The 257315-nt window shown below is 42.9% G+C and overlaps 4 protein-coding genes, 1 long non-coding RNA gene and 1 other non-coding gene across 12 annotated transcripts; 1 reads left to right on the top strand and 5 right to left on the bottom strand.

Annotated features, from left to right (window-relative positions):
- Nucleotides 1-16555: 16555 nt before the first annotated feature.
- WHAMM (WASP homolog associated with actin, golgi membranes and microtubules) lies at nucleotides 16556-31444 on the bottom strand. 2 transcript variants are annotated; one of them, XM_055812242.1, is made up of 10 exons: nucleotides 30812-31439; nucleotides 27368-27541; nucleotides 25857-26007; nucleotides 25177-25346; nucleotides 24318-24483; nucleotides 23158-23345; nucleotides 21618-21704; nucleotides 21438-21533; nucleotides 20616-21087; nucleotides 16556-17851 (listed from the first exon to the last, which is right to left on the bottom strand). In XM_055812242.1, exons 1-10 carry the CDS (start codon nucleotides 31349-31351, stop codon nucleotides 17565-17567), a joined length of 2331 nt encoding a protein of 776 aa, XP_055668217.1. In that variant the 5' UTR covers nucleotides 31352-31439; the 3' UTR covers nucleotides 16556-17564. The 2 variants fall into 2 exon arrangements, with proteins under 2 accessions (XP_055668217.1, XP_055668224.1); XM_055812249.1 differs by lacking the exons at nucleotides 25177-25346; nucleotides 25857-26007 and having other exon boundaries at nucleotides 30812-31444.
- Nucleotides 31445-35608: 4164 nt separating this feature from the next.
- Nucleotides 35609-52950, top strand: FSD2 (fibronectin type III and SPRY domain containing 2). Its single transcript, XM_005241470.4, has 12 exons — nucleotides 35609-36400; nucleotides 36493-36588; nucleotides 37583-37816; nucleotides 39128-39150; nucleotides 40097-40218; nucleotides 41259-41414; nucleotides 42467-42601; nucleotides 43345-43498; nucleotides 43886-44019; nucleotides 45968-46100; nucleotides 49397-49573; nucleotides 51835-52950. Exons 1-12 carry the CDS (start codon nucleotides 35672-35674, stop codon nucleotides 52085-52087), a joined length of 2346 nt encoding a protein of 781 aa, XP_005241527.1. The 5' UTR covers nucleotides 35609-35671; the 3' UTR covers nucleotides 52088-52950.
- On the bottom strand, nucleotides 46826-51885 carry LOC129785038 (uncharacterized). The gene is made up of 3 exons (XR_008748483.1): nucleotides 51752-51885; nucleotides 50014-50125; nucleotides 46826-47619 (listed from the first exon to the last, which is right to left on the bottom strand). It is a non-coding gene; the product is annotated as an uncharacterized LOC129785038 (long non-coding RNA).
- Nucleotides 52951-55802: 2852 nt separating the features above from the next.
- Nucleotides 55803-55933, bottom strand: LOC114013303 (small Cajal body-specific RNA 15). The gene has a single exon (XR_003556210.1). It is a non-coding gene; the product is annotated as a small Cajal body-specific RNA 15 (non-coding RNA).
- Nucleotides 55934-65279: 9346 nt separating this feature from the next.
- PDE8A (phosphodiesterase 8A) lies at nucleotides 65280-222612 on the bottom strand. 6 transcript variants are annotated; one of them, XM_055810614.1, is made up of 24 exons: nucleotides 194139-194160; nucleotides 192890-193021; nucleotides 192493-192639; nucleotides 102107-102163; nucleotides 99465-99655; nucleotides 98195-98251; nucleotides 95840-95897; nucleotides 94275-94363; nucleotides 93962-94040; nucleotides 92226-92363; nucleotides 86991-87079; nucleotides 85270-85321; nucleotides 85127-85169; nucleotides 84090-84167; nucleotides 82775-82845; nucleotides 81965-82129; nucleotides 79288-79336; nucleotides 78883-79018; nucleotides 76324-76522; nucleotides 73324-73541; nucleotides 72339-72471; nucleotides 68475-68639; nucleotides 67476-67605; nucleotides 65280-66712 (listed from the first exon to the last, which is right to left on the bottom strand). In XM_055810614.1, the coding sequence occupies exons 3-24, from the start codon at nucleotides 192529-192531 to the stop codon at nucleotides 66606-66608; spliced, it is 2343 nt and encodes a 780-aa protein (XP_055666589.1). In that variant the 5' UTR covers nucleotides 192532-192639; nucleotides 192890-193021; nucleotides 194139-194160; the 3' UTR covers nucleotides 65280-66605. The 6 variants fall into 6 exon arrangements, with proteins under 6 accessions (XP_055666589.1, XP_055666582.1, XP_027648315.1 ...); XM_055810607.1 differs by lacking the exon at nucleotides 194139-194160 and adding an exon at nucleotides 193264-194127; XM_027792514.2 differs by lacking the exon at nucleotides 194139-194160 and having other exon boundaries at nucleotides 65280-66510; nucleotides 66593-66712; nucleotides 192493-193175.
- A 13114-nt stretch (nucleotides 222613-235726) lies between these two features.
- GATM (glycine amidinotransferase) lies at nucleotides 235727-249228 on the bottom strand. Its single transcript, XM_055793672.1, has 9 exons — nucleotides 249115-249228; nucleotides 248444-248662; nucleotides 243856-244051; nucleotides 242457-242647; nucleotides 240968-241105; nucleotides 240519-240683; nucleotides 238577-238640; nucleotides 238372-238488; nucleotides 235727-236766 (listed from the first exon to the last, which is right to left on the bottom strand). Exons 1-9 carry the CDS (start codon nucleotides 249181-249183, stop codon nucleotides 236654-236656), a joined length of 1272 nt encoding a protein of 423 aa, XP_055649647.1. The 5' UTR covers nucleotides 249184-249228; the 3' UTR covers nucleotides 235727-236653.
- Between the last annotated feature and the right edge of the window lie 8087 nt (nucleotides 249229-257315).

Genomic DNA, 257315 nt, shown 5'->3' with positions numbered 1-257315 from the left:
GGGCTGTTGCAACCATAGAAACTGAAAACAAGTCTTTCTTGTCCGGGCTATCAGCACTCCTAGCAACATCCAGTTTTATTCCTTGGTGGAGCAGAAAGAAGATTAGCTGGAGCTCCTGCAGTTTGTAAAATGTGCCTGTGATGAGCTGCAGTCAAGTAAATCACACAGATACCAGGATCTTTAGGGACCACATCAGTCGGGCCTGAGTCACTGAAAAAAAATCCAGTGGATTTCAGATAACCTCTGATTCAGGTTGTATGTGCTTGCCTGGACCCTCACAGCACAAAGTCAATGATGTAGAAAGGAATTTCAGCTCTTGAAGTCAAGCATCTTACCCAGTAGGTGAGGACAGCTTCTCTTGCTTAGCAAGATCATCTCTCTTTGGCCTTCAGTTTTGAACCCACGTAGTTCCATCGTTATGTGCATCCCTGAAAAATGCCCACCTGAGTCTTGGGACGAGATACTTACTTTAAAAAGTGGTGTGTTGCTGGTTTGTACACAGGGCGCGTGCACCTCTGTGCAGGTTGATTTCTGTTGATTAACTTCTGCAGTAGTGGAGGAAGAGATGTTGATCTGAACAGCAATATAAGGTTACTTGAAGGTGTTACTCAGAAGCCAGGTTCTGCCCAGGAGACTTGCAGGGTCACAACCACATGAAATCAAAATCCTTTCCTATGATTTCTGCATTCTCACCTCGTACATCTTTGACAGTAGGGTGGGAATCAGTCACCAAGTTAGACTGTCCAAAAAAAAAGAAACCCAACCCAAAAGGCAGAAATGCTATTGCATTCTCAAATTGATTATTCAGCAGCTCTAAGTATGTTTTCAGAAATACCAGGTCATATGCTGGGCTCCAGCAAGAAGTTCACTCTGACACAGCCAGGAATGTAAAAAGGGCCAGAGAGGAGAATTCAGTCCGAGTTTTGCTCTTGCTCCTAGGACTGCCTTCAGCTTCTTTCCCTGCTTTCTCCATAACCTGGTTTGAGAGTCTGTTTACACAGGATCTGAATTAATTCAGGAGAGAACTTCTATTTATGTGACATTATTATTTGCTTAATTCAGGCAAAAGCTTGGTTAAGCACCATGTTAGTGCATTCCATCAGTGACTGCTATCAAATGGCCACGCTTTTTTTTTTTTTTTTCCTTACATTTAGGGGCTTTTTTCTTTTTTCAGCACATCTCAGTTGTAAAAGTGACCTTTAAAAGAGAGGTAAGTTAGAGACAAAACATGCATTGAATACTTTTGCACATGGCTATATAATCCCTGTGCTGGAGATAGGTTCTGTCTGCAGTTGTCCCTTGAGTTTGCATTTCATCTGTTACTATTACATTATTTTCATTGCCTGTTTTTTAGATTGGACTTCGTGTATTTTTGCTTTTACTCCTTTTAAACAATGGATGTGAAGCTGGGACTTTTCATAACATTATGACCATTGAAGTCTCTCTAACAAAAAATTGCTGCAGGCTGTTGATATTTTAAAATCAAAATAAAAATCAAAATCAGGTACATAGCATGTAGGCGTGTGAAAATTAGACTTAGCCAGCGAGCAAGATTCTACAGTTGCATAATGTGGGGTTAGATCAGACTTGCCAAAATCGAAAATGACGTCAGAAACTGTGTGTGGTTGTCCACAAGTAATCTCCATTTTTAGTCTTTCTATTTGATAGCAAGTCAGATAGACACCATCATTTAACAGGCAGCTCGTCCTGCTTCTCCTCTCCTCCCGTGCTGCTTTAGAGTTCCCAAACTCAGCCAGTCCCTCTATCAGCTGGGAACCATGGGATAACACAACTAAGAGCTGCAAGCGATACGGATAGTCAGGGCCTTCCTCGTCACAGTGCTTTATTGCTTTTGCACCGAGGACCCTGCTCCATCTTCTGTTTCCTTTTTACCGTTGAGCAATCTTGGGGCTTCCTTCTTGGTTTTAATATAAAATACGATTTTTAACATGATTCTGGGTAAAGGGATGCAAAAGACTGTTAAAAAATTATTTTACTGGGGTTAATCCAGATCTTTTTTTCCACTCTAGTCAAGTCTATCTTTGATCCAGTTCATTAGGAATGTATTAAGCCACCCTGAAACTGTAAGAAGAGTGTTTCTATGGGATTGCATCAATTTAGCAGATGGAGTTTAATGCTGGTGCATTAAACCAGTGCATAGCTGTGACATGGGCGGTTATTTCTGGGTACTTCGCGCCCATCAGAGGGACAGTGGGGGTGTCCTTAGAGAAATCCCAGCCCTGTCTCTTCTAGTCTTGCCCCAAATGTATGTTTTCCTTATCTGCTACCGCTCTGATGTGCAGTTGTTAGGGATGCTTGTACACAGCTATACCCTGGGGGAAACTCCATCCTCCCAGCATCCAAGGTCTTGCTATAATTAGCTTTCTCTCTTTTTCCTTTCCAACAGCAGTAAGTTGAGAATTTCTGTGTGTAATTACTTAAAAGCCTTTGCCAAACCCCATCTCTTTTAACCTTTCCCTCTCTTCCATTGTATCTTTTCCTCTTCAAAAGCATGCTAGGAAGATGTGGTGCATGCTCTCGGGAGTGTTTGGACACCAGCTGCAGCTCCCCTCCCTGGCCTGGCCCCATCCCTCCCCAGGACTGGAGCCCCGTGCCCCTGCTGAGTGGGGACCAGCCGTGTCACACGTTGCTCATTTCTTGACGCGCTGTGGTGGCCCAGCAATAACCCCCACGTGCCAACCCGTGCTGCTCCTCAGGGACTCGATCCGGTGTGGAAATGCCTCCTCCCTCCCGGCAGGAGCCCCAGGGCAGCCAGCCTCCCCCCACCAAGGCGCCCAGCCTCCCCCCACCAAGGCGCCCAGCCTCCCCCCACCAAGGCGCCCACCCTGTCCTTTGGTGCACATCGGGGATCCAGCCCGTCCCCGCGGGCACCCCGAGCCAGGGGCTGTGCTCAGCTGGCAGCCACCTGCTTAGGGGCGGCTGCAAATGCTGCCGGGGCTGGGGAATGCTCATCCCTGTCCGAGAGAGGGTCTGCAGGGCTTGGGTTTATTTGTTACTAAAATCCAGTGCCAGGCAAACCCTGGTTTCCCTGTGCCATCAGCAGTGAAGGAGGTGATGGCTCCATTCCCATCGTGGAGGTGTCATTACATGAGGTTGTGTGTCACCTTGGGCAGTCGTGGCTTCCCTTTCTGGACATGGGTTTCTCCCTCTGGGGGGTTGATGGCAGGATCTATCCTACCTCAGTAACACGGTCTTTTGTTAATAAAGGTCTTGTGCTTGGCACTTTGATAGCTGCCAGCTCCTCGCCGCGGATCCCGCCACGCTGCCCGTCCAGCCCTCCAGCCCTGGTGGCATCCACCAGCTGGTGGCTCTAGGAGGAAAAGTCTGTGCTGGCCGCTTGTGACACTGGGTTAGAGACTGTCTTGCTGCCTTCCCGTGAGTTACTCCTTTGAGCTGGTGTTAGAGCTGCTGAATAATGGTGGGTTGCTTCTTGGGGTTTTTTTTTTTGGTGGCCAAAATGAGAAAGAAACAGGTCTGCTTTGTGTTAGCACAAAACCTAAAAATATTCAGTGACATAAAAATACATGGAGATAACTGTTTTCAAGGGGAAAGAATGTTCCATTAGATATGTTATTTCACATTTTGAAAAATGACCTTAGCCTCATTTTTGGAATAAATTACTTCAAAATGAAAAGCTGAAATACTGTTTCTTACCCCAAAACAAAGTAGGTTAACCTTTTGCTTTTTTCCTATTTGGCTGAATATTTATTTGCTGATTTTGACTCACAACTTCACAAGTAGTTTTGTTTGGCCTAAAAATGAGTACTTTCCAGTTTTCCTCTCTCTACATCTACTTGGTGTCTCCTTTACTAAGTAAGCTCACTGGAAGAAAACTGTCTTTTCTGTAAGAAATTCAGTGCCACCTCTTGCTTTCTGCATCCTAGTGTTCAAAAGATGCGCTTTTTAAAAACAGTTTTACAGTGGGTACATCCATGCCCGGAAAACAAATGTTATTTAGACAATGCCTTTTTTCTAAACGCCTGGTTTTATTTTTTTATGGGAGCAATTTAGGGTGACCGTTTTAAAGCTGCTGGAGAGCGGGAAGGGTTTCTGCTGTTCTTCCTGCTGTCCCTGCCACTGCCATCGCTTTCGAAGAGCATCAGCAGAAAGTTTCTGGTGTTAAGGCAAGTGCTGGCCCTTTGCTTGTCCCATGTCTGCTTGGTGGCTCGCCGGGCACGGGGAGCCCATGTCCCCCCACCAGCAGGGCACACACTGTCCGTAGGCTTCTGCACTCTTCTCTACGCTGTTTCACTTTTCCCCCCAAGCATTCGTTTTCTCCCTCATTAATTTCTTGCCTCCTTTGGCTCCTTCATAAATGACAGAAGGAAAATCCCCCGTTCCTGCCACCCTCGTAGTAGTGGGAATTTCTCAGCTATGAGAGTGCTCTTCGTTAGGCTCCTCCGAATAGTAATCTCTGCAAAACCCTTCAAAGCATCAATGGCTTGTAAGGAATATAGTGCTGTCTTCCTGAGCCTATGGATTAATGAAGATAAAACCGCTATCAGGGTGGAACGCCCGCTCAGCTTCGTGCATGACTGATGCTAAGTCTGAAGGGAAGGGGTGTAAGGGGAGATCAGCAGCAGCAGCTCGTCTTGACGATCGTTTCCGCAGAAGCTTCGGTGAAAGGCGTGCTCTGCCCACAAGCTGCAGCTGTGCCGAAGGTCTGGGGTGGCCGTGCTGATCTGCCAGCTCGCCCACCTTTGTCCAGGCAGTTTGGGGCTCATCAGGCCTGTAAATATCAAAAAGTCCTCAGCATATCACAGACGTGGCGACTTGAGGGATGGCAGGCGCATGCCCACACACGCCGCCGAGCAGCATGAGAGCGTTGCAGCCATGGCACTGGCTGATGGTCAGACACTTCCAGTCAAAAATGGGACAAGCTGTTGCTGTCCTGTGCAGGCTCAGCAGTACCAGAGACCTCGCAGAAGGGCAGGTTCAGCGTTCAGGGGGCTGCGGGGACCCAGGCAGGGCTGGCAGAGGCTGGCTGTGAGCACAATTTAGCAACAGCAAGACACAGCTACCCCAAGGTAATTTTTCTTTCCACGGCTCGTGTTCCACAAGCACCCATGTGTCGAGCAAAGCGATACGTAGCCGCAGGACGTTCGATGCAGGCACGCCTGCAGGCAGACACAGCTGGCCCTGGGATGCTGCGCCTGGAGCGTGGCAGCGCTTTCGGCTCATAGAATGTAAATTCGACAGTTACATGAAGTTTGCGTGTCTTAAATACCGTTCTCTGTGGTAAACGATAAGGCACCTGTGGTCAAATAGAGAGTCGGGAGGTGAGGGATAAACGTGATGGAGGTGCTTCCCAAACAAGAGCTCTCCAGCAGGCTGTGGGCAGAGCTGGTCCTGGCCAGGAGGGCTTTGCTTGCATCCCTGGGGGATTGGGCTGTCCAACCTGTTTGATTTTCTACTGTGGTCTGTCTTGGCTCTTCTTTTTTTTCTTTTTCTTTTTCTTTTTCTTTTTTTTAAAGGTAGCCTAAACACACAGTCTTCAGATGAAGGTGCCTATACCTCCAAAAATTTTATATGCACATTTTGAAATAGATTTCTTTTTCCTTTCTGGTCATTTAGTTACTTCATAATAATGGTAAGTGCAAGAAAGGCACTTGAGAAAAATCTGTCTGCTGTTGTGTTTTTGTTTGAGTTGGGTTTGGTTTGGTTTTTTTTTTTTAACACTGGTCAGCAATAATTATTTTAGCCATATACTAGCTAAAAAGACTGATAACGTAAGATTTGTGAACTAAGCTTCTAAGTTTGCAGTACATTGATTAACTTGGGTGTGTGACGAGGGAGCTGTGCTCAATAAAAAGAGTATTTTGCAGCATTTAGATGTTTTCGTTTAATTGCCTAATAGTGATCATGAACATAATATTCTATAAACCTCATCATGAATGACAAACAAAGCACATCGGTTTTAACATGAATATATCCCTTGTAGTTGAAAGTTCTGAGAGTGTTTTAGTGTGGTCTGCTATACCAAAATATTTAGATTATTATGAGATTTTAGTACTAAAGATAAACATACACCCTGTTTTTACTGTTTCAAGTAAGGTTTAGTGAATGACTGATAATTTGTTGATATACAACTGTGGGAAAACACTGCAGTGCTCTAAATGTATATTTTTATTTGGGTTTGTTATATTTAGTATATGGTTTAATGAAAACTGAAGTGTTTACTACAGTTGGATCGTTGTAAAAACATCTCTGACCTCGTCATTTTGTCTGCTGTGAAAAAGTACTTTGTTTGTTTGTTTTTTTTTTTTCTCAAATTGACCATAGACAGTCAACGTTAACATTTAGACTCCTAGTAGCAGTAAATGCTGGGTTTTATATATATAAAAGGAAAACTTGATTTTTTTCTTTATGAACTTATTATATAACTTTGTGATTTTTATCTGATTTTATTGTAACATAAAGTTGTTTTATGTAAAAATATATAGTTTAAGTAAAATCTTTGTCTCACTGTCTTCATTGACCTTGAAAAATGGAACATCCTTGTGGCCGCAAATCTGAACTTAATGCTGTGCTTTGATAAAAAGAATGTGGGTTTGATCTATACATGTGGTATAGTGCCTTAGATGAAAATCTTAAAAACTCTTTTTCAGGAGGTGGAACTTTGAAATGTTTGTCTTACTTCAGTTTATACTGTTAGCACACCCAGAGGGGTACAGGATTGTGGCAGGTACGTACATAACTAAACTGGAAAAATAGTATCTCGAAATACTTTAGCATGAAATTTTGGGCTTACTGCACACTGAGAAAGGCCTGTTGCTAGGAGAAGGTGTTTTGGGGGATGCTTAGGACCAAAAACCCTCTTGTGATTCCTGTAACTGATGTAGCCGTCCCTGGTGGCAGCTAGAGCTGGTATTTTCTCTGGAGGAACTAGCTAGGACTCCGAATTAACCCTGTGTGCTGAAATCAGAGATGTTTTGACACCAATCATCTCCTGCATCAGCGTATAGCGGTTAATAAGAGCCCTCTCAGATGAGACTGTTTCCCAAGGTCCAGCAACACTGTCCACTCCCAACAGCACATCCCTGGTGGAGGATAACGCTGAAGTCCCGTCTACAGACAGTACATAGTGATGCTCTCAGCGCTGTCATACTCGTTGTGCAGAAGCAGGGTTTGCTGTCTTTGCACCAAGCCAGGCTTCCTGATGGAAATAAGGTTTGAAGACTGTTAAATGGCTGATGCTCACTGTCCTTGGTTACTCTGGGCTACGAGGCTGCAAATGTCAGGTTTGGGGTGAGTGAGAGACACGTCTGCCCCTGACCCTCCGTCAGAGCTTTTCTACCAGGAGCCAGCAATAGGGCTGACAAGCGGTTCAGCAAATTCTGGCAGTCCCCAAATAACCAGTAGTTATAAAAGCAGCTTGTATGTACTTCAGTAAAGTGGAAGTGACGGCCTCTAATTCTCAGCAAAAAAAAAGCATTTACCTATTTGGATTGGTATAATTACAAAGCATAGTATAATAGAAGTACCTGTGTGTACATCCCATCGCTTACAGTTACCAGAACCAAGCCTCCTGAGCTGGCGGTCCTGCAGTCTGGATTTCCATTTATCAGTGAGCGTGGGGAGGTACCTGCTCGGTACAAGCACTTTGACACTTCTGTAGGCTCATGGCCTTATTCAGTCCAGGAAATATTTTTAGCAAGGAGAAAGCCACTGCTCCGTGGGAAGGGCTGTGCCTCGCTGGCTGTTCGTAAGGCAGGTGACCAGCGTTTCCCAAAGAAACAGCCTGGTCCCGGAGCCACACTGCTGCCAGCAGGGAAATCTGCTGCTGCCTGTCTGTGACATCCCTTCGTTTTCATGTTCAATGGGATGTGTATCGGAAAGCTTGGGGAGCCTCCTCAGGGGGGTTGTGCCTTGGCAGTTGCCCACTAAATAGCATTTTACCTGCCTGTGTGGTACTGAGCTGCAATGTGTGACCTTGGGGTGTATGATGAAAATAGGTGCTAAAGTGAGATGGGTTTAATAAGTTCAACGTTTGACACCTAAATGGATAAATGACTCTCTAAGTTCTCCTTTTGCTTAGCTCATATTCCTTCAACAGCACAGAAGCAGCTGGGCCCTAATTTCCTTCCTTTTGGAGGAAAAATCCCGCCGTGCCACCATGGGGGGAGACCTGTATGGAAGCATTATAGTGGCTGAGATCCCTGAGGAGGAACAGGCTTGCTCCCTCTGTAACACATGTAACTGGTGACGGGGCTGAAATTACATAAAATTCAATATTTTTCTGTCCCACGCACTCCACATGCTTTTAATATTCCACACTTTTCATCTAAAGGCATGTCTGCACCAACAAGGGAAGAAAAAAGGATGTGTTAATTATACATTACTCAGCTGTCTCCCCACTTCCTAAAAGACTTGAGCATTTATGCACAAATCCACTGATACATACAGAAACGTGTATGCATTTTCTTCTATTTCTTTTCATCTTGTATTTCTTTTTATCTTGTAAAAAGTATCCAAAAGCTTGTAAATAATTTAAATAATTTACAACTTTAAATATCCTTTACATAATCAGCATTGCCAACCAAAGCAGAAGAGCAGCATCAGTGAGCCTAATATTTAATGGGCTAACCTTCTCCTGTGAAATGAAATGTATATGTTAGATACAAAAATACAGCAGCATCAGTAAAGTAAAATGGAAAAAAAAATAAAAATAGAAAAAGTAAAAGCCGGGCAACGAATGTAGCTCAGCCCTGTAGTGGCTGTAGTGGTGGTGCTGCCATGCTTCAGCCATGGGACCAACCGGACCAAAGTCCAACCATTCTTCGAAAGTGGGAATAAAATACCCTGCCAGGTTTGATTTCAGCAAGCAATGCGAAAACCGGCCATCCAAAGGCTCATACAGCAGCTCTGCAAGGGCTGCGCCAGTGACCTGCAACACGAGTTTCCATTTTACCGTTTAACACCCGTCAGTGTGGTGCCTCCATGGAGCTGTCCCAGGCTGTGAGGATCTCAGACCTAGTGAATTTTAAAAGCTGGGCTAACCTTTGTAAGGCAAACATCTCCCATCTTACTGCAATAATGCATTGCTGGGAGCGTTTGACAGATCATCACAGCCGAGTGGTACTTAACTCTGACCTCTGCCTGCGCATTTTTCAAGAAGATGGATCTCTGCGCTATGAAATTCCCTTTGGGTCTTAACACTTTCCTTGGCAATTCAATATATTTCAGTAACTTTTCAGAACTGTTAGACCTTCTCAAAAGCACTGTCTGAAATGAAATGAGTTCTAGATGGAAAACTACAGACTTTAATTTGGGTTCAAAATAATACATTTTTGTGCACCAATATGGGGCGCTTCTGGCTTTAAGGCTGGTGCCCCAAGTGTGCAGGCACAGCAGTCAGATTTTACTGAATCGATCCTGCACTCGCACAGCTTTGGGGACCTGCTGTTCCCCACCATCAACTGCATCTCTTCATAAGCACGTGTATCCATGGGTTGCTACGTGGCAGTGGTTTGCATCCTGGATCCTGGAGTTAAAGCCCATGCAGTTTTCTGGGACCATGTGACCACACATGACTGGATGTTGCAGTCTGAGTGAGGGCTTAAATACCCCAAACAACAGTTACTGGCAAGGGTTTGCATTTAATTAGTCAAATATATGAGCAGATACATCTATTGGTACATGAAGCACGTTGATTTGAGTATTTTTGTTTTCCTTTCATGTCCTCTTCATTCATTAGTACTGGCAGTCTATGAAAAAGAGATCTGTGGCTGCTGTGATCAAGAGAGATTGACCTCTTGCTTTTCTCCCAACTTTCCATCATTGACTATGATTTGTTGCATATGCCCTGGATTGTGCTTAATGTATAGTGGCTGGAGGGAATTCAAACGTTCAGGGAATTATAAATAATACCAGCACAGGCAAGCTTTTTTTTTTTTTTTTTTTTTCTTTTGCTTTTTTTTTTTTTTTTTTTGCACTATCATGTCACACTGAAATGTATCTGCTTTCAAAGCTATTTACTTTTAGGCTTTTGCCATTTATTCTGTCACTACCATTAGCCATGGCTTTCATTTTTCTCTGGATGCGGGTTTGTACTGTTCATTAGCCTGGATGTGAATGATACAGAACAGGATCCCAACGTTCCCTGAGGAACAAAGAACCCAGGAAAGAAATGAAGTATTTATGTCTTTCAATAAAGACAATGTGCTGCTTATCTACAGCAGTGTCAGGTGCATTTATAAAGATAATTCCTGTCTCTGAAACCTGAGAAACAGCAGTGATTCACTTTCCACTTACGGTGTGCTGTGGAGGTCCCATGGTCAGCAGCACAGTCATTCCAGTGGGAGGGAAACAGCTTTAGGACCAGAATGAGAGACACAGAAATGCTGCTTAAAAAAAAACAAACAAAAAAAACAAAAAACCCAAGAGGCACACATGCATCACACTGCAGCCTAGCTCTTCTAAATCGTTGGGTTTAATATGTTGTGTGCCTTGTTGGTTCAGATGGAAGATGACCAGGGTCCTGTGTCCTGGTCTCTCCCTAAGGTAAGGTGCAGCATCCCCTGCTAACCCACAGCTCCAGCTGCCCTGCTTTTCTCTCTCCTAGCTGAGTACTGGAAATAGGAGGTGAAACCTCTGGCTTGCAGAGGTTTTTGACAAACTCTGGACAATTTTCTTCAGATATGGTTGTTGTAATGGATTGGGGGTTTTTTATTCTTTCTGGATAAACCAACATTGCTGATCATAGTTGGCTCCTCTGGAAAAGAAATGTAAAGACATAGCTGGATTACTGATGTACAACTCCTTGTTTCTGCACGTGATAAACACATCTAAAAGCCAACACTAGCACTGCTGGGGATGGGCAAACGGGGACCGAGAAGCACAGTGTTTCAGCACGTTAATTCAGGCTCCCCTTGTCTTGCAGACCAGCTCATTTTGTGGAAAACATGGAGTAGTACCTGCATGCTCCATCCCAAAGCCTCCTTTGGGTCATGCCAGGTGACTGCAGCGGAGCCTGGCAGGCTCAGCAGAGCTGTGTTGAGGGAAAACGCGGCCTGTCTCTAGATGCCTGCTTCACCTCTGGCCCAGATGTCTCCTTGCCTAATTTAAAGCTAATTACAGTTATAACGATGCCTGTAGGCTGCCATTCACATCACCATGGGGATGCTGGCAGTCATCCCGCAGGGATGGAGGCTGGCCCACAGAGCCAGCCCCATTTCTGCCACCGGCTACGGCATGGGGAGACCCTGCCCTCAGGGAGCAGGCAGCACCACTCACCGGTGGGCAATGCTCGAGGGAACAGGAGCGGCGCACGCAGGCTGCATCTCCCTGGCGTGCAGTTCTTTTCCCAGCAGCAGATGCTTCCCGGAGCGTTTCCACATGCAAAGTGCTCCTTTGGGCATAGCGGACAAGATGCACTTCTGCTTCACCACCCTGTGTGCCTATATGCTCATGCACACACTTTTCAGTACTTCTCTTCCAAAGCAGCGGGCCTGCCGGCTGGGGAGGGAGGAGACGGAGCAGGGCTCTCCATGTAGGCTGCAGGAAGCGTAGGCGCTTGATCCTGTTTCACTGTCAACTCTGCTTCACTGGAAGAGACTGTGGGAAGGGCAGTGACTCACTTGCTCGTGAATAGTGATTTCAGCATGTCTCCGGGAGTGGGACACATTCATTTCCTCACCCCCAGCGTCTGCAGTGCCCACTGCCACCGTGCCGAGATGCGTAGATCGCGCGCTGCTGGCGTCTTCCAACCGTTTCCTGGTGAGAAGAGGATGGAACCCGGGGGTGGAGCAGAGGCTGCTGCTGGATCTCAGAGAAAAATACCTTTCGGTTGTGCAAAGGCACCCATGGGGTGGCATTTAGACTATTGCCTTGGGATAGACAGCTCTAAATGTCTTTATGACACTGGGAGCGATTAACCGATTCTTTGAAGCGGGGGCAAACCCAGCCTCCCTGTGGGCCATGTCCTGCATTTCCCTGGGCTGCTGGCCCCTTGGCTTCTAGCAGGGCAGCGCAGTTGGTGCTGCGGGTCAGGGGGTGCCTGTGCCCCCTTTCTGTTGGGACACCCTTGTCCAGGGCTGCCCCCGAGCCGCAGCCCCACGGCCCCGCTTAGCTGCAGCCAGCTGCCCAGCGAGGCTGCTTTGCACCCCGCTCCTCAGTGCCTTGCTGGGGAGCTGGGGCAGGAGAGGGGACCTACTGGAAAACAAGCAACTATAGTTTTGCTAAATATGTTTTCTGAGCAGTCTGTAGCTCACCGCAACAGCAATGGCTTGCTAAAGACGGCTTGTTTTACAAAGCATTTTCACAAGCAGCTGAGCTGTTAATGTCACTGCTACCTGAGCAGATTTAATTGTGCTGCTTCTTGCTTCCAGCTTAGCATGACATGCTGAGAATGAAAATCACATACCTTTTCACCAGGAAAAAAATGCTGTGTTCTGGGGCAGTTTTGAGTGTCTGTTTCCCCCAGGGATTTGTTCACATATTGTTCTGAGCTGCTTTTGCTGCCAAGGTTTGCTGTGGCATTTATTAAAAGATGCCTTCAATGCCATTCACCTTTCATCATTGCCACGGATTTAATTGAAACCATGTCCCTCTTTCCTACCAATATCCCATTATTATGGCATGGAGTGTGCAGATGTGTGCTCAGATGCAAACAGGAAGTTCTGGAATTAAACCCACGCTTTTCACACGAGGGGATGCGTAGCCTTACATCTCATTTTCTTCAAAGGGTGCACACTCTTATCTACAAACTTCTTTGTAGAGGAGGACTGAAAAAAGGAACTATTTCCCAGCTTTTTGTTAGTCCTAACGAATGCCTTGGCACAGATCCTCTTTGTCCCTCTTGCTCCTGGTAGCTTGGTGTATCTGTGCATCTCTTAAGAGCTAGAAGGGGATGGAAGTGATTGAAGGACAGATTGTGGGTCTGCCCTGCAAACCTTCCCGGGCACCGCTTCAAGCACAGCCATGTTCAATAGTCCCCATAGTCACACAGGTGGCTTCTGGGGCACGATGGGTGGCAGGAGGCTGGTGGTGGCTGCACGGTGGCCGTGGCACTGCTGGGTGTTCAGCCTGCTCCCATGGGTGCTCTTCACCTCACCTGCGCAAGAGAGCCTGGGCTGGCTCCTCTGTGAGCGGGAGGGGAGGAAAGGTCCTATAAGACCTTTTTGCTAAAACTAGAAATTTAGTGGAATTTTCTTCTCTGGTTAAACGGGAAGGCAGAGAAAAGCAGATGCCTGTAGCATTCAGGCACAGCGTGGCTCACACAGCACACCAGCCTCTTCCAAACGTGCATCACAGAAAACAGCCAGGGAGAAGGATGAGCAAGAGTTTGATGGCAATAGGCTTTGGAGTTTTTAACACAATCTGACATTAGGTGAAGTACTTTCACAGTATGTTTATAGCTCGCTCTATCTAGAAATCCCTGCAATTCCTATGCACTGGTGGTGAGGACCAGGCAACCTTTTCCCTTGTGCAAAACAGCAGTAACTCCACAACCTGCTGATGGGGTGAGTTGTTGCCTGCTGCTGAGAAGCTTGTAGGGGAGGGGAGGATATCTTTGTGCAAGCACATTATATAAATCAGCATCAATTTCCAAACAGCATTAAATTAATCCAAAGAGGCTCTCTGAATGTGCCCAAGCAAAGCGACATACTTCCTCAAGCTCCTGTAAGATCAGTCAGGATCACTGCAGGGTGCTCACACTCAGACTTGATTTGCTTGATTCAATACCATTTTGCAGGGAAAAAAAAGGCGGGTATCCAGCACGTGAGTCAGCCCCGTGTGCTGAGCTGGGGGGTCAGTTGTGGAGGAGCTTCCCAAGTCCCAACCAGCAGCACATCACCAGGAATGCTGGCAGACCCATAGCTGCACTGGCATTGCCAGCTGCAGCCACAGCACTTCCACACACCAGTATCACTGCCGCGGCTCCTCTCTTGCTGGGATCAAAGCGCCAGGATTTCAAAGCAAAATTCTTTTAGTCAGACCCAGCAGTCTTTGAATACATTAACTTTAAACCTCCCTAAAAATACCGGCAGCTGCTGTCTGGACTGCCCACAATATAGCTGGAGATCACAAGCCACAGTGATACTGATTTATAGAAATTGGTCTCTTTACCTCATAACTGGGCTTTCCAGCAAATCCATGCATTATTAACTCTTTAAAGCCAGACAACTGCATTTTTTTCAGCTTAAATAAATCAATTTCTGCAGCTGGACAGTCAGGGCAGACTATTCCCACCGAGGCATTCATTTACTAATCTAGGGTGAGATACTTTAAGAAGGGTATTATAGTCTAAAAGCTGTCACAGCAGTTTTGCAGGTTAATATTAATCCAGTCTAGTAGAGCTGGTCATCACAGAACCAACCCGCTGCTCCAGTTTATCCTGTTTTGTCCATCAGCCTTTGCACGCTGCTGCAAGCGCGTGGCACCAGCAGCTGCACCGAACCTGCTGGGGCGTGCAGAGGCGGGAGGGCACCTGAGCTCAAACCCAGATTAAGGCATCTCCCCTCTGACACTTGCAGGCGGCATCTCTTGGTGCCCCATCAGCCTGGGGTAAATCAGCCGGGGGGCACCAGGGCCATTCCCTACGCCAGTTCCCTCCGCAGCCCAGAGCCAGCAGCACAGGGCAGGTCATGGTCATGGACAGCCAGAAGAAAGATCTGAGGGTGATTCAGTAAGGGGGTTTTTAGTCGTCTTATATTTGGGCCTCTCTCAGAAAAGGAGCTGTGGCTTCCCCTGCAGAGCAAAGCGAGCCCCAAGGCAGTACAGTGAGCAGCTCGCCTGTAAACCTCTCCCTGCCGCAGCACAGCGTGCCAGCCACGCCAGCAGCACCCTGGGGGGCTGTCTCACCTGCTTTTAAAGATTTCCAGTGACAGCAATTCCGCCACCTTCCAGGCAACCTGTCCCTGCACCTCTCTGCTCTCACTGTTCATTAGAAAGGTTTTCCTACCATGACCCTGAATCCTTCCTGCTATAATTTAAGCCGCTCGTCTCCCTGTGAACATGCAGAACAAATTACTCCCCTCCTCTTTGCAGCAGCCTCCTGTGTATTTGAAACCTGCTCTTTCATTTTCTCTTCTTTAGGTTAATGCCAGCGGTTCTGATGTTTTCCCTGGTCATGTTTCCGATGTCCAGGAGCGCTGGTGCTCCAGTGGCTGCCTCTTGCCAGGCGCTGCAGCCGGGGGCACAGCCAGGATGCTGCCACTGGCTCCAGGCACTGCAGGGGCTGCCCTGCATCCCGGGAGCCCTGTTCCCACGAGGGCACATCTCTGCTGAGCAGCAGCCTTTCCATTTCAGTAGCAAACCAGGTGATGAGGATATCTGAGAGAGGTGAAATATTCCACACCAACCAGAAAATCACTGCAGCACATTTTCCACAGAGCAGGCATGCAGGCTGTAGCGATGAAGCAGGCTTCCAAAATCAGGTGGGTTCAGCTGGGGTCTGGGCAAGCTGGTAAGGACGTTTTTCAGCCTGGGATGTGGAGCTCTGTTAACACCTGAGATGAGACCCCAGCTGAGCTTCAGGCACAGCTGCAAAAGAAAACTCCAGGTAGGTGAAATCACTGTCCAGTGTTGCTGTTACTCGGCCTCTCGTGAGTAAAATTGCTGTTGTTAAACACACAAAAGCAATAAGATTTGTGGGAGAAATTGCAAGTCACATTCTCTGCATACTTCAAACTGCTGGATTTAACTTCCTAGCGCTGTAGCTGAGAACGCAACCACAGTGATGAAACAGCAAAGGGCTCTGCCCTGGACTCCGAAGCACCATTTGGCAGGAGGCACCAGGAAAGGCAGCCAAGCCCCCGTGCCCTTTGCTCGGCTTTAAATAACCGCACTGCTAAAGGGCACGGCAGGCACAGCTTACCCCAGCACCAGCCCCCTCCGCTCTCCTCACCGCCCACCGAGCACCTCCTCTGCCCAGGAGGTCCTTGGGGAAGGGATCACCACTCTCGAAGGACCAGATTTTGTCTTCAGTTCCAGCCTATGGGCAGCATTCAGCATTTGGGGTGCTGAAGGCTGAATGTGCAAGAAACCTGCCACTGCCCCCCCAGTGCAGCACGGCCCCTGCACCCAGGCCGGGCTCGGGGCAGGGTGGTGTGGGTGCACGTGGCACCGTGCCCACCAGCTCCCCTCCGCAGGCATCACGTTGGAAGTGTTGAGTAAGAACTGACCTGTGCTGCTGCTGTTGTCTCCACTTGGTTTGATGGCAGTGAACCAAAAAAAAAAAAAAAAAAGAGGACAGTTTTTTCTGACTTCCAGATAGCAGTAGGTGCTGAAACAGTAAAAAATGAACCCCCAGCTGCTGCTTTCTGCTTCTCACATAAAGCCCATTGCATATATATCTACTGTGCTGATTAAACAGTTCTGCTACGCTATAGTAAAACAGGGAATTAAAGCACCATATTTGCAGTTTTGTTACCAAATTACAATTCATAAATATTTGAGAAAATAAGGGCATTTACATATGCCATTAGAGAGCACAGTTGCTGCATGGCTGTCACCAGATATAAAAAAACCCCATAGTACCACGGTGTAATGCTTACTTCACAGCAGTACCCTAAAACGACAGCACACTGAATACACTTCTGTCAGGATGCATTTTTATTAAGGGTCAGTATAAACTCCAAAAGAAACTTTGAATGATTTTTGTCACTATCTACCCAAAATAGAAAGTGTCTCTAAATCGAATATAGCTGAATTTTTAAATAGTCAGGTTCCAGGCACAATGCAAATATCTGCCATTTATAAGGCTATCGGGTAACTTAAAAGCTAAAAAACATGTATTGATGTTCTCAGTGGAAAAAGCAGCTCTGTACTACAGGGCTAGATCCCAGAAAAAAACATATAAAATATTTTGGCTCTTTCTTTCATACCAAGTTCATAGTAAATGTATGAAAAACATTTAGCATCTAAAAATTCTTTATATTTAAGCTTCCAGCTAAAAAGTAAACTTTTTGGTAATTACTACTGCAGTGCTTACTTCAAACTTGATCCTAATTTCCCCAATCAACGTTATGAAACCCATTCATAAGTGCACACTTCGTAAGATAATGATATATGGAGGTACCCACATAGGTATTTAAGAGCAAGCTGTATCAGACAAGCAAAGCATTGAAGAATTTTCTGGACAATGGAGGTAGGAATGAGACATTCCAGATTATGCAAAATTTTCTGGTCTGCCTCTATCACCATGGATTTGGTTCTGCTTTTATCTGACAAAACAGATTTTCAGTTAGTTTTTCACTCCTTAAACTTTGTTGTGATAGCATTACTTACTGTGTAGTAACAACCTATAATGTCCGTTTCAATCCAGCATTTTAGCTGTCTTCAGATGTGGTGAAAACTCTGCATGGTTGAGCCAGAAATACCTTATTAATAAAAGCATAATTTGGAATATGATTTCTTATGCAACAGTAAGAATCTGCAGCTCCTACAGAAAATCAACAGGATTCTTTTACTTCACAAGACATTTTGGACTATGTGAACACACAATCACACTGTTCCTTCATTTTGAAAGGGACAGTCTTCAACGTGCAAAATGAGACACACAGTCTGTTTGAGTCAGTAAGTCTGTTACTCTGAATTGGTTAGCTGTCCCATTCTCCGTTATTCTGATCATTGTTCTCCTCCTCTTCAGAATCAGCAGACACTTTCTTAATTCTCTGGATGACTGCCTTAATGCTTCTCTCCAGCTCATTAGTGGATCCTTTACTGACATCTTTCTCAGTATCTCGATTCACTTTTCTTAGTTTAACTCCTTGCCTTATGGCAGAGAGGATGTTGTCTTTTACAGAGGCATATGGATTTGGCTGTTCCACTTTGCGAAGATGAACGTCACTGCGTTTTAGAGAAGCCAAAACCTCATCCATGGAACCTGCAACAGATAAATCTATTGTTACCAGAAGAAAGAACACCACAACCACCCTTAGAGGTATAAAACCCTAGGCAAAGTGTCTAGCAAAGATGAAAGGAAGAACCCTGAACAAGAAAAAGGATGGTCTGTTCTGGCACAGACTCTTTCAAGCTTCTGCAACACCAGGCTCTGGAACTGCTCCTAAAAAGCAGTTATAACTTCTGTGTCTTGAACTGAGAATCCAACACCTCTTCAACACTATACGAGGTTGTGCTCTAAGACATTACACACAGAGGATGCTGCTTCTTCATTACAACTTTATGGGCTTTCAAAAAAAATTCACTGAACCAAAAAATCTCTTGTATTCTGTATTAGAAACAATCTACCATTCCTCCTAGCTTGCTCAGATGCCTGCTGAGACTGTCAATTGCATTTTTGCTCAGCCAAGAGAGAAATGAAAGGATTTGAGTAGAAAGGGCTTGAAACTGCACCACTGAAGTCAGTGGGAGCCAGATCAGGCCCTAAGCAGGTAGGCAGGCAGCTCTTTTCTGTATGGACTTAAAAAATAATTCCCATTTTACAACATGATTTAAATCTCAGGCATATGTTTCTGAACTTCAGATCATAAAGGACACCACACAGAGAGGTTCCACTAGTTCTCTTGATACACACTGTTATTTGCTTTTTACTCCTTCTGCAGGATTCTTTGTGGCTTGTTTCAGGCTGTGAGACAGAGACACAGTTTCCCCGGACAGCAGTTGATTCCTACAGCCACAGGTCCAGACCATCTGTACCTCACAGCTGCAAGTATTTTTGCCATGTGCAGTGCACATAATGTTACCTGGTTAACATGAAGCACTTAAAATGTAACATTCTGCTCAATCCTGTGGTACCTTCCGAGACAGAGGTGCCAGGAAAGGACCAAGCAAAGATCCACCAAGTCATCTTAGAAAGCCTTCAAGCAAGAAAGTCTTAAGTTTATTAATCAAATGGACTGCCTGGTAAAAGACTAGTCAGACTAACAAATTATAAAACAAGTTCTCCTGGAAACTACGTTAATCCATTACAGAGAATATTTTCAACACCAGAATATGAACCTCTCCTGGCTTTTCATGTAAAAAGACACGAGTAGTCTGTCTGTAACTAAAACCAACCTGTTTATGAAGCTGTTTCAAGTTCCTGTGGCAGTATTTTATCAACTAATATTACAGCAACTAACATGCTGGTTTTCTTCATGAAATAGGTGTAAGCAGCCAACTAGATCTCTCCAATAAAAACAAAATATTTTTCTTATCCCAAAATAATGAAAGCGCATCAGTATTAGGCTGTGAATGGTAGTAGATAGTAGCTACTAGCAAGGCTGTACCAGCAGCAGTCAGACTACCCTGTGGACAACTCCTGTTGCAAATCACAGATACTTCTTAAGAGTATCTGTGGTAGAGTTATCCCACAGACCTCCCAGACTGAAGTCCGCATGCTGATCCACTGGATGCATAGTAGTTTCTCATGGTAACTTGACTGTGTCTCAGCCCTTCAGCTGCTTGTACTTCCCCACACCTTGGAAAAACTGAAAATGCTGAACTTCCCTTGGTATTCCTGCTTGTGGTTTGCCTCTTAACCGAGAGGATACAAAGGCTGCTTAGATTTATTGTGAATAGTAATGTACCACATTTAAAGACGTACTTCATTCCAGCCTAAGCTCCACTATGAAAAATGACAATAAAAAACTGCTGCCGTCCAACTTTGGTCAGTCTCCCTGACGTAGTTAAAAAACCTGCTTGCTTTAGAGATAAAAATAGCAGGATGTGACCAACGCAGCCTTGGGAGGCTGCTGAGCTCTATTCTCATCCAAACTACTGTTTCAGTTGCTGAATTCAGCCTTGAATTATACCTGCATGATATTGCTAACAAAGCAGCGGTTTAAGAGAGCAGAATTTTTGCCCTAGGAATGTTAGTAGGCCAAAGCTATCCATCTGCCTTTCAAATCCTGGTTGAATTCGGCACAAATTCTCTTAAGAAACCTTTATTTAGAAACCAAGCAAACTGTAAGTGGACACAGGCTGTGCGTACCTTACAAATGCAAGCAGCCCAACTGCCGGCTCTGTAGTACATCAATCATAAACACTGCAGCGTAGCCTTAATACAACTACAAATTTACCCACGGTGGTCTTCTGACTGGACAGGTGATTATTCCTCCATCTAAATACCACATTTGGTTCAAAAGTCACAAAATTGTGCCAAGAACAAACCTGGCAGTAAAAGTTGCTTCTCACCTAACAACATGAATAAACACCCTCTCCTTGGAATTTCTTCTGACACTTTCCTACCTATTACAACAGTGGGATCTTCACTGCCATGAGAAATGCAGGTCCTGAATTAAGACCTCCACAGAACTAGTAGCACTATGACTAAGGACGGTTTAAACTAACTTGTAAGGCTGTATTTACTAAACGTACAATTCCAGCAGAGATTCAAGTTCAGATGTCTTAAAAGATTGACCTGTCCCATCCGATAGCACTTCCCAAAAACCACCGAGTCATACAACCCAAGAATCAGGACCACGTGAAGTATATCAGACAGGATACACAAATCATTGTTACTCATTTAACATCCCAAGCTATGGCCGGGGTTATTTTATGAGGTTTCTTAGAATAAGCTTTCCAAAAGCTTCATTCTCTTGAGCAAGACTGCACACTGCACTATTCCTGTCCAGAACCAGGAGAAGGGAGAACAGAAAAATACAGGAAATTAAGAAAAAAACACCAGTCGATGTAAGCCTTCTTACCTATGTAATTATTTATAGACCTGGATGAGTCATCCTGTTTGTGCAGTGCAGGACTTTCTGTGGGGCTATCACAGCTAAGGGGAAGTGGCTTATCCTCTGTTGCTGATGGTGTCCTTAACTGGAGAGGTAAGGGAGGAGGTGGGGGAGGAGGGGGTAAAGGAGGAGGGGGTGGAGGAGGCAGTGGTGGTGGCAAGGATGGAGAGACCATCGATTCCACGCTGTGCTTTTGTTGCTGTGTGTCACCATCAGTAACAAAAATCTCAACAGGGATATCTGCTGGGGTATTCTGATGTGAAGCTTTTGATTCTTTGGCTTCTACTAGCAGTATGCTCTTTGGCTGCTCTGGAGCTGCCCTTGCTCTCGACAAAGGTGGAGGGGGCAGGACTGCTGCCTGCTGAGTGATGCTTCGTGGCAACTTGGGGCTGAGAGGCTGGGGATGAGACGTTTTCAGAACAACGTGAGCTGGATGCTTCTGAAAAACAAATCAGAAGGCAGGAGGTCACACCTCCATTGGACTGGCCAAAATATCAACCCCAAAGAGACAAAAAGCCACAGAGTCCCACCCACCCATTCAAGCAGAAAATTCAACCCTGAACAGATTTAAATGAATACCAAGGTATTTCTTTCAAAGCCATTTCCTCACTTGTACCTGGAAACTATATCCTTCAGAGATTCAATCCTCTTGACTCATTACACACAATCCCATTTTAGACTACCCAAATGGTTGTCTCCAATTTGGACCATGCTCACACATGAGCTATGGCTACTTTCTGACACCATGCTTTCACACCATTTAGTACTACTGTAGTTCACAGTACTTGCCTCCCTGAATGTTTTCAGCCTTTCCAATGTTTTCTGACGTTCCTGGCTTATCCAAGCTTTTTTCTTTTTCTCCTCTTCTTTTTGCTTGTCTCTCTTCTGTATTAAAACACAAGTAACTGAGCCTTAGTGTGTGAAAACAAGCAGCTGCCAGATTCTCCAAGGCTGTTATTCAGTACTCACTATCTGTATGCTGTGATGCTGCTGGAAGCGTTTTTTGCTCTCTTCTGCCTGTTGCAGTCTCTGCCGATGACTTGCTTCACATTGATCCTAGTAGAACAGCAAAATTCATGCAACCCTTGGTAAGTTCACATTTATTGTGCATCATCTGTGCCATTAACTCCTGTGTACAAGCCACTAAACCATGACCGAGGCTGAGTGCTTGTCTGTCTCAACTAGTGGTAGATGTGAGACCCTGAAGGTGAAGTCCATAGGACTCCTTCATGACGAAACCAAGGGGATCTTTTGTTCTCCTAATAAGTGATAGGGTTTTTCGTGCTGCAGAGGAAATATACCCAGATCTGAACCAATCACTCTATCTTACACTTAGGTCAAAAAAACAAAGAAGAAAAAGAAAAAAAAAAACAAATCAAAAAACCCAGGCAGAAACAAGCTCTGAAGAACTTTCACCCAGGTACTGGTTGAAGGGAAGGGGTGCAAAGACACGAGGAAGAAGGCAACAGGGAAGCTAGCAGGGCATTACAAAAACACAAGGCTAATTTCCCCTCCTTCCCTCATCTGCCATGGCTCCCAGGTACAAGAGTCAGGGAAGCAAAAGCATGAGAAGCACAATGAATGCTAACAGGGTTACCTTCTATTAGTAGCAAACACGACAGAGAAGCTGCAGGCTTCAATATTTTCACTGGGAGTCGCTATTTGTCACTGTACAGAAGGGAATTATCCACATGGCTGGGTAAGCATTTGCAAATCACCTGGCATTTGGCTTTAGTGTTACATAACCCAGAAACAGCAATTAAGTGAATGAAATCAGAAGCAAAGAAGTGTCTGACGAGGAAGCAGTTGCAAGCAAGAGACAACAACAGCTCACAAAACATTTCCAATGTCGCTCCCATTTTGTCCGGGATAGCAAGGGGTAAAAGGCCAGACAGACTGCAGCTTAAACTCTGCTCTCTGCCCCAGCAGGACTGTACAGGTGTAAGGTAAGCTCAGCTCACTGGGAAGATTCATGAGAGACAACTGATCTCACCTGTGTCTTCCTAGTGTTCTGCTCTAAATGGGAAACAGGAAAAAGCTGCCCTTTGCACAGAACTGAAAGGCTGGAGAAAGAATTGCAGGAGTTACATTTCCCCCTCCCTCCCATTCAAAGGTAAAGTATCACTGTGTGGGTTGTTCTGTTCCTGCAGCTTCCTTCACTGCAGGCCAGGTTTCCTCCTGAACTACAGCTGCTGTGTTAAACGCTACCAGGGCAAAGCTCCAGCTGGCCACAGCAGTGCTCTGGTAAGGTTTAGCTGATAGAGGAATACCTCCTGGGTCACCCATGTAAGTTTGTGCTCTTAATAAGCTAGAGAGGCACTTGCACCACACAGTGGAGCGTAAAGCTGGCTTAAAATCACATTGCCCCTCTTTCTCTTTGGAGACCTTGGTACCAAGTCACGTATCTTCTTGTATGTTCCACCCAAAGCTTCCCTAGCTGTTTCCTGTCCACCCCTTGTGAGTCAAGACATCAGCTAAAGAAAATGCATATCTCCAGGACTGCATTTACTTTTTTGTTCCTGAGGTAGGCTCTCCTCGCACAGACAGTCCCACGCTTTGTCTCCAACTGCTTAGTCTTCTGCCTCAGCATCGTCATTTCTGACAAGTTAGCGTAATGTTGTCCCATTGTCTGTTCAATGACCTTGAGCTCCTCAGGATTTTCACATGTATCATAGTAAACAACTTCATCCTGTTTCTCTAAAAAGGCATTTGGCATTTTTTTAAAAAACCAAAAATTGCCACAGTTACTTAAACATTTAAAGAACTAATGACATTTTAAAAGCCATTGAAGGCAGTGAGTTAGTTATTAGAAAGTGTAACGCTCCAGAGCTGAGCTTGGTCCTTCAAAGTCTTATGCAAACATGTCATGTTACTCACAGGGGTGCTTTGCAGGATCAAATTTAGGCTGTTAGCATTTGTTATTTAGCTTCCTCTTTCAAATGTGTCTCTGTGCTTTAACTCCTACCTTCACCACCTAGTTTTCCTGGAAAATTGAAGACTGTTCTGATCGACACTGGGTGACATTTTACTATTTACCAGATTTTAATTATGCAACAAACATGAGTAATGTTTACTTCATGGTGTACACAGTAATAGAGAATTCATAAGCACAAATAAATGTAAACAAGACTGGTGCCTGATTTGGTCATAAATTTGTTAAGAAGAGACACTTAAACTGGAATACAGCAGTACTCAAGTACCATCTAGCTATAATCACCTCTTTTTGTCATTACAGGATGTATTTTTTAATTTCTACATGTTAAATTACAACAGATTTGTGATGAATTTCAGAACCCATTTCAGCAGGTCATGATACCCAGTTTCTATGCATAGATCTTGTAACTATGAGAGCAGGTAAGTATCGCCAAAGTAAGTTATTCCATATGCTAAACCAGTGCATGCACATATCACAGCTGCAGTCAAGATGACTGACCAGTGTGGCTTTCTTTTAAAACTTGTGTTATCAAATTAGTGTCTAATTAGTCAGAAGACAAAATATCAGATGGTGCCATGGCCCATGGCATCAATGTTTTCCAATGACACTTTCTACTTTTGAGACCTGAGCAGTGATAATCATCTCCCCCCCCTTTTTTTTTAAAAAGTGAAAACAGAGCAGGCTATATCACTCCTCTGTTTTGAAGATGCCTTTCAATATTTGTTTATTCTTACCTTTAATCTGTCTCCTTAAAGTGGCCAACTGTACAATAAGCAGCATCTCTTCATGTTTCAATACTTCAAGCTGTGCATTATATAATTCCAGCTGTGTTTCATAATACTGTATTTCCAGCTCCTCCACTACAGTTAAGTTCTCTTCTTGTTCACTGAGGTTCTCCATCTGTGTAGCCCCAAACAAAAAAATAGAAAGCATTAATAACAAGATATGCACACATGGAACATGCACGGATGCACAAATACCTGTACAGAGCCTGGTCTAACCAGCAGCTGCTTAGGTGCTTTGGTATGGAAACAACAGAACATCAGAAATGCTTTGGAGCAGAAACTCAGAAAAGCAGAGCACCTTATTAACTTAAAGTGGAATTTTACCTTAAGTCTATGAAGAAAAACTTCATCATAATTTGCACAAATAATACCACTCCTGAAAACAATTATATATAGTGCAGTACACTACTGGAAAATAAATATCAGGTACTCCTAGCAGCAGTCAGATGGCATCAAATCAAGAATATCAAAAGATTAAAGAAGTATCTTTATTGTGCAGTGTCCTCTGAAAATAGTATCTGGTCTTTATCTCCCTAAAACTAACAATTTCAAAGGTTAATATCATAAATGTGAACATGACACCTGAACTTAAAAGCATGTATCTCAACCTTTGCTAGGTGTCCTCACATGAGCAAAAACAACTTTAAGAACCGGAGACACCTATCTTTCCACAACTTAAAATCTTGCTGAAAACCGAAGCTGTTTCATAGCCAAAGACTTTGAAAGTCTACTTCCATGACCACTTCTACAGGTTTCGATCAGCCCTTCACAAAACAGTGACAGAAAAGGAGGCTTTGCAAGGTCTTACGGTTTTCTGAATGCCAGCTCTCTTCTGTTTCAGGCACAATTCTCTTGCCCTCAGATGCTGAAGGGTTTCTTTAGCTAACATACATTTCAGGTTTTCTAGTCGTGGCAAAGCTGATGCCCAGGTGGCTTTACCAAATCTTTCCTGGTCTTGTTCCATCTGTTTGTGCATTGCTGCAGATTAAAACGTTGCAATAAGAGATGAGAAATGCAACGTGTTTCTACTATAGCCACAGTACTAAAAATACTGATGTTGTTAAACTATTTCTGACGCTTCTTTAGAAATTACAAGACTAAAAGGTTGAATTTATAATTTATACACGTAAGTAAAACACTTCACTGCACCATGGAAACATGTCTTAACAGTTACACAGCAATCTACTCAGTTAACATGCTGAAATCCTTGAGGCTTGCATATCAAGCGTTAAAAGCATGCACGTTTTTTGTTCAGAGGTTTGCAGCCATAAGTTTCAGGCCCTGATAATGTTTTTGTGCAAGCCAAATGCAAGTTGTAAACCAAACTGGTTAAAAGATACACATCTTAAGTGAATAAAATGGTTCTTCCTTAATCTGGACGTTCATCCTAACTACAGAGTCTGCAGAGAGACCAGCAAAGGTGGTAAGAGCTCTCAGTCTGCCAAGTCAAGTATTTACACAACCTTTTGCGTAAATCATTCTGATTACCTGCCAGAGCCTTTGCAGTTTCCTTAAAGTAGTTCATAGTGATATCCTGAATGGAGCACACGGCATTCTCAGCTCGCTTAGTCCATTCTTCAGCATCTTTCTGCAAAGCTGCTACTCTTTTAGGACCCAAATTATCATACTGCAAAGATTTCTGCGAGGAGACAGAATTCTCAGTTACCACCTGGCTACCACAGTGGTGCAGCCTGCATTATGCTATACTGAGAGACATTTCAGAGCACAGTGCAAACGTGACCTTCCCCTCACCTGTCACAAAGTGAATCACTTACTCATGCCTATGTATTGCCTTGTTCCTCTTTCTCCAGGCTAACTCAGAACCTTTGTTTCCCAATCATGACTCCACACTTAACTTTGGATTAATTTATTTCTTAAAATATTTTTAGACTATAATTTTTAAAATCATGTCCAGCTCAAGTGGCTTTAGCTGTTACTAAAAGTAACTCAAACCCACTCTTCTATGTGCAATGTTCTCTTCTATTTTTCCCCACGTGTTGACAGCACATTGCACTGTCAGGCTCTCCAGTTTGGCAGTTCCTACACACAGGAACAAGGATTCAGAAAAGAAACATAAGAGAGTATGTTCAAGTCCACAAAACATACATGGGTAGAAGACTAGTACTGAATTATTTTTTTAAAGCGTTAGGCTTCAAATAAGCCTAAATATCCCTTAAGGGTGTTTGTTTTTTTTTTTTAATACAGAAACATGTTTCATCCATTCTGATTTTCACTTTGTCAGTACAGTGTACTATATATTTTACCTTCACAGATTTAGACCTTCAGTATCCAAAAACCTTAGTCTAAACTTAAAACTGTTCTGATTTTTTCAAGAACATTAACAGCTCACTTTCATTTTAACAGGGTATTTAAGGAGAAATCCAAATAGATGACGACTGCCTTTTCCAGGGGCATTGTAACCTTTAATACATGCTTCCAGTTTAAGATGCACATAACATTAAATGAACTCACTGACAACTGACATGTTTTAATGTGTACTTCTAGCGGGTTGTAGCATCAATAGAAAACTGCTTTGCATGGTAAGGTCTCCTCTGCCTTCTGTTCTACCATCACAACAGAGCTGATCTGGTACACCAGCGTTGCTGGGGCATGGCATTCTCAATGCCACAACTAATCCCACTGAAAGTGGCATCGTGAAGGCTACTTAGATTTCTGTAAATTCAGCCTACCAGAGTAAATCCCAGAGAGGTGGAGCCTGGGAATGCGCTCCTTTTAATTCCTCAAAACAGAAGGAAGTGGGACATTGGTGGGAAGACACCTGCAGCGCTATTCAAGCCAATACCATGGACTCCAAGATCCTCCAAGCGGTTCTGCCCTAATTTTCAATCTGTCAGTCACATTTCACAGCTTGGCAGGGGGAAAACAATGTACTTCAGGCAGAAGTAGGGAATGTTAAGTGACTCGAGTCTTAACTGCACCAAGAGCAGCTGATGCCTTACTATGTAACTTGGTCTTTCACTTGGTAAAGGCAGACCTACCAGGATTTCCAGTTTGTACAGTGTTGCCAGCTCTCGCATATCTCTGAAGGGTTGCAGCAAATACTGGTAGAATTGTGTTGCCATGGTGACCAAATCCTGATAAACTTCGTCTTCTTCTTCATAAACCTTCATCAAAGCCACCATTGTGTCAGCATTTTTATGCTGCTGAAGAACCTAGTGGGATAAAAGGTAAATCAGACTTAGGTGCTTTGCACTCATGTGTGCCAACTGCTGATGAGCTTTGGTGGAAAGGACCCGACATCTGTCATTCAGTGACCAGGCAAGACTTCCCACGACACAGTAGGTGTACACCAGGCGCTCAGCAGCCCTCTAACTGCAAATACCTTCGACACCACATTGTTAAAAGCACTAATTGCTGAGTATTGCATTGGGAGACTGCAAGGAGTACAATGCCTAAGGCTTCCATCACAGAAATTCTAATAGCTCCGTGCTGATGACTTGGTGGCTGCTTTTTATAAACACAAATGGGAAACTGGGGAACTCTGTGTACTAGAAGGACAAGTAAAGTACTCTTAAACTAGCTCTTACATTGCTTCCACGATTACCAAATGCCTACTAATATGAAATTAGTTTCTGGATCCAGAATTTCTGACTTCAGGCATAGAAAAATCAGACTGCCATGTAAAAATAATAATTCAGAAACATATTTCTACTCCTGATATACCCTGCAGTTAAACTCCTTTAACGTTAGTATAATTTATAATAGTTTATTCTAATCTCAATTCTAGTAATATTACACACTTTGTAACTTGTAATTCTTCCATGAAACAACCGCCTTCCTATATATTATTCCTTAATTTAAGGTCTTTATTGGCTTCTATGACAAAATACAAAGTTGGAAAGTTCCCCTCAGCTGCATTTGTTTACTGGCACCAATCAAAGCTTCCAAGATTTTTCTTTGACAGCAGCTAGCAGAGACCATGGCGCACACTATGTGCCAGGACAGAGTGAGCCAGCTGAGAGAACACAGCTAAATTCCACTGAGAAACACAGACCGTCCTGGCAGGACAGGGTTTGCTCTACAGCTCTGTAAGGAGGGAAGGGAATAGGGGGTGTTTGGTGCTAGAATGAGAAAAAACATTAGAAACAAGCTTGATTGCATTGCAGCTGAAAAGCACTGAAATCAAACCATCACCTTTGCTCTTGCCAGCTGAGTCTGGGTAAAACAGCAGGAACAAAGCTTCCAGCCATGGAGGCATTTCGCCAGGGAAAATCTGCAGAAGTTGCATCACAGGCATTTCCCACCCATCCTGCCTCCGGACCTGGCACAGGCAGGACAGGGGAACAAGACAATCTGAACTGCAGCATTTCTGATAATCCCAGAAGTCCTGCAGCCTCTAGAGTTCCCCAGGAGCTCGTGGTAGCTCAGACACAGTCCTAGGGCCCACCTGCAGCAGTTTGCCTGATTTTTTTCCCCCTTGCTAACAAAGCCAAATAGAAACAATGGTTCACTTTCTGGTTCCCACACTCAAACTAGTGAGGGTCATGCTGCTCCTGAAGGACATTTATAGTGAGTAAAGGGGAAGCATTAATGAAAATCTGAAATCAACTCATGAGACAATTAACCACAAGGGTTTGGCATTTTGGGTTTGTTTGGGGCTTGTTTTTTTGGTTTTGGTTGTTTTTGGGGTTTTTTTGGGGGGGGAGGGGAGAGAGGGGAAGTGTGGCAACATTTTGTCTGTTTTAAATTAAAATCCTTTCTTTTACACAGTCTGATAGTCTTCATAGAATTCTGGTTCATCATTAGCCCAACTGACTTCTATTGTAACAGTATGGCCCTTAGGTTTTTTTCCCTTGAGCACACACACACACACACAGAAGTATTTACGCAATACCAACCTCCTCCATCTTTTACCAGTATCTTCTGCATTCTTCCAAATTAATCTCCTGGCCCAGAGGATGAAATATTTGAGAACAACATGGATGTAAAAAGGGAGGAAGAATGCCCTGATACTGAAGGCTAGTTTAGTGCCAGAAGAGGTAGGTTATATTTCTTGAATCTTGCATAACTTGGTATAGACTGCAATATAATTAATTTATGTCCCTGTTGGGCTTGCAAATACACCACCACTCTACAGCATGGTTAGCCACATCTGGTACCAGTTATACCTGGCCGCCAAACCTTGAACTGCCACACAGCTGTACATGTTTGTGCTGCTTGCAGAAGAACATGGTGGCTAGAATGTATTTCTACCTGGGCCATGAACTGTTATAGCCAGTGACAGAAGCTGTAGCTTTTGAATACAACACTGTATATGAAGTTCATGTAAACTCAAGTTGTCTTTTTAAAAAAGTGTCTTTCTGACACAGTAACGTTACAGGTGTTAAACACTGAACTAGGAAACAAAAGGCTAAGGCCAACTGTCTTAACATGCTCCAAAGCATGATCATTTTTATAAAATACCTTTCAGCTTACTGAGCCAGGAAACAGGCTGCAAATGGATACTGCAGGAAAATTACAGCAGCAACACACTGGTGAGCTCCAAGTATCTGAAATTCTTGTTTTAGCATACTGATATCCTAATTGCAACCATGTTACTCTATACCATCCTTTGAATTCATGCTTGCTACAAGAGGAAAAAAAAAAATCCAGGAACACATCTACAGCAAGAAGAAACTTCTGGTACTAAAGGGAGAAAGAGCTAACATCATTAGTTCATACAATTAGGCCAGAATTTGACACTTAAAACCCCACAATTTCACTGACTGCAAAACACTTACTTGGCATAGGTCCATGGCTAAGTTTGGTTTTAATAAAAAAAACTGACTGAGAATCTCCCAGTTATAGGTATTACTGCAAACAAGCAGTCTGAGAACGTCACAGGTTAGAAAATCAGCGCATGACTCCCTTTCGGTTACCATTCCACCCACTGCACAACACTACGGGATATTTTTAGCCGTGTTTTTGTAGGAGCACTTAGAACTTAAGCAAGTGCCCCAATGCCTTACGCTGACCGCCCACCTGGAACCAGCGTGTTCCCCACTTAACACACAAAACCCGATGACACTCAAGAGTTGACTTGGCAGTTCCCAATCAGAAGTGTTTTGTGTAAGCACAAATCCGAACACTGCACAGCACCACGAGCAAGGTGACATTAGTGACTCGGCCACCCTTGCTCGCATTACCCAGGTGCGAGTCCAGCCCGAGGGCTGAGGCTCTCGCAGAGGCCGCCAGCCCCGGCACGCAGCCCTCGGGCGGGCAGGAGGCGCCGAGGCCCAGGCGGGCACACGGGCGAGCCGTGCGGCGGCACGGCCGGCTGACGGTGCCCCCACCCCGCGGGGAGCTCGGCCCGCCAGCGGGGAGAGCGGGGGTGCAGCACCGGCGCCCCTCGGGCCGCTGCCCCCCTCAGACCAGAGGCGCCCCCGGCCCCTCAGCAGGGCCAGCCCAGCCGCGGCCCCTCAGCCCCCCGCCCGGGCCCGTACCCGCCGCAGGGCCTCCTTGGCCCGGGCCAGGTGGCCACGCAGGGCCCTCCCGCGGAGCTCCTGCAGGCTCTCGAAGTACTCGTCGTCGTGGCGGCGGTCGGCGGCGAAGAGGGCGTCCAGCACGACGCGGCCGCCGCAGAGCTCCAGGGCCCAGCCCAGGTAGAGCTCCAGCTGCCGGCACAGCTCCTGCACCTCGGCCTCGCTCGGCGCCGCGCCGCCGGGGAACAGCACGGCCCACAGCCCGCCGCCGGCAGCGGCGCCGGGCAGGGCGGGCGGCAGCGCGGGGAAGGCGGGCTCCAGCCGCGGGCAGACGGCCGCCAGCTGCCGGTGGACACCGCGCAGGGCCGGCGCCGAGAAGAGGCCGGCCCAGCTCTGTGGGGCCTGCGCCGCCGTCTCCGCCCGGCCGTGGCAGGTCACGGCGAACGCGGCCTCCACGCCGTTCCAGCCCACGAGGAAGCGCAGCCGCGGCGGCCGGGGCTCGGTGAAGGCGGTGTCGCGCACGGCCACCCACCCCTCCAGGCTGTCGGGCTGCGGCTCCATGGCGGCGGCCGCGCAGCCCCTAGACCCGCGGAGCAAAACAGAAACCGCCGAGCCTTAAAGGCGCCGCGCGCACCCACCGAGGGGGCGGGCCCGGCGCGGCGCGTCACGGGCAGCGCGCCGACCCATTGGCGGGCGTCGCCCGGAGGCGGGGCCAGGGCGGGGCGGGCAGAGCCAAGGCGGGGCCGGCGGGCGGCGGTCGCCGCGCTGCGACGACAGTAAACGAAGGGCGAGGGCGGGAGGGCAGGTCTGTGCGACGGGCGCGTACAGTCCCCGGCCGCGCCGCAGGTGGTGATTTTTGTAAGACAAGCAGTTACCAACGTGCAGAGCGGCGGGCGGGGCGCGCAAGGCACAGCCCTGCGGGAGGGAGCAGGGGCATTACCTCAGGGACGGGGCCGCCGCCATTTTCCTGCGCCCGTGGGTTGGGGCCGCTGGCAGCCCTGGCCGCTGGCTGAGGGAAAGCTGCCGTGTGCGAGCCGTCTGCCTCCCAGCCATGGGTCAGGGCACGTTTCACAAGTTGTTCCCTTCCCCGAAGCCAGCCAAACCCCGTGTTCCTTCGCCACGTTTGGGTCCTGGGGGTGGCGGGTGGCCCCAGGGCCTGCCCTGCCCACATCCAGAGGCCGCGGCTGCAGGCCGCAGTGCAGTCAAAATGGTGCTTGCCCTCAAACCAAACTCCATTCTAAGGGCATTATGCTTACTATACCACTTAAATGCCACCTCACGGGCCTCTCGAGGGGGAGCGGAGGGCAAAGGGGGTTTTATACAGTACATACCTCTCGGGCCTTGGGCACAAGGCTGCATTCAGTTTATGGTGAGCAGAATGTTACAATTCTAGTCTACAAGCAAAGCTGACTACTAATTTTTTCATCAATTAAGGCCTGCAAGATAGTGTAGCTTAACAGTATAAGGGCAAAAATAAGTTCTTGTTTGAAAAATCAGTAAAATCTGGCTGACAGCATAAATGTTAACATTTCAGCAAAAGCTACATAATTTATGTGAAAACATTTCTGCTCTGATCTCACATGTTAGAGGCACTGTCAGCAATAATGAGATCATGACTACATGGGTAATTAACTTGTAATGCCTTACCAAAACAGCAAGCAAGTGTGCAGCTAGAAATGTGAGGAAATGACAGCAAGTTAATTGGAAAAGGAGGAAAACGCAGAGCTGTGTCAAGATCTAATAGACATTTCCCCTTGCGCAGTCCCCTCAGCTCAAGATGTATATAATGCAATGTCCTCAAACGTGCTTAAAATTCTCTACCAGCAAGGCTGGCTCAGTAGCATGTTCACAAGCAGAGGATTATCTGTGCTGGACAGCCCTGGGTTTGAGTGGATGCATAAAGCGCAGGTGTGGATGCATAAAGCTTAGGTGCTACAGTAATCGCAGTAATCAGTGGGAATATACAGCCTGGTATTTATCAGGTGACCCACTACTGAGCATAGACTGAAGGGATATATGTTCCCGTGAAAACCCTCCCTAGCTGGGCCGTTGGCCGCTTTCTTCACTACGATTAGCTTTCTAGAGGATGAGCATACACATACAGGGTGGGGATGTATGTAGATGTATAATAAGTGCGCAACATTATGATTTATGATTTTTTCTGAGTTTTAATATTTTTTTTGAGAATCTGATCTTGATTCCAGCTCAACCCCGTAGTAAAGCTTCTGCTCATTTAATAGATGACTTTACCATTAAGCATTTGCAAAGAACAGAACAGACACTTCCATTTAATTGTGCAGCAATGCTGTAAAAGCACATGTCCAGCCATTTGAGTTAGCTTGCGCAGGACGCACGTTTTGTGTATCCTGCACACAATACTCTGCCTAGCACCACAGCCTTGGAAATCACACCTAGAGTCAATAACTGCACTCTGCCGAGTTTATTAATTAATAACCACCTCAAAAAGTGAGAGGGTCCTCTGCCTTTAGCTAGGGCTCTCTAAAATTGTTCCAAGTACTTTCAGACCCAGGAATCAACCTTCAGAGCCTTTTCTCAGTGTGTGACATTCATCCTGGTGACACTCCAGCAGCACGCTGCTGAAGGACAGCTGGGGCATGTCTATATTTATTCCATTGCTCATTGCTGGCATGTCCCTATCTAAGCGAAGAGGTGGTCTAGGGTTACGGCAATAAGTCTTCCAACTGCAGCCATAGGAAAGTGGCAGGGAATTGCTTTCGTGTGAATTAACTTTTGCTAGGGGGAATAAATGTGAAGTTTGATGCCATCTGAGCTATCAGAAGAATTTATGACGTCTTAAGACAGAAGGCAAGTTTTAGGTAGTAACATTCTTTGTTACGTATTTTCAATAATTGATGGTCACGGACTTAAACATTCTTCACTGTAATTGTATCTGTGCCTGTAAACTGAGCAAACACTGAGCAATCATCTGCAAATCCTATTTAGGCAGCAGGGTTCCAGACAAGCTTAATTATGCTCATTTTAATTTATGTAATTTAACTTCATTTTGGTAGGAAAAATACTTGTTAATTCACTTTTCTAGTTAGAGCTTCTAAAGCAAGCCTTATTGTTATCATTATGGGGAAAAAAGTCTTTGCGGGAGCCAGACAACATTTTCTGGTATGTGTCTAGACCTTTTCTCTGTTTAATATGTTAGAATTTGCATGATTTGTTTTACTGCCTTTAGCATAAATATTATTTCTGCCTAACTTGAGTGGTTTTGTCTGTAGTAAGATATTGCTAGCTGTAGAATCCACACCCATGTCTGCAGTGTCAGAAGACAAACGGAGAACTTCTGTGTGTGTTTTCTTACAGATCCGGTAGGCTGGACTGTTTTCAGTCATTGATACAAAACAAGAAAGTGGGAAGTTTCTTAGCATTTTTCACCAGGTTGAGAAGTTGCTTTCTAATAAATCACTGTATTGACTTTGTTCGCTAAGTAATCCTCAGGAATATTAGTAAAATATTGATGAAATAAATTTGAGGTGATAGCAAGTGCTTGAAACTACAAAGACCATAAAAAGTAGTTTGAAAGCAAAGCTCATGTGAAAGCTTCTGCAGAAGCTCTGATAACCTTTATGTCTGACTGACCTTTTGGCTTTTTTTTTTTTTTTCTGTGAGAAAGTGGTTTTAAAGCTTTCATATGCTTCGCTTAGCTATGACTAGATGTAACTGCGGGTTCATTAATATTCAGCTGAAATCTTTCCATGAACTCTTTTCCTTGTAGTAGTAAACTGCTGATAAAATTGACCTGAGTAGTTTTGTAGCTGTGATTTTGTTCATGCTGGTGAACAGTGGAGGGCTGTGGGGATGTTTCATCTCTGACAGAGCCCCGTCTCTCTACTAGCATTATTTCATGTGCTGTTGTTAATACAGGCTGGTTGGAAAGAGTGGGCTTGGGGAGTCAGCATTAAAATTGCCTTGGCACCTTTAATGTTGTCCCATGCACATCTGCTTTGTTATACAGCTTTGCATTTTGCATCCACACGCTCTTTTCACACCTCCCTCATTGCACAGAATGGACAAAGTATGCAAGCTGTAGGTCAGAGTGGACTTCTCCCAATTCAGGGGTCTATGATCTCCCTTGCTTCTTAGTTACTGTATGCTTTATCATGGAGATCATAACTGATCTTTTTTCTGAGCTTCATTTGTGTTAAAATATGTGAAAATATTTTCACAGCACCTGAGAACACCCAAAGGGTGGTATTTTTCCCTGGGTTATAGACAGGACCTGAGACCTGGACTGAGGATAGTGTTAGAAGAAACCTCAAGTTTCAGCATCAAAAATGGCAACTTGAAAAATCCAGAACAGGATTTTTCAGGGCATTTACTAGTGTGTTATGTGGCATCAGTGGTCACAAGAGAAGGCATCCTGCAGTATGCCTCACTGCCCGTTCAGGAGGAGCACTTGACAGCAGCTGAAGGGTGAGGAGACTTCAAACCGGCCCATCTCCAGTGGCACAGAACAGCACTGTGTGCACCTGAAGCACAGTCACAGTGTTGAGCTGAGAACAGGACTACTCCACAGTCTGGAAATCAGACATCAGGGTCACAGGTGAGCGACTTGGAAAACGTAGGATGCACACCAGAGACAGCTGTCTGCTGTGCTTTGTGTGGAGGTGAGAAAAAACCAAGCTTTCTGTGGCTTCACTTCAGAAGCTTCACTTGGGAAGTGAAGCTACTGGCTTTGGTCTTTCCCATGCCTTACCTCCAAGCCCTGAGCAGTCCTTAGACAAGGCATTCCATCTATGTATTTTTAAGCAAGAAAAACTTATGCTTGATATCTAAGTATGTAGCCAAGGATCTTTCTTATTTTTTACAGGATTGAGACTAATCATCTCAAAAGCCTCACAGAGGATACCAATGTCATCCAGATCTGGCAGTGCAGGAGAGTATGAAACTAGTGACCAGTCACCCAGCTGTTCAGCTTCCCCACCAGTCCCAGAGTCTAGTGAGACTGAGGCTGAAGGCTTGATATTTTATCACATGGATCTTTATGGATCAAAGGAGAGGTTTGATATCTTTCCTGAAGACCTGTCTGGTCAAGGAGACAGATCTTGGGGGGATACAAGAAGGGAACCTGCACTGAGTAGTCAAAAATTTCAGCGATCACAGGAAGCTGGATATGATTTGGAAAAGGAGGTTGCAGAGTTGGCTAAGATGTATGGACTTGATGAAGATAGAGAAAAAGAGCTTGAGCTTCTTGGAGGACATGTAGAGAACAGATGGCCTCGCACAGGAAAAGCAAAATCACAAGGCTCCATATATAATGCATCAAAAAGCATCTCTCCAGTGAAAGATCAAAGTCAAAGTACAAAGCCACAGGGACTTCCTGATGAAGCTTCTCAAGATGAAGAACCAAGTAAAGCCAGAGCAGAGGATGAGGCTGAGAGCTGCATACAGTCCAGAGAGGGGCTTAGCAGCGGTGGCATGTCAGATGAGTGGAACAGTCAGGCTGTCAGTGAGGAGGAGGAAGTGGCAGATGTTTTTTGTTCTACCTGCAAGATTCCAATCCGAGCTTTTGACAAACTCTTCGGTGAGCACAAGGATCATGAGGTGGCTCAGCTCCCCAGTGCCATGGAAAGCGAAAAGGTAAGAGTAATACTGTAGCAGTAAAAGTGTACTGTGGTGCCTCTAAACCAGTGTTCAGACAATACTAAGAATCACACTGGCTGTTTTGGTAGGAGGAGATTCATAAAAACATGTGCAAGTTGGAGGAGCAGATTGCTCAGATGGAAAACTTTGCCTGTCACTTGGAGGAAATCTTCATCACTGTAGAGGTAAGGCATTTTTTCTTGGGCTAACTGGGGTTAGAACAGTTTTGACAGTCATAGTCTTCAGTTGTTAATGAGGTGAGTAATTACAGTAATAGAGCACAGAGTTATCTTGGGGTTTGCCTAGACTGAGGTACTCAGGAAAATCCATACTAATTAATTTTTTAAGTGGGCATATGCACTGACACTTGCATTCAGAAATAGTGACCCCCCACTGAGGTTATCTTAGTTTTAAGTGGCCAAGGACCTGTGATCTAACTAGTCCATCCAGAGTGCACTCCTTGTGCTCACTCGGTTTCATTTACAGAAGTACCAGGTACAGGCAAACCCTTGGACCAGCTGCATCGAGCTACAGCACTTCAAGGGTTGTGCTCTAGCTTGGCTGACGCCAACCTGGCCCAGGGGGAAGGGGCCCAGCTGGCAGCAGGTCAAACTGAAGCAGTAACTCAGAGCATTACTGTCTTTTCTCTGCTGCATGTAGCACAGAAGACATCAGTGCCTGAGCAGTGGGCAGCTGCTGGCAAGAAAGCCTTGCCTACTCCTTAAATCTTTCTTCCTAATGCTTTCTCCAGCAGCGAGTGAGGATACCAGCATTAGTGGCTCAGCTGCCCCAGCGGGAATCCATGGATCCCACTGGGTTGCCATGGTTTCTCTCATGGAAGTATGTGCTTGACTGTTGGTGAAAACACTTGGGAGATTACGGCTAGGATATATCCCCAGTTGTGCTCCCTGGGCTTAGGCAGGAGACAGTTGCCTTGCATCATTGTTTTTGTTATAATCTCTGATGCTCTTATGTCTGGAACCAACACTGTTGTGCCTCAGTGGGGGTGAATGATTAGAATAAACTCCTAAAAATGCAAATTAGTCAAATTAGAGCTTCTGTGTACTGGCATTGCCTCTCTGGCAAGGAGAATTTTAGGCAAATCTGAATAAGATTTTTCTCTGGCTGACCTATGGGTCAGACCTGACACCAAGGAATAAACCCCCAAATGCCTTGCAGGAAAACTTTGGGAGGCAGGAGCAGAACTTCGAGGTGCATTACAACAATGCAGTGCAAGTGCTTGCTCAGAAGTATGAAGAACAGTTGGAAGCACTGGGCGAAGAGAAGAGGCAGAAGTTAGAAGCTTTATATGGGCAGCTGGTCAGCTGTGGGGAACACCTCGACACCTGCAAGGAGCTGACAGATGCAACCCAGGAGCTTTACCTGGAAAATGACAAAGCCAATTTTATGAAGGTAAAGAGCTTTCAGTGGCAAGGCCCCTTCTAAATGCTCTTTGCTGCTTGCAAGTAGTCCCCTGCTGGGGAGTCCCAAGTGGCTTTAATGCTAGTGAGCATTTGGGGTGCTTAGTCCATGGTGTTGTCACTGCTTCAGGTGCTTGGCATGGTGGCATTGACTCAGTGAGGCAACACAATGGAGCCAAAATGCAGAAGCAGCAGAAGTTTGTAACTTGGATGCTCAATGATTTGTGAGTCTCGCTGGGGTTCAAAGAAGGTATCTCGCTAAAAAGCTTATCTCAAGAAACTCTGGAAGCACTTAGTGTTCATTGCCTCATGCGGGCTCAGCTCTCTTGCTCTGTTTTGAGCTCACAGCAGGCTGGCTGCTGCAACCACTTTAGAAGATGTTTCTTTTTCTTGCTCATTTTGTTGGAAAGTTCAGCTGAACAGGAGGCTCCAAACTAAATACATCAGGAGCTCCTGCAAAGTGATGGATGAGTCCCACTGATGAGGTGGTGTCAAGAAGTTATTTTTCTTCAGCAGGTAGAAAAATAATTGGGGAAAAAAGAGAATTTTCACTGCTGATGAGTGATTGCTCTAATCTGAGCTGTCCTGTGACTCACATGGGTGGGAGCATTTCTATAGCACAGCCACAGTAACTTCTGAACCAGACAGTAGACAAATCTAACATCTCCAGTCTGCATCAATGGATCAGCTTGCTGTGTCACTCCAACCTGCTGAGTTCTTCCTGTGAGCTGACTTTTCCCATTCCTCTGCATCTCTGGAATTAACCTTATTTTCTCCTTAGCTCATAAACAGTTTTACATCACCCCTAGGAACCATTATTCACCAGGAAGTTAATAGCTTTTGGTCATGAGCTCTCAGCTGCTTAGGTTTCTCCAGGGACCATACGTTTATCTTGCAGTAACGTGCACTGCTCAGACTCCCTCCGATGGAGATAATTTCACTGAGTTCTTTTCTGAGTTCTTTTCGCCAGCTGTGGTTGGGTTTTGTTTGTGAAGGATCTGTTGGCACTTTGCACAACTAAGGAATGATACAGTCAAGAGTCTAGATGAGTAGACACTGGTCAGTGCCTGATATTGCACGTTATCTTACTGTAAATGCAGCCAAGATCTGTCTGTTTGAATGGACAGTTAGGCACAGCTTTGTTCTCAGAGCTGGCTGGGTAAGAGCCAGTTAGCTCACTCTAAGGGCTGCGTTTGGGACAATTTGTATAAGACAGGTCAACAGCATGATGTAGTCTGACTCTGGACTAATGCAAGAAATGTATCTTTTCTATCCCTAACACTCTCTCTCTTTTTTTCTACAGGCAGCAGTAGCCATGGTTGACAGGTAGTATCACAGTCTGGTATTTTGTGTCACATTTCTTCCTGCTAATTGGATCTGTTATTGGAGACGCATGTTCTGGAATCCATTCAGGCACACAAATGTTATCTAAGCTAGTGGAGCTATTTAAATCTTTAGTATTTCTGGTTTAAACTGCAGCAGGAAAAGTTGCTCTGAAAAGTTTAACACTCAAAACCAGTCTGGAGACAATTTCAAAAAACCCTGAAGGAGAGTTAGAGCATGAATAAATCACTGTTTTCAGCTCAGTCATAAAGAACTAATTTCAGAGACTGAGAAACAGGATTGGTAAAGATCTTGAAAGAAATGCTCTGGATACAAATCTGACTAAAACTGAGCTCCCTAAATGGATTAGTAACAGGCTTATTTATGCATTAATACAGAGGGGTAGAAAGTCAAGCTGTAGGAGCTCAAGACAGATGCTGAAAGATCTTGGAGGAGCTGGAAAAAGTCTTAAAGCACACTAGATTTATTGCAAAAAATATACATTTACATTGACTGTCATCGTTTATGAAAACACAGAGAAAGGAGGTCCTGCTTCAGTAATAGTGACATAGATTCAGAATAATGACAGTCATGGAGCTAATAGCTTGCTTCCCACAGAGGGGTACTGGGGAAATCTCCCTCACCTGCGTAGTGGGAGTGCAGTATGTGGCAGCCAGCTCGCTGCATGAGTGGGGCACCCGATGTGTGGTCCCTCAGTCCCATCAGCATGCAGCTCTCTGACATCTTGGAGCACTGATCTGATGTATGGCCACATATCTTCAAGCAAAGGGCATGGGGAGGCTGTGCTTTGCACAACTGTGAAAACATTATTTTAAGGGAACAGTTGTTGTTTTAGAGTTTGCTGGTTTACCATGGGTTGATACCTATGATATCTCCAACACTATGGTACTTCCAATCAGACTTTTTTCTCTCCCTCCTACAATTACAGGCTGGAAGAATTCTTAAAGAAAGAAGTGGATTTGGAGCTTTCAATGCTGCCAGACTTTGAAAAGCGGGTCATAGATTTCTCTGAAGTTGAACAGCTAATGAACTCCATTAATACTATTCCAGGTACTCTTCCTATCTGATCATTATTTCAGATCTATGTACATTTAATTAAGGATATGTGTTAAACAGAATTCCTTACTTCTGTTAAAGGAGAACTGCAAAGGCAGAATTAGCTTCTCCCTAGTTTCCCCTCTAGAGTTTTTTGTTTGCCTTTATATAGACACTGGAAGCTATTTTTGGATTTTTTTTTTTCATTTGTTTTCAGTGTAAAATTACAGAACTGCCAAACCAGGCCTTCCCTGCTTTTGCTGGATGATTTCCTAGAAGACTGACAAAGACTACCACCTTCTGTTGAGGGGTCAGGCGTGCTTAGTTGGGATAACTTGTCTTGCCTTGTAGTTACTTGAACAAGTAACAGAGAGGGACACCCAATTGCTTTAAAGAACCTGCACAGCTTCTCTTTATAACCAGTTTTCAGTGGCTTATTTCTCTGCTATTTAGCAAACATTTTTCCTGTTATCCACAGGAAACTGTGAGCAAAACCCCCCAAAATTTCTAATAATTGAAAAAATACATATTTTTAATCTTTTCTGGCACACCACAAATGGTCAGAAAACACAATATGCATTTTTCATGCCCATATACTGTGTTTTCTTAAAGTAAAATGGCATTTGGTACTTTTTTATGCTGCTGACCCCATGCTGTAGAGCTTTTCCCTTCTCGTTCCTCCACAGGCTCCTCAGCCCCTGGGCTGGTCCACAGCAGTGCAGTGTGCGTTAGATTTTGCTCCTACAGGGACCTGCTAGCTCACAGCAGCCCTCAGAGGCAGGGGAGGTCAAATTTACAGAGAAGGGTTAGGCTGAGGCTTATGTATTTTGTTGGTTTGATTTTCATTTGAAGCAAGAGTAGTTCATACACCAGTGACCTAATTATTAAATGAAACTATTTACAGGGTCAGCTCTTAACTTTTCTCTGTGCAGGAGGAATATGGCCTATTCAGTGCCTAGGTTTTGTCATACACCTTTGTGAGAAGGGAGGTGTTTGCCTGTGAACAACATAACATGCTTATACATTCAAAACCTGACCTGTTTTCCTCTCTGCAGCTCCTTGTGCCCCTGTGATCAATCCCCAAGCTCCCAATGCAGCGACTGGCACCTCACTGAGAGTTTGCTGGGGCCTTTTCTCAGATGACACTGTTGAGTCCTACCAACTGTGCTATAAACCAGTCAGCAACGAGACGCACAGTGATGAACAAGCAGGTAAGGAGGCCTGAACCCCTCTACTGGCAAAACCAGCTGGTTCCAAAGTGCCTCTGGACTTGCTGCGGCAACCAGTGCACTTTCTGTGCATTATCTCCACTGCCAAAACTGTCATATCTGCCACCACATTTCCTGCTTCTGGCTTTGTCACTTTTCCCCTGCCAGGTTTGCCATGCTGCCAGTTGCAGCAGGACCCATCACAGGAGCAAAGAGGGGATGGGACAGCAGCTGGGATAGCAGCAGTGGGAAGGGGACAGTGGATGAAGTCTGGTCTCAACAGTAGCATTTCATTTCCTGGAGGACGGACCCTGTGTTAGACAGACATGCACTGTATCCACTGCAAAGCACAGTATTTTTAGAGAGCACATTACCATGTTATTGGCACGCCCACTGAAACCCCCACAGTCATTTTACAGTTTATCTCAGTGCTAATAATAGGCTGTAACTCCCCATCACCCACATGCACAAAAAAAGAACCACAGAACCATCCTAAAATGTCCCAGCCTTGTGACAAAACTGCCTTTGCTAATAATATTCTTGCAGAACCTTTCACTGAAAACACCCAGTCACTTGTCCAGCAAAAGTGGAAGCCAGTAAAATGCCAAGTAGCCAGTTCAAAGAAAAGCAGAACCTATCCAAATTTTATAAGATGAAGAATGAGAAATGAATGAGTCGTGAAATAGCTTCAGCTCTTGTCCTGCTGCTGGGACGAGCTGACCAGACAGCATCCCTGGAGTAGGAATGTGCAGGGTCTTCTTAGAAAAAGTTCAGTGACAAGTAGGTGACCTTTTTTTCTGTTTGTTTGTGTTGTTTGTATTTTTTCCTGAGTGACGTGTCTCCTTCAGAAGCTGATGCATTATCTGATTTATACCTCCTTAGAGGAAGGCATGGTGAACCAGCCTGACAGCTAATCAAAGGGTGTGGAGCACAGGGAGCTCTCTTGAACTCAGCATACAAAACAATGCACCTCAGCTCCATTATCTGAGACAGCTTTGGGGAAGAGCGGGTAACTGTGTAAAGGAACTGTAAATGCTTTGTTGTTCTCATTTCAGAGCACACTTTAAAAGTCAAAGAAACATACTGCACCATTACTAATCTGTTGCCGAATACACAGTATGAATTTTGGGTCAGTGCTTTAAATGCTGCTGGTATCAGTCCACCAAGTGAAAGAGCAGTTTATGTAACAGGTAAAAATATTTTATTCATACAACTATGTGACCTTCATAGTGAAATTCAGTCACCTCGGATTGTTTTGCCAGCAGTGCTTTCTGGGCACTTTGTTTCTCCTGATTTAAGTCTACTGACTGCATGGGAATTTCCTACTTCTATTTGGGGAGGCTCTTAGGCCAATTGTCCCTGTTTTAAAGTTGAAGAAACAGAAGTATGGGGACAAAATAACTTATTTAAATGCAGGCATGTAGAAGAGCTGGGAATAAGGCTCAAGTCTCCCAGTTCTGCCAGGTGGATGCCAGCCCTCCTTTTATTGGCCTGTAGGTATTTTGTGGATTCACCTGCTATGCTGCCCTTTGTAACTGCAGTGCAGTCAAGCACGTTTTGTGAAATCCTGACATCAAATTGAGCAAGTCAAGTGAGACCTTCGAGCACTCATTCCAGATGTCTTTGAGCAGAGAAGAGATGCACCTTTATGACAAAGATAAAACCAATGATAGAAAGAAAATGGTTGTGTAATCAGTCTCTGTCTGTGTTACTTCTCTGATTAATTCTCTTAGGACCTTTATAGTCCAAATTAAGGTTTTGAATAGTACCGTTAATTGCCCTGCCTGCTGTTTATTGTCCATTGGGGAAGCAGGTTTCTTTAACTATATAGTATTAGTAAACAACTTTGTTCTATTTTTTAAGTCTTCAAAGCACGTCTGTTGCAAACATCTTCAAGCAACAGCTTAGAATTGTTCTTTTGCCTACTTTTTAGCTCCTTCACCACCTACCATAAAAAGTAAAAAGATCCGAAGCTGTGAAAATGCAGCACTGGTGTGCTGGGAATCTAGAGACGTTAACCCTGTTGATTCCTACACGGTTGAATTGTCCAAGCTGACAGATGAAGAAGATCGCGACAGTATTACTGAGTGAGTTGCTCTTCTCTCGAGTCCATGACCTGTAGAAATGAAACCATATCAAATCATGTGGCATCAGATAGCCCTAAGAAAGGACCCATGACCCTTTAGTAAATTCACCTTTATAAACGTTCCTTTTAGTGAAAGTAATTGTATAAACGTTCATAGAGAATGACTATACAGGGTATGGGAAAAGGGCAGAAGCAAATGTAAAAATCTGCATAGTCTTGTCACAGACTCTCTCTTGTTCCTGCTGCTGACAACTATACAAGGTAAAGTGTTGGTGATGGGTTACAAGAGAAGTTGACCATGTAATTTCCTCTGTTGTTCAGAAAAATAATCTTAAAGGCCTACCTTTGTTCTCTACCCTATAATTTTTCATGGATTTATTCTCTGTAGATCTATTGTTGGGATTCCTAACTGCGAAGTCATAATTCACCTGCAGCCAGCACAAAGCTATCGCATCTGTGTTAGAGCCCTTAACCTGGGTGGTTCCAGTGAAAGAAGTGACCCTGTCCTGATACACACCACAGGTACTCTACAGTAGGAACAACCCCAGCAGCCTATTGTAGCATCTATTATCTCAACAGAAAGATTCCTGCTGGCTTCAACAGCCTCTGGATCAGGTCCTAATCTCGTACAGCTAATTACACATCTGGTAGCCTTTTAGGAATGAAAAAGAAACGCTTTTTGTAATAATAAGTGCATTGCTTTAGCTCTGTAATTTAAAATTATTTGTCCAGTACACTTGACACTTGAAAGTTACTGATTTCTAAACATTTGAAAGACAGTATCAACCCAACACACGCAGATGTTGCCAGCTTGCCAAGTATTGACAGCCTAATGAAGAAAGTCGTAGCATCATTTTACTTCAGAGATTACTTTGTAATGCTGCTGCTGCCGGAAAGTATGGCTAAGGTAGTCAGTCAGCACTTTCCAGAGTCATTTGGATATGCAAAATCTTCCTCTGTATATATTAAAACATCTCCAGCTTGGCTGGGAGGCTCTGAGGGCTGATTCCCTTTATTCATCAGGAAAAAGGCAGTCCAGCGTTCAGCTGGCAGTTTTGCTTTTGGTAACTGACATAACATTATCATCTCTGTTCTCAGCGCCACTCTGGACAAGGATTAACCTTCTCCCCCAAAGGGGAGTTAGAAGCCCTTTCCCCTCCCAACCATCTAACCAAGGCTCATTTTAATGACTTATAGGTAGACACCTGTTTTCATCTTCACCACTGCTATAATGACACTGCAACTTCATTGGGGTGTCTTAAACCTCCCACATCCCTCATAGGTGCACTCACACCATACCTTCTGCCCTTACCTTCTGTGAGAGATTTGCCAATTGTGCTCATTCAGCGAGCTGACCACACACCCGTTAATCTGTGAAAGGCTGTTTCAGTAAGAAACCTGTCAGCTACGCATCAGTGACACCACAGAAAAGAAACAGTCATTCTTAAATCCCTGGAGAGGAAGACTGTCATTGTGTTACCATTGCTTCTGTGTATTTCAACTGCTTACATCAAACTCAATATTTGAAATTGTCCATTATGCTTGCACAGCATGTGTTTGTTTTCAGCAGCACATGCCTGTAATTGCCCTGTCATTGTTTGTATTCTATTTGGATTGAAGTAACTTGCAGTTTGATTATAATGATTTCATTTGGGATTAACATGGAGAGATTTATCTTCTCTGAGTCTACATTATGCAGAGAGCTGATGCAAATTGATCTGTCAGCTGCAGGCACTCACCTCCAGCACTGGGAATGACCATCAATTCTTACTTACTGGGGTGGATACAGAAACACCAACTACAAACAGCAGCTGTGATGCATGTGGCTGCTCACCGGAGTGCAGCATGTCAGACCTGCTTTGTGAAGTCTCTGAAGGCGGAAAGCCAGAAGAAGTACTTTTATCCTGGGCTGGTTTAGCTGACTTACCTCTCTGAAGGCTGATCTGATGAGGAGGTGCTGAAGTATGAGGAATGCTGCATGTGGCACCTTTGTAGAGATCCCTTCTCTTCAAACTGTGTTTATGTGGAAGTGTGAAGCCATGGAGAGGCCTTTAAGCCCCACTTCTCCTTTCAGTGATTACAAATAGGTCACTTCAGCTCTGGGGAAGATGACTTGAAACCAGATAGTTTATTGCAGGGAGGACCCCCCATCTGTGAATAGCTACCTCCTGCTCAGTGCCTGCAGCTTTGAGCCCTGGCTGGGTTCAAAACCAGGTTAAGGCCCACCTTCTGCTTTTCACAAGGCTGTAACTAAACAGTGTTAAGCTGCAAGAGATCCATTTATTTGAAAAACTCCAAATGGACAACCTTGTCCTTTCACTGTCAGCCACAGATTCCTTCCAGAGCACTGGCTAATCTTTCTGTGGATCCAAACATTTCACCTTCCTCCCAGCCCCCAGCAGCAGCAGCAAACCCTAATGCCATAAGGAGTTGCTGCAGTTATCCTTGGACATTCTATTCTCTCTTGCAGGCACCTACTTCTGCCTTAACGAGGACACAGCTCATCCTTTACTGGCGATTCTAGGTGATGGATTTACAATTGCATGTGATGAACTGGAAAACCCAGAGTGTGATCTGCCCGTCTATGATAACAGCTTTACAAGGTATACAGAAGAATTTCAGTTGCAACTAATGCATGTAGTTTGTGGCTGCTTCACCCATGACACACCCCTGCCTTGAATTTAAATCCACCTGAAAGGTTTCCTGGTATTGCAGCCCACTTCACCTTCAAGCCAGACAGCAACCAAGTAAAACTTGCAGACTGTATATGTGTGTATAATGTATAGGGTTTTTTTTCCATCTTGGTTTTTGCACAAGTGACTATGGTCATCTTCAGTTTTAGGCAACTACAAGCATATTTGTCGATCCTTTTAATATATGGATTACTCATCTTTTAGAAAATCAGATTTATTTTAAGCTATTTGAAGTTGGGTTCCTAAGATAACTCTTCAGTTTGAAATGGCAGGCTTTCTGTATAGTTCCTTGGAGAATACAACTCCATATCCATTTATCTAGGCCCCATAGTTTCACTGTGGTTATCATTCCTGAGCACAATTACTGAATTCCCTGTGGCTTGCTGCTCTTTTCTGAGAATTTCTAGGGTGACTAATACATATTATTTACAACATCTCCCTTTGCATGATCTGTGCACTGACTTCTATTAAAATTCCAAAACTTTCTTCCCATGTAATTCTTTACAGAGCCAAAACCCCCAGGAAACTGTCACAAGAAAAAAGATAACTCAAACCCCACATAGTCTTAACACAGCACTAGTAGAATGTAAAAAAAAAAAACAAAAAACCAAAACCCAACAAAACCAGAAGTGGCATAATTAGTAGATTCTCTTTTAATTATAGTGATCCAGCACTTGCACATTTCCAAGACCTGAGGAGCTGCTTCTCTCTGCTGGCTGCTGCTCCCTTTGTCCTGTCCCTCCCTCTGCAAGCTGCCAAGGTGATAGAGCCTTGCACGTAACATGCCAGGGGCTCTGCCCATCCTTCCTTGGTCTTGCTTTCACACATGGAGATTTGGGGTCTGTTTTTATAGAGTTCTGTACAGTGGAAACCACCAAACAGTCATTTTATGTAAAACTTTTTCAATACAGCAAATACTACAGAATGGGAAAAAAACCCTACAGGTGCTTTGGGCACCTGACCCTCTTCTTTGAAAGAGGCTTGTGTAGTTCAAAGCACAGCTGGTCTCTTTGGTTTTTTTTTAAATAGATGCCAGGAAATGTCTAATGGGGCTTTAAGCAGCTCTCATTGATTTTGAGTTTAAAGCTCTCTCTCTAGCTGTTCTTTGGAACTTAAGCATCACTTGGAAGTTAATGCAAATTCATAAAGAGGATTACAGATGCAGCCGGCCACAATTACTTACAAACCTGCTTACACTTGTTGGGTACATTGAGCTAAATTTGACCAGGTATTTAAGTGCAAATGCTAAGGAAAGGAGAGGGAGCTGAATACTTACCTCTTGTTGAAGGATCTAGCTGATACAATCTGGGCCTACAGATGTCACTTTCAAAACAGTTAGGCCCTTTGCCATTGAAATGAAAGGTTTAGCTTACCGAAAGGCATGTTTCCAGTCAGAACCACAGAAGTAACATATAACCAGGACAGGCATCTGCAGACACAGAATAGTACAAGCCCACAGCTTAGTCCTTCCATGGAAATGCAATGTTACTAGAGGGCTCGGTGGACAAGAGCCAGGAAATTCTCTTCATTAAAGTCACCATGATAAGCCTAAATGGGATTTCATCCCACTTCCACAGCATGCTTTTATGTTTCACATAAACAGCCAGAGCTGACACTCTTGTAATTCTGAACTCTGAGGCTGAGGTTTTGATGCCACTGTGAATTTCAGAATCCTCTTTCATGCCAAGATACTGGGAGAAGGGGGGGGGGGGGGGGGGGGGGGCAGGGCAGGGCAAAGAAAAAGCTCCCAAGCTGAAATGACTAACACACTTCAAGGAAATTACATTGCAAACTCTTCTTTCTGAAGTTTGTGTGCGCTCTGAAAGGCTAACGTGTTTCCTAACCACAGCAGCTTCTATGGTCTGATGGTCTGACTCAGGTTTGCCTTGGTGGCTTTGCAGCTCTTATTACTATGGTAGTATTCTGGTCACAGATGTTTACCCATCCACTTTGCATCATTCTTTTTCTTTCTCAAGCTGTAGCAACGCAGCCTCTCTGAGTCCTGATTTCAGCAGCCTTTAGGCTATTCCCAAGACATCTACATGCACTCACAATGAACTGTACACTTGCTTTAGGTGATTGCTGCTGAGGTGGCACAGGTAACAGCTATCTTGCTGTGCATGCCTGTCCTTACACATCAGGCCCTCCTAACTAATGCTGCATTTGGCTCTTTCTCCGCATTACCTGGAGGCAGATGAGTTCTGAGCGTCTGCCAGCAACATCCTTTGCCTTTGCACTTTTCAACTTTAGATTACCATAGAAACATACAGGTTGTGTGTGACCCCCCCCATCCAAAACTGAAAGTGTGTTTTGAAGCCTGCTGTCCCCTGTGATGCAGCAATGACAGCTAATATTTTTTCCTGAGAAAAAGCTGGGGTGTAGTCTTACAGGATTCATGTTGCCCTCTCAAGTTAGTGTGTTTCAGAAGCACTAGGCATGGGTTACTTTGCCCAGCTTTCTTGCTTCAGAACCTGTGTTTTTGCAGACTTGCATCTTCAAAGGGCCCAGCTCCTTTATCTCTTGAGACTGTGCCTGTAAATCATGCTTAAGGTTCTCTCTGTGGTACATTGTCTTTGTCTGTCTCTCCTACACATCTTTTTAAAGAGTTATCTTCTACCTGGTTCCTATCGTAAAGGCTAGGAACCAGAGTCTAACGTTGAAACTTTTCATGGCCCAGGTACGTAGGTATATTCCAAGCTCTCCTGCCGTGTTCAGCTCTCATTGATCTCTCCAAACGCAGCACAGGCAGGTAGGTCTCCTTCTCCCCAACTGCCTCAGGGTTTCATGCAACTACAGTGCTCAATTCCTGATGGTGAGTGACATTTAAAGTCCTGGGCTGTTTGGGAAGAAAATACAAAATCTGTTCCCTTGCTATACTGGGGTTCACCAGAGCACTCCTTTTTTCTAGCAAGTAACAACTTTCCTAGAAAACCCAGGCAGCATAGGATGCTGTTCTCCCTCTTCCTAAAAGTGCCCAGGGCACTCATTTATACAAAGCTACCCGCAGATTAAAAATGGGGTGGATGTCACAAAGAAACCTGCAGGTTCTGTGTCAAGTCTTCAGTATGTGGACTTTACTGTAGTCAAAAAATTTGTGCTATGCTGCTAAGGAAACAGCAAAAGTGACTTTATTGATATGCAATGTCCAGGTACATTACACACCTAAACATCGCAGAATCCCTGCCAAAGCTGTCTGTCTCCCACAGGTGTATTGGGATCCTGGGCAGTCTGATCCCATTTCCGGGAAAGCATTACTGGGAGGTGGAAGTTGAGGAAGACACAGAGTACAGAATCGGTGTGGCTTTTGAAAATACTCCGAGACATGGCTACCTGGGGGCAAACAACTCATCCTGGTGCATGAGGCATATCATCACACCATCAAGGTAAGGGCTGTGGAAGCGACAGGTCTCCTAGAGGAACCCATCCTACGTGCACACCTGCAGGCAGGGTAGCAGAGAGCTCCCCCTTGCAGGGGGCACCCAGAGATTTTATATCAAAGCCCAGACCAAGTGTTTAACCAGGGGCCCCTGACATTCCACCGTTGGCACTGTGAACTGGTGTTGGAAGGATACTGGAACCTTTAAACAAATCATTCTGCTTAATGACATTCTCATGTTGAAATAGGCAGTCCCAGGAACAAATCTGAATAAAATCTGCATTACAGAGGTTAGCTGTAAAGGCCTTGTTTTAGGTCACCAAAACCCCAGTGGGAAGACAGACAGTAATAGATCCACGTGACCTAGAAACTACTTATCTGGCTAAATCCCATTGGATGCAACTGGTTTTGCTCTCTCCTGCCTATGGAAGTACCTAACAGCCATACCTGCGTGCGGAAATGGCAGCTCCTCTCATGCCTCAGCTGAGCCGGTGGCTCTCCCCCAGACACCATTACATTGGTATCGCTGCCTTTGAGTCCCATGCCACATTCAGGCACCCTGTGAAGCATCCAGGAGCAAGAAAAGAAGTCACCCCCCCAGGCATCCCCAAGTACTGCCTGTCTGAATGGCTCACTGCTCAGCCTGCAGGGGTTGCCAGGGTGCTGCTGGGTCCCCTTGAACGGGAAGGCTGGACACCACCCGAGTGTCCCCAGCATGCAGTCAGAAAACAGTAGCGATGACGTTAGCATGCGCCCCCATCTGCCGGTCCTCTGCCTGCTGGTACGCAGGGAGCTGTTAGATGCAGCTGGGTTGGCTGGAGCACATGCTCCTCCCCAGGCACCTGCTGTTCTCAGCTCCCCAGCAGCTGGCCTGCTGCATAGCCAGAGTCCTTAGCAGTGCTGGCATTCACCTCCCACACAGCAAGAAACGCTGCTTAATGAGGGAGACCAAACCCGCTCAAGCTAATGACTTTCCCATACGCTGCAGGCAGGCTAATTTGATTTCCTTGCTACGCTGAGCTAAGAGGTACATTGAGGTTTATTCTCACTCTTCTGGAGCAATGAGCACGGTCTTCAGAGAGAAAAGGGAGCTGGGCCATTGCTGCGTTTGAGTCACTGTCATACCCATTTCTGCAGGGAAATTTTCTCAGGTTTAAGTGGTGTGGGTGGAGGAGGTGGTTAGTGAAGAAGCTGGTCCTTAAGAAATGCCAGATAACTAACTTCAGCTGAAGAAATCTTCTCATTTCTGCTCAGGAAGGCACATGTTCCCATAGAAGTCTTGTATTTTTGGTTGCAGCGTGCCACACTAGGGAGAGCTGTTTGAGTAATTGCTAAAGGACCTCAGCATTACTTGAACAGTGACTGCACAAGGAAAAAGAGGGCTACCCTCATGACAAAGTGGATATGTACAGAGTGCCTTCCCAGCCTCCCATAATCTGTGGTCCAGGAATCACAATTAAAAGACATCACACTCTAGTAAATGAGCATGATGACTGGAATGTCCCCACCAGCACCGCCCTGGCTGAGCAGGGAGGTCTCATAAGAAAAGCAGCCAGAGACCTCATTTAGAGTGGGGTTTGAAAAACCATGTCCAGTAGTCTGGAAGGTGCCCAGCCACGCTGAGTCAGGCAGCCTCTGTGCAAAGGATTACGGTCCCTCGCTGCTGCTGTGGTGGGTGGGCAGTTCCTGCGACACTGGCAGGAGAGGGCTCAGTACCACAGGCCCTTGGGAAGCAAAGCGACAGCACGGCAGGGCCAGCAAGGACAGGACTGAGTCATCTCGCCGACTCTCCTCGCAGTGCCTACAGCTACCTAGGGGCAAGGCCGAGGAGTGACAAGTGCTGCCCTGGGGCCAGTCTGAGTGGCCTAACAGAGCACAGCTCCTTCATGGAGGGACAACTTCAGGCTAATCCTAGTGGCAAGGGTGTACCCTCCAATTTCTAGGACACCCACACTGCCCTCTGCGATGCAAAAAAAGGGAAGTCCCATGTTACGCGCTGACCTCATCCAGATCTCAGCCAGGCTGGGGTCCGGGAGAGGCCTGTCACCCGGGACAGCCAGCCTGCTCCGGGCAGCAGGGGATGAGGCTGTGTGGAGGCACAGAGCACACCGCTCCTCAGCAAAGTAATGGGACTGCGGCAGTAACCACAGGGCACGCAGGCGGGACGGGGCTGTGAAGTACATACCCAAAAGACACCTATCTGCACAAGGCTTCCCTTTGAGAACAGCCAGGGTGCCCTCACGTCTTTTGTCCGTTTCTTGCCTACAGGCACAAGTACGAATTCCTGCACAGTGGGATGACACCAGACATCAGAATTACCATCCCCCCCAGAAGGCTCGGCATCCTGCTGGACTATGAGAACTGCAGACTGTCATTTTTCAATGCAGATATTGCCCAGCACCTTTATGCATTCAATGCACGTTTCCAGCATTATGTCCACCCCTGCTTTGCTTTGGAAACACCAGGTATCTTACGGATACACACTGGACTGGCAGTACCCCCATGGACTGCCCTCCCATAACCTGTGTGCTGCAGCTACCCCGTCCACGTGTAACCTGTGCTGAGCAACGTCCTCTTTCAGCACTGACTGCTCCATCACACTCCCTATAAACCAGCGGTCTCCCAGGAGAGCAAAGCAACCCTGACCCAAACCAGCCACCTGGCCTGAGTCCTTAACAAGTTTTTGTCCTCTTAGGCAGGATTTTAGCAGAAAAGCATCATGGTCACAAGATCCATCAGCATCCCAGAATTCTCCAGTTAGAAACAGATACCATCCTTCTCAAAGGTGACACTGTCACCGTGCAGCAGCGACAGCTGGATCATGGTTCCCCCAGTACCTCTTTGATGTACAGGGAACTCCCCTGTTCCAGAGCAATCATAAGTTCGACTCCTGTGTCTGCTGAAGAGCTAAAAATTCAAAGAGAAACAAAAATAGCAAAAAATAACAAAATCTGTACAGCTGCTAGACAGAGCTGAAAACGTTCCAACCATGAAGCTGATCTCACAATCCAATATTCTTGTTGCTACATGAAGTCTGTGACACAAGATAATCAAATACACCTCCCTTGTGTGTGAGCTGTTAGCACCTACCATACACAGTGAGGCTTTTTGAAATACCCAAGCATGCACTAGTCTCAAATACCAAGACATTTTTACAAAATGTCCATGCTTCTTTCATTCATCCTGGGAAAACCCCCAAAACCAGGGCCTTTTGCAGTGCTTGATGGCCCCAGCAGAGAAACCTAAAGCATCATTTTTAGCTTGTTCTTTTTGGCCACGCTCACTGATCCGTTCTCCCCCTCAGCACTTAAGAATCCTCACCCCTGATGCTGTGCTCTTGAAGCTCTGGGTGTCCTGTGGGGGATGGAAATACTCTGGCCCAGCACTCGGCTGGAACGTGCTTGTTAAGGCTTCACCTCCAGACACCGGGGAATGAGACGGGCACTGCCTGTCAAGCAGCCTTGTCTAGCACTAAACAGCCTCATTCGTGTATGTTGACGCTACCTGAATTCAAGAGTCATTAACAGATCAGCATTTCCACAGATTTATTGTACATTCATTACAAAAATCATGGGTTCGAGTTTCCATTAGGGGACAGTCAGGAACACGTGGTGGCCTCTGCAATATACAGTATCTACATATAAACAGTCTGGCAAATCAAAGAGACCGGACGTAGAAATGCGTGCCAAAAGCTTGTCCGTTCTTCCCCAAATAGCTTAAAAAGCGCCTCCCCACAACAGGCTTTGCAGAAACCATAAAACCAGGAGCGGAGTATGTAATTACAGCAGCGACTAGTACCATCTTCTCTTGGATATCTACTTGTTTTGCAAGACCCAAAAGAAGATGGCTTTAGTGACACAGAGCTATGTAAGTACGGGGTCATTGCTTAGCCCACCAGGAATATCAGAGATTTCCAGGGCAAAAAGGGTTGTAACGGCCATTTTGTCAGACCTCCTGTAAGGCAGGCCAGAGACTTTCAGTGGCTATGTCCTGCTGTAAGCACAACAACTTGGGTCCACCAGAAACAAGTGACTCAGCCAGCAACCACTGCCAAGGCAGTGGGCAGGGGGGTGGCCACGTGAGCCCCGCTGACACTGGCAAGGCCATACGAGAGAAGAGCAGCTAAAGTGCACAGCTCCTCTGCCAGGGAATGAAGTGGTAAGAAAGCACCATTCTTTGCTTAAAAATGTATTCCTTGATTCAGGGTCCAACTTCCACCCACTGGAATATGTTTTACCTTTTTCTGCCAAAAACCAAGAGCCATGGTCTTCAAGTAGGTATCTGAAAGAGTAAAAACATGCAAGTGTCAGAGCAGAGGTACGAGGATGTCTGAACCACCCCACAAAGCCTTTAATGCAGAGACTGCTGGTGAAACCCGACGATTCTGATGAAAGCAGATGTTCGGTTGTGAACAGTCCCACCACGCCCCACCAACAGCGTTCACCTCAAGTGTTTAAACCATAGCTGTACCTGGTGGCAGGATCAGCCATTCACCTCAGACGACACAAGAACCCAATCTGAAATATTTGCCAACTGCCCCGGGAGCCCCCAGGACTTCACAACCCTGACACGACTGCTGCAAGAACAGATTTTCTGAGCCAAACGTGAGCTGCTCGGACACCCTTGGAATGGGATTCAACGCGTGCCGAACAGCTCCATCATTATGTTGCTACCTTGATCGAACTGTTGGAGAATGCAGGCCCCATGGCTGAGTATGGAGCAGCCCGCTCAACAGAGTATGACTCAGTGGTCATTGCCAGGTTTGGACAGCAAAGGCAGCAACAGAACTACCTGAAAAAAGAACTAATTAGCAGTAATTGGCTGCTAGGTTAAAAACAATACAGGAAATGGATTTGCATGTTTCTGTTTAATAAAAGCTTCACCTGTCAGCAATAACCCAAGCATGTCCTCCCTTAGGTATCACAACCCAGTCACTTAAATATTTATACAGCAAAGGAAATGGCATGAACAACCTGAATTTTTTAAAACCAGCTGTCACTGTGAATTACCTTTATATAAATCCTTTACAGGGATGCCACCACATCCATGACAGGGTCTGTTGATCAGCCCAGTGCAGCGCCCAAGCTGGAAGTTCACATCAACCTCATCTTTCTGTGTAGCTCCACCAGACAGGGGGAAGTGCAGCACATCTGTAAGGCTGCAAGTAAGGGCCAGACCCTCTGCAGAACTGGAAGCTGTGTCTGGCAGTAAAAGGGGAGTCCCCTACTGAAGCTGAAGGGCATTAACAGGTCCAGCGTGGTAGCCCAGAGCACACTTAACACCAGGTGTATTTGGTTTATCTGGAATCCTGGCCATAGAGCTCAACTTGGGAGAACTGTGTTGAGCTGTCAATCCCAGAGGCATTTCTTCGCATTGAGAGGTGTCTCAGATGAAGCAAACCCAGTTCTCATCTCAGGCCTGTCTACAGGAGCTTCGGCTCACTGCTGAACTAGCTCACGTGAAAGGACAACAGTCAGTTAAAAACAAGTTGTCCTTGTCTCTGACAGCGAGTTACGTGCTGCAAGATGCCTTTTTCCTGGTACCTGTTGGCATTCTGTTCCTTTTCACTATGCGCATTTACTGGCGCACAGCAAAACCCATCTTCCGCTAAGGATGGGAGCTCCTGTCTAAAGCTCTGGTATCAGCCACCTGAACCCCACAGGCTGCCCTGAATTGCAGCAATGATCCACGCATCCCTGCAGAACTTGCAGCAGCAGGAACTACCAAAGGATGGGACACTTACAGCCACGCCTCACCCACCAGCTAACCGGGGACTTTGCCAGGGCTGCGCAAAGACCCTCGGCCTTAGAAGGAGTTATCTTCAAACGCCTTTAGGGTGAAGCAAAAAAGATCACTTTGAATTTCAGATTCCCTTCTGTTCCCTGTCGATTTAAAACACCAGTACCCGTTGCTGCCACTGGAGGGCACCACACGAAGCCCTTTCCCAAGGCTGCGCTCCTTACCGGACAGGCTGACACACACCCACCTACGGCCGAACAGCGGCAGCCTCCGAACTGGTTCCCGTAATCCTTCAGCACACCCAGCGGCCCTCCTCACCCGCTCCTGGAGCCAGGAACCAAGAGACCCACGGGCCTGCGAGCAAAAAGGCACAGGTGAGACGGTCAAAATCACAAATACAGCACCAGGCCAGAAGTACTGTTTATAGCGTGTTCAGTTCAAGCCAAACACACCCACCACCTCCTACAAACACCTCGCCCCTCTAACTGCCATTAAAACCTTGTAGGCAGATGAAGTAGGTCCTGACTTTCTCTCACAGGCAGGCCTTGTTCTTCCACCATTTAATTTAGGAGGATAGTATCAGTGGAGTCAATATAGCGTCACTGGCACCACTTTCTTAGTCCTCCACATCCATCTCTGTAAGAAGCGCCTGGGAAGCGTCAGGAACTGACCGTGCCCTCCTAAAGGAGCCCGCAGAGCCTCACCGCCAGCCAGCCCCCTGGCCGGGAAAGCAGTTCCCTGTCACCGCCCTCATACTGAGCTGGATCCCCCCCGCTGCCCCCTCCCGGCTCCCAGCAGTGACCGCTGTGACTCCCAGTAAGCGGGGCCCTCCGCCCGGGGCTCGGCACCGCCCCAGGCACAACGCCGGCTGGCGGCGGCGCTCCCCCCGCTGCACCCGTGCGGGCGTGCTCGGCTGCCGGCACACCCCGGGACTCGCCGTCCCGGCCCCAGCTCACTCGAGCCTTTCCCAGTCAGGCACACGTGTCTTAAGCCGCCTTTGTTCCGGCGCCAGCAACACCGAGCCCGCGAACCGCGCCGTAAAATGGCCGCGAGGAGCCGCGCTCTGCCCAGAGGGAGGGCGCTCACCCCGCACCCGGAGCCGAGCAGAGCCCCGGTGCCCACCGCGCCAGAGGGGCCGCACGGCGCGGAGCGCGGCTCGGGCTCCTCCGCGGAAGCAAAACCCGGGCACCCCCCACACGGCGCTGTCCGCGGGCCCCGGGGCCCGGCAGCGGCCTGCGGCAGCCCCGGCCCCTCGGAGCCCCGCACGGCGGCGGCGGGCCCCGGGCGGCATGGCGGCAGCCGCTGGCACAGGCCCCGCTCCGGCCGCGGGGAGCCCGGGCCCAGGCCCGCTCTGGCGGGAGCGAGGCGAGGCCCGGGGCAGCCCGCCGCACCCCCGCCCGCGCCGCTCCGCGGGGCCTGTGCGCACGAGGGCGAGCCCCGCCGCTCGCGGCAGGCCCTTCCGCCGCCCCCCGCGCCCCCGCGGGCTCACCTCGTGCCGCCGCCGTTTCCTGCGGGCCGCGCCGCCTCCTGCCGGGGCCGGGCGGGCACCCGCCGCCGGGAGAGGCCGCCCCTCCCTCGCTCCGGCAGACGTGACGGCGGGCGGCGCGGCCCCGGGCGTGCGGAGCCCGGCCTCGCTTCACCCGGGCGGGGCAGCGGCGTCCCGCCCCCCGCCCGCCCCGCGGGGCACGGCGGCCGCGCAGGCCCGGCCCCGTCTCCGCCGCAGCGGCGCTGCCCACAGGCCCCCGGGCGAGCCCCCCCGCGCCGGGCGCGCAGCGGGGTTCCCCCGCGGTGGCTTCAGCCCCGCACCCACCGCCCCTGCAGGCTGGGCCGGGCCGAACCCAGCGCCCCTCGCCCCCGGAGGTGTGTGCAGCCAGTCGGGCACGCTCCGGTTCTCTCTCGGTCTCTAACAAACTGGCTTGTGAGGAACGCCGGGGCCGCCCCGCCGCCCTCGGCCCTGTGCTGCTGCCACGCGGACCTGAACGCTGCGGCCAGGCTGCTGCGCTAACCTGTTCGTTGTGCCATCAGAGTCTGACGTATCGCACGGCCTGTGTAGTGAAACACTCGACGAAATGAACATTGACTAGCCTTTGCCATTTATAGTGTGAGTTCATAGAGCTTTCTTGGAGCACAAGACGCAGCAGCCGCCCTGCCTGCCTCCCCTCCTTCAGCGTGGCTCTTCCTGCCTCCAGGAAAGCACCCGGTGCATTTAGCATGGACCTGGGCTTCGGAAGAGCATCGGTATCCTCAGACTTAACTGGTTTCACACCTTACAGGTTGGCCCACCGCCGGCCAGCCCAACTGAAGCCTTACATGCACGTTTGCCCCTTTCTGCTGGCGCGTGGCTGGGAGGGCTCGGCTCTCCATGGGGCTGCTGCTCACTCTCCCCTCGGGGCCACAGGGTACTCCTGCCTTTCGCTGAGCTCCCATCTCCTCGGGGCCTCCCTGGCCAGGGGGACAGGCAGCTGGGCTTCAGTGATAACTTTTTATTCTTGCACAAGGCAAAGAAACATCCAGAGGTAAAAAGCAGTAGCCATAAACCACCTCTTCAGCCTCTGTCTTCTGGAGGTAACAAGCTCGGCTTGGCCTCAGCAGAAGACTCAGACTTCTCTTCCCAGCAAAGCAAACACTTTGCCTCCCGCCCTTGAAACGGCTTCTCAAAGAGCAGTCTCTCATCAAAGCCTTTCTCAAACCCGGGCTAACTACTGTTTGTGCTATCATTAACTGCAGACAATTTGGGAAGGGGAGGTAGGGGGCTTTGATTCCTCTGACATGAAAGCTTGAAAGAAGAGAAAGAAGTCACAGTGTTGACCCGTGATGCCGTGGCATACAGATAAAAGCCTTGCTGTCGTGTTTGCCTGCACAGCCTCACTGTGCCTTCAACGGCCAGGCCCTGGGGCAGCTCCAGTGTGATCTGTGAACTGCAGCTTTCCCCCTCGGGTCCCACAGAGCACAACCTTTCCTCTTCTCCAACACTCCACAAAGGCAGGGAGAAAAAATCACATCGCTTCCCATACATGGAAGCACATGGTCTATGGTCATGATTTATTAAGGCCAAAATGTCTGAGTGCGCCTAAAGAGATCGGATCGCTTGTATTGACGCACCAGAAAGGACACTTAAGAAGCAGCCTGACTTCCTCATAGCCTGTCAGACATAAAAGAAAACCTTTGGTTTTGGTGGAGAATTTCAAATTCAGCAGCAGCACTGTTAAAACCTATTCTCTTGCTTTGCATTCCTCTGTGCATTAACCGTAGAGTTAATACAGGCTCTGGAAAAGAGTTAAGTAAGCCGAAAAGTCAAAGGATAGACAGCCAAAAAACCAAATTCAAAGATCTGTTTAAATTAGGAATTGAAGAGCAACCATCGGCTTTTAGGCTGCATGGTGCCCTCTCAGTCCCTTGGTGGCTTTCTGCACGTTGGCAGTGCCCTTGGCGGGCACTGGGTCAGCTCAGTTGCAAAGCTGAGGGGCAGGCCTGTGCGGGGGGGCTCTCTGTGCTTACAGCACTAGTATCAAACTTGAGAAAATCTAAAGTTCAGGGAGCAGCTGATCATAAGAGGTGCGAATGGGTCTGAACTTCGCTCAGCCACAGCACCTGGCATTTCAGGTACAGACTACAATAATGTGACCATGTATTTGCAACCAGTCTCGGGGCTGACTGCCTTCAGAAAGCCAAAATGATCTAAGAGGTGCATCCATGGGGCAATGAAAGTGAAGTATAACTTCATCAAAATCAACGCGTTGGGAAGGCTTTTGACTTGTAAGTCCTGAGGTGGGACTACTGGTGGGCAGATGTTTCTCTGTGGGATGCTAAAATGGAAAAAAAGGACCCCAAAGTCCCTTTTTTCAGACCACCTTCTAGAAACACTGTTGACTCTTGTTACAACAAAGCAACACAAATACCACTTTGCTAATACATACTGAGCCAGACTTAAACATGTCACTAATATTTACTTAACAAATACTGTTAGGTATGTAGTCTGATGTGGTTCAAAGAACACTTGTTTATTTAAAACAGCTTATTTTAAAACAAGGCTTTTTCTTTTCTTTCTTTTTTTTGTTCCTGGCACGATAGAGCAGCTAAAATTTTCTGCTTTCTGACCTTGGCTTGTCAGAGATTTGTTTTAACAGGGGACAGCATATTTGCTGCCTGCCAGCACCGATTTTCAGGGGTTGGGAGAGGCTGCTCACTTTTAGGGCTTGCTTATGGTGAGGAGAATTTCTGCTCTCTTGATGTCCTGGAAACTGTTATTCATGCGGCTGGAGCATTTCTCCCTAACTCCCAAAGGCTGTGCCTGATGTTATGCATGGCAGGCCCAGCCCAGCCCCGGCGGGGTGGCTGGGCACCTTGCCTGTTTCTTGGCACTTACATTCACGCTATACCATTGCAGTCTTACTTACGGTAAAGAGCGTCTGAAACAGCCGGTACCGCCCGCTGCTGGGGACGGGCGCTGGGACTGCCACGTGCGCACGCCAGTGGCATTCGGCACTCCCGCGAGTCTCGCTGAGGTCAGGACAAAGTGGGGAGGGAGGATGGATTTCTGGCTTCTCAGGAGCTCTGACCAGTATCTCTGTAAAGCCGCAGTGACAAACTGTTACGAAAGCGCCTGCTTTCTCAGCTGCTCTTCCCACTGCTTTTGCACGTCAGCGTGGCTCAGCGCAGAGCCCTCAGCAGCAGCCCGGCAGCCCCCAGGACTAGGCCAGGGCTTGCCGTGGGGTGGATGCTGACAAGCCACTCTGCTTCCCTGCAACTTGTTTTTACCCACCTGCAAAAGGGCTCTGCGGGTCTTCTTGTAAAGCACTTCGGGATCTGTAATGGAAAAAAATTCAATTCTGTAAAGAAAAACACTACGCGCAAAGTAACATCTCGTTTTTTTAGGGAAAAGAGGACAGTTCTCGTTGGAGGTGGCAAAGCGATATTCCTTACACATTCCACACTGCGAATACCAATGGAATCTCATCAAACATACCCCATTTCGTCTCTAGGCTAAAGAGAACAAATAAGGAGCCTATACCCCCTCCCAGGGAGCTGCAGGATCACTGGGATGACGTCATTCTTGGTTATAAAACACGCTGCATGCTGAACTTGGCACTCGGCAGGCTCAGGTTGAGCTCAGAGCCAATGTAATGAACTCTGCGGAGGAATTGCCGTCAGATGCCACTTCAGAATATTAAAAGGCAGGCAGGACCAACTTCTCACTTGAATAATTACATAGTGGCTAAACTCCTCCTTTCATTTCGAAATCAGGCAATCACCTTTTTCGCTTTCTCTCTAACATCATGTGCGTTGCTGTGCTATTTCACTACCTCAAGAGAAATTTATGCGATTAAAGGATGAAGTAACTGCTGTTAATTACCACGGGCTGAACTAAGATTAGCTTTAGCTCTAGCAATGACTCTTGCCACTCGAGGGGGGGAGCAAGCAAACCAAAAAAAGATTCAAATTTCAACAAGTGTCCACAGCTGCTTGCATTTGCTACCACATCCTCACAGGCAGAGGTACATGCAGTCTGCACGTGGGAGTACAATACAAAAGACGCAGCCCACATACTCACAGCGCACGCAGTAGCTATGGAGTGCTCACAAGCTGTTTTAGTTAACTATGTTTGTATTCTTCTTCTGCCTGTGGATACCAGTGTAAGGCTTTCAGCCAATATAAGGTGTTTTTCCAGGCTCACATTAACCACTTCACCTGTAGTAAAAGCTGTTGTAAGCAGCAAGAGTCAGTGTGAGAGGCAGGAGTTAGTACCAGCATTATGGCTGCGTGTTTGAGCAGGGTCCACAGCCAGTGGAAGTCAAGGGAAGGACTCCCAGCAAATGGGATCAGAAGAAAAATGGAAGACAGAGAAGCTGAGAGGGAAAAAGTGGAAAATCAGAGGACTCTTTCCTGACCTGAGAAAGACTTACCGTTAAATCACAGGCAGAGCTTGGAGGTCCAGGACTTCAAAGGTGTTTTGAAGCCTCAAACCCATTTTTGCTTAGTGGCCCTGGGTCCTCTGGCCTTCTCTAACTCAGTTGCCTTACTTGTTGAAGAGGATGTCAACACATAGCTTCACAGGGTTTGCAAAGCTAAATTCACTGAGGTTTGCATGGGAAGTGTGGGAAGAGATTCTTAAAGATGTTAAACTGTTAAACACGGGGGACAAAAAAAAGGAAAACATGAGACGCTTTGCCTAGTAACATTCAAAGCAGGCACCGAGAGAAAGCATCCAGCGGAGTTACAACACAGAAGTCCTTTCCCCTGCCTTGAGCTGTAGCTTCAGCAGAACAAAAAACAGCTGAAGCATCTGGACATCCCCTTTGTTCTGAACCAGCAGTACAGGCTGCACAGGGACATGGCAGTAATTTAAAAGCTCATTTTCTGCATCCAAACATCATGTCAGGATGAAATGCAATCCATCCTGCTATCATTTAACGAGCACCCCTGGCACCACTGTACCTTGGAGGCATGATGTCACACGTCAGCAGAGAGATTATTTGTTTTGAAGCTTGTGAATAGCTCCGAGACTTCATCTCAAAGTGCTCCACGCAGAGTCATGACTCAAACCCTCCTGGTCTCACGGAAGGGCACAACTGACTACAGTTTCCCTGTGCTGTTTCTGAGCATTCTGTAAGGGATTAGTAGATATTTATTATCCTTTCTTCTCTTTTATGTAGGAATGACTTTGTCATTGCTTCAGTTCCTTCGTGTTCATGACAATTTTCTTAAGTGTCATATCAATGATGCCTCTACTGAGACAAGCAGAGACAGCCACAGCAAAAAGCGCTGCAACAAAACCCAAGGCATTCATTCCGTTTCAGGTGATTTTTAATTTATAGATAGCTATTGGGAAAATCATAGCATGAAACTTGTCTTCCAACCAGGGACAAGGTAGCTGTGCACAGCACCTGTCTGGCTTCTCCTTTTGTAAGAATAAGCATTTATTACTCAGGATTTTATACCTATCCCTTGAAGGGACCAAGATACTCATCCAGGGCAATTTGCTGAGGAGCCAACACTTTTTTTTTACCAGATCATAATAGTTCAGACTCACCTGGAAGCAACTAAAGGGATACCCATGTTTAGCAGCAGTATTACCTGATTGAAAATACGCAGCATGGAAAATAGAGCCAATCATTCCGAGTGGGTCATTTAATGCTGAATTGCTGAACTTTATTCCGTTTTAGAACACAAAGCTTTAAGATTAAAACCCTGGAGGTGCATAAAGGTCCTTCATCACGTCTACGATGGAATTCACTCTTGTATTAGCATTAAAGCAAGAATAAATGAAAAGTGCAACACTGTATAAGACTGGCAGCCTGCCTGAATTTGGGAACAACTTCAATCATGCTCTTTCAGTTTATTCCAGTGTTCTCCCTTCCATGGTGGGAAACCATCAGTAAAGCCATGGTTTCTGTCCCAAGCAGGGACCCATCACTGAATGACAGCTCAAAAAGCATGGGAAGAGATACTAAATGGGAAAGGGTTCAGAGCACAGGCAATGTGATGAAGAAAGGAAGGGGCAAGAAAGGAAGGGGCTCTGGAATGGCTGAAGAATTTGCAGTGGGGTCCTGGAGCAACGAGTACCCCATGAGAGCTATTACTGCTGCACAGCAAGGCCCTTCCTGCTGCGTGCGCAGCAGCCTGGAATCGCCCCCGCTGAACCTGCACAGCCTCCCGCTGCACAGGCGGCTTCAGAAGTGTAGCTTGAGAGGGAAGCTCAGTGGGAAGAGATCTCAGGTGAGGATCAGGCATGCTGGTTCCAGACTTTAATTAGAATCTGTCCCTGGCAACAGCGAAATTTAGATGGACAACAGAGTGAACGGAGCTGCAGTCAGTGGTTGCAAATCAGTGTTTTATGTTAAGTGAAATTATCGTACACCGATACGGACATAAATCTGGCTGACACAGAGGATTGATTAGCACAGCTCTACACTCCAAGTAATGGCATTAAAGATGCAGCATGAATTTCAGGGAATTAATCATATTGATCACATCTTTTCAATGATGATGCATCAGGCATTTTTATAGCAGATAAAATTAACTGCTTTTACCATTCAGTAATATAACCCAGAATATTAACTATGCTTTTATGAAGAAATATTTTTTCCTGACCAGTTCTGTTTAATATCTTTATCGACGATGTGGATGAGGGGACAGAATGCAACCTCAGCGCGCTGCAGATGGCCCCGAGCTGGGGGCCAAGGAGGCCAGCAGCGCCTGGCTCGTGTCAGACACAGCGTGGCCAGCGGGGCCGGGGCAGTGACCGTCCCCCTGCGCTGGGCACTGGTGCGGCCGCCCCTCGAATCCTGGGGTCAGCGCTGGGCCCTCACTGCAGGGGGGACACTGAGGGGCTGCAGCGTGTCCAGAGCCGGGCAGGGGCTGGGGAAGGGGCTGGGGCACAAGAACCATGGGGAGCGGCTGGGGGGCTGGGGGGGTTCAGCCTGGAGAGGAGGGGGCTCAGGGGGGACCTCATCGCTCCCCACAGCTGCTGCAAGGGGCTGCAGCGAGGGGGGTCGGTCTCTTCCCCCAGGTCACAAGTGACAGGACAAGAGGAACCGGCCTCAAGTTGCACCAGGGGAGGCTTAGATTGGAGATTAGGAAAAATGTCTTCGCTGGAAGGGTGGTCAGGCACTGGCACAGGCTGCCCAGGGGTGAGGTGGAGTCACCGTCCCTGCAGGTATTTAAAAGCTGCGTCGATGTGGCACTTAGGGACATGGTTTAGTGGTGGACTTGGCTGTGCCAGGTTAACAGTAGGACTCAAGGATCTTAATGGTCTTTTCCAACCTGAACGATTCTATGATTTTTACCCTCTTCCTGCAGACATTCTCTGGGTCCACACGCTGTTAATTTTCCTCTCCTGTCCTCACTGCAGCAGACATGTGGAGAACGTATCGATGGTGTGATGCAGCTTGCCCCTGATGGAGCCAGAGTAGTTCTTCCTTGAACTGGGCACAGGAGCCTGCAATAGAAGAGATTAACACCATGTGGCAAATTACAGCTGATTACAATAGGTGCATGTATAGGGAAACACAGTGCAATATTGCCAGGAAAACAACATATCTGGCAGCCAACCCTGCCTCTCCTTGCATATTCCCTTCAAAAATAGGATACTTGTTTTTTTCAGCCTTCAATGGAAATAGATCTGCGCCTTCAGGATCAGATGTAGAATCCCTGGGAGACTGACAAGGACCCCATGCCCTCTGTCCTACTACTGTCGGTGAGACAGTGGCGTGGTCTGGCTGCTCCGAGGCAGGGTCTGAGCCCCACCAGCTCAGGCAAGATACACACATTGATGAACTAAAGGAAGTTACAACAGGGAATTCCCTGCCCCGGCAGCCCATAACCCAAATTCAGCCTAGGAACGGAGAGCACACCTGCAGGGGTAAGGGCAGCACCGGCAGAAAGGCATGACACAAACATGAACAGCAGGCGGCCACAAATGGTGGTGGCCCATGAGCCTCATTGGAGATGAAGGAGAAACACAGAAACTGGCAGCGCCTGGGGAGGCCGCCTGTTCCTTTCTTACCTGCTTTAAGGCTCCTGCTGCTGTAGTCCCCGAACTGCTCCATCAGCCAGCTCCTCCCTGTCTCTGCTTCTTCAGGAACGGTTCAAAACGTCTCTGAAGTCAACTGCCTCTGCACTGACAAGGGTCAGCAATTCTTTCAGTGCTTCTGGCGTGCCTTTCTGCCTGCCGGGAAGGCTGACGGGATACTCTGCTGGTCCGTCAGTGGAATACAGCCTGGCGCTGCTTTCGGCTGTGAAGAGACTTGTCCAAGGGCACACAACGGTTTGATGGACTTGCCAAGGGGAGGCCACAAGCACAGGGGGTTGCCAGCCATAACCACCTCTCATCACCCTCATGCCAGTCCAACCCTCGCACCTCTTCCTTTTTATCAGACAGCAAGTATCTTAGTTATTTTCAAAAGATTTTCACGTATCTGTTAAGTCTGCAAACTACAAAGTAAATAGACATTTCAAATGAAATGGCTAGGACGCTTCTTAAAATATACATTTTATTATTTTCTGGTGTTTGCTATGAAGGTTTCATTCAAATTGTGAAGGTACACAGCCTTTACAAACTTCTCGAGTTAAAGGTTTTTGTTGGTGGTTTTATGTTCTGTTTCTTTCATGGCAGAGGAAAATACATAGGCTATAAAATGTTGAAATTCATTAGACGTTTAGTATTACCTCCTCATATATGCTGTGGAATGCTTTGTAGAAATACTATATAAAATAAGGCAGACTTTGACATGGAATTCAGTCATAAAATTTCATGGGAGAAAACAACAAGTTCCAACATATTATTATTTTTGCAGCCAAGGGAAGATCAGGTGGTCGTCACTGGTTTGTGGGAGAACCACTGCAGTTCTGGTGCTCAGACAGTATACATTTCTTGTTTATTCTACTATTCTCAAGTGAGACCTTTTCAATAAAACTTATTTTAATTAACATAAATCAGACAATATTTAAACATACACATCTATCCTTACAGTGCAATAAAAATGTATCATTGTATAGTATTTTGTATTTGCATTATGAAAATAAAAGGTCTGTACATCAATTAAATGTATATTAATGAGTATGAATCATGTAAATTTATAATGCATCTAAAGTTGGCTTTGGCTTTTAAGTATTTATAAATTCATAGAAAATATTGAACATCTAACAAAATAAATAAACCATAACATTTTAATCATAGATGCTAACGATCAACCTCAAAAATTCTTGTGTTATTTTTTACATTTGCTACTAAATTTCTTAAAGAGAACTCACTTTCAGTAGTGCTCAGAAGTGAATGATTGCACCTTCTGTGATGTGAAAAAATACAGTACATCTATTTCTCATAGATCAAAAATTCTTTCATAGACAGTTGCATTTGAAATGTCTGATTGTTCTACGTAACTGTCTTAAGTGCTTATAAAAAGCATGTAGCTTTCTCAGAAAAGCTGTGAGTCTCTATTAATAGATAGACAATCTTCTAGTGAATGTCCTTTTTATGAGGATTCTTCAGGGTCTCCCAGCTTCACATACTGGTATGAAGATATCGCAAGAATATGTTGATTAATAAACCCTCTGCAGTACAAGTACTGTAGCAATCCAGTGTAATTCCACTTGGGCTTATTTCATTGGAGTCCACACATGGTAGTTTGTGGAAGTCAACTGCTCACCTCACGTTCACATGAATTCAAAAGTTCCCCAAGCGCATGGGCTAGCCTTACTGTAATACTGAAGAGACCAAAACAAATCTGAAATCATATGAATAAAAGTGATCTTGAATAAATACGCATCTGGTTAGTAAATTACACACCATGGTCTAACTGCTATTCTGGTGGTGGTCGAAGGCCCCGCAGACTCCTTCCATCTAGTCCTTTCCAGTATTTAATGTTATTATTCAGATGCTCCATCAAATTTGGCAGGTCTGCAAATTCTAGGGAAGAAAGGGCAAAATGTATTTAGTTTATAGAATTGAAACAGTCACATGATTCTGTCTGCTTGAATATCACTTGAAATGTCTGGGCAACTGTGTTAAGTAGGAAAGCTGAAATCTGTCGTACTGGTACTTGAAATGGTTTTGGCTGTACAGCTCTCGTCACCCAGGCATCACTCGGGCTGCTGAGAACAGTTCTGTAAGTTTACTTAATACCGGCATTGCAAGTCCCAGCAAAGGGACCCAGTTTTCCAGGAGGGGCGTAGCGAACTATGCATGCAATTATTCTACTTCATCAAATCTCAGTCACATGCCACGATCTAGCGTTCAGGAGAGTCACATTTCTGACCACTTTTATCACGAAGGCAGCACTTGGAAGGAAACAGGTGCTCCCCCAAGCAGTTTCCAGATGGAAGAAATTTGTCCTGAAGCATAACTGATAGCAACATGGACAAAATGACTGTGCCCAAAGTGCTGTCAAGGAGAATATGTTCTGTTCTCCATTTATAGAAAAGCAAGTTTAAAACAAAGAAAGTTAAACATTGCCCGAATCTAGTATATTAAAGAGAAGCCATGAGAATGGCTTATAGCAGTATCAAAATACTTCTAAGCAATAATGAAGTTATTAAGCTTACTTAAACTGCAGAAATCTTCCCTCTTCTCCTCTTTCTTTAGGAGCCATAAGAAAGCAATTTTAGATCAAAGTAGTTTCAAATGTTCACAAAACAGTTATTGTCAGGAAATACAGCAGAGTTTTACTTACCATCCCAGGCATGAAACATATCAATAATGAAGTAATCAATGAATGATAATTGGGATTTGGGGATGCTGCAAGTATTTCTGTCAAAAACTGGCATCACAACAGGTAAACCTTGCCGCCTCTCTTCATCAGTCTGCAAAAGACACTCTTGTGATTATTCGTCTAAGACACATTCTGTTAATGGTCTTTTTCAGCAGCAGATTGTTTGGCACTGACTAGAGCATGCAACTGCTAAATATACAGAGGAACCTGAATAAATCTGAAGCAGCAGCAATTTTATGTAGGTTTCAGCGAAACAGCAGGCTCATAGTGCCTTCCAGTGTTTCCCACAAAGTGATACATTTACCTGGGGCATCTACACACAAAGCCGACCCTAGGTAAGCTCACACGTTACTAATTAAGTTATGGCTGCTTCAGAGCTAAAAGGTGCTCAGCCATTTTCAGCCTCTGACGGAAGCGACAATCTGTACAACTCAGAGATGGCAAAACATCTTTTTTACCCTCTTTTCTGCCCCTGGATGTACCAAGTCCCAGTTGCAGTATTTGGTCCATCATCTCTAGTAGCGACTCCGCCCTCTCCTTTTCCCCACCTTCCTAAACCCTTTCTTCAGCACAGTGCGTTTACATCTTACAGCATTCCTCGGAGTGCCGTTCCCACGCTAACACCAGGACCTGATGACCCTGTCCTTGAGGCACAGCCAGCACGTGGGTACACAGAAGGCACTTTTGCCTCTTGTGATGGGAATGCATCTGCAGGCAAAACTCAAAAAGCCCAGCTCCAAGGTGACCAACTTGAAAGCTTGACTTTTTCAAAAACTGCACTGTAGAACTTGTGTTGGCATCATCGAAATATAGAAATATCCCACCACCGAAAAATAGAAAAGCTGTTATTTTCCACACTATGTAATGCAGCCTTAGATCTTCTGGGACACTGGCAGTACCTGCACCCTTCTCTTCCCTGTTAAAGAGAGAGATGCTCACCTGGAATTTCAGCAGCCTTACCTGCGCAAAGTACTCCTCAGAGATGCGTCCAGCCCACTCTATGCACTGTTCTATGGGTCTGCATGGATTGGAAATGTCAGCACACTTTATCAACATGCGTTTGATAAGGATACGGTTTTCAGGAGACCCGAGAACAGTTTTGATTGACTCTCCATCACCATTATTCTGTAACATTTAAGAATTCAAAACAATCCATTAGCAAGGTCTCTGTGCACTTACTCAAAGGCTTTGTGCCTTGGGAATGCTTTCAGCAGATCCTAGAGGGATCAGTCCCGCTACTGGCTACCATATTTGATGTCCAACCACATTTATAGGGGGATTACGAATGTTACCCACAGCTCTGAACTAGCACCAAACTCCCATTTCTGGATTCAGTCACTGTCTTTGTGACAGATATCTTGGGCATCTTTGGGCAAGTCATTTAATCCCTCTGTACCTTGCCTGTCTCCTTAAAAGTGTGGAGACGATCCATTCATCGCTACACACATAGTGATGTGCACTGTGTAGGCAAAAAAATGTAATTCTCTGCTGAAATCCAAGGATTAACGGAGCCGCTAGAGTGGAATAGCTGTCTAAATAAAAGGGCTGGCCAGAGATGCACGGCCATCCTCCGCATGCAAACCTCATCAGTGCGAGTATCAATCCTTCTGACAGCGCTGCTACTGTTAGGAGAGTCAGGTCCCACACTGCCTCCCAGGCATGCTCCTCATTCCTTTCCGCTGGACCCATGTTAGCCCACCAGTCTCTGGCCTGACTGGGAATTTTGCTTTCTGAGAGTTTATCAGTATTAAAGCAATATGTTAGAAACATGCTTCCGAACAGCCTCATCTCTCCTCTGCAAGCCTAGGAAAGTTTTCAGCCCACACAGAGCTTATATTTGGCTCCCAGGCTGCACATACAAGCACGTCAATGGTACTCTATATTTGGAGCCAGCATACAGCTAATATGAGTAAAGGCCCCGATGATCCAGATCAGAAGCTATTTTCTGTGGATTTCTGATGAAGTAAGTTTCCAAAGGACAGAGATTGAGGACTAAACTATCTTAAAGAATTACCTGTAAATACAGCATCATTGCTTGACTCTTTAGGGATGGGTCGGTACACAAATTTACACCACCATCTACTTAGAATATAAGCTCTTTGGAACTAGACTTCTCTGGCACCTAATGAGGTTTCGCTCTATAGCCAGAGCAATGGAGAACTAACAGTCACCATATGATAATGACAATAATGTGCCACCAGTTCCTGCAGTATTTTGTACGAAGACAGAGATACAAAGCAGCAGAAACATTCTGACCTTTTATTAGGGCATAGTTTTCAGAAGAAAGTTCTTCCCAAAGGAAGAAACTGACAATAATTAAAAAAATTGTAATTTGGTAGCATACTGGCTCAGAAACACCAGCTCTGCCATTCTCTCCAAAATAAGACTCCCAAACCAATTCTTCTTTTCCCTCATTTTTAGATGTGTGGCAGGGAAAATACAGAGGAAAACTGAGGTGCATATATCTCCAAATGCATGGCAAAATTACGTAAAAGAAAGCCAGAACAAAGTGATGGAAGCTCCAGAAACACAAGCATGGAAATTAAGCATGCAAAATTATTAGAGATCATTCAGTTAAGGACACTAAGAATAGCCCAGTAGGTAAACCACCAGGAACCAAGAGAGGATGTTCGCTTCTGTGATCTGTTCAAACCAAGGGCACAGTTCTACTTGCTGGATGCAGATGTCTTGGGAATAACATATGCTAACTGTCTTAGTCCTAGCATCCTGCTCAGAGTGCAGAGGTGTCTCTGCATGTCAGATGGTGGCTTCCTGTCATAGGCTTAGGTGACATCATGAAGGGAAATGGGAGGATAAAGGATGCTGAAGCTGGAAAGGATTTTTTTCAGTTTATGAAACAAAAGAAGAAAGGAAACAAACAGACCAGCTTCTCAGCATGGCTCTTTGAACAAATATGTATAAAAATAATAAATATAAAAAAAATAAGTGGAGCTGTCCCATTTGGAACACACGGTTGGCAGCTCAGCCTGCAAACACTACACTGAGTCACCCGTCATGACTGGAAACCAGGCCAGGAAACACACACTGCCGCTGCAACCAGAGATACAACCAGGCTCGAGAGAGGATCTGCCAGTGTTGTTTTGCCAGTGACTGAACAGTAAATGACTTGGTTTACCCACTCACACATCACAGACCTTTTAATAGGAACCTGCTGAACTGAGGAACTCCTAACCAAAAGAAGGGAACCATTTTCTTGTTTTCAATAAAAATTATACAGCCCTTGTCTTTCTTCCCATCCTTGGGCAGAATTTGCTGTGAATCGCAAATGCCTCGTGGGGCAGATTATTTCCCTGCAGCCACAGGGGCTCAAGGCCAGAACTAAACTTTTGTTTCATTTCTGTATGTCACTGTTTTTGTTTTTACTGTTTGACTGTACAGGTCCAAGCCCCATTCTTCAGCACCAACTGCTGTTCAGTTCTCCATAACAGACAAGAAGAGGAGTTTGGCTCTTTGGATGGATGCTGCTGCTCAAAAAATTGCTGCATTCCAATTCTTGGGGCTGGGAAGAGGGGCTCTGCGCACCGAGCCAGGACAGTACAGAGCCCTCCAACAGGACCAGGTGTCCTAGAGTTACACGCTCCACAAGGCCAGCTGGTGCGGTGCACTACACCCAGCAGCAGCAGCTCCCTTGTTCTCCTCCATGCGTCTTCCTCTCCTACACTGAATGCTGCCACGCTCACCCAGAGAGGCTGCCTGACTAAGGACTTAACAGCCTTTCTCCTGTAGTCAGCAAAACCAGTATCCTACTGGGACTTCGGCTTCACACTCCCATAGTTCTCATTAGCATCACTGGGTGCCAAGAACAAAGCTCATTCTAGCCTATACTCCTGTAGACAAAGGTACTCTTCTCCATTTAAGCTCCAGTCTGCTTCAGATGGGTGGAGCAACAGGACCTGTTACTCTCCCACTCTGAGAAAATAAAAACACTGCCCTCCCCCAGTACACACAACAGTCATAAATGTGGCTTTCTAAAAAACACGGTGAGAAAACACAGAAAACCATTACAGCTCCTACAGGACGTTGCCACCAATGCAAACTTTATTATAACCATTTCTGAAAATCTCTTTGCAAACAATCATTCCGACAAAATTATACAGTACTCTTACTGGCAAGAAAACTGCTGGTTGAAGCTGTTATTGAAACTGGTGTGGTTTTTCAGAATGAGTTCCTAAAAGGCAATTTCATTTGTCCACGGGGTTCCAGATGGCTATTGATTATGCCTATCTGATACATAATGCCACCATCATCTATTTTAAAGATTAAAAAAGAAAGTAGACAGAAAAGCCGTGAACGCTGCCAGGAAGCGCTGAAGGCTGAGGGCCCTCACTTCCAGAGAACGCACCATATGGCAGCCAATATACCGGCCCTTATGGTGCACCACCAGCGGTTCCCGTTGGCAGCGAGGGAGCGATTCAGCTTCTGCTCTGAGGCAAGTCTTGGCTCCTTTGCAGAAACAGCCAACAACAATGCCAAGACTTGCCACCAGTACTCTCGCCATGGGAGTGACTGGGTTCATCAAAGTGGCACTTTTAACAGGAAAAACATACAGCCCAAGGTTCTGGTCCCAAGTATGACACCGTAGCACCGCAATGTTAACAGATCTAAGTGAGCCCCGCTCACCCTCAAAACATGTGATGACCACGTTAAGCAGAAGGGCATTCAAACCCAGAGGTGAAAGACACACTTCTAGGCTTTCTCCACATTTCTGATGAACTTTCTCAGAGCACCATGAGGGATTTCCTACTGCCAAGGGTTCCCAGTCCCTACCTAGTCATTTTAAGGAGGACTTGCAGTGTGGCTTACCCCATTTTCTTCTAGCGCTGCCAAGGGTTTATTAATGCTGTTGACAAACTTGTTGACATGCTCAAAGTGCTTTGTCATTTCTGTTGCTAAGACCATGTCAATAATGACTTGGCGAAGGGTTCGATACTCATTCCTGTTTAAAGAAGGAAACAATTAAGAATGCTGGCTGGTTCACAAAGCGCTGCTTGCTAAAACAAGTCTAACAAAAACGCTACAGACCATTCCTGTTGAAGAGAGGTGCTGGGGAAGAAAGAACAGTAACAAAGGCATCTGCGCTGGATGAAGTACTCTTTGGTGTGCACGGACATACGTGCTAGAGGCATGACTGGGTCTCCAGGAGAAACAGTGCAAGAGCTGGGCAGAGGCAGCGGCCCCAGCTACTCAGGAGGGCTGCCGGGACACACCACAGCGGTGCGTACCCAGGGCTTTTAGCACAGACGCTCAGCAGCGGCTCATGCTCCAGCCAAGTTTTCAGCAATACTTTTCTGCTGTATCTTGAGAGAGCCAAGGCAATGGTCACATCCTCACCTTAAATGCCTTTCTAGGGCTGGAAGAAGAACAACAGATCCTTCGCTATCCTTCCTGTTGCAACAAAGCATTTAGTTTGTGACTGATGCTCTGTGGCTCTTTCTATCCATGTTCTACCCAGCAAACATCTAATCGCTCAGCCATAGCTTGTCCTCTATGTCCAATGATACAAAACGATTCTTGATTCGCTAACGTTAAGATTTACTATCTAAGTTCCTTAGATAGGGTCTGCCTTTTTATCCACAGGAGGAACTGAAACCGTGGGATTACTCCTAAGTCTGTGCAGGACAGGCAGAAGCACCCTACTGTTTCAGAAGCAAACTTCCATAAGGGTTACGGACAGTTATGCACAAGGCACTGCCCCCCCCCTAGGATGCTTGTTTGCATTATCTTATGTTACACAGAGGAAAATGAGAGATGCTAGTGGGCAGACAAGGACCCTGGGTTTTAAGCTTACCTCTCCATGTTTTTAAATATATTGCATTTGCCATCCCGGGTGGTGAGCTGGAAAGCCAAGGCAGCATGATGGCTCTCCAGCACTGCAGTGTCATTGTAGAGAATTGCCAGCTCACTGCCAGCGTTGCACAGGAAAGAATTTGTTCTTCCTGGGTGATCCACGTCGTGGACTGTGGCAGCAATGAGTGCGGCAACCTCATCAATTGGATCCAAAGTTTGCTGAAAATAGAAGGATGCTTAGTTTTCCTGGAAGACTCATTAGAAACCCTACTCTATCCAAAAGATTAAGCCAAGTTGCTCAGGAATAAAAGCCAGAACTCTGCAGATCAGTAAGGGTCAGATGTTCTAGACACAGCAATGGAAAATTCATCATAAGCTTCACTGAACACTGCATGACTTTTTTGGCCATTTTGTGTCTCTTGAATTTTGCCTTAGCCACACCTTTGACAAAGCACATCAAATTAAACCAATGCAAATTAATAAATTAGTTCGTGTTTTCTAACAACACAGAAACCATCTTCATTAGGAGTTAGGGCATTTGGCTTGGAAAAAACCCCCAATACTGCTAAAAATTATATTTCCACCAGACCCCTTCATTTCTTTTGGAAACTTAATGTGTCCTAATCAGATTCCACTTACGTGCTGGCTAGGTTTACAGTTTGTAAGGAATGCTTGCCATATAGCCAGTTCTATAATAACAGTGTCCTGGGGCTACAGCTAATGTGAGTTCTATGAAGAATACTTGGTGGTTTACATCCATGGAAAAATTACATGACACACTGTTCTATACTTCCTGCATCAGATCCTGATTCTGTTAGCGTGCTGCACTCCACGTGCTATGTCTGCTTACACTGGTCATTGCTTTATGTCTAATTATATCTACCCTATAATGAAATACAAAACTATTTGACTTTCAAGGTTTTTTTACTGAAGTTTTAATACTGTATTGATACCATAAAGGAGGAAACGAAAAAGAAACCCCAAACATCTCAGAAATATATTGTATGCATTTAGGAACCAGCCTTTACGCTGTGTTTACTGGCTTTTTGTGAAGGATCACAGACACAAAACAATTATGTTACAAATTCTAACACACAAGAGCAGATTACGTTCCCAGTTGAATCTGACAGGAGGGCAGATAATTTCCATTCCAATGAGCTTGAATTTAAGGTCCAAATTCTCTAGTGGCTTCAACGGGACTATTCAGAATGGTTAGACTTGGTGGGTGAAAAGACAATCCCTACCCTACTTTACACCTCCCAAAATTAATGCAGTGACTTGACTTTGGTGGAGCTAGGAAATTTTTCATTGAGGACTGTCAAGAGGGTCTTGTGGAGAACAAGAAAAGGCAAAGAATTCTTTCTACTCTAGTTCATCGTTGGCAGGTAGTATTTCAGGCAATGCTATGTGTTGGCTTCTTCCTTCTTTCTTTCAGCTGCTGCTCATGGGATTCTATTCTTGTGGTATGAAGTTAGGAGAGAGAGGTTTTTAGAACAGCCTCTCCTTAGAGGGACACACTGGCCAGTGCCCAGTCTGGCTGAGAAAGACCTTTGCAGGTGGGAAGTGACCAGAAACTGGAGAATATTTGACCTGTAGGACCACAGCAGCGTATCTGACACTTATTTCCTGAGTCTGACATAAAAAACTTTGCAGGGATTTACAGTACCTTTACGCCCAACTTCAGGTCAAGGATTCTAACTTTGTCATCTTAACTCCTGTGGCACAGAAGTGCAAATGATTCTGAGAATACTGTTTCAATTTGGGAGCCAGAAAATTTTCCCAGGCAAGAAAAGCGTTCAATTCACTGAAAAAAAATCTCAGTGTGAATTTGAGTGGCAGAATCTGGCCTTCTATATTTAGGTTAAGTTGAACTCCGGCAACACAAAAGCAGCTGGTCTGTAACTTTGAAACGATAAAGAGAATTTTGAACTTTGATACTGCTCCTTCTGCTGCTGCAACATATTTTCTCTTCTTCTGCCTACAGAGGAATGGAAATAACATTCTGGAAAAGAAGGCGGCAGTCATGCTTCTGTGGCATTGAAACGAGTCCAGATCTTGTCTGTTTTTCATGGATATTCTTGGGAAGACCAGCTACACCTCTGGCGAATCAGGGGCTGAAAATATTCAGCGACGTTCTATTCCCGTTTGGCATACAGAATTTGTAAGCCAGCCTCTGGAGAGCACACTGGTGAGCTGCAGGTCAAGGGACCTACCACCATCTTAATGAGCTGTCAGAAGCTTGTTTACAGTCACAAATGTCTCAGCCAGGTGCCCATCACTAGCACTATCCTCAGGCAGGCCAGTTCAGGGTAGGAATTTCTATCCAAAAACGCAGCTCAGAAGTATGTGCTGCCACTCCGCTGCACACACACGCAAGCACTGTTCTAATTCCCCTTCTACAGCCTGCCCTCTGGGCACGTGAGAACAAAGGTTGCTCTAATTTATTCTGGTTGTCAGTGGCTCTAATACTCCAGTGGGTGTTATGGTACAAGGAACTCCAACAAATAATCTTTTCCAGTGCTCTCCTCCAGTGCAGTCTCTTTAAGCCTCAGGGCATCTTGGCCAGTAGGTGATACAGCTTCCGAAGCACTAAACTTACTTTATGGCCTATATTGTCCTGGGGGTCTTCTGCAAACTGATCATCACAAGGCATAAGAGATGGTGATTTATTACATTAAATCTGTATTTGGCATGTACCGTCAAAAAATAATCATGTCATTAGCTCACGTATCTGAGAATGTTTAACTACATGAAGTAGTTTTGTTTTCTTAATTTCTCATCAAGAATAGCTCAGTGCCTGTAATATTAGTATCCATGCTTCCACACGTAGTATAAGAGAGATCCTACAGCTTCGTAAAAGATCCCAGTTCTTTGACCTCGAAGTTACCAAGCTGGTTGGCACAAGGCAGACATTTGGCTCTTGGCATCTTTTTTTGACAGTTCTTCCTTCAATCACACCTGTACATCCCACCTACGCTGTTTCTTGTAAACGTGGACTCACCTTTACTCTTTCTTTAGACAAGAAATAAGCAGTGGCATGTAGTACATCTGCTGAATGAGTAGAATTATGGTAGGAGTTGGAGGAATGGTAGTTAGCTTCAATAACTTGTAACCATGACCTCAGAGTTGATTCTGAACAGTTTAGGAATTCACAGATTCCAAAGCGAGCAAATATTTTGAGACCCAGATACACCAAAGGCCTGTGGTGAAAAATAAACACCAAGTTTTAAAACAAATGAGGTTGAAAGCGTATTACATAGCATAAATAATATGAATCTATACAGCATTTTTAACCAATGACATGCCAGGATAGGTATAAGGACTTGTTAGAGAATTACAGCCCAGACCTGTAGAAATATTCTGCCTGCCCATCACATGCACACTCTCGGAGTCGTGCCAGTTCCTGAAGCTTCCAGGAATATTACAAGGCTCTATATTGCTGCTGTACTACATGTAGCAATATTGTGGGGCTTGGGGAGTCTATATTGGGTAAATGTAGACTGCAATCAAAATGAGATAAATTAGCAAGTACTAAACTCTGTGCATGAGAGGAGGGAGGTAATCTTGTTGCTGCCACAGATTCCTAAACTGGCTTGTTTATAGTTAGATTAAGTAAATCTATACTCTAAAATGCTGCGATCGCTTCTTTCTGCACTGCAGAACTGCTCCATTGCTTTCACGCCCACCCTTGCAGGCTTCCGTTGCTCACTGACTTTGCATGCCATAGGGGATGTGAGATGGAGGTATTCTGGAAGCAAATGAGCAGGCCAGAGTATGCCACTTGTAGAAGACTGTAAGGGCCAGATGAACCTTCAGGCTAACCCAGCTGGACACCTGTCTCCAAAAATAGCCAGCATCACTGTATCCCAGTTCTCTTGCTTCTCCCAGGCCAAACTGCAGAATTTACACCCAGATGCCTGGCAGGTGAATGAAGATCGGAACAGCTGTACAGAATATTTCTAATCTGAAAGCTGTGAAAGTGCAATATGTTTAATAGAGCAAATGAAAATAATCGAGTTTTAGACCACTAGTCTTTTTTCAAACCCAGTTAATAACACTGGTTTCTTGTCCAATATATTTTTTCCTTAAGAAGAACAGGCATAGTGGTGAATATTTTCAAATGTGGATCCTTAAAAATAGATCTTAACCCCTTTATTTTGGCATCTCTTTGCTGCTTGATTCCAGAGGCATCAAGCACTCTGATCACTAGCTGCACCTGACAGGTGAGGTGAGGTAATTTGGAGTCGCTGAGGTCATTTAGAGCTGAATCTATACCTTTTGGCAAAAACACTCAACAATACTGTGTCATATGCTAGAATAACAATATATTAAAGTTAAATCCCCCTTAATCCCCCCCCCCCCCCCAGCACTGGCAGACAAAGGTCTCTCCAGGTTTCTGTGTCAGTGAACTGTAATGCACTAAAGCTTAGATTTAATGAATTATCTTGGCTTTACTACCATATGTCTGCTTGGACTTGAAGACAATACTAGTAACATATTCGTACTTATGATTCATTGAAGATCACTTTAATTCTCTTAATAAATGAATTGCTTTTATTTAAACAAAGCAGGAAGCAATCATAATTATAATACCTTTAATAAGAGGACAGGCAACAAAGTACCTCCTTTTTCCCTCTGTGGTCTCTCCAAATCGGTAAAAACAGAGAAACCAATCTGATGATCTCATGCATGTTGGCTGTCTAGTGATCTCATGCATGTCAGCTGGGATAATTAATTCTTAAAGATACTGCAATGTGCATATTAAAAGTTGTAAATTACATAGACTGACTACATTTTGACTTTTTTTATTAATTACTGTATCTATAGCACTTCATTAGAAATGGAAATGTAGCAAAGAAAAAAAAACCTTAAGTAACCGGTTGCAAATTTCTTCATTTACAATAAAATCACTAAAGAAGAATAAAAACCTCATTTTTTTCCAGTTTTTCTAGCTCATAAAACCATGGTCTAAAAATGAAGTGCATATATGTTAACTAAATGCCTGACATCTTTCTTAGATATTGTTTTTGAATAACTTCCAAAGCTCTTACGGATATGGAATTTTGAAGAGGGTTTAAGACAGTCAATTCATTGCAGGATCTAGCCTCCAAATCAGTGTCTCATAGAAGCTTTAAGCTAAGACAAAGCATGATACATAAAACTAGACTCAAAGGAGAACTTTTGACAGACATCAGAAAATAAAAACAAGGATTTAAACAGAAAGATTGATACATAGTCTTAGTGGAAGCATTTACTACTAGTGAAGTACAGTCTATCAGAACTGCTGATCTGCTTTTGAAAACTTCTTTGATGGAAATTCGTATGCCCTACTTTTTATGAGTAAATATTCTTCAGTTAATCTTATACATAAAATGTGGGTGTATATATATATATACACACACACACAAAATAAAAAAAAAGATTTTAGAATAAAGCCCTTCCTCTTATCCCAGAGAAAGGCATTATAAAGCACAGGTAGAGAAATTAAAGAGCTGATTACAGGATGACATTTAAGTCCATTTTCAGCAACTTCAGTTTACGAGCTTTTGAGTTTACTAACCTTTTATGGGTGGCAGCCTCAAGTTCAAAGATATTAAAGTCCCACTGTTCTTCATTTTCCATGGCCTGTGTTATCCGTGGGGGTATGTCATTGAGGGAGATTGGAGAGCTCAAACTGCCAGCGACCTGATGAGTTTCTGTTGAGGAACGTATTTGCAGATCACTATTAATAACCCTGGGATACACTTCTACTCAATGTACATGTTTTCTTTTCTGTAGTAATGCCTGGCAACTCTTGTTTCTGTAAAGCTCAGTAATGCTGCAGTACCATGCTTATAAATAAAAATAAACTGTCAAAAAAACCCCCAAACAATGCTTATAAAAAAGAACATCTAATCATGTTTCCCATTCCTTAAATTTCTTAACATGTTTCAATATCTCAGCAACTGCCAAATTAAAAACTTACGCTTTGTTGACAGTATGTATTCGTTCCCTGATAATCTTCGTAAACCATCCTGTTAAATAAAAGCTGAGAGTTAAATGCAGGGTATTATAAGGTCTATAAGATGATGACACCAAATAGTAGCACAATGACTTTAGAGAAGCCTGACTGCAATCTGTCACGGTCATCAAAGCTGCCTTTCCCTTACTTGTGTGTACTGTTAAGATTTGCCCATTTTACATATAGTTTATAATGGATGAGAAACTGCAAGATATGGGATACAACATGAACTCAGGTAAAACCTCAAATTTCTCAGGTGCCAGACGGAGGTCTGGAGTTACAGCCTCATTCACCTTTGTCTGGACAACACACACAGAGGTTCTGGACGTGTGCCACAAACCAGACACAGGATGTCCACATACTTCCCCTCAACAAGCAAAGGTGGATGGTGGGAGGGAATAGATGCTCCTCCTTCTGGTCTCCTCCCCCTGGTACTGCCAGATCAGGTCAGGTCACCTCAGCAGCATAAGAATCTTGTGATTTGTTGCTGGGATTGCAGAGCAACAAATTACTCAGAGGCATCAAAGAACGTATGCTTGTTTATTCTCCAATTTAATGCCTCCTAGGCTTAATTCTGGAATGATGCCTAGATGTGCAAACTGAGACAAAGGATTAAAACTAACAGAATGATATATTTAATATTTACTTTTCAGCTCAAGATTCTAAATGCTGTGGCCCAAATCCTGCTTGCTTTTTTGATGTATACAGCTGTTAGTTAATGCACATTAGTTTTTAGCCCATAATGTAAAAAAAACCCAGTTATTAAAAAAATCTTTCTGAATGCACCTACTAAAAACATTATGCACCCGAAGTATAGCAGAAGTAAATGTGGATGCTATATCTGAATGCAATATTTGCACTTAAAAGCATTGTTATACCTAATTTTTATTTTCACATTTATAAATAAACAAGTCTGGAGTGTTGTGATTTAAAAGGAAAGGGAGTACTGTTCCTATAACTGGTTCCGTGACTCTTCAATAGCACTGCCATGACACAAGTATTTAGGACACTAGATGCTGTCTGTCATTTAGAATCAAAGAGTAGTTTTTTTAACGTTGAAATAGCAGGTGTAATGGTATCTGGCAAATCCATCTTTGAACTCCAAATGCCCTTCGCATCATGAATTCTGCTTGAGAGTTCAAATCAATAACCTACTACTTGTTCCCCTACTCAGTCATAACTTCTTAATGTGAAATGGAATAATACGATTCTGTTTTCAACAGACCCTTTGCTGGAAAAATGCTTCTCCCAGATCATTTTAAAACTCTTATTATACCATATACCCTCATGCCCTGAAATGGATTTTCTCAGTTTTTCTATTGCTCTATAAAATAGCCTTTGTTTTATTTTTAGTAGGATTTTGTATTTTGCAATTTTGTTACCTGCATGTTCTGGGACCACAGAATGAATACAGTGAGAATACAAATGTATGTAAGAATCAATAATCCACCAAAAAAAAAAAAAAAAAGCAACAGTTGAGTTTATGGACTATATGTATTCAGCAGGAGAAAACATTCACTTTGAGACTCTAATGACTATATGTATCAATATTCTTCCTATATTTTTATAGTTAAGGTAACAATATATTTTGTCTACTGAGTTAGTAAATTCAACCCTATATGAACCATTCAGGTCTTCTCCCGTCTCTCACATATTTCTCTTGATTAGGTATTTGTTGTGGTATTTTAAAAGGCAAAAATACACATAAACTGTTTCAAGATTCTGATAGATACTGCAAAGATGTCTTGATAGTTAGAGGATGAAATGATAATAGATAATAGCCGAGAAACATCTCTGAAAAGCTCACATCACAAGGCGAGCCTTTTTGCATCCAAGATGCTATCAGATTTTTTCCTGAGGTAGCCTGTAACCTTTTATATGCAACCTACAGACTAATATGAACATACATCCTTAAGGCACAGGTAACAGTCATCCAAGTTCATCTAGTTATTATCAGGAGGGTCAGATCCCAGGCTCTGAAGGTTTGGGTTCAATTCTTGCTTAGCTACCTACCCTTTGCTCACCTTTGGGTGTTAAGAGCCCCCATTCCTCTTTTCATAACGCAACATAATACATGCCTTCCTCAGTCTTTTCCTTGCCTTATTTATTTAAATTATGAGTTCTGTGGAGCAAGATTGTGTCTTAATATGCAAATGTTGATATTTCTAGCTCAAAGCACTCTGATCTTTCTATGTCCCTCTATGTGTACAAATATAATCCAAGAAATAGCAACAAAAATACATATTTTTCATTCTTTTGAAAACACATTATTTCTATATATTGAAAAGCACCCAAAATGTGCCATTCCAATCCTAATTAATAAATACAACTCTCTAGCTATCCTTCTTTCTTCCCGTCCCATCTATACCTTTCTAAAATGAATCACATTGAAAAAAAGTATTTTTTTTCCTTCCATTTATAGCAAAACAAATGCTTCAAAGGGACTGGTCAAATTTCTTCCCGTTTCCAGAGCTACATTACTAATGTAGGGGGAGGGAATCCACACAAAGTAGTGTGCAGTTTTTCCTGAAAATTTGGCATTGTAGAGGCAAAGCACATGCCAGATGATAAAGATTGAGTAACTGGGAAAATCAGACATTGGAACATCTACCAACAGCTGTTTGTGGCAGTATGTACTTACTGTCATTAACCCTCCCACGAGGTCACTTGTATGTGGATCCTCATCTTTTGTCCCCAGTTGTGGAGAGTACAGTTCAGTGGTTCTTAAAATCTCCAAAGCCCGGTCTAAAGCTTCTGCAACTGGCATGGGACTGCTTTCTTGTGCAGCATTGATGATGTTTATTACCTAGGTTAGCATTAGACACGTTTATGAATTTAGAAGTGATTTAAGAAAGCACAGAGACACTCATCAATTACTATGGAAAACTCACAGTGAATAAATGAGATTTACAACTTTAATCCACATGTGGGAGAATCAAAATGAAAAGGATATTGATAAACCACTGATGTTTGCTACTGCCTAGGAACAAGATTGTGGCCTTAAGGACAGCAGTCTTATTAATGACTTTCCTGTACAATGCACAGCCTCAAAATGTCTCTGAATGGATTTAATACAACCTTCTCCCATTTGCATCTCTCAGTTTATTAAAGAGCTGATTTTTGCCAAATCCTTGAATGGTTTCAGAAGGCAGTTTACAATGCATAAGAAAGAAGGAAGAACTCCAGTCCCTCCTTCAAATTGGCAAAAGTCCTTAAAAAGAGTCATGTAATGGCTAACCACATGGAGGGCACTCTACTAAGCAGGCTTGGGAGAACTTTTCTCAGAGCATCTGGGGTTTTGGAGCTCTACCAGTAGGCAGGTGGAACGGGGTGAAAAGTTGCACCAGAGGCCAGCAGTGCCTTCCTCCTCAGTGTGGATGCTGTACCGGAGCCTTGTGCCCAGTATTCTAGTGCAGCATGAGCGACAACAGCTAGTCACGGTGCACATTACCTTGGTGATGGGTGCTTCAATAGTCATGGAATGTACCCTGGCCATAGAAGAGCGCCGCCTTTGTGAGCTGCCTGTGTGGAAAACAAAGCAGAATTTGTATCCTGGTTTCAGCGACAAGGCACGACACCAGGATTCAGCCAAGAAATCTTCATTCATTTTCTGAGCTTCTTACCCTGCTGTGCCCTTCAAAGGCAATCTATTGCAGAATGCAGACACATGCTTGTTATGCTGGGGACACAAAAGTGCAAAGAGATGCATGCTGAACCACCGATATCCCCGATTAGACATAAGCAGCTGTAACAGTCTGGCAAAATCATGGCTTTGTTTTTTTATTTTAACTAATTAAAACGCTCAATTAAAAACTCAGTTAAAAGACCATACACGTGAATAAACTGGCAGGCACAGGTAGCTATTGCACTGAAGTTATTACAGGATATATCTACTTTTTCTGCCTGATGCAACATGACAAGTCATAATGAGTCAGCTTCCAAGATGAGGTAAATCAGTGAAGCTCCTTTGAAGTGAAGATAGCTATGCCAAATTAAAACAGCAGAGGTTCTGGCTTACTATTCATTGGAAATTGAACAACAAATGTTTTCTATCAATTAGCAATTTTGGTTCTGTAAAGAAAAGGCCAAGATGGAATTTTTCTGGATAATTATGTTGTGCTACCTATAAAATGCAGACACATCCCTGTTACTCTGTGCTGAGCAGCTCTTAAGAAGAAAAATGAATGCTATTTTTGCTACACTGCAGCATGATTGTATTCTTACTGCCACAGACCTACTTCCATGTTTCACTACTGTATGCTGCCTAGGCTGTAATGATGTATGCTTCAACAAAATCTTGTAAGTATCAGCAACAGTTTTGAATATGTGACTCATCTATCAAGTCTGGGGTGATCTAGTGGAGCAAAATACAACACAGTGAAAAGAAAACAAAACTCATTAAAAAATTATCTTCGTATTTTTATCCAGAGAAGAGGTAAGAAATGTAATAATTTGTTAGGTTTAGAGTTTGCCATTTGTACTTGAAAGTATCTGTGCTGAATCTCATGACGTCTTCCATGCAGGATGGTGGACCATAGCCAGCCATTCTCCACTGGTTCAAAAAAAGACTCAGTAGTTCAAGAGAAGAAAATGGGGCTATGATAAACATAAAGTTGTTCATGAATTGATGACTTGCAACTTTATTCATGTGTGTGTATGTGTGTATATGCACATATATACTTACCTTTATTTGTATATGTATGCATGTATGCACATAAAAATCTGAATATATATAAAAGTCAGAAAAATCTACTTGTTTAGCATACCGTCACTCCCTCGTGATGTTGTGGATCTGACATCTAGTGATCCTTTCCTCGTGTCTTTGTGTCTGCAAGTCTGAGTATCTGTGGAGAAAATTATACCGTACAATGACATTAATTTGTGCCCGAGATGTACATTAAAGGAACTGAAACTCAGAGAAAGCCTGATAGCAGCTGAGTAACATTTACCGCACTGCTTCAGCAGATGACAGCCAATGAAATCTGCTTTTTAAACTGTCACCCAATTCTGCTTCATGAACCCAGTCATGGTCTCTGGTAGAACGTGCCCAAGTGTTTTTGCAGAAGGGATGTAAAAGTGTGAAGGGAAAGTTCCTCTCTTGACAGAGTGACACAACTGGAGTTGTGAATACAATTTGTGGAACACACCCGAGTTCATTCAGGCAACAACTGCCACAAAGAACCCGGGGACCAAAGCAGAGTACATGCTAGCAACGTAGGCAATATATCCCAGGTCCCTCACTGACTCCAACAGATACAACCTGTGCTACCAAGGTGACAGTTAACAAGAACCTGCAGCATGGATGCCAAGGATGTCTTCATTAAGGTGTTGATACATGGGATACGGGTGAATGGTAGTGTTGGTCATCCTCATTTCCACCCACATGCAAATACCCCACAATACAGTTAAAAGCAAACATACACGCCACTAGCTACGGACCACCCACAGCAACATGATGACTAGACAGCATCCTTCTCATTACTGATTTTGTCATAGGGATCCACTACCTACAACTGAACTGTGACGCTGAATCCAGCAATACCACAATACCAACCTGGGGCCCTATTACTGCATTTTCCAGGGTGGGTTGCTTTATATCACTTGTAAAACAAATGAGGCAGGTGGAGAGGGCTTGTATTTTTTTTCCCGCCTTTTAAGCTGGATTCCCAGCTTATCACTAGCTAAACAGTACTGTTCAGACTGTCCTGTGCAACTGTGGTTTTCAGTCAGATGACTAACAACTGGTTTTACTCCTTCTCCAGGTATGTTCTCCACTTACTAGGACAGAAAAGATGTGTCATACCTGTCTGAGATTCAGCCTGAATACATTCACATGTCTTCTCCACCTACAATTTAGTATGAGAAACCCAGTTAGTCAGAACTTTCCTATTGTTTTGTAATATTTAGGACTCAAACTAAAGCAAGCATAGCATTATTTTCACTTACCTTATTGTTGTCATTGCACAGTCTACTAATTGACACATAGTGTCTAATCTTTCTGTAGGCAAAAAACAGTGTGTTAATTCCCATCCAAACCTCAGCTCTAATTCAGTGCTGATACACAAAATGGTTAAGAGCAACAAATTAATATAGGACAAATCCTGTTCTGGCAGGAAGGCTCAAGTGGGAATGGAAAAAATTCTATAGTTCTTCATGTGATGGGGAATACAAAATGGAAGCATCTTTTGCAAAGATTGTCTCTTTCTGCTTCCTTCCCCCGCCCCAGCTTCTTCTGGGTTACTGTTGGATGTTTCAGATATGATATAAATGTAAAACACGCAACAGTGCAGTCCAACAATCAAAACCTTCAACATGATTTAGGGATAGAGCAATCAAACTGAAAACTACACCCTTAATTACCAGAAAGCTTTCTATGCCAGCTTCAAATGGGCTTACATTGTTCTGTAAGTAGCAATGTATGTAATACATACTTGTCTTACAAGTTTGGCATCTTAAGCTGAAAATATGTTTTCACTCTATTGATGGACAGTAGAGAATTACTTCCAGGGATGAAATCAACCCAAACCACGTTTTTTTTAGGAAGTAACTGCATGAAGAGGCTGCATTTGGCCTTTCCTTCATGAAGATACACCTTCGTAAACAACCGTCTCAGCCAAGTCTGGAATATAATGTGCTGTGCTTTTAATTAATGTTTCATGTTGCCTTAGAGGCCTTTGAAACTACTCCTGCATGCAACCTCATCCACTTTCTTTCCCAATATAGTATAGAAGGGCTCATCATAAATGTACCAATAACTAACATATAGCTGTGTGCTCCAAATGCTCCACTTGGGGACCAGGCAGAAGTTGCACAAAAATCAAGACATGCTTGAATTTTGACCAGGATCAAAGCACACGGTGACCTCATCACATAAAGACACTCGGCAGCAGCCATGAGTAGGTGAGCAGGGAAGGACATAGTACAGGTGCACAGCGGAACAGGATGTAGGTCCTGGTGGTCCCAACACAATGCACAGAAAGAGAGGAGGGTGCACTTGCACTTCAGAGAGTATTCGAAGAGTCAGAGTCACAAATAAGCACATCTAGATTTTTGAGTCCTTTTTGGGGAGAATTAGGAGAACTTCACTTTCCCTGCACAGAGCACGTAAAGTTGATTATGCCCCAAGGAATTAAATGCAGAGGTCTGAGGCTCCCTTTCTTGTGTAATCATAGACTCATAGAGCCACTTACGTTGGAAAAGACCTTTAAGATCATCAAGTCCAACCACTAACCCAGGATGGCCAAGCCCACCACTAAACCATGTCCCTGAGCACCGCATCTGTGTGTTTTTTAAACACCCCCAGGCACAGTGATTCCACCTCACCCCTGGGCAGCCTGTGCCAGTGCCTGACCACCCTTCCAGCGAAGACATTTTTCCTAATCTCCAATCTAAGCCTCCCCTGGCACAACTTGAGGCCGGTTCCTCTTGTCCTGTCACTTGTGACCTGGGGGAAGAGACCGACCCCCCTCGCTGCAGCCCCTTGCAGCAGCTGTGGGGAGCGATGAGGTCCCCCCTGAGCCCCCTCCTCTCCAGGCTGAACCCCCCCAGGTCCCTCAACTGCTCCTTCGTACTCAGTAACAGAATAATCCAGTACCTGCTGAAATCAGCTGGACGCCAAACTGAGCCCTGATTTAGACCTAAATCACAGCTTTAGCTTTCATACTTACCCTCCCTGTCCAATGACAGGTAGTATCTTCACATTTTGTTGTATGCTATCTCCGTTTTTCTTTTTCGCATAGTACATTCCTTGCCATTCCTGAAAGATGAATTCAAGTGGAAGGAAGCTCAGATAAAACAGGAAGAGAAGCTGTAGCTTCATACCTTTTTTCATTGAAACCCGTCTTACAATGCAAAACCAGCCAGGACTGCTTAAACCCTGCTTAGCCCCAAACTCCTTACAACTACCCTGCAGGTCACCGTGTTGCTGCCAACGCACAGAGAAGTTCCCGAGGGGCAGCCTGCCCTGCCGTGCCCCAGGACCACGCACTGCAAGGCTGGGACTGCCCCACTGACCTGCCTGCCCTTCTCCCCGACTGCACTGACCTCCCCTGGGCAGGAACATTGAGGAGAAACTACTACGCTGACCTGTCCGCCTGCACCTGTGCACTGCACCATCCCTCCTGCAGCCTTGGGAAGTCTTATCACCAGTTAACATTAAATATATCTGTGACTAAAATTGCTTTGGTATCCTAGCACATTTACTTTCCACACATCAGTTCAGTCTCAAAAAGTGGCAGAGATTTATCCTTTTTTTTTTTTTTTTTAAGCAAAAAAGCCTAGTAAAATAGCTATGGGGTTCTGCCTCGCATCTGCTGACCTCTCCTCTAAAACCACCCTGGTTTCAGGTTCATATATAAGTAGACAATTTCTGAAGCATCAGATTGTCACTGCCAGTATCATCATTTTTTGATAAAATTCTTAAATGGGGGGAAAAAAGACAGGGTGGTAAGGAATTTTTCATTTTGCAGTAAGAAGTCTTTTTTTTTTTTTTACTCTGGAAATGAGACATCTGTTTCTAGCACAGAGCCTCATTTTCTCTTTCAACAGGACTCAGGGAAGTGTCCCTTCTCCCTTGTTTAAGACATGCTTTTAAATAAAATACCGTTAAAACAATTGCTTTTGTAATTTAGAGATTTTAAATCCAGAAGGCGTCACTCTCACCAACCAGCTCCCCGCAGCAGAGCCCCCCCCGCGCTGTGCAGGACATCTCCGGCGCTGGCACACACAGACACAGCTACACGGGGCTCCAGCGCACACCGGGGCACGAGCCCCTTCCTCACGTGCTGCCCCTTCCCAATCCCCTCACCACGCTGCTGTTGCTTCCAAATTGCGCTGCAACTACCACAGCAAAGACACATACCACGACACTGACGGACCTCCCTGGGTCCCCCCTCGCGCGTGGTGCCTGGACTACGGTTGCCCCCCTCACAGGGCTATTTAGGAAAACTCAGGGAAAGCAAAATCTGGGAACCCTGAGTCTCCCCCTTGCATTTCTGGCAGCAGCACAGAGGCCAGTAACTTTCCAACAGAGCCACTCTTTTGTAACCTGGCAGCCGACAAGATTTACAATCTCACCTAGACATTTCCACCCCTAGAATTGCTAGTGGTAGTCTTTTTTTAACAGATGCATATTTTGAGCTGGGCATCTAATAAATACCAAGTGATTAATAAATAATTGATTCCGTATTGCATATTTACTTAATTCAAAGTACCCATGCCAACTGCTGTCTTTCAGTTGAGTTCAACAGACTGAAGATCGGATTGCACAAACATATGTGAAAATACCTTCATGAAGCACATGATACATATTTATTTATGTTAGACTGACAGATCTTGCAGTCAAGCAGGCCAAAGCACAGGTACAGAGAGAACAGTTTTGCATTTATGTTGATGGAGCCAGCAAATAAAGACTCCAGCCCACAGAGAGCTGCATGGTGACAGGCTGTGCAGAAAAAAATAGGAAAGGCTTTTCCAAAGATCTGTGGGAGAAAAGAACTGTGCATAACAATTTGTGAAGTGAGCATAATATCTTCTCCTGTGAGCTGCGTGAGGAATACAAATGAATATAAAGCAAACATCACAAAATCCAATGCTCTCATGATTAGAAGTATGCATATCAATAGTTTCCTGACAACCAGGATGAGGCACAGATAAGTAACTGATCTCTGACCCACATAATAAACGCAGAATATGCACAAAAGGGTGAAGTCATAAGGTACAGATTGGATAATTTCTGCATCGAAAGTGCATCCTTTTCAAGACAGGTTATTCACTAATGAGTTCTTCTTAGTCAACAGATTGATTTTTTTACCTCGTGATTTTCTAAAACCTGTGAAACTGTAGTTGGAAATGTGTGAGGAAAAAGGTCAGCAGAATTCTGAGAAATAGGAGGTCCAAGCCAAACTCCTGCTGGTAGGTAACGTTCTCCTAGGGATGTTACTTAAATATATTTTAAGAATACCATATGCTCTCTCACAGAGCCTCTGTCAGCAATCCAACAGAGAAGAGCTACTTCACAAGACATGCTGTCAGTCAAGCGCATCGTTACAGCTACATTGCAGCCACACAAGTACAGTGATCGGTCACCTCTGCATGGCCTGGCATGCTGGCATCCAATGCAAAGTGAAAACCATACACAGGAAAAAACCACGTTTTGACTCTTTAATAGAATCAACACCGAGGTTTCCAACTTCATCAGGGCAGCCATGGCAGGCATCTATCCGCTGAGCACTCCTACATGCACAGCAATCCAGCCTTCCTTTCAGACTGGGGCTTCTTGCACTAGACAGCCAAGTTCAGCAAGCTACTTGTAGACAGCAAACCAAAATAAACACAAGATGTCATGAAAACAATCTCACAGAAAGTAAGGCTGAGTTAGGAAGGAATAGCCGTAGCCCTTTATCATGGACTTGTGATCGCTCTCCCACCTCCTTTGTAGACAGCCGTCTTGCAAGTAATTCCCAAGGAGTGAAAGGAACTCCATGTCTTGCCTGATTTATCGATAGCTATCCACTTCCCAAAAATCAAAACTAAGATAAAGAGCTTTGTGTCAAACTGCAGTGATCAGAGGCTGCAAGAGTTCTAGATTTCATCTTAATGGATGTAATCTGAACCATGACACAGAAGAATGAAGAAAATACACTTGTTTTTTAACTCATCAAGGATGGATGGATGAAAATGCCTTTCAATAATGCTGGCTTCTTGCAAATTACAGCCAGCTGTAGCAACCAAATATGAACTTCCAGAGATATATTTTTTTTGCTGAGAGAAACAATATCCTGACCCAAGAATCACTATGTTCCATGCAATTAGCAATTTTTGTGTTTAATGCCTATGAACTTTTGTTTGAATATACTGAACTTGCTCACAGGGCTGTTTGTCAGCACGAGAGGGCAAATGCTCCAAGACATTTCATCTTCCTAAATTCCATTTAAAGACTAGATGTAGATTTTATACAGCTTGCATTTTTCTAAAGATCAGAAGATGTTGCTTTCTATTATTTCTGTTACATTTCCATGTTTGTTCAAAACAGAACAACCAAATATGTTGACAGAAAAATATCACAGTAGTAGACAGTTGGCTTTTTTAGTATGCTATAACCTACAGTAGCCAATATATAGCCTTGTATAATGGGAAGCAGGCTTTTCAAGTCAGGATATAAAGAAATCACAAGCCTGAAAACAACATACAGACTATGTCAGAATGATCCAGACACAAGTTAGGCACCCCTGAAAATGCTGTAACATCTTGACACAAATGATTCCAAACTAAAGCACCTTCAAAAGGCTGCAGTACATCAAAGGTTGCTCCACACAGTTAACTTCTATTCAAAAAACTTCCTGTAAGAATTGAATTTGCAATTAACTTTTCTACTAATAGATAAATGTAAGGCTACATTGACTACATACTATAAAATGTTTCAAAGGAAGATACAAAAACCATGAAAACAGAATATATCCACCTAAAACAGCTTAAGCTGTTCCAGACAGGTTTAAATAAGCAGTATTTCATTATCCCTCACAGTTGGAAGTCCTAGAGCCAGGAATAAAATAAGTGCAAGGAAAGAGATGGATTAGGGTTAGATTTCTATCATTCGTACAGTAAAATATATTTTCATTATTAAAGAAATTTTTATCAGCAAACTATAATATTAAGAATTAGATCACTTCAGGTCTTGAGAACTGACATGTCTAATGTATTTGAATCGTAACTTAACAAATACTCCCTCCTAACATCAGTTTAGTACTACACACATTTACTGGAATAATTTCAGTCAGGCAACAGAAGTGCGGAGCACCATAATCCAAGCTATTGTCTACTGCTGGGATGCCTTCCAAAAGGCCAATACTTGTAGAAATGCGAGACACGCTCTTGTTGAAATGCACATGCAACATGCATCCAGCTAGAATGCAGCTTTTGTTGATGAATACTTGTGTTAGTACCCTGATTTACAGAGTGTGACTCATCACAGTTTTGCATCGGTGCTTTTGCATCACTGCCTAGATACACGGAGCACCATGATTCATTTTAGCATCAACCTGCTCTGTGTCAGCAACATGCTGCTTCCCCACGGCCAGTCAGTATGACCCACCTTGCTATCCTGACTCAGGTTTGAGCACAGGCCATGATGCATCTACAAACAGACCAATTCCCACATCTCTTTGTGCAATCTCCATGACCTTCTTCTTATCAGGTACTATGACATGTTCAATGACAACAGAAGCATTTACAACTCACTGTCAAAATGCAAATGAAAGCTCCTAGATGAATTATCACACTACAGCCACACAGTCCCACAGGACTATCATGGACCTACCAAGCAAACAGTAATGTCTCTCCGCAATGACCTCCCTTGATGCTAGCTGCACTTCCTCCTGCAACATCTTGACACAACAAACATTCCTAATGGAAATCCGTTAGACAGCTCCCACGTCATTAGAGAATAAAAGGTATTGGCAGCTGACAGCTGACCCTGCCTATCACTCTCAAGTGATACTGCAAATGTCTCTTCTGACATTTTTACATTCTGAATTTTCAAATCAGCTTCCACATTCCATGCCGAAATACTTCAGCATGGTTCTTTTCTCATTTACATCACACTGGATAACATGTGCACGCATCTTACTTCTTTTCAGTAATTCCCACACCTTTTGCCACATACAGCATATATTATAAAGAAACACAGCAAGTCACTTATTTTTGTAAGACATGTACCTCTTCCAAGCAAGAAAAGAGAAAGAAGCCCTTAAAAAATGAGCATTTTTTAGTTCCTCTTCTTGTTTGAGTAAGAAAGCTGCGTATGGTATGTGTTTGTGAAGCTTCAAGTTACATCATGTGTCATCCCTGGACCATAATAGCTTTTACAGGTAGCAAATGATAAGTGATACAATGCCATTACTCACCTTTCCTATCTTTATGCAGGAATTAATAGTATCTAGGAAATCAGCTTTTTTTTCATTTATAGGCACTTCTGTTAATTCCTTTTCTATTAGTTCACCTATTTGATAGCCCATCATTGTTTCAAAAGCAGGATTGACGTACTGTGAAATAAAAAGAAACAAAAACCCATTCAACAGAATACTTAAAGCACAACAGAATCCCTTTTTCTTCAGTTTGCTAAACCAAGGGATCTCTTTCCCAGCCTTAAATAAATCTCCACGTGTACTGCTCCTGAGAAAGATGCCTACATTTTTTCCTTTGTGAAGCAAAACAGGAACGTCCATGCTACAAGAGTTGCACAGAGTGTATGCATGTGAGCAAAGAGAGGGAAATTATGGAAACAGCTGAGTATTACATATCTACAGAGTTTAGACAGACATTCAATTCCTGAAAAATGAGCTCACTCAGTTCTCAAATCTATAAACCTCAAACCTACCACAGGGTTCCTAAAAATCACAAACTAGATGGTGGGACACCCCAGGACTATTAACCTTATCTATTGACAAATTCATCACCTTATTGTGCGTAAGGGCCAACCACCACTATTCCCCCATCCAGGCAAATCCCAGCCATGCAGACCAGAAGAAGTGGAATCTAATAAAACAGCTTCCTCTCTGAACTGAATGTTGCATTTCGCTGCAACTTTGTGGCCCTTGCCCAACAAAATGGAAGATTGGTACCCATAGCCCACCCCTTCATGACCTTCTCGCTAGCCGAGTTACAGACACATGTCATAACAGCATCTGAATGCCTCACAACTTACAATGTCTCAGTATAAAAGAAATTAAAAGGGTGCTACTGCATGCTCTCTGCTTCTAGAGGTTCCTTCCAAAGAGCTTTCCCTATGTGAGTGAGAAAGCCCTGCCTGCCAGAGCTCCAAGACTCTTGCACATGTTGATTCTCTCATATTCTAGGGCTGCCAGCAGAGGGACAAAATATGGTCTGGAAATACGTAGTTACAACAACTTCAGGATGTGTTCTGTTATTTTTGTAAAAGGGATGAAAAAGGCACATCCTCCTTCAATGAAACTGCCATTGTCAAGATTTGGGTCAAGAGGGTACGATTTATATGCATGTTATAATTCCCAGAGGCTCAAACTCAGACTCTTTACTGATAATAAAATCACTACTCACTGCCTTTCATAGCTAGGGACGGAACTAATGTCCTTATAAGGATCATGTTTTCAAGTCTGAAAACCTAAGTATAATTTCTTTTCCCTTTTTAAAAGAAATTTCTAAGAGAGGATTACATTCAAAAACGATTCCAATGCATCAAACAGTATCCATTTTAGAAGAAAAAAAAACAATCAAAAAAAGCTTTATTTAACTAGAACATCAATTAGATTTACTTTTCAGGAGCATCAAATTAACGTACAATATTTCTGGAAAAGAATGTATATAAGCCAGTGGCTACATCCATTCATGATATAAAAGCATAATTATAAAAGAAAACCCCAAGAGAGTAAATCCTTATTCATTCAGAAGCAACAATTTCCCTTAAAATGGACTTGATTTATGCAAGGTGTTTTAAATCAAGAAAATGCTACTCTGCAGCTAACCTTACTCCAACCCTTTCAGAACCATTAAGTTAGGTTAGATTCTTGTACTGTAAGGAAGAGTAAATGTAATCATGGATAAAATAAAACACAGTCAGCCCACAGAACAATTTTCTGTACTTATAAAAGTAACTGGAACAAACCTGTATGACATGGTCTTCACTTGTGATCTCAATGGCTTCTTGACTTTTCTCTAATGCCGTAAATAACGAATTACATGCCCTGGAGACAAAAAAAAAAGGCATCTGATTAAATTTAATCCATGTAATTCTTAATTGTATATGACAATAAGGTATTGCAACTCCATAGTGAATGAAGCTGTACTTTAATGATTAACATATTTTCTTCAGCTAACTGAAATTCTATAATTAACTATGGTACAGTAAAATAAATACTCCTTTAAGGATGTGGCTGAATTGGCATTGTTTTGGTTGATAATGTTTTTGGTAACATTACCTTAGTTTGAATTGTGCCTGCACCTGTCCAAATTCCAGCTGAATCAACTCATTGTAACAGGCCATTATATTAGAATTTTCTACATATCTCTGCAAATAAAAGGTTAGAAATATTTCATTAATACACATTTCCATACTCAAGGGTATGAAGTTCTGTTTTCTTTTGCTTGATAAAGAACTAAAAAGGAGTAGATATGCCAAAAATGAACATGTTGTAACACAAGCAACATGAGAAGATTATTTTTTGGGACTAGTAAAATTCTTCAGGTTACTGCATTTCGTAAAGGTGACAGATCATCGTTGCAATGAGGTTGAAACAATCTGTTTATTCTCTGTGATTGTCAGCAGGATCAATATATTAAAACATCTACTTTAATGAAGTTATATGCTTTCATGCTACTTATTTAAACAGTGAAAAAATTACGTTGTGTCTCAAGTCATCAAAATTTGAGATTATTATCAGTTTCCAATTGCTGATACCCCAAAATTGCACGCACAGAAGGACGCAAAACCTCCTGACATACATACCTGCCATTGGATACAACTATTCAACCTGGGGCTTGTACAGCAATGACCTCAGTATCTTTGATTATTTTTTTTTAAAACATCTCTTATTTACCAGGTGCGAGCCTGAATGTTAAATCTTCATTCATACTAAACTGCCACAGACATTGATAGTTCAGGAGGGAAGACTGATTATTAAACATAAGCCACCACATCAAGGCTGCTGAACAAAATTTTCTGTACTTTGCCATTAGCCCATCTCCAAGGCTCTGATGCATAAATAATTCAGAACCGCTGTCAGATTACTTATCTGCCCAGTGGAATGGCTCTGTATATCTAAGCACCGTTATTTTCAGGCTCTAGCGTTTCCTGTGCTGGGACCTTACAACAAATAAGCAAACAGGTGCAAATGGATTGTGCTGGGAGAGCAAAATAATCTGGTGAGCATGCAACCAAATACTCTTGAATCACACTGTAAATCATGTACCTTTTTGTTACATTGTCAGCTTCATGCAATGAGGAATCCACTTAAGTGACGCACTAATAAGCACCTTTTCTGCTTAACTGGAATCGTTGCCAAGGAACAGATTCAATGTAATACTTTTCAGGTGCCTCCAAACAATAGATAATACCACTTGGCAGTGTCTGAAGCCTGTTTACAGATGCGAATCGACATTTGATAGAAGAGATTTCCCACAGCACATTCTGTGGTTCATTGCAAGCTGCTCTCTGGCTCTGCTACAGTCACTAGTCAATTTTGTCAGTGTCAACTTCACAAGCAGAGCATCATATACCTACTCTGAAATACATGCATAAAGTAGAAAAGTCTCAGCACTTCTAACATTCCCGAGAATGTCCACCTGCTTAGTCAGAATCATTCTAATTCTACTGGTGTATGGGAGTTCAGAGTTTCAATACATGTATAAGAATAAGCAGCATGAACAACATTTACAGATTGGATTACTGACACAAACGCTCACTGACGGCCAAACTTCTGCATAGTTTCTTGCATGACAATTTTGAAACGTCAGAGCAACCTAGAGGAGTATAACACATACACACCCTTGTGAAGCCAGCAGAGATCAGGGGCAATATTGATGACTCTTCACGATCAGCATGCCTTTTAAAGAAGGATGACAAAGTCAGAGATTATTTCTGTAATCAACTGAGACCCAGTTTCACAAGCCATTGACATACCTGTACCCCAGATGTCACACTAAAGCCTAATGTGGCTAGATCCTTACAGGATCTATGAATACAACACGGTGTTTGTGGGTTTTATAAGCTTTCATCTTTGACGTGGATAAGCCAAAATTTTATTTTCCTTTTTGTATGTAATGAGCTGCTTACATCACAAAAAAATAATGCTTCAAGAATAAAAATTAGCTGTTGCTGGAGTATTTCTTTTTTGGTACTGGATTCTTTGTTGTTTATGCTGTCCTTAGTCAAAGATGCACTTGGATATCTACATGGACGAAGTTTTAAGAAATTACTTGTCATCTAGGTGTACCAGATCTTAGGTGGGCCACTCAAGATGCCTGAATGAGGATTGATTTTATGGTGTTGCCTAGCCAGTGCCTTCTAGCAGGTCACTTTGGGAGGATGTACTCCTAAAAATTATATATCTGAATAACTTTTAAAAATTTGGCTATACTAACTGTTAAAAGATACTCAGCATATTTGAACGTATGGCTGGAATTTGGAAGAAAGGCCATTAAATTAAGTTTCTGTAAATGAGCAGATGGAAGCTGGTCAGGTTTAGCAGATGGCACAATGGCTTTTATTTATATGTGAAATTTTGGATCTCATGGCACCTCTTTGCTTACTGTCCACTTGTTTCTTATGCATGAGAAGAGAATGATGCCTGCTAAAGTACACAGTTTGCCCAAGATTAAGCAGAGAGAGAAGGACAGCTGACAGAAAAATTTCCCCATTACCAGTTATCTGGTAATGCTCCCTCCCAGAAGCACAAAGACAGGCATTCTGCAGGGGAAAAATAACCCAAAACACAACAAAAAGAAAAAACAATAAACTGAATGGCAGGAAAATGAAGATTATCCTCCGTATGTTACTGGCTAAATGTCAGGCTTCTTCACAAGCATGCTTCTTGCAGCAAGAAAGGAAAAGTGTGGAAGTTCTCTGTCTGTGAAATTCTAAATGGTGACTCCAGAACGTTTGTGTTTAGCACATGGGAGCTTGACACAGCCAGCTCAGCCCCAGTGGAAGGCACACTGGTTTCTGAAGTTTTCTGTAGACAGGGACACTAGACACATCTGAAAAGTTTGAGAACTCAGGCTTCTGAGATACCGTCACTGTGAGGGACTATTATTGTGTCCCAATGCACGATGCGAACATTTTGAAAAGACAAAAAATGAACTGCAGGGAAAAAAACCTTTTGAGCAACTTCCTAATTGTGAGTCAGCAAGCCCAGCTTCCAAGCTCTCCTACGTTGCAAAAGAAGCTTCTGTCCCACAGAACCACAGGTGTCTTTCTCTCTGATATACATGAAACAGCTCTTGAATCACTATTTGCTCTTTTGCTCCTTTTTTTCCTCTTTTGTGTTAGTTTGATGAGTGACAATTCTGATTGTAGAAGCAATGGTTACCATAGGCAGAAGACTTCCTGACATAAAAACATGGAAAATTATATTCAGAATGGAATCCCTTGAAATGTTTAACTGGAGTCTTTTGTTCACTAGAGATGGTGGTGGCAAATGGGTTTTTTAATAGGAAATTTCAACACAGAATCACTTCCCAGTATAAATATTTTCTGAGAAGTGGACACTCCCTAAATTTTACTCTGAGGAAATTATCTTCCATTTATTTCATTTCAGATTAAATATATTGCTTTCTTTTTTTTTTTTTAACTGTTAAATTATTTTATTATATTGAAGTAATGTTTTCAGAGAGAAGAGTAGGAAAAAAATACATGCAGTGCTTTACCGAGATGTCATAATATAGTCTATTTTACTTTTAAAATTTCTATGATCAGATGCTACTTTGTACTGATCAAATTGTTCTGTATCTTTTTTTGTAATTCAGCAGATCTCCTGTTTGTGCTGTGATTAATCAGACTGAAAGATGGATCAAGAAAAGTTAAAAATACAGATCTATAAGGCAGTTCCACAGTTCTGTACATCATGTTGATGAGGTTGTTTGAAATATACTCCCAAAGCCTGCAACGATGAGGAGATGGGAAAAAACAAGACCCAAAGTCAAAATTCTTTAGTAAAAACTAGAAATCAAAAATCCTGTCCCAATCCTATAGTCAAGGATGGTAAAAACTGTCTGGTATAACACATTACCACTAGCACAGTAAGAAGTTCTAATTTAAGTTTTTTAATGTAGCATTTACTTTTACAATTATAATAATTACATTTTCTTTAACACATGTGAAAGTAAAGACACAAGTATTTACCTTTGTACTACACCAATAATGACTGTATTTTCCGAGGGTTTTGTTCTTCTGATAGACCTTTAAATGAAAAGCAAATCATTTAACATTTGTTTAAGTTCACATTTCAGAAAACATGATTTTACAGAACCTTCACACAGTACTTTTCTTAAAGTCTTTCTTTTAAAGGGTTTAACAACAAAACAAAAATCAAATCCTGAGCCTGCTGGATGACTAAGAAAGGAGAATTAGTTTAGCAATATCTGTGAGTCCATGAAAAAAAAACCAACAAGAGACACAGAGAATGTAGATTAACCTAAATCTCACATACTCTCAGGGGGGAAATAGCAAAAAAAATTTCCCCTCTGAAACAGCACAGAACAGACTTGTCTGCAGGACTTCGCTTCACTCATTTAAGGAACGTTTTACTTTATTCTGAGACAGAACGGGAAAAATGTAACACGGGGAACACTGCTGATACCTAGCCTTTGCCTGACAAAGATCTTATCTAGTTACTGTAGTTTAGCAAGAAGGGCCTTTGTCCCAGTGCCCTGAACCCACCACACTCACCCAGGGTACATAACCTGACCCCACCACCCCCACCCCTCAGACTGCCATTTAGTCTAGACACATTCCCAAAGGGTATTTCACTGGAAAGTCACTGAAGCGAGGCACCACTGCCTGTCAAGTCTCTGTGGGGACACTCAAAAGGCAAGCCCTTTCCCCCTTTTTTCATACTTCGCAGTTTGTAGAAGTATTTTTGGACTTAGTTTGCAACTTTGCTCTTCATAACAGATTTTCAAGTGTTGTAGATACAGAAACGTGCACACGAAATATTTCCTATCCACATCTGGAGTTACTCAACAGCAAGTGGTATTTCAAAAAATGAACACTAATGCTCAGAACGCTAATGAAGTGAATGTATTCATTACATTGCTTGGTGGCACAAGCTATCTTCACAGTTAATTTAATGTGCAAACAACGAACCAGGTATTTGGAAAAAAAAAACCCCACAACCGTAAACCAAACCAAACCAGTTCACTATGGCAAGAAATATGTACACTGTGGCTCCAAGCCAGTTTAAGCTCCAGATACCCTAGCACACAACCAAAAATGCTGCAGCTGTAAGATGTAAAGCACTGAGGTAACAGTATTTGATGCTGCCAATGGACACCTGTCCAAAAAACCCCCAATATTTGACCAATTTTATAAAAGGGTCATATAAAAGCAAAAAAACCTTTGATGATGTGTCAGCTATATAGTTAAGCATTGATTACACTGAAATGTTGCTTACCTGCATAATGCTTCTGCATCAAAGTATCTGGAATGTCTATGGTCAATAATGATAATGTCATGATGTTTATCAAGAAAACATTCTAGTGCAGATTCAGGTGTCCTGGTAATATTACACCGAAATCCAGCTTTCTCACATGCCCAACGGAACCCGTTACTCTGGTCATCTTCTTTGGCAAATACTAAAAGTACCTGAGTTAAAGACAGTGAATCATTACAAACATCTTACATGTACAGTAGATTCTGTGATTTTTGCCTGTTCTTAACACGTTTTGTAAAGCCACTTCCAAGGCTTAATCCATTGTTTCTAACCGAATTGCTTTCTACAGACTATTGCTTTTTATAAATTGTCTGTATACAGAGGTGTTTCAAGTGGATAAAACTTGTGTGCCAGAGCCATTTATATCCACATGGGATGAACAAGGCCGGGAAGTGGCTCTCTCATCATTAGTTACAAAGAGAGCTTGGGCAATCAGTTGCGACTAGATACATATATTTCAGGCAGTGTACATGCTATAACAGCGAGTCTACTTTTCTTCACTGAAATTGCCTCGTATACAACTATTTTCTTGGATTCTATTTTTCTTGCCAGATGATATTCCAGAAAAAAAAAAAAAGTCATGGTTCACCCTGTGTGAATTGGTATTTACCAGTGCTTCAATGGCATGATGAAAAACGTGCCTTCCTTTTCATCTCATTCTAGCTCCCCACAGCACTGGATGCAGCCCACTCTGCAGGGTTTCTGCAAACTACAGATAGGCTGCTTGAGATGAACTCATGCGAGACTGGAATCACAGGCAGTACCTCTGCATATGAAGTATGTCCCCACGCGACTCCTAAGCAAAGCTTGCCATGGGATTTGTAACACAGAAGGAGATTACCGTGGCTGAAATCCAGAACTGGAAGTCAGATCTGTGAGCCACTATCAGCTCTGTCCTAACATTAGGTAATTGCCAATAATATTAACCTTTCTGAGCCTTTTTAATATCAATACAATGCCTACATACTACAGGTAGGATAAGGCCCAATTCCTTCTAAAATGTATTTCAAATTCTACGATTGAATATGGTACAGAAGATAAACACAAAGCCTGCTAAGACTCTCACTGATGTGATTGTGCTTTGTATCAGGATAATGTTTTGTAGAAGAAAACTTCTTTTGCTTGAAAGAACACACAGAATGGCAGACTATAGTTCTGTGTTAATGTTGATTTTGTGGATGACTCAGTATATGCAGCCTTTTGGAAAGATGGATAACTAAACCAGCATTTGGGCTATTGTCTCAAGACACCAACCTTCCAGTAATTTATTCAAACCACACTTAAGATGTATGTTTTGGTCAGAAAATAATGTGGAGCATGTGTAACTTGCACCACATCCCAGTGTCCTTTATCTTCTGGGTGATTTTAGGAATTCCAGTGCTGGTTACACTTTGGACCAAGTTGGTGAAATGTCTACCAGTAAATCTTAACATTTCTGTGTAGTACATACTTTTGTAAGAATGAAGGACTTTGTACTCATTTAGTTCAGATTCCTTTTATAGCAACCTGCAAAACTGTTTTGCAAAAACATGCCATAGTTTGGGCTATATTTAGTGAAGTTAATCTGTAACACTTAAGAATGGTTTTCAGCAATAGCACAGAAAAGCAGCAGATCAGAGCTGTATGATGGACTCTGGCACAAATGTGGTGTTGTCTAACTTCTCCTTCCCTCATGCCTGCCAGCTATATTACCAGGACAAATTGGTATAATTTTAGAGTGGCCTGTGACTGGACAAAAGCAATACAAACATTAAGAACAATAAAAGAGGCAGAAATAGTCAAGGAATGTTTCTGATTTATACTTAGGGAACAGCTGGATGAGGCTGTCCTAAGATCTGATGTTTGGTGATATTACTGTCTGTTCTGATAACAGGTCCGGAAGATGTTGAACTGCAGTTCTTGAAGACAGACATTTCCAAATTATCAAGTCCAAATTACTTCCACCCAGGAGTTTTGTAATTACTGACTGAGGAACATCTTGGATTATTAATGGTTCTGTATGCCTTGGGATACAAGAGAGTTTTCAGAGGAATTCCAAAGGAGTCCTGTATCTGCAAACCTCATGCACATCCCAGACAAAATAAGGGAACAATTGACAAATGACCTTCATTAATAAAGACATAAAAGAGGATGAATTAATGCCAGTCAACAATGAATAACAAAAAACCATACATTGCCAAGCTCACTTCCTATATTGTGTGATGATATTGCAACTTTGGTTGATGCTAGTAATAATGCTAGTGGAATAGACCTCGACGGGACATTTGGCTTAGTACCATTTTGATGAGATTTTGATTAAGAATTGACTACCAGTAGAATACAAAACAAGGCACACATTAAATTGATTACAAGCAAACTGATAGCACAAAGAACTACAGATACCTCTATTTTTATGAGCTGAGAGATGGCCGGAGCAAAGAGTTAGGCAGGATTTTTAGGATACACATAGAATGCCGGGATAAAAATGTCTGTTAGGTGCACGTAAACACTTGACAAAAATGCTCTGTGAAGATCTCTATCCCCCAAAAATTCCAGTCATGAATTTTAAGCTAACATCTGTGATGTTTTAGAAATTAAGACTTCGGTTTGAACTGTTGTATTACCTGAAGTTGATCTTGATGAAGTCTCATAGGGCCAAACTGCACATCCGTTACTGGTGCCTAGAAGAAATAAGAAAGGATCTTATTAATACATATACACCTAGGTAAGAAGAAAAATTAGCACTGTTAGAGAGCACATTTCTTATTTACCACTGTCTCACAGATATATTGCTATCATTATGAGGCTTCTTCATGATGGTCTTATTCTGCTTTTGTAAATTTATATGCTAAGCTGCATTAACACAGTTAGAAATCAACAAGCTATTCTTCAAGTATTTTTTTACTGTTACTTTAAACATAGAGTAATGGATTGTCATGAAAGTTTGCTAGACAGACTTATTTTTCTGTATCCTCTGTATCACTTCAGCTGTTCTGCAAAACACGGAAGTGTTTAAAAATTGCTTTTTTTTAAAATGCAAAAAAACACTACACCTCCAGGAGAAAGGCCAAAATATGTAACTCTGCTCTTCGAATTTCCCATGTAAGAGGTGCCCAGGAGTTCTATGCAAACACACTGATTTCATTTCTCCAAGAGCATTTTGGTGCATTCCGTCCTTCCCACCCAGCCCCTCCAGGGAAGGTTTCAGCACCGATATTTGTACTTGACAAAGCACATATTCAGCATGCAACTTTGCTTTGAAAAACCCTGGAAAAAAGCTGTCATATGTCATGCTTTCTGCATGCCAGCGCTTCCCACATTAGATTCTGTTCAAGTAACACTGGCAAACAGTGTAGCTTAGGATGCACAAACTGAGCTGGGATCCTTCCTTCTCACGTGTCACTTCAAGGAATGGAGGTCAATGACCAGAAGTGATGTTTATCGCAACTGTTTCTTTTTGATACAATTAATCATTAATCAAGCTTGAACATGAATGACTCTTCAATTGGTATGGGATGGACTTTCTAAAGTAGTTAAACACACAAATACAGAGGGAGACTCCAATAGGATTACGCAGGTTAGGTTCTTTGGGAATTCCCATGAGGCGAGTATCTGCACTTTCATGTGCTTAAATACTTTTCCCCTCTTGTCTCAGAAATGAAAACTAAAAAGCAGGAATAACAATGCTCCTGATTCAAAACAGGAAACAGAGTCCAACCAATGGTCCTTGGACTTTACATAGACTCTTCAAAGGTAACCGGAGTAAAAAAGCAAAAGAAAATCAATTTTGGCAACGCAGTAAACGGAAGACATCTCTTGATTCATATGTACAAAGAAACGATCTGTTGAGCACAAAGGTGGCTTTTTTACATTGCTGTTTTTCAAAGTAAAACCACACTTGAAGATCAGAGTTATTGCTTTGCAGCCTAGACTTCTTCTAATAAGTAATTTTAAAGACTCATCAGCACATCCCACAGATAAATCTTTTAGAATTGCATGCTCCATTCTTTCTATGACCTTGCTGCTCCATTGCTCAGCCCTCAGTTTTTCTCACGTGTGATTTTATCTATTCATCAACTTGGAAGCCATTGCTGCAACATTAAATAAGCAAGAAACATGACTCAATGAAAAATGGCAACGTAGTGTCTGCAAAAACAAGCCAGGAACCAGTGTTTGCATATGTTATTTAAGGGGGTCTTTAAAAGGTCATGTCAAAATGACATGGAGGGGTTTCAGATTTACTCTCATCCTGGTCAGATCAGCTTAGTTTAAGTATGCTTCAGTATGTTTTTTTCTAATTTTGAGATCAAGAACATCTCTTCAGTTGAAAAAATCAAGCTGCTTTATTCTCCTTTGTGGCACATCATCCAGTTATTCAAAATCTGCACTAGAAAATAGCAAATGCATATGCTGATAATGCACATAGCAGAAGGGAATCCAGCTCTTTGCACCAGTGTTACTGGTTTTGCCGCACTGACAGTAGTAACTACTTGTCCCAAATCAGTAAGATCAGCAGAAATGCCTGAAGGACACAGAGGGAGTGTATCTATTGAGTAAAAGATGCCTTTTTTACAGTCACTTCTCTGACCATAACCACACTTCAAATTAAATTTTGAAACATTTGTTTTTGTACACTCCAGCTGCCAGCATAAAGCAGCAAGTGTTTCCAGTTTCACCAAGAGATGGGCCTGAGCTGCAAGGTTCAGATCCAGAGCTGAACTCCACTGGTGTTTGGGGGTATGTAAAACCCCATCCATCAGGCCAGTGTACCCCTGGACTACCAGTCCCAGTCCAAGGGGAATTTTAACAAATGAGATCAACCCAGCATTGCCAGTTACTGCTTTTCTGATGCTTCTTTCCTTTAAAAAGGTTGTGAATGAACAGCCATCAAAGCATTTAAAGGACTGAGCCTGAAATCACTTTTCTGCCAGCAACCTGTGGCCATTTCTAGACTGAAAATTCCTGTCTATGCACCATTTAAGCTTAAGTTACAAGCACTGCCCAAATGAGATAAACTGTCTGGCTACACGTTAACTTGCTGTCCTGAGTAGAAGAAAAACCCTGGCCTGCATCTCAGCTGGAAAATTTTTGTGAACTCCAGTTAATTCTTAATCCTGTTGAAATCTGTGCAAGTAACTTGACTAATCATTTCAACTTTTTGTGTGCTGCTAGTAGCGCTGAGAAGTGACATGCGATTAAGTACTGTGTCAAAAATCAAGGCGTCAGCAAGGATTAGCCGAAACTCTCAACTATCGGTGAACTAAGTGAGCTTTAAGAATACCTCTAACGCCGCAAGCTTACAACAAAACCAACCCCAGCCAAAGCTCACATGTATAGTAACTGCACAAACACATCTTCATTCACTCACACCTTTTGCTACTTCTTCCCTGAAGTTTCTTTCCTACTTGAAAAACAAAACCCCAAGTATATTTTCAGACTGACAAATGTGACTTATGCACATGAGAGCCTTCCAGGCAGGCACAAACCTGCAAGAAAGCGTATGAGAAGACAGAGAGGTAGAACTAGTTGTAGGTTCCTGGAACTGATGGTGATAGAGCTGGGTCCCTTGCCAAAGAGCTGCTGATGCAAACTTCACGAGTAAGTACAGCGTATGTGACTGTGCAAGACTTGAGTCCAGGATGCTTTCAGCACGATGACTATGAATGTAAGTCTTTTGAAAATTCTTCCTTGGCCAAACAACCTTAGAGGCCATCCTATAACTTGGAGCCAGGGATCAAACCGAACAGACGGTAGGAAGGGGTCCTGCTGCAGATTTCTGACGCTGTAGCCTGTTCTCATTGCAGCAGGGCTCATGGTCTCAAAGACATCTAAACGCCAGAATAGTTTACAACAGTAACTAATTCTCAGGCTGTTGAAAATGCAAACCTTTTGGGCTCATCTGTGCTACTGCAACATCCACAATAGCTGCAGCTTAGTTTCTCGAGGTTTGGGGAGCGAGAGATGCCTGTAATAGCAGGCTGCAGGTCAGCAGCTACTAGTTAGCTTTAATTGCAGACAGCAGCTTGGTTACTGCAGCAGCGAGTGTTTACACCCTCTGCTTAGAGACAGAGCAGATAATCAACTCCAGACTAGTTTAAATGCTTACACATAGCAGTTGAAGCCATTTTATATCCTCTGATCTGCTAACTACTGCTGGTAGTACTTACTTTCCCCCAAATTTGCCTTTCTTATTTGAACACTGTATTTTCTGTCCTGTCAAAGGAGGCCTAGCCCCGGCACAAAGTGAGATGTGTCCCAGGCAATGGGCATTACCCACCCATACGATAGCTGTCAGGGGGGGTTATCTTCTACTGACTGCGCTGTGCAGCTTGACACTAGCTAGAAATGATCTGCATGTTGTAGCATCTACAATGCAAACATCGAAATTGCAGATTGAAATACTTCATGTTTCCAATGTCCATAGAAAAGTGAATGTTTGGCAAATAAAAACAACTGAAATAAGCTTTAAAAAGACAGACCCCAACAACTGTGACTGGTCTGATTAAAGCACAACAAACTCAATGTTGACCTGATATAACCTGGTAAAGTATTTCTCGCTATGAGTCACTCTTTGCCTTTTACCAGAACTGAATCTACAGGAATGGTCTGTTCATGGTTGCTGGGTTGTTTTTATTTTTCTTCCTACAGCTAGAAAAACTTGAAATGAACTTTCTCAATGAATAAATGTAGAAAGGAATAAAGAGTGGAAATAAAGCCAGCCTGATCCACACGCTCCCTATGGTGATAAACTGCCTGGTTGGCATGTGGGACACTTCAAAGCAGCCCACAGGTCTCCTATTTGCTAGAGGTCTCATATCTTGGCTTTCTCCAAAATGCCTCTCTTACCATCACCAATCGGAGAGGAGAGCAAACCTCTTAAAAGGGCAGAGTCAGCCCCCAAAAAATCCTTTGGATATTAACTGCCATGCAATACTGCTACAGAGGAGCAAACACATTCCTTCTGGAGGCTGATTTTCTGAAGTCGCTTCTTTTATGAAGCTTTTGCGGGACGTTCTAAAGCAGAGCCCTGCACAGCTCAAGGTAACTCCCATCGGAGCTGGGGCTGCCGACCACTGCAGCACTACCCGCTCAGGGGAAGGGCTGGCTGGGGAGCTGCTGGCATCCTGGGGAGCAGAAGTATGCACCTGAAATCCTCCTCCACAATGCACAACTGTGCCCTCGCTTCCTTTCTGCCACAGACGGGGCTGTGTGGATGACAAGAATGACTCGTCCTCTCGGCATCTGATCACCACACACAGCCCTGGCCTCTTGCTAGTATCCCTCCCTAAAGGGCTGCTGGTAGCATTTCTCCTCCTGCTGCTCGACACCTTATTTTTCCTGCAATGACTTGAACAAAGAAGTGACATAAACTTTTGCTGAATGGACTGCAGAGGGAACCTGCTGCTGGTTGGCTAACGTCCGCATTTAGAAAGCAGACCACGAGAAGAGAATTTCTGTTGGTAGTTTAACACTATGTAACTGCCTCTTCAAATACACTTCACCCTCAAGGCTCTGACTCATTATAATGTATAACACAGATTAACTACAATGATTAGACATAAGAGATATTGCTGGTCCTAATGGACTACAGCCAGCAAAATTTACTCAGATCAATATTTTGAGACATCACAACAAAGTGTTTTATCAAATTTTAAAATACATACTTAAGTTTTCTGCATATACTAGGGACATGATATAAATCAGTATGAGTTAAGTCATCACAGCAAGATTTGACATTCTTGATCATCAACATATGCTAGGAGCTACAGGTCTGTTAAACTGAATTTTGATAATTCTAAGAAAAACAGAGGGATCAACTTTACAAAGGAAAAAATATCCTTTTTCTTAACCTGCTGGTTTTAAGCATAGATTTATCATCCCAGAAAACGAAAGCTCAAATGAACTCATAGCTTTATACCATACCTTAAGTTTTAACTGATTCAGGATCTATTAGCAGAGGATATTTGAATTCTACATGATAAAGCCCTTTATCAGAATCATCAGCATCCTCCTGGATGCTGAAAGCTAGGAAATAACCCACTCGCTATAAACTGACATGACCAGGTCCAGGATCTGGTCCACCCAGGTCATACCAGTATGGTGCCTTTATCTCAACAGAGGAGTGTGTGACAGTGTGGCTAACACTTCTGGGCAATGAAAGTTTCCCTGTTCAGGATCAACTGTAGGTTTTCACTATTCACATTTTTCTTTACTTATAACGATCTTTATCACTTTCTGAAATATATGAATACTAATCCAATCCATGGTCATTTACCTATTTCTTTCTCAGTGGAAATCTACCGAAGTAGAGAATTTAAGATTTAGCTACCTATTTTCCATGCAATTTCTGCTAAAAACTTAACATCACTGCTCACATCTTCTTTGCAGACCTTGATAACACCGTTTTGTTACATACTTGACATTGGTACAAGTTACATAAAATGCTGGCTGAGCAGATCTTCCGAACACACCCAACTATTCTGAGCACAAAATGAATTTTATAATTCATAGGCTGAATTCTGACCTGGTTAGCAACAGTGAAAATTCAGAGTAATTCCACCAAATGCAAAGAGAATATGCTGAGATTTACTTCAGTACAAATGAAGTGGGAGTCTGGCTCCATGCAGCTACTTCTTGTGTTGTTTGGAGGCTGCAGCAGTTTGAATAAAGAGTAAGATGGAACAAAGCATCCAAGGTTTCTGCCTTTGCTCAACAAATTCAAGGACAAAGGTAAGCCTGGCTCTCAAAGACCCTAGGCTGTATGTAGTCAGTTGATTCTTTGCTGAAATACAAAGACAGGAGTTCTGAAAGGCAATTAAATTTTACCAAAACTGCTGTTCAACCTAGATGAAACCTAGGTTAATTCCAGCACTTGGTATTTTTTCCTATTTCTGTTTCATAAAGGATGTAGAAAAATGTCACAGACTTGGTAATTTACATAATGTAGCATCCTGGCTCAGTGCAATTTACTTTGATAAAATCTAGCATTTGCATTAATCTAAATCAGGTTCCCACTGATGCACCTCCATCAACAAAATGATACAGATTTAGATCTATATTACAAGGTCTGAAGATCATCTGAGGTTCCATTCCAGCACCTTTTTCCTTTTATCTATTTTCTGTTTTAAATTGATTCCTAGAAGAATTATCCGTGAAGCTGCCATGTAATGATACAACAGACAGTGTATGTGATGGGGTAACATACCTTCCATCATCTTAATCCATTTCTATACCTTCCATCATCTTAATCCATTTCTTTAGTACCAGTTGTGAACCAGTTTTACATAAACGAGCTCCTGAGAGCCAAACTCTGACCTCTGATTCACATCATTAGCAACACAGAATTTGGACAGCTTGCAGTTTCTGCAAGAAGGAAAGCTTTTTTGAGCATAATGCGTTGCCAGAGCTCTCAAGTCAGGCTGCTAGCCCTGTCAGCCACGAAAAACTTACTCCCGACCTTTTGACATCACCTTTACCACCCCTAAAATCCAGCCCCTCTTCCACTGCTCAGCCTGGAGGCAAGCTTCAGGTTAACCCAGGTCCCAGGGAAGGCACCCAGAAGCCACCCACCCCCAGCTGGGACTGGGACTGCTTTGCTGGTGTGCCGGCGTGCATGGGCTATCCTAGCTTCACCTGGCCCCCCCTGCACCCGAGGAGGACCCCGCTGAGTTTTGGCTGCAGGTCTGGCTTGCCACTGTGCCAGCCATCATTATATACGTATACTTGTTTGTATTCCGCGCCTAATTCCCCACTGCATTTCTTCAGTGTTATTCCACTGCAGTAAGTAAAGAGAAATTAGAACAAACCTGGAGTACTACTCTTGTGAAATGGGGCTCGTTGCCTTCTAGCACCCTTTAGACACAACTGAGAACTCCCATTCTGTACCGCTTACAAATTCTCCACTTACTCCTTACACTAAACTTTGGTTGGCGAGCCGCAAGCATGGCACTAGCAAAAGTGAATCATTCCGTTTTGTTGGGAATAATTAACGATGCTGTCCCAAAGTGCCTTTTATTATTATTTCTAATGTGGTAAAGCCTGGGTGGCCTCTGGCCCAGGCGAGTGTCCCGCTATGGTAACATTGTGCAGCGACAGCACGAAAAGGCAAGCAGCAGCCCCTGCCACTGCTAAAGGTTAGAACTTGTACACAGAACATGCTAACAGTTGGGGGGTGCAGGGGGTGTTGAGCTCTTGGTAGGGTATTTAAGTGAGAAAATAAATGTCATTATCACTTAGCGTGCCTACAGCACTACTACACAGATCTCAAAGCTTGCAGAGGGAGGAGACGGTTGCTGTTTCCATTTTTAAGTTCAGAGGAACTAAGCATCAGGGAGAGAGACCGGAGCCCTGGCATCCCTCGGTGTGGCGTCAGGCTCCCTGCTCCCTGGCCAGCCCACTGTGGCAGGTACTGGTAATATTGGGACCATTTGATAATAGCTGATATCTGGAAAACACCCACTGATCTATGAAATTGAAAATGATAGTTTCTGATAATTCAAACACAGTTTACCTTGTGACTTGGTAACGGCACTGTTATTGTAGGTTTCTAAGGTAAGCAGACACAACTCCAGCCAAGCAACTGCACAAATCTCACACTACATACTGCCAGAGAGTCCTTATTCTCAATGAACCACACAGCAAAAAGGGGCAGAATATAAATCACAGACAAGCCAGAAAAAGAAAGCTGTCTACTCATTAACCCACACTGACTTGTTCTGTCCAAAGAGAAGAAAGTTGCATGGAAACCAGTCCTCACATCAAAAACTATTCAAATCTAGCAAGTTGCATTCACTGCAGCATCTACCTGATTCAAAGATCCCTTACAGACCTGTATGCTACACACAAGTACACAGGGCTGGCAATTTCAGCTGTTTAGAAGAGAAAAAATGTGAATCATACACTCCACAGCAACCCTGGAGACACTGACACCCTCAACACTGGCCTGTGTCTCATGGTCATTATTTTGCCAAATGCTTTTATGATCAACCAGCACTGAATTTAAAATGCTCTAGGTCTTCACTGTCTTGATTTGAGATGGCTCATTGGGGTCTTCAATAAGGTCCCCACTTTCTGACTTCAAGTTTTTCAAGAAGTTCTCCTCTCAGGCCACATACGCACAGATCTACATCTGGAGGCTGTGAGCTCTTCCTACACTGGATCCCTGGGCTGCTCACTAAACTATTGCCAAATATTTCTGTGTGGTGAGGGCATGCTGTAGGGCATTTGTAGTTATATCCCACACTAAGAGAAAAACAGCAGCTTAGATGATCTGGCTTGTACTTTAGAAGAATTTTTTAAACCCTGTAATAATGTCTTTCTATACATAGGTTACAGAAATGGATGCCTTTATCAATACAAAAAAAACCCCTAGTATGAACATTTTCAGCTGTTCAAAGTTAAATGTAGTTTTTAAGTGTTTACATTTTTGGAGAGTCTAGCTTAAGGGTAACAGGAACAGAACGTGTAATATGCAGAAACTGAATTGCTTCGGATGAAAAAAGAGGTCATCTTTAAGGCACTAGCACCTAATCCCGTATTTCGCTTGTTTTTGACAAAATTCAAGGCTCAGCTAGAATACCTGCACTTCAGAGAAAATGTCCTCCAAAGTCAGGCATCCTTGGTATTCTGGGGTTACTTGCAAGTAAGGGTTGTGATTGCCTTGTGAGACATTACCTTCCTGGCAGCTGATCAGCATGTATGTGTGGATATTACACCTCTCTGAGCTTCAGCAGCTCTGCCCTTGTACTCCGAAACCACTCTGTTTTCCCCTTTGCAATCAGGACCAGCCACACTCTTATCTCACAAAATGCTTTAAAGGCAGCCACATAAAAATGGTGCGTCTAGCAATTCCCAGAAGGGCGAGAGATCTATTTCCTCTCCCCTTTTCCCCTCACCTGACCCAAAACTGGTTACTCCACTGGCTTAGGAGAGCTATAACCAAGCTCTGGGGACCAACTAACTCCTCATATGCTGGCGCTGATGTAAAAGTTTCAGCGTGCTACCCTCTCTCATCTGTTGGCAGAAATAACCTCCACCCAGATGTAAAGGCCAGCCAAGACACCAGAGAAGAAATTAGTCTTTACATCTTACAGGTCATCAGCCAAGACACATTTCAAACCAGAGCATTAAATATGCTGGGGTTTGCATCACTCCAAACAAATTAATCCAGCCTTGGCTTTAACTACATCTTTGTCTAACTGAAAAGGAACTTCTCATTTGCCTACTGCTGCCTCAGGTGTATTAATTTTGCAGGCAGGCTGTAGCTGACTTTCCAACCCCCCACTTGAGCAGTCGCTTTAGTACAAATACTACATTCTTCTGGCCCAGAAGGAAATTCTTGCTGCCTGCACTTTAACAGTTGAGCTGCATGGCACTCTGGGAGACTTAAATATGGCACAGTAGTTCTATTGTTTAATATTATTAAAACTGCTTGCTCTCTTGTGATTTTGCAAGATCCTGGAGCGTAGCAATAAGCGCTAATCTGTTTCTTATCTATCAGCTAGTACTTTCTAGTAGATACCACTTGCTAGTTCTGTTTTAGAGGTGATTACAGATGCATCAGGATACAATAAATCTCCATCATTATCAGTATTAATTTCTTCTTTATGCACATTAATTTCAGTGGCAGTTTTTCTTGGACTATCTGGATTTGAACAGAGTCAGCTGACTAAAAGGAAGTTCCAGTCTATCAGGAAGATTTCCAATTGCTTTCTTTATGTCAAACAAACTTTTCATGGCTTGATCTACCAACACGGCAACTGCCACAAACAGACCAAGGAAAGCATGAGAGTACAGCAGAAAAATAGCCTAAAGCAGTCGGTGGATCTGCTAGGCTGCCTAGAAGATTTCTATTTTGTCCTAAGTTTCCATTTGTTAAGGAACAAACTTGCTTTTTCTATTGTCATTAATAACGCATTGTTTGCACTGACACAGTTCAGGCTTTACTGACCAAAGTAATTTTTTTCTGCCTGCTGCCATCCATTATCACAAAAGCACACATTTCCCAAGCAGTGTCAAATGGCCTGCAGCAAACTGCTGTCAGACCCCAGCTGGGCCAGCAGCAAGCTTAGATTACCCCTCCTGACCCACTGAGAACTGCACATGAGCTCCCACGACTCCTACTTTATCTTGCACATCTCCAGCCTTGGCATATGTGGGCATCCTGGATCCACCAGATTTTAGTCCTCCAAGCCTGGATGGTGACGGTAGGAAGCTGCCTCCTCCCTCCTCTTCCCCATTCTCCCAGCCAACTCCCAGGCACACTTTCACATAGTTTACTCAGGTGTCTGTGAACCTGCTGGACACAGCTGGCACACGGTACAGTCCAAAAGGTGCGCTCTGGCCACCTGAAGTAAGCATGAACTCACTCGTACTCCATCAGGTACCCTGCCTGGGAACTGCTCTAAGAGGCAGCAAAGACACAGCCTCTGAGATGGAATTTTGCAGGTAGAATAAATACTAAGTCAGAGGGTCAGAGGCCAGTACAGTGGAAGGGAATTTTTCAATACTGATAATAAACATTTCAGTATTTTTGTTTATCGATTACAGGTTTCCCAGGCTGAGTGCAACTGTCTGCTGATACTTGAGAAAACTGAAAAAGAGGTTCTTGGCACTCAAACCTTTTCTAAATAGAGAACTTTTGTCTCCAATAAATGAAGACTTGAGACTGCAGGCATATTCAAGACATCTTTTGAAAAAGTATGAGGAAATTCACAGCAGTACATCCTTTTTTCACTCTAAGGTTTAGCATTAATTTTGCTTGTTCACACCAATGACAATCTGACAGGTTAACTCCAGGTTCTGTCATAAGGAGGAAAACAGACAAATGGATTTAAGAGTGCTGGGGATCCCTTCTTTCTTTTGACCGCTAGGAACTTCACTGGCTGAGGGGGTGAGCGACTGGTTTCCTCTAACACAGATGCCTCTTCATTTCTGAGGACCTACAGGGTAGTTTGAAACCTGACCCTGGTTTTCTGCCTGAGTCTGGTTCAGTAACACACAGTGCTTCTGCCAGCCCACAGGGCTCGTTAATATTACACGCTCGGTAGATGGGATCACTCTTTTTTTCCCCTAAGTACAGTAGAACCTTTTAACAGTTATGTCAATCCCCCTAAATTTTGTATGTCTTTATTAAAGTGGGGGTTTCATTATAATCAGAATTACAATTAAGTAGAATTTGATGCAGCAAAGCAACTTCTCGTTCTAGTTCTCTCGTAAGCCACATTTCACTCTATCTGGATTTATGGTACGTACATTCCATTTTATTTAAATTAATTGAAAAAAAAGTTTAAAAAATTAACTATACTATTATCTCTGATACAAAGCAATCTCTGCACATTCTGCCTACTAGTAGCATTTCCTTTACAAAGAACTGTTGCATATGCCAAAGATGACCACTGCTGGTATAAAATGAATTATTACAGAGCATGATTTTCTCTCTAGAAACGCATAAGCAACCAGTATGTTACTACCTCCTAGTAAAGTTGCACAGGAGTAAAGCTGTGGCAACCAAAGTCTCAGCAGAGCGTTCTCCCACGAGGCAGCTCTTTAATAAACAACCCATCATCAGGGAAGCCCATAAAGCACTCTGCCACGGTGGCTCTTAACTAGGGAACAAATTCATCTGGCTATCAAATATCCACTTAAGACGAAATCCTGCCCACAGTGAAGTTCATTGACATCACTACTGTCTAGATACAAACATTGTACCTGGAGAGAGTGTATTTCTCAAAGTACAAGGACCACAACTGTGCAGATAATAATCTATAGATGCTTAATAGCCTCACATAAATTATTTAACCTTGAGATTTCCAGGAAAGAGAGACACCATCTGGAGATACTTGCATCAGATACTTTTATCAGTGATATGAACACAGTGAAACTTTCACAGAGAGTCTTGCTGCAGCTACGAAGTTTGAAGGAAAGATCTGTTACATGCAGGGGTAAGAACACGGGGTAAGAAGACGCAAAACCACTGAATAAATCTATAATGTAATCATGTGCATTCACCTGCAAACTGCATAGGCAGATAACTGCTGTATAAAATCATGAACGCTTATGAGCACACAGCCAGCAGTGGTTAAAAGGTGCATTTGATTGAGCAGATGTGGATTTTTCATGTGTCACCTGGGCAGCCACTTCAAACTGGTGCTTACCTTCCTTATACTGTGGGCAGGGTGTCAGGAACATTTTTTTCAGAAGCTTTATCAGTCTCTCCAAGTTACAGCTCCTCAGACCCTACAGTGGGCCCTTCCATAGTGGCTGTCTGAACACCAGCAGCGTGTGTGATCTCTGAAATAAGCAGGTTCTCTGCTCCCCCCAGCAAGGACTCCAAAATGTGAGCACAGCAGCGTCGAGACTTAATGCAGCAAAACAGCTTCTCAAATATTAGTACCACCAGGTACCCAGCATCTTCTGCACCATTTTATTGACATCTAAATCTATCTGGCTTATCTAAAAAGGTCTGATGTTGTAGCCAAGAGTTGCACAATTGTCCTCTGATAGGAATCAGTGCCGGAGCTGTACACACGTGAGAAGCCTGGGCTATTCTGCCGTGTGCCACAGAGCTCCATGCTGCATCATTTGTTAGGCAGTGACAACCTCATTTCACTTGCATAACAATGACGAATTAGAAGGAGCTATATGAAAGAAAGACAGTCCACGTAGTCATTATACAATGAAATGGTGTCAATTATGAAAAAAACCAACCCTGATTAGTTGCAAGGAAAACTGGCATCCATCCAAAATCAACCTCCCTTGAGATACAAATTCTGGCCCCTGACAAGATGGAAGCTCATTTACTCTGTTTTCCAACTATCCAAAATAATGTTTCCACCCTGAATCTCACTCTGCTGGTTTTTCTAAGAAAAGCTGTGACGGGCCTAGGCCTTCTGCTGCAAGCGTGAAAGCTTTATGCCAAAGAATAAACAAGAGAAAACAGACATTCAAGTCCTGTCTGGCGACACCATTAATAAGTTCATAGTCACCATTTCCTTCTTCCTCCCCTGCACCAAGTGTTTCTTCCCAGACAGTGATCCAGACTGCTGATAGCTCTGGCAGGGAGCTTTTACCAGAAATTTTAGCAGGAAATGTTAATTTGCAAGCCTTGGTGTCCTCCCTCAGGGAAGACAGATGTTGTATCTGCACAACCAAATCGTGAGGACTCAGAGCTCCTCAGACCTGCCTTCAACACACAGAACCCGAACTCCCCTGTATCTCTAGCAAAGCTGAGTAAAAAAACAACAGTACTCATTTATTTTTTTTGCCTTTTTCCCCCCAAGCAATGAAATACTAGAAGAACATCCAAAGCAAACAGAAAAATTCTATTAATGAAATATCCAATTTAGTGTAGTTTCATGGCATAACTCTGAGCTCAGCCTGATTTCTAGCACACAAAACCTAGCTGGAAATTTGTCGGGCTAGAATAAAACAGAACTACTGCTTTCTGTAAAAATTCTACTGCATTTCTATAAACCAGTGTAATGGTAAAGATAGCTTGTGTGAAACATACATTACAAATAAATTAGATAGCAGGGATAAATAGTTTGCTAGTATAACGCCTAATGTCTCACATAAGAGACCGAAAGGAAAAGCCATACTCACTTCATTAACAGTTCCAATAAAGCTACAGTAAAACTACAGGTCATTTTGAGAATTAAAAAATAAACCTATAAACTCACTGAAGAATGACGTAGATTGGACTCTTGAAAAGTTTTATTACTGAGGTAGATCACCCGATTTCTTTTTCTTCCTCTATGAACTTTGAACATAAGGCTGTAATTACTTACTATAGATGCAGGAAAGAACGGTGTCCTTGATGGGGAAAGCTTTTATCAATCATGGGAAGTTTCATTTGACTTTTTTTATGTGTTTGCATATTCCTTTGAGTCAGGACAAATGTTCTTACCACATTCATATTTGTGTGGTTAGCAGATTTTTCTGCATCCCTTTTGTCCTTATCCTCCAAAGACAAAACAAATGGCGTGCTGCTAGATGTTGAACTTTGCAATTTTAGTACTCCATTGCAACAGGAATTTATTTTGACTAGCTGTACAAGCCACTAACATGCACAGTACCACGGAGCACCAAAGTTCTACTTTTCCTCTTCACTGCTTATTTTGAAACAATATGTCATACTCTGGATGACTTCAGAATATACTATGAGGAGCATAATTTAATCCAGTTATATTTTGTAATCTAATTTTGCCAAGAACATTCAAATGTATTCCCACAAAACAAACCTTCTGTGAAACAGCAGGGAAATACTAGAGGTGGCATCAAACCACTACTCCATTAGACATAAATTACTCACAGTACGTTCCCCACAAAACAGAGCAACAAAATTTGCAGGCCATAATATGAGGTTGTACCCAGAAATACTTTCCAGATGAAGCAAGCAAGATTTGCAGTGGTTTTGTGACACAATCAACAATTTCCCGGTATTGGAAGAGACCATCTAGTGCATTTGCTGTGTGGATGCTGTCTCCTTGAGTACCTTTTTTTCCTGAGTTCAGTGAGCAATGAAAGCTAAAAAGGACACGTGTACAAACGTAAGGCCCACCACGGCTCTCTGTGTCCTTCCTTCTCTGGGCAGCTGGTCCTGAATGCTGAATAGCTGATCACCTGTGAATTATTTTGTCCGAAAAATTTAACAACTACATTGCCTACCAAGCGTGTGTGATATTTCAGCCTCCTGCCCCTTCTTTATTTTTAAAGAATACAACCTTGTCATTGCTACCCATGTACTCTCTGGGAAGTAAAGCATGGTTTGTTTGAACAAGAAACTAATACTACTTCAAGCATTTAAGATTGATTGATTTCTTTCTTAACAAGAGAAACATGCCTATGCTGGGAATAGTATTTTGCTGACACTGTAAATACGGAACTATGGGTGTCTTGACAAATATCCCACATTCCTACTTCAGACCAAGTTTTAAGACAGAGTTTCACAGTGCTTATGACAATTTAATACCTTAACTGATGATTCTGCTTCACAATTCTCCTTTTTTTTTTTTTTTTAGCTCATTTTATACTTTTTTAACCTGCATCCATACAGAATTACCAGGACTACCATTAGACTGGATTGCTGTATTTGCTAGAGTAAGAAGAATCTGTTGGCTCTGCCAGTCAAGAAAAAACACTTCTTCCCCCACGTCTGACTTTGACAATTTAGTTACAGCCTTTACAAGCAGCACTATGCAAATCAACGTTTCCCATATAAGAAGCTTTTCACAGTCTGGAGCAAGAAACATCTTCTGATAAACATAGACCAATTTTTTGCAGTACATGATAGCATATTTTCTTCCTGAAATATTCCATTATTTCCAGTATTTCTGTCATACAAGATAATTTTTATTTTCTTTTTAATCTAGTTATTACTGTTCTGTCACTGCAATGCCTACCAGTTGTTTTCTCAACACAACTCTCCCAGCTTCATCTGGAACTCTCCCAGTTTCATCTGGTTGGAAAAACCGTGTCCCTCTGACTGCAAGCCACTGGCAATGGCGAGAGCATTCATTTCACTCTCTGTTCTGTCATCTAACACACGACTGAACAACTGCAGCCTCAAGCTGATTATATCAGCACTCCAGGAGTCAGAGGCAAACATCTGGAATTTATTGGTTAGAAATAAAATGAATGACATCTTTTCAGGAGTTTTAGCTTGCACCTGTACTTATAAATCTCCATGAGGGCAAGTTATGAATAAATTTAATCAGCAGCAGGATGCAAAAAGCTCTGATTTTGAGCCCTTTGGCTCAACCCCTGTCAAGGGCCCCAGGAAGAAGGTCGGTACTGAGATGCCCTGGAGGCAGAATTTGTTGGGAGCTCTTCTCTTCCACCAGAGGATAAGGAATACGCTGTATTAGGCCTCCTGGGGCCCACCATGCTTTCAGTGTCCACGTCCAGGCAGCTCCGTAGAGCAGGCTGCACGGCAGAGCATGCCCTCTCGGTCCACGATGATGGGGGGCTCTATCCAGCCTTCCAGTCCACACCAGCAACTGGGAGTTTCGCCCAGCTTTGCCACAAGGGGAAATGCAGCCCTGAAGGTTAATTTTGTTGCCTGTAACGCCATGGGTGGTTCAAACTTCAGCAGAAGGCGAAGGGGAATGGAAAAGAGGACAGCACCGCAAAGAGTAGTGGTAGGGCGGGGGGGAGGGCAGAGGTCAAAAGAATCAACCACCACCACCGTTATCTGATGGGAGGGCACAAAGGTACCGGATGAACCTCTGAAAATATGTGGAGGAGGGAACAGGGAATACACAGAGAGGAAGAAGGGCAGGGGAGAAACAAAGAGAGAGAAGCCCCTGCCAATTGTTTGGATGAAGTGTTACCTTTGCCTAGGCACTGAACTCATTGTCTGCAGCCGTCTCCTTTCCTGCTTCTTTCCTGAGCCTCCCTCAGCACAGACAGTGCGTGTTCCAAATCGGAAGGTGACTGATGTGGGTCCTGTGCTATGGGCAGCTCTACACCAGGCACTACATCAACTTCTTTATTTTCACTCGTGCAGAGTGCAAGGTTTTCACTGCAAAGGTTTAACTGACTGAAGTGCAAGCTGACTGCATCTCACCCAACTTGGCAGCCTGTCTCAGAGAATGTTCATATTTAGGAGTTGTTATGATCCTAATGAGACAATGCCATTGCAAATGCAACCAAACACTTGGAGATGCAAATCAGATGCACACAGGTGCCCATGGCTGGGTATTGCATTCAGTTCGCTACTCTGAACACTGACTATGGGCCCCACTAGGGATGCAGGATGCTGGAAGAACAGGAAGTCTGTATGGGGGGGGAACCCATTATACTCCTTTCTGATCATAAAGGAAGATACTCTGAGGGAAACAGCATCTTTCTTTCTGCACAGACCCAAACATGAAGCAGTCAGAAAAGACAAAGATAACTCAGCATTTCAATGAGGTGACAGCCCATGTGCTCCACACTCAGTACTTCACACAGACTACTTCCAGTTACCGAAAGCACCACTGCGATAGTGCAGCAAAACTGAATTTAGTAGAGAAAAGAACTTGGCAAAACTTTCTGGCTGTACCGTAACAAAAAACTTTTAAAAAGAAGACAAATTCAACCCCCTGCAGTGGGGGGCCAGTTCCTATATACCACTCCAGCACACCCTGTTGGTCTGTCTGTCATCAGATGTTCCCTGGCTTTTTCACTGCTCTGCAGAGCAATTCCAAATGTTCCAAGTTGTGGGTTTTTAACTTTTTCTGGTTTTCTTTTTTTGTTTTGTTCTGTTGGGTTTTTTTAAATAAAGGACTTTAGAAGCTTCCTTACAAGAACAACTTTCATGAAGTGATCAACTGCTCTTTGCCAAACACACAAGCTCTGTGGAGAAAGGAAAAATAGGATTTGGAGACAGAGTACGCTAAGCTGAGGGGAACAGTTTGGAGCATGACAGACCTTCGGAAGAGACAGGGAAGCACAAGGCTCAAGTAGCAGAAGGCACATGGTGTGTCCTATTTTTACAAAGGTTGTTTCTTTTTTCCAGTTGGTACTTCCCTCTTGCTATGGATGACAGGAGGCTAATATGATGGTGGTGTTAGTATTATTGACTAAAGCTGCCCCAAGCTTTGTCTGGAAGAACTGTTAAACTAAGACCTGCTCTGCTCATCACTGGTTTTTGTCCAAATAGAAGTTAATAACTCTACGCACTGGCCAAAAAACAAGCAAACCAAAATTGTAAGGGGATCAGATCACTGGCGGAATTTCAGTACTCCTTGTCTCAGCAACCAGACTCTGCTGTGCTAGCTAGTAAAGGAACTATTGAGGAGCACATTGTTGAGAGTTCCTCTGTCTACAGAATCACTAGCAGTAGCAGCTTCACCATCAGCTGCCTGCAGAATGTTTTGCCATACCTGAATGTAGGTGTTTTTGCATATACATCATACACTACCACATTATAAACTATTTCAGGCTATTTCAGTAAGGTACTAACATAATTCTGCAAGAAAGCACATTTCTGGGGGAAAAAAACAACCAAAAGCCATTTCAAAAAACCCTACAACCTGAAACAAATGTGGAGTTTTATCACTGCTCAATATTTAAACTTAGCTTTATCCTCCTAGTAAGTAGACAGCTCTAGTTCACAACTGAACACCTACTTTATTTATTTAGCTACGCTGCATTTAACCTTACATCCTGTCCGCTGGGTGCATCCGGCTCCACAGATCTCCACGCAGCAAAGCTTTAGCATAAGGTGGGGGAGCTACTTTCCACATGCCAAAAACAGGAAATTTGATGACATTGCTCAGTGAGCAGACGTCAGCAGAGAGTGATACAAAAGAGTAAACAACTTCCTAGCAGCAGCAGACAAATGGAACGGAACTACTGGAATCCTGCGATGCCTGGGGTGTTTTGCATGAAAATTACTGTCACCATGAAATAGAGACCTTTGGCTGATGCAAATTGGGAGTTGCTCCCTGGAAATCTAGGAACTACACCAGTTTGGTCTGTTCAAGATCTGACTCCAAGTCTTTACTTTTGTGATCCTGAAAACATAATTTTTGAGAATTCATGTTGTTGATATTCTAAATATTTTGTAAAAGTTCTCATTTTAAAACACAGAAAAAGTTGATTTGAATAAAAAGGATAAACTTCAGTGAAGGTGTGGAAGGCAGGAACAGAAATGCAAGTGCCATTTCAATACGATCATACTACCATCAGTCTTACATATATACATACATGATATATATGTGTAATATAATATATAATATTTTTGTTAAAAGACTTTGATAGGAAGGAAGCTCAGCATTCTGCTGGGGGAACCAAACAACAGGTATGGCACCTCCATTATGGATTTCAGTGTTTGCTTTGTGGAATCTGCTCTCATATTTTCCAGCTATGGGCAAATGTCAAATATGATCTGAAAAAATAACCTCCCAGCTAGGCATGTGATGATTCAAAGCCAGGTTATAGAAGGCAGAAAGGAAACATTGGGGAAGCCATTTATGCTCTAACTGAATGTAATTCTGCCCATCCCCGTCTAAAGATTTCTTAACTGCAAGAAATAATATTTGACCACTGACCACAAATACGGAGCTTCCCTATTGCACCCCAATCAACTGTATTGAGAAAATGGGTATCCTCTGGAAAAACTCTTCCCTACTCATCTACTTGTAAATAAATCGCTGAGGCATACAATTTTCCAGGTCCTTTATATTACCTTTTGAGCTATACCTTTCAAAGGAATGTAGAGAACTAAGTCCTATTCTAAACAAGTTGTTAAACTCTTGACAGTCAGTCAGACTAGGAGCTTGCTGGGACAAACTGGGGATTTTACAGAAAATAGACAGGAATATTCCCCAGAGGGAATGCAATTCAGTCAGTACAGTCCCAGGCCTTTCCTCTCACCCAGGTATCTCTCCCAGCCAAAATCTAAGCAGAACAGACTCCTAAGATGAAAAAGAGCAGCTAAATTTAGAGCCGTCCATGAGACTGTCCTAGTCTCAGTAACAGAGAGAGGGGGAACAACAGGAAAGAGCCAGATGCTTCTCAGCTCTCCTTGCCAAATCCTCCTCTCCTTGGAGACAAAAAATGTAGTATGTAATTCTGGGGAGGAAGACACACCAATAACCATGTCAACGCTGCAGTCAAATGACAAGGCAAACATACTGGGCCAAATCTATCTGTAGCGTAACTCTAGTGATTTGACCAGACTTTGTTCTTCCTAAATACTGGCAACTAGCCTTAGGCTAATAAATGGCTAGACAAAAACAAATAAATAAAAGCACACACCCAAAGAGCAAAAAATGCCAATAAAAACCAGCAGGTCTATTAAAAAAAAACCCAAACAAGCAGTCAATTAAAAAAAACCAAACACACACAAAACTGCTTCCCATTCCTCACTCTACCTACATCAGAATTTTCCTGGTTTTACTTAATTTGTCATTTCAGCAGAGTATGAGTTTGCACCCGTTTGTCATTCTTCCCAGGCTCCTCAGTTTGAATGTTAGTAGTAAGGGCTTAGAAAACAAACTCCTCTCTGAAGCTAATCATTCTCAATCCTCCTCTATCTTTGGTTACATGACAAAATTAAAAATATATACATGACTAGCAAAAACTTCAAAGAATAGAAAACTGGAGTATCAAAGTATTTATCAGAGAATGGCATTCACCTGGGTGTGCCAACGATGTCAAGATGTTAAACTCATCAGAAGACAGGTTTTCTCCAAAACTCACATTGCTCCAGGATTAAAACATTATTTTACTACAAGTCCCTTTCCAAACTTTCATTCCACTAAGGCTCCTGGCTAGTACATGGCTAGGGAAAGAAACCTTGCTCTGACCTTCAGCAACAGCAATGATGGTGATGTGACACGACCTGAGTGGCGATACGTGACTATACCTGTCTGTCATCTACATGGCACACTTACTTAGGGCCTTCCATTGTTACGTTTTTATTTATATCAATAGAGGTGAACAGGGTGACCAGAGGCAGACAGCACGTGGTTTTAAATACAAATGCAACTATGGAACCCTATTGTGTGCAAGCACAGAAGTGAGGAGAGGGCGGCATAGGAAGGGTGGGGGCTGTGCTGAGCAATCTGCTGATAGAGGTTACTATCTCTTCTTGATAAGGTCTGGCAAAAAGGATAGTAACTTCTACATGATTTCACTCCCCCTTTTCAATGGTCTGAGGCCCAAGACTAGCAGGTATGACACAAAATGTAACGTTTGCCAGCTATCCTTACAGTACCATACCACTGAGACTGATTTTGCAAGCCAGGCCACCATTTCCTGCTTTTTCCTGGGCAGCTAAATAGAGAGCTCCTTTTAACTGTCTTTGTCTGGAGTATCTGTCGTTATCACTTACATTCAATTAAATTTTTACATATGATTTTATTTCATGGAAGTGTATTTTGAAATTCGACTTCTGCAGTGCAATGTAACAGCACCTTCTAATCAGATTAAATAAGTAATAAACCCCTAGGTTTATGGGGCAGTTAGCCTGGAGGCCACCAACTATGGTATTTCCTATATTTTACACCTATTTTTGGTCACTTTACATTAAATTAGCAAATGGACTAAACTGAAATGTTTTTTGATATAAAAAGAGCGCTTGTCAGGAAAAATGAGAGCTCCGAGGGTTAGATGCACCTACCATTTGCCCATCCACAAAGGGGAATGTGTTTCTTACGGGATCACTGCACAGTGGTAAGCTTTGTTTCTGTAGAGATTTTGACATATGGCTGAAGTTAGACCTTAAATTAGAATATTCCTCTTTGAATTGAGAAATGATCTTTCTGTGCAAATGAATAGTGTATTCAATGTGAATAAAGCTTCTGCTATTGCACAGTTCATCTTATCTACTGATGTCATTTCCTCTTAGTTGCTTCTGTAATATTAATAATCACCATACAGCCAAAGAGGTCATATACTAGGAATGTATACTTTAAAATTCTCCAACATCGCCGTTTTGGGTTTTGAACAAAAAAATCTATGTTTCTGGCTGGATTGATACACTGAATGACTTGCAAAGAGATGACGTTATGTCATTTAAAGGTGGGGATAAAGAAACCTGTCTGCTTAGGGGGAAAAGACTCCAGATTGCAAGAGAAATATGAGTTGAATACAGGAAAAATCACTAACAAACAGTGAACCTAACCTTCCTTAATAAGCAAAAATTGGTCACAAACAAAGTGATCGTGGTGATATAACCCAAGGACCACACAAAAATCATGAGGACTTGATTTATAGGTTCAAGATGTTTCTGATGCAATTCTTGGTAAGATTATTACTGTTTTAAAATTACTTGCAGCAGCAGCTTCTCTCTTCCTGAACACAGCAGAAACAACTTCCTGAGCACATCTTCAGCAGCCAATTCCTACCTGCACAGACACCTCAAGGATCCCCACTTACCCACACAGCTGAAGAACAGAAGAAAGAAAAAATGCAGATGCAGAAAAATTTATGTTTCTAAGGAGACTGGTATCTTTTAAGGTAACCGCCTGCTATGAACTTCTCAGAAAATCTCATTTTTGTGATGAGTGCTCTGCTTGGTGGGACTGTGGCTATTTCCAGGTGGGATGAAGAAGTTCAGCTCTTTGTATACAAATGGGAGCAAGAGAGCAAAATGAACCGCTATCACACACGGCAAGGGAAATAAAGGCCCAGGTCCATCCTGCCTCATTTTAGTCACATAATCAAGACACCAGCATTAAAAAAATGGAAATGCTAGTCACCTCTCCAACTCACGGACTAATACAGGAACCTGTGCTTCAGATACAGAGGAGCTTAGGTGACAGAAGAGCTCACAGGACTGGCTATCTTACAGCAGATCAGAGCTTCTCGCAGTGGAGTGGGATTTGGGAGAATGTGCCCCCTCTGAACGATTCAACACTCACCCCTCGAGCTTTAACAGGATACCCACGCTAACATACCAAGGGAGATTCATAAGTGTACTTGAAAAATGGAGCTGATGTTTAAAAAAAGAGCATTAAGACATTCTTTAACATCTTTTATTTATAAAAGCCCTTCATGTCATCATATATAATTTGGAATTAACCATTTCTCTCCTTGAAAAAAAAAAAAAAAAGAAAATTACCTTCTAGTAAAAAGCAATTGTTTCTACACAGAAAATGTTAGAACTAGATAAAACACTACATAAACCCAGTGTAAATTTAAGGAGGAGACCAGTTCCAGGGCACATTAGAGTGAAAAAACATTAAGAGCCAAAAAGTTAGCTCTCATGAAATGGTGTCAGAACACAGTAGCTGGGACCTTTCAAGATGGGTTGCCAAAGAAAAACTATGCGTCAAATCTAGTTAAAGATAGCAGTGATTCCTCAGGATATTACAGAAGAAGCAATCTCTCACAAATATGTTCTTTTTATATTTTTTTCAGTGTGAATATATACCCATGACATAGACACTCTGCTCTTTTAAGTATTGGAAATCATTCTTTTAAGAATTTCAGAGCATGGAAATACTGTTCTGGGAGAGATCCAAATACCGATTTGACAAGGTCTCTAAACCAAATAATTTCAGATAGAATTTTCTTCCGTGTACTACTTTGGCTTTATGTTCTCCCCAGAATGTTTTCTTTTTTTCCTCGCTTGTAAGTACCAATGTTACCAGGTCTAGAATCTCTTTAAGGGATCTCAAAATAGTTGATGTTTCCCTCAAAGCCAGAGTTCCAGTTCCTGGAGTCACTGACTGCATGAAATCCTAGGCTTTCCAAGTAAAAAGGTTACTTCCGCCTCTTGCAGTTGCAGAAAAAAACTTGAATCCTAAATGTTCAAACACTAGAACGTCAGCAGAGAGAACCAAAATGTGCCATGATTTTAAAAACAAAATTGAATTCTCAAGCTTAGCACTTTTTTTTTTTTTTTTGTCTGGAATAGTGATTCTTTAATCCCCTGGAGCTGGCCGTACTGCATCAGTGCAGCAGAAACAGGTCACAATGGTTGCAGGACTTTGATCTGAGCAAGAAAGGCATTAAGTGCAAAGCAAAACAGGGTGAAAGGGCAAGGATCAGCTTGATTAAGTCTTGTGCCCAAAGTCTGATCCTTGATCAATATTCAGACAGCTGCCTTCAGCACCCAGTTCCCAAATACAGGGCTGCCACTTTTCAAAGGAGATATGCAATACCAATAAGAAAACCAACATTTGGATTCTCAGAGATCTAACAGTCCCGGATGGACACAAGTAACCTGGACTACCATGTATCACAAAATAAAGGCCAAAGGTGGAAAGAGCTGGTTCCACTGCATGCCCTAGTAGAGCAGCAAACATAGAAACAGGTAAACCAGAATAAAACGTAGCCAGAGACAAGAGATCATCCTGCACAGGGCAAAGTCTACAGTCAATAATTTACACTACAAGAAAAGCTTATACTTTCACAGGGCTGAACATGAAATTACAGAGCTAGAAGGCATCTGCAGAAGTTATCTAGACTGCTGTCTATCCGAAGGCATGATTAATATAGTTATAACACCCTTAACACACATTTCCCTAAGCTTCTCTAAAGCTGTGACTCTCTCAGCAACCTACTGAATTGTTTCACTGTCTTCTCCGAGTGGACGTTTTTCCAACTTATCAGACTTCAATATTCTCTATAATTAAGGCTGAATATAGTATTTCTTGCCCTATTCACCATAGAAATGAAAAATTTATTTTCCCCTCCCACTCTGTAGCAGACTTTTCCAGATCTGAAGGCTGGTTAGTCTGTACAAGTGAAGAACTTGCTGTTACCCCTTAAGTCAAAGCATTTAAAAACATTTAAAAAAAAAACCAACCAAACACAAAAAAGGTTTTAAACACTGTTATGGTAGCTGTATAAGCTGCAACTTCTAAGCTATAGCTCAAAATAGTTTGAACACAACTTATGGGAGAGATTGCAGCAGGATGCAGGCACACACAGAGAAGCAGCTGGACACAGAAAGTGTATCGGATAATCCTTACCAGTTGAATCCCAATTTCTAGGAAATGCCTAGAGAGAGTACAGTCACTGACTTCCATGGAAACTATTCTGCTGAAAACCATGGCTCTGCATCTCCACTGAGAAAGGACCGTGCCAAGGGCAACATACAAACATACCTTGTTAAAAATGAAGAGAATTTTAAGTTAAGCCTGTGCTTAAGTGCTTGCTGAATCACAGCATGGTGTTGTACACAGTGAGGTTTTAAATGCACGCTCACTTTCAACCAGACAACTTAAGACATTATACGAATTACATCTTGCTCTTAGGATTGCATTTGGACTGATTCTGTCAGTCCCCAAACAGAGAATTTCACTGTTTATTACAACAGCTGGGATGGACTGTGTACTCTAGAGTAAAGACACTAGAAATCCTAGCAGGAGGTAACTGTATAATTACACTTTGCCTAGAGATTTTAGAATGAAATACAAATCTGTTAGTGCTTACTGGCACCTCCAGAGCACATAAACTCATAAAAGAAGTTTTCATAGATTTATAAAAGGAAACAGAAAACAACAGACTGGTCACACTTATCTTACTTAATTTGAATGAGGCTCTGGCAAACCAGAAAGTATAAAGGAAATAGTTGTGTAATGCCTAATGACTGCTTAGAATGGAAAAATGTTTCTTCTTTTATCTTGGCTTGTTAGAAGGGGATGGGTCAGAGTACAACACAGCTTAAATGCAAAATTATGCCTACGATCAACTGAAGTTCTTAAAAGCTCTGTGCCCATATTTTACAGTACCAGGTTAGCTTTGATCCATGTTGAAAACAGAGTAATTTCTATTTGCTAGGAAGTTGTGGGTTTAACTTTATAGCACAAAAGCGATAGATTTACTTTCTCGCAACTAAGCCAAGGAGGACAGAGCAAGTATTCTCATGAAACTAGGAAATAAATGCAGATACCTCTATCTGATACTGATAAATCCATATCCCACCTCTTTGTTCTCCACCTGTCCATACATTAACCAACTATTGCAAATTGCCAGGAAATCGTCACTATCATATGCTTCCAAAGCTTCCCATTTGCATATATCTCAGCTTCTGAAACGTACTAGCACTGGAGCACACCACGCAGGGAACGAACAGCATCTGTGTTTCACCAAATGGAATCTAAGTGGAGAGCGCCCTGCTCGCTTTACAGCTGCTTCAGCCCACCTCATCCCAAACGAACCGGGTCAAAGCACTTCAGGAGGTTTCTGTCCTGAGCTTTGCCTTTGGTCTCAGCCCTGCTTGGGAGATGCAAGACGTGCACTGTTCCTCAGCCCAGCTTCCCTGAGTGTCGCAGTGGATGTGTTCCCAGAGATGCAACAGAAACAGAAAAGGTAAACATAGTCCTGGCCTAAACAGGCGCACTTCTCGCTGTCCTGTCTCTGAGCTGTCCCAGAGGAAACTATGTTCTATATCATATAAATAGGCTTTGAGGTTTTAAAAAATGGTATGCTCATTTTTTCCATTGTGATATTATGCCTTATGTTGCATATGCCAGGCATAAAATCCAGGCTAACATGTATCAAGATTTTTACAATTCCACGCCAAGAAAAACACCTCCAGTACTTTTGGTCTTGAACCTTGCATTTCTTGTTCTTTTAACTTCAACTCCATGTCTTCTGAGGCAAAAGTACCTTTAATGCACCAACAGTTTATTGCTGTTACCATCACCCAAACAGACCTTACTAAAGGGCACTATAAAATTACACTAAAGAATATAAGTAGCAGGTGCAGTAAAAATGCCCCAGGTGAGGATCTGACCCTTTTGACTATTATTTAGGAAATTGCACTTTTCACAGCTGCAACTGATTGAAGGATGTTTCATTACCAACAGCTTTCTAGATGTATTCTAGAACTAAAAGCTCAAGACTCCCTAACAGATGATATTAAAATCACAGTCCTTAAAAACGAGAAAGGCAACGATGGCAACACATGGGCTTAGCACCAATCCCATCATTTGTTCACACTGGACGTCTATCAAGTCACTGGTCATTATTCCAGTGCTTTTGCAATTATTAATCCCAAGAATCTAAATTCACTTTAACATAGATGACTAGATTTTGATACTTGAGCTCCGGTTGTGCAGCACCTTACTCCTTGAAAAGTCCGGACAAAATAAAAATGTTGGCAATCTGATCTAAACTTGAACCACATCTGGGAAGATTAATTCTGAGTGCAACTACATAAAAATCCTTCACACATAACACTACATGCCCCCCAGCATTTCTAACAGATATGAATGAGCAGTCAGCTAATAAACCTATTTGATGGCCAGATCTTCAGGGCAGCGAATCTTCAGCTGTCACTGCAGTGGACTCCAGTGAGCTACATGGATTTATATCCGCAAGGGGCCACGCTTTGTATAAAACTTTCGGTATGTGCATGAGCGAACTAGGTTATTTTTCTTTTTAAACTCCACACATGACTGAGCAATTAGGTTTTCTGAAGTGCCCCCAGACCAGCAGGCTGCAGTTCCATAGGCTTAGGACTGTGCAAACCTATGGCAAAGCCCCTGTTGCTAAGCTGTCACTCAGCAGGGTCCCTGGGGACTAGTGAGATCTGAGAGTCCCCCAGCAGCATCTGAACCCCCCCACATCTGATTACAGCAAGTCAAGTGGTGATACTGCACATCCTGCTGGGAGCGACGCAGCAGCTCAGAGGAGAATGAGGAGGAGCTGCTGAGAACTAGAACCTCTCAGGTAAGTTAATGTGAGGAATGAAGTCCAACCAATGTTTTGCAGATGAAAATTAATTCCTACACAAACAAGAGTTGTGGGCCAGTGTGACAGACACACTTGACCCCTAGCCGTACTTTGGTTCAAGCTGACTAAGGAGCGAGAGGCATCATACCCTGTGGTGAACCTGAGCTGGAAGGCTCCTGGCTCATGTACAAGGAGTGAAGTTGCCTCGGCAAAATACTTCAAAAGGTGGTTTCAAAGCCCCAAAATGCAAGATAACCAAAGTACAGAACAAGATATCAAAGCTAAAACCAAGACATCTATCTTGTCTATACTACTGACTAGCAGCCAACTACTACACTCTATGAATACACCATCAGGATGAGCCCAGTCTGAGCTTGCCCTGAACTGCAGCTGGACTGCACGACAGGTGACTCTCCCCCTGAGCAGGGACACCTCTCAAGTTTTGGGATTCCTTACCCGAGACTAGGGGATCCTTCCTTGCCCCAGGTGGAGAGGTCCTTTATTCATGACAGATCCTCGGTAAGCGACTGATAGAGTGCTGAATTAATACTAATGAAACATTACTAATTCGTGGAGCTACTCAATATTAATTATAAACTTTGTACGGGTAATTCCATTAGATATAAACCGTTGTCCAAGTCTGAGACTAAGACTAGACCTAGCTGCACATAGGCTCCATAGGAATTTAGAAAGCAAGGGGGTCCACTCTGAACCTCGTGACTCACCAGGAGGGTCCTTCTTACCCTTTGCATCTCCAGTCTCTATGTGAATCCTTCTAACTCAATTCTAACTTGGTTTTCCTTTGTATGTTTCTTCCATGCAGTAACTGATAAGGTGACCCTTGCCATGAAACTTATTGAACCTTGGTAAACCGCTGTTAAACTTTGTTAAATACCATTGAATTTATTAAACTCTGTCAAATTATTATTTTTCCTTAATAAAACATACTGCTGCTTCTCTCTTTTGAGTGAGATGCACTCCCACTCATCTGTGACAGCCAGAACAGCTCACGCTCCAGGACAGCATAACAGCAACCAGTCTGGGTCTTCAACATTTTCTGGACTTTTTTTGAGCCCCAGGGCTTTGTTGCAAGTACCAAAGGTCTAAGGTTTCCCTAGGGTTAACGCATCCCTTCCCAATTCAGCATATTCTCCAACTGAACATTGTTCCTGAGACAGATAAAATCCATCCCTTTCTTTTGTTGTTTGTCCTCAGACAACAAAGAAATCTCACAAAGGGTCAAAATGTATCAGTCCTGTTGCCAGCTAACGGTTCCTTATCACCATTACTCATTTATACTGTTTATCATTTCCTAGCGCCATAGTAACAACACAGACAGCTAAAAAGGGCTTGCATGAAATAAATCAACAGTCTGCAGACCTGAAAGCTGCTCAACTAAACAACGGTTCATACTGAGGGGAAAAGGTGAGGGACAAAACCTCCAACACATTAATATTGGACTGTTTTTTTATCACTTGTATACTCATAATTGGCAAACATCGCATCTAAAGAAAACTGGTTAGTATAAAATCTAATAGGGAATGCAATACAAGGAGGAGGCCTTGAACAACATGGTCATTATCATTGTTGTAAGGTAGTAATTGTCAGTATTACGTGAAAACATCAGAAATTTGGCTCCTACCCCGATGACTCTGCAGTCTATGAGACACAGCCCTCAATTCTCCCTTATACTAGTGTCCTTTTTTTATATGAACAACCTCACTGCATGAGATGCAAGACTTGTACAATCAAAACTTCACATAAGACACAAAACATTCACCAAAAATATCTGTTAACAGTAATCTGCAAAACACTTCAGGGAGAGCATGGTGGGGGGTGGGGGCTGTATAAAGGACATCCAGGCAAGTTCTGTTCACTTTAAGAGTTTTTGACCTGCTCTCCCTGGTTTTCCCTCTTTCCTGAATAGCAAGCTTTACTGTAATTCTCAAAATATATTTACTGTTGGTCTTTGTATTTTAATTAAGTATATCAGAATGCCGAAATGCTAACAAAGATGACCAGAAAGAGAACTTTTAAGATCCACAAATGTTTTAATCTGAACACTGGTGTTTCGTGCCATTTGAGATGCCCTGGTATCTCCCACATGGCCCTCCCTGCTGGTCCAGAGGGTTGTTTGTCAGTCATCTGTTACATAGACTGTGTAGCAGCCCAGGAGGATCATCTGAGATGCTGCAGGGCACCACAATGGGCACGCACCAAGCATCTATGTTTATGCAGCAGAGTAAGCCCCCAAGTGCCTCCACACTATCATCTAACCAAGTGGTTTAAGGATCAAAGTCTTAGGAGACCTAAATCAAGCCTCATTTGGCTGGATTTGGCTCCTCCTAACAGTCTTTACCACTGTTACTGCAATGGGAAAGCCTCACGTGCCTTTTCAGCTTTGCTCTCCCATCAGCTCCACCATTCATGTTTATTTGTACCACCAGTATATCCAAGAGCCCTTTTCATAGACTGAGATGCTATTGTGCTATATTAACAAAACACAATAATGGGCAACATCTTACAGATCAAGTACAAGGCACGGAGCAAATGATGGAGGCGGATGGGGTATAACCCAGCAAACGGCACTGTCGTAGTGGAAGGCAGTGCTTTCAACAGACCAGAGACACAGCCATAGTTAACTGGGTCTAGCATGACTGCTTCTGACACTGCATCCGTCAGCAACACTGCTAAGCTTTTCAGAACAGTAAATAAGCCCAAAGAACATCCAGTGACAGAGGGATCTGGATCTCTAATGTGAAATTAATTCCGCCCTTTTCTTACTTTTACCGTGTAAGCCTGCGTACAAAAAACAATTCGTAAAATGAAGGCCAAAAGGAGACATGACTGCTCTCCATGAAAACACCGGCCCAGAAAAAGAACACGCAGAGAAAAGAACTAAAGCTAAAGAAAAACCTCGACACAAGAAGGCGGCATCAACTCACTATAAGTAAGTTTAGGCTTGAAATAAGGAAGATTAGAAACCCTCAGAAGAGGAAGGATCTGGAATAACCTTCTAATAGGAACAGAGAAAGGCTGAGAAGTAATTAGCTTTGAGACAGTACAGGATGCATTTATGAAAGACATTTCATGCTGTGGCTGCCCATAATTGCAGAGGACCAACCTACATGACTCAGGTCATTGCTCCTACTCCAGAAACCGTGTACATCCCTGGAACACAGAAGAGGCCAAAACCCTGTTTGTTCAAAGCCCTTCTGCCTATATGCTTGTTTTGTGCTTAATCTGTTGCTACAGTAGCCAGCGGAATAGTGAACAAGTGGTATGGAAAGATGCATTAAGCAAAAACAGAGTAAGTCAGGATATCAAAATGTGTTATATTTGAAATTCAACTTTTTAAATCTTCCATCCCCAACTCCAAAGCAGAAAAATGCAAAAGTGATTGGGGAATCAAATCTTCTGGTTTTATGTTTGTTATTAAACAGGTCATAAAAATTATTGACTTTGGCTCTTCACAACTTTGATACATTAAAAATAATTACAACCATGCCTCAAATGAAAAGTAATCTCAGAAGTCAGCATGTAAATGCAGGGTTTTGAGGAAAAGCAACCACTCAGCAGCACACAGAGCTCATCCCAGAGAAGAGGACAGGGCAGCCAGCACAGCCAGGGGATTGCCAGGACAGGCTTGTGTAGCCCTCCAGCCAGGGCTAAAATCCTTCATTGACACCATTACCTACACAGTTAGTTAATCCTGGAAACTACAAGAGATTGCTTAAACTCTAAAGAAAAAGGGAAGAAAGAAGGTGTTTTTCAGCCAGTTGGGAGGAAAAATGATCCCAGCGACACCACACATAATGTAAAAAAAAAGCTGAATTCCCTTCAAGAATTGATTTTTACTTTATAGCATGCTGTAAATGCTCCTCATTCCTACTCCATACAGAGTTCTCAAATATACTGAAGGGGGAACGGGACTGAGTCAAGCACTGAGACAAAACTTTACAATTTGCCTCCAGTTCTGGGTGCCCCCATTTTGAGAACCTCAGGTGACACTTCTACGGCTGAGATTCAAAAGGGCTGCAAATTCACTGTTTATTTTCTTACCCGGCCAGGCAGTGTGATTTTCAATTTTGCCTCTCCTCACACATGACACTACACACACAGTGAGTGTCTGTTAGATCTGCTCTGGCAAAGTGAAGCAAAACTCAGAGATCTTGAATTCCCTTCCTACACGCCGATGTAGAAGAGGCTGCCTTGCTTTACATCTGCTCAACTCAGCTAGCTCTTCTTACACTGCAAAGACTAAAGACAAAATTTATCTTAATAGAAGAATCCACAGAAACAGAAGAATTTGACATCCACCTTCAATATGAGAAGCTTCACTTTTTCCTGTTTACAAGTTCTGTAAAGCCTAGTTGAAAGTCAGCTTCTGAATTCATGTAAAGGCACCCAAATGACATTTCAAAGCTAAACCAGACATGCAGTCTTTGGTGCAGTCAGCACCTTCAGTCAGAACGGGATAATTCATCACCTGTATAAACCTTAAAATATTTCCAGGTTAAAAAAAAAAATCATTAATGTTTAAGTCCCTCTTCAAAATTGTCTCATCCTCCCTGAAGTTAATGCCACATGAAAGTCTTATCTTATTCCCTCTTAATATTTCATTCACCTTGCCTACCTGGAGGTTTAGAAGCTCTTCCATCAGCACCCAGTTTTGAAAATTGTAGTAACTACTTTCAACTGAGATGGTATATAGTAATCTGCTTGTTACCTCTTTGTTACAATGTCCCACTGTGAACATACCAGCTGCATCTCTCCTTCCCATTTCAGGCATACACAATTTTATCAGCTTTTGAAAGAGAGGTTCCGAACGCTGGGTTTTGGCAGTGAAGCAGGAGAGAAACTGACTTTCAAGGACTCCCAGTCAGAAAAATTTTGCAAGCTTCTGTTGGTGAAAGTCTAGTCAGGGGTGCAGCCCTTCAAGGTCTTCAAAAGGTGGTAGTTATAAAAGTTTCTGCTCGCTTTTAGTGTTCTGTTCTTTTCCATTAGCTGTTCAGGTAAGATACAATCTGTCTGACAAGAACACCCATTGATGCGATTCCTTTTTTGTAAGTACATTGATATGATCACATTAACCTTATTAACAGTGTTACCGGATTAAAGGCGTACACTTGCTCACAGCACAAAACTACCTATGTCTCATTTTACTATGGAACAAAGGTGTCAGTACTACTGAGCAGCAGAAACATTCTTCTTCACTTGTTGAGCAAGGTTAAAGGGGGATCCCCATGACATTACATCGCTTAAACCTTGGCCAGTTAAGAAAGGAATCTTTCTAGTTCTCATCTTCAGTTTTTGGCTGCAGGTGCTTCAAGGCTGAAGTTTCTGGGAGGCCTAGAGGCAGCATCCATCTCCACAGGGCATGGCGTCTGCCACAGTGTCTCTGCAGGCCACCTTCAGCTACGCAGTGCAGCAGCCCCACACCTCACTCCACTAGAGCCTCGGCACCTTCTTCTCCCTCCTGCTTCAGATAGATGAAAGTCCTGGTGATGGACTCGCTCAGGCTCCAACTACATAGGACGGGAACTCCGTCCCTTAGCTCTTCAATCCACCTCAGCATCCCCTGGTTACTTGCATTGACTCATTCTTTTGTTCTCAGAAGAATGACCGCCTATGAACTCCTGTAACTGGGTCACAACATCCCCCTGGCAGAAAGCAGTGGCTTTCCAGCACAGTGTATGGAGTGCTGCCCTCACTGTCTGTCTCCAGCTTTAAGCAACCCAGCCCCTCTAGTAACCTCACTCAAAGTAAGTCTGCCTGGTTAGCTTCAGTCCCCCTGTCCTGTTTGACAAGAGACTCTCCCCAGCCTAAAGCAGCGTGCCATCCCAATGGCATGTCCCTTCAGGAGAAAAAACTAGGTTTTTAATTCAGAGAAAACCGTAAAAATACCTTCTCTTGCAGCATAAGGAACAAACCATACTCTATAGGTGCAAGGAAAGCTTCACAGCGTTTACTTTTTTGGCCATGAGCGTGCATCCAATTAATGGTCTCTGGCAAAATATAGCTTGAACACCATGATGCCGTTTTACAAAGATTATTAAGTTATTGTTTGGCAAACCTTTTAACTGGCTGTTAGATTATTTTTAACGAGTAGAAAGTAAGGGGGAGTTTGCTACTGAATTTTACTTTGAAAGACATTTTTCTTAACACATTGGTATGTTTAATTGGCACAGGGCACTCAGTGCAAATACATGCACACAGCACTGTACACCTTTCCCACTAGCAACTGCAGTGCATATGGTCAGAAATTTCCAAAACAGAACAGGAAGGAGACGGTCGCAAGGCACAGGGCCCAGCTCTGACACTAGGCAGTACGATCCATAGCAAGTGAGATCTGCCAAGAACAGGAAAGCAGTAATAGATCACAGACTGGGGGGGGGAGGCAGCTGTGGCTGGTTCCTTTCTAACCCAGTTCATACCCAAAGCAAAGTCCATGTTGCCAGCCCATGGGAGCGCTGGGAGGAGTCTGACACTGCTGCAAAGCTCCAGCATCCACGGACCTTGGAACTATGTGCAGAGTCCTTCAGTGCTGCGAGCCCTGTCTACCATCCTGAGGAGCAGAGTATTTGAACCTGTTCACACCCTGCCTAGCTCTACTGCAATCAGTACCAGGACTGAATTGCCGTCCTAGGTGTGCGCCCATGCCTGCAGTGTGAAATGGTGCATCTGTTAGCACAGATGTCTCCCTTCCCCTCCCCCCGCCTGTACTTTCTCAGCTCAGTTTTGAATTGTTCACACCGGGAAACAACAAAACCACAAACTTTCCCTTGAAGGAGATGAATTTTTTTCTCTTTCTAAGGAGCCCCAAGAATATGAAACAGAAGGAATGAATGCTGTGAGGGATTAGTCAGGCAGGAGAGGACAGCCGTGGAGGGCTCCTGCCCGGGCTCCGCAGACCTTGCCCGCCGCAGGGCAGGAGGGTTAGGCTCCACTGGAGGGCAGGGAGAAGTCGGGCACTGCGCCCTGGCACAGGACAGCTCACGGGAGGTAACCAGGAGATGCTTTCGCAGGGTCAGGGCAGCGGAGGAAGCAAGCACTCCTGCTCACTGTTTGCCATGGTTTTGTTGCCCCTTTTCCTCACTGTCTTTTCCCTCCGCATTGCCTCGTATTTCAGTGTTTTACCTCTTTTCATTTTTTCCTCCTGCACTCTCACGGTCTTACCCCCCCACCCCCGCCCCAGTGCTTCCAGTCCTATTTATTCATTCCCCTTCTCAAACACCCACTCGTTCTCTTGTTCCCACTAAGCAGAGATAGATGGGAGACCCCAGCCAGACCACTAACACCACCAGCAACCAGTGGCAGAGGACTGTGGGCACCCGCAGCCTGGTGCCATCCAAGTCCCCGCCACACAGCACAGCCAGCCATGCAGCAGGGAAGTGGCCGCTCTATCATGAACCTGTTGCATTTCATTATTTTTAACATTTTGCATGCCTTTTGTTTCTCAGCTTCATCACTAAAGCCAGGGATCACCTCTCCTTCCTGGGGATTTTTTGGTACTCCAGGCAGAGCCCAGGCAGAAGGATCTACCTGTTCAGCAGAACCCCTGTGCCAGCTTAGCTGCCTGCACAGACCAAGGTAAAACTTACAGTTCCTACATCAATAGCCACAATGGACCGTGATGCCTTTAACCTGTAAAAGACCACGATATTTGTGCCCTCTTTAATCTCAAAACTGAAATCTTCCTCCATTAATGCTTCACAGCTCGTTATCAAAACCAAGGTTTGTTCTGTGGAAAAGCCTATTTCTTAATTACTCAGACAACACTGAAATCCTGAAAGACTTAACTCTGAAGAAGTCTCCCTCCAGGAACGACAACATTTGGATATGGCAGAACATAAACTTTTCCAGTTTCCTTCATATGTACAAGGCATCTGCCCCACTGGACATCAAAGAAAGCCACCAGGATGACAGGAATCTTTACTTTGGCAGAAAACAGCATGCAGCATATAAACAACATGCAGACCAAGATGGGAGCTGGCCTGCTGGGCTATGCGTGCTCTCTGTGACTCCCATACATGGCTGTGTGCTGTCTTGATTTTCCTTTAGCTACCTTTGCCTCATTTGTGTGGATTTATTTAGAAAATTCTGTAAAGCAATAAATAACCAAATATCTAAGGGATGTGAAGAAAACTGCACGCAGAACGCCTCGTTTGACCACGTATTCAGATTCCTGCTGACTACTATATATGATTTGTTATTAAACCATAGAGATTCTACAGGCTTCTGCTCTGATATTTAACTTGTCCAACAGCGCCCGTTTTGCTGACCTCCAGGGCTCCCTGCAAGGCCTGTTTTCCTACTCTCAGAGGGGTGGACTGAGCTGACCTGAATGAGGAGTGTCACATTTACTGCGGGCTGGGAAAAGATGAGGGCTTTGCTTATTGTTGACATGTGTCAACTTTAAACCTGTAATAAGTGCATTTTTAGAAACAGAATCATCTGTGTGCTTTTGTCTGGAGCTGACTGCATTGTGTCGTCTGGATAGAGGAGGCACAAGAGGATGTGAGGTCACGTAAAACTGGATTATGACAATGAATCAATGGGGCATTAGGAATAAGCTAATCAGAAAGGAAGAATCTGCATGTACACAGACATCTTGCTAATGAGTGATTACAAGAAAGAAAGGATCGAGAAAATACATGGCAGCTAAACATGATTTTAACACGATACTAAAGAGAAAGACAGACCCTTCCCTCAAGGTCAAGCAAGCATAAAAGTGGTTGTTAAGATCAGCCCTGTCCCACTGTGCTGCAAATGACCTTCACACGAACAGCATGGCTGAGCTCATCTGAAGTTCAGGCGAGATGACGGACCTCAGTCACCTCAGACCCCAAGAACAGCCGCCACTGTGGCAAGAGCCCTCAGAAACCTGCATGATTTCAGATGCAATTCCCATAAGAGGACACTGCCCCATTGAGCAGATGTAACTTCACATTCGTAAGAGATAACTCTGGGGGAGAGCTAGGGATCCACCACAAGCTCCAGAGAGCCACTGACACTGTGTATTCCTGAGTGGACCACACCAACACATTAAAGACAAAGAGGAAAAGGATTGTATCTCTGCACAAATAACTCAGCCAGGGAGCTCCACCCAGATTTCTCTGTAAGCCTTCTGACATCGGTGGCATATACACACTGGCTTGGCCTTTTTCCACAAGGCTACCACATTCTCCCCTCAGGTGGACAACGTCTTTGAAGTGGTGGTACAATAAAGGGTGTAAAATTGTCCTCCTTTTGCATTATTTTAGTGAGGGAAGACAAAAGATCCTTAAAGCACAGTATTAGACCTTAAAAAAATTATTCCATGTTACAAAAGGAGACTCCTTAGTGTGCAAAGCAGCTCCAATAGCATGTTCCTGCACACAACAAAACCTGAAGCACAGGTGAAAACCAACACAGCTAACATACAACATAATTAAGCAATGGTGAAATTTAATACTGGTGAAAGCAGTAAAAACATGTAAGAATAAGTAGCTGAAGTTACTTATTGAAGTTACTCCCTAAGCTAGAGTCAAGGTGTACTGTTGCAGGGCTCATATTGCAGTAACAAGAACTGTCCCAAGAGAAGACACAAACTCCTGGCTTTGTACAATTCACAACCCACTCGTGCAGTCTTCTTACGGTTTACAGCGTCAGCCAAGACCCAGGAGTATACTAACTTCTGCGGCCATCTGTTACCCTCTGCACAACAACCATTATTAACTCATTGTCACTGGGAAATCATTTACTTATTAATATATTGAGTTGGCTGTTCTTCCTGCAGAAGAAAGCTGTTCCATAAACATAAGGACGTACTTCCAAACCTCAGCATTCAACACTTGCTTCCCTGCCTATTCCAGATTCCTCACTTTTCAAATTTCTTCTTGTAATGTAGACTTTTATGGGGAAAAAAAATATATATTTGTTCAATAGTCTGCTTGTGGTCCTGAATAGCCTTGATTAATAAAAAGATGAAACTAGTGTTTCCCAAACTACTTCTCAAAGTGGACGGCAAAAATAAAAACATTTCCATTCTGTGTCAATGACTGGGTAGAACTGCCTTCATTTTAATGGAAGAGATTTACTCCCCACCCCTCTCCCCATAAGGTTTTTTCTTCTTTTTTTTTTTTTTTTTTTTTTTTTTTTACAGATTGGGACCCTTGATCCCACGAGCACTTGTGCACAGAGTAGCACACTTTATCTTGTAGGACTCATTCAGAGATACAAGTCTGCAGAAACCAGGGCCATAGCTATATTCCTGAATGTCACTGGAGTATAAAGACTGCAAAAACAAAAAGACAGTGTCAACAAAACCTCAAGGTAGAGCAGCTCCCTGGCTGTTGACTGAACAGTGTATCTCTAAAGGACTAGAAATGATGCAATTGTGACATTTCCATTACTTTATGGCAGCACGTATAACTGTAAGGACTTAGTGGCAAACCCAGACTTAACATATGCCGTGTTCCTCAATACCCCTTTAAAAAACAAAACAAAGCCAAATAAACAATTTAAGACAAAATAATAATCTGAGCTGACTTTGCAGTATTTGACTTGCTTTCAAAACCATTTTGTGTTTTTCGAAAATACTGTGGGTTCTGTACTCTCTGTGGTATTTCCAGCGGACACAGCTCTTCCTGTGGTATTAGACCTGGCACTGCCACAAGAACTTTGCCCCTGATTGTCTCAATGAAAACACCACAAAAAGGAACACTTTCCACGACTGGCTGAAAACATCTAAAATATATGTATGTACAGGGATACATTTAGATATAAAATCAGGAAGGGGGAAAAGATGAGAAAAATCTGGAAACCAGATAAAAATGCAAAGATGATTTTACCAAAAGGAGGAAAAAAGACAAGGATTTGGGGAAGGATTTTTGTTTGTTTGTTTGTTTTTTGAGAGATTCCAGTCAGGCTCAAAAGCTTTGCTCATTTTTCAGCTGATGGATTTGAGCCAGAGCCTTGCCTTGGCTCTGACTCAACTCTGCTCTATAGCTTTGATTCACTGAAGTCTTGGCCTTAGTGGGGGAAGGGAGACATGTCAATGCTGCTCCTGCAAGGGGCAGGCAGGAATTGGAAGCGCGGGCTCACCCACCTCCATCCCTCTCCCTCCAGATGCAGCACTGGCTCCCTTGTTCCTGGATCCCACTCAACCATCCTTCTTTCCAGACAGAGTTACCAGACCATCTAGCCTCACCGGGTCTTTTTTGATGGGTGAAAACGGAGTTGAAGGGAATGAACCTGATTATATCTAGATTATTATCACACAGGCTTCAAACGGGTTCTAAGGTCACACTCCTCTGGGCACCGCTAAGGCCACCCTGCAGCCACAAGGCAGATACCTTCCATACACTGGCAGGGAGCAGGGCACTCGCACGCATTGCCAGACTAGAGGTCGGCTTCTTCTGTCAAGTACAAAACGGTACTTGGCAGCGCCAGGTCCCCAGCACGGCCCTGGCAAAATGCCCCAGCCCCCCCCAAGAGGGGCCAGCTCCATGGATGAGCAGGTCTTTTCTTCACCACGTGTGTTTGCGTATTCAGCCATGGCCCTCTTTGCCGAGGCTCTCAGCACAAAACCAGCAGGGCAGTGGCGGGCAACCGGCCTTCTAGGAACTGCTCTGAGTCCGTTGGCTTACTGCATAGTGCCCTGACAAGCCAGGAGATAACAGGGACTTTGCAGCGCAGTCAGACCTAAACCGATGATCTAAGTCTACAGCTTTCATTCAACTGTTTAATTATCCAAGTCACACAATTCCCTCTGTGAGCTCAAAAAAGTACATTTTAGAGAAAGAAAATTGTAAAGGGAAGCAGGTCAGGCTTAGACAGACACATATCCTCCAGGGCAAGCGGCAGGGGAGGCAAGGAGAGAGACACAGCTAATTGCAAATTGCTGCCATTGCTATATTAGTCATGCAACATAAATGCTGTCAAGTAACAAGCTTTATGGGAACAGACTCTGATTTCTCTAACAATGCCAGAAAGTGGCATTGTGGCTAAAGGCTGTAAATGAAGCATTGTCAGGGTTGACAGAAACGTGCCAAGATCTGTCAGCTGTACCTAGCAAGGGAAATGGGCTGTATTTAAGAAGATGAGACTTGTTCTGAAAGTATGGCTGACGGCTGCTTGGGACACCATGGAAGAAAAAGCAGGAGGCAGAGATACACTGCTCAGTGGGCAAAGCACACATGCACAGTCTCAGATGGACCCTGCTTGCAGGAGCCCTGCGGAGCTCTTCCTCCAGGTCAGAGTAACCAAAACATAACACTGTTTGGCCAAATGTTTTCCTCATTTTTGTGCAGACAGAATCCACAGTCTTTAAGCACATGAAGATTTTTCTCTGCAATGATATTCATCAAAAGAAACTTCTCTTCTTCCTTCAACAGAAATGGAGATTTTTTTTTCAGATTCATTTCTGACTGCATAAACGGTTGAGCTAGCTCCATTTTGCTGTGCTCTGCAGTAATTAGTATCATGACTTAAAAATGCCAATTTGCAGCTTCTCAGTAAAAAGAGTCTTGAAGAAGATGGGAGTCAGATATTCTGCTTTCTGGCACTGATCCTCATCCAAACGAATCTATGCTTAACACAGAGCCATGTGGTAATGGCAAAGAAATATAGACCCTTTCACCCCAAGCAAGGGATTTCATCAGTCTGAGTATTATCCCTGAACCTACAGTAAACTCATTTTTGCACTGCTGCAGGGTTCCTGGTGTGGGACCTTTCCCAGACCCCCCAGCCAGGCTCCTTTAGTTTTAAGCCAGTCAGTACACAGCCATCCTGCTCTGGCAGATGAAAAAGTTCCAGAAGTGTCTGTGTAAAACACCAGCCAGTAATAATAGCCTCCAACAAGTGAAAAATGCAACATTAAGATTAGAGAGTTGCAAAATGGTGAGAGACCATCACTCCAGAGGGGTAGCTAAGCAACAACTGCTTTGTTTTGTTTTGTAATCTATACGAGGAATAAAAATACCACCAAGCACAGAGTCAGCGCAGAAAAAAAGATCCTCTCCTCAACTAGTCTAGTTGCATGTAGTGCATTAAAATGCATCCTCTTAGTTTTAAACCTGGTGTCTCAAAGCTTCTTTTGACATCCTTGCAACTGACTGTTCAATGTCTCAGATAACGATAGGGTTGCTTTATTGATGGTTTTATTGATGGTTTTATTTGGAAAAAAAAACTATTTAAGGTTTATGTGCTGTTCTTTAATAACCTGATAGTAAGTCTGGAAGCCTAGATTTCATTCGCTAACAGAAATAAAGCCTCCCTTGGAAGTGATATGAGCTTAATACACACTGAGTGGCTTAACCAAAGGCAGAGAGTTAATTAACCTAATGAGCACTACATTAAAACCTTACTAAACCAGGAAATTCCAAATACCTGAACATTGCCTTTTCCAAAGCCAAATGTACTCTTAAATTCATAAAAAGCCAAAATATATCAGTCTCCAAGTAAATTCTGCTGGATGAACTCTTAAAACTCAGGCTGAGCTAGGATAAGACGCTTATAGTATACAACAAAGAAATGAAAAGTGCTATATAACTCTGTTTAAGACAGTACTGAAAGCTTTTGCCATTTCAAAAGACAGATTCCTCCAAAACAGTTAGCAAGTCCAAGACAAGGCACTGAGCACCATCAGACTCCTTGCTCCTTGAGCCTCGACCTCTTTGAATGCTGATTAAAATGACAGGGGACGTGGGGAAAATCTGCAGCTCTAAGTAACAGCATATTAAATCCTCACCAACCCTAGTAGGACTAATTTCTACCATTAAAACAAAATAGAACAAGTCAAAAGGAAGATGAATCCAAAGGGATGAAGATCTTTTATAGTCAAGAAGAGGAAATGACCAAGCAGTCTGCAAAGGTCGCTGCTGCTGTGCTAGCCCTTTGGGACTCGTGTGCCGCACACCTACAGGGCACACTGGAGGAGCTGGGACCTACAGCAGCGAGCAAGCTACCGCCTGGAATGGCCACTTGACCAGCCAAGAACCACAGTGTATCTGTTGCCATGCAGCAGCAAGCTCTCTTTTACATAAGAGAAAAACATTCGTAACACAGAGAAGAAAGTGGGTTTAGCCTACTAAACTGAGATTCCTGGACCTTAGATGACCATCACAGCTGATTACAAAGTAGCTTCATAATTAAATCTTTACTAGGCTGAAATTTGCTTACTGAACAAATACAAGGACAATCTTTATAGGTGTTTAAGCACATAAAGACAGAGAGGTGACTCATAATTTCCCAAAGCATCTAAGCAAATTGCTCCTGCATGAGATGAGTATTGCTGCAAATCCTGGTTGGTACCCACATACATTTTGGGAACATGTCAAAACCTGTCCTTTAATCCCTCAAGAGTAATGTTTGCTTTCAGGCGTTTACTAAAATCCTTTTACCAATGGACTGTTTTGAATATCCTGACGTGATATAAGGATATCTGAAAACTGAATGAGCTTATACTTCTCTCACTTTCTTGACCTTTTATATGGATGTAACTGTTTAAGTACCACTGGAAGAAAATAACTTGTCCCAGCATTTACAAATCATATTCTCCCTTTGTCATATGAGCAGAAAAATATCGTAACATATTCTTTTAACATTTATAAACACATTTTATCCAAATCACCGAATAAGGTTCCAACAGACTGAGACCGAAAACCCCCTTTCATATCAATGCAGCATGCAATGTCATCCTTGTCCTGCTGAAGCAGCAGTGTAAGGTCAGAGGTTGGACTTCTCCATAGACATTGCAGGGAGTTCCGCAGCTCCTGGTCACTCCGGTGGTGTCCTGTGGCTCCACACACACCAGGAGAGGTGGAGGCATGGAGCTCTCTGGTGAATGAGCTCTAGTGGCCAGGAGGAAAATGTCTCTGAGGAGGAAAATTCTGAACAACCAGCTCCTGAACAGAGCTTCTGAGGGGGGTTACACATCTCCCTTCACACTCAGAGCCCTCGCAGGGATGTACAGTATGTAGATGGGTTGACGCAGTATAGAAACTTCTGTTTCTAAGGCCCAGAGCAGACAGTGATCCCTCTGATCTTGAAGGAATTTGGACAAGATCCTAAGTAACTTATATCACACATATTTCTAAGCACTTCAGCCTGTCTTTAAGGAAGCAAAATCTATGTTTGAGCACCTCGAGAGGTCTTGCCATAATTGTTTTTTTTTCCAGTCAAGTCAAACTTTCTGCCCCACGGTACAGCAGACGGTCAAGTTGCTGCTGTTGCTAGCGTTGTTAGACTGAAAGTAGTGGAAGAAGACACAGTAAAATTTCGTTGTGAGTCCAAACAAGCAGCCATTGGGGCTATGCCCTTCTCATTCCAACAGATGGAGACAGAGACCTTTGGGTTTAAGCATCATGCCTCAATCTCAAATCTACAAATTTAGATATTACCCGAGTTTATCCATGCACGTTCCCAGAAGCTTTAGACTCTCATGTAACTTTCTACCAGAGGAACAACAATAATAAGGGAAACAAATCAGTTTACAGGATTATATATAGAAATAAAATGGAGGTGTAAACAAATAACAAACAAAACCATCTCTTTTTTTCCTCTCCTATATTAGATTACAGCCAGTCATAGTCCAAAAAGCAGTGTTAGGATGAGAATTAGCAGGTTTGCTTAAACTGTATTTAACTAACTTAAGTACAAATATTCTCTTGAGTTCTGGGAAACAATGTGGTAGTTGGAGGAAAAAGCACTGGTCAAACATTTTTTACTGTTTATCGTACTTCAAGATCTGGATGCTCTTTGTGCTTCCTAACTGCTGACTAAGCGACTGAAGCCAGTGAGGGCTCTGAGGTGCTCTGTACTTCAGAAGAGCATGTCACATACCCAGAAAATGCTGGGTTCCCAAAAATAACCTTGGGAAGTTGTGTCTTTGCATTTCAGCCAACCATGGAAATGCTGCAGTAGGTCCTGCTGACATGGCTTACGGACTCCAAGGAGACTGTCTTTCTCAGCAATGCCAGATTCTGAAGAAACTGTATGTCTGGGCCATGTAAGGTTACTGAACTCAAGATACCTTTTAAAATTTATTTATCTGATATATTTGTTTAATATAGCCCCATTTCCTTTTTCTGGGAACACATAGCAAATGTACTGTCATTCGAACCATGACATCTTCCCAGTCCCAGCTCCATTCTGAAGTCATCTGTCTAGCATTTTCTGGGGAGTGCAATTCACTGTTATTGCAACATGCACTTTTTCCCCCCCTCCCTCAAGATGCTCTTTATGCTTCCAGCTCATGACATTCGCTCTAGCAGCTGGCACTCTTTCCTCCCTCCAAGCTCAAGTGTTTCACCTTCAGGAAACATCCCAGCTCCTCTGCCAACAGGATAAGAAACGTGAGGTGGTTTCTGTGCTTGGTTTTACTGAAACAACCGACAACGCTGCCACGTTTCCAGACTGACCATTTGAATCTCAAATGTAGTACTGTACATACTACATACTTCTGACTATACAACAACCCTTACCACAAAGAAGCAAACAATATTGATTTGATACAAACATTACCTTCTGAACGTTTGCTGGATTTCATCTGAAAATAGCAGTGTTAATTAAAACAAACACATACTTGTTTTGACTATTTAAGGCAGGAAGACCCTGCTTAAAAACTATTTGCCTTGAATATAAAAGCCAAACTTAGAGGTGTTTACTGTATCAGTTTTACAAACAACTTGTGAAACTTGACAATAAATTCAGTTCCTGTCCCTCTTTTCCCTTCAATAGCTCCAAGCACTGCACTTTCCTTACTGCTAAAACTCTTTGTAACTGGTTCACCAATCTTGACTGTTCCAGCTTTTCTTTGTCCAGCTTCGTCACCTCCGGATTCTTCTCCTCCACTCCATCCTAAAGCAAGCTACTAAAATCTCCTCTGAATTTCTCCAGTGGTTTCCTGTTACTACAGCAAACTCAGAAAGCTTCTTCCTCACTTACAGTACTCTATGTTTTTCATACCATCTACATCTTTACTCCCCTCCAGCTCCTCCCGTACCATTGTCTCCACTATTAATTTCTCAGGTTTCTACCCTTCCCTGACACCCAGAGCAGCTTCTCACTTCTCTTCAGTCACCTTTGCCCCTGTGCCTCATCAGCAGGTCAGTTTATGCAAGACCTTTTTTTTTTTTCCTTTTAGCTCTTTACTCATTAACCACCCATACTCTAATTCTCCCCTAAACTATTTCTTCATGGCTTGATTTTGCCTCTCCTTACATTAACTGCTAACCTCTTCAACACAAGAATCCTATCTTGCTGTTTGCTTCTGGAGCGTAATTTCAACATTTCTTCACAGGGAAGAAAAGGTTGGAACAAATCAGCCAAATGCTGTAGAAGTTTCTTGAAGATAAATGTATTGAATCCAAAGGGGAGTTCAAGTTTTACGTTAGAAGCAGCTCAAAAGAAAAAAAGAGAACCTACTCTGTAAAAGTGATCACTAATGTAGTTACACAGAAGAAGAAATAGTGTGTGTGGAAGATTCTATTTAATTGTAAACGTATCAAAGATGAGCATCTCATATTTATTAGCATGACTGTGCTGTGGTTTTTTGCTCTGGTGGAAATGGCACCTCTCTAGATGGGCCCACAAGACAGCTCCACCTCCTGAACAAATGAGTGTTGCCACCCTTGAAGCTGACAAACTGACCATGTTCCTGGGAAAAGAAAGAATATACTTCAACAGCTCTAGTGCAGAAGTAGTTTCTTATTTTCAGTTTCTAAAACTGAAGCGTTGTTTCATTTGGCAAACATTATCCAGTTTGATGCTCCTTCTTATGGAGTGAGCACAGAAAGCCAAAGCAATGGAAAATGGCCTGAGCAAGATTCATCACTGTCATTAAGAAAGATACTTAGTCTGGAAGCTCACTCTATTGCCTGGCTTCAGCAACAGTCTGGTTGTTAACGAGACTATGATTCCACTTGCAAATCTTACTTACTTCTGAAGGCACAGATGAAAACCAAAGCTGCACAGGTTAATAAAAGGCAAGCTCTGATCTTCACTAGGGACAGTCACAGCTGGTCTAAACCTGCACTTGTTCTACCACAGTTGATGGAGCGATGACAGCTCACCAAGGCTGAGGCTTTGCCTTCAAAGATGTATATGGGCCTTTTTTTGCATTTTATTTCATTGCAGAAGAAGTGTCGATTTGGGCAAATCACCCAAACAGAGCTGTCCTCTTTTAAAACTAACACAAACTGCTGAAGGGGCAGAACCAACAGGGAAACAATCAAAGCCGAGCCTAAAACTGTATGACCAATCCCCTGCCAAACAGAACCAGCAAAGATTATGCAGAGCAACATAAAACATGCAAGATAATAAGCATGACACGGCATGCTGAAGGACTAGCTACAATGCATGAATACAATGTAACGTGCTATCTTCAAAAACCCCTCTAGAGGAATGAATCATAATTGGTTCCATGCAATCATTCATGTACAGAGACTACAGCAGTATTTAGCTTTCATAAAGCCTTTGAAAATGTCCAGAAAGCAACTCTAGGCAATATTTGAGTAGGACTACAAAGCATAGAATCAGTTAGTAGTACCAAGCTGTCACACACGCACAATAAAGACTCTGAAAATACGCTCACAGACAACTTTCTAAAAAGATAACAACAATCAAACCCAGCACTTTGTCTTTTACTCAAGTGAAGGATAAACAGATATCAAATTGTACATGTTAGGAACACAGATGTCTGAATTTGCCTTTTTTTTTCCTAGCCATAAAATCCCCAAAAATGCTGCTTCTGCACAGGAGATAATAGATAGAAACAGCATTACACATGCCCAGAGGACAAATGCTGTATGTTGAGGCCTGGAAAGAGGGTCCTGCATCCCTCCACTGCTCACTCAACAGACTGTCAGTCCCTAGCTTCTTGACAAATTCCAGAATGACAGCAAAACATAGACACAATCCGACACCCCATGCTGAAACGCACCCTGTCTCCCATGCAGGCCATAACGTAGACAGCTTCCTAAGCATCACGGACTCCAAACGCACCAGAGGTAGGCTATGGCAGCCCCAGCCCAAGGCCGTGCCAGACTGCTTGGTCCTGAGCCCGCTGCACCTTCAGCTTCCAAACCACTTACTGCCACACAAGCGCGTCCTCACAGATGCCAGGGGTACAGAATATACCCTCATATCCTTGTGTAACACACCTCCCTAACAACAACCACTAAGCAAGTACAAAGTGGAGAATGTTTGATTTTTGCAGTAAGAAAAGACAGCTGAAAAAACCAAGAGAGAGTAGTCAGGGAGCTGAGGAAGCCAGGGTTCAAGTTCTTGGTATACCACAGAGCTTTTGTGCAATCTTGGTCAAGTTGTTTATTCCACACACACCTAAGCAATAGCTCCATGGGTGGCACAGACACATTAAAGACTGGGAGGTATTTGGATGCAGGAATACCCAAGAGCTCTAGGACAGGCCTGCTCACACACACAGGAACCACTTGGGAGACAGTAACTCAGAAAGCAGCTAGTTACAAAATAATAAATGCATTAATAGTGACAACAAATGTTAAAGTAAACATAAACAGAGGAAAGTATTACAGGACACAAGAATCATAATGATTTCTGTCAGCTAATTACATGGTCCTAGAACTCAAGAGAAGGTATTTTCTCATAAATGTAACTTCTTTTTTTTGTGAGGGATTACAGCTGCCCATAAAACTGATGAGCAGAAGTGTGCCTGGGTGTTGTGTCCCGTCTGACCTGTTAACAACTGGAAGCAGCTGCAGAACTGCAGTGTAAATCATGGCCACTTCTGCAGATGCAGCCAGCTTTATGTAGACTGTCAAATGCTGCTGTAAAACTACAGAGCACGAGTTTAACTTGCTGCTTAATGGAAATACGAGCTGGCTTGTATAACCTCTGCCCAGCAGTTAACAAGAAATCATCATTAATCTGAGAGAATACAACTCTCATCCAAGAGCTCACTAGCTTTTCTTGGGACATTTCAACTGAAAAAGCAAGACATGTATTTCAAAAATACATACCAAGGGTTTTAACTTTCCACAGCTTTTCTTCTAGATGACCAAAATATTTGTTTGACAATTACTTTCTAAATGTGAGCAAGATTTTGAGTTTAAATACTGTACCCTGCCATAGAACAAACCATAAATAACTTGTTTAAGAAGTAAATTCTAACTGAAAAGGGGAATGTTCGTTCTTTGAAGTGCATTTCCTTTCACCACTTCTCTATTAGGCTGATAGGGCAGTTTTAAAAGAAAAATCACAACAGAGAAAAACAGTGTGTGGATAACTTTTGCACCTCGCAAAACAGTTAAAGGTTTTTCTGTTAAAATACACTGTAGTGCTAAAGGAAAGGATATTTTCCCTGTATCTTCATCTTTGCTCTTAAGCCAAAGGAACATGATGTTAAATTCTGCACAAATATAGCACAAACCACAGTCCTTTGTGCGTGTTCTTGAACTGTTTCAAGAAGCCCTAGAGATATCACACATTACCCCATGATTCAAAGCTTTAACCTTGAGGGAAAATACACAAAACAGCTTCAGATTTTTTCCAACTCAATACAGCATTGTAAATACTGTAACAGCTATTTGATAAACACAATAGAAGGGCCTTTAAAGTGAATACATCTCTTTTGCCATGTTTATAGTAAATGTCTCAGTAAAGACTGTTTTAAAATGCAAAACATGATTAACTACTCCAATATTTTTACTGAATCTACTTTTGTGTTGTCTGATTTCATCTGCTTTAAGAGAAATCCAGGCATGTCTCCATTTTGAGGAACACAGTTATCACTTTTGTTTACTAAGAAGGTGGTTGGTAATTTCTAAAGCTAAATGAACTTGGGCCGATCATCTTTGCTGTATATAAAGAATATTTTAAACAAAATACATTTGTCCCAAGTACCTGAAATAATTCTAAGGGCTAATAAAGTGGAAAATCTCCTGTAGCACAAAGAAAGTGGGGTGTACAGAAATGCACTCCCTCTGTGCTCAAGCAGCTTGTATGGGACAGCATAGATTTACGTTAGTAGCAAACTTTCCAAACCCCACAACCTGTTACTAATGTTTAGCTTGAATTTCGCAAAATACCTGATTTAGTAACAAAGCTTCCAGGGTAAAACTATACTGAGATACCTGCAAATAGAATATTAATGTTTCCAGTCATGGTGCCTCACTTTTTATAAGCAAGAAAGTCTTAAAAAATTAAGAAGGTCAAATATCTCCCCTCTTACAACACTGCTTTCAAATTCACTCTTATTGATTAGAAAATATATATGATTCTTCAGGAACTTAAGGAACGTAGATTTGTCAATTTTCTTTTCATCTTCATTCACTCACACCAGAAACAGCAAAATAGCAAATTCCCTTTTCCGGCTTCATTCTCCAGATTACCTTTCAAAAGAGTTACAGAAATTGTGGTAAAGACATAACCATCACGCATTTGAAAAAAATAAAAACCCAAAAGAGTGGTAGTCTGACATCATCATTGCCATTGTATTTCTATGGGACTGTGAATTCTGTAGGACTACTGACATGGAAAGACAGCTTTGTAGAATATTTTTAGCCATCTGTTATTCTTGGAAATGTTGAAAATCAACCTAAAGTGTTAAGCTTTTTTTTTGGCATGAGATATGGCAGCCAAAATATGGTAGCATGACAGTAACTTTTAAGAAACTCTTACTTCTGCATCATTTTTTCACTATGCCATATAAACACCTAAGCTCCACATTAAGAGGAGCTGCTGACCTCAAAGAAAAGGGAAGCTTTGCTACCAGCCCAAAGCTTGTGACAGTCAGCATGAAATCACAGTCCTTCAAGGCTTCAGTGCTGCAGACCGCACACTCCAGCCACGCTCAGCCATGTCCGGGCTGGCACATGAGCAAACACATTTGTTTTGTTGCAAGTCTTTACCAGGTAAGATTTTGCTGCATGAGATACAGACCCTCCACTGGCAAGGAAGGATGGTCAACTACAAAATTTTTCCTCCTGCAACATCTGTCCCCCACACCAATGGCATTCCAGCAAAACAAGAAAACTACCACCCTGTGTGTCAGCACAGTGGTGTGTTCCAGGGGGACACACGTAACACAGGACTAAATACCTGGTATAACAACCTTGGCTCCACATGACTAGAGAAGAAGCCTGCATAAATCCACTACATTTCGGAGCAAGCCAGACACTGTAGAACCACTACTGCATTCGTTTACTCCTAGAAGTATTAATAATTTACCATCTTTCTTAAAAAGCAGCATTGGAGCTGCATCATTGCATTCCAAGCAAATTCTAGGTATTCATGCAGTTTGGTTTTGTCTCTTAGTTCAGTCCTGTGTTTCAGCCCCACTGGCCTTCTGTAAATCCCCAAAGACAGCTAGACAGAATGAAACCAAAGATTTTATTAAGCTACAAAAGAAAATAAATTACGCTGAAACTCATGTGAATATTTAGAAATTTTTCCAAACACAAGGATAAACGTGCAGCTCTCATCATGAGATACAGGAAAAAACAATTCCATTAAAGGACCACTTATGCCCAGAAAGAACATTCAGAAATGGGATGGGAATGATGGGAAAAAAAGAGAATTAAGGGGATAACCTAATGTCAGGGCCTTAAATACTCCCTTGCCTGTCCACCAGGGACAGGACAGAGCTTTCCTGGGAAGCGCTGTCACCTTTTGCACAAATTAAAGTATTTCTGTCTCTCTCGGATCCAAACTATCTCCTTCTGGGTCGTACAGCTAACACAATAGTCAGTCACAAACGGTAACCAGATGCTGTGCTGGTTTCTAAGCCCGCAAATGAGAAGCCTCACTACCTCTGCTGCTCCCAGCTGAGCAGGCAGAGGTCTTCGTGCTGCCAGCCTTTGGTGGGCGTTTGTGCAGGCTGCCAGAACTATCCTCACCACGGTCCCACTGCTACGTGGACTCTTTGCAGCAGGAGAGGCACTTTCCCAAAGTTAAGCACACAGGTGCATGGGAGGATGAGAGGGAGAACAGACCCATCATGGTGCGAAAGCAGAGAGGCAGGCAGCAGGAGCTGGGAACACTTCTTCCGTCCTGCTGCGGCCCAGGAAATTGAAACAAAATAGAGGGCAGGGGATAAAGCAGATCTTACACCATTTTATAGTCCAGGAATGTTTTTAAAAAGGTGCTGCTAGAAAGATAAAGTCATCACCTTAGCAGTTATCTAAGCAACTTTCTCACATGAAGTCACTACCAGAAGAAGCCAGTGAAGGCTCCTCTTGCACCTCACCAAGCTCCTTCTTGCATTCACCGTGGGTCATTTAAAAAACCCTTGTCATTTAAAAGCCATGAGATCTGCTATGTGGCTTCACAGTCCTGATGTCTGCTCTCCAGTGCTTCACAAGGAATCCTGACCTTACTGAAGAAAATGGCAAAGCTCCCATTAGGCTTTAATGGGGCCAGAACTGGGATCTTAAAGACTGCTTGTGTGAAGGGTCACAGTCCTGCGAACAGCAAGAGGAAACACATGCACCTTACTGCTCCCCTTGCTGCTAAACTAATGGTGTGGAGAAGAGCTGCTGTTTGCAAGGCTGGGAATACTGTATAAAGTTTCTCCAGTGCAGACAATGATTAAAAGTCTCAGCGGTGGAGGAGAGAGCACGCTCCAAACAAATTCTTTCCTGTTGTGAGATACTTTTTTTTTTTTTTTCCTTAGCAGACATCAGAACTATCTCATTTGCAAAATACATGTACAAGTCTCCAGGGGGAAGCTTGAACTTATCCTTAAATTACTGAAAGCTTATTATTATTTTCTCATGGAAAAAGTCACGGATGTCTTGTAATCCCTTGTGTTCCCATCTTCTAAAGTTGAATGCATCTTGACCCAGACAAAAGCTCAGGAGCCTACTAAAATAGGAAGTAAAAGACAATTCTGAAACAATTTACAAGATGTTCTTTCCTTCCAGACTTTAACGTTATGACTCACAATTGGGTGCTGAAAGTTCCCCAAGAACAGTAAAAAAATCTATACATTCACTTGATGAACTTTCTATAGCAAGAATGGGCTGTTTCTGTGTTTTGTAAAGTGATGCAAAGTATTTTGTGTCAACAGAGCTAACCCACCCAATATCTTGGTATGGCTGCCCAGTCTGGGATACTTACCCTCACAGCAACTTCATATTTTGGAATCAAAATGCCTCTACATTTTTAGGGGATGGAAAGTGAAAGGGTCGAGGCTGGAAAGCTAGCAGTGTACCAAAAAACATTAAGCACAATTTTAGTCTGTTCTGTAAAGTGTCTTATGTGTTTTCTTAGGGCTTTATCCAAAGCCCATTGAAACTAATGGGAATCCCTCCAGGCCTAGGCTTAGCCTTTACACTACTATATACATTATCACTAACTGCAATTATATTCTTGTAACATCTGTGGTCAGAACAGGTGCAAGACGCTCTAATAGATAAAATATACCCACAGTAGTTTTGCTACAGGACTCTTTCAAGATTGTTTTCCTGACTTCTGTGCGGTTGTGTTCAATGCCTTGGTTAAGAAAGCGAAGAAAATTTATGCTTTCTGTCCCTTAAAATTACTTGACAGAGAATTTAAGAAACAATGAGTGACAGGATGACAGTTAATGACTAAATTTCGTCATTTACCATATTCTGTATCTAGATGGCAAATGATTTTGCTCACTTTACCATAAAACAGCTCATTAGTCCCATCAGCTGCACCGATGTCTAGAGCTCCTGCATCACTCTGGAATATAAGGGCCAAGTTATGCATCACCCTGCAGAGAAGGTGTCCCCCGACTATACATTTGTCAGGTGGCTGGCAGCAGGTATCACAAACCAGTTCAAAGACCAGATCCTTACAGAAAACAAAGACACCACAGAATATGGGCTGCTTGTGCTTCTGTATTCCAGGAATGCCCTCCTCTCGGGGCAATCCACCAACCAGGATACTAGCCAGAACTTCGCACTAAGAAATAGTACTTCATTCTGTACATAGATTTTAGGAAAATGCATTGCTTTGGGAACACATGGCAGACGAACATGAACTGGGTTTTGGGGATCTCCAAGGGTAAAGCCTGCAGAAGAGCGGAACATTGGGCTGTCACTGACCAGGTCCAGCACAGTTCTAGCAATACAAAGGCAAACATTACTACATGTGTTTGGGGTTTGCTGTGCTTAAAGGAGAAGTCTATTTAGAGGCTCAGAATTAGCATTAGAGATTACCGGTACTATGTAGGTGAGATCTTATCTTAGTGATATTACATCTTGCGGAAAATATGTAAACATATCAAGTTACATGTGCATACAAAAGCATTTCACAATTACACTAGATATTTAGACAGTTGATCCCCCATACAACAAACGCAAGTGATACAAGCTTTTAAAACTGCAGGAAACAAGTGCTTTTTTTGCCAAATTAGCTGGTAAACTAACTCAACAAGCCTTATCTTGCTCTTATCAGCCCACCTGTCTTTGCCCCTTTAATGTCTGACTTAAAAGAGGAAATGAGTACTTAACTGATAGTGCTTCTTCAAAGGAAATATTTGCTTCAGTTACCTTGCGTTTTTAATGAGATTGTTTAGTCACAGCTTGGCATCAGTTCATAGCATGCATCATGTCAAAACTTTCAGGTTTTCAAAGCACAAAAACACATGAAGCAGTCTGAGCCAGCAAAAGCGAAATTGTTCCTGGTTGGTATAAAATCACGGAGAAGTTTGCCTCCCTTCCCTGGTCAAAGCACAGACAGAATTAATAGGAGAAAGTTACTCCTTTAATTGCAATCCCTGTGCCATCTTGTGGGGCCTGTTCACAGAAAATTCTCCACAATTCAGATTCATCTAAGGGTGGAAGCACCTGAACAACTTCAATTTGCTCACGTTTAAAGTGAAAGTAGGAGCTGCTGAAGTGGCCTCAGCACACCAAGGATCCCTAATTTACTATTATGTCATGCTAGTGAAAAGTTAATAATACTGTACCTCTGTGGTTGGGTGGGCTCTTTTGTTAAAGGGGAGGATAAAAGATGCTATAATATATTTTTATTGGTTCTTTGGGGTTTTTTATAGGCCCCAGATCAAACAATTTACTTTGCATGGCTCTGATTCAGCACACAGTACATGTACTTCTGACACGCAGGCTATCTTATGCAGAAAGACAAAAGCCCCGAGAACACTTACTGACTTAAAACAAAAGCACGGCTCCCATCTCAAACCCTCTCACAGTGCACAAGGTAAGCAAGTGGCTCGCAGCTGAAACGTGGCAGTCTTGCACTCAAACTTTTTTTTTTAAAGCAACTCATTAATATTTTAGATCAATACCCATGTTCAAAATACATTTCTTCTAAATTTTGCCCTTCAGTAAACACCAGAATAGTTTTATAAGGCAAATGACAGAAATCACTGGAAGCCTTATCACAAGACAAAAGCACACTCTTTACACCTTGCTGTTCAAGGGACAAAAGTTACATGAGCAGCTGGAAGGGGACCCTCCCTAACAACATGCATTTTCACCTTTTTTGTTCTTCCCCAACCTCCACTCTAATTTTACTTTAATATCAGAGTAGTGAAAATGCTTGGGACAGCACTGAAATTGTCATTTATAACTGAATAAAAAAATAAGAGCAAACCCCAGCTCTTCAAGGCATCCTGCCCGCCACTGCTGTGGCACAAAAGTGGACCTTTCTCATTTATATAAACTAAGCACCCTTGAGCCTGTCGGGAAGCTAGTCCAAGGCTTGTGTCTTGTTTGCCCCTTCTCAGCAGCTGAAAACGTTCAAACACCAGAGGTCACCTCTATGTTTTTACTGCTCATCCAAAACAGAAGAAAGAGGAGCAGAAGAAAGAGAAAAGCAATATCCAGGAAGCGCAATTCCTCTAGCTTTCATCAATAAGAGATGTCATGGTGCTACTGTCTGGAAGGACAGCAAACAGGACAAAACCAGTCAAAAATTACCAACTTAAGGAATGAGAAAAGCAAGTTACTGCAACAGGATGCTGGGCACCTCTGTGAGAGCAGCTGGAGGTGTGGTTACACACCACCCACCAGAAAGCATCCAGCCATGTGTGGAATAAGGCACTTGACTAGAAGGGATTTCTCAAACTCCAAATAGATTTGACCTTAGGATTCTCTTCCAAACGTCCAGAACAAATGAAGTCACCATATATAAATTCTTCTGCTGTGTGAATGCCGCTTGAACTCTATGCTGGTGCAAGGTTTACTAAGTAACACTTTGCCTCCCTCATCACAAAATGCAGCTCAGAAATCAGACCCAAACACTCCTATCAAAAGACGGGAGCACTGTTAAACTCTGATGGCTCCTCGCTGCACAGCCAGCCACCCCTGTAAACATCTGGGCAGTGCCATGGCGCCGAGGCTCTGTGCTCTGCCTGCTCAGGTCCCAGGCTGGGATGGGCCGCCCAGGCTGCGCAGGAATGCTGAGTTCCTGTTCTGATGCAAGCAAGCACCCATGTCTGTCCGACTGTGCTCCCTGTACAGAGGTGCTGAGCAGAAATACTAACATCAGGAGTCATTATTTCAATCACAGACTTCTTTAGAAATAGGGAAAAGCTGCATCACAATTTGGCATTACCAAAGGCTTGTACTGGTGCCGTAAAAAGAGTAGTGTGAAAACCACAACGAAACACCTGTGCTATCAAGGAGAATCTATTGGGGTCTTTCCAGTATAGTAAAGTGTTGGCCCAAGGCTTTCTATACCCCTCCCTGTCATGCTTCAACAACATCTAATTCTACAAATTATCAAAACAAAAGCTGTAACACTTTTCTCTGCTTAAATTTCTCAATCTGTGTTAATTTTCAGGCCATGATCCAGCTGTCCTTTTTTCCCTTTCCCAAATACCAAAATAAAACTAGTGGCTAATGAAAATGTACCTTTAAAACCCCACTGAAAGCTCCCCTCATATTGCTGAGGGATTATTTTTCTTACGTTCTATCCAGGCGTCCCATTTTGGAAAATGTGGGAGTAGATTTTGCTTTTCTAGAAAAATAAAACTTATCTAACTTTTGTACATAGTTTCTGTCACAAACAAACACACAGCTCGAAGAGCCACCCCCAGCCTCGGTTCCTCTGGAGCGATACTTCTTCCTCTGCTGATTGAATGGGTTCATTCATCTGGAAGGACTGTGGATCAAGCAATATTTAAGAGGGAACTGCTAAAGGAGCTTTCAAAGACCAAATGAGCATACAGGTAGAAAAGCAAACAAGACTCCTTCAGACAGAGCTGGAGAAGGAAACTGGAGGCTCTCCTGTGCCACACGGGCTTACAGCAGCCACTGCAGACCTGGGCTGTTTCTGAGAAGCTTCTTTTCGTTCACTGCCGCCAAGTGCTAGGAAGAAATGTATCCTGACTTCCTCTTTCCTCATAGGGACGATGATATTCCCAGCAACTGATGTGTTAGAAAGGGTGCAAAAATAAATAATAAAATACTTGCATACAAATAAGTAAGTTGCCTGAAAGAACAGTTATGTCTAAAAATTCTATATAGTGACCAAACTGCTAAAAAGTTGACAGAACTGCTAACAAAAATAAGAGGTTTCTCAGCAAAAAACAGCCACAATTTCAGGGGACTAAAGTATAATAATTATGGTAAACACTTTTTTTTTTTTTTTTTTTTTTTAAATCTGTGGGCAATCCAGGAAATTTAGACCAACGAGCCCTGCAGTTATGCCCAGCAAAGGGGTTGAAATGGTAAAACTAAAATAGCATCATGTCTGGAAAAACATGACAGAAAAAATAAGATGATGTTCTGCAAAGGACCCATGTCCCTACTCTATTCAAGTTCTTTGAACAGGTCAGAAAATTAGCGTATTAAACAAAACCAAAACAAACCTTGGAGACTGTAGTTTAGGCTTCCAAACTGACACAATCCCAAACAAAAAAGATGCACTAGAAAGTAAGTATGGACTAAGTGGAGGTACCACCATAGATCAAAAGGGATAGAACCAAAAAAGAGGATCAAATGCACAATTTTTATTCTCTAAATAAGAGTATGTTGCATATCATTTCATGCCAGTATTTGTTTTCAATATTCCATTTACCAGCAGCACCATCAACACCAATCTGGCTCTAATGGAAGGTGCAGTTTGCCGGCACCAGCCCACAGAGCAGCTCCTCTCCCTCCCTCTGCCCCACACACCACCGGGCGGTGGGAGGATGGCTGCAGCACCCTGCAGGTACAATACAGCATGGCCATTCCCACCTAGGGCAAGATGCTTTCAGTAGCCTCTCAAAGCTGCACTATGCACTAAACTCCTGAATTTCCTGCAATGGAAAACCAGGAAAATCAGCAGTTAGAGAGATTCTCATGATATAACTTGACCTGCAGGGGAGTTAGGCTAAGCAACGTGGCTGTGTCTTAATCAGTGGAAATGGGATTTCAAATTCCTACCTGTTGTATAACCTTTCTTTACTTTAAAGGCTGAGCCAAATTCTTATTTTTCATCTTATGAGTTATGCTAAAAAGCAAAGGCAAAGAGCTTTGGTATTTATTTCAGCACGTATCCTTATAATTGCATGAAATTAAAAGTAACAAAGTGTAGATGTGGCAGTGTGCTCCCCCACCACTACCATCCTCTGCTTAAGCAATAACCACCAGTGAGGGTCACGATGGGTGCACCCAGCTTAAATTGGACTTTGGGGAGAAGATGACAATACAGTAACCAAGGGCTGTCTGGAGCAGCAACCCAGATGACTTGCTGGTATGCAAATAGAAGTCAATCATCTTACTCTATAAATAGTGGACAGCCCAGGGCCCACTGAGCTCTCCTCCACGGCAGCAGGCTGCACGCCAGGATCTCCCTTTAAGTAGGGACATCTCTCAAGGTTATTCCTCAAGGCTGAGCAATTCCTTGCTGCAACAGATCCCCAGTAAGTGACTAGGCACTTGCTAAACTTTGAAGCTTTGCTGAGATTCTATCTTAGATTGTGTACATATAAATCTTGAGACATAAACTGTTGACAAAGTCTGAGACTAGCATTGAATCCAGCCACATCAAAACTTCCTGGAGTAGGAACTAAGAAACCAAGGTGGTCCTCTCTGAACCTCATGACTCAACAGCAGGGTCTTCCCAACGTATCTGACTTATCCTGTCCTCTGTGTGGCAAATAATTGTGTGCCTTGCCATCAAATCTTGTTAACCACCCACATTTTACCATTGAACTTTGCTGACTCACTAGTTTATGTCAATAAAATACATTCTTGCTTCTCTCTTGCAAGTGAAATGCATCACTCCACCCATGACAGACAACCCTAAAGATCCCAGAGAAAAATCAAAAGCAAACACAATAATGTACAGAAAACATTTTGCACTAATTTATAAAATCTGGGCTTAGATTTCTAATCAGCTTACTGGTAATCGCAACGTTGTTAACTTCCAAAGCCAGCTCTTAATAAACACTCAGTTGTGTGTAGCCTCTGGCGGATCTCAGCCTTATATACTGTAAGGAACTGAAGCAGAACTCCTTAAGGCAAACAGAAGTACTTCATTTTGAGGCCAATGCCAAAGAAATTCCAGAATATATGTCCATAAAAGAGGAGTTAAGATCTCCCAGAGCAGCCAACCAATACAACCGCCGCTTGCTTACTTATTATTCATTACTCATACTGTGATAGCGCCCAAGGACTCCAATCATATGCCAGAGCTCATTCTGCTAGACGCTGTGCAAACACATAAGAAAGAGTCTTTAGCCCAAGGAGTTCACAATCTGATTGTTAGTTAGTAAAATCACTCAACCAGAGACACCCCTGTACAATCTTCCTTGACCATAAACTCACCTTTTATCTCACTCTAACAGTGCTACCAATGTAAGAACAAAAATAAGGGACTTCTGGATTGCAGATCAGAAAAATGAGAGAAAATTAAAGCCTTGCTAAGTCACCCATAAACACAAATGTACACTTGTAAGCACAAAAGAAGTGCCACCTCAAAAAAAGCACTTTCACAGACTAGTCCCTGCAAAATCCTATTCTCTGGCTGTCCTTGGGCTACTCTCTTTTCTGAAATGCAAATAAATTAGCACCAATCAGCATGATAAAAAGCAGGACAGTAGGCTTTACTCAGGCCTCTAATTCTTGGTGACATTCTTAACGATGTGTCAGATGGCTGTAATTCTTCTTAAGACTCTGTTCGCATTAAATCATTCAGCAATCGCACTTCTACTAACAGACTCAAGAGCACACTAAATTCACTTCAATCCACTCACCTGTTAGACCTACAGACTACTATCTAAGCACATCTATTTGAACTTTTTTGAAAAAACTTTTCTCACCAGATAACTCACCTCTTCAGCCTGAAAAACTGTTTTCATCCCTTGTCAGACAGAACCCTTTTTATCTCTACACTGAAGAGTTTATTCCATGGGTCTTCCATGCAAGCAGATTTGAAACTAAAACAACAGAAGGCAGCCACATTTCCTAAAGTTTTGATCTGTTTTGAAATGAATCTCCATAGATGCTAGTCCATAAATTAGAAAAAAAAGGTTACCCATGGCAAATATACAGAAAAGTATGTGCACTGCAGTATTCAAAGGAGACAGAGCTTGAGGTCTCCCCTCAACCAAAGCTGAGGCAGAAATGTTCATATTTTTTCTTTCAGCAACTGCCAAATCCCTGGTTCGTTATTTTTCATGTGGGGTGTACTGCACATTCTAGTTTTCTCCCTCCTCCCTATCCACTTTCCATAGCATTTCTGTTCATTTTCTACTCTCCATTTTCTTCACTTTCCAGTTTTTGTTTTCCTTTCCCACAGATTTCTCCCCATCTTTCAGAATACTCTGCCTATTTGGGTTTCTTTTTCATAACCACAGAGTTCTGTCTTCACCGTCCCTGCCCACATTGTCAAGCTCTTCTCTCCATTTATACGCACGTTTTTACCCGGTCAGCGTGGCACAGGAGCCCAGGGAGATCCAAGCATCTTCCAACAGGAAGAGATAACAGTGCTAGGCGGCTGATCCGCTGACCACGCTTCCTAGTGTCACTCTCCAGACACGAGCAGACCATGCCTGAAGTGCTGGCTTCCCATTTCCACAGCAGGCCAGTTTCCCCTTGCCTCCTGCAAAGCTGAAATCTGCATCTTTTAGGGTTGTATAGACCAAAAAACCGCAAATATTTTCTGTGGGAAACAGCCCTAACTAAGGGCTCTGTTCACCTGAAATGTGATGCCATGGGCTTCCACAACCCAGCATGTAGGGAGACTGCACTTGATAAATGTCTGTTTATCATAACTGCAGAAGTCAGTTCTGCTTTTCCAACCTATTTATCCCTTGAGATTAGAAAGGTAAAGGTCACATTTTAAAAAGACAGGCCTTTAAAACTGGTATTTTTTAAGTGCTAGCAGTTCAACTCTCTGTGTCAAAATACTCTATCCTATTCCATAAAATTAGGCTGCACTACATCAACCTATCCTCCTTTAAGGAGCTGGGACCTTACTGATAATAATTTGAAGAACTGCTGTTACATTGATACACAGAAGGTAAAAACTCTGCTACTGAGAAAGGAAACACCAAAACACAGAACTGCAAATTCCAGCATGGGAATGCATTCAGATCATATTCCAACCAAAATTCTTACACTAATTAGAGACTGATTTTTACAAGACTTCAAAATCCTGCGTGCCTCAGGGCTAGGTTACAGAACTACTCCTTTTATCATCACTCTTTAGACAAAGATTTAGTTTTCTGCTCAAATCAGTACAAAGAATCTGCTGCACTACAGCCACTACTGCACCCTTCAAAAACCCAGCCATACTCTCTTTTCAAGAGAGGAAAGTCCTCACAGCACCTTTTCTCATCTTGGCAGTGACAGCCCTTCGGAGTGCCACAGTGGCAAAGCCATCCTCAGGGGACAGAGCCGAACTTGTACTTTCCCCACTCTGTGCCTAACAAGAGGATCTATGCCACACCTTTTACTAGCAAGAAGTGTGGTTTTCTTCTTAACATGTAGGATATGTTCACAGATTTCCTCTATCCTCTACTTATTGCAAAACCTCGAAGGGTAAAAATGCTACTGTTAAGAAACTAAAAATTTGCCTCTTGCCTAAGAGCGTATTTGCGCAGTTAAAATGCCATCCTAATCTGCTACCACTTTTTGTTTCACTGTATCTCTCCTGACTTCCCAGGCAAGGAATACACAGCCAATAACTCTATCCTCCTGACTATGCCTTGGGCTCTGGCAAAGGGCAGCTGAGAAGAAAGACGTTTTACATATTTATGATTAAAAGATAACTGATAACCAGGATCCAGATGTTGGTCTCTGCCGGCCAGTGCACAGTGCAATTATTATTCCATTTATAGAAAGAGATGTTGCCCTGCCTTTTCCAGCCAACTAAAAGGTCTTCCATAAAATGCTCAAATATTCTGAAGAGTGGCATTCAAAACAGGGAACGAAAAGGCAACAAATCGTATTTGCTCCACAATTACTGCATTATATAAATTTAACATTGCCTCAATCCTACAGCATCATCCATTCCCACAAACGCCTTGGCTCGCTCTGTCAGGGTGGCTCAGCACCGGCTCCCATATGGGTGCCCACAGACACCACTGCAGCACCCGAGCAAAAAGCAAAATGCGGGCTAAAACTGTGCGAGAGCAGCCTCTCAACACCCACAGCCCAGGGCAGCTTCTAATGATGAGTAGGCACAAATTGTTTAAGTCAAATGAAGTCTGATGGCATTACTAAAGCTCCTCCCTCTCCAAGCTTGATCTCAGGAAAACTTCGGAGTTTGTTTAAAGAACTGACTAGTACCCTAATTCCCCGTGTTCCTGACAAAGAGCAATCCAGCCCTTTGACCATAGGGTCTCTTTGGGGGCTTTTTTGTTGGAGGCTTTAGGCTGGAGGAAAGGGACGGCATAAAAATAAGTAGGGCCAAAAGGCACGTGGTTTTCAAAATACTGAAAGTATAAAAATGGTAGCTACCAGGCTGAGGAATAGCCCACCGCTTCAAGAAACATATTAAGCCCATTTTAACTGTTTGACATCTGGAATCTGACTTCAGAATTTTAATGACTTATCTTCATAAATTTTCAGCTTAATAAATCCAGTCACCATTTATACCAGTAAGCAACATGTTTTGGCAAAAAGCATCCACAATTCCATAAAGGAAAACCAGGTTATAAACATTAGAAATACTTGGAAAAGTTAAGACAATCACCACAAATGAAAGTCTGTAAAATGTATACCTTTACACTCAGATTCTGCATGCCAATACGTTATTAATTTTTTTTTCAAGCTGTGGACAGGAAAAATGTATGAACTGTTAATCCATTATATACAGCCATTTCCTTTAGGTATTTCTAAACAATGGAAGAACAGAACTTCACTAAAGTTTAAAAATAACTTTTTGTCTACCGACATTTCAGTTCACTTTTAAAATATGCTTTGTATTGTAATGTCGTGGTCATTTGTTTACTAATTGTCATAAACCAAAATAAAGATTAAATTATGTATTTGCTATTAACATCACATTTTTATAATTACACTGTGCATGTCATTCTCAAGCATCAGTGGAACTTGACACAAATGTGATTTCTTCCAGTTCTTTTGCAATTTCTCCCTTTTCCATGAACAGCTTATTTCCCGAAATGTACAATATGCAGTAATTTCTGCCTCAATTAAATAGTCTGATTTTTATTTTCTCTTCCCATTATAAACATTGCTTGTTCCCATGTAACATCAACATCATTTATATGATACAAAAATATTTAGTCAGATAATTAAAACAAACAAACAAAACTAATAACGAGAGCTACCCATCAATAAGTTGTTTTTCAGAGTTATATTTGCTCTTCAAAATATTTGTTTCTTCCACAAAGCCTCAAATCAGATTTGATTTTTAGGGACACTACAGATCCACCAAACTCCAGGTAATTATCAAGTTCCTGGTCCCAAGCTATTACAGATTTCAACAGAGAACATGTCCAGGGGTTTAGAATTTAGAACAAATACATGGGTTTTTATGGTACCAACCTTGGAAACAATGGCAGTATTTCGGCTGTACATTTCACAGACAGCCAAACACAAACACTGATTACCCCTGAGGCAGACCCCTAAATGACAAATTGAAGTCAGGGCGCAAAGTCTGATGAAATAACAGTAAAACAAAAAACCCCAGAGCTTGCTAGTGTACTGTGTCAGGAAACATTTACAGCAAGTGTCTCTACAAACCCCACCACAAAATGAATTCCTACAAAATTACGTCTGCTTTGGCCTCAGTTAATTTAATGCAGTGTCAGTTGAACCTTACTGGTTTCAGCTTTGTAAGCCCTACCAGGCTTTCACACAGGGCTGGAAACTAGGTTGACTTGGACGCGCTGCACAGGAGCAATACTGGGAAGCACTGGTTGCTGACCCATCGCCACTGCCGTTGTCTCAGCGTATTTCCCACAGGCATACTGCATGAGCAAAATTCTCTTAGTTCAGAGAAAACCTTAAACCAAGCAGTACGTACTATATAGAAAGTTTGTATGAAGAAAAGCAAGGATGTCACCCTTCCATGGCTTTAATTTTAAAAGAATAAAAGGAATAAAAAGCATAAAAGGACAAAAATCATTACCCATATCACAGTTCTCTAACCAAGCAGAAGCTTCTGGTACTGCAAAAATATCTCAGGAATTACAGTTTAAGAAATAAAGCTCTCTCTAGCTCATGTCCTAAAGGCAGTATTTTCTGAATTATCTCCCTTCCCCCCATTTTTACTAACACCGTATTATATAACTACTTTATTACTGTTTTTATTTAAGATTTAGAAAGCAAAGTTCTGGACAACAATGCAGGCACTATTAGCTAATTTAATTGCAAATTGTTCCAAGAATACTCATTTGATTGCAGCTGTTTTGCAAATTTGCTGTTTCATTATTGTCTGCATTTGAAGAATTAAAATTTTAAAAATTATTTTTCCACAACATTCATACAGGAAAGATTATGTAACATCCCTTATTTTAAAAATCTGGATTGCTGGGGGTTTTTTTTAAGTCATCCGGATATCCAAGCTATGGGGATTATTATTTTAATGGTGTGTTGCTGAATAGCTCTAAAGCCTCTACAATAAACAGAATAGTTCACAATATCAGAAGGAAAAATTGAATAATTTAAAAACAGATGCCGTAAGTAGCACTACTATTGAAAATTGTTGTTTGGTTGTCCACACAAGACTTCTGAAGTAGTTAAAGAATATCACAAACTACTATAAATCTCAGAGTTTTGTATATTAAGCTGTTACACTGCCATTCTCAAAAATGCTCTGTTAATATTAAAAATGGGGAGATAAATAGTCTGGGATTTTGTTACAAAGCACCAGCAAGTCTTACGATACATACACAACTGGATAGCTGCAGTGTTTATAGAAAGCCATTTAAACCTCCACTGAAAGTTCTTAAATCTTTGCTGCTGACAGTTCAGAAGACAAGTAAGAAAAGGCTTGTGCCAGAATCCAGCTTTAAGAAAGCAAGACATTAAATTTTTGCTAAAAGGCTGCCTGAGTTTGTGTAAAAATATTTACAATAATACAACAGAAAACATGCAACAAAAGGTGGGGGTGATTACAGAAACACCCAGAAAATTAATTCAGAAATGGTCTACCGAGCCAGGTAGCATTAGCTTCTGCTTCTGATTTCATACTCCTTAAGTAAAAATTCATTTTTCCAAAGGAAAAACAACACTGGGTTTAAAGATCTATCTCAAACACAAAGAAATGAAAACTCAGCTGCCCAGGGTTCCACTGACTTGCAAAAAGTTCAATAATTTGTACTCTCCTGAGGACTTAATCTCTTTTTATCTTTACATAAAAACACTGCTGCACAGATTAAAATTACCCTTAAGCCTCTGTTGCTTATCAGCAGAGATAGCTACTCTATCTCAGGAGTAGCTTCTCTTTTACTTAAAAATTTAAGAAGTAGCTTTTTTACAATTCTAGCCTAACTTTACTAGTTGCCAACCACCTCCTTAGTGGCCCAGAGTGCTTTTAACCCACTGTGGACTTAGCCTGTGCTCACTCCTGATACTCCATATATACATACCTCCATATGCCGAGGTATGTATGGAGATTGCTCGCAGGAGGAAGGCTCTGAGCATCACGAAGCACACAGAGCCACCTGTAATGACCGTGGGACTTGGGCAGCGGTACAGGGGGGACACAGCTCACCCGCGGAATGCCCAGCTGCATCTCCCCACACATTACTGCCAGGCCACCTCCCTTACCCCACAGCCTGTTCCTCCTCCTTCCCCTGACCCGCTCCTGCTGCTGGTTTTCCAAAGGTTATCTGAACATGGGGATCACCTAGAGACTTTTTTTCCCAAATAATCAGTATTTTTAAACTGCAGATTATCTGCAGTGCAGTTTAAATGCATGAAGACTGACGTGCTGTTGTTTAAAATCCCTTTTTCAGTAAGATGCATTAGTAAGCAAATGTATACTCATATAAGGAAATTATGATCATTCTTATTTTAGACATAAACCCAGTATTTTATCAAAAATAGTTTCACTTAAACCTTAGTAGCACCCTTATAAGATATTACAAGACTTACATCCTTATAAAACTATTTTGCTGTAAATCTCAGTCCTAGCATAGAACAAATTTCTACTCTTCTTGGTTAGAAAAAGTATCCACTTACCATTTCTTCTGCTGGGTACATTAATTTCAACACAGAGTTTGGTTTATGAGAAGAGCAAGGCTTGAATTAATTTAAAGACAAGAAAAGGGACCTATTTCACAGCCTCATGTAATCTTATTGCCTACAAGTTACCTTTTTTCTTAAACTGTTTTCTTATTAAACACCACACTAGCATTTTGTCTCTTTTGTGTGCATGTAAGAACTCGACCAAATTGGATACACTTACAAACTGCTTTACTTCTCTTAGTGACATCTCTTTAAATTGATTTTTTTCATGGCATGCTCTTAAAAAGCAAGTTTACAATCTAGAAAATATGCCATATTTGCAAACTCTTTTGCTCCACTTGCTTTATGGAAAGGAAAAGAGCCCTATTTTCCACAACTGGCTGTGGTTTTCATGTCAGTGAAGGCCACATAGCTTGGCTGTACACCCTACCCACTGAGTCATCAGAAACTGGACTTGGCTGCAGAATGCCGTTTTTCGTTAGATCCACATGTGATTGACACAGACCAACAATCCTGGGTAGAGGGCTCATGCTAATCAGCCACATACACAAACAAGAGCACTCAACCCACACAAGTTTATCCAATTTGCATGGGCCAGAAAATAGCTTTTCATATCCAGAATGTTGACTTTTAGGACTACTAACTATTCCTTCTTTCTTTATTTTTTTTCCCAGATGGCTCAAGAGCCATGTTTATGTCCCTGACTAGAAACACCAAGGAAGCTTTCATTTAACAAAACCATCTTCTTTTAATACCTAGGCTCTGCCACCATTTGATCAAGGGAGGTTTGCTCTCCAGGGCAGCTAAGACACCAGCTACCTTCTTCCACTCTTCTGCAGCTGACGCTAATTCTGACAGAAAAGCAGAAAGTCAACCGCATCTCATTAGCGATGTGCATATGTCTAAAGTTACCAAAGGCTGTACAGCCAAATTTTGAAAATCTATCTGTTAATTTCCTTAACTTCTCTGTATTTGAGTAATAGTGAAAGCACCAGTGTGTCAGCTGAAAGGTTAATGCTGCAACAAAAGAGCGAGCTAAGGTATTAATTCACAGCATTTGTACACAGATATGCATCATCAAAAGCAGCACTTTGCTCCTGTTTTATTCAGAAAATGTTATCTCCTAAATCAGTGTTGGGTACTCCTGTTTAAATTCAGTAAGCAAAAAAAAATTAGGCAAACTTGAATAGATGTGCGTCACCATGCACATTAAAAAGCAAGAGAATTTTTCAATACAGCAAGTTGCGGAAGCCTGCAGAGCTTCTCCAGGAGTATTTTAAAATGATTTAGGACATGGATAAAGAGGTATCCACCCTTGCAGCTACTGAAAAAATCTTTCAAATAGCGGTCGTTTTCCAAGGGAAGGGTATCAGCAAATGGAGTGTCACGAAGGCATAGTTTGCACAGAAGCACAAAGCAGCCTGAGCCAGAAAGTTTCACTGAACTCTCAGCTTTAGTTAAACTATGCCAGAAATAAATGGGAATAAACAAACAGATTAGGAAAAGAAGGCAGAAGAAAGTAATAATCTTCACTGTGAGGAATGGGGCAAATGTAAACTGAAAGAGCCTCTGTGTGTGACAAACAGAGACCTTAAAAGGAAGACTGTTTAGTGCTAAAACTGTTTCGTGTAGGCTTCTTAAGAAAAAATAGCACACCAGCCATCCAAAAACTTTACACCTGGCATATGAACACATTTGGTTTTACGGAAGAGACAGAAACAAAACCCCTAAACCTCCCCCAGAGCTTGGAAACCTGGGCCTTTTGAGTAGGTAACTTCGCAGGAAAACTGAGCAGTGCTAGAAAGATGACAGCAAATGCCGTTCCTCTGCCAGACTCTCAGCGATGGCCATGCCGAGCCTCAGGAACTCACCCTTTGCCATGGGATAAGAGATGGCTGTGGCAGCACAGTCACCTCCTTTCACAGCTTGAGCCCAGGAACCACAAGGGCCCCGCAGAGGGGGAAACCTCAAACTGGCAGTGTCTAATTTGGTTTTGTTTATGTTCCTGTGTTCCCTATTGATCTGCATAAGGCTTAGAATCAACAGCAAAGACCAGCAACCTCCCCAGTACAAACTGCAGAAGCAAAATAATCTCAGAATAACACTTCCTGCTCCAAATCAGAAGACAGCTGGATTCAGCATCTGGCAGTTGGGAAGTGGCCCCAACGTCCACCCAGTACAAGGCTCCTCACACAGACCAGTGTGTGTTTCAGTTTATCTCAGTGCTGCAAGCTGGGCTTTCAGTTGGACGCAGCAGTCTTTGCAATAAAGCAGAAAAAGGCAGAACACAAACCCTCTAACAAGGTGATGCAGGTTCTCAGTAGAACAAACTTGACGAGGACTAGAAAGAGCAGAAGAAAAACAATGCTGGAAATAATCCTTTGGGAACAGTGTAACCCTCAAGTGACTACTACCAGAATCTCTAATTAACAGATACACTGACTCCAAAACAAGACATGGGTGTTTATCCTCTAACAAGGATACAGACTGAACAGTTTGGATACTCCACACGGACACACACTGCTGCAGCCCTGCTCCAGGTCAAGGCTCAGCACAAGCCTGAGTCTGTGTACAGAGATTCTGAAAGTGATTCTCCTTGCCCAGTTCCAACTTGTACATTCAGGATTCACACCTGCTGATTTAGAATATTGTAATCTTTCCTATCTGTTTTTTAACAGCTGTTACTTTCAACAGTAGTGGTAGTATAGGATAGCTTGCATAGCTGCTGCTCTTGCATAGGTTGGTGTGATCAATTCCCCTGCTTTCAGCACTGCCAGGAACAAGTGCTATATAGTTAAACGGCCAGGAGAGATCTCTGTCAGTAGCTGGAAAAAACCTACCACACACAACTGCTTTCAAATAAAAGATCAAGGTAACTATCAAAGAGGGACTGCATCACTTTACTGCAGGACCAGCCTTTTCCACAACTGATGTTTCTTCCGCACCTTCAAATGACACTGTCTCAAATCATAAATTTTATTTTACTATAAAATACTTGCCTTGTTCATACCTAAAAGTAAAGGAGTGAAAGAAAAGCAGACAACAGATTCTTGTTAATAGGACCGATGCACCCAAGATTTTGGAATTACATTCCTACTTCAAAGGGGCATTTGCATGTTTATAACAGCCTCTGTAACAGCAAGAAAATGACAAACAGCAGGAGGCTGGGAACACAGATAATCCTGGTGACAGACTGCAAATGAAATAAATAAAAATTAAGCAGATATATTTTCCATTTTTCTTTAAACCAAAGATTACCTTTTCTTTTTCAAAGTGAAGTTGTCAGTTCTATGAAGGATTAATCATAACAGAAACTGAATGATGTCATTGAAGTAAGGACAGAATAGTAAAGAGAGGAAGGACATAGATCAGCATTTAAATAGAGCTTTAAAAATTATGACAAAGAAGCTCTGGTTGATAATATATGGTTAACTTCAGAGATTCAAATATCGGTACTAAAACTATGAAGAGAGGAAGTATGCCCTATAATATGGAATATTTTTGTTGGAATAGTCAGTAATACATAGCAAGTTGCACAAGCCCATCAATACTTTCAAAGTACGATCTCTTCTCCTTTACCTAGGCAAGCGAATGCACAAAGGCTGATAAGGTAAAACAAGTGCTTACCTTGGACCAAACACTACTGAAACAACTAAGTCACCAGTAAAAAAAGAGCACTTTCCTATACATCTGTTGCCTAGGTGACATTTCTCTGAGACCTAATCTGCTGTCTTTGCTGGACAAAAACAAACTTTTACTACTGTTAGCTCTGCAAAACCAATATAACCATGGCTGAGCGAGTTGGAATTTTTATTACTGGCAGTGAAGTAAGATCCAGACAGAAAACAGCTTGATTGTCAAACCCAAATGTGAGAGTTTGAAATATTGGCTGTTAGAAAAATCACCTTTTGACTTGTAAACTAAGCAAAGTTTTATCTGAAAGTGATTGAGAGAGAACAAGTGCAGAACCTCCTGCTGTCTTTACAGTCACTTCTGAAAACAATTCTGCTGTAGGGTAACAATCCTCTGCTCTCTTCCCTTTCTGCCAGCCTGTGTACGCCACTCGCACATGCAACTGGAGGAGCAAACTAAGGAGTGCTACAAAGCTCCAAGTATCACTGAGGTATATCAAAATCATATGGGAAAAATCAAAGAGGTAAGAGACGTGGAAGAAAAGGTATGCAGCTTCCTGGACTGCTGAAGCTCTGCCCTGCTGTGGGCCAGTTTCCCAAATCTTCACAAAAAGTGCAAGCACAGAAAACCCCCTTATGTAGACTTGCTGACCTCCTGCACATCGGACTCCCCAACCCTTGGGATTTAGTTTGCTCCCAGCAGGAACTGTACAGGCAGTCCCTATTGCACTGCTGGGGACCTGCTGTCCCTCTTTGTCCAGAGTCCCATGCTCTGCCACTGCCAGGCCCTCGGCCAGGCTGTGCTGAACAAAAAGGGCAACTCTGGGCTCTTTTCCCCATCTCATTAAAGGCTTGATCTCACCTTTTCTTGAGGGGATCTACACAGCAGGCTGCAGGATGGTGAGCATTAAATCTAGCTCTGACTTAGTTTGCTCCGGGACTGGAAACACTATAGCTGTATCACCGCAGTACTCTGCACACATCAGTCCTGACGTTTACGCAGCTCTCCTACTGCTGCTATCTGGGCTGGCCTCAATTCAACATTAATTCACATTCCTCTAGATATTATTACTTTATCGCTGCCCTTTAGACAGACCAAGTTTTCTTTACTGGTTCAGATGAGGAAGGATCAAACTGGAAAAAGAAAATCCCATGATCACAATCCTCTACACCTGAATGCGAGACACAAGACTCTCCTGCCCCCCTGCAAACAAGAGAGCACTGCCACTCGGCCCTATTAAGACTTCTTCCTACATCCCAGGAAAAGTTATTTAATCTCTGTGCAACATCAGACTGAGTCAATAACATGAATTACATTATGGTCTTTTACATATCTGACTTAATCCCAATTTAATAATTTAAAACCTAAATAAATAACATTTTTTCCCCAGGGCATTAGGTCATTCTAAGGTCAGCATTCTGCATCAGAAGGAGCTTACCCATCCCTTGGGGACTGCTTTCTCAGAACATATGTTGACATTGCCCATTCAGGCAGGAAAGAAAAAATTGTTACAAGAAGCTGAAGTCCCAACTTAGACCATATTGCTCAACAGCATACTTTTGGATATTTTACTATCAAGACCTATTTATTTCAGGTGATTCCAGCACCTCATGAACAGTCCACGATCTTAACAAAGAAACCCCAAGTACTTTAATTATCTTCTAACTACCAGACCTGCCATCTCAAGTACTGAGGCTACGATGACAGGCAGCTGTGCCAGGGCTCCTGTCCCACGTCCACTGGCCCAAGGAGAAGGGCAGTGTCACGGTCAAGGAGGAAGGAAGCACAGCACACTGCTCCAGCCAACATCAGACAGGAGCACTGGGAATGCTGTCATTAACTGGTCCCCACATTTTGTTTCTGATGGAATACTAGCCAGTGGGTCTTTTTTTATCTAGCTCTGGTTTAACGCATTCCCAAGAGACACCCTGTTCAGCAATCACCGAAAACATTCTTTGGTTTAAATTGTCAGAATACATTTTATTCCAATAGACCTGTTCATTTCCCTCAGGCTTAACGCAAGAGTTTAAGAAAATCACTTTCTCTGAAGAGATAAACCCATCTGCCTTGTGTCCTTCCAGGGGGAGGGCTCCACCTCTGTCCTCCCCATCTGCAACAGCACCGCAGACGTCAGCAAGGGCAACCACAAGCAGAACAACGCGCCTACTGAGGACTCCAGTTGCAAAAATCAGACACAGAATACAACTCAACACAGCAAGCTTGGTTTGTCTTGATGCTTTCACCACTTCTACTTTAAAACATCAGGGATTAAAATTCATTCCAAATACGTTTAATTATTAAAAAATAGCCATGCAAATATACAGAAATGTGCAATATATTCTTTTCCTATAATAAGATTGATTCTTTTTCCTCTCCAATTGATAACTTCAGACTGATAGCTTTAGTGTTAATTTTTTTACTGTAAATAACTGGGACACTGGATGTTAGTGTTATCATTAATTATGCAGCAGATGAACAAGTCATCTATTACTGAACTAAATTACTTCTAATTGCACATGCAACACTTGCACTTTCCTTATGCATAAATAAGAATGAGTTTATGTCTTTTTGAAAAGTGTATGCCATTCAGACAGTGAATTAACATAGAGTTTACTTCCTGAACATCATCACTGTTTTTATTTTATTTTTAATTTGTACTGTGTAAACACTGAAGTGTACAGCAGCCCTATAAAAATACAGGAAATTATGATCCCTGTCCTAGTGAGTTTACATTTTAAGATAGGATTTCTTGTTAGTGCCAATACTTTCCACTTTTTTGGACTGATCATCAAGAACAACTACAAAGACCTGTACAAACTACATGTACTACTGCCTGCTAACATAAATAAAACGTATCATTACTTGTTTTGCTTCCTAAATCCATTTTCCTCAATGCAGCATGACCCTCTCCTCTGTCCTCCACAGCAACGTATTTTGAACTCCAGTTGCCCAACTGAGCAGAATATACCAAACTCTCAAGTACAATCTGTCATTCCTGAATATTAGCAATGACATCTGAAATCCTCAAACTGGTGGAATGAGAAACAATTATTTTATAGATATTTCCACTGGGTTTTTTTGGTTTGGTATTTTTTTCCAAATATCTCACTGATTAAGCCCTTGATTAACACATTGATTCAGGAAAATTGGGTATCATTTGTATCCAAAAATAAAAAAAATAACCCAAATCGCACAGAGAAAAAAGGCTTCTATAATTTAGACAATGCTAAATCAGAATTTTTAAACTAACAACCATGTGTAGTCCTTGCACCACAGTTGCTTATCTGTCAAAAACTGACAAGCTACACAATAGCCTTGACTGACCATTATACATCATTCAAAGTTAACATTTTTCCATTTGGCCATCTTATCTTTCTGCTTGAGTGATGAAACCCATGAAGCACTACGTAAAATATCATTCTAGATCCCAAAAGTCTTTTCCAAGGCAAAATGTGATCAATCTCAAGGATTTTTGAAAGAGGAATCTGGTGGCTGTAAAATAATCACTGAAAATACTGAAGGCCTCTTCCAGGCAACTCTCTTAGTTTCTATCTGCTACATTTGCTGTTGCTGTCTAAGTTTCTTTTGGGCAATTTCACTTGGAAAGGAATTGTAAAGTTTAGGAAAACCTACCTATTAGCCCTCAGAAGCTGCTATTTTACTAAAAGCAATCAGAATCAAGCAATTGCTTTCTCTAAAAAGAGAAGTATTTTCACGAAGCCAGGAAGTGCTGACGCAAAGATCTACTCCAAGTGTGAAACATCATCATGTGAGTGACATGAAAGCAGGCTGGGGACTGCTGATCCCAGGGCACATGAGGACTGTGCATGCCACAGAGACTGGGCTTGCTTAGTTTCCGTTTGGAGGGCATTTACCCTGTAAATGCCAACAAATGCACCGTCTATGGAAGAACATTGTCATGAGCTTCAAAAATTTAATAGCCTAATGTTTATAGAGGGCATGGCACTGTGGAAAGATGCTATAAAAAAAGACAAAGAAAAATTAAAAACAAAAAAAAATTGAATATGCACAATAATTATATTTTAGGTTTATTTTCCATGGACTGAATTGGAAGATCATAAAATATAAAAGAAATGACTGCTGCGATTCAATAAAGAGCCTCCCCACAACAGGCAAACCTATCTCCAGCCTACATAAAGATACTGTACCAATACACACTAGCATATTTTTATGCTGTGCTTAACTTTACAGACTTTTTTTATGACATCATAAATTCACATAAATTGTTTAATTTTATTATATATTTCTTGTAACTTCTGCACTTGGCTGTTTGTTATATTAATGATGACCATTACCATCCCAGCCACTGACACATAGTTGACTTCAACTAGGCTAGAAAGTTTTGTTTGGCACAGAGTTCTCCAAGCCCACAGGGTTCACTCAACTGTGCTCTACCATGCACACATGCTGGAGCACTAACATGGCACCAAGAGATCTCAGTAGGCTAAAGCTAGCATAGACCATCCTCCAGTGTTTGGTAGTGATATATCAGGCAGGAAAAGAGTAGCCAAAACCAGTTAATAACAGAACAGCCCTGAGAAAACCAGCCTTTTCACTAACTCTGTGGGCTTCAAGCATAAGCTTGGCTCCAGAACGTGGGGACAAAGACAGAAGCAAAAGGCTTCATCTCAGAGTCCAGCACACTGCTCTGGTTTATTTGCGTAATACCACTTAAATGAAATCCCAGCCTCAGTGCACTAAAGATGAGAGTTAGGCCTCTCTGTCTATTCACACTACTCTCAAGAAACCAAAGAGGAATAGTTGGTGGCCCAAAACCAGATGACAAAGCAGGGAGTTACTGGATGCAGCTCCATAAGCCAGGCGGCACTCATGGACCACTTTTCCGTCCTGTCTGTAATGGTCACCAGCTTTGCAAGTGCAAGAGAGAATGGGAAGCTCCGAAGGTTACTGAAAGGTGTAAAATATCAGTGAATGACATTAGAGACACAACAAACATGATCCTTTAAAAAAACCCTGAAACTATGGCAGTTGTTGGGAGCGTATCTGGAGGAAAAGTAATAATTTCTTCCACTTAGTCCTTGTCGAAAAGCAAGCTGTCAGAAAACTATTTGGAGATTCAATACTTTAGGAAGGCATTTCAAGATCCCAAGTATGGGGAAAAAAAAAAATTCAATTTCAGATCAAAGTTCAGTTCAATCACAACCATTCATACAGATATCCCCTTCTTAAAGCAAGTATCTGAACTGACATGGTTACAAAGATAGATGGAAAATGACTGGTTTTTATTATGAAATTGCGTCAGCACCAGCTGAATCGTACAAGACCAGGAGTCGATGCTTAATGCTATTTATGACAGTTCCTATTCATATTTAAATAACTAAAAGACACATCTACAAACTATAATAAAGTAACTCACAGATCAACTAATTATTTATGTTTTGTGCTATGAAAAACAAAACTATTTTTTCCCCACAATGTTACTTCTTTTGATTAAGCAACACAAGAACACACCTGCAATTTAAAATGTCAGTGAGGAAAATATTTTAAGCATAGAACAGCATTGCAACTTTGAAAGCTGACAAGAAAACATTTTTCTAGTACAGCAGATTAGAAATAAGTTTAATGCATTTTAGCTGAAATTAGAGAAAATTTTTTTAAAAATTTTTTTTTTTGGTTTATTTGAGTTTGTGTCCACATCTATGAAAATACTCCTCTAATATCAGATTGATTTGTAATAACGGCATTTTAAGGGATATTGACCTGGTACAAATGATTAAGAGTACACTTTATGTACTAACTAAAGACTTTCAGGAGGAGAACTGTTTACTAGCTATGCCTCTTTGTAAACAAAAAGATTCCGTTATTTCTAGGGTAAGTGTTGCATGCCAGTGGGTGGGAAGGAGTTAGACCTTCCCCAAAGATCTTCACCCAACAAAAGCACCTAATTTAAAAAAAAAAAAAAAGTACTAAGTGAGAGAAGTTGAGTGAGTTTCATCAGTGAGAGGACATAGACTATTTGTGATCCAAAAAAAGTATAGATACATGCATATACGAGCATCAGAAACATGAAAATGACAGTTGAAGGGAGAATACAACGCCAAAAGGAAGAAAAGGGGCTGCAGGAAGAAACCTCCTCTATGTATAACTGAACAAGTTAAAGGGAAAACTACAGACTACCAGGATGCAAACAGGCAGTAAAATGCTGGTTCTGCTGCAGGAGCAGCTGTCCTGTGACAACATTTGTATCGCAAATTGCCTTTTTGCATTACCATCGAATTGTTACCAAATCACACCTGGCAATTCAGTAGCTTCTGTACGATAATAAGTTGTCCTGTACTCAAACATACATCTAGAATAGTTTAATGAGATTATTATTAACATTAAATCAGTTCTAAACAATGTGATTAATTAACTGAGAGTCCAACTTTTCCTTAATAAGCTAAGCTGCAGAATGCAGAGCCACATACTTACAGCCCATTCTGAAGAGCAGTGTCCTACAGTAAAAAGGCACACAAACAGCAACAGAGGACAAAGGCCATTAACAATCATTTATTTGTCCTGATTCAAGGACTATTCCCCTCTGTTTGTTCCACTGCCTGGTCTAGCCTACAAAGTCTTGCTGACAAAAAATGCCTTTTCTTACCAAAGGTTTGCAAATACCCACATTAGGATTTCATATCTCAGCCAAACTATTGCCTGTTAAATCTATCTGTCCAAAAAGAGGAAAAAATAAAAAAAACCAATAGTGTCATGGCAGCATTTAGAATGCTAACAAAGTTCCTGGGAGCTCTCACTGCTACAAATTCTTGCTGCAAGGGCATCATGAAAGCAGGCAAGTTGCTCATAGCCATCAGCTGCCAGAACCCACAGTTCAACACAGAGGAAAAGGTCTCCACGTGCTGACTCTGTACCAGGTTCTCGCTTCACTTCCACAGTCCTTAGATCCTGGCACAGGTATAACACGTGTCCTGAAAACTTTCTTATTGCAAATGGCATTAACATTAGCAAAACTGGTTTTTCTGGAATACTTTATACCAGTTCCACAAATGTAACAAGCTGTTTAACAAAAGCATGTTTCCCCCCCTCCTCTCCCCATCGCTATATCCTTAATAGAGATTTTTACAGCATAAAACATTAAAAATCCAAATCCCTCATTGTCATTTCTAGACTAGGTAACATACAGTCCTGGCCTTGACTGTATTAAGTCTTTGCCTAAATTAGGAATGTGTCCTAAGTATAATTCCACAAGTCAAGAAATACAGGAAAACTTTCTATTGTGGAAGAAGATATACCATTGTATTTGTACTCTCAAATGGCATAAACTATGCTGCCACAAGCACAGTAGTATCTGTATTGCTGCAATTAGAGCAGGGCTTTACTCCAGCCATGTCAGTAAGAAATCACAAATGTAAAGAACAGATCATTGCAATATTAACATTCGAGATGAGAGGAGGATGTCTCATCACCTAAGACTCTAGACACTTGTTTCTGTAACATATGATGGGATTTTCAGGATCACGGGCAGCAGAAGTCTGCAAAATCTTTGAAAGGGTATTTGCTCTCTCTCTGAGGCCAAGTTGAAGAAACCCAGCTAGCTATACTGCTGTCAGCAAGCTCAGCCTCCATTGCCTTCAGCGGGTACTTTTACAGCTCTCAGACTAAGTTTTCTTTACTATAAGGGGAGAAAGGGGGGAAGGACAAAGCATAAAAATAAAACAGATCATTTAATTTCTAAAGAAATAGATAACAATGAACTATTCTCTATTTTTTAAGTGAGCTGAGTGACAAGGAATTGCATATGTATGATTGTTTAAAAACGAGTGAAAAAAATACTGTAGAACTTCAGTTGCAACCAGGAGCTGCAACCCATGCAACTCAGCCACAGCCACTTGTCCTCACCCCAACACCGCTATCAGCTTGGCAGTGTATGTAAAACAGCATTGGCTTTAACATGCAAAGTTGTATCTGCAGCGCTACGTAGGACTGAACTACAAATCAAAGTATTTTCAGTATCTGTTAAAGGAAGCCTTAACTGGTTTTAGAAGAAGCAGGACTGCAGTAATAAATCTGATCTTTTGAAGCATGCGTTGGAAGTTGTACCCTCTTGTCAGCAGGTTCACTGTATGATGTATTGTGGAGCTCTGGCTGCAAAGAAGCTGTATTCTGCAGTTAATGAGCTGTTCAAAGTAGCTGTGAAATTGTCAACTTAATTAAGCCATGTTTAGTTAACAGTCATCTTTCAAGAATTTTGTGCAAAGAAGCAGGCTCTGAAGTGCCCAGCTATGCACTGTAGAAAAGTGCTGTATCTTTTCTGAATCAAGAAATTAAGAACTCATGTAGTAAGAGAGAGTGCTATTTTACAAAGTGTTTAAAGAAAGCTCCCTGGCAGTGCCAGCATAATGGGGACCTTCATATTTTTTTCTATTTTTAGAGAGTTAAGAAGCATAAGCACTTGAGAACAGTCAGTGATAATTTCTTGAGATAGATAATTTCTTGACCTCTAGAAACATATGTATGACTTGGAGAGAGGAAGGAGAGCCTCTTGAAGAAACCTTCATGTGAAGGTCCAAGCTCTCAGCACACAGTACAGAGTTCTCCAGAAGGTGCATTGACATGGCATCCATGATCTGAGAGGTTTGTGCTACTGAGATGAAGTCAGACAACTTCAGAGACCATCAGGAAGACCAAGCTGCTCTACACTCCCTAAATATATTTCCATCCCGGTTGTTCATGTCTTTGAACAAAGCACTTCAACACGTACAACCGTTTTCCTGTACCTTAACCAGGTTAGCACATGTTAAAGACCCTCTTCAAGCTAAATTAAAAAAATAAGGCCTTAGGGTATACCAAGTGAGGTGTTTGTATTCTATTTAAATTAACTGCAAGCTAATTGGCAAACATCCTGTATGTACGTATTCCTCTGGACAGTCGGCTCATGTCCGTTCTACAACAAAAATATCTGTAGTAATCAAACTGATTTATAGCAATCAATGAATCCAGGTTTAAGAACTTGCATTTAAACAGACCATTACCACTGGCCTCAGTTCGTTCCTCAGTACAGAAGCTGAGGTTTCCCAAACCTAACTTAAGACTCTTACGGACATGAAGACCTCTGGCAGCACCCGGCAACAGCAGAGATGGAGTGCTGTTAGCCATAATCCCTTCACCCTGGCAATCCTCTGTCACGCTTTTCCCTCTACATGAAAGGTTTTGTTGGTTTACCTTAAAAATCATTGAACTATTTTAGAACAGGCTGTGGAGACCCCTCCTTTAGGAGGATCTCCTAGAAATCCTACCTGCTGGCTTGGGGCCTCCCAGTGTTGGGAAAGATGATGAAAAAAAATGCCAAGCCCTCCACCTGCACCCACCTCTCTGCAAAATGGAGGGGAAAAAATACCCAGAAAAAAAACCCCAAAATTATGTACTTTACAGGTCCTTGTATTTCTTACGAAGTGGCATAAAACTAACAGTAGTCAAGCATTTGAAGATTCCCAGGTTAATATTTCACATGTGTATTTAATGTTACAGGGGTAAGAGGAAATGTGTAGTCGAAGTGATTGGCCGCAGCCAGGGAAGCACCGCTCTGCTTTCAGACACGCTCAGCAGAACACGCTCCCTTGGTACCTTTATCCTGAACCAGAATAGCACTGGCACAGCAAATCCTAACAAGTGGATGCAACTGGGTACTTCTCTGACCAGTCAGCTGGAATGCCAGTCAGCTGGGGAAAAAATGTAAGGGGCCACTGACCAAAAGTATGAGGTTTCCTGAGGGGGGATGATAGTTCTTCTTTGCAGGTCATCCGTGGAGAAAGGGCAAGAGACCACACAGCCTCCTTGCCAAACACACTCTTCAAGAAATAACTGACTGAGGGAGGGAGTGTCCTCGCTCCAACTGATGACGATGAGGTTTCTCAACCTTTTAGGACAAATCAGTCTTTCCATAACTAAGTAAAGATCCCTGCGTAGTAACAGACTCCTGCAGCCTACAAGCAAAACCGTTCCCCATAGTGACCTCAGAGTCAAGCACTGGATCCCCCACTTACGTTCTACACTAGCCTCTGCTCCTGACCACATGATTAAATTTAGGAGGCAATGACTAAGCAGTGCAAAGTATCAGGGAGGCAACTCCTAACCCACAGAACTCCTGTCCATAATATAAAGAGCTGAACATCACAGTTACGTCCTAACATCCACAGCCTGCATTTCCTAGCACAGCTCAAAGGCTCACAGAACAAACAGAGGAAAGGACTGCCATCCCCTGAACCTGCATCAGGTGTATTCCACTTCCACAGACCTTAAAATTCTTTAGTTCACTTAAGACTTTGTATACCAGCACAGCAAGGTGACCACACAAAGCAAAACTTACCCCATGAACAGTGTCCCACAACCTTAGCAGGTTTATATTAGCAGAAGAGTGTTTATATTGCCCAAAGAGCACAAGAGAGCCTTGTAAGAACTCTTAGCAATCAGAACAGCCAAGATAAAGTTAGGAGAAAACTTCAGAACTATGTAACCTCCAAAAAGAAGTTCTTTTTAGTTTAACTGGCAAAATAAGAGATGGTAATTTCAGCTCACTTTTTTGACAGTCCAGCTATGAATCTCACTGTAAGCAATTCACAAGAGAGCTTAGCTTTTTAGAAAATGTGAACTTCAGTCATGCTCCTTTGAAAATTTGGTGTCTGGCAACTTTCCCATGGTCACAGTGTGACTAGGGCTAAGCCTGAGGATCAGAGAAGCCGTTAGACTTCCCATACCTCCCGGCAACCACTAACAGGGCTTGCTCCCTCTGCCCCGCTCCCACTCTGAGGCTTTGCACTGGTGAAAAAAAAAAAGAAAAACAACCTTCCAAACATTATAACATATCAACAGTGACAGAAGAATGTGTTCTTCAGTAAAATATCACAAGCTAATATATCAATATTTAGTTTTAGGAACCAACAGTAAAGAACATCTACCAAAATTCTATTTTTTTAATATTTGCTACCAAGACAGCAGGCTGACACTACTACCTGTCCTTCAGGGGCAAATACTGTCATCTTTGGTGAGAAGGGCAAAGCCAGGGGTGAGAGGGATAGATCAGCTTCCTCACTGACCAGTTTAATGAGTTTTTATTATTATTACCAAGGATCATAAAAGCTACATCTCGCTTATCCCAGAGAAGCTGGTTCTTGCTGCTCTGTACCACTGCCAGAGGCAGGGCACTGCAAAAAGGCTGTGCAAGTGCTTTTTGGAGGAAACTAGGTTCCCAACTAGCTACTGCTCCAACATACTCGTTTTAGAGAGCTGTAACTTGCAACATATTTCAGAAAACATGATGCCTTCCTGAAAAGTAAGCAGCTGCCCCAAAGTAAAATATTCCATAATTTAGAAGGTTAAATTTTATTCACTGAGGGGAAAAGTATCACCACTAGACTTAGGGGCTGCGACTGACAGCACTACCACTGAATTTGACCTGACTGTTCTCATGACAGATCTCAGCTCCATAGCATTAAATAGCAAGGAACAAGGCAGAACTGAGGACACACGATAACATAACTAACAGTATAAGCAGAACAGCCCTTTCAACTGAAATTCTGCAGAAAGCAGATCACTTCCATGGCAAAGGCAAAAAGAAATCAAATATCAAATTAAAAGTTACAACAGAATCAATGGAAGCGTGAAGCAGTGCCTGAGTTCACAGGACATTTTCTCTCAGTGCAGTTGTTAACAAAACAAAAGCTGTTTGTGTTTGCAAAACCCTCTTTGCGTGGCTTTAAAATGTTTTGTTCCTCTAAAATACCAACATTATCCTCAGCTTTTTTTCATCTGCAGGACACTCTGCCTTATGTACAAAAAAAAGCACTAGCATCTCTAGTCTTGAAGTCCTCTTCAAAATGCATACCCAAATTTAGTTACAATTCATCCACCTTCCTTTCTTCTATACACTTTCATCAGTTGTTCTTTGTGCCTGCAACAGTATTTGCAGGAAAAAAATAACATAAATGATCCACACTGGTGGTGTTTCAGCACTAAGTATGTGCTAACACTGGTTTGGAAATAAATCCTCCATTCACAAATTCCACTCAGGAGTACAGTTTTTTTATTGCATTTGTCAACTTAGCAACCAAGTTTTAAGGAGATAAAACTAAAATATCATTATCATATTTCATGCAAAAATTCTGAAAAATGAGAAGTAAATCAGTATATCCAGACTAAACCCAGAAGAGGAACATGAAAAACTCTTCTCATTTTTGTACCTTTAAATAGATTCCTTGCATCTCTCTCCAAAGCACACTCTGCCGAGTGCTGTTAAGAGACAAAGCGCTGCATTACGTGGACAGTTTGACCTGAGTGCAAGTCTTATGTTCCAGGTAATATAATGGCCCCGATCCTGCATGATACATAACCAGGATGAAGCATTCAAGTAGAAACACACAGCGAGCTGGACAAAAAGCCACACACTAACCAGTGGCAGCCTGGTTCTTCTGATCTCAGTTCAGTATCTCTAGCCTTGGCCACACTCTGCATCATTACTTACAGAATGGTCATCTGCAACCACAAAGCACCAGGTAACAGAACACATCCCAACACACTTCAGATTAAAGTGGAGAACTACACAAGTATGAATATGTAGAAAAAAAGTCCTTTTGAATGCCTAGAAATTTTAAGTTTTGAGAGTCACTACTCTCAAGAACAGCAACAGATGGGCAGATTTAATTTACGACCTGAAGCCACAGCCATTTATATTCTCTATGCAGCTACTGCCTGAGAACAGCCCTCACTGCCGTATGACGCTCAGAAAAAGAAAAATAAATCAATTTTCTATCCCATTACTCCCACCATTAGACAATTAATAATATCAATTATTGGTAGTTTTCTGCATTAGCTATGGATTAAGCAATCATAAAATGTGGGACCCAGCCATAAGGGCTGATACCTGGCTTCTCTGAAGTGCAGATAAGGTAAGTTTTGCTTACAGACCAGAGATCAAATTCTGGCTGTTCTGAAAACTTTAAGAACTTTGCCACCAGTTTCAGTACAGCTGGAAACTTGCTCACTGGAGCTATACTGGTGTCTTTCTGGAACGACAGAAAATAACTTAGCCCTTAATACAAATATTATTGCCACTATTTTTTATTTTCAAATCACCTCTCCAACAGGGAGCTATTTTCTACCACAGTGAGAGGTAAACGCAGCAGTCCAAGTTCTGCCTCAGGTACACCCCCGTGAGCCCACAGATTTTAATGGGATTGAAGGACTGTCATTTTAGTCAGAATTTGGCCCACCGATAAACCTCTTCAGTATTTAAAAATAATGATTTGCTTTGTTTTAAAAAATAAAATGGAGATACCTTGCCAGAAATCCCAGTGCTGTCCACACTTCAGTGTGTGGCAGAGCTCTGGATTCCAGTACTTGTAGACTTGCCTTCTGAAACGTATCCTATGCTGAGATATTTGTCGCTGAGTTACAGCTCATGGACAAGTGCAATTTCACCAGGCAGTTAAAACTACAGTAGTGTGCAAGGCAAGTCACTTCTGCTTCAAGTTACCAAATTAGTTGGTGTGGTTGTACTCAACCATTTGTGGAATTTCTCACTTTTTTTTTTTTTTTTTTTTTTGGGGGGGGGGGAAGACACCAAAAACCACACATACAAGAAACCCCACAACAAAACAAAAAAACCCTAAAACCTTACAAATTGAAAGAAACAGCAGGCAGTATTTCAAAAAAAAGAAATACACATCTGCAAACTCAGTCATCTCAGCTGAACACTGATCTTTACCTATCTATCACACAGATAACGTTTGTCCATTTAAAAACTTGGAATTAAAACCACTGTTGTAAAATAGTTCTACACTTCAGTGTCTGAAGAGACCCAATCCTGATAATTCAGTATGAATTTGTGTCATCTATCTGACAACGGAGAGTAGGTACTCCTAAATACAGGAAGACTGTATTCAATGCAGATAGAGGTTCTTTTGTTGTGCTTTAATTAAACATCTGCATAGTTTTTTCAAACAAGATCCTTATAAAGATGGTTTAATTTGCTTGCTTACTGAGGTTATTTGTCTGATTAAATTTTATTAGAGCTAACAGAACCTCAAAATGAAAGACAGAAAGCAATGGTAAATGTGTAACTTTAAAATTAAGTTGTCTTTTAGTGACAAGATGGGGCCTCAAAGTTTCCACCACATCCCAGTGGGGAGCTAAAGGTCATTGCTAACTCGAAGTTAAAAACAATGGGAAGTAGAGGATGTCATTCTTTCATATTTGCCCAGTGATTCTGTGTTTTCTTTGTATGGATTTACTTAGGAAACTGGGAAATCCGAAAAACAATTAAAAGATTTCAAGGTTACCATTTTTCCCTTAACAATCAGAAATCTGTTCATGTCACTATGTAAAATGTTTAACTTACACAGAAAAATACCTCTTACTTGAAAAGGTTTGATCTTCCCAAGCATATAAAATGTTTGAAGTTTCCTGTGCAAATTTCAAATTAACATGCAAAATAACTCCCATTTTGCAAAAAGAGTGAATTCTCATCTCCAACAAAGAAACAGACACAACTTATATCTGTTACAAATACTATTTAACAAACAGATTAATTTCTATCCTGATATTAAAAAAAATAATCCTTGAAACAGTATCTATTTAATTCACACTTTGGAATTAAAGACCTACCTAGCCAAAAAGGAGATTGTCTTTGTACAAATAAAAGTATGTTATCCTAATTTCTAGGGATCTAGTGTTCAAGAATTGGCTATAACATCATAAAGTAGCAGAATCAAAAGCTGTATTTCCTCCTTCTCCAAGGAAAGGTGGGAATCCTAATTTGAATCCCTCATACAGGAATCAGAGTGTTTTTCATTAGCAACAGTATTTTTATTCCCAAAACTGCTTTTAAATTTTGCGTATTCCTTTTTTAATCCGCGTTCTTCTGCTTTGCAAGGACATCAGCTCTCTACATACGTATGCAGACTACCTTTAAACATGTAAAACGCTATCAAAAACCATCCCAAATTACCTTGCCAACCACACTGGAAAGAGATATAACCTAATTCATGCCAACGAATTTCCATGTCAAAAAGTACGTTCTGGCTCTCCTCCTTTCTCCTGAAACAAAGCCATACATGTGGAAGCTGGTTTACAGAAAGCTAAGCTTGTAACTTTACGGAGAGTGACAGACTTACAGACTTCACTGGGAAGAGGAGAAAAGGGCCTGGGAGTTTGATTTGAGGCCAACAGTTCAACCCATAGTGAAAGGGGATGGTCTGGAAGAATGCACAAATTACAGACTCCACTATTTCATTTCGCAGCATGTGTACCAACATCATTTATTACATTTTGGCCTTAACAGGGATTTCAAGAAACAATCTAAAAGGGGCTGGATGCCGAAATCTTTTAGAAAAGCAGAGGGCTTTAAGAACATCACTTCCCTGATTGCCTTCAAAAACCTAAAAATCTGACTCTGGCCAATAAAACTATTCAGTATGTTGTGCACATTAAAGCTGTTCAATTTGCATCTTGTCATCCTGTGCCAATTTAAATTATGGTTAAATTAAGATACCTGATTACCTAATGGACGGATAGCAATGCATAGAATGTCACAGGGCCAAGCAAATGCCTAGCGAACCTCCACTAGATGAATAGGCCTGACATATGGAACACTGCAATTCAGATGGAAAACTGTGCTGTGGACATGAAATCCATGCTCTCTGTGCGGTTTCGGAAACATGGCGAACAGTATTTTAATTCCATCCATGGCTGGTAAAGCAGTTTACAATGCAGGCATATTATATCCATACACATCACCAAAATAGAACACAATGCTAAATTGTTCTCCAAAGTGTGCAGGTGCTTCTGTGGTCCCCTGATAAAACGACAACTGAAGTAAAGCTTGTACTGAAGCAATTTCACCCTGGGGCCAGTCTGCTCATTACCATATTTGCTTTAGGTTTCTTCCACTTTTTGATGAGATCTAGGTAAGAGCTTTAGCTGTCCATCTCTCTAGATATTTATTTCTTCTTTGAGGACTCATTTGAAAGTCAGTTGGCATTCCAAAGGCTCAAGAAGAGGAATATTTTCAGTGGATTGTTACTATTGCTTTAGAAATCCAATTCTGGAAGCCCTTCTCAAGGTGAGAGCCAAGAGGGGTGAACAAATGTTCATGTAATAACTAAAATAAAACAGCAATTTATCACTGTTGGTAGTGGCAACTGTTGGATATAACAATTTCAATGCCTGTTAAAAACAATTCTCATTCAAATACCTTTCATTTTCTTGACACAGACATTTACTTGGACATGAGGAACAGAAATTAAAGTACGTAATATGGAAAGTAAAAAAGTTTCCAAACAGCATTTTTTTCTAAGTTTCAAATGAATTATGAGCAGCTTTCTTAATGAGACATTCTTCATATTCACATAGACTGTAAGCATCTCCTAGTCTAAAATTCATTGAACAAGAAGTATCTGCAAGTGAGTGTAACTATTTCACCATTTCTTATCTTTAATTTATATTTAGATGTAGCGTTTTGGATGCAAAATCTGAATCGCTGGCACCTTAAATAGCAAGGCAACACCGGTACCTTGCACTGGAACTTCACATCACGTATAATACTGGGAATGGTAGAAAGGGCGGGAGAACTAATAAGTATACCACCTCCCATTCTGCCTGGCTTAAGTACATTCTACAAACTAGAAAATTTCTCACTGTGGATGTACTTACACTTTAATCTGACCCATATACAATTAAGAATGCAAAGGGCACAACACAGTAAAATAAATACCTGTAACTGCAGAAGTAAAGGCTTGGGTTTAGTACTTCCTCTATCGACACAATCAGGTGGCAGAAGAGGAAAAGCATAGAAATTAACTACCTAAAATGACCAGGGAAGAGACACACAACAAGCTCAGATCAGGTGCAGCGAAGAACAATGCAAAGGGCAGAGAGAAGTTGTGTTTTGTGTCTGTCAGATGAATTCACAGCTGAAAGTTTTGGTCAAATTTTTACCAATAGTAAGTACTCCAAAAATTTCAGGGTCTACCCTTGCTCATGTCAGTCACACAAGGAATTGCCCTCAAATACAATGACACATTTTGCATGCGTTGGTTTGCTTGATGAGGAGAGGTACCAATAACAATGCTTTAAAAACTGAAAGCACAGCTTATGCTATCTTAGTAGTGCAGCAATCTATACGCTGCGATTTACAGCTTCGGTTTTCTTCCAGTTTACATTACAAACAGGAAATTAAAAGGTAAAAATAAGTAGTAGACTTGAATATGAACCCAGTTCAAATGTCACTACACCAGTTCACTTCATGCCATTTAAAATTTGGACTCCCATCCCCTGGAGAAAAGGGTTCATGCCTTGCACCAACAGCATAAAAAGCAGCCTGAAAGTCTGGAGCCATAAAGATTGGGAAAAGTTTGTGTCTCTCAGCATGGGAAGGATCCTCTCAGTGGGAGCAAGAATCTCTGTACAGGAGAGCTGACGTCAGTGGAAGTGGGAGGGAAACGGTGATGGGAGGTTTGTTGGGGAAATGATTGAGGACAGTTTCAGTGACAACAGGGAGGAATCCAGAGAGGGTGGATGGCCTCAGTGGACAGTACATGTGGGAGTTTCAAAGGGAGGGAGAGCTCGTGTGTTCCAACGGAAAGGAATTACCAGACAGGCAGGAAAAGAGCAGACAGTTTAACGGACTAAATAACATGCTGTTAAATGCTGAAACAAGATCCAATTCAGCACTGCAGGTACAATATAGCACACAGCCTCCTATATGCAGAATTATGCAATCATTGGTTTGCAGTGACTGCAAAATTCTCAGGCAGTTTCACACGGTTTGAATGAAGAAAACTAAGGGGCTGGAGGGCTATGGATTTAAACTGGCTGTGCCGTATCAGCTGATAAATCAAAAGGCTCTTTCACATTTAGCCCTGCTGCCTTAGGACTACTTTTATTTTAAAATAAAGAAGTTTGGATTTACTTTCTGATCCTCTTGCACCCAAACGCACATATTTCTGTGTTAAGTACACCCGACAGGGAGAGTTATACAAGAGAAGAGGAAGGAAATCTCACATATGCAAAAGAATGACAGAGCAAAATAAACGCGCAATGTATGTGCTACAGTGTTTATTAATGCACTGTAGAAGAGTGACACACACACACAGATATGTGATGTTGGGACAGCACATGCTTATGAATACCCAAGCCGATTTTAAATAAATACCCATGCAGTCCTTATACCATTCCAGCATTTACTCCACTTATTCTACAGATTAAACAGAGGTATTATTCTAAAGGTGTTTAAGCAGGTTTCTGTGAAGCCAAGCCCCTTTACTGTACAACGCAAATGTCTGAAAAATAAAATCATGACTAATATATATGGAAAAGACTATCACGATTTTGAGTCCACTTCCTTGAGATTTTTAGAGCTACAAAAAAAAAAAAAAAAAAAATCAGGAAAACTCTCCTTTGCACCAGTACTGGGTAAGCGTCATTTGATATTTGTAATGTAGCCCTGGACAATCAAACCCCAGTCACTGTTTTTACAACTGCATTTAAGTCTTGTTCACCTTTTACTGGGAAAAGTAGAGTTTAAGCTGTGGAGTCAATATACTGAAAATTAGGGGAAGAGTTTTTATGGCTGATTAACTTTTAGATATGGCACTTATTCCAAGATGCTCATAAATCTTCAAATGAAAGCCACATATGAAAATACTAATTAAGGATGGAGATACAGGTGCCATGACCAAATATAATTTATTAAAAGAGCTCCTTCATTTCTCACATACTATCACCAAAACTCATATATACCACATATATGACATTTATCTCTGCATGTACACATTTTCAGGACTGCTCTGCTTTGTTAATTGATTTTCTATCAATAAACTTAGGGCTCTCCATATTAGGAATGAACAGGTAACTTTTTTAGCTACAGTTTGTAAATTGATGCAAATCATAAAATATAATATGTTCACACCACACATCCAGATAATGATCCTCTGCTATTTGACCAGAAGAAAGATATAATAAACCATAAACATAAAGCCAGAGTAATTCTGGGGGCTAATTAGCAATATATATATAATGCCATTTTACAGTTAGCACGGGTTATTTTTATGACACTTTCTGAACTGAAAAAATGTGCACTACAGCTAACAAACATTGAATAAAATCTATTGCACCACCTATTATGCATATTTTTAATAAACATAATGCTAATGTCAACCAAAGTGAAAATATGAGATTTACACCCGGGCCAAGTTTTGTTCTTAGCCCTAACGCAGGACTCTCTTGGCTTTAATCTGTGCATATACAACAAAAGACTGTAAATGTAAATTTCAATAAAAGTGCCCTGAAACCATGTCGAAATACCATTCAGGCAGGTTACTGGCTATTCACACAAATTCTGATGACACTACCATTGGCCAAAGGACAAAAAGTTTGTAGCATCTTGTGTTTGTGTGAGGGTATCCCAGGGGCCATAAAGCATGTACTACACCCTCTGAAGAACAGCAGTAGTTCCTAGTAGCACCTTAATTCTTACAGTTCTTTCTCAAATCAAAATTCCTTTTAACTCCAGAACAGCACAACATCCTGCCCAATACTCCTTTTGGCTTCAGGAATTTCAGGGTCCTATCCAATATCTTCAACGTTCCCACACTTTGTTTCTTTCCAAACAACTTCACTGTACTGTGAAAACCTTTGCTCTCCAGTGACAGGATAGCATATCCCTCTCTCCAGCACAACCTCTGAGACAACGCAGTTGTCTAGCGCACTAAGAACTGTAAATCTGATCATACTATACACACTAATGTTAAAAGCAGAGAATGAAACACCATGCTGCTTTATAGCTCTAAAGAGTATTATAGGATTTTGCACATGAAAATCATGCAGATGTGGTAATGTCCAACAGATTTTGTATTCAGCTGATCACAAACAGAATTCCATTCTCACTTCTCAAACCCCATCGTTTCACAGCAATGTGCTTAGAGTGATGACAAGGGCAGAAAGTATGACTGAGTGATAAAAATCAGAATGGCTGCCAATGAGATTACAGTATGCATATGAACCAACATCAACCGCACAGCATCTGGCTGAATTATCCAAACCTAGTAACAAGAATTTTTACAAAGTTCTTAGGCAATAAAACTTAACAAAATTAACACAGCTTCCCATGCATGCTTCAGGAATTGTTTCCCTCCCCTCCCCCCCCATAAGCAACCACACAGAAGACAAACTCTAAGAATATAAATTTTAAGAATATTTTTGGTTTAGATTTTGTGATGTGCAATTATAATGACTATTAAAAATTCAGAAACAACTATCAGGATTCTGATGACAACTTAAGTATCTTTACTGTGGTTACAATGTTAAATATACACATACGATAGACATACTTATGGAACAGGGCTGTAACATTCAGTTTCCTGTACAGTGTTATTAACACAAAAATTCAGCTTAGTTTAACACCATTCATCTACATGTTCTTAGGTATTGTTAATTCCTCCTCCAACTCAATACTTGCAAAGTGTCTTCTCATTTTCTAGACACTTTTTAAACTCCTATGAACTGAGATTACTAAATCTGGAGGTAAACAACTAAAAGAAATCACCCACATAACTGAAGAAAATTATTCCAGGTCAATACTCTAGAAGCCATCTTAATGAGCATGTAAAAATCCTAAGAAAGCTACAACTCATTAGAGTTTCTGCAATTCTGCAAAACACTTGACATTTAGCTAGTTCTTGCTTGCAACGCAAGCTTGTATTTTATATTTATGGCATATGTATCTCAGCTCTTATCACGGTAACCCAGAGCAGATCAGCCATGTTATATAATATCCCCAGGGCTACTACAATTTGATTTGTTTTTATATATATTTGCAATTACTTATTTTTACAAAATAGAGACAGTTCCTCCGAAAAAGCAAGATATAGAGCAATCAAAACCTATAGCATTAGTAACTAAAGCACAACCCATAAACAAACAGGCCATCAATAGAAAGTAAACAGACAAGCAAGCACCCCACATCACTAACTCTCTCACTTTACAAAAATAAAAAATCACAAATCACAATTTTTTTCAGTATATCTGTCGACTTCATACAGCCTTCTGTTGCACCCCTACACAAAAGCATGCACACTAACAGACATGCAAAAAACCTCCAAAAAATATCTTATTTGCAGCAACAGACAAGGTCAAAAAGTTGTAAATCAGTACCCAGAGCAAAAACAGCCGTCCCTCTCAACTTTGTGAATGGAAGAGGTATGCAAATTGATCAGCCCAGCTAGCAGATCGCTTCAGACTGCGATTTGCCTCTGATTCCACACAGCACAAGCACAAACAGCAACACTGGACAACCTAGTACAAACATGTCAAACAGAGGAGTCGGCGGCAGTGCAGCTCTCATGCACCTCAGGGTCCCCCCACGGATGGACAGAGGGGCCCTCTGCGTTCATAGGGAAGACCCACGCCCCAGACTCTTCAGGACTGAGGGGACAACTGCACAACTCCTTTTAGGAAAGCTCATTTTGTGGAACGAAGAAAGAGGCTGGGGAACATCTATAAAGTTGTTTCACAAGACTTATTAGCTTATAAACGAAAGTAACAGCTCAAGCCAGGAAAAGCTCCCCCACAACGTATCGCTTCGGCAGGGAAACTCCTCGGGTTAAACCGCTACAGCCAAATCGTGTTCTGAGAGAAACAGTGCTTATGTTTAGCACCCTTTTTACCTTAACACTGGATCTGCTGGTCTGGGCCTCTGCCTCCATGCTCTGGCTGTTCTCCCTCTTGTCTTTCTTAGAGGAATTAGTCCTCACCTCATAAGTGGATGTGTTGTAGCATTTAATGAATAATCCTGGGACGGGGTTGCCTTGCTGCTGTTGAGACATGGTTGTGTTGGTCTGGTGAGGGGAATTGCACTCCTCAGACTCATTGCTACTGTGACAGATCACTCTGCTGTCAGAGAGGTTGGTGCTTGGAACACAGCCCATGCTTTGTGGCCACCTGGGGAATACTTCTAAATTGTGTGTATATATATATATATGTGTGTGTATATATATATATATATATGTATCTTTCCTTCCCGTTGGTATTTTCCCCCTGCTTAATTTTTTTAACAGGTTGAACCTCTTTCCTGCGTCTCCGCTACACTCTGAAGCATTGCCATCGGTCCCTTCTACACCACCAGAAACGTGTCTGTTCTCCTCGTCCTCCAGGAAACGGGTCCTTTTATCTCAATCACAGCAGTGGGCTGGGGAGCTGGAGGGGAGGGAAGGGGGGAAATCAAGAACCGGTCGACTTCGTATTTTCACAGATTATTATTAATTTTTCTAAGCCATCTGAGAATCTTGACAGGGTTTTCTTTCCTTCTGGGGAAAAGCAGGAAGAAAAAAAAAAAATAAAAAGGAAAGAAAAAGGAGGGCCGGGGAAAAAAAAAAAGCAAAAATAAAAAAACCCCAACCCCCAAAAAACCCCAAGCCCCAAACCACACGCACACACACCCCAGCGTCTTCTCGGCTCGGCGCTCAGAGCGGCCGGGGGCACTGCACCATCTCCTCCCTCCTAGTCCGGAGCAGGGCGCATTTTCCACCTGGGTTTGCACAGCGTTACCGATTAACCCGGGGCCGGCGGGGCCGCTCCCCACCTCGGTCTTCCGCGCTCCCCGCCAAGCGGCGCTTACTCCTCGCGGTCCCGCTCGGCGCCGCGCTGTGCCGGGGGTGTGCTTTGGGGCCAAAATAAATAATTAAAAAAATAACAATAATAATGGGAAATCGCCCCGCCGCCCCCAGGAGCCGGCTGCGCCCCTCACGCCGCGCTGGGCATGTCCCGCACCGCCTCCGTCGCGGACGGGCGGCCGCCGCGGGGGTGACATGCAGGGTCCCGCCGTCGGAAGGAAGCGCCCCCCGTCAGGCGGCAGCGGGGCTCCCCGGCCGCCGCAGCGGCATCCCGCCCGGCGGGGCGCGGGCTCCCGGCGCAGCGCCGCGGGGCAGGAGCGGGCCGGGCGGCGGGTAGCCCCTCTCAGCGCCCGGGGCGGCCCTCGGAGAACCGGGGCACGGCCCGGAGGGCTTCCCAGAGCCGCGGGAGCAGCCGGCTCCGCTGGCAGAGGCATCAAAGGGCCTCCATGTTGGGGGGGATTTTCTGGTCAGAGAAATGATGCGAAACGGCGAGGGGAAAAAAATTTAAAATTTAAGAAAAAAAAAAAGGATGAAAAATTAAAAAGAGCGAGAAGTAGAAAGAAAACGATCCTAGCGTCCCATCCCGGCGGAAAGGGTTGCAGCGGTGAGAGCTCTAATTCCCAGGGCCGTGGTGTCTGCATCCCTTGCAGCAAGGGAAATGCCTCTCTCCTCGCAGCCGCCTTCCCTCGCTCTGCGCTCACCTTGTTATTATTGATGTTCCTCAGCAGCGGCGGCGGCCCCTCCGCCGCCCCGCCCGCCTGCCCGCCCAACGGCCGCCCCGCCCCACGGCCGCCCGCGCGCCCCCCCCGCGCCACCGCCCCCCGCCCCGCCGCGGCCGCCCCCCGCCGCCCCCCACCCCCCCCGCGCCCGCGCTGCCCCCCGTCCGCGCGGCCCCGGCGCTTGACAGCGGCGGAGCCAATAAAAGCACCCGGCGGCGCTGACCTCCGGCCCGCGCTGCGTCAATGCAAATGAGCCGCCGAGGGCCAATGCCGCGCCGCGGCTCCGCCCGAGCGAGCGAAGTTTAAACCGCCGCTCCGCGTGCGCCCGGCCGCTGCGGCGGGAGGGGCGGGAGCGCCAGCACGAGCCGCTGGCGGGCCGCGCGCGCCAGGGCTGAGGCGAGGCGCGGCGCTGAGGCGAGGCGCTGTGGCGGCGGTGCCGGCGGTGCCGGTGGTGCCGGTGCCGTGCGTGGTGCCGTGCGTGGTGCCGGCCGCTCCGTGCCCAGCGGGCTGCTTACTCTGTGGTTAAACAAACCCACAACAAAACTCAACAAAATCCACCTGTAGCGTTCCTGAGGCAGCGCGGGGCCGGGAGCTCGGCCTAGGCAAGCCGGCCAGCCGCTTCCCTGGGAGGGCGCGGGGCTCCGCTCCTCAGGGACCAGGAGCCAGCCACAGTCCGGGCTTGGCCGTTGCTTCCACTCATCTTCCCTTTCAACTCCGGTCGTGCCAATTTCATTGAAAGTATTTTTGGGTGGAAAGACTGAAAAGGGAAGGTGCCATAGGTGGAGCCAGACCCTAGGGCATGGAAAATGAACTGCATACAGGCTTATTCTGGAATACGTACATAAAATAAACTTTTTTTCGTTTCTGTATCATATGGAAGTAGCTATATTTCCTTGTGGTATAGATGTGTTTGAGACTAGATGTCTGCACATACTTTAAGAGACAAACCAGAGCATCTAAGGTGGTTTGGCCATGCTGTGCCCAGTGCCAGGCCAGTTCCTGCTGCAGACAAAGGGTGCTGCAGAAGAACCTGCTCAAGTGCCGCTGGGGTCCAACGACAGATGTACAGCACCTTACTCTACCACAGACCACACTCACAGTGCAGACCTTACAACCTGATGGCTTGTAAGAGCCCTATCAGTGTTCCACGTGTGCCTGCCTTTTTTTTTTTTTTCACCATGTCATTTATAGCTCTGCCAAACTTTACTCTCACTGACTCTCCAAGGTTCCTCTCTGAGGTACAGCCTGTTTTCACTGGCTGAGCAACAGCTCAGAGGCAACGGCAGATTATGGAAGGCCTGATCAAACTTTACATTTAGGAGCGTGGTGAAAACCAAATAGCAGAGACTTCACTTTTGTCAATAAGCTCCAGCACCTGAGGAGGGGAAAATGATGTTCCACAGGAGGAAACTACATAAATTACTCCAAATTTGTATGATGAATGCTTTTGTGCTCCCCTGTCAGAAATCAAAGTGTTTCAGAAGAAGCCAATTCAGCAGGAGCACTTCTGTGCATTCAGAACAGTCAGCCTTTGAGCAGTACCTTAACTACATAACAAATGCGATCAGGGCATAATTAAAAGCAAAATTTGCACATAAGTGATGACTATTGACAGCAAGAATGGCAAAAAGAAGCTCTTCATTCATGTGTGTAACAGCATCACTTGATGCAGATGAGAGCACAAGGTTAGGAGATGCAAAGCCAAAAATTCAGTGCTCTTGAGAAACGTGGCTTTCCAAGATAACTACAGTATGTGCACCGTCAAAATGCTTTTATTTACTTCGCATAATTGCTAGCATTAAGGGCTGGAAAATCGAGTCTTTCCTTCCCCAATGTCTCTGCTACTGTGCAATTTCAAGTATAACCAACAGTAGTCACATAAACTTCATCCACCTCATTAATTTAGCTGATCTATATAGCCTGTTAGAACCAGAAAAACATGCTGGCTTCCTGTGCGCTCTCATCACTTTGGATGCCCACTAAAGATAAGCACTTAACAACAAATGAAGGGAAAGCGTTAACATACCTGCTTTAAACAGTGGGCATCTTGTCCTCATTCTCTCCTTTATGTTAAACATTATTTACTAGATCCCATTAATAGAAACACACTTAAGTGCAGCTAGAAAGAGGCTGTATAAGAAAAGAATGCTGGAATTCCTACATGTGCCATTAACCACAAGTGTGGGCTCTCCTTTTCTTCAGCCTTAATGGATCTGTCAGCAAAACTGCTATTGCACTTTATTTCTGGTGACACTGGAGGAGTCAGAGACAGCAAAATTTCCTTTTCAGAGCTCCACATTCAGCTTGCAGTGCTGACACCTAGAGTTAAGCCTTCTACTTTGTAAAGCAAATGGGTTTGATTTGCAGCTACACAAAGATGAAACACGCATTTCATGGTGTCATTTCAAAAAATACCAATATTAAACACATCTCTGCTTTCCATTTTGGAGGCAAATTCCCATTCAACCAATTCTTCAGTTCTGACAGACAAATACTGATGCAGGTAGGGGGGAATGCTGCTTTTCCCAAAGTTTTTCCACAACTAACCCTAGGCAGATTGTTTCTGATTGTTTCAATCTACAGCTTAACTTCAAACAAACAAAAAAAGCCCTCTATTTGCAAATTTTTCAGATGAGAACTCACACTGCCTTTAATGGGAGGATGAGGTGTGCATAAAATGCCTGAATAATCCCTTAGTAGTTTAATAAAAGCCGTTGAGAAATCACTGGAGTTGTTGCTATACTGATGAAAATCCAACTAAATAGAAACATTTCTATTTGAACAAGGAACAAGGCATTGGCTTCTTTCTCTTAGATTTGAAAACAGTGGTGCTGGTTTTTATCGCCAATAGAAAAATACAGTTGAAAGTATAGATTTACTTACAGCCTAGAATCAGAGAGAAGTGGTGAAAATGTCAAAATCACTGCCAATGGTAGTTATTTGTCACTACACTATATGAGCTCTGTGGATAAAGGGGCTTGTTCAAGCTTATTTGCTGAAGTGCAGCTCAGGAAATGGTGGGCCTTATTAAAAAAGAAATGAAATAATGCAATAGAGCAGAGGAAGAACAGGAGTGTAGACACTGGCAGATTAGAGCTGTGGGGGAAGCGCAAGGTCAGTACACAGTCAGTAAGTGAGAGGTCAGAGGAGAACTTAGCTGTAGGAGACAGCTGGGGAATGAGAAAGGTTATTTATGGAGAATAAGGTTGAATTTCATTCAGGACTACAGAATAAGAAAGAAGGCTAGGAAAGAGCTTGGAATGATTGTTTGGCTTGGTCTCTAGGCAAGCGGGTGCTGTCGAAGATCAAAATATTTCGAGAACAAATACATAAGCTTAACATTTTAACAGGATTTAAAATTACAGTATTCAGTCACTTCCCCATCCATCTCATGGACAAATTACATTAGATCGTGCATTTTTTGACAAAAGACTGAACAAACACACTGACTCCCAGATCTCTGCAACTAGCCCCCCCAAGTCTGCTATCTCCCCCCAGATTTCTATAAGCAAAAGCACTTCCTCTTGATGTATCAGCAGTGTGCACCCATTTCACACAACCCTTGACCATTTCCCATTGCACATTATATGAGTTTGTGCACGAACACGGGGACAATTCACTCCTGTCCAGTTACACAAAAATGCATATGAAGGCCGGGAGAAAAAGTTTGCTGCCAAAATCGAATTCTGATAATATTTCAGATGTCCAAGACACTGACAGGCAGGATAATGCAGAAGAAATGACGGACTAACACCTGCATGAACAACAAATATCAGTGTGCTTTGAAAAAATGCTTGTTCAGCAATGGCACTGCAAGCGTGCCTGCAGTCCTGCACAAGGCAGCAATCTGGAGATGAGATTACTCTGTGCGGTTTTAATTGCTTCTCCCCCCAAGTCAGCTGTATGTTCCAACTGTGTCTTTTGGCCTTCTGAAAAGTTAGGCAATCCTGCTGGTCCTTAGGCCAGCGGAGGGGGCGGTGGGGAGGGAAAGGTGGAACTGTGGAAAATGTGCCAGCACACAAACAGCTGAAGGGACTCGACACTGCTAACTACTGACACATGAAAGCTGTGACAGAGCTCGTCTCTCCAGACCCAAGGTATTCTAGAAGAGAAAAGAGGGGCCACAATCTGCCTTAGCCACAGGTTAGTATCAGCATTACACACCCCGAGCAGGACACAGTACAGTACATCTGCTTGTCTGTGTGTAAGTGACAGGTATCCTGGAACTGGGCATTTTCAGGTGACATGAGACAAGTCTAAAATTTTCCATGAAGCAGATCATCTCCAGCCCCTGGAATGTAGAGAAGTACAGTGGGTTTGTTTTCTGCATCGTTTTCCTGATGTCCTGAAAAACCCCAACGCAATTGACAGAAGTGCTGCTCTGAAGGTCTGGCAGGCTGGCTGCTTGCTGCTGTTGCGTAATTGCAATTGCAGAACACAGACGACTGTCTGTACCGCTTGGAAATCAGGGCCTTCAAGACAGTCTTAAGTCAGCAACTTTTTCAACTCTAGCACCAAAGATATTCAAGTCTAAAGCTCAGATACTTCATGTACGTACAAGCTTCATTGTCATAACTGGTGTCAAAATGGCTTTTGCAGCTGTAGTTTACACATCATACTCACTGCTGCTCAGTGATCAGCAGGACAGACACTATTTCTGGGAGAAAAATGTAACACCCATCTCCACTGTACCTTCTTTCCACTTTGATTACCCTCTTTGCTGTCCCACAATGTGGAAGTGTCTTTCCTAGCCCCATTCCATCCTAAAGATTTGTCTCCCTTGCTTCTTCCTACCTTTTCCTCAGATCCTTTTGTTTCCTCCTAAGTACCCCTTCTGTCATCTGCTTTCTCTTGCCATTTCCCTCCACCAGATCAAAGCCTTCACCCAGCCCCAAACCAATTCTCACCTCTATGATCTCCCAAAAGCTCAGTCAGCCCCCTCAAATCTCCCACAAAAGCCCCCCATTTTTTCTGGTTTCACAACTGTCCATCTGTCCAACACTTCTCAAGCATCCTCCAGCGTTATACCTTCTCTACTTTGTTTTCTGTAGGCTCTCCCCAAGTCAACCAAGAGCAACATCTGCTTGCACAGCAGATGCAGAGCGAAGGTGAGCCGATCTCTCTGCCACCCAACTGTAGTGGCTGGGCATGGGGCTTCTGCTGCTGCTGGCTTACAGCAGGCTTAGAGGAAGCCTGACTTCAGTGGAGCAAGGCATAAGCAGGGAAAAGGGGTGAGAGCATGGTTTCTCTGAGTCTCCTCTGCCCCAAAGGAGCAGACTGGATCTGGGGGCAGCTGAGACTGACACCCACAGCATTGCTGATCTCTCTAGACACTGTGGGTACAGATCCTTGGACTGATCTGGGGCCAGAGCACATTACAGAGCCCTTACCACTATCCTAGTCTCACAGGTTTTCCTCTCCCTCCCAGTCCTCTCTTCCCAAGTGGCTAAGTCCTCACTACCTAGAGAAGACCACCACCTGAGCCTCGTCTTTCCAGACCCTGAGCCAGGGAGCCCTGCACAGCCTGGGGGATCAGCACCCACAGGATGGTGCACAAACACCCAGCTGCTCCAGCAGGGCCACCCCCAGAACTCAGCCGGAGGGAGGAGCGCTCTGTGAGCTGCCAAAGCAGCCTCCAACAGCTCCCACCGCCTGGCCTCGCCTCAAGTCAGCCAAAAAATTTGTGGGGAAGGGAGGAACAAAGCACTGTCGTCCCCACCCACTCCCCTGTAATTATCCTGTGCTTCTCAAGCAGGATTATCTATCTGGATACACAGTGCCATCCAGCCAGCTGTGACCATAGAATTAGCTGTTCCCCTCTTGGAGAATTTTCCCTTCTCTCTTCCCAAGTATTTTTAAGCTAACTTACATTCATTTATATGCAATCCTTTCAGTTTGTGATTTTCTAAACCAAAGATGAGAACTGGTCCTTCTGCTAGAAAACTGATCCCACTTAGGTGGAGTGTTATATCCAGTTCTTGCACCCTACAGGCCTTGCTGCCTGTTGTCCCTCTGCTTCCCAAGGGTATTGGATCCCATCTCTTAACTAGCCAGCCTCTGGCCCAGCCCAAGAGTGACCCCCAGCCTCAAGACCTGTCAGACTCCTAAACTGGTTCCTGATGCCCTAACACCCTATATCACATTGTGGCCTGCCTGGATCCAGTAAGAGAAAGCAAAAGAAAGATCAGTAAAAGAAACAAGCAACTCCATCGGTAGGTCAGGTTTCTTTGGTCATCAAAGCTAGAAGGACAAGCTTTTAGTCTTTGCCAGCCTACTCCAGCAGCAGCAGATCAGTTCAGGCTAATGAGGGAAGACTCACTCAAGATAGACTTTCAAAACCACAGACTTGCATCCTTAACCTTTCTCAGAGACGGACGAAGTAAGAGTGGCAAAGAGAACAACAAAATACAGAGCTGGAAACTTACCCCTGCAGCATGGCAGCAGCAGGACTTGAAAAACTCTCCACAATTACTCTTTAAGACATGCTGTACACCTGCGAAACAGATGGCTTTCATGGTTGCTGAATTTATTATTTAAGGAACAGATCCATCATCCGTGGTCGTCCTGAGCAGTAATTTATTATATATTCACAATAGCAAAAAATCCCATGTATTGGCTGTGAGATTTATGTTCCTAGATCACTCAAACATCTGAGAAATTAATCCTACAAACATGTCTGAATATAAGACAGGGAACAGGACATCATCTGAATACTTAACAGCTGTTAGCTGTATTCTCAAGTACATTTCCTTTCTTTGGGCCAAACCGATACCTTTAATTAAATACACTCAGTCATATCCAACTACGTACAATCCTTCCCTGATGTTAGGTCCTTCTGTGGAGCCAGGCAGTATCCTTACATCTGCAAGTAGCTGAACCCTTAATTAACAGAGAGAAGCATACTCTACCATCAAACAGATAACACAGAAATGATTGTGCAATTCATTACTTTCTCTGAATGTACCCCTATTTCCAGGAACGCTTCGCATCCAGTTCTTACATTGCAATCAGGCTCTGTGAGTAATGTTTCATTCATGATTCACCCTATTTCTCCAACCGTATTCTTGTTTCTGTAAGCTCCCATCAGGGAAGTCGTGTTCCTTGCCACTTGCCTGCATGCAGCTCTGTGTGCAGACAGCTGTAAGGAGCAATGTACAAGAATCCGACCTCTGCAGTGCCATGGCACAGTGCTCGTAGATCATGAGTCTTGTAAACTTCATTTTACAGCTGTCTGCACGTCCAGCTGAGCAGCAGGAAGAGCAACACCACATGAATTGCAAGAGGAGATTACAATTTTGGGGAGAGATAAGGAGAAACCACACTGAGGGCAGGTGGAGGAACCCAACCATGTCAGTTTTCTGGGGACAGCTATTAAAAAAATAAAAGAGGCAGACTCAGGATGTGTGGGGGAGATAAATCTTCTGAGTTTTTGAAAAGGGGAAAGCAACGCTTGCAGGCTCACTCACCACACCACTAACAAACATAAATCTTACCCACATGGGCACCATCCTTCCCTACACGCTCACCAGGGCTGGCTGTAGCACAGCTATCACGGAAGGATCTGTCATATTAAGCAGAACAGCACTTGGCAGTTTCTGTGAATTATGGTTGCAGCCAGCACAGCTGGGTGCTGCAGGGGCTGACAGGCTCTGTAGCAGTCACAATAGCAAGCATTAAAAAAAAAAAAAAAGTCACCAAAATGGTTTGGGAACGGAGCTGAAAAATAGTTTTAAAATATGTCCTTTAAACTCATGAGAGACTCCAAATGTACGGGGCAGGGGCTGATCTGATGAACTGGGGGAGGCTGATCTCATGGTTTATATCCGCCCTGGCAACATCTCCTGGGTCTGCACTTAACTGTGCCCAAGTGAGTGGGCTCCTCATCCTCTGTTCAGAGGGTTTTTAACCTCCGCTTACTTGAAATAAGCTGTGATCCCATCTCTTTGTCTCCTTGATACACAGTTTTACTTCCTAGCCCTTTGCAGAAAGGCCCCTCACACTTCGGTGGTGGCCACTCCTTCCTTTATATCTCACATGCCACAAGTGGTAAACCCACCTTTCTCCACAGCCCTAATCTGGTTTACACTTCTGGTTTCAGGGAGTTTCAGAGGAAACCAGTGCACAGATTAGCTTTGCAAAGGATTAAAACAACCAAGTCAGAACAACCACTTTTCAATTCACTACCACAACAAGTAAACCAATATGGACAAAACAATGGAAGATGTGTTCATCTCCTTGCACTCTTGGAAGTTCATTAGGCAAGCATCAGAGTCTTTGAGAAGGTCAGGATCATCCCATGCAAATGACATCTCTTCAGACCCCCAGGCAGACCACTTCCCTCTTGCTCAGCTGGTATAAACACCTAAAAATCACATCTTCCCTTTGACAGTCTTACGTACCAAAAGAAATAACCACTTTTTCAAAAAAAAAGCTCATAGTCCTGAGGACTTCAAAATCTGATCTAAAGTGATTATCTTTTTAAAAGGAAACTATGTTAGTAACTGTCCATTTCATAGATTCACATGGGAAAAGCTATGTAGCCTTTTGAGAGAGAGGGGTAAAGTGAGAAGAAAAAAAGGAAGGACATCTGCTACATAAGACACTTTCTAAAACACTTGAAATAACCCCACTACAAAATCTTTTTCCAAACACAGACATGCTTGTTTTCATCAGCAACAGCAGATCCCAGCATCATCAGTTTTCCACTGGGGAGAAACAGAGAGACTCAAGAAAAATACTGCAAGTGATAACACTCTAAATTCAGCTTACCCACAGCAGGTTGAGTGTGTGCGCAGGCTTGTGCTGCAGTGCTGGCAGCTGCGTGGTACTCAGCTACTCAGCTGCTGCCGGTTATCCAGAGACTCCTTTAGGGCTGGCACAGGGCGTTATTCCCCACTCGCTGCACCCAGAGCTGCCACCTTTCTTGCTCACTTTTCACTTGGTGCCCCAACTAGCCCACACATCATGCACGGGTGGGCAAGCCTTGCTGGGGCCTCTGCCCTGGGTCGCTCTCCCCATCTAGGGGGGATTTCTAAGAAGCTTTGGGAGAGGGACACCATGACACATTCGCTGCCTTTTGCAGGTTTCCCCCCAAAATAGCAGCAGATAACCCTGAACTCGTACCTGCCACTGACTGAGCACTGCAACATTCAGCTCTCTACCGAATGCCCCACAGAGATGGAGAGAGGGGAGACATAACAGGTCTCTTACACAGACAGTTCAGTGTCTAGGCAAAGCCCAGTCCCAATTTTCCCCCTGCCTTGGAGCAGCAGCAATGAAAGGATGCAGGGCAAGGCCCCATTGCCAAACAGTATTTGATTTTTAAACTGATTGCCCATTTACAAAAAAACCAAAACAAAACAACTCACCCCCCAAAAAAACTGGAGGCATCTCACAGCTGAAACTATGTGTCCAGCTGTGAGGTATTTCACCTCACATGTAACAGATGATCAAAAAGAAAAACAAATTAAGAAAAAAGCAATATAGTAAACCCCATCCTTCATAGCATTTCTGTTCAAGTTTTAATTAATATTATAAGCTAAATAACAGGGGAAAGTTAGCATACAAGGGCTTTTTGGAACTGCTGTGCTTGGAGAGAAGCTGTAAGTGTACATGTGGCGTACAATACATCAATTTCTTTCACACAGACACTGGTTTTACCAAACAAACCAGAGAAATACAAACTTTTCCTGACTGGCAGTGCAAGTTGTTGCACATTTAAGACTGGAAAAAAGGCACTAACCTATAATGGTCGTTAGAGATATTCATCACTGTATGAATTACCTACAACATTAGAGACTCAGAAATCACTGACACACAGGATTAGGTAAGATCCTTTGATTGCGTGTGCTTTGTAAAACACATTGTTGTTTATCCCTTTGCTGGCTAGCTGCGTTGGGTGTTCCTTACAGTGGTGAAGAAAGAAGTGAGACATCCCCAAAAGGTGACTCTCTGGGATACAAAGGACCCTAAAATACAGCCAGGGCTGCTGGAGCATCCTGGGCAGGTGCACTGGGAGGAGCTTACAGCTCCTCCTGAGCAGCACGGTGGCATCACCTCATGCAGCCCTTAATAGCTTGTTGATTCAAGCCTCAGTCACAGGCTTTTAGTGCTGGTCAAACAGGAGGCATTTTCTCACCGCAAGATTACTTTCCAAGAACCCCCAGACTTTCACACCTGCTGATTTCATATCTCCAATGCAGTGAGGTTAGTACCCAGAATCCCTCTTAAAGGTCTCCTTCGTGGTCACAACATGGCACTTAGGCAAACTAAGATAATTTTAAATCAGATTTGCTTTTCTTTATTTGGCCGTTTATTGTAGTTTTGCATTTTCATTAGCACAAAGAACTCCATTAGATCAGCCACCTGCACTTCTGTTCACTGCCTTTAGTTTCAGTTTCTTGTACATTAGCACAATGCTGCAAAATTAATCTTAACACAGCATTAGCCACATTTTTAAAAGCTTCCTGTTAGTCCTAAAGATTTTGCCTATTAGAGGAAGAGATGGATGTGCTAAATTCCCCAGAATTGTTTAGGGCAATCTACTAGGGATACAGTCTTGGAAACTACGCTTCAATGTCATTGCAGGTGATAATACAGTTCAGCTATTTCTAAGCAAGCAGGCTGCTGTTAGATGTTGCTCTTCTGGTGTGTGGATGTCATTACAATCTCCAGCCCTCAGCAGAAGCATTCTTTGAACTCCCTTTCCTCTCTGTCAAACACTAATCATTTCTGCTTTATATTTTATGGACTTTTTGTGGATGCCGCTACTTCTTATTCAACAGTTGATCACAGGAAGACTCAGCTGGGCTGCAGGGCTCTACCACTCCAGTACCAAACAAAACAGTTTGCACGCTGTCACAGCGACTCTGGGGGACGCCTGAACACAACAAGCCATTCCAAAGCATGCTGAGTAACTCCTCACCCTGTGTCTCAGAAGTATTAGTCTATTTATCATAAATATATTGTAAGCATTTTCCCTCATGTACCTAGAATACCTTCCTGTCAGAGTATAAACTGCACGTACTTTGGCCATTTTCTCATCAGCTTAAAGCCAGCACCATACTTGTTAAAATGACAGTACATTTACTAATGCAAGCACTCTGAAAGATGTTTTGGGAAGTGAAACATAATTTTATCAGACTAAATTCACACTGCACAAACACTGGTCTTCAAATACAGTTGTTCCCTCTTCATTATTGAAATAAATTTGAGGTAGCTCCCATATTAAAACCTTCTTAAAAAAAAGATAGGAACTACCCCGCTCATCCTCCACTGGAGGAGACTGTGAACTTCTGATAAAAAGTTTACTTTTGTTGCTCTGCCAAGTGCTAGGCCCAGAACTTGGGATGATTAATAACAGGAATGGGCTGGAGACACGTGATTTAGTTAGCCTTGTTTGCAGTTCGGCTCCTTAGCAAGGTACAGCCTGACCTTAGGTGACTGTGGCTAAAAGGAGCAATTACGGAGCTCAGCAGTGGAAAAAAGGTAAAACAAAAACAGACAGACCGGAGCCATATAACTAAAAGAATTCAAAGTGTTCAGCTAAATTATGCACATCAGAATACACTGCATCCAAGCTTTGTTAACTGCTTCAGTGAAAAAAGAACTTAAGAGATTACAGAAACCTTGGCTTTCTTCTAGAACAGTTGCTATACTGCTTTCTTTTATCTCTTGAGCAGCAAATAAAAGTAAACTTTGATTTATCTGAAGTTATATGGCCCTATCACAGACATACTGAAACACATCACAATTAGTTGATTTATGATTCTAATTCCTTACAGATGCAAAAATATAAATTGAGTGACTTGCCCTAAGTCACCTAGGAAGTGTTTGTCACTGCCTGGAAGTAAGGCTGCAGTCTGAGCCCCTTCGCCACAGTATCCACCTTTTGAAACTCCAGTGGTTTCTGGGAAGTCATATATTCAAGATAGTTAATATAGCCAAGTAAAATTCCATATTCTTAAAGTACTTCTAACATAACCTATGATTCCGCAGGAAAGCTTTGCCTCTCCCAGAGTTAGCACATCTTGGTCAGCACCAGCAAAAACCCGCTTGGTGCCAGCCACGGGTTTGAACTGTCTAATGATCATCTGGAAGGCTTTAAACACAACAACTTTCTGACAGTTATTTAAGAGCTGATGGTCTTCTCTGACCATTCTCTGATGGTCAATTTATCCTGAAAATGCCAGTAACAGTCAAGTGAGACGGCATTCAGCAGAGCAGGTTTGCCCCTAGAAAGGAATGTCTCCCAGCTGTGTTACAAATGGGAACCCCTGCAGAAAAGGAGCTGGGGAGACGTGCGGTGGGCTTACTCATTATCGGACTCGTATACGGGGAATAACATGACATTTCTAGGGAAGCTCAGAAACCCACAGAGAACCTCCCTGCAGCTGTACAAGGAACCAGTTCTCACCTCCATCTATTTTCTTAACTCTGCTGATTTAAAAGGCTTCCTAATTCTTGTTTGAGCATTGAACTGTTGGCATTTTCTGCATAACAATTGGATTCCTATTCAAGAAGGACTTCAAGAGCAGCACTTCTGGTGAGATGAGCAACAGGCACAGAGGTGTGCTGGCAGGGTCTCTCCCAGCCTGCTTATGGCTCACTGCAGCCAAATCGCCTGGAGTGCTCAGATGCTGGTACCCAGACAAGGAGCTCTGGGATCAGAAGCAACTCCACTGAAGCCATTGGAGATAATTTGGAGAACATTTCCTCTATGTGATGTCTTTCCAATGTTGTCTGTGGGCAGAGGAAAACACCAGAGACATGTCTCTGGGATATAGTCATCAAAACGCAGGCATCTTGGGACACTCACCAATGCCCGCTGCAAGCCACAGAACATAGGCCTGCCGCCTGCTGATCCGCTTTGGAGAAAATTGCTAGGGTTGAGGGAATTTATTTTGTTCTGTACTTCAAGGGCCTCCTGTGGCCAGACAGACGTGCCGGATGCAGCTGGAGCGCTCCCTCCCCTTCCTGGTGCAGAGTGCAGCCAGGAGGACCGAGCGGGCTGTCCGACGCTTGGGATGGCTCGCTGCACTGCCCTGGACACAGCGTTCAGGGGGACAATCCCCAACCCTGCCACATCCTGGCCAGCCAGTCAGGGAACTGCTGGGTGGCATCCACAGCCATCAACCCCCCTTAATTCTTCCCACTTACAGCAGCGATTCAGTCCTCTTTTAAAGTGTGTTTCATGAGTATTGAGCTGTATGAGTTTAAAACTGGGCTTAGCTAGCCAGGGTGGATGGACCCTGACAAAGAGCTTTTAAGCCTCCTCTGTGTAAACACCTGGTATTTTAGGGGAACATGTTAGAACATGACAACAGCTTCTTGCACTGGTACAACAGGTTACGAATTGTAATTCTCTGCAAAGACAATAGATTCATGTAACCACAAAATTTAACACATTTATAAGAAGATTCAGTGTTACCTACAAGGACACGGCAATGCTGTGTATTAGCTGGGGCTGGGAGCCCGATTTCACCGGTGCATGGCCACCTTCTCACATAACCGGCTGCAGCGGAGGTCAGCTCATTCCTCTCGGCTACCCGTGCTGTCTCAGTCAGACAGGCGAGTACTGTGACCCGATCAAGCCCATCAAGCACTGATGGCAAACAGGAGATACGAGGCAAAGGGCTTCCATATAAGGGGAGAAAGGAGTCAGGAGTGTTTAGATGAAAAAGCAGAATCAAAAGGAAAATCTTGTAGCACAATTAACTCTCATCCACACAGCCTGCACAGTGCCACCTTTGGCCCGTTACCCCACGGTATAATAACAAAGCTAGATTTAAAAAGACAATTAAAAGGAAACCATGCTATCTGGACAGGACATCTCCTCTGCAGAGCACTTATGATTAACCTTTGGAAACCCCAATAATTTATCACTGAAGTAAGAGGTACAGTGAAACCCCAAGGAGCGTTCACATGAACTAGGAGTAGCCTCTGGCAGATGTACTGGCTACATTTAGGCATTCAAGCTATGTACATTAGGTGATCAGTGTCTGCATATAGTGATTTTTGAAATATAGGTTGCAACTTAAACAAAAAGGCAAATCCTATAACATGATGTTTGAATGCCCATTGGAGTATGCCCTGAGACAGCTCTGTGAACCTCACCACAGTTAGTCCAGTTTTAGGGAGTCCGTTAGTAAATTGGACAGGCAAGGTTATGGAACAGAGTAGTGTATGAGCTTGGGATCTCTCTGCAGAAAACATGAGCTTTTTTTTACTGTAAATAATGCAATGCTTGTCCGAGCAGTGGCTTACTGCAGAGCACTGTCTCGTTAGCTCACCTCTGGCCATGACAGGTAGTTGTCACTTGCATGGAAATGAAAACAGAAGTTGATGAACTAATTAATTCACTCAGTGTTTAAAAATCTCTCCTTCCTATCCCTCCCCTTCGCATGACTCCTAAGTAAACTATGTAGGAAGGGGTCTGATTCCCCTGTGTCTCTGGCTTTGATACATACACAGGGCTCCCTCTTCACATGGTTATCTTTGATGTAAAGCCACTGTGTGCTGGCTACTAACTCTATCTGAATCCATTATAGGCACCCCTTGTATAATATGCACCTTGCTTTAGCGTGCAAGACATTTGGTTCCCAAAAACACGATAGGATGGCTAGAGCAACCACTAACCAGACATGCTGGAATGCCTGAAAGTGTCCAAGATTAGTCATTTGGCGGCAATCCTGGGGAACTGTAGTTTTACATATCCCACTCTGGACAGAAAGGTTTAGTGCTTGGGGCCTTCTGGCAGGCCTGAACCCGACTCCTTCCCTCACAGCACACAGCGTAGCTTAGATCAGCCATGACTACAGCAGCTAGAGACGGGATGCAATTGCCATGAAAACCTGGATCATTCACTTTGTCAAATCTGTCTCCAGCATATTCTTTTCTTCACCCAAAAAAGAAACGCAAAATAAAACAAACCCTTTCCTATGCTTGGCCTTGATATTTATTTCTTCTGAATAATTTCAGCTTCTGTGTTTGTCAACTGAAAGCAAAATGCATGTGTCACATATGCATTGATCAGAAATCTGGTGGATGTTTGTATATTATACAAGAGATCAAAGGTTGGAGAAATTTCATTCTGATTTGAGGTATCAACAAAACAAGGCAACAAAACAAGGTTACTGAAGAGCAGCACATGTGCTTGCCAGCTACACACACCAAGGCAAATGCAAGTTTGCATTTAGGTGCTGCAGAGCTGGCCAGACTGCGAAGCAGCAACACTTCTTTGGTCACTGAAGTTCAATGCAGGACTTGCACGGACACATAAGAATGTGGCATGCACTTCACTGCACTTTTAACAGGAGATCCAGTCACCTACATGTAATGTAGCCTATTTCTTATACCACAGCCACACCAGGCAAGAGAACACAGATGCCTGTGCCGTTGCTTTGAGCAAGCCAGCACATCTAAACCATCAGCCAAGCGCTGCACAGAGACAGCTCAGGAATAACTCACGAGCAGCACAGCTGGAGCAGTGTGGCCTGGCCTCTAGGCAGAGTGTGCCTGACTCTCAAAAGGGCTGGTTTGCTTGAGCTTAGTGCTGGGCTGAGACAGAATTAGTCCCACTGGTTCAGGAGCTGGCATCCTCACCGTGAGACCACGGACCTGGGTATCATGCTGTTGTGTGTGGCTGCCACGGCCTCAGCATTTCTGCTCAGAGCTGCAGAAACTAAACCAGTTAAAACACGCAGAAACTGGCAGCTGTCTTTGTGTCTTTCACATATTAAGCTGCAGAACTGGTGCCAAGTACTCCCGCACTCAGGACTGCACAGATGATGTTGCTCCTTCAATGTATGACATTCATGGAGCATTCCAACGGCGAAAGAAACCAGCAGAACCAAATGGATGAATGGAAAAACGAATTGCTTCAAGTTGATTTAGAGGAGATATTTAGTCATGCATGGGAAGGAAAAAAGAGAATAGGTGACCAAAATAGAATGAAGCAATTGGAAACAGCTGATGTTTGATGAGAAGTAAGATATTTTCTGGGGTGAGAAATTTAAAAGCCTTGAGTGTTTTGAAAGGTGAATTATGCATGACTTTTTAATCCTTGAAATGGTGCCAGGTTATCCAGAATCCACTCCAGAAAGTTTTCCGAAACAGTTTATTCTAGAACTAAGCCAAAACCTTCAGCCAACTCTGGAAAATCTTATTTAGAGTCAGACTAACATTATGTGAGCTCATGTAAATGCTGGAAAATTGCTCCAGCTGAAAGCATGAGGGAATAGTTTTGTAAAGAAACCCCTGAGTTTTAGCCCAGTTTTATGATGTGCAGTAAGAAAAGGCAGAAAAGGAAATTAAAATCCTTGATAGAAGGAAGAAAGAAAAAAAAAAAAGGAGGGCTGAGCTGCATTTTCTGACAGAGCCATTATTGTCTTTCCATTTCACAAAGAGTGGACAAGTTTCATGCTGTACTGGAAGCAAGCGTAAAGGTTTCCTTTACATGAGCTTTACATTCACACACTTAGCATACAGATGTGGAAGACAGCTCCTCAGTCCTGTCCACAGCACCTCATGACAACAAAAGTAACAAACCCAATTTTATTGCTCCAGCCAGTGTCCAAATCACACCAATCATCATTAAAAATCTCTGCCAAAATGGCAGCTCTGCACATTCACCCCCAGCTGGTAAGAATGCAGGTGCCAAACCCCACAGGCACGTGGGTGACCCTGTCGTGGGCACCAACAAATTACTTTCCCAACACAACCTTTTATTAGGCTTTGTGTAAACTTCAGGGGACATCCAGGTCTGAAGCATCCTAGCCATTCATTTTTCTGGGTCATCAGCTGCTCTTTATGTGATATCAGTCCTTCTTCTGGGCCCTCCCCTCCCCCCCCCCCCCCCCCCCCTTTTTTTTTTTAAACCTGGCCAAAAAAAGTTAGTGGATAAATGACAGATACTACTTTGTCCTTTTAGTAAATCATTGGCAGACATGGATCAGCATTTTGAGATGTTAAGAACATGGTTTAGTGGTGGACTTGGCAGTGTTGGGTTTACGGTTGGACTCGATGGTCTTAAAGGTCTTTTTCAACCTAAATGGTTCTATGATTCTATGTACGGGCATAGGTAGGAAGCCAACCAGACAGTATATTACTAATTTTCATAACAAGTACTGATGTTTTGCTCCCATGAGTGTCCACATCTTTTTAAGTCACAAGTAAGAAGTGTGCTGTAATAAGCAAACATGAAGTCAGACACTTGTAGGCTATATAAACTATGTGGAAGAAGAACAGAGGAGCTCTGTGAAATCCATGACATATGGGAAACACTACGTATATGGAGTCTGAAGACACTGCCAGCCTCGCAGAAAGGACATAGATATCCCAAACAGAAGCCTAAGAGAATAAAAAAATCAGTAAGTATTAAGCTGACCCCCAAAATACAATTTGTGAGGTACCAGGTCTGTTTGGAAATTCAAGCCAAATTTGCGAAATTATTGTGAATACAGACAAAAATTCAAAACAGAAATGTATAGCATATCCAAACATGCTTTGAGCAGAGGGGTTGGACTACATGATCTCCAGAGGTTGCTTCCAACCTCAACTATTCTATGATTCTCTGAAATGTTTTGCTTTGGTATTTTCTAAATGAAATGGTTTGGGTTTGATTTTTTCCTTTTCCAGAATGAAAGGGGACAAAAATATACAGCTTATAAAGCAACATGAGGCATTCTGTTTGGGACTGGATAAAAACAATTTGCAAAATTTAAGAATTTTCCTCCTAAACCCTGTCAATTTTCTCCAAAGGAACCTCTGCTTTTAGTTTCATTAGACTTCTGCTTATTTTTTATATTTGAGAGGGAGGGATCAGAGAGCAAACAAAAAAACTTACCATTCATCCAGCTCTGCTCCCAGCCCCTATTTTCTTACTCACATGGGGAAAACTGCAAAGCTGATAAGCCCTTTCAGATGTACCCCAGTTTCTGCAGGGCTGAAGGTGCAAAGCAGGCGTCTCTGCAGCCAACAATAACAAACGCTAATGCCAACTTTGTGTGTTTCCATGGCCATGATGCCCCAGAGACCTCCTCTTTCATCCACATGCTCCTCCCCGCCAAAGCCACCTCATCACCATCTCTCTGAGGTTGGGGAAGGAGGGACAGTTCAGATACACCCATTTCCCAATAGATTTTGTTTCAAGGGGAAAGAAGAAGCACACACAAAAAAAATATTAAAAAAAAAGAAAAAGAAAAAAGAAGAGGTGTTTCTGCTTTTTCATTCTTCCGCCACCTTCCTTGTTTCTCCAGATCTATTTACCCATCCTGTGTGGTTACTGGTAGAAGAGAAACTGTTCAGAAGAGAGCAGAGAGAAGTAGCAGAAGGAGCACCGCTGCACAACCAGCCGCCACCAGGATCAAGCTAGCGTCCCCAGGGCCATACGGGCAAGGCAGAGCAATATTTTCCTATAAACACTAAACCCACTTGCAGTTAAGCCTTGTGCTTGGGCTGGTGTGGGAGCACACGACGCCAACGGATCAGCTACACCTGACTGACTCCAGTCCATTTCCATTTGGGTTGCTGACAGCTTTGGCCGACTGCACGCTCATGGCCAGCGCTGCAAAAGGTGCTGCAGAGGTTGGTGGGACAGACAGGAGGTTGGAAGGGCACCCCCAGGAACATCCCGGGGGGCAGAGGGAAGCGAGGTCTGAGCGCCTGCAGGCTTTGTGGCGGCCAGGTGCTCTCTCCGTGCCGCCCGCCCGTCTACGTTCCAGGCACATTCGTTAGCCTGCTGTGCCTGGGACCCTGGCGGGGTGACCTCATGGTGCACAGCAGACCTGCTCAACTATAAAACTGCTCTTGCCGAGGTAGGCTGGGCCCAGGGGACAATCTACCTGTTTTAAGACTAAGAATCTTGGAGTTATCTGCTAAACAAACCTCTGATTCCTCTTAGTATATCAGTCTCTGATAGAGCTGGTCAAAATGTTCCCATCCAGCAAACTTTTCCTGAAGAAAAATTATTAAGGCTTTTACTACTCTTATTAAGAAAATGCTCATCCTGACAGTTAAAAAAAGTACATTTCAAAATCCCCAATTCTTTTCAGTTGTTAGTTGCTTGGTTGGTTGCAGGCTTTTTTCTTAACTCCCTCATCCCACTCTCCTCACCTTCCCTTTGCTCCTGTCAGGAGCAAAAAGGAAAAGCAAGGCACACAGGGTGCAACAGAGCCCACAAAGTCACCTTCTGTACCCAAAACAAGCTGTTCCTGGTACTGCAGCACATTACTGTGCCACTAGAGAGAAGCTGTTTTGCTGTGCGTTCTGCCAGAGGTCCTTATCGTAGTCATGCAGGAATCAGCCCATTCAACCCAGAGGCTACATTCACTAGTTTCCTTCTGGCCCACCTCGTCTGCAAGGAAAAGCAAGCCAGGGTCTGGCTGAGAAGAGGTATCTGGACAACTGCTTTCCCTTGACTATGTGGTCAACTCAAATCCTCTGTGTGCCCTATCTGTTTTAAGGAATAAATGGTTAGGCCTGTGATCCGTACCTGCTGCAAGCTATGGGAGTTGATTTGCAGCCTAATTCCCAGGACAGGGCTTGTGCATGCATCAGGGGAAAATGCCAACCCCTATCACACTCAGACGGCGGCTGCTGGTAAAATACCACTGCCGTGCATTTGTGCAACACCGCCGTTTCACCTCTTTTTATAAGAAAAAATCACAGACCTCTGCTGCAAACACGAAGGAGCTTCACTGCACCTAAGAGGGTGGTCGGGGTTGGTACAAATGGGGGAACAGGCAAGGAGTAAGAAAAATGCCAGCCTTAGGAAGGGGAGGCAGTGGAGCTCAGCTCATCATATTAGCACTTGTTTGCTCACACAGCAACACTTCACTACAAAGAAAACCAAATCTCCATTATAATCTCACATATTTGGACTAGGCTCCTGCATATTAATTCCTATTGATTGACACGTGGAACAGCACACTTTGATCATCTTGTTAATCAGGTATTCTTGCAGCAATATGTGATGCAGTTTAAATAAGCCAGGTTAAGTCCTTGTGTACACAACGAAGCTATTATAAGAAAAGGCAATGATGAAACTACTTTTTGCAAGAAGTAACCAGAGATTGAGTGCCTTATATGCTTTGGAAAAATTAATTTCATTTACATCATTTTTCATTACTTTCTTCTTAGCATGACATGGTGCTGTCCCCCAGGCTGTGACCGGTTTGGCTTGAAAGTCAAGATTTTGCAAGCCGGACTAGTGAAACCCCCTGAGGCTCTAAGCTTGCAGGGAACTCAGTGCCTTCGTTTTGTGGGGGCATCTCCTGTGTATAGTGTGTTTCGGTCATTCAAAATACTGCCCAGTCTTGAGGCTATTGCTTAGATGCACGGCAGTTCTTGGCAGACAGGACTGCTGAGTTGCCACGGCCCTGTAGCACGCTTCGGAGGAAAAGGTCCTTCCTCCCCAAGGTGCCAGGAGACCTCAGCACTGCCACGGGTGAAGAGCACTGCTGGCAGACAAGGCTGCCCAGCCCCAGATAGGCACCTCACTGCACAGCTGACCCTGTTGCCCAACCTCCCAACAGAATTACATTTGCAAAAGCATCTGATTTGCAGAAATACTGACCAGTCCCAGCTCCTACTGATACCAGCAGGGACTACAAGCACTGGGATACTGAAAAATCCAAGCAGTATCAGCAGCCTGTGCCTCCCTCTCCCTCATTTTCGAGTGTGGCTCAGCCTGTTAGAGACCATAACTGAGTCTTTACGAAGCCTTGGATGGGTTTTACATCAAAACAAAGCTAAGAATGAACATGCATGATTACACCAGGACAATAGCCTAAACTTAACAATCCCTTCCTGTAATTGTCTGAGGCAGCCTGTAGAATGAAGAATAATCTCATGATAAATCCTTGCTGGTCATTTACCATCATTAATCTATACTGTCAGAACGAATTAGTTGCAGAGGAGCATGTTAATTACAATGCAGATGACACTCTAGCTTTAATTATCATGACCTCAAAGTAAACAGTGTCAGTTAATAGACCTCAATTACCATAAATGGTTGTTGGAGAAAAGTGCTATTCGGCTGACGGCACTGACGTCCAGCGTGCAGGGTCTGCAGTTACAATGCTGGCATTATATCATTACTTTTCCAAATTGCTCTCTATTTCCACCCACATTAGTCAGGTCTACAGGACACTTTTTCCACTGCCTATGACATGCCTTAAATTAGGGGTGACCAATTTTGTCAATATGTAGCAACCTAGCTTTATTTATAGAACACTTCAGATTAAACAGCAAAAGTTCTCAGTGTCCTTTTATGCCTTTTCATTTTGCATTTAACAGCTACTTATTCATTTTACTTACCAACTAGAGCTATGTTTTTATAGCTTGTGGTTCCCATTTCAATATTATTTTATGCCATTTCATGGAGGGCTAGGATTATGGAATAAACCTAAACACCTGGACAGTTTGTAAGGCACTGAGAGAGCAGCTAGCAGTGTTGCGAAGGCCCCCAGATCCCATCAGAGAAATGTAGCCCTTTTGTTATCATAGGACCTGAGACAAAAACTCTCAAGCCCCATCAGATTCCTCCTGAGATTCCCGATGTGAATCCCAGCAGGCGGGGTGGCTGCTTGCTCTGGCTGTTACCGGCATTAGGCTACTGTGGAGGAGAAGGGGAGGCTCACGCAGCCTGGAGACAGCACAGCAGGAAGAAACGCTTCAGTGCCGAAGCTATCAAAGCGTTGGAGTGGGCTGCCCAGCAAGGCTGCGGGCTCTCCAGCAGCAGAGGCTTTAAGAAGTCGGGGTATCCACTGCAGAGCCCAGGGCTCACATAACCTCTGGGGTGATGGGCGTCACTCCAGTGTGTTTCCCACTGTTCGATATACCTTGTGAAAAAACACCCACAATTTCCCCCGAAACTGGCGCGCAAAATGCAAAAGCCTGAGAAGATATAAGCAGCCTGTGAAATGTCCTGCTTTCCTCTCTCAAGGAGAGCAAACCAAGGAAATAAGGAGTTACAGAAATAAACCAATAAAGTAAAATTAAGGTGGGGAATTTAATCACTCAGGAGATGGGAAATTCAAGGCTATGGTACCCATGGCAACTACTATTTGTCCACAGCGTATGGAACATTAACCTTAACTCCATATGCGGAAACATAAAAAAATTATGGGACATATCACGTATGAACGCATATTTCATGCAGAGGGTACTCTGCGAGGGCTACTGTGGAAACAATAATTAAATTTCCTAACTGCAATGCAGGTAGGTTCATGCACAAGCTGCTCTTCTGAGACACAAGCTAACGTCAGACAAAGCTCCCAGCTCGTCCCCACAGTTCAGGCAGGGAAGATTCAAGGTCTCCTTTTGGCCGTAGTGTCATGTCCTGCCTTATAAGCTTCTGGCTGCTTTTCAGATTTTGTTTTGAAAATTGCCATCTGTTGATTCAGGGAATGTTGTGATGTTTCTTTCAATTGTTGGGTCAACAAGAATTCTGCATTTCTTGTGTGTTTTCCTTTTAAGCAACTAAAGCAACATTCATTGTTCAAAAAGGCAGAAGTCCGGTTCCTGCTGGGTGATCAGTTTATTCGAATGTGAGAACCAGATCATTGCTGAGTTAGACAGCAAACAAGTTATCAAAACCTGAGACAGGTCTGCGTGTGTCTTGAGCTGAATTTTAACCCAGGGCTGGGTGCTGAGGAGTGAAAAAGAGCTAAAACCAAAGCCAGTCAGATAGACAGCAGCCCTGTGGGTGGAACTGTTGTCCTTAAAGTTTCAATTTTTATGTGATCTTGGACAGTTGCTGACTGGTATATCTATTTTTGCTAAAATTCTGCAGACAAGAATTTATGAATATAGAAACCAATGGCAGAAATATAACAGCTGAGAAGACTAATTGCAGTTGGGGGAGGGGGGCTACTTACAGAAGAATTGGTTTAATAAAAATTAACTTCTGTCTTTTGCCACCACCATGGGACACGGAAGCAGGCAGTCTGGTTGTGACCTCTCCCCCAGCATGACTTTGGAGGTGGCACACGCTATCTCCTCCCAGGGCCAGGGGCAGGCTGGGGGGAGGCAGAGACACCTCGTGCCACGGCCCACAGGGGAAGGAGGTGTCTGTCTGCTGGGGCTTCGCTGCTCCGCCGCGCAGCCCTGCACAGCCCTGCCGCACAGCCCTGCCGCACAGCCCTGCCGCACGCCTTCTCGGGGTGAAAGCACTTGGCTTTAAGCAGAAATAGGCCTGAGCAGGGATCTCAGGCCCTGGTGCCTTAGGAAAAACCTGTGTCACAGGCAGCATGCCAGGTACCAGTGCTTGTAGGCAGCCAAACCCAGCGCCCAGCATCCCCCACACCGAATTTTTCAGGAGGAGCGGGGCCTGACTCTAACCCAGCCCAACACTCTTAGTAAAGCAAGTTAACACATCCACAGCACCAACCAGCGTAGCTCAGGTCTGACCTCTGTCACCACTGCATGGGCTGACAGGATGAGGCCAAAATCCAGCCATGTGCATGGAGGGGCTGATGGCATCAACAGAGCAGCAGCACGCTCCGGGGCAGGCTCAGGCGCCTCTGTGCCGTGGGGTGGTGGGTGCCTTCGCAGCCCCCCATCCCCGCTCGGTGCCTCGCCGCGCAGTAGGTTTGGGCAGCTCGGTGTGACCGCGGCTGGGGGGCTGTTTGCTCAGGTGGGGCTCCCTGCAGAGGCAAGGAGAGGAGCAGTGTGAAACATAATAAAACTCTCCTCCTGAGCAGCAGTATCCTTGTACAGTACTGTGCCAGAGGGCTTCCATCCAGTAGTTTTGCACATATTTTACCGAGTCAAGGCCACATTTATCTAGCAGCGATTCAAAGCGAGGAGATCTCCCACTGTGGAGAAGATTGGTGTTTCTTTCACCTGCACTTCAAAATAAGAGTGCTCACATGAACTCCCTCGGCCAGAAAACCACCCCACGGCTGCCCCAGACCACAGGCGACGGGCAAAGCCAAGCTGAAGGCACGGCTGAGACAGGCAGCCCAAGTACAATCTGTGCAGCCTGGCTCCCACCACCTGGAGATGTGTGAGCAGAAAGCAGCGGTGCTTCTCCATGGCTGACTTACAGGTCAGGCTTGCCTGGGGGGCCCGCACCATGCCATGTGGGCCACCCCTTACCCAGGCACATGCTGGCCCACGTTTTGCCCACCCTTGTCCTCCTTGCTGAAGTCTCTGAAAATCCTCAGTGTCAGCTCTGAAACAGAGGCTGATGGCCCCACACCAGCAACAGTCGGCTCACAGGCCTGGAACTCCCCACAGGACCATAAAAATCAGAAAGAAAGCATTTTACATGAAGGGAAAAATGTTTAAGGTAGCCTTAAACTTTGCAAGAACACATTGCAAGGAGACGCAAGAGGGGTGTCCCAGTCAGACCAGCTGATTAAGAGACGTGTTGTAACCCCAGCATCCTTCACAAGACATCGGACTCCAGGGAAGGGGAGGACTGCCAACAGCAGTGCTGCCCTTTGCTCCTAGAGGCACAGGCACTCTCACACTGCAGGGTTTGCCATTGCTCGTACAAATCCCAGACCAGGCGCACAAGGGGCTGGTCTGCAATTACCGATGTCGTTTCCAGAGAGCTGCTCATAACCTTGGACTTTTCTCACTGTAAGCATCTTAAAAATGAGCTATTCCTCATCAGGGAGAAATCAGGATTTGATACTGCACAGCAACGAACAGTTAAACAAGCCAAATCTTGAAAAGTAGCTCTGCGTATGTTTTCACAGAAGTCATGGCAGGTTCAGGAACTAATCTGGCCAGACACCACCACAATATCCGTATGTTAACCTGAGTTAAGGCAGGTTTGAACACTGCTGAAAAATCCCACCCTGCAAATTATTTCCATTTCTGAATCTCTGACCTGCTGTTTATGGAAAGGGAAAGAAGTGCAGTGATGAGGTAAATGTGTTTATGAATGCATCACTGTTGCCCTTCTACTCTAACAGCTTATAGTAATGACTTTACCACCCATATTTATTGCTAATCAAGATCAGCACTGGAGGGAGAAGGAACAGTTTTTGCCATGAAGTCTGTGCTAAGTCAAGACACTGTTTTTAACTCATCACATGGAAGGCATAGCCCAGGCAGACTTAACCGCAGACTGTTCATGGCTAGAAGTATCCCTTTTCTAGGAGTTTGCTCTTATTTCTTACAAGTGCTTACATTTTACGTGGCGCATCTGCAGAGCAGCAAGCACAGCCTGAGCTGCAGCAGAGCAGGCAGAGCCCAAGTGTTCAGCAGTCTCCACTCAACTCCCATTTGAAGGGTTTCCTCAAAAGCAGCACAAGCTACCATGCCAGCTAACCTTTCCAGCCTGCAGCTACAGAGCAAAGCGTAGCTGTGGACCTGTGTCAAAGGTACATTTGTTAACACATTTCCCCCCGAGTGCTAATTAACATTTACATCAAGTACTATGAGAGCAAAAAAGCTTCACACAAACACAGGGCAGGGAGGCAAATTCTCCCCGCCTCCCCCGCCCGATGCAGTGTACTGTTTGCCCTTCAGGAGCTGGTGAAAATCCAGTTTGTTTTGTAATCTTCAGTTCTCTAAAATCAGATATTTCTGCAAGTTAATAACTAACTAGCTTCGTTTTATTTAAAAACCTACAAGTGCATTTAAAATTCTATGAAAGCAAGGCCTTGCTGGCGCTGGTGCCAGCCAGCCCGCCTGCACGTCTCTGTGCTGAGTCACAGCACGAGCGCTCCCCAGTCTCCTTACAGAAAATGACGATATTTTGTGATTTTATAACAAACACAAATAAAAAGGACATCAACACACTTTCACTTGCATCTCGAAACAAGATTGAACCTCCTTAAACTAAACACTAAGACAAGGAACACAAACACAAACATTTGTAGCTGGATCTTCAATTGCCACATTTTGGGATGCCAACAAAGGGGTTCTAATGAGCAACATTTGTACCCACAATAAGATGCAAAATTATTTGCAAACACAAATTTGCACTTGAAAAAAATGTGAAGGCAGTTGCTGAACGGCTGGTTAATGAGCTATTATCAATATTATTTCTCAATATTTTTTTGAGAAAAATATGCTATCACATTGAAGTAAAATTGTTAAGACTGCAATCAATGTAACTAAAATTTGAAAAAATCTTCTAGGTTTTTCCCAGGGGAGAAGTTTTTTTCAGTTTTAAAAGGAAAAACTAGAAAATCCCAGGTTTACAGAAGGAAAACCATATTCTATAAGCCATGAAACAGTGGTATGTAAAGCTTCACCAATTCTGTGAACTGTTAGGCCACGAGAGAGTGCATATTATTATTCGATATATTCTCTCCTGCCACAACCATGCATCCTGTCCAGGCTCCCATGAACTCAATGCTTGGTGTCTAAATAAGTGCCAATATCCTTGAAACAAGGCACACTTGCAGATGTAGAAAAAATTGACTGAGCAAGGGGTACAGCTGCACACTACTTCCAGAAATCAGTTTCTAACTCTCCGCCTCCACAGAAATCAGGATCCGAGATGAGTAATATATACTATGAAAACACAGACGTTTTGATCGCAACTGGTCTAGAGTTCTGTGAATGTATTTTGTTATTGTTGCCCACTTGCCAAATATTTGGGGTGAATAATTTTCAGCCTCAATGTTTACAAACTGCTCTCATTGTTTCATCCCTTTTTACTTTTTTTGGGGGGTTTTGTTTGAGTGTTGCTTGCTTCTGCCTTTTAACTGACTATCCAACTCTGTAAACAGTAAAAATAGCAAACAGAAAATGCAAGAGTGATGCATATTTTTGTTGGAGATACTCAAGTGAAGGACCCTAAGCACTAGTGAGAACAACTGGCTGGGCAGTACTGTGGGAGATGGCAACAGGAGATCAATGCCGAGCAGATGTTCCAACAGGACAAGGTGATTTTTTCTTTGGCTTGACCAGCTCTTGAAACCAAACATGTGTTCATTAGATACACACATTTCTGTGTATTTTTTAACAAGTGGGAAACTTATTTTGCAGATTGCCAGTTTCCTAAGTTCTCTGTCTTAATTTCCAGTAACACCTATCAAGAAAAGGCAATTCCGAGCTAAAATCTAAACTGGCACATTCCTGACATGATCTCCCAGAGACTTTCTCCAAAGCATGAATGTCTGGACTGAAATCCTGGCACAGCAGAGGCAATAGCAAAACTTCCACCAGTCCACTCCAAAATTTGTGAAGACAAAAAACCCCCACTATTTTTTGAGAAACCAAAATGGAAGTAGAAAGCCCAGCTCCCAAAACCCTAATAATTTAATTTCATATAACAGGATGAGAATAATATAAACATGCTAACCTGTCCAAATTGGAAATCTTTCAAATTTCAAGCACAGGAAACAACAAGTTTTTTTTTCAGACAGGATGTCAGAGTTGCCCCTGTGGTTATATGTGAACTGAGGACAATGTTGTTACATGAGATCAAATTACAGACACAAGCAAACAGAAAACAATCTGCCAACGTCACTGTCACTGTTCGGTATTTGACAAGAAGCACAGCTGACCCATTAGGAAGGTTAAATGCTCTCCAGTGAGCTCTGGGAGAATACGAGGAGTTTGCTGTTGGACATCGAGTTCCATGCAGTTAAGTTGTCAATTTGTTTGCCCAAGTTAATGCTTATCTTACCCTATGCTTGCTGTGGTTGTACTAAACACGTTTGACCTGCAAATCTTAAAGCAGTAGCTTTGCTAAAATTATAAGAAGTTTCTGGATTTTCCAAGTGCCTAAGAAAACTATTTTGGTAGTTTCCACAGCACAGAAACCTGTAGTTACTCAGGTATTTGAAACTGCCAGTGAGGTGGATGACAGTCGCTTAACCACACACATTACCATTTGATTTCTATTTCTAATGTTTAGCACAACCTTGCTCTGAGGAATTTCTGAAGTTGTTTACAAAGGCTGATGCAGAGGTTGCGTTCAGTCTGGTCCAAGGGCAATGGGTTACTGAAGTCACTTGTAAACACCAGAAAGAGGTAACATTTTCTGTAAATGGGAGGGGGGAGACGGGGGATGGGGACGACACGGGCAGGGGGAGGAAGTCCTCACCTTGCACCAAGGACCATTAGAGACAGGGATGGCTTCCAAAATATCTGCTCCTTCATTTTCTTCCATGTCTGGTTAGTTGCAAAACTTTGGTTTCCAAGGAAAAACATTAAATCACCCTCCGGGTAAAACCAAACCAAACCATGCAGCCTCTAGTATCCCAGTTTGTGAAAGCCTTGCAGAAAGCCACGCGTCAGTTTTATGGTCACTGGTCTAATCCAAGGTTGCAGATCCCGCTTCCTCGCTGGATTTCACAGAGCCTGACCTTTCTTTTAAGCCTTGATAGCTCATCTTGTCAGTCATTTATCTCTCTCAGACCTTCCTTGCAGATCCAGGTTTTCACATAACAAATAGCAAAACTTTACAGCTTCCCGGGCACTGTAGGAGCACGGACACTGAACCTCTGATCATCAGGAGAAGCGTGACAACAGAGTGCAATGTGTGGCCACACCTCTCTGCTGCCGGAGCTGGCCTAGACCATAAAATCAGAAGCAAGGTCACCCAGCAGCCAACCGTTCCATGTCGCTACAGTAATAAAGCCAACTTACATTCAACTTATTGCTTGGGTGGATAAATATTGTTATTAGATGAAAGAAACTCGGAGAAGACGGCGGGGGGCTGGCAGAGCTGAGATACATTCATTTTGATACATACAAAGCTCTTAGCACACACGTGTGGGCCACATACAAACCCACAAAGTTCTGTTTGTAAATCCCTTCGGGACCCCTCCACACGTCTCCCCAAGGCTGAGCAGACCCTGTTGGGACCCCCACGCACATCTCCCCAAGGCTGAGCAGACCCTGTTGGGACCCCCACGCACATCTCCCCAAGGCTGAGCAGACCCTGTTGGGACCCCCACGCACATCTCCCCAAGGCTGAGCAGACCCTGTTGGGACCCCCACGCACATCTCCCCAAGGCTGAGCAGACCCTGTTGGGACCCCCACGCACATCTCCCCAAGGCTGAGCAGACCCTGTTGGGACCCCCACGCACATCTCCCCAAGGCTGAGCAGACCCTGTTGGGACCCCCACGCACATCTCCCCAAGGCTGAGCAGACCCTGTTGGGACCCCCACGCACATCTCCCCAAGGCTGAGCAGACCCTGTTGGGACCCCCACGCACATCTCCCCAAGGCTGAGCAGACCCTGTTGGGACCCCCACGCACATCTCCCCAAGGCTGAGCAGACCCTGTTGGGACCCCCACGCACATCTCCCCAAGGCTGAGCAGACCCTGTTGGGACCCCCACGCACATCTCCCCAAGGCTGAGCAGACCTGTGTGGCCTAGCAGGCTGGGTGGGTCACCCCTGCAGCACACACCATGAGCTCCCATCCAGGGGACAGCCAGACATCCACTTGCCACATGCTAAGCTTAAAAAAGCTCCACTCTCAAAAGTCTACATAAAATGGGGATGAATTTACAAAATAGCCCTCAGTTCCCTGCCAGAGCTGGCAAAAATCAGGCTATACCATAAGGCTGCCTACAGCAGCTTTCTCAAGCAAATGGATTATTTTTCTCAGGGTGTGGAGCAACCACGTACCTTAAGAAGTCAATTTAGGCAGCGACGTTTCTCTCTAAACACACTGCATGTGTTACAGAGAGGGGCTACAATAAATACAAATAAAAGCAAGTAACAAAAGATCATTCCTCTTTGTTCTCTTTACACTGCATATCAGGCAGTGCCATTGCAGATAGCTGGTGCCCTAAAATTTCAAAACTGACTGTGATCTCTGGCATCAATATTTAAGACGCACGTGGCTTCATTTTCAGTGCAGCCACTTGGCCCACTTGGGAAAGGTGTCTCTTTAAGGATCCCCAACACAGAGGAGTCCAGGGTCACTGGTTACTCTGGAAAAGTAAGGCCACTTTTTCCTCTCTCTAATATGCAACCTTTATTGCTGAACAATTCTTCCTAAATACCTATATGGCAGGAGACAAGTTTGGTTTTTTTATTGTTTGGTGGCAACTGTGCAGAAAGATTAAAGTTAATGTTGTCAAAATGTATTTTAATCAAATATTCATATTGGCAGCATCATTAAAAATTAGCAGTACAGGGATCTGATTTTCAGACCCCTTTCTGCCCCTACAGCACAAAGTGCCTAACTGATTTCCTCAAGATCACATGCTCAATTATATACTCATCTTTTCATTAATCAGACTGGATTTCTCTGCAGTTTAATTAAAATTGGTCTTTAAGGAGTTTGAGATTACATTTTACAAAATCACCAGTAACTAGAAGTGAGTTCTGTGTAGGTTATGACACGAATAGTTACAGGACAGCAAATGCTGTGAGTTGTGTATATCCAACTGCGAGCAGTGTCTGCATTGTTGATTACATATTTATTTCAAAGAAGTGAAGTCAAATGTGACAAACCAAACAGGCACGAAACACAAGGGCGTAGATGTCTCTTTATGAAGAGACAGCGAGGCAAAGGATAGGAGTGCAGATTTGGAAACCAGCAACCTAGGCTGTCTTTGCCATTGATTCTGTGATTTTGAGAGGTAAATCAAAAGCTCTGTGCCTCGCTTTCCCTGCCTGTGCTGCAAGACCAGCAATACTCAGCACCGCTGCCTCGCAAGAACAGCTGGCTGGCACTGAAGGTATTCACTATCTTCATCAAACTTGCATCTCTGTCTGCTGATGTGTAGACTCCTTCTCTCATTTGTCCTCGCAAAGCCAAGGAAAAGAAAAGCTGACATCCCTCCAGGGTGTAGGAACATGTGTAACACCATCCCAACCTTTTCCCGCTAGCCAACACACAAGCCTATGGTGTTTGAGGTCCCAGGCACACAGTCATTCCGCTATGCATAGCTGAGCAAGTTTTGCCTGTTTTGAAATAATTCGAGGCACACAGGAACTCACTATTCAAACCAGCGGATAACCAGCTGAGCTACTCCCATCCCAGCTGGAAGATTCTGCTACACACAGGCTGCCGCTACAAATATTCATCAAGTTTAAGTCTCACTGTCTGTGATTTCATATGCCCAGGTTATTTTCTGAAAGCCGAAGAGCTTTCAGAGCAGAGAACCCCATGGTCCCCCAGGCGCCAGTCCTGGCTCGGTGCTGCGGGCGTGCTCCACGGGGCTGCCGAGGCCAGCCCTGCCTGCCCGGCTGGGAGCTGGCTAACCTCAGGCAGGGGGTAAGGCAGGGGACACGGTGGGGGAACTATACCAGTCTTTGCCCCAGTTATTCGCAGGGGCTGTTTATTACAGTCGTTCGAAGGACTCTGTTTTCCACCATTCCTGTCACTCTTTGGGGCAAAAATCTCTGATCGCTAACTGCCTGCTGGATTTTAAGAGAGGGCCTGCCTGAAATATCAAATTTCTTTGCTTTTTGTTTTTTTTCTCTGGTTTCTTTTTAAAGGTCACCCATTTAGTGGCATATTAGTCATGTCCCAGAGCAGGCAAAACTAGCCTTCTGAAGTTTGCTTGCATTAAATAGCAAGCAGAAGTGCTGCATTTCATTATCCACACAGGTGTCTTGCTATGTCTTCTGCTTTGATGACATTCTGTGGCAGTAATTTTCACTGGCTTTGTGGGTTTTAATTGGCCATTTCCTAATTTAAAACAGAGTAATCAAAGAAAACACCGTCCCCATATGCAGCATAAGACAACCCTTCCTATGCTTGCTGTGGAGAAGCAAACTCACAAGGTTTTCAGCTTCAGCCTTTAGTGTAAACCAGACATCTGTTCCGAGTTGTGTCAGATCACAGGAAGGATAGCCCACAGCTTGGTTTACTCCAGACTAATTTAGGAAATCAGGACTCTCCCCATGGATGAGTCACTAACTTCTTGGGCAATGACAGGCCAGACACATTTGTCTCTTCAGCTCAGCGGTTTTCCCCTGTAAAACAAGGGTGACGGCTCTTCCCCACATCAGGTGACTTGTGGCTGGAGGACCCAGCCCCGGCACCAAGCTAGAAACTAAACTTTTCAGCCCGTTTATACATCTGCAGTCCTGATGTCAAAGTTCACCAGGAAAGGAAAGAAGAGGAAAAAGAAAAGGGAAAGTGCAGATGGGTCTAAAGACAGCTTTGAAGTACAGCCCAGGAGTGGAGATCAGGAAGTGAGAGCTGTAATTGCCGCTAGGTATCGGTTTCCTTTTTTATTTCAGGAGAGCCCACAGCACGGTGCAGTTTCTCCCTCAGAAAGCAGGCAGGAACATCACCTCTGCAGAGAGCAGACGGAGCTGTTAAAGGGAAGGGGCTGCAGAGACAAAATGACTCTTCGCATTTCTAATGCAGAGGCAAGCAGAAAGCATGGTGAACATTTCTGAAATGACTGTTATTTCTTCTGGACCAGCAGGGAAAGCTAAAAACTGTTTCTCATTTTGTTTCCTAAGGAAATTGCACTGGATTACTTGTGGGCACTGCCCGAGTTCTTTGCAATAGGGCCAGCTTCGAGCAAGCTCAACAGAGGAGACGTCAAGTTCAGGAAAATCGGTGGTCCGGCAGATGGAAGAGGTCCTGCAAATACCGTGCAGAGAGAAAGGCTCCCAGCCCAGCTCACACTATAAAGATGACCCACGTGAGAAGTCACACCAGAGAGAACCCGCCAGTGCTACAGAGATGGTACATTTCACTTCAGGCTGGGGGCAGGTTTATTCCAAGCTGCCCCAAACCTGGCAGTGCTGGGCTGTTAGTGACACCCCGACACTGTTCATACCTCCCCGGGCTGGATGTTCAGCCGAACACGTGGCACGCAAAGCATAAAGCTCAGACCTCAGATCCTACAGGCCTTCGACCCGAGCCCTGATAAGGCTGCCCGCTACGAAGGTTGCCCTGGGCTGTCACTAACAAACTGCTGCCACAAGCAAACGTGTCAGAACACGTTAATTGACATCCCGCTGTAACTTTAATGCTATTAGTCAACACTAAACAAAGGTTTAAATATTTTTCCTTCCTGAGATAAGGCAGGGAATAGGGCTGCTGTAAGAAAACACGGACTCGTGGTATAGTGAGATAAACCTGTTTTTTCCAGTCAGAAGAGGCTTGTGAGCTGAACTCTGGGGCCAAGTTATCATAGAAACGACTGCATCTCGAAGACCATTGCAAAGGGTTTAGGTTTAGATATTTGCTAGGCATACCTTGAGTGTTTGGCCATTATAAATCTCTTCTCGTTTAGGGAAGAAATCTCATTTTGCATCATACTGTGCTTATCTTTTAGCAAAAGCGGGGGCAGGATCTGAATATGCTGGTGTTTGCAGACAGCAGCGCTGTAGTACAGCCTGTCTTTTAGCTTCACGATGAAGAAAATGAGCTACAATTGTGAAATCATTGCCTAACAATTGATAAGGACAACCACTGCAATCCTCTTCCATGCCTCTTCTTGGCCAGCGTCCCATTTACCACACATTACTGGATATATAGAAAAAAGAATGGCAATGCGGTTAAAGTACAAGCCACACACATAGAAGACATAGATTATTTATTTCACGTCTTGTCTGATTTCCTCTTTCACCATGGCCAAATAACTCAGCCTTTGAAATTCATTTTTTCCTCCTTTCATGACTATATTTACCATCCTTCTGACAGCCCTTGAGTTCTACCAGGGAATGGGGCTTTGTAAATAGGGCTGAGGGGAAGGAGTTGGAGAGACCTATTCCATCAAAACAAAGCCACATCAGGTACATAGAACAAGGTGCTACAGGAGACTCTTTTAGCAGGCCTTTGCTTTGCAAAAGAGTAAGCTCTGTCCTTGCCTTCTTTCAAATCAAGACATTCCCTCCCGTTTCACTCTTCTTTTCAGGAACTCCCCGTGGCACCACCACAAACACCTTGCAACATTAGATGCCAGCTCCTGATGTCAGCCATCCCAAGCAAAGTCCAGCCCACCACAAGACCAAAGAAATTTGGTTCAGACTTTCTTGCCCAAAAAGGAAAGGCAGATGTATACAATTCCTCATCCTTCAAAATTCATGGCTTTTGGGACCAGCAAGCCCACACCCCCAGAAAAAGTCACTGTTGCCACTACCACACCACAAGGATGCTTTGGCCATTTTTTCCCCATGAGAGGAAAATATGCGGTAAACCGAATACTTGTATGTATTAAGTACCAGATAAATACTGACATCACAAAGTGTTAAGTAATGGTACTTTTAGCAATATTAAAAGAAAAAAAAGTGTTATTAATTCCTGTTCTATATGGATGTCACACGCTCAGTGGCAATCATACTGCTCACAAGTCAACTGCTGAAAAAACAAACAGTTCTGGCATAATTTTTACATGAGCTGTGTAACAGAGCCTGGGTCACTGAACTGTAGCTCCCTTGAACACAGTTCAGTATTACAGCTAGCTAGGGCCAAACTCTACCCGCCGGCCCTATAAACATCAAGCAGGTCACCTAACAGTTATTTCAGTGCCTTGCTGACTCAGAAGTAATGTAGAGGAAAGAGTAAAGAGGATAGATCGTGTTTGAATTTAAATTCGCTGTTCAAAAGTGCATCACTGATGCGCTACCAAGAAGATATTTCAATTTGCAGAAGAAACAACGTGCAATTCACAAGCAATTGCTGCTTCTGTAGAAACTTAAATTGTGTTTTGTCCTAATGACTTGGAATTTCTTAAGGGTAATGTGAATAGCTTCCAGTTCATCTTAACTCCTGGTTCTTCAAATACATTTTATATTTTTTAAGAGCAAGCAGTATATTTTTATTAACAGAAGGAAATATTCTGAACAGTAATCTGAGGGAACAGGAACTGCTAAGATAAACCACATCACCCACAGAAATCTCACCTGCATCACAGCTCAATAAAATACCAACATTTGGTCTTAATTTCCTGTAGAGAGGGAGGCATAACTGAACCCCAAGGAGGGGTCTGGAAGAATGGGGAATGATACTATAAAGGTATGGCTTTTGGGCCATAGTTCTAAAATTGATGGCTATGTCAATACAATTTCTGTGGTGCTCAGCCCATGTGAATTAGCTTTCAAAAGGCAGAGATCAATCCTCATTTGGCCCTAATGTAATTTCTGACACCCTATGCAATCCTAAACCATACAGCCAGCCTTAAGGACATGTCCGACTGTCCTTGCACTCCACAGCAATTGCTTTCACATATACAGATATGTACTTTTTGATGCTAAGAAACAGTACTTTATGTATGATCAAACAAACGATACCTACAGGTGAAAAACATTTTGAGGTGTTTTCACTGACTTTGATTAACAGGATTAATATGAATAAACAAAAATCGTTCTAAACCATGCCTTAGGGTAGACTGCAGGGAAACTACTGGCATCACAGCAGCACCCTCTAGTGCTGCTGACACTGGGATTTGCCAGCACTTCCTAGATGAAATTCAACATTTGGTGTCAGAATGCAACCTCACTTGTCCTAGAGGTCCCTGAGTTCTCCATGATGGCCAAAATCTGGCATACGGGGCCCTGACTGCTGAGAGCCCTGCACTCATCACATGCCACAGGCTAAAGAAGGCCGGACCCTGGCATGGGTGGAAGCCACCGTGGGCCCATTATTGGTCCCCATTACTCTGTGCAAACTGCCAAATAGGTTTTCAAGCGCATTGCAGGACTGTGGCTTTGGAAAGGGGTTTCAGTGAGGCGTTCCCTTTCCTACACCTCCCTTAATTCATGGGGATGAGGTTTACTCTGTAAATGCTTGCCTGGTCTTCGAGGGTCTCACACAGGCAGTGCTAAAGGTTATCTAACGGTGAGCTCTCCTTTAGGGTACCGGCCTCAATGAAGGTTTCCTTGACACAGCTCACAATAAGGGCAGGATATCAACACCATCTTGTGGACAAAAAGAGACACAGATGACCGACACAAATCCATCAGTACTAACGAATGTCCGAATAAAGGGCTGCAATTACTTAGGATCCTTGTGCTATGTTAACAGCACCTACAGCACAGCACAGTATCTCCCAAATCTCCCAAATGATAGGAATAAAGAGCAGTACAAAGGCAGAGATTATTTTTTGATGGTTCAGTGGAAAAGAAATGAGACTACTCCCACAGATTTCAAATAATGTAGAGACGCAACCCCGAAAGTAACTACTGTCGGTCTGTTGTGGTTTAACCCCAGCTGGCAAATAAGCCTCACACAGCTGCTCACTCCCTGCTAGTGGGATGGGGGAGAGGATGGGAAGACTAAAAGTGAGAAAACTGGTGGATTGAGGTAAAGGTTTAATAAGTAAAGCAAAAGCCGCACACACAAGCAAAGCAAAACAAGGAATTAATTCACTGCTTCCCATCGGTAGGCAGGCATTCAGCTACCTCCAGGAAAGCAGGGCTCCATCACACATAATGGTTACTTGGGAAGACAAATTACCATCACTCTGAACATCTCCCCACTTCCTTCTTTTTCCCTCGGGTTTATATGCTGAGAATAATGTCTTATGGTCTGGAATATCCCTTGGGTCAGTTGGGGTCATCTGTTCTGGCTGTGTCCCCTCACCCCAGCCTACTGGCTGGTGGGGGGTGTGAGAGGCAGAAAAGGCTTTGACTGTGTAAACACTGCTCAGCAATAACTAAAACATCCCTTTATTATCAACACTGTTTCCAGCACAAATCCAAAACATACCCCCATAGCAAATTAACTCTAGCCCAGGCAAAACCAGCACACAGTCAAAACAAAATAGGTGCATAAGTCTAGGTCCATAAACTAGCTAAAAATTCATCCTCCACTGTGGCAAACAAAAAGATGGAGGCAAGACTGAGTATGTGAAACGGGTTGTCTGAGATACCATCCTTTAGAAGGGGAAGGTTAGGTTTGACTTTGAAAAAAAACAAACCACTTATTGATCTCCTGAAGTCATGCAGCAGTTACAGGGCAGCCAAGCCACAACGACCACCCTTTCTCCACCTCAGTCACTGGAGCTGTAGGGAAGGCCCAGAAGGAATTAACGTTGCCTCAAGCGCACACCCATCCAAAGTCATTAACAACTCGGCCTTCATCCCCTCACACTGCTGTGTGTTTTCCTTTGTGCCTGGGAAGCACAGATGTGAGATCCTACTAAACCGGACAGCAAGAAGCACCAGGCCACGGTGAAATGTCTGTGTCTGAGCCCAGCTGTGCTCAGAGCCAACTGGATCTTATGGTCAGAGCTATAGGAGGAGTAGGGCAAGAGGTCATCGGTCCATTACACCGTTTCTACCGTTCTAAGATGTGGGTGCATTTGAATCCCATAAGATACTTCTGTCTATCTTTAAGTACCGACCTACCTTTTATTATTTAGCTCTAATAATTTTGAGTGCCTCATATGCAAATTTTCTGAATCTGCCTTTCTACAAGTGCCTCAAATGTGGCAAGGCCACAGTTACAGTAACACTGGGTTTGTCACTTTAGGATCTGACACCCCAACCAGATGAGGCAAAGATCCAAAACTCCCCCAAAGGCAAGCACTGGAACTTCAAAAAAATAAAAATAAATCATTTGTACTTCCCCATAGCTCTGCTCTAAGGCAGCAGGGCAGCTATATTACACATCAGGAAAAAGCACCAATGAGATTTCAACACAGAAACACAAAATAGTGTTTCTACACTTTTTTCTACATGGGAACCTGCAGAAGCATAGTTAAGTCTATCAGGTCCCTAAACTATCATCCACACAGATAACAGATAGATCAACGTACCTGAGGGAGTTACTTTAATCTCTGCAACATCATCCTCCTGCTTATCCCTGCCAGCTGGAATCACCTTCATGCTATCCTGTCTGGGTCTCAGCCAAGAGCTTCCCTCTCATTCTTGTCATTTAAGACATAGAAGGAGCAGGGAAATGGTGTAAACTGTTTACACATGCATTGATTCGCTGGTCTCTGTTTTTGTGGGGCTGCTCAATTCATCACACTACCAGGCTTATGAAAACAACACAGTAGTAAGAAACTGTTTGGAAGGTTCTGTTTCTCATTCATACATCTGACTTCATTAACTGATAAATCTTGACAATTTGCTATAAAGTAGTGAATGAACCACTAAGTTGGGACATCATTCATTATGATAAAGCTATTTCTTACCTGCTTAATTAAGCTCTGACGATGCTTTAGCAGAAGGAAAGTAGAAGCAGACCCTCTTAGGAAGTGATAAATGCCAGAGTCTGAGGGGCATCCTGACAATTTCAGCACAGCTAAACATGCCGGGGTCCTCTCTCTAGCAGGAATAAAGAGCCTTGGCCAGTCTGGGAGGCTGGAACAGGGAACTCAACTCTAGCAACATCTTTGACTAACAGAAATATATGTGGATCCAACAATATAATTTCCACCAGCTCTGCATAAAACCAGAGGAAAACAATCTTTTCTGTAGTGGGCCTAATTTTTGATCTAAAACCCAAGACTAATTTTATATGGAGACATGTAGACATCAGCCTACCCTTCTTAAGCATTAACGTAGCAGTTGCAGAACTGTCTACCAAGCTTTGCAGTTTGGGTTATTAATCATACAGATGCCAAAAAATGGAGCCAAAAGAGAGTGTTTTCAGCTAGACAGAGGAAACATTCAGGCAATGCTGGAACAAGAAACAACCATTTTTCTGCTAGCACAGACACTGCCTGAAGCAACCGACTGGAGAAAACCATTCTTTCCCTTCTGCCCGCTAAGTAGGGCAAAAACACCCCCCTCCTTCCATCACTTTGTGTCACATCGGCACTTAGCATTCCCAGCTATGAACTACAGATACACAGCAGGAGGCTATCCCTGCCTCAAAGACTTTACCTTCTTTCCACATCCTCTCTGGCTTGGTGCCAGTACTTTAAGAATTGTATCTCATCTGAAAAACAGACATGGAGAATCTTTATGGCAGGCATTTATGCAAATACACATGCTTATAACCAGTGAGTTTAGTACAGCTGTTTTAGGAGCAAAACAGAAGGAAAATCCTAGCTGCCCAGGGCCCCTGCCCAGGGAGTGCTTAGCTAATTCCCTGCCGCTGAGCTGAGCCCACCCTCCCAAACTCTCTGCAGATTAGGCTGATTTACCATCTTTCCTTATGTCTCTAACTGATGCAGCGTACTAGGCCTCCCACTAAGTAAGGTCTGTGTTTCTGCTGCTTCTTTTGATGCTGCTGTCTGTTTTGAAAGCTGAAGCTGACCTTCCGCCAAGCAATAAGGAAGTATTTAAGGCCTTCACAGTCAGTGAAAAACAGATTATGGAGAATTCAAGTCCAGCCCACATTTAATCTGCTTTATTTACATATAAACTGCAGCCTGGAACTGAGGTCATCAAACACCATCGTGCCTGCTTCCTCCAGCCAATAGTATCCTGTTGCCCACGTGTAATTTGACCTCAAAAAATCGCTTGTAATTAGATATCAAAGCAGAAAAAAAGCCCTTCTCTTTCTCACTGTAGATTCCTATTTCCAGGGTGTTGTCTAACCAAAACCAACTGTGACATGGGCTGACCTCCCTCTCTGCAAGAATAAAAATAACTCAGAAGATTATATATATCAGTATTATGTGGTGGCATCCACCATAACAATATTATATATCACGTTCCCTTCATCATTCCTCTAAAGGTTTTGCTGTCTCTGTATCAGTCCCTCTTGAATGGGTTACTGGGGAAAATGTTGCTTCTCATCAGCATTTTTCAAGTTCCTCCACTACAAAGAAAGCCTACTAGAGCTTTAAAGTTTACCTTTGAACTTTTTTTACCACTGCATTTTCCATTTCATAAATTCTCTCCTATAGCAACACAATCACATCTCCAAATCACACTGACAGAAGAAATTGTGAGACACGATAATTTTACATTTGATAATACAGATACGCACATCCACCCCAGGACTGAAGCTGCTCTTCAAATGAGTACTACAAATAAGAAGGCTAAAGCTAAACTATGACATTAGAAACTTTAAAATCTATTTTCTGTCATGGTCTAAATAGGAAAAGCATGGTAAAAACGGTGCTTTCCTGTTAAACTAGAAACCTAAACTTTCTAATCAGTACTTTTGTTTGGTTGGACTGGTTATTTCAGCTTCCTAAAATGAACTGAAGAAAAAACAAGTGAGACGGGCCTGCTGTAAAGACAGCTTTTTGCCCGCATTAGAGCTTATGTATTTGTCATAAAAGCAATAATTACTGCATTTTTTTTAAACCCTAGGAAAACACATAAGTGTTGAGTAGATTCAAAGAGTACATGGTTGCATAGAAGTACATCACATGCCTAAAAAGAAACAGCCCATAAGCAACAGAGCCTGACAATTGCAGAGGTGAAAATCCATACAAAACGGAAAAGCTAAAAAAAGAATTCTAGCATTTTTTCCCTCAAACTAAAAAAATGAATTTAACATAAAGGGTAAATTACAGCCCTTGTTGGATTTTTTGCCATTTGCTTTTTGCATTTCTCCCAGATGAGTGTAAACAACTACCCAAGGTTCTTTATAATTTTTCAGTCATGCTCACCATTGGATACCCATGCCTAAACTGAATACTACAAACTAGAATAGCATATGAATGGTGGTAACTGAAATACTTTGGAGCTGAAGCATTTGTTGGGAGCTAAACTTAAGCCATTAGTTTAATGCTGAAGCTAAATGTGTCTTGAGTGTTTCCCTGTGATGTCAAAATCTCTAGCCTATGCCATTTTTGAAGGAACTATACCTTCCTTATCAGAGCAAACAGGCAGACTTCCCCACCAACCCTTCCTCTCCTATTGCTCTGGAAAATAAGAAATGACTGATCACACCAGAGCAGACAGCAGCTTTTCCAGAGAAAGGGAACATCAAGGTCATGGCACATGCAGCACTTTCATCACTGGGGTCAATCATGCTCATTTAGGGGGTCAAAAGAGAAATTGTGATGGTTTCATACCACAATTTCTTCAGAAGAGTACACAGAGATGAAGTCAGAGCATTTGTAATGCTCATACACTTGACTGCCCTTTCAAGTAGGAGTCATGTATAAGATGATATGAAAATATAGTCTCCTTAAACCTGGAAGTATCAGGGCCGCATGTGTCCTGCTACTAATCCACATTTGGCCAGAGCTTTTAACAGTTTCAGCTGTACCTTACGATATCTTATGCCAAGCACAAACACACATCATTTCAGCACTACAGCGTGCAGAACAACGGGAAAGATGACCTGCCGTGCACGCTCGTCTACGCAGCTCCGTTGTCGATGTTGGAAAGCAGAGCTTGGTTACAGGAAGACTCGGATGAATTTCCATTGTCCAAAGAGCCTTGATTTTAAAGAGGGGGGAAACAGCAACCATTTCTGCATGGTCAGGTTCTGGCAGCTGTCTCATTAGCTCTTCCAGTCTGCCATATCATCTGTTTAGTCCTACCCAATTCTGTGTAAAATATGGCCATACGGTTTATATGTGAGCATGTTGTGCCAAGGTGTGGATTCTTCCACACTCTGGTAAGAAACAGCTACTAGGTACTACTTTCCCCCACCAGTCATACTTCTGTGCAAAACAGAAACAGAAACATACTATACAAACAATATAGTACACGGGCTTTCTGCATTACACAAGTGCCCAATATGTTACACGTTTTACAGAAAAAAGAAGAATCCATGTGTATTTTATATTTCTGTATGTATCCTACAAACATGTACCCATCCAGACATTTCATCCTCGCCCATTTTCAGAAGGGCAACAAACTGAGAATGAAACAAAACTTTATTAGCATAAAAAGTACATATTAAGTAATCAAATTCCTTCAGAGCATCTGGCACGTTTGATACATCTTTCTGTATCTGCTACAGCTGGAGGAAGAATAGGTTGTAAGATGTCAGAGGTTTAGGGTTAGAGGAGGGTTGGTGGTAGGGTTGGGTTTCTTGGTGCCTTTTTTTAAGTTATGTAAACAATTCAGTGAAACCTATACAAGCAGAATATTACCTATCATTTGTACACTTAAAAGTTAAATAAAAACCAATTTTAGCAATACAAAAAGCAATATAAAAAAGTATTCAGATGCATGACATGCATCAGAATGAAATGTAGAAGGACATGTCAAGTAAGTGAACCTGTCTTAAAAGTTAGATCATACTGGAAATTCTCTGTAAATATCTGCATGGCTTAACACAAAACATTATCAAATTACTTGGTTCCATAAGAAATCTGTACAGTTGCATCTATTTTAACTTTGTTAAACACAATTATATTAGAACAATAAACTGATAAAAAGGAATAAGGAAAGTTTTCTCAAGTTTAACATTTCAAGCTGCCTATTTGATAGCGTAACCAGACAGAGGTAGATGTCCATTATTAGTAGCCAAGTTATTCTAGCAAGACCTTTTAGCTATCTTGCCAGGTTTTTACATTCAAAACCAATGTGAAAAGGCTTCATAGATGAAGGGCATCTTTCAAAAAGCCAGCCAGAAAACCTGTATTGCTGATGGAAGTACTTTCAATTATATTGCTGAAAGTAAAGAGTATGTAAGAATAAATCATTTATCAGACCACTGCAAGGACACTGCTGATCAAGCACTAGAGCTCATGCAGTCATTTTAACAAAAGGGAAATTAATTTGTTCATTTCCTATGCTTATTTTAGAAGCTGAACCATTGCTGCCTATCTGGCTCATAACTAGTCAAAATAAGATTGTAGGGTACCACGACGGCGGATATCACACGTCCAGCAATGGAAGCCACCTCCCAATGAATTGGCATGGCGAATATTCACTTTGATTGTAGAAATGCCTACAAGAAACATACATTGCATACTTTAAAATTAAAATATCAAAATCATGTAGTAAGCTTTGATCAGAACATTAGATAAAGCTTTATCTAATCATACGGCTAGATGAAAGGAAGTACAGGAAGTTATTTCCTACTCATTTGTTAAGAATTTATTTTCCCAAATTCTAGGCAGAGAACAAGCTAGAAACATAGCTGGCTTGTTTATTCCAGCAATACTCTCAGGAATATACAGTGCCTGGAGCACTACCAGCATTTGATGTGTTACGATGTGCCAGTAATAAAAAGGAAAAATTCAGTCTTCGGAGTATGCAAAGAATTAGCTGAAATTCTGCTACAGTATATGACCAGGGCACATTTACATAAATCTGTGTGAGCATTTATGGTTCAGACACTGAATGTGCTCTTTCCATTGCCTTTCACGGAAAGAAGCATTTGAGGTACAGAGCTCAGAGTCCCTTCTTCTCTGCAAGGGGAAAGAGGCTGTTATACTTACCACCTAGGTCAAGCTTCCTCCCACTTCTTTTCAGCTCTGAAGCTTCAGCTGTTTCTCAGTTTATACAAAGTCCAGACAGATGGACTAGGATCAGAAGACTTTTCTGTTACGAAGCTTGCTTTTTGTTTCACCATGGTACCAATCCTTCTGTGTTCACAGTTGCCGTCTACTACCTTTGGATCATTCTGTCCTTCCCATAATTTTTCTCCCTTTAAAGGAGTCTTTTGCTACTGGGGAGTATTATCTTTTACTCTACAATACAATGATCCCTCACTTCCCTTGCCTTATCACCCACCAGCCTTCTTCCTACCCTGTCAACTTTTGCGTCACCATGTACTTGTACTGCAGCAATAGTTCAGCTGGCTGTAGCACCAAGCATACTAACCACCTATGAGCCACAAGAAGATCTACATAAATCTTTCACTCCCAGCATAATGGAAGCAGTTAGATTAACTGCATGAGTTCAGATTTAAGTCTATATTATTTGTCTTTGCAGTGAGCTGTGCATAGAAGACTTTCAGATTTTATATTCAATTACAGTTCTCATGCCACTGCATACCTAAAGGAATTGCAATGTAACATGAGGTTACACCCCACAGGACTGAAATTCTCCATAAATGAGCAGAAATACCTCGGTTAAGTGGTCTTAATTTGACAGTTTAAAGTACAATGAGTCTGAAACTAGAAAAATCTGAAAGTGTTTTGGCAATGAGGTACAGCCTGCTCTACATTACTCACCAATACATGCACTTAACTTCTCCAAGACAGATTTTGACCTCCAAACTGAGCAGACAGTTTTACATTGAAAAAGCTCATTCAAAAGCTTTTTACTCATGCTAGCAGTAAATTCAATTGCTACTCATACCTTTATTTGCTGCAATAGTACGCAATTGTAGGGGACACGAGATGTAAGAAGCCCATATTCATATGTCTGAAATACTCAGAAGAGAAATCACTGAATGATTCTTACTTGCTAATCCAATTGTTTGAATACCTTTTCCAGTGCTGGCTGCTTTGAATAATTTAAGTAAAACCTCCATTCATCCTGATGTGTGTAGCTGGTGTCATGATCATTTTATTTTAAGTGTATGTTGAAATATGTTAGGGCATACCCAGATTTTCAAACATCTTCTGAATTGATGTCTCATTGGCATCCACCATCACACGTTTCTCATCCAGCATTAGGACATTCATGGAGAGCCATTTAGAAGACATCCACAGTGGGTGATCTAAACACATAAGAATGAATCCATGTTGCCCATATCAACACTCTTAAGAATACTATTGAAATCCTTAGAGAAGAAAGAGTGAATATACCATCTGGGATGAGTGGCACTGGGGGGCGAATCACAGTCCAGCCTGCTTTCTTGAAGAGCTCAATCTGAAAGAACAATATAATTAGATTCTAAACAGAGTTCTTAAAGCATCATATTATGTCCTCCAACCTATGCCATATTATCTCAGGCTATTTCAATATACATGACATCCTCTTTTCTCTGTTCACTACTCATGCCCTCATTCAAGTTCCATCTACAAACCCAGTTTTCATACAAACATTTTTTGAAAGCCTTTCTGAGCTTTGCATACCCCTAGCATTTGTTTCTACTGGTTTTATATATGCTAAGTATACTAAGATATGTTAAAGGCAAAAGGTAGCACATGCAGTTTGGATTCTGTGAAGTAAAGATGTTAGTAGCAGCACAAAAATATTAAATTCTTTATTTCTTTTTTATAATTACTTACCATATGACTGCAAAAGCCATTGATATGCATTACACTGCCATTTATAGAAACAAACCCACCAAAAATACCACATAAAATTACATTTGCATCTTGCTTCGTAAGAAACTTAATATGTAGTTTATTTAACAAAGGGAACAAAATAAAAGCATCCTAGGGAATAATTTGTGTCTTTAAGAATTACACAAATTAAAAATATAAGGAGGATAATTTGGCTAAGAGAATTGGCTCTTCAACTTTATTGTCTGAATACTCCGAAGAGCTCTTTGTTCAAGTGTTGCCACGAGGTGGAGCTCCGATCCTGAAAATTTAAAAACTTCATCTGCCTGGTTTGCCAGGATTTTAAAGAAAAGTTGCCTTTCACTCGCACCTCACACACCCCACCTCCCCACCCCCCAGCTTTTTCCGGTCATCAAGAAATGCCAGATTAGTTTTTACAAAAGAAAGCTACGTCTATCTTTTCTATCTACACAGACAGCAGTTTTCCATGAAAAAAGTCCCAGGGAGACCTCTTAGAACTAAGATTATGAAAAACAGGGGAAGGGAAAAGAGGAGGAAGAGATTATGATTGTTTTAAAAATTGTATTCTTATAATAGATATTACAAGAGGCAGTAATTCAATGGGACCATATGCATTTAAGCCACTTGCCAAGAAGAGAGTAACACTGCTTCCAAGAGCTATGCTGTGTACGTGATTCCATAATCTCTGCTGCATGCAGCTCTATCCCGCCAATCCACTATTGATCAGCTATTCCCATGTCGTTGTACAGCTGCTGAAATCATGGGGATCCTCACAAAAATCCTCAAGCACTGACAGGTAACTTGTCTAACATGAGCTCCTGCTCTCTGGAAGGCTTTCTGGTCGGATTACAGTTTAGCAATATTAGTTTTTTCTCAGAGTGGTACTAAGTTTTACATAACTGAACCACGCCTCTCCTCTTTCCTACTTTTCAAAAAGTATTTCTCATTCAGTTATTCAAAGCTGAATTCATGAGAAATTATCAGCCTCCTGCCATTGGTACTTTTAACAACACCAAAGGAAAGACTTCCAAAATAGGAATAAAAAGGAGGATTACTCATCTGCGCTGCAGAAAACCCTCAGCTTCTCCTTGGATACAATTAATATGTTGAAGTAGTGGAAGTGTTCAAAGAAGTAGTATATTCTATGTACTTGCTTTGATACTATATTGTTACAAAACAGATTACTTCTATCATATTTAAACCATGAACATCGGAAGAAACACACAACATATCTGCATAGCCTCACAAGAAAGCACTAAGAGCAGTAGCAGAAATTTGTGGGAGAACAATAGTCATTGCACTACTGAGAAAGTTCTAGAGTCAAGATACAAATACATCTATAAGTTCCTGAACAATTGAGTGCTATTTAAATCCAATAATTTAATATTATTCAAGTGTATACAAAACAGACTTGTGGATTAGCAATTATACAGCAGGGACCTAATCCAGTTGAGTCATTTTTAAACACAAAACACTTTCCCCTCTGCTATGCTCTTACCTGATGGCAGGGACGGTCTGGGTTAGAGAGCACAAGACCAGGTCCAATGATATTAAAAGTGGCATCAATGTGCATAGGGTTAGGATCCTTAAAGGATATTATATGCACTCTATAGTCAGGTGCAAGGTGTCGCCTCATCCATTCAATGCCCATGTAATTTGTAACCTGAAAACAGGACAAAGTTTCACTAGGCTAGAATATAAAATGCATCCAAGCTTAGTTTGTCTAAGGTTTTCTTTAAATATTTAAAGCCATAATAATAGAAGTCTGTGCCTTTAGCTAACCCTCTTAACTGTAAGACAGTCTCATCCTGTATCTCAGACATTAGACATTTCACGAATCGTAACTTTTCCCAACACTCTTACGTTAATCCTGTCCAGGAATTTAAGAAGACATAAATACAAGTATCAAAACTGATACCAAAACTGTTGGATGAAACCTTTGTTTACCTGGCTCCTTTGTACAAAGATATCTTTTCCCGCTCTAATGAAGTCAGCAGCATCAAAGCATGGCTCAAATTCAGTAGTTACAAATTTTCCCTGAGCAGCTAGTTTATGTCTGTCTTCAACAGAGTGGATTGGATAATCCTAGTTATAGAAAAAGGAATAACAACTTTAAGTTGGAGATGGTAAGGGAAAGTTTTCAAACTATTTGCTACTGAAGAGTACTTTGAAACTAAGAAAAAATGTTTATATTGATAGCTGGGTGTTCCTGGGAGGTGGTTTGGTTTACTTGTTACTAGAATAAAAAAAGAAAGTATAAATGTGGAAGCCCAAGTAACAGGTTTTAAGTACATTCAAGGATAGGTGATGAGATAAGAGACAATGGTTATACCAAGAAGCTAATTGCTCTTCAGAGCCACCGTCTTTATAATAATTCTAGCTTCTGGATCAAAAGTATTCATTATCACTGGAGTTTAACTATCAGTCTAACCAATCACTGCACAGTGACAGAAATACTGGTATGCAAACTATTTTTAACAAAGGTGGACTCCCTACTTTTTCCACATTTTAGAATGGAACAGTACTTCAAACTAGAAGGTAGATCTTCAGGAATTTAAATAAATTTTAGAATGAAACAATGCAATTAAGAACAAATGAGGTATGAAACCCACAAAAAACCCTACTGGTTAAGTAGTTTCTATGCTTTAAAACAGGGTCTGAAAGTTTTCTAATACCAACAGATTATTCTAAGGTAATTTTGTTTAACAAAGACTTGTTTGCATTGTTGATAAGATGTCACTGTTCCCAGAAAGTTATAATCATTCCACAACCAGTTTTACTGCACTTATCGTAGAGGCTCTTACCAAGGTCCTAACACATTTGGGGGCCTATAGGAAACTACCAGATTTGTCAGAGTCAACATTACAAGTGAAAAAAAAAATTAAGAAAATACTCACTTAAATATTTGGAAGGCAAATACTCACAGTTTAGATCCTCCACTATTTTTCATGTAACATTCAGAAGATTACATTTAACTTTCATGTAATCATCATGCAAAACAAGAATTAAGAGGGGTTTTTCTGTGACAAAATAATATGTTCTTTCCCACTTTCCTGATACACTCTGGACATATGGACCTCAGACACATGGATATTGTCAGGGAATTTTAATTATTTAAAGTAATATTTGTGATGTCTTTCTAGCATTCCTTCCTCTTCAGTAATGCTAACTTAAAGCCAGTAAATAAAAAAATTCAAAGCAGACTTGAATTCAATAGACACAACATCCTGTTTCTTATCCCCTAATTACACATACTCAGTTTCAGCTGGAAAGGCTAGAGAATAATTGCATACATTAGAAAACCCACACATTTCCAGAGCTGTTTTGTGTCTTTTCCCCCTGCCCCAATTTTGGGAAACCTAGATATCAGCTTGAAACTATCAAAAAAATTCTGTATAACCAGAACTGAAATTCTGAAGCAAAATGAGAACAATACCTGATCATAAAGTTCATCTGCCATTGTGGGTTTGGGGGCAGTTGTCCACTTAGCACCACAGTTGAAATAATCTTTTATTATTTTCCTATATGCTCTGTACTCAAAGAACCGAGCACGCCAAGCCATAGGCGCTTCAATAATTTCATTTCCCACGACCAACAGGATGTCTCTTGGCATGGCAGCATACATACCTGAAAGGAAAAAGGCTATTAACCTATGAGAAAAATACTCTTTTCTCTAGCTTACTCAGTTTTCACCCTCCTTTTTACCATTACTTCTACCCAAAAGAATGGCAAAAAGAATCTTTAGCAAAGTCAGGAAACCAGCACACAATTTGAGGTACTTCCATTCTTCACTAAGTTTTTAGTAACATTTTTTGTTAAAAATACATGCAACTTTTGCTACAAAGCTTCTTCACTTGTAACAAGTTCGCAGCTAGATGAAAGCCATCCACAAACTACAAGCCACCACTTCATAATTTGGTTGATGGAAATTAGACAAATGCTTAGGAATTACTCAATTATTACACAATAAAAGGTGGAGAGCAAGTTTTCCAAGCAGACCTCATTTCTTTATATGCCATCCTTTTAAAAAGTAGCAGCACAGAAGAGGAATTTGATGGAACACAGAAGTAGTGCAGGAAGTAGTCCCACTAGACTTTTCATTAACATTATCTGTTCCCTAATGAGCTTGAATTCCACTAGAACAACTTAAGAACACATTTGACATGAAAGGAGGTCAGAGACTATGCTTGACGCAAAGCTCAGTGTGAGCCAGTGTGCTCTCACTACAAATAACCAAAGCCACGTAGCGCTATACAAAGAGGGATGTAGCCATTAGGTAGAGAAACATTCAGATTTCCTTGACGCTAGTGAAGATCCTCCTGGAAAACTGTTTTCCATTTTGGTGTCCATTGTTTAAGATGGATCCTTTGTTGAAGGGCTATCAAGATAGTCAGGGGGGCCTTACAGCACATGACCTGGGAGAAGAAGTGGAGGTACCTCAGCTTATTTCATGTGGCAAGTAAGCGCCAAAGTAGTAACAGCTTACAGCTACTTTCAGGGCCATTAGACATGACAGATGAACACTTCTTGGTAGTGGCAGTGACAGCACAGCAAGGGAATCTGTCAACAGGTGCTGCTGTGGGAAGTTCAGGTTAGGTATTAGGAAAATGTCTTTCATTAGGATATCCACACAGCACTGAAACAGGTCAGCAAATCAGGTGGCACAGTCTCCATTCCTGGATATTTTCCATGTCATAGCTACACAGAGCCATCACTGACCTCATCTAGCACTAGTAACAATCCTGCTCCAAGCAAGAAGGCAGACTAGATGATATCCAAAATGTCTCAGACAAGAGCTAAACAGGCAAGGCCTTCAACAACGGAAGAACATTTACCTGTAGACTCAAAGTCAGGTGTTTTATACTTCACAGACCAGTCAATTGGATCAGGCCTCTTGACAATTACACCTTCTCTTTTCAAAATATTGCACATTTCTTCAATTTCAGCAATAGCTTTTTTTAAATGGCCTTTGGGGAAGCTCTGGCCTCCAAATTTCTGGTAAAATCCCCAATACTTTTCATATGTGTTGGCCTAAAACAAAAGGACAGGTAGGTGACAAAGAATAAGCATCAGTTATTTTGGTAGAGTGAAATAGATGAACATTAAAAATTGTGTCTCATGCAAGGTTTCTTGTTCTCCTTTCATTGACTTGCCATTGTTTTGTACGTGTGATGGCCCTAACATGTCATAGTGTGCTTTATATTTGATTCCTACAATATTTGTATAGTTGCTAAAAATTGTCAATGTCCTGCTGATTCTTCTAAAATAAAGAGGCAGGAGAGAAGGGAGGGGGAAAAGGAAGGGAAAAGCATCAATGCTGCAGATAAATGCTCAATTATTCCTGCTTGAGAATCCCTATCCTGGTAGCACTCTGCTGTCTTTATTTTTCGCCTTTACTACTTCTATTTATACACACCATTGGCAACGCTTCACTCAGATGTTTTATGATGTGCATGTGCTCAGTCATTAAACTTATATAAGCGCAGGTGTTAAGACTAACTGTGAATGGCTGCTGTCTTCACAAACACTTCCATACAGTAACGAAGTTAAGTTTCAGCTGTATGTGCCAAGCAGGCTCATTGAACTAGCAGATAGCTTCAGCACTGCTAATAGACTGTACATGTGGCATGATTCCCAAGAAAAAAAAAAAAAAGTCCTCTGAGGAACAGCAGGAAAAAAGGGAAAGCCATTCTGAATGGGGAGAAGAAAGCACACATTTAATTCCCACTTGCAAGTTTAGTTTGACTTTTGGATGGGATTTTCAGGGTATTTCATTTCTTCATAGTTTTGGATATACATGGATCAGTAGCTTATATTACTTGTTTCTACTGATGGAAATACAATTATAAATGTAATAAATATCTCCAGAAGTCTCTTTCCCTTTTTAGCCATAGCTCTACAAAAAGTCTCATTATTTATCCAATTACAGATGAAACCCAAGAGACTACATTACATTTAAGTTGGTATTTAGTGACTAGTATTGCCAAGCATCTATGAAAGATTTGGTCCTTATTACACTAGACCTGTACAAATCCACACCAAACGCTACAAAGCCTGCTATTTAATAAGGCTGGCAGATATGCTTTTAAATGAAAACAGCCTTAGGCTCATCCCCAAAACACATACATCCGTAGTCACCTTGTTAAAACCTCACTTTGGTCACAGTGGTGACATCAGGAATTGTAAAGCCATCCCAAGGACATGTAATACACCTTGTTGGCTAGAAGAGGCCATACTTCAGATACAGCAGCAGTCTAGGAAATGTCAGAGATACTACATTCAACTGTCAATGTTGATGTAAAGCAAGTACAACACTTACAGACCTAAATCCTCCGCTCCTGAAATCCTGTGATGTCTTCTCAAATTAAAAACTAATTCAAAAGAATGTCCTAGTTAAGTTAATAATGTCATGGCTAAGAAAATCCAGACACAAATGATGCTGCTTCAGTTCAGTGTATCTTTGGAAGTACTTCATTCAGATTTATAAGCTGGGAAACCAGCAGTTTTGATGGGTCTCTGCTAATACTAACATGACAGAGGAACAAATACATACGGAGCCCTTCCACAACAGCGGAAGGGATGAGAAACAGGTGAACAAGTGGTCAGGCCTTCCTTCTACCAGAGTCCTGCTCATTCAGGCAGCATGAGTGACAGCAATGGGATGCAGGGAGAATCTGCCCTTCCACACACAAGGTTATCTCCTGACTGTTATAATTTGTGATGTGTTTTTTTAAAGCCTGTCAGGTCCAGAGCCTCAGTTTTTCCTTATACAACTAAAATTCGCTAGTTTTAAACTGCAGGTTTTATAACCAATATAACCAGTGATCTCCATTCATACTTAGCAGAAGGCACGTGATGCACATCAACACTAGTATTGCTATTACAGGGACAGTAACTGGGAGTTCTGGCTATCGTATTTCACTGGAGCAACACACACATAGATGCCTTACCTTTCAGCCACAGAGATTTTGCAGAACAGCTGAATCTATTAATAAATTTCAGTATTGGCAAGGTAGGCTTTGGACTACTGTTTGGGTTTCTCAGCAATGCCCCCAGACAAAATTACTGTTGCAGTTTCTACAACAAAATTTAAGACAAAAGCAGAGAAAACTAGAAGAAACCACATCTCAGCTGGCATGCTCTATTACTATTCTGTTCGGACCTCATTTGGTTAGTTATGGCTTAATGGGCAGCAGAACCAGGCTAGCCATCTAGCATAGAATCATAGAATAATTTAGGTTGGAAAAGACATTTAAGATCATTAAGTCCAACCATTAACCCAGCACAGCCAAGTCCACAACTAAACCTTGTCTCTAGAGTGCCGCATCTACACATCTTTTAAATATCTCCAGGAATAGTGACTCAAATACATCCCTGGGCAGCTTGCTCCTATGCTTGGCCAACCTTTCAGTGAAGAAATTTTCCCTAATAACCAATTGAAACCTTCCCTGGCACATCTTGAGGCCGTTTCCTCTTGTCCTGTCGCTTGTTACTTGAGAGAAGAGACTGACCCCCACCTTGCTATGACCCCCTTGCAGGCAGCTGTAGGGAGCGATAAGGTCCCCTCTTGAGCCTCCTTTTCTCCAGGCTAAACAGCCCCAGGTCCCTCAGCTGTTCCTCATAAGACTTGTGCTCCAGCCCCTTCCCCACCTCTGTTGCCCATCTGTGGACACGCTCCAGCATTTCAATGTCCATCTGGCAGTGAGGAGCCCAAAACTGAACACAGTATTTGAGGTGCAGCCTCACCAGTGCCAAGTACAGGGGGACAACCACTTCCCTAGTCCTGCTGGCCACACTATTCCTGATACAAGTCAGAATGCTGTTGGCCTTCTCGGCCACCTGGGCACACTGCTGGCTCATATTCAGCTGGCTGTAGACCAACACCTCCAGGTCCTTTTCTGTCAGGCAGCTGGTCACATTTCAGCCAGTTAGACATTTGATAGAGTATTTTTTTCTGACACTAAAGCTACCCTTTAGCCATTACTTGAGAACAGAATTTTGCCTCATCTAATGTTACAATGTAAAAAAGTTAGACATGCTTTTTTATTCTTTCTGTATACTCACTATGGCAGTTTTAAGTACATAAATGCACATACATACACTTGTATGCTAGAAATGCCTGTCCTCATTTGCTTCTTTTTCTGAATCTGCTAGAATACCTTTGGAGTGTCTGAAACAGGATTCCAGAGGTTGGTAACTGAGCTTCAGCTTTCAAGGACTAAATTCCAGCCATAATGAAATCAGTGGTAAAGTTTTCATTGTGCTCACTGGGTCATGATACCAGCTCAAATGTCCCAGTGTAAGTCAGATGATTACTCTTCTATCTGAGAATCAGAACTACCAAGCTGCAGTAACTCATTCACACTCCTCCAACCACTTATGTTTCCACCCAGAATCATAGCCCAGATTCTAAAGAAAAACATAAAAACATGAGAAGGCTAAGGGAAGAGAAGTTTTCTTCACAAGTACATCCCAAACTTCCTCTAAACCACCATTTCTAGCACTTTAAACGTATTTTCAGTATCTTTGTTTGCCATTCCTTCAATGTCACATCAGAAGAATTCCCTTTCTCTTTTTAACTGAGGTCTTCTAGTCAACTTTGTCAACATACCCTTTAAAATTTTACTGAGGTCTCCTCAGCAGCAGTATGCCAGCTCATTTTGCTGCAATAGATACAGATTAGGTACTGCCTTGGAGCTAGCAACATGCTGTACCACTGGAAGAAAACAATTCAGGATCATCCCCACAAATGCAGGTAACAACATATACTTAGCAACTTTAAAGTCCAGGTAAAGTACACAATAAAAATCTGGACCAAGCCCACTGTTTGAGTGTTCCTGTTCTAAAAAACAACATTTCAAAGAACAAATAAATGTGGATTTATTTAGGTTGCTTTTGTAGTTTCAGGCATAGAAAAAGCCTGAAGAACAGAGGTGTATATATTTCCATATAATACATACTGCAGCACGTAAAAGCTGCAGGGAGCTATTTAAACAGAATAGTCCTGCTAGTCTACAGCTGTAGGACTCAATCTTTCTCAGCTTAAGTAGAAAGCTACACTTTTTCCTCAAGTGGTAACCTACTCGGATTTGAGCCCAACTAAACTTACATCAGTCCTATCAACTATCTCAAAAGCTTGAGTGTGTACTTTGATAGCATCAGGGCTATATAACTAGAGGAGATTGCACATTAGAGATTCTCTCCACTACTGAATTCTGTTAGAACAGCTAATTCAGTTGAAACCAGAAAGAAAAAGCACATCTGCCACCAACATGACTATGCCGTAAAGTTTCACAGAGGAGCTACTTTGAAAGAAGAATCCTCAAGAGTAAACACCACACCTCGTGTGCTGCAAAGCTTAAGTAAACCGCATATATAAAACCCGCATTATTTCCTATTAAGGTTGCTTTTTTTATTGTTTACCTTAACCTCCACAGAAAAAGGTGGGACACAAGCATTTTCAGCTCTTCCCACAATGACCTCTTCCAGTGGGTCCCATTCATTGTATGAGCAGACAGGACAGTCCTTAGGCACAGGGCTAGTAGCCTTGTTGTCAGCAGCAGCACAGGCGTTCTGGGAGGCTGTAGCTGCCTGGGTGCTCTGGAAAGATCGCTGCACCCATCCTGTAAAGACTCTTCCAAGCTTAAAATAAAAATAAGAATGAAATTTATGTTTCCCTTACAAAAGGAAAAACGCAACGATTCAGTCCACCAGTACCTTACATGTAATCCCAAAGCAATGTACCTTATTTGGAGCATTAAACGAAAGACAGTGTTTGTTACAGCCATTCTAATTTATTCACAGTCAACTAGATGCTTAAAGGACAAACTGCTTTTTAAAATACATGTGGTTTAGAAGGGTAATGGCATAGGAGCACAGCACTCACGCTGAACTCTGCTGCTGAGCTGGGAGGATGCATGGGTGAGCCCGAGCCCAGGAAGCCTGCAGCTGTCCCGCAGCTGTCCCGTGCCCGCTCCCCACCGTTCGGAGCACTCCGCACTCGCCAGCAGGCAGGGGCCGCACAGGACCCCCTCCCACGGAGCATCCTCAAGCCCAGCACCCCGCACTCAGCGCCGGATCTGCGCGGTACCAACCCGCGAGCCGATGAAATGCGCCGCCTCGGCTCCGCGGCTCCCCCCGCGCAAGCACCGCACTCGCAGCATCCCTGCTGGCAGGACAGCACCGCTCCGCACCGCTCCGCGCCCGCACCGCCGCCTTTGTAACAGCCCGCCACGCCCCGGGCCGCCCACCGGCCCCGTCGGGGCGGTGACCCGGCCGCGGGCGGCGGCGGCTGCTGCTGGGTGGCGGGGGGCCCCGGAGGATGAAAGAGCAGCTGGAGCCGCCGAGCCCCAGCCCCAGGGAGGCGCAGCCCGCCTGGATGAGGCAATCGCCACAGCCGACGGACGGCTTCTTTCAACATACCTGGACTGCATTGCCACAGATGGCTCTGCAGCAGCAACTCCACTTCGAAGATTTCCAGTCGGGTTTAAAACCCCTCTCTACAAAGTGTATTTAAGCGAATCATTCTGTTATTTTCAGTCATCAGATATGTGTATTCTTCATTAAACCTATAGTAGACAAAAAAAAAAGTTACCAAAATTTCCAACAATTTATATGTTAAGAATTCATATTTTCAGACTACAACCTAAAGATGTTGTGATTCACCTAAAAATTTTTCATTATTTAATTACTGAGGGAGTGTTTCAAGAATATCCCAAACAATTTCAAACCCTGGCTTCTCAAAATGCAGTGGTATGATGAAAAGTGACCTTAAAATGAAACACAAAACGGTAGACCTATACTTATTTTCCCCTGCAAAATTTCTCCATGATAAAATTAACAAATTATCTTCAAAAATACTTCTATCTCAACAGCACTGCAGTCCTCAAGAAATATGTTTGCTACCAGCTCTACATGTATTTAGCATATCTCCCTTAGCCTGATAAATTATTCTGCATTTTCTCAACTTTGCAGACAAGTTCACTTTTAAATCATCTGATTTTGCAAAAGTAAAAAGCAGACATAGCAAAAAATTAGTTTTGCCTGCCTGAGTTATTCCATTTAAAGTTGTAAAAATCTGCATCTTTCTCTCAATTATACCAATTTTGGTCCTGCCTTTATCACCTATGCAGTGCCTAGCATTTCTGCAGCCTTGATCAATACTCCTGCAGCCTATATGCTTTGTTATCTGAAGTGAGCACAATGGGGCATGGCTGTGCACAGACACGGTGTTTAACATTACTTCTATATATAAGATCACAGGGTAGTGCTAGTGAACTCAGCAGATATATCCATAGCAGGAAAAGGTAAACATACTAGTAGAACATATATTAAAATGTAAGCTATGGTCTTAGAACACAGCAAATCCGCTATAATTTTAACACGCCTCAGATATATGAGTAAGCAAGTTTTATTCTACTGGGTAGTTAATGATTCAGCAGTTTGCCTTTTTGGCACAGGTAGATGCTACACCTTCCCAGGAGAAACAGGACAGTGCAAGTTCTCTCTTCATGAATTTACACAGTTCTCAGAGAAAAGTTAATCATTTTAGTTGGCATGATATCAAGCATGCTTCACCCTGTTTAATATGACTGCAGAACTTTTCCATAACTCATTTTAGTTAGGATTTATTTGTGACATAATTGCCTCAAACACTATTCCTGTATCAAAAAGGATACAAGGATTATTTTTTTTGTTTCAAAAAGAAATTTTCTTGATGTTACTTAATTCTTAGTTGTCAATTTTTGTCATCTATTTAATTTTAAAAAAACCCATAAGTTTATGCTAGTTCTGCTCAAATGCTTGTTATTTGATTCAGTTGATTTTACGAAGATCACCCCACTCACATTGACCTTCTAGAAAAATTAATGATTGGCTTGTGGCTAAATCCAAAGGTCTTACCTCTTTTTCTGCCCTTTTCAACTTATCAGCTAGTTTTGGACCTTTGGATCATTCTTTATCATCTCAGTTTACATAGTTTTTTCTGACTCTGCACAATACTTCTTTTCCTACTTACTACATATGTTTGATGCTTTAAGGGTCCCCAAAATCTCAGATCCCCTTTACTCATAGTAAAGAGCATTTATTTTCCAGCCTTCACTGAGTACCAGTCATTTGACCTCCAGAATGCCCTCATATGGGCCTTGATACCTGCAACATTACCAAGGCACTAACCATCTAAAACACACAGTGGTATCCCTATGCTTCTTTCATCATTTGACCATCTTCTGGATCACTTGAAAAAATATCTCATTTGTGTCCTTAAAGCAGTCACTTATATTTCTCTGTTTACATCTTTTTATTCCTTAACACCCAATACATACATCATGCAGTTCACATTTATGGTGTATGGAAGTGTCATTCCTCACAGTTCCCTCTTTGCCATCAAAACGAAAGCCCTCCTGCTTTTTGTATGTCATCATCTCCCTCTTCTACAAGAAAAGCTTGACCTACCAATCTGCATTTTAACAGTGACATAAATCATGGAGCACAACAGCAGTAACGATTATTCAAATGTAAATAAAGCCAAGTTCATTCATTCAGATACAAGAATGTTACTTAAACATGTGGTTAACTAAGCAGGTGCTAAGCTCTTTGGATCAAAAATGTTGTTACAAAGATCACATCATTAACGACATTACACACAATTGGTAGAATCAGTGTAACACCTTGAAAGCTTAGCTCACTACCCAGAAGCTTGCCAACTATTTTCAGAATTATACGCTGATCTAGTAAAGATATTTTGTTCCATTGCAAACCTCACCTCAGTATGGAATTCTACCTTGAAACAGGAATAAGAGCTTCAAATCACTATAGCTGAGATCTGGCCTATAAAGATTACCTAGCAAGTTGGGGTTTTTTTTGGTTTGGGGTTTGTTTGGTTTTTTATGGGGCTCAATGCATTTTTTAAAATACTCTCTCCATCATTTTTAATTACATAAGGTGTCATTCAGGCTTATATAAAACCATCTCATTCTGATAACTAGGTAAACTGTTTAAAGCAATGTAATTCTAGTTAACAAAGCACAACATTCTGGCCCGCAGCATTAGAGAATAAGATATTAAGTAGTAAAATTCTAGTTTAAACCCACAGAATTAGAAAAAGACATACAAAAAGAAAAAACATGAGACATGCAGTAGAAAGGTTATCCTTGGCAACAAGACCCGTGTGTTAGTGAAGATCAAAGTATAAACTTAGCTATGTTTTAGGACAGTAGCTGGCCTCAACTCTCACATATACTCTCACATATATTTTTCTTAACACATATCTAACACAAACAGAAGTCTCAAGGGATTATACTACTGTTCAAATGTGAATTTCCATCTGTCTAGGAATTGAGGTCCTGCCTTTCAGAGCATACATTGTTGTTGTTTAGATTTGTAATGGGGTAAAGCAACACATCTGAAGCACTTGAGGGACATGATGTCTAAGGTTAAGTAATAGCTTACCCTTTCTTACCAGTATTTCTGCTATATTACTGATTAAAGCAATTTGGTATAAGATATCTGGTGTAAGCTGGTCTTAGCATTTACATATACTCAACAGTTTTACTCATCCTTACTTTTACTTAACTTACAGAAATTTACTCTGTTCAACCATACAAATGTGAGAGACTTCAGTTCCTTCTAGTGCCTTGTCAAGCATACTGCTTGCTAAATTCTAGCAGACTACACCCATAAGAAGAGAATTCGGCACAGCAAATCTTATCTGCTAGCTATCAGGAATAACATAGAAGAATCCAGTATGCTTCTTAGAAAGCAAGTTTCAAACTCCCTGAAGTTCAGAAGTCTGGCTGTTCCAGATGGGAAGAATAAATGCACCACAAAATATTAAAATTACTTTTTTTTCCTCCCTTTAGTTCATAATTTTGTAGTCAACTCTGAACTCTAAAAAGTCAAAATATTTTGTTACACATAATTAAAAGAATTTCTTTCATTTAAAATATTTCACTTTAACTTGTGACCTATTAAGAGCTGAAAAATCAATGTACTATTTTCAAAGTCCTTTGAAAGATATTGCAATTTTAATAAAATAATATAAATCTTGCTTTATCATTCTTCACACTTAAAAGAAAGAATTAGATTTAATCCCTCATCCAACAGACGCTATGTATGTAAAATAGCAGGAAATTCTTCCTCTCTAATCCCAGCTTCACTGAAACCGATTTAATCTTTAAACTGGCTGACAAACTCTACGTGACTTCTATTTTATCTTTTGTAGTTATTGAAGGACAAATCCTGTAGTTTTCCCCAAAATGCCAATTCTGAGTACTTTTTGGAAGATTTTCTGTCCTTCTACGTCAGGACATCTTCACTGTGGGACATGCCAAAGTGCCAAATTCTTTGTCAGACTGAATGCAACCTGCTACAATGGAGTTTTGACTACAGAATGAAACACTTAGTAGAAGAACTAAGCAAAACTGATTTCCTCTCTTTTTGTGCAATTCATATAGTAAACAGCAAATCATAATTATAAACTGGATGGTATTTACCATATTCAGAGATCAGAATTTACAAGGAACTTCCATCATGTGGTGGATACACTGGTGTGTAATAGCTCTGCAACCTTTCTGCTAGTTGAGGCACTTAAGAGGTCTTTTTATTCCTGTTCAGCTAGTTATTATCACAAAACTTGTAGGAACTTAATACCATTGAGACCTATGACCTTTTCTCAAATTTGTCTGAAAGCAGCCAACAGGTTCAAGTTACAGGGAGGGGAAGGAGAGAACACAGACATGTACGCACATACACAACCCACAGTCATATAACCTTATGCTCTTAGGAGGCAAGACCGAAACCTTCCTCATCTTTAAGAAATCAAAAGATTAAAAAATTTCTCATGTTTGAAAGCATATGATTTATGTAGATGTTTTCTCTATGAAACTTAGGTAGCAATAGATCAAAATTTTGTGAGATTATTAGCACACTGGTATGATTCAATTTTTAGTGTATTATTTTGTTTTTTTAATGCAAATATTGTTCTTCATATCTTTCTGTTAAAATGTCTTAAATTTAATTGCGAAGTGCAATCCAATCACATATACAATCAAAATGCATTTCAACATCTGTGATTCAAAATAACGTCTCAATATTAATACATCTTGCACTAAATTTCAAGCATGCCTGATAATTTAGGAAATACTTTAACTCCTTTTTTGGGAACCAGGCAGCTGGAATACTAGAAGGACGTAGAGAAACAGTTATGTATCCCTATCCAAAACAAGGCTCAGTAAGGAGCAAAGGAAGCAGTTCAGGTAGTAGAGGTGCATATACGTGAAGGGCAGGAAACTGGCCAGTGAGGAGATAGAAATTGCAATTGAAATAGCAAACACAGTGACAGAGGTCTGGTGAGATAACGATTAGACAAAACTTTTGGCTTAAAAGTAGTCAAAAAAAATATTCTTGAACTTTGAGCAAATAAAATAGTCCTTGTTGACTGAATTCACCTGATTTCAAGAAGACGGGACTTTCCACTGTCCTTCTGGTTACTCACAAATCACATTACATCATAGCAATGTTTGATTTAATAATTAATTTCTTTTCCTAACAGAGCTTGCAGAAATCCACCTTCTGACTAGCTACACTGTATGTGCACATAAACGTGAGTACCAACATACATATAAATATCTGGTTTAATTTTAGATGTCATGTTTCTATTATAGAAAGGTGACAAAGCTGAAGAAAATTCTATGAAGGCAAGGCATTTGGTGATCATAACCCATGATATTTAACACTGTCATTTCCAAAGGCAGTGCAGCCCTGACTTCTGAAAACCACCCGAGGTTCGTGCAGCAAAAGGCACATCATTTGGTGGCATAGATTTCATTCAGACCAGTATTTCCATGCATACAGTAACATGATCTGCCAACATTTTCCAGGGTCAGTACTGTGACGGTACTTTCCCTCAGGGCTGCCAAGTGAACTTCATGGCTCTAGGACATTTGAAATCTCTTGAATCTCAAATATAAGGTCTTGTGACACAGCCTGTTGTACATCAACTTTTAAAATTCAAAAACTGCTTCACACCTTTCTTGTAGAAAATTTGTAGAAATTATTAATAAAACTTTGCTGTGCTCCTGAAATCACAGCTGCATCCATTTTCTTCTCAGTCCCACTGGAGTTAAAACTGCAGCCATATCACATTATACATCCAAACAACAATTTCAAAAATTCTGATTCCTTTAACCACTGTGTGGGTGGCAACTGCAAGTAAGCTAAGGCCTCCCAATGTAAAGAGTTTTTGCATGGTTTTTGTGGCAATACTTAGTGTTTGTTCCACATGTTTTCTTTCCTGGAAGAGACAGGAAGCCTTGGCTCTCCAATAACCTCTTCTCCATCCCAGGCTTCCGGGAGAGGACAGCCCAATGCACCAAAGTTATTGGATCTCTATTTACTTTAGGGAGAATGCAACGAAACCCAGAGCTCCTCTGCTTCTCTTTTCTACACTGAGCCACAGAACGCCTTGAAGAGACTCCCAGACAAGAGGAATAGCCACAGAGCCTCAGTCACTCTGTGCAGATTCTTAAGCTTTTGAGTATTCCCTTTGACAGACAAGCAATTACTCAGTTACTATTTTCTAGCATATGCATGCAGCTTATTCACATGAAAAAGGTTGGAGTACCCTCAGACTAAACTAGATGGCAGATCTTGTCTGTTCAGTCTGCTACTGCTCAGTATATAAGGCTGTGAGAATAAAGCCTCTTTTCCCCCCTCCCTTTTTCTTAGAAAACAGGTTCTTTGATAAGCATATTCCATCACTTGATGCTTTTGTTGGCAGCACCTATGCATGTTGCTCATACTGTAATGCCCCTGAAAGGTTGGCTGAGTATAAGCTTGCTTTGATTGTAGGATAGTAGCAAATTATACAAGTAGGGTTTGATTTGAGTGTCTCCTTCAGAGGACTTCATAAATTCATTGTGAGTTTTATGCTGAATCAGATTCAAGCCTATAGTGGTTAAAAAACAACACAGGATTTGGACACATGGATATCATCCACTCTGCGATCACAAATGAAAATACATGGCAAAGTCAAAATTTGGTGGAAAAGAGTAATTTTAAATTCTCCTAAGGTCAAGGCTCAGCTAAGCTTTCTGCTTAATCCTTATCCTTTCATCTCACCTTGGCCACCTCGGTTCTTGAAAGATAACAAGCCCTCAGGAGAGAGGAGGGAGCAAGTAGCTTGCTTGCAATGACTGGGATACCTGGAGTAACCTATCAAAACTCTGAACTAGCTTCTGCTGACATAGCTCTGGAATGAGTTTGACTGTGCATCTGTAATGAACTAACATAATTCAAAATCTTTTTATGGGATGGAAACATTTTCTCAACGCCATGAAAGAGAATTGAGCAAGACTCCCTTTGGAGTTTCTGTATTAGGAGATGGGATAACCCCTGAGCTTTGACAGGTCCCTTCCCTGATCCTGAAGAGCACATCTGTTCTGATGAATCGCAACCATGTCCATCCAAAGAAGACGAGGATGGGCTCAGTGTCAAGAATCTATCCAGCATAAGGAATTTCTCACATGTCACTGCGGAATGTTACAATTTTGTTCCTTGAATATCATACCAGTTGCTACTAACACCTTTGCAACAGAAAGATGAGTTTCACTATATTTCAGACAGCTTAATCTAGAATTTCTTTAGCCAGCCATAAATGAGCAGAGAGCTAGGTTTAAGCTCACCACCCAATACAAAGTAGTTTAAGATTTTTAACTCAAATATCCTAGAAACACACACGGTATTGTAAGGAGATTTGGTAGGCAAGGTAGATTTGCTAGGAAAACAGTTTTCTAGCAAAACTAGCTCTTAGTTGCAAAATGCCAATTTCTTGAAACTGAAAGGTTTCATTAAGTTTTAGATCCAATAGATTTAGGCAGAACAGAGGAATGGCTCCCTTTCCTTCTTCCACTTTCTGCTTCAGTATTCCACTCTAGCTGCTTGGAAGACAGGCACTCACAGTCTGCTGTTGAGTGCTACGTGTACGCTACAAACCTTCTGGCTTTGCAGCAAAATGGTTAGATCTCCAACTAGAGCTACTAGAGGCCTTTGAACACCAGGCCCTCTCTTAAGATACCATCTACATTTCTAACCATTGGGCTAAGCTACTAAGTCCTGATGTGCGGGATGAAATAGCTAAGATCCATCATTATTAATTGCATACATAGTAATAGTACTGTAATTTCATGGCACCCTACTAACACACCTTTTGTGTTCTGTGGAGTGTAGCAGATCTCCTGTACGTCTGCATTATTGGACATCGCTATATGGGCTATCTATATGGTTTTGTCTAACAAGT

The sequence above is a fragment of the Falco peregrinus genome, chromosome 1 (genome assembly GCF_023634155.1).
Source record: "Falco peregrinus isolate bFalPer1 chromosome 1, bFalPer1.pri, whole genome shotgun sequence".
In the NCBI taxonomy this organism is placed as follows: Eukaryota; Metazoa; Chordata; class Aves; order Falconiformes; family Falconidae; genus Falco; species Falco peregrinus.
The sequence above is the reverse complement of the archived record's forward strand: the minus strand, read 5'-3'. Positions and strand labels throughout refer to the sequence as shown.

Bases quoted from the DNA above. Each gene is read 5' to 3' on its own strand.
- WHAMM (XM_055812242.1), bottom strand. From the start codon at position 31,351: ATGGAGCCGCAGCCCGACAGCCTGGAGGGGTGGGTGGCCGTGCGCGAC. The intron at 24,484-25,176 runs GTAAGACCTTGC...GGGGCTACACAG, and splicing joins GAGCTGGCATTCAGAAAACC to ATGGAGAACCTCAGTGAACA. The intron at 21,088-21,437 runs GCAAGTACTGTG...TTTGTTTTTCAG, and splicing joins GGCTGAAAACATTCAGGGAG to AAGCATCCAGCTCACGTTGT.
- FSD2 (XM_005241470.4), top strand. From the start codon at position 35,672: ATGTCATCCAGATCTGGCAGTGCAGGAGAGTATGAAACTAGTGACCAG. The intron at 39,151-40,096 runs GTAGTATCACAG...CTACAATTACAG, and splicing joins GCAGTAGCCATGGTTGACAG to GCTGGAAGAATTCTTAAAGA. The intron at 46,101-49,396 runs GTATACAGAAGA...TGTCTCCCACAG, and splicing joins TATGATAACAGCTTTACAAG to GTGTATTGGGATCCTGGGCA.
- PDE8A (XM_055810591.1), bottom strand. From the start codon at position 192,753: ATGGGCTGTGTTCCAAGCACCAACCTCTCTGACAGCAGAGTGATCTGT. The intron at 73,542-76,323 runs GTGAGTCCACGT...TTCTATTTTCAG, and splicing joins TGTCTAAAGAAAGAGTAAAG to CAAACTTTGGATCCAATTGA. The intron at 67,606-68,474 runs GTAAGGCTGCTG...TGTCTTTTGCAG, and splicing joins CTGAGGAGTACTTTGCGCAG to ACTGATGAAGAGAGGCGGCA.
- GATM (XM_055793672.1), bottom strand. From the start codon at position 249,183: ATGCTGCGAGTGCGGTGCTTGCGCGGGGGGAGCCGCGGAGCCGAGGCG. The intron at 240,684-240,967 runs GTAAACAAAGGT...TCCTGTTTTCAG, and splicing joins TCTTTGTACAAAGGAGCCAG to GTTACAAATTACATGGGCAT. The intron at 236,767-238,371 runs GTATGCCCTAAC...TGTTTCTTGTAG, and splicing joins GAAGATGTTTGAAAATCTGG to GCATTTCTACAATCAAAGTG.